Source organism: Rhopilema esculentum, chromosome 15 (genome assembly GCF_057945365.1).
Source record: "Rhopilema esculentum isolate cy_ngs chromosome 15, ASM5794536v1, whole genome shotgun sequence".
In the NCBI taxonomy this organism is placed as follows: Eukaryota; Metazoa; Cnidaria; class Scyphozoa; order Rhizostomeae; family Rhizostomatidae; genus Rhopilema; species Rhopilema esculentum.
The window spans coordinates 8,791,700-8,995,523 of NC_142829.1; the positions used below are offsets into that span (position 1 = coordinate 8,791,700).

A 203,824-nucleotide genomic window follows, 5' to 3' on the forward strand; every position below is an offset into this window, starting at 1 on the left:
AATTTGTTAGTTGATTTTCTTGCAACATTATTAGTGGGTTTCTCACTTGGCTAACAGAGCCAAGCAACGTTTTCATAGTTTAAATTGATTTTCTTTGAAAAAACTGAAACTAATACGTTGTTTATTATGTCATCGCCTTCTTGTTACAAATTTTGTTTCTTTTATACAATAGTATGTTTGCAACTTGAAGTTAAGATCCACTATACGTTTTGATATGTAGAGTATGTGCCAGCAAAGCTATTTCACATATCATAAATATACAGAATGAGTATTTTCAGTAAGTAGCGTTCTGGTATCAATATAAAATCCGAAGTGATAATGACACAAAAATCGATCTTAAAATTTTTTTAGTTTTGGCCATAAAGCCCAAAAAAGAATAACGGAATACCTCTAAATGAGCAAAACCAGTTGAGCATGTTACAAACTGTATGATGTTTTAGCTAGCCATTTTCAATGATGTTTTGTCGGCTGGAATTTTTCTGGACTAGGACTAAGGAACACATATTATAAGGAGACAGGCCCACACCGGCAGATGCTGCCTTTTACTGTCCTGCATTATCAAAAAGGCATGTATGTATATTTAGATAGAAATGTAAACAGCCAAAGTTTAAATCACAAGCACATGGGTCCCAGAGGTGGCACCAGAAATCTTCCAACAGGGGGGCTAAATCGATCTTAAAATTTTTTTAGTTTTGGCCATAAAGCCCAAAAAAGAATAACGGAATACCTCTAAATGAGCAAAACCAGTTGAGCATGTTACAAACTGGCAGATATATAGCCAAATTAGCACATGCTCTTTCCAAACAAACTTTTGTAATTTTGCCTCTGTTCACAAGTCAAGCCTAATTCAGTATTTTTCCAAATATAATTCAAGATTTGTAAGAGCAGCTGTCGCGATAGGGGCCTGGGCAAAAGGTGTTGTAGTATGGGTAAGTCTAATGACGATTATGCAGTTTGAGTCAGTTTGTGCCAGTGTTACATGGAGTTGAAGAGTTGTGGAGTTCTGATGTGAACTAAGTTTTTGATAACAGAAAGTAATGATGGAATGAAGTTTAAGGAGTTACGAGAATAAACCGATGAAAATTGTGTTGCATATGATTATCATTTTCTACATAGCCTTGTTATGATGTTTTAGCTAGCCATTTTCAATGATGTTTTGTCGGCTGGAATTTTTCTGGACTAGGACTAAGGAACACATATTATAAGGAGACAGGCCCACACCGGCAGATGCTGCCTTTTACTGTCCTGCATTATCAAAAAGGCATGTATGTATATTTAGATAGAAATGTAAACAGCCAAAGTTTAAATCACAAGCACATGGGTCCCAGAGGTGGCACCAGAAATCTTCCAACAGGGGGGCTAAAATGACTAAAATAAGCAGCTTTAGTACGTTATTTTGTCAAATTTGCTCCGGCAATAACCTAAAATTTCCTCCGATGGGGGGCTAGATGCTTCCGACAGAGGGGCTGTAGCCCCCCTAGCCCTCCCCTGGCGCCACCACTGATGGTTCCTGTGGCAAATCGCTGATGTCATCAACATATCTGTTAATTTTTGCAAATTTTTGCTAAGAGGTTTCAGTCATTATTGTTCCCAAAACACCAGATACCGATGCATTCTTTTATCTCGTTTTGGAAATTCTTATAGAAGGGGCAGAAGACCTGAATATAATTTGATTGCGAAAGTCATGAATTTGCTGAAGAAAGGGGCAAAAGAACAGCAGTCACCAGAGACACCTGATAGCAGACTAAGGGAACCAAAGTGCCCTTTCCACTAAGTTGTAAATGCATTAAACTCTAAAGGTAAATCTTTATCGGTTTATTTTCATACTTTTTTTAATGTGTTTGAATATAGCCAATTTTCAAGATCAGTTGAGAAAGAATAAAGATTCTTCAATTTTTTAAATGTAATGGCCACTGGGCGGACATAGTACATTGCCCCGAGCGGTATCGTGTCTGTTATGTTCGTAGAGTAGCTTGTAGGTAAGTTTGTCATGTAAATCTTTTATGGAATATATATATTTATATATAAACAGATTTTTTGTTTGGCCAGGATAGAAGATTAAACTTTGATCCTTAGAAAAACTAAGGATATAGAGGCGGTTTGGGTGGGATTAAAATCGACTGCAAATCGTCTAAAAACATTACATATTTAGGCAAAAATTTTTGAAACACAATATACCATCACCCTAACCGCTTTTTATCTAACAAAAGTATGTTATCATTCTAGAGCCAAGAATCAAGCTGTCTCTCTGAAGCTAAATAATTTAATTATCAAATCGGAGGATTAAAGCCGATATGCGCAACCTTTACTGACCAGTTCAGTTGTTGCTCTCCAAGAAAAATTGTAAGTGATTTCAGCTTCTATATACAGATTCCACCATGACAAAACGAATGATTTATAAATTCATCAGTCAAAAAAGTCAAATGAAAGGAACAAAGCGATTCGTCACATGATGAAACCTAGTCAACTGATTGGCTTATTACTGACAATAGGTGTCGCCTAAATGTTTTGTTTAGCCATCGGCTGATTAATTATATGAACGGGATTCAGGCTATTAGTTGTCTGCAAATGTGTTAAGCTGGATGTTTTGTCACCAAATTAAACACCTGTGTGTTATACCAGAATTAACACTCAACTGCAGTTCCTCGTTCACCGTCTTCTGCAATTTTAAAGGGGATGTATTGACATCGTTTAATTATATGTGGTAAGAAAAGTTATTTTTTCATTGTCATGGTTTCCCTGTAATCTGTGCAGTAATAGGCCTAAGTTGGAATGTTTGGCCTTTCTGTTATTGTGACATTTTCTTGCATTAAAAGAATGTGAATGTAGAGTCGATAGTAAAAGTGCCGTAGCTTTTTAAGCTTAGACATAATTTCCAAAAGAGGGGTTCGCAAAACGTACTTATACAAATCCCAGTCAGTTTTGTTATTGAATATTTGATGGTCTACAGATTCCCAGGTCTACAGATTCTTGTTATGTTTTGTGAAAACAGAATAAAGGTGACAAAAAATATGATAAGAATATTGAATTGAAAGGAAAAATCACAAATTCTGAAAATTGCTCACGCTCCTGCAAAATTTTGCAGAGAGCTTGGTAATAAACTAGTTGTTGAAGAAAAGTTAAAATAAATAAGAGAGAAAAGTGATTTATTTTTCAACCAGACTTCTTTCAGATTCTAATTTGGAGCTCCACTTTTGCTTGATTATAATGATAGGCCTGATTATAATGGAATATTAAAGCTAATGTAGATGTTTGTTGCCAAAGGAATCTTCCTGTACCTTCTGTTGTGTCATTTTCTTGCAACCCCATGGTCTGCACTTTGTGGAAGATTGGGCAGACATCAATTTGTGCTTCCTGCATCTTATCATAGGCCAGGGTCCATTTCATGTCAACTGTACACTAAAAGTCCACTGAAGCATTTGTTTAGAGATGCAAAAAATATGAGCAGTTAGAAAAACAGTAATTATTGTATGCCAGACAAAGAAAGCTGATTAATAGAGAAAACTGTGGTGTATGAGTCTTTATTTTATTCTTTATCATGTTTTCTATGAACGTTGCTTCTCGTCTTACATCAAGTTTTACATTCTGCCAAAAAATTCTTACCGTTTCGTTCGTCGAACGCCGAAAAAAACCTAAGTGTACGCTGAAAGTCTTTGGGCCTAGTACATGGAATGCACCGAGGATCATAGGAACTTCAAGGCATTATCATAGGAACTTGAATGCCACCAAAGTGCCGTAAGGCTTAGAAATGGTATTATTTTGTTAAAGTCTAACTAAAGATTGCAATGCAAGCACTTGTGGCTCACCAGTCAGGTACACAATCATGTAGAATGAATAGTGGAAATTTCTGTCAAATACATAGTTTATCTATGTGGGAACAGTATCAACAACTGAAGATTGAGCATATTTGTTCTGTTGAGATGTTTACTATATTTGGCCAATTAAAATCCCCCTATATACAAATGCTCTTGCTTACATAATGTTTAGCTTACATCTGCATTTACATAACATCATATGTATTATAATGGAATTTCCTTATTGTGTGTATGGGAAGCAAAAGTATCACTGTGACACAAAGCACTACACCTTGACATTAAGACTTGAAACATTGACTACAGATCCTGTAAAGGCAAATTTATACTTCAAACTTGACCTCCATCAAATCACATATTATGATGTCTTGAAGTTGATAAGAAGCAATTTGATCCAAGATAAGCACAATGTATGAATTCAATTTGCTCTTAAGCTCTACCTAGATTTAAAGGACCACAGTAGCTAGTAATTGTCAATTTCACTTTACAACCAAGTTGTGACTTGGATTTAGACATTGCTTTTATGATGAGTCAAATGAAATAAAGTTGGCCTTTTCCCAGACAGATGGTCACATCTCTGACATTTGTATCTGTTTGTGAAATACCATTTATGCAATAATATAGAAAAGGGAGCCTTGGAGTAAATGTGTGGCAGCAATGTGATTTTTAACTCACAGTGAGATTTCCTAACCTAACATTCTTTGGCTGGGCTGTAAATCTAGATCTTAATTGATTTGATACAAGTTGAGTATTACATATTCAAATTGAAATTTCATTGATTTCCAGCAGCATAACAACAGCTAGAGACATAAAAGAAACCCAGAAAAATATCAAGCCAAAACTATAAAGGATATAGACAACATGAAATTTGTTGTTTTATTGTCTTATTGAACAAGAAATGAGGTTTTTATTAGAAATTTGTTATGCTCTCTGTAGCTTTCTTGGATCCCTTTTTTTCATGTCAAGGGAATTTTAGTAGGTTTTTCTTTGATTTGCAGCAGTAATTTGTGCCAAATTTTGATGTTCCTACTGTAGTGTGTTCTTATGGTTGGTAGGGCAAAGTTATTGCTTTTGGCTTGATTTGTGTTAAGCTGTGTTGGTTGTTTGTTTTTCAAAGAGGTGCAAATGCTTTTGCTTATGTCATACATTAATTTTGCACATTCCAGCTTATGACAGTCCTTGAAGTTCAATAGTCCAAGTTCAGAAAATAAGGACCTAAAATTAAGGAATATTTCAAAAAGGGTCTTACAAACCAAAGATCCTATTGTTACAAAATCTGCCCTTGCTTATTTTTAGTCTTCCTAAGTTGTGTCTTTCAATATTGCAAGGCCTTCACTTGTTTTCAGCCTTATAGTACTAGCCACTTAAAAATCTTCAAAGGTTTACTTAACATGAAATATTCCCTTAAATCTTTCAATCTTCCAAGATCTTAGTGAATGACAAATAATACTCTTTTGTGGCTATGTCTCCTTATGTAGTTTTTGTTCCTAAACAAATTAAAACATTTTTCAAAAATTTTCAAGATATCAAATTCAGTATACTTTGTAAAAAGTCCCTAAACAGCTACTGTTCCTAAAAAGAAAGCAACATAGGTTCCACTAGAATTTGGAAAGGAACAAGCTAAAAATTGGAGGTTTTTTCGTATATTTTCTAGTATCCTGCTTAAAATATACGGAAAGTAACTATATAAAACTCCACAATATTACATCTAAATTAGCAGTCTTCTTAAAGTAAATGGAGCAAATTTTCCTTAAAAGTAAATAACAATCTGGCTTGCTGAAAAGCATGGGATAGACAGGGGTTTGTCAGGTTTAAAGTAAGGATATACTATAGAGTCTAGAGACCCATATATAATAATGTTGGAGTAGAAGTTTTTACATTCCAGAAACTTTCAACATTTTATACATGCATAAATGTTTAAAAAATGTCCTAGAACTGACATTTCTTTTATTACATACCAATTTGGCTATGTTTATTTTTTTGCTGTATTTTGAAAAAAATTCTAGAATCATTCCTTTTAATATCAGAATAATTGTGCATGGTATTATTGATGAATGTGATCAATTTTCCACTGCTGGCAAATAATCATTTGATATAATCCATGTCCGTTTACAGCATAGTGTCACATGGTAGTCTTATAAGAGTGATAGTGGGTTCTACCAATATCTAGCTGGAAACATCAATATTAACCAGTTCGTAGCACTTTCTAATTATTAGGTTTACCATACAACTTATGAACCAAAAAAGGTTAATTGCCTAATTTTCTACTTACAAAAAAATCCACGAAAGCCTTTGCCCAAAATTTTAGAAAATTGTAAGCTTCTCAATTAACCCTGCTATTTCTTCTGATTTTTTTTAAACACAGCCCCTTTATTAGAATTTTCCATTCCCATTTGAAAGTCTCTTTATTAAAGCCTCAGGTGGCTAAATTTATGTCTTGATATGATACGGAATCCTAGCAACACCACTAGAGAAAACTGCTTAAATAAAGCACAATTTTTTACCATTACCAACAAAAATTATAGCAACATTTACCCTCATTTTTGTTGCTTGTGTTATCTCCAAAGCATGTCAGTCCAGTAAATATTTGGGGGGGGGGAGCAAAAGCTCTTATTGAGTTATGTTTTCGAAGCTGTACCCACACTTTGGGATTTTGGACTGTCGCTGCGGAGAAGCTTTGGGGATGTGTAACACCCCTCCTCTTTGGAGAAAAGTTCTTTGCAGAAACGAAGAGTTTTTTGCCAAGAGGGGGTGCTTCATTGGCCTTTTTTCAGACATGTCGGCCAATAAAGGATTGGTCACCCACTTTGTCGCCAAATGGAAACTGAGCACCCCCTTGGTTGCAATAGCTAGCGACGGCCCTTGTAGAAACCGCACTATCGAAACCGCGCTGTCGAAACCACCCTATCGAAACCGCTGGCTGTTTGACTTTTCTTTCAAAATATGAAGCCGCGTGAATTGCAGAGGCCATAATCTGTCATTATAGAATCGAAAGTCTGTAAGCCGCAGTCGAAAGTAGCAAAAAAGCCTAATCTCGAACTATCACATTAGGAAATTGTTTAGATACAATAACAAGTATGACACAGTGAGCACCCATTCTCGACTAGAAAAGCTTCTCTTTTATACAATCTGCTGTTAGACAAACCATTACTGATAGAGACACTGCTTCCTTCAAGTGTCGGAATTAATAAGGGGTGACAGTAATTAACAGTAAACGATGAGGCTAATCTGGGGTTTTGCTTGATTGGTTATCATTTCACCAAAGAAGTCGTTTACATGAGAGGTTTGAACACTTAATTTGTCGAGAACTGACATTTGAACTGGATTCTTTATTTAATAGCGAACATGAAGGACTGAAACTTCAATCTTCTCCCGTTACTGATGACGAAGCATCGTCATGATTTATACGTTTAGGGATATCATTGCAACTTTCCTATCCCTGGTATTTGCGAAGGAGGGGTTGATGCACCAGTTGTGGTTCTTATGTTTCGTCTCCTCTGTCGTAGTCTCCTATGAAGTTCATTGAATGTTGCAGGAATATTGTCTGCTAACATTTGTCTTGAAAACCAGCATTAGTTGTTTAGGAAACAGAATTTGTGTAGAGTTTGTTCTCTCACTTTGACTCTTCAACTAATTTAGGGGCTAGCGGTCGTTGATTCGTAAAATATTAGTAGATGTTGAGACATGTTAGTTTTAAATTCACTGGAGCAAGTTCACATGAAGCAACAAAGCCCTAATTGTGTCCTAACAAAACCTCTATACAAATCATTAGTTAAAGCTTCCATCAGCAAGAATTCACGTAGCTTTAGCCCTAGGTTTCTGTATTTTATTGTCACAACTTAGACAATATAATTGAACCTCAAGATTTTCAATGTCATTTATACTGTCAATCATTACATTATCTATCATAAAAAATGGCTAGCTATTAGGGTGGTTCTCGATCTTGAGAATATTCTTTTCTGTACATTCCCCTAAAAATACAATATATGCTAGAGGCAACTCTACTAGCAAAAACTTTTCAACAGTACGGGGAACGATAAAGAGAGGAGCAAAAGGCTAAGACTATCTCTAGGTTATTAAATAAAGGTAAAAAAAACTAACTGTCTCAAACCACATGTCACGGGAGTTTTCAGGGGAGAGAATATAATTCGCAATATTCTGAAAAACAAAATCCGTTTTAGACAACATTAAACAAAAGTTGCTTAATTACTTAATCATTCATCATTTTCAATAGAGTTATCGCATAAAAGGGAAATAATGATATCATCTGTATACATTAAGAAATTTATTCTTTAGATGCATTCGTTGTAAGTATTTATACAGAAAAACACAGTAATGGACCTAGGCATGATCCGCGAGAGACACCACAATTTCAGCTTGTGAAAGTTGGCTAATTTTTTTTGATAACCTAGAGGACAGAAAATGTAGGTGCAAAGCAGTTCTCAATGAACTTCAAAATGTATTTGATTCTGTAGCCGTTGATTTTATTCTAAAGTAAATTAATCTTCACACACAAGGAAAGGCAGGCCAATTGCTAAGAGTGGGTGTGACATCAAAGAATTTTGTCATTGAGAAACTCTGTTTATGTGAGAAAGTTTTGGTGTTGTTATTTTCCTCAAAAGTAATGTGCTTAATGAACATAAACTATAACATGGTAACATGGCTCGTGTCTAAAACTGAACCAATTTTAGAGAACAACTTCACGATAATGCAGACGGGCCTATTCCTGTGTTATCGTGAAGAATTTTCAGCTCTTTCAGATTCTAATAAAACGTAATAAGGATCAAATTTGAGATTTATTACATCTGCTGATTTAATATATTCTTTAAGGTGTGTCTGTTATAGGCAATAAATAAGTAATTTCTTCTAATCATCTTTTGGTTTTACGTCGTCATCAAGGTAATTGAAATTTATTCTCAGGGACATTCGAAGTGTTCCTAACGCATCAGCGTCTTTCTAATGCCTAAGTTCCTGATGCAAACAAAACCGTCTTTTAAATTCACATTCTACTAATCCTACAAAATTAAATAGAATTTATTATTGGTGTCCAAGAAAGGAATGTCATTTAAGTTTTATCTTTCATCATTTTACCTTAAATCTTTCTGAATGGTATTTTTAAAATTAGCTTGCTTAGATCGGTATTTTAAGTCAATTTCTTTTAATCTGTCTTCTTACTCGAAGCCTTCAAAAAGTAATCCATGTTTTCTGTAAGGGACGTTGACGACGTATGTGGTGTCATGTTGAGAGCAAAATCAAAATTGCAATGAATTATATCGTGTAATGAAACCATTTAACCATGTCTTTGCTTAATGAAACGTCTTTACTCAGTAACGTAGAAAATGCAAAATATTTATGATGAAAAGTTTTCAGCTATGTTTACAAACCTAGCTTCTTTTTGCTCTCAGGCTATAGGACTCCCATTCTCTTTTCATTTTATTTGGTCAACCCACTGGCCTTTGCCATTAACTTCAAACGGAAAACTCCAATTATTTACAAGTCCCATTTTTAATGCTTTGTCACTTTGTTCACTTTGAGCTGTGCATATATTTTGGGTATATTGAAAAAATTTTCTCCAGGGTTTTTGAAAATGCGTTCTATCCTATGCTCGCATCATTTAATAACAAGGATTTAGGAAAACACAATGTTTGTAATGTTGTATTTCGTTTAGATTTCCTGAAAACGGACACAACCTATGGAGGAACTGCGTGCACCACTTATAGGCAACAATGAAGAAAAGACCCAAGGAAATTCTTTACAGGTAAGTGCAAACATTTTGTTCCTAGAAGAATCGGGTCGTGACGTCATATTGCATTTTCTTATCAAAAGTTTACTGCAGACTGCTAGTGTTCAGATGCGAGGCTATTCTATCCAAAATCTAGTTGTAGAGAAGCCATGAACCGAAGTTTAATTCTTAATTTATTTTTGTTTTGTTTAGTAGCTTGACCTTTTCGTTCTCATGCCTGCTGTGAGTCACATGGGGTTACACCTTCAGAAACCTTGATTATAATCAGTATAATTTGTTGTAATGCATTGAAGACCAACACATTTTGGAATTCTCAAAATGGAGGTGCGACCAAGTGTTTTTCTCAGAGCTTTTTACCTCATAACGATTAAAAAGCCACATATGTAGTACATCCTTAAGCAAAACCCCGGTAATCTCCAATTATTATATCTTTTTGTAATAGCGGATATTCTAAATCAACCTTACCTGTCATGGTAACGATCAACTTTCAAAGTTTATGTCAAAAAGTGAATCACAACCAACCTAATTTGGCGTCTCAAGAAATTCGATTCTTTATTTAGTACAGAGGTCAGAGACAGGAGAGTAAATATTAGAAATTCCACTAGACGAGAGTAATTATGACTCTAGAGGTCCTGTGCCTTGCATCTTGTGCCTTCTTAATATAATTTCTTATCAACATGGTAGGTAAATACACGTTTCCAAAGGTTTGAAATTTTTGCCCAAAATTAAAATAAAATCGAGCAATTATTTATGGAAATACGATCTGTTTTAAATTTGTAATTTAAAAAGGAATGAAAAATATAAAGTTCACATTTTTAACAAAATTTAAGCATGGATGTTATTATTCTATATTATCATTCTTGAATTTAAGCCTTATTTTTTTGAGCCTAAATATTCTTGTAAACTATTTTCTTATATTGTAAAAATTGCGTATTCATGGTAGCTTATATATTCCTCTAACCCTATAGCCCTGATAATGTATACTTTTCATGATACCAGCTTTATTCCCATAGTCAAACATCAAAACAGTTTTTGGTCTCCGACCGTCAAGGCAATTTGAAAAGCTTATAGCATGTTAAAAGAGTGTATACGTTGGACTTTTCTTTCGCCATAGTATGTAGAAACTGAAATTTGCTGGCCAGAAAGAACAAAAAAATCAACTCTTTTTGCCAGCCTTTCTGATTTTTTCTACTTATGCGAGGAAAGGGTGAATATGAGGATGTTAGCAGAAATTATATTTGCCTGAACGAAAAACATGGTATAAATTTCTAGCCTTCTCAGGCAAGAATACGTCACGTTTTTTACAATTCAGAGTTTCATCTGTAAGATAGTATGGATTGAACTACGAGGCCTTTAGGAAAACTAAAAAGCGACAAATTGTTCACTGCGGTTAAATTTGAAGTAGTGATTAGGCCTCAATCAAGTACGAATCTGGTTTGAAAGATGGCAGAGTTCCAAGATAATGATTTGACTTGGTTTGGCAGAAATAAGATTTGCATGTCTTTTTTGTCCTCATTTTATTAATGTATTGTCTTGGTTACCAACCACAGCGACTGCAGTAAATTCTTCATTGGATCATTTTCAAATTGGCTAATAAAAACTAAACTGATAAGTCTCATTCATTGTTAACTGGCTTGAAGGATATCAGTGGTTCCTCAAAATTATTTAGATATTCGAAGATTTCCTTCATATTACATAACATAACATAACATAACATAACATAACATAACATAACATAACATAACATAACATAACATAACATAACATAACATAACATAACATAACATAACATAACATAACATAACATAACATAACATAACATAACATAACATAACATAACATAACATAACATAAAACATAACATAAAACATATAACATAAAACATATAACATAAAACATAACATAAAACATAAAACATAAAACATAAAACATAACATAAAACATATAACATAAAACATAACATAAAACATAAAACATAACATAAAACATAAAACATAAAACATAAAACATAAAACATAAAACATAAAACATAAAACATAAAACATAAAACATAAAACATAAAACATAAACATAAACATAAAACATAAAACATAAACATAAACATAAAACATAAACATAAAACATAAAACATAAAACATAAAACATAAAACATAAAACATAAAACATAAAACATAAAACATAAAACATAAAACATAAAACATAAAACATAAAACATAAAACATAACATAACATAACATAACATAACATTTAAAGAATAGGATGTTATAACTAGCAACCAACTCTGGACCTACATTTTTTATGAATAACACAAGCTTTCTTTTAATGGAGTTACCACACAAATTACTTGTGATTTTCCTAGTTCCAGAAGATATTAATAGATTACGACATTAAAAATTTTTTTGTCTTCTAGACTTTTTAGAGGTTAAGATATCAAGTTTACATCGGGGTCATCTTTCTTAAGATATTATCGATCCTATAAATGATCTTAATTGTATTGTTGACCAAAAGAAGCTTTTAAAAAGAAGCATTTAAACCTATGTAGCATTTTCCTTTAAATTATGAAAAATATTGATTTTGCAAAATAAGTAAATCGTTTGAAATGAAGCAGATAAAAGGTGATCAGCATTCTTCCTCGGATCGAATGGGAGAGCTTACGTCATGTCAAAATTCACCGACCTAAATCCAATTTTTATCCTTTTCTCAATCTACAGTTCTGAAGTAAGAAAACCACGACTATGGTTTAAGCCATATTTCCTGTTTATATGGATAAGTTTGGGGATTACTATAGCTGTATGACGAGATGATGTACACTCAGCTCTCAGTCTTTTGTGCCTCTGTTTATTTCGAATTCTTTGTGTTGGCGCCATCATACCAATGCTTTTGTGACTCCCGGTAACGCTGTTGTGGGTCAATTTTATTTCGAGGTCAAAGGAAGAGCGGTATAGATGCTTGCATTGGTGATGTGTCAGGGTGGCGTATGCTTGCGGAAGACTGCGGCGAGCTGCTGTCCCCGGAATCAAGGACCGAGATACTGAGGGGGCGGGCGGGGGGTCTTACCCTCTCAAAAACATACGTTGCATAAGTAAAATACTGATTTGTCAGGGCTGCCCTCCCCCCCAAACAAAAGTTGTATCTTGGTCTTTGCCTGGAGTCACAATAGTAGGGAGGGACCAGTAGGCCTAAGGGGTGCCCCACTTTTCCCATGAAGATATTCTGCGGCCTGTTTCAAGTATTTCTAGATTACATTATTCCATTTTTTACCAAAGTATCGAGAATCGTTATTAAACAGATGCAGTCGTGTGATCAATTCATCATAGATATGATATTCTTTTAATGCAAAGGTATTTGGACCAAGAAGACTTCTAACCTAATTACAATTTGAACTGCAATAAGTTACATTTTATAATCTTAACGACGAAATAACAACAAACATCAAACGTTAAAATGTTGATTTAAAGAAAACAACGATTGTTAGACTAAACTACAAAACGAAGGAATAACGTCTAGGTATGTTTAAAACTTGAAAACCGACATGGTGCATAGTTTTATTTTAATATAACATTATTTGAGATAATTAATTTATATCGGTTTATAAGCAGGGGTGACAAAATGCTCAATTCTATGTAATGAATAAGAGGGCTCTCGCAAACGGTTAGTGCAATCGGCAACCTGAACCAAATGACGAGTACAACCTCTTTCTTTATAAGAACAATTCTATAAGAACACGAACCTCAAAATTGGTGAAAAGTTAGTAACAATAGAACATGCTGCGGCTGAGCTACTGAAATATGCATTTTTTAACAACGTTTATCACAAAACGAGGATTTTTAGCAATATGCGGGTGCATCTTTGGTGAATAATCAAGCTCATCGGCAAATGAAGGTTGTCTCATTCACTTTTCTGGCAAATGAGGCCAGAACACCTCCCTAGAGCAAAAAAGCTAGCAATTGCATACCCTGGGTACCAGACTCACTATATAAAATAATAGAAAGTCTCTATTCAATTTTATATATAGTAAGTCTGGTACTCAGGGTAGCAATTGCACTGCTAACAACCTATTAATTTCAAGAACAAATTAAGAACAATCTAGCCTCAGATTTTCGGAAAAATTAAAAACAGTCAGCTTGAACTTAAATTTACTGGTTCTTACTCAAAAGAGTGTACACAATTAAAGTGCTTTTCGTTGTTTTCAGAGAGGTTAACGTCCTCTTTTTTTTTTCATTGTTACCCAGGTCTGTCACTGTTTGACTGTTATCTGAATTCCAATTTCCGCAAATATGAGGTTTTCAGAAATTGCGTAAATTGTATCAAAGGCATTAGTCTGATACAGTTGCAAAAATAGTCGATCATTTTTAGATTGAAGTCGGCATACAATTGTGTATTGTTGCGAATGTTTACGTGTCTGTGGCTGTGACCTACCTTTAATGCCATGTCTAAAAATAGATTGCAATAATGAAGTCATTCTTTGTACATAGAAATGGGCCTAAGACACCTGAAGAAGTTTCTATGACTTACTTACACTGATAACTATTGTTGTGCCTGTTTGATCCTTCATGGGAACGAATTCAGTTTGAGCAGAGTAACGTTGGATTGGTAGATATCAAAAAATTCACACGCTCTTATATCTTTTCAATCCTCATCCTTCGTATGGCCTAATCAGAGATTCCGTGACATTCAATTTAGCTTCAATTATGTTTTCACACCGCAGTGATTTGATTTTATTCATTGACTCTATTGCCTTGATCCTTCGTTGCAAAAGTTATCTGATCTCCGGAAAATATCGCTTATTCAACTACACCAATATATCACGAAATTTCCTAATGCATTTGTACAAGGTGAATGAGAAGAAGTTTCCTCACGATGTAGGGTAATTTGTTGATATCAAATAAATTCATTGCGGTTTTTTATGTTCAGTGTTTCTGCAGGACATTACCAAGGTATAAAGGGGCCCTGAAGACAGGGGGCCGGGAGAGACACCTTTTTTGCCAAAGTGGTGTACGTAGGTAAAAACTTTCGTTATGCGTCTATAACACTTTTAGATTTTTCTCAGTTACTGCTTTTAGTGTTTTGAGAAAACTGTGCTATCCTAAACATTCGTTTTCTAAAAACTAGGTGGAAATTGAGACTGGCTGTTCTCAATTTTTACAAAACTTTAGGGCCTGATTGTTCTTAACTTGTTCTTAAATTATTAGGGTGTACGAAGTGATATCGCTAGCTATTGTGCTCAAGGGGAGTGTTCAGGCCCTATTTGCTAACAAAAAAGGAGCCACTCTTTATTTGCCGACATTGAAAATTCACCAACGAAGCACCTCTAAACATTTCAAGCTTTGATGCTCATTTCTGAATGCGAGCATTTTGTTGCTAGTTTTCGCATGTTGTTATAGGATAGATTGGATTATTGTGCAGCTTACTTTAATTGAATAAGTAATTGTAAATTCCCAAGATTCGCCGCAACGGACAACGCCCTCGTCGCACAAAGTGGACTGTACAGCAGTCTCGCAAGTCCGAATGCATTGCATTTTTCAATTCCTTTTTCGGCGGCTGGCATAATTGAGCCATGCTCCTTCGCAGCGGATGTTTATTTTTAAAAGGAACGTTGCAAGGGTTGTTGTTTTCACATCTTCTAAATTTCGAAATTGCTAGGTCAGTTTGGCACATTGTCTGCCTGTCTCCAAAAAAATATTCGTTTTAATCGCCCGGCAAATTTTATATGACGTTAATGGGTATGTTTTTTATCACCTACCACTTTGAAATAGTCGCAGTTCTTTATCCCAAAGAGCTTGTCACCCTGTCAGAACGTAAATACGGCTTAAGATTGATTTCATGGACTCAATGTCCTGGCGTGGCTTGAATTATAAGTTGGTCAATCCATGGGCACTCACTCTTTTTCTTTTAAGAACAAATTTATAAGAACACAATCCTCAAAATCAATAAAAATAAAGAACAAATTAAGAACATTGTGATATCATTGTTATTGAGGATTTGTCTTTGTAACAAGGTATATGTTTTACTAATGTTATTATAATCTATAAATGCCAACCCTTGTATTAGTTATACACATCAAGTGTTGATCCACAGAAGGGTATTGTCTTGTTACTGAATTTTTTAACTAAAATCCTAATAATTTTCGACCGGATTAGAGTAACAATCTAGCCACTAAATTGTGGGCCAAAGTTTTCAGTCTGAACCTCAATTTACTGGATCTTATAAAAAGAGTGTATGGTCCATTTTATCGGGGGAATGCTCAGATAATTTTTTTCTGTGTTTTATTGTATATGAATTTTTTATCAGCAATTTTTCGCATTTTTATGACCATGGTGCTTGAAAGGAATGTTAAGGGACAATATATAATTCAGCCTTTTAAGAAATTATGGCAAACTTTTAGAAGATGTAGCTCGATCTCTAAAACTCTGACCTGATATTGTCATACTGACCAGGTGTTCTGTTTTTTATGTTATGTTTCATTTTTGTGTGTTATTTTTGTTGTTGTAAAAAGTAGCTCATTAGCTCTTTCTATTTAAAAAACCTATAAAGAAACTTCGACTTCGTTTTGGTTTTTAATTTTGAAAATATAACTGCTCAGTTTTAGGTATTTTTTGTTCACGTCGACTGTTTAGGAATAAAGAAGGTTTTCAGTCATTCCTGATAAGATGAATTTTTTATTATTTCAGCAAATAAGGCAAAGGTATTTTATGATTTGCTGAAGGTATTTTATGAAATGAAATGCTTATACTGCTATGAAAACATGGCCGCCATTTAGCATTTTACGTGATGAGCAATATGATCCCAATAATTCAAGCTTTAAACGCGGTTTTCTCATATGGTGATGCTTCGTCAGTACCAGCCGGTTTTTTTATCTGCAAAGTGACAAAAAACATTGCAATATATAGCTGTCAGCCTCTCTTTATTTCTTAAGGACTTATTCTCCTAGTGTATTTCGTCACGATCCCCTGACCTCTACACGGGGCAGTTTTCCTTAATTTGTCGCTGTGATTATAAATGAAGGACTTTTTCAGGCTAAAACTGTTTTTAGTACTTTTATCGTGCTTACTCAAATGTTTCTAGGAAAAATTTTTGGGTCCTAACCCCCTTAAACTCTGAGATTGCTGATTTACATGCTTTTTATTTATAAGAAACCCAGTTCGTGGCCTTGCTCTTAAAGTTCCTTATTTTTGGACCTCTTTTTTATCGAATTGTATCCTTAATAGTTCATAAATTCAACTGCACATATAAATTGTATATAGTGCATTAGAATTCTGTACAAGTCTCGTTAGATTCCTAACTGTAGCTAGAAACAAGGTGAAGTGGAAATTCAACCAAGAAGGAAAATGAAACACTCGCAATTACGCAATGAAGCACTATTGCTACTTTGATAGCTACCTTGTGTCAAAATTTGTGTCATTTTTTAACACCAAATGAATGGAACAGGCTTCATTTTTTCTTGATTGTTTGCGATAATGAAAATATTCAAAAATGAAAAGTTCCGAGTCTGCCATGGAGGAAAGCTAATTGCGCTTAGCCCCCTTCCTAAGATTCAGGGAGATTTGTGGAGCTCAGCCCCCACGTCATAAGCGAGCGTATTTTAGGTTGAAATAATTATTCACTTGGCAATGTTAGCTTACCCTTTACTATGCTATTCACTCTTTTTTATAAGAACGGTTTTTTAAATAGCCCTAGTTATTGACGTTATGGTCTCCTCCTTTGTTATGGTCTGTGACCCAGGCTATAAGAATACGAGACCCGAAGTTGATGAAAAGTTAAGAACAAATTAAGAACGAGTGAGCTACTGTAAAATGTAATTTTTGAACAAAGTCGTGAGATCTCTTGAAAAATCTTATCACAGTAACGAGAAGATTTTGCCATCTAGGGGTGCTTTGTCCTTGAAATTTCAAATAGCTCATTCATTTTGTTAGTAAATGGGGCCTAAGCATTCTCCTTGAGCACAATAGCTAATGATAGTGACTGCACTGCTTATATTTAAAAACAAATAAAGAACAATCCAGCCTCAAATGTTTTGAAAAATAAAGAACATCCAGCCTGAATTTCAGTTTACAGCTTTTAATAAAAAAGGTGGTAGGTTTTCCGTGAATGGACCATTTCTTATTGGTAACGGAAACTGGGCAATTGAAGGCAATGATGAGCTGAAGAATATGGAGGTCTTATTCGCAGAAAATAACCTAACATAGAAAAATGATAGATAACAAAGTACTACGCCCTAGCAATTAGAGTGTAGCTATTATGGGTGTGGTGCCTAGAAGTTGCCTTCGGTACAGCCCCTCACCCCAATCTTTTTAGGATGGCACCCCTGCGTATAACAGTTGTCTGCATCTTTAGTGTTGTATAAGATGTGTTGTTGGGGCAGCTCCTCTATTAGAAAGATGGAAAAGGAGGAAAATAAGGAATTTCAGCCAGAGGAAAACGAGCTTGATATGAATTGGAGCTGTGAAAATTGGGCGACGAAGACCAGCGTCGAATCTTTCGACTTGCTTGTATGTGTTCGTCTGTTTCTCTGCATCCACTTACCTCGCTTTTTCATACCGTCACTGCTTGATTTCCGAGGGTTTAAAAGTCGGGCGCCTAATGGGTAATCATTTTGCTTTTAGCGCCGGTCATTTCCATCTAGAGCGCAAATACTGCAAATGACGTGTTTATTTATACAAAAAGAGTAAGCCGCTTAGCTCGCTGAACATGAATCAAGTTGTTTAAGATTTATCTCGCCATGACCCTTGCACTGCAGAAAACCGCTATTGATCACCAGTAGTGCGTGGACACTTATAAATCAGAACAACTCATACTAACGGCAGTTGTTATATTCGTGCGTTTGGTGCAACGAGACGTATTGCTGTTGATATTGAGACTCGAGTTGCCTCTTTCTCCAGCCACGCCAATAGACAGAAATTTCCACACAATCCATCGTTGGAGTTTTCCATTGCCTGAGGGAGCAAGTGTATGTTACTATTCCTGATTCCAGGATGAGGTTCTTTCGTTCCCAGAAAACGATTATTCCGTACGAGTTATTAAGGCAAGCACCAGGCAGGAAAGTTGAGGTATGAATGAAGTAAAGCTAGATCTCTCAAGTTTGCATTCCATGTTAAAGTTTTTTTCGTGAAGAAAATAAAATACGCCGAGAAAGCTTTTTCATATTTTTGTACTAATCTGACTGAACGACCCATTTGTAAGTGACAATATCCAAGTTTTTCCTGCTTTTGATATTTGTTTTTATTCCTCATATGTTTTATCAGCGACCTGATGTAGATAATGATGACCAGAACTAGAAAGTACTATTTTTGCTCTTTGTTATCAGCAGTTGGCTAACCAAAACTTTATGCTAATTCCACATTGCTCATATTTGCTACTGATTTTGTCTATTGCGGGTGATCCTTTCAATGACTGGAAATCGACACTTCTGCAGAGGTCAGAAGAGGTGGTGTTATGGAGGAGTCCATTTGTTTCAGATTGCCGTGGGCCGGCGTTTTAAACTACCAAAACCACTTTAATTCTTAGTGGACCCTGCGGCATTCATTGAGTTCAGAAACCTAATGTAATTGGCCATGAAATCACAGGTATATAAAAACAACGGCGAGTGTCTGCTTTAGACTATGTAGTTTCATTGACGAAGTATTACTCTCTGCTCTGGTGCATCAAGATGTGTCAGGCACAAGTATATAGTATGACCTTAGTTTGCGGAAGTAAATATTTAAGTCTGAAGGTGATCTAGACTGGCATTGAGGGTGTACCCGCCATATGAATATGGCCAAAGTGGTTTGACAGATTGGGTTTATTTCAAACATGGCGGACCAAAAAAAGCCCACATAACATTCAGCTTATTCAACCCAATTCAAATTTTGGTTACTTGCTTCTTTTTCAATAGATAGATTCTCTCTCTAAGTCATAAAACAAACAGAAAGGTCACCATTTTGAAAAGGATTATGCAATTTTTAATCTTAAGAAGATTTATATGTATCAAGCTTGCATATTTACCATATTCAGAGGAATATCTTAAGAAGATTTCAAATACCATCTAAAGGAAATTCATTGAAAAGTAAACGAAAGATTGATTAAATGTTCGCTTGTTGAATCAAGTTATCCCTTTTCTGCTCATATAGCCTTTGAATTTAGTTTCTGAATGTTTTGATTTAAGATGTGTTTACATGGGAGCTATGGGGTACAGGTCTGAAGTTGCTATAAATCATCACAGCAAAAAGTGTGTTCAATGGTCCTACGTGTCGACGGCTTAGAGTTGATTGTAGTCTTAACCTTTTCCTTCCAAGTGGGTAATTCGTTGCAAAAATGGAGACATGAAGCCCTCTGTTCCAGAATGCTATCAACCAGGAATATTTGTGTTGTCCTTTGTTTTCAAATGATCAGAGAAGACAATTCCTCGCAATGAGATTGACGCCAAAATGTTGTAGTCCTCGTCTTAAATTGGGTGGTAAATAGCATTACAAGCCATCCACTTATTGATATCATCATAAGCCTCTCAGATCAGGAGGCCAATCCGATGAGGCAAGTTCATGGAGAACAGATAAGCCGAAATTTCATTTTCGCGCAGACTCTGAGTTAAACGATTTAATGGTTTCTCTCAATCTTAGAGATGTTCAAGAACTGTCTGTCTTTGCACGCTATGGGGACCGTGGAATTTTGAAAGCTTTTGCCTATTTTGATGTTTTTCCTGCAGTATTCTTGACACACCGTGGGGTCATCTAAATTTCAAATCAGATAATTTGTTTTAGTTTTTATTCATTTCTTTGTGTGCTAAGGTCATGGTCAACGACCAAAGATTTCCTATTGTCCCAAAGGCGAGCTCAAAGTAATAGGCATGGACAATGGGGACCGACTCAGGGATGCCGGAGAAGGGGGCGCGGGGGATCAACCGCCCCTGTTGCCTTTTGATAAGAGGGGCAAGAGGGGCCAGGGTGCCCTATTGATTCAAGTACCCTCGAAACCGGCCAATCATAATAATCAGAGAGATACAACCGAAATTCTGATTGCAGTGCTTGATTCGTGACGACATTTCTTAAAACTTGTAAAATAAATCCTGATGCCAAAGTTAGCCAATTTTTCAAATACCTTCAGAAGATCGAAATAAAATAACAGCTAGTAGAAGAAATTAGTAGAAGCTGGGAGTTATCTTTCAAAGACCTTTTTACTCAAGCTTGCCTCCCCTTGCCCCTTGGTCGTTCCGGCGTCCCTGGACTGACTGCCTTTAGGATATCCCTTCTTGAATAAGCTCTTTCTTGCAGGTTTCTAAGATTGTTTTAGCAAAAGAGTGGGTTTTTTAGCCCAACCCTGCAGCCATCGCGAAGACCCTAGGCAGAACTAAATATTAAAGCATGGCTTTCCATCCTTCTCTCCTAAATTCACTCTCGTATTGTTTCACTTTCCATACAAATGGCACTTTAAAAAAGTCCTTCATATGCAGTACATTAGAGGTTCAAAGGCTGCAGCTGAGGGTCAAACCTTTTTTCTTTAAAATGGGGGTAATAGTCTATTGTCTAAATGAAGGTCGCCGTGGCTACAGTGGCAATCACCCCTAATTTACATGTTAAAATTCCTAAAATACTCCCTTTTGTTAACCAATGCGTTGTATTTGGTGCGCATGCTCCAAGGTTACAAGGGGATTTGTTTCATATTCGGGAGAACAGTGTCGCTTCCTGATCCAGCTTAACAATAAAAGAGAAACAGAAAGAGAAAAAATGTTTTGATGTTTAATTGAGGCATTTTACACAATTTATTACAAAGTAGTAGAATAATCAGGCCCGTCGGAACCGGGTGCAAAACTAACGAATAATATATGCAGAACTATCGAAATTGCAATTATCGACGACGAAAACACGGGGAAAAATTCGTTGGATTGAAAAGAAAATATTTCAACCATCAAATTTCTAGAAAGGGTCAAAGTGATATGATGTGTTGAAACAGGCAGCCCCTTTTTTTATTGTAGCCTATGGTAATACTATTTGTAGGTCCACGGAACAGTTCACTCTTGCAAACATCGTACGAGATTTCCACGAAAACAAAAGGATTTCCAGGGATTTCCTGACAAAACAATTGGATTTCCACTAAAAGTGTACGAAATTTTCATTAAGTGATTTGCCCCTCGGTTATGTTCATGGATTACGTCGTAGTTCCTTTTTTGCTACATTACGTACTATGGTTCGGTAGGTGTAGACTTGCAGTTTCCTCTTCCTTAGATTTAGTCTGCGTTGCGTATGCGGAAGGTCATTTTGTTTTAGTTTCTATAGCCAAGTCTATTAATAAGAAATTCCATTACATTTTAGAGAGGGGGTTACGTTCCTTTATTGAAAAATTAAACAGATTCCTTAATTCAGAAATAGATTTTTTGTTGGTTACAGATTCACAACTTTTTTAAGATATTCTAGATGGTAATATATCCAAGTACGTCTGAAACATGCAGGGACTTTAATTCGGTATATGCAAATGCAACGTGTGTTGGAATGTGAATTATCATGTCTCAGTCATCATAACAACACACTGAATGTTCACAAAATAAAATATTTTTTGTAAGCCACTCGATGTCTAGATAAGCACTAGAGTGTATATATATCTTAGCAAATATCGATTTTGGGGAACTGGAAGTTTTGTTTTGGTTTCTTTGCATAATAAATATTTTTCTTCTGAGAATCCCGCTAGTTTTTCATTTGATATAGAGACACAAATTCTATTTATCGTTAAAGATTTTATCGTTAGGAAGCCTTTAAAAAGTAATTCCTTGGTTTTTCATTAGGTATAGAGGCATGCAGGGGTGCCAATCCTGGAGGGGCTGCAGGGGCAGCTGCCCCTTCTGTCCACTCCCAGAAGGGGCAGAGTGGGCAAGCAGTGCTTTTAAATATTAAGTCCAAAGAAAAGATTAAAGGATCTCGCTGAATTGATGAAGAACTGATGGCTAGTTTAGCCACTCTCATTATGTTAATTTCAATTAGAAATTTGAAAAAAATAGAGAAATCTCCTTTTTTGCTGGAATTTTCTTTTTAAAGAGACGATGAAAAACTTCAAAAACCGATGGCAACTTATACGATACTGACTTTTGCCCATTGTCAGGACGAGAATGTTACGCTTATTTTATGCCTTCATAAAGGACGCGTTTTTTTACGCATTCGAAATGTTTCTGCAACAATAGACTAAGCGGACAATCAAAGTTTTACAACCAGCCCATTTATAATGTTTCTTAATTTTAGCGTCATTGGATTTCAACATATGTGACTATTGATTCTGGAAAAAGGTTTTGAAAAAAACTCTATTGTTTTTCAAAAAAGTGATAGGGTTCACTAGCCCCTGTTTCTGTGTTCTGCATCTTTTAAAAACTCTATGTCAGGGACCCTGTTTCTTTGCAGGGGCGTCACTTGAGGGGGGTATATGGGGGATAGTGGTTCACCCCCAACCACGAAAGTAGGACCTTTTCGCAGGGCAAAACGGATTTTTACAGGGCAAATGTTTTCTACCAACGGATCTGTTTTGTTTTTCTTATGTAACTGTAATGTAACAAAAAGTTAGGTTTTGCTTGTAATTTGTCTACTCCAAAAGTAAAATGATACAAACTACCAGTGACACGAAGTAGAAATTGCCAGCGTGATCTTGGGCTGGATGGATTGGATAAAATTGATTCTGATGTGTTACACCCATTTCTATGGTTACACCCTTGGTTGATATTTGTGTCTTATTTAAAAACCATATACTAGAAAGACAAGCACCGTTTGCCAGAAAACTAAGACACTGTAAACGGGGCTTTTTGGGTCAAAATTTGATGGAATAGTTTTGCATAATTGGGTCTAAACTTTCTTGACTGTAACCAGAAGCGTGATTTGAGAAAGGAGTCGACTATATCTATTTTTTGTTGATGATATAGGGTGTATTGTATATACTCCTGTAGGTTTTCAAGTTTGTGTTTGCCAGATGAAGATTATGTCATCGATAAATCTTTTCCAAAATATTCGACTACACCCCCATCAGCGCATTGCTCAAGATATGTTATTCTATTGTTGTCACGAATATGTTGGCATAATTTCAAAGGGTTAATAAATATGTTGTCAAAGGGTTGGGATATGTTGGCAAAGGGTTCCCCATTGCGGTGCCTTAAGGGGGGTTAATAAAATTTACAATTACATTCTTCTTTATAAGTGCCAGTAAATTGAAGTTCAGGCTGGTGGTTCTTAATTTTTTCGAAAATCTGAGGCTGAATTGTTCTTAATTTGTTCTTAAAATTGTAGGGTATGAGCAGCGCGATTGCTAGCTTTTCGCTCTAGGGAGGTGTCCAGGCCTCATTTGCTAACAAAGTGCGTGAGAAAACCTTCATTTGCCGCCATATTTGAAGATTCACCGAAAAAGCACCCCAAGATTGCAAAAAAAATCCTCGTTTTTGAGTTCAGTGTTCAAAGTTACATTCTACAGTAGCTCAGCCTCAGCTTGTTCTTAATTTGTTTTCGACTTTTGACCCCTTTTAAAGCTTGTGTTCTTAGAAAATTGTTCTTATAAAAAGAGAGAGTAAAGGCAATGTAATTATGTTTGAGAATAGAAATCACTATCTGTTGTATTTTATATGCAGCAGGGTAGTTTCCCCATAATGGTTTTGATGGGATAGAGAAAAGCTTTGATATCGAAAGTGTGTTGTAAAAAACGAGCGCATGCTCTTTGAATCCAGGATGGAGGGTTGCCTCACTCTTCAAAAAACTTTCTCCTGCTCGTCTCCCCGACCCCAAGGTTAAGCCTGATTTACACGAGACGAATTTATTCGTGCGAAGCGAATTTTTCGCCGCGAAAACTGGCTTGAAAGTTTCATCAAGCTTCGATGGCGACCTTTGAAAGTATTTGAAGAAGTTATCCTGGTCTTATAAATGTAAACTTAAATCTCTCTTACCGAAAGATGGAATTCCCCCTTCTGAAGACGTCCTGAATAATTTTTTCTAATCCAGTATCGCTTTTTGCTGTTTTGCTCGCTTTTTTGATAAATTTAAAATTTAAAACTTTCTGATAAGAGCACTCTTCGGACAGTGGCTATATTTTTTTGTAATACTCGCAGCGAATCTGCATAAAAATTTCTGCCAGTGTAAATTGAACTTCGAATTCGAGAGAAAAATTCACAGCTAAAAAATTCACAGCTAAAAAATTCGTGGCGAAAAATTGGACACACTGAGCAAGGACCTTTGCGGGAACAACTTACCTTAAAAAGTATTTTAGTGTTACGGGAACTTGAGGGCCAGTTCCCAACATTTCCAACTTTTGCCAGGGCAACATTTTTTCTGCAGGGCAAATATGCAGCCCCGCCCCCAACAAAAAGTATGAAGTGATGCCCCTGTTTCTGTGTTCACTTGTCTCGTATTTCAGCACCGAAAATTTTCTCTTGGTGTCCAGCACTCGTGTTTCCAAATTTTTTGACCGTTTGATTATCTGGATGCTGATAAATGGATTAAATTGCTTATCAAGAAATTCGTGTAAGAGGAGTAATTGTCGCAGCCTGTAGGCTCTGTGTATGAAGCCTCCGTAGCGTCCCTAAGGCACACGTTGACCTCTGTGTACACAGTCTGCCTTCCCATTAAATCGCTATACATTTTTGCCTATATGCAAGCTTCCTAGGCGCTTGAATTACTTCGGTTCGATGAGAGTTCTCATTCGTGTTCGTATTTCATGTGGTAGACTAGCAATTTGATATGGCTGTTCTTTCAGTGAACGGAACGACGTTTTTAAAATTAAATGTTAGTAAGTACATGTGATGTTATTTTCCTTTCTTCCTTTGCTTCTTTTTCTTCTTGTTTACCTTTGTTCGTATATGTTTATAGAATCATACTGGAAGAGGTAGGATGAGCGATGACAAGGACATTGTACTGTGCCCGTTGCATCAAGGAGGCTGCGCTTTCAAGGTATCTAAATGGATTACTTTATTTTTGCATTAATGGTACCGTGATAATTATGCGGTAGCTTCAAATTTGGAAGTTCTTGAGATGCAGTCACACAACCATCAAAGTAATAAGACACGTCATCTAAGCAAAGGCCCCTTGTCCCCCCCTCGCTAACGACGGCCCTGGGAATTGGCAGGACCGTAGCAATGAGGATTCTTCTTTGATACATCGGAAGACTTTCTAGATTCTAGATACGTGACAAATCCAAGAATAGTTACTATAAGTGAAATCTGAATAAAAGAATGAAGTCATTCTTGAAATTGTTAATGAAATTTAATCATTCTGTACTTGCTAATTACATCTTTTCAAAAGAATTCTTACCTTAGCATTTACGTCCTTTGAAAGGGCGGTTCAAAGTTTCGAAATTAGACCATAATTCTCATGGATCTGCCTGATTTTCAGAATTCAAACTATTTTTCGCTTATTTACAATCTTAGACAGCAGTATAGGCAAACGCATGTTTGGGTGGGGGCTTACTCAAAGGTTTAGGGTTTATTAATAATGTTGAACCTCCAGGGGGGGGGGCTTGTTCGAACGTGGCTTATGCAAGGGGGTCGAATTTGAATATTTACGGTAGGGTAAGCTGATACTTTTTCTCCCATGAGATGTACCCCGGGTACCAGAGCCACAAAATTTCAAGCGCGTAAACAGAATGCCATGCAGAGAAGCGGAGGAGCATCTAGCTGAGAAGATTGCCAAACTTGCAGCGACCGTGTTAATTGGCTAGGTTGTTGGGGGCAATGACCCCTTTTTAACAATGGTATAACTTGTTTTAGAAGGGGGAAAGAGGTATCAAATGTTTTTCTAGTTATCTATCGGCCTCCATCCTAAACAAGCACCAATGATATGCGAGCTTGTGTTTTCTTATTAGCCTAGCCACATGGCCAGGCCAAAGATTTGTTATTCATATCGTATTATGCGCCAGTTTTCTGTCATTCAGCTTACATCAAATCTAATAAATAAATCGCATTTGCGTGTCTTTTGGACGGGAATTGGTATTGTGCTTTTATTTGGCAATAAATTTACGTTACTTAGAATTGTTAGCAATAATCATGTGGCTTCTTAACGCTACATCCTTGAAAGACTTGATTAGCTTTGTTAAGGATTTGACTTTAAGAAGACCTTGGCTTGATAAAACTAAACATTTTCTTATTTGTACCACTGAAAATGGGTTTATACCTTATTCGAGATATTCTCTTATGTCAGTCTTTGAACATATATATGGTAGACGATGAGCTGACTCCGCAGAGGTAAAGGGCGACAGACTGTCCTTAGTTTAATTTGACCCAGACCGCGCGACTGATCCCCATTATCACCATTTGATTTTCAAGATTATCTATGACAAAAGAGCAATTGTGTCGTGTTTGCAAAAGTTGTCCGATGGTTCTAGGTGCTCTTGCTTGAGTTTTGTTTACCAAGCTCTTGTCGAAAGGAAATCACTAAGCACAGCCTCCAGCACTGGATACATAATTACAAACCGATAAAAGGCAGGAGAAAGGTCGCTGTATCAGATTGCGGCTCGTATTCCAGAGTAGTCAGCGAGCCTGAACATGGCCTAGCTTAGGAAGGAAGTTGGAAACAAAAGCTTTGAGATTTTGTGGTAAGTTGACGCACCCGGCATTGATCGCAGGACCATCATAGAGTGTTGACAAAGTTGTTGCTTGGGAGAAACTCCTGTCGACAATGGCGCTTTCAATTTCACGATTAGACCATGTGAAACCGTGGTTTTACGTTAGATTCGTAGGAAGCTCAATGTATTGTGGGAGCCACAAACATTTCAGGTTCGAATTGGTTTAATAGATGGATTATGATGTTAGCGTAGATGAATCTTTGTTGATCTGCAACCTGCCTTTGTCTATTCCATCATTGGCAGCGACCTGTTTGCTGAATAGAAAGGGATTCACAGCCCAACAGGGGCGTCGTGGGTAGTGGCTCTTAGAAGGGGGCACAGCTTGTAAATTTTCCGACAACCGGTCTAAATTGAAACTATGACGCCATTAAGCGCATGCGCAGAATTTTAAATGCAAAAAATACATCACTTTTGCAGCATCGATTAGAGAAAAACCAGCATCCATTTTCCAACATTGGATAATCATGGTTATTTGTAATCAGCATCTGTGATGAACAGTAAAAATCACAATAGGACTAATACTTAATATCTCAAGATTCTTACAAAAAGAAATGAACGACTTTCTGTGCTTGGAAATTTCCCTTAGCAATGGTGTGTCACCAAACTTGCCGATTACTTCGTCATAACTGAGTGTCAAATAAGTCAAGCTCAACATTTTTTTACTGTCTCTTGGCCCATTGTTGTTGGCCAGCCTGTTTTTTACACACTTGAGCTTCAAAAATGAACACAGGCATTTCGTTTACTGATTGGAAAGCTTGCCATTTCCAGTAAAAATGTACAGACCTGGATAGGCAGACTGTAAAAAACAAAAAACCTCTAGTTTTGCTGTCTGAAAAATTGTTCTGTTTTTATCTTCCTTCTTCTACTTTGTCTTCCTTTAGTTCCTTTGAACTTTCTTGCTTGCCTAAGAACTACAAATTTTCTTTTGCCAAACAGATACAGAATTTCCGACAAATTGCCGAATGTTCGATGACAGGGGGGCACGTGCCTCCTGCCCCCCAGCCACGACGCCCCTGCAGCCAAATCAGAATTTAGGAACCCCTCCCCCTTTCTGCCATAGATCGGACATCTTATTGTTGAGATCCGGTTTTCAGTCTCTTTCTGGTCGTTCTTTGATACACTGAAATATTGTCTGTATCTTTTCTCTAAATCTCTAATAAACAAGGGGTTTAAATCGAAATTCACCAGAACTTACAAACGGGGTGGCTTTGAATGACGCATGGACTCACTGTGGGGTTGAAAGCAGAATTGTGTTTGTAAAAATAAGAAAGCACTGATGTCCTGATGCTGTTTTGAAGAGAAATTTGTGAGGCACTGAATGTCCTGGTTATGAACAGACACAAAAAACCCTGGTGCTAGAAAAGGGACAGTCATGTATACAATCATGCGGAAGATTATTCCAATTAGTGACGTGCAAGAAAATGACGTCATTTCGTTTTGACAAATAATAAAATCATGTAATAATTGAGGCATTTTGGTCACGTGATATGCCTTAATCTGAAGGCCTTTTTATCGACACAACATCTTTCGTAGGGGTGAGTTCAGATTCCCGCCAGGTTTCGAACGGGATTAAATGCTGGGTCACCAAACGCTTTGTGAATCCCCTCTATACAACTTTCTTCCTTTTCCTTTCCCTGGTCAGTTCTTTGAACTTATTTTCCAACAGAGCTTTTCTATTACTTGTTCTACACATCCTTTCCCTTGGAAATATCAAATAACATTTTCTTTCTCTAAGACATGGTTGATACAATACTTGTTGCACAGTTTCCTGGTTACTCGATTGTGAATTTTGAAACTCAAAACATTGATTGTTATGTTTCTCAACAGCAATCATTCATATGATCTTTTTAAAAACAGACTCATTTTCCAAATCTTCTCCTGAAACGTGTCGCAATTCTTTTTGGACATTAAAACCGTACCTAGCTGTAAGTACCTCTTCGTCATAACTAAAACAGCTTCAATAAATTGAAATTATGGTATTCATAGAAATCAAATATTTATTTGAAATGAGATCAAAGGTAGGCCATTATTTGACATAATCATTGAAGACGAGAAGTTTTTATGGTGGGAATTCTAGAACATTTGTTACTGAAATTGCGAATTAGTTAATGCCTGGTCATGGTGACATGTTATCTAGAAATTTCAAAATACAAACAATATGAAGCCAGAGTAGAATTGTAGTAGTGAGTATTGTTGGTTGGCGTAGATAGATGTTACACTAGAATACCAAAGCGACTGTGAAATCGTTGGTTTCTACGTCGTTCTTTCAGGGTTAGGCAAACAAATTGGTAATTTGTAAACATATATTGAGCAAGGTCCTAGGCGGGTGTTACGGAAACAAGGAGCCGGTTCCCTACAATAAAATTTACGGCGTGTCATCTAGCGTTGCTAAGGATAGAAAGTCTCTCCTAAAATTTTGTAACTGCAGTTTTGTGTTGAAATATTTCCAGAAAACAAGCCCAGCAGACCATTTCACAGCTCTGTAATTGAGTACGTTCCGCAGAATTGGATTCAAAAGAAGAAACATAAAATTAACCAGAGTAAAAATCGAAAGAGGAAAGTGATATTTTCTTCAGAAATTGCCTTTTTAGGCTTTGTTATACATCAAACTCTTCCGAACATTAAACTGCGAATTTCTGCCTTGCATGTAGGGGAAGGCTTGCTGCGAAATAAATTTCCCACAGTCAGACAGTCAGCTCTGGGCCGTGCGAATGCTTGTTGTTTTGTAAGTTATAAGGTGTTAAACAAGGAAGGTCTTAAACAAGAACATCAGTAAATGCTGTCCACTTCTCTAAATTTCTCTACAAAATTTACTGTTCTTTGAAAGTAGGGGCTGGTGTCTATTATTCATTGATCGTGAGTACAGCATCTTAGAAATAAAATATATATATATATTTATATTTATGCGTTCCCCTCGACCCACCACATAGTTTACTCATTCTTCGTACACAAAGAGGACCCCACTTGATAGATCTCTGTATTTTTACCTGATAGTGCCTAATGACTGGTAAAGTTAGAATCTCTTTTGATTAACAAAAACATGGGTGTGACGAAAGTTTCTTTGTAAATTTTTCTCGTTGCTCTCTGTTTTGTTTTTCTTTAAAATTTCGTCGTCTTCTAATTGGGCCCAGACCATTTTGGAATTCGATCGGCTTTTGTCATTTCTAGCATTGACAATTTCACAGAAATGGAGATGCGTACATATCCATCAAACAACTTTAATGTTTAACCAACAAATTTCTATTCTCTGTCAGGGCACAAGGAAGCTGTTAGAAGATCATATGCGAAATGATTTGGAAACGCACTTGTTTCTTGCATGTAAAGTGATAAAGGAGCAAAATGGCTTGATTGTTGGCTACAGAGACCGCCTTAAGCAGGAGGAATCAGAAAGAGCGTTGATACACCAGAAGCTAGATAACTTAGCTAAAGATTTTGAAAGTCTTAGGGTGCGTTACGATCAAGACAAAGATGAACGGGTAGGCGAGGGTAAGAACGTCTCTGACAAGTTGGAGTTGCAGCGAGAGTATCAAGCTCAGGTTAATGATGAACTGAGGTTGCAAATACACGGAATTAAGAGTAAGATAGAACTGGGCAAGGCGCAAGGCAACGATAAGACCAGTCCCATGAATGTTTCTCCTTTATTTGTGAAGAAGAACGACCACGAGCGCAAAAGGCTGAACTCGGAGGACTCGCCAGGATCGTCTTTGAATTCCCTGCTACATCGGTCGACCCATCAACGCGCTGAGTTAGTTTGGCGAATTAATGCTTTCTCTCGAAAGCTGAGGAAAATCCAGTCTGGCGCTAACGAGGACCCTTTTATTAGTGATCCGTTTACAACTGGCCCATACGGTTACCGTGTTTCAGTTTGGGTCTACTTGAACGGCCGGGGAAAAGGTGCCTCAAATAGCGTATCGATATATGTGCGGGTAATGTGTGGCGAATTTGATCCAGTGCTCGTTTGGCCAATAAAACCCACCTACACCTTTATGCTTTTGGATCAAACGGCCGACTCATCGCAGCGACGTCATCATATTCGTGTGCGAGATCTAAGTGTGAAACACGGTGGAATTGACCGACCAAAGAAAGAGGACAAATCAGTCATCGTTGGATTCGATGATTTTATCGTGCACGAGGATCTAGAGAAGAACAATTATTTGATTGATGATACAGTTTTCATTCGTGTAATAGTGGACATTCCAGAACATTAATAAATTTTTTAGCTTTCAATTAGAAAAATTTTGCAACACTGTTTAAAGACTTACAACTTTTCAACTGTATTCGAAAAGGAGACGGATGTAGCAATATTGACGTTTTGTATTTTGTCTCTATTGTTGATTCTTTAGATAAAGTACGAAGCGAGCATTTCATCTTCGGTTGCCGATGTTTTTCATTACTTAAGTTACAGTGTTGCTTTGAAAGGGTCCCATAATACAGATGTCAAGACGATTAACAACGGGAATTCTCATAAATTCGTTTTCTCTTTTGTTTCTAGTATAGAATCGTTGACATGGCATCTTTTTATGCCGCCAAACTGCCCATAGGACTTAGCAATGTAATGTGAATGTGATAGGCATTCTGAGTTCTTCTACGCATTTTCTATGTATTATTTTACGATGTAGGAGCTTAAATTAACTGATCTATTCTGTGAGCCATTGGCTTTAGGATCAATCATATATTGAGATCATAAATATGGTTTTAGGTAACTAAAGCATCAATTTTAATCCACATATAAAATTTGCCACACCGATTGCGTTATTGTCATTTTCCTAGACACTACATTGTAAATAATTAGCGATGGTCATCCACGATGATACGGCAAACTCTCTTGGAAATGCTCTATTTTCTTCTTCTTTGTTTTCTAACGTTGCGCTGTGCTGTGAGTGCGGTGCATTCTAAGTGCTCACCCTCACGGAGTGGTACACGAAATTAGGACCTAAAGGAGCTTGAAGAGACAACACCAGATAGGAGACTTGTATGACCACGCCCTTCTGAGTCCCCAAGAAATAATAAAACACCCTCTAGAAAACAATTGTTTGAAAAAATTTTTTTGTCAAGGCTGTGCAAAAACTGTTTTCAAGAATCAAGGACATCATTTTTTCTGTTACCAAAAATTAAAGGCTATTTACTGTCGCAGGGAACAGCTAAATTGTAGTATTATTTCTCCATTTAAAGCTGAGGCTGGTGGCTGAGCAATGTTTTTAAAATATTTTTAAAACCCGGATGATTCTGATCCTGAATATTCATATAGACAGTGTTGGATTTTGTTATCTTTTTTTATTACTTCGGACCCCTGTGGTCAGTCGGCGAGAGGGAGTCGAGAATCGAACGTACACGGAGTTACCAAATATCCTATTGTTACCAAATCTGCCCTTGCTACGCGGAGCGGTCACGCAGGGAGTTGTGTCCGCATTCGAAACTCAACGAAGGGTTTTTTTTATCAATTACAAATCATTTATTGTATTATCGGGTTGCGTAAGTCACTCAATTGGTTTTATTTACGATATATTTTCACGCTAACTATAGAACTCGTTTTTTCATTTTGGACGTCTTTTGTCATATTACGCCGAACCCCGCATACTAGTTGCAGTCATAAAACTTCTAAAGTTCGTGCCTTGTAATGGTGTCTGTTATATATAGTCAATATTCAACAGACATTATTCTTATAAAAATAGTATAATACTGATGGTAATAGTCATAGGCGTAAACTTAGGGGGCTCTAGGGCTTCAGCCCCTCCTGAGGAAAACCGAAGGGGGGGGGGGGGGGGGCTGAGCCCCCCCCCCCCCCTGGAAAAAAGGAAGTGCTTCACCAATTTTTAGATTAGTTTGTTATATTATTGGTTCCACGCATAAACATTCTCGGTGCCTAAATAGAACTGATGATCTCAACCTAAAGAAACTGATTATGATTTAAAAATATCTTTTTATCATCTCATGTGTGTTTCTTCTTCCTTGATAATGAAAAATGCACACAAAAAATCGCCTTTAAGCCCTTAGCTAGTCCATTTTCTATCCTGTGACACCAGCAGCTGCCATTAGGAATTGTCATTAATTTTTTGAGCCCCCCCCCCCCCCTGAAAAAAATGAAAGTCTACGCCTATGGTAATAGTATAATAATTCTGGATTTTTTCTGATCATATGGTAAGAGTTTGTTCTCAGGTTATGTACATGCTCAAAATCCAAAATTTCCAAAAAATATATTTCAGAGAAAAAGAAAAGTAGAGTATTCCCTTTAATAGAAAATAAAGAAAATTGCCCCTCCAGTTTTAAAAATTTCTGTAAAATGTGCGGACCTTTCATTCATGCGGGGGAGCACAGGAGGCATGGTAATGAAAGCAGGGCACGGCAAAGGATTTCCCCTGTGGAAATCCCCTTAGTTTCGAAACCTGGAATCCTCATTGCTTTTGGACATCCCCTTGGCATTGTCGTTCACATCATCTTTCAAAACTCAACGAACTTCATGCAACAAAAGAGGGCAAAATCGCTCTGCAAAGAAAATTACCATTTACAGAAAAACAAGAGTACATCAAGAGAAGCAAAAATGTGATCAAGCACAGGTGAGATGAAGATTATCAATTTCGGTTTAATCGATTCTACTATTCCACCCAGCTGCCTTTTCGGACGGCCTATGTTGGTGGTGCCTATATGGAAGTTGATTCGTCAATGTTTTGAAGAAAATTCAAGAAAAAAGATTATTCATTACGATAAATCTTAGCCAAATTATTCATTTAAAGAGAAATCGAAGAGGTCACATCAGCTCGCGTAGGGAAATACAACAAACGCATATTTAAGACGATGACGTAATGTTTATATATATACTACTTTTGGATAGGATTGTCATGAGAACCTAAAATACGCAATATTATAAAAAGTTGTGAATTTTGCACCGGGAAGTAAGTTGGAACTAAATATTTAATACCTCTAATAAATGTACATCTAGGACAATTTCATGAGGTTTTCTAGAACAGGCATGAAATACAGATTAAAAAACAAGAGATGTATTTTTTGTATAAATTTTCTTCATCTTATAATGTTATAGACAAAAACTGCGTACTGAGACGTTATGGAAATCACATTTGAGAAAAGAAATTTACATTTTACGCACATCCAAGCTTCAAGAAAGTTGTTATCTTGAAAATTGTTATTTGCTTTAATTTTATTTTATATATGAAATTATGTTTGTTATCTTTGAAGGCCTAACTTCCAGAAGTCGAGAAAATGGCTGCCAACCCATGCCCAAGAAGAGTTCGCTCCTTTTCATCAAGCAACTTACATGCAACAAAACGAATCCATGAGTATATTGTGAACCAAGAAAAGGCTTTTGACCAAGGGGTTAATTTGAGAAGAGAAGTTACAAAATCATCAATGATCATTCCAACCATGAGCAAAATGCAAGCTGTAAACCCTCGTCTACCTAGTTATACTTTGCAACTGGTCGCTGATACACCAGCATTGAGAGATTTAGAGGACAAAGGAATAATCAACTGGTACCCTCAGGCAAGGTCGCTTTTGCCAATGAGTGTTGATTCAGATGGAAATTGTCTCCTTCATTCAGTGTCAGTTTATATCTGGGGGGTCCATGACAGAAACCTGAATCTCAGAAGATTTCTTTATAAAAGGATGGATGCAGAAGATAGATTTGAGGGTAACTGGTTTAAGAATTTTTATGGAATATATAAACACAGCGTTGATAATAAGGATTCTATCCTAATAGCCGCATAAACATTTATTCAAAGACTCCAACAATTAGATCAAATCGTTCTAATTCTCTCTTAAGACTGTAATGGGCCCTTCCCTGGAATGGTTGCCAAAATCTTTAGGGTCTTTTGCCCCAGTTGCAGCACCAGCCACCAAGATTTGCGAGCAAAATCAAAGCCATGCCTTTTTTATTTTCAGAAAATACTCTTTACTAACAGTGAATTTTTCTTTTCACCAAAGGCAGCACCCATTTACCACAAGGAATACCCATGTAAAGGCAACTTTTGAATCATAGGAACTCACCATTAAGAATACCAGTTGTCAAAAATATTACCCCCCCCCCCCCCCCCCATAGACCTGGTTATTTGTTTTTCCATTTTCAAATTATGAAAGCAATTTACAGCTCTTTTAAATTTTATGGGGAGCAAAGGGCAAGTGTTAGCCAGCCCTAAAAAAGCCAGTGCCAAAAGTTTGTCTTTACATTTACAAGTCCCTGCTTATTAAGTAGTTAGTTCACTTGTACTCTTGACATATGTGTCATGCAATATTTTTTTAGGAAAAATGTATCTTCGATGGAAACATGAACAAGAAAGGCCATTAAGAGGACTGCAAATTGATTTTGAATCAGGAGAAGTAAGAAAAGATTGGGACTATGTTGTGTTTGCTGCTTCAGATGTTGAATTCCCAAGGGGAAATCAGGGGTTGAAGTACTTTCCACTTGAAGACATTCATATTTTTGCCTTGAGTAACATTTTAGCCAGGCCGATAATTGTGTTGAGTGAAACAACATATCATGGATTACAAGGAAAATCATTACAGCCAAATAATATTAGTGGTATCTATCTCCCATTACTTAGAAACGCAACAGAGTGTGAGAAGTCACCTGTCATCATTGGGTATAATCATGATCATTTTATGCCTCTTTTGAGTGGGGAAGACCAAGAAATGGTTCTTTCAAAGAGGCAGATTCATCCAGATGCACAGCATTGTGTGCCTTTGGTGCACAAAAACGCCAGTGTTCTTCCAGTTAAATTTACCATGCCAGCAGAGTCTGACAATGATCTATTAAACACATACTTAGACTGTTTCAACATTCAAATTAATCAGAATCTACAACCAGCTGCCTTGATAAAATTCAAGTCACCTCCTGCCTGGTCAATTGAGTTAATGTGGAGTTTGTTTTCCAAAGCACAAGAGACATTTTCTTCCTTTGTACCAGCCAATTCTTCTTTTGATCAAATGGAGAGAAAACCAAATGCAACTCCTAACAATGCTGCTTTTATATTAAATCCTCAAGACACATCTCCACAAAGCACAGAACCATTTATAGGCAAAAGGGAACTTACAAGGACAGGCTCTGCTAAGATGCAGAGTTCTTTTGTGCGAGTTGACAAAGTTCCGAGAAACCCATGCATAAGACATAAAGTTGGTTGTCTTAATGCTGGAGAAGAGAGGTTAAACAACCTTTGTGAAGGATGCTATGATGTTTTTGTACTTGGGAATGAGTCATCAGCACCTATCAGTAAAATGCAGGAAAAATCAGAAGTTCATTTAATTCCAGCTAAAATCAAAATAGATGCAGAGAACCACAAAAAATTGTATAGACAAGTTTCACCACCAGGGAGTCATTTTAAGAAATGTATAATAACTGGCTGCACTAACAAGGGAAGCAGCAATACTTATGATTTGTGTAGAGAATGCTTCCATACAAGGTTCAAGGTTCAAGTGCAAAAAGAAGACTGTTATGGTACCAAAGAACAAAAGGAGGGCAAAAGCCCTAGCCTTTCATATCCAGAATGCAAAGATACTTTCAAAATGTTGTGCGAGAGTCCTGGCTGCCAGGAAGAAATTGTTTCGGGCACTGGTAAATGTAGGATACATTTAAATGAACAGGTTCCACAAGGCTGCATCATAGATACATGCAACAACAAAGCTATTGACAATGAACGTCTTCTCTGTGGCGAGTGCTTGAAAAAACAAGAAGAGATTGCAGTTTCTCAAGATAGAAGGCTTTCAAATGAATTTCAGGCACCAACAATTTATCCGTCTTTCAGCAAAGTCCCCAGTGGCTTTGTTCCTACAGTTTCTTCACGTATATCTTATGAAGCAGCTGAAATGCCTAATTGGCAAAGCACAGCTGGAAGTAGGTTGCCAGAAAAAACTGGTATATGTAGGGAAACACACTGTGAACATTTTGCTGCCCCAGGAAAGCAGGACTTATGTAATGAATGTTTTGACTTGAAAATCCAGATTACTCAGGCAGAACATAAAAGTCAGGAGTGCCGAACATTTGGCTGTAAAAGGCAAGGTCAACCTGAATTAATGTATTATTGTCGTCCCTGCTTCTTGGCACCTACTAAAGAAAGAGACAGCAATGAAATGGCTAGAAATGACCAGTTCTCTTTAGAAGCAGGTGGTAACACAGTGTCTCAAAGAAATTTGTGTTTTGGAGACACAATGGTACATATGCCACAAGCAACTGAGAAACAAGTACCTTCAAATCAAAATGGACTATTCAAATCCACTACAGATCAACAGATGTCTCAAAGAATGTTCTCCTTGGAACGGCCTCAGTATGTTAACATGCCTAACCCATCCGGCCTAGCTATGCAGCCACCCTCTTCAGATACAGGCATTGTAAATCATGGATATGAGGCCGGCCTATACTCGATGGCTGAAGTAGGACCACCACAGAGAAAATGTATTGCAGGTGGTTGTACAAATCCTGGAAAAGTTGCCTACAACAACCTGTGTGACGACTGCTATCAGAAGGCTGTTAGAGAAGAACGTCAGATTCTAGAAGCAAATGAAGAAAGAAGAAAAGTGGCTGAAAAGACAAGGGTAGGTATTTTCAGTTAATTGTTTTTTAACAAAGAAGGATAATGTCAAAAGAGTTACCCTTTCAATGAAGGTGCATGAATTATTAATTGATGTAAACATCCCCCAATCAATCGTGGATTTTATGAATCAATTTGTATCGTTACATCCTATTGTTAAAGAAATTTATGATGATACTAATGTTGCATAGATCCGAGTTACTGCAGATGAAACAGCAATTTTGTCAATGTATGTATGATTATTAGTTCATCATTGCTCAGTATTTCATGGTTACAGTAAGTGTGCTAATTATCAAATATGATGTGAGATAGGTATTTATGTCTCTTGTCTAAGTCCTGTTAGGATTTGTCTTCACTTTGGTTTGGGTATTACCCACAACCTTTTCAAAGCTAAGAAAAAGTTCAAAAAGCTTTATTTTGAAAGAATGAAATGATCTTTGCTTCAAGGCAGAATACATCTCTAGCATCAGGAACGCACCATTTCTGACATCAAATCCTTCTGCCTATTTTAAACAATGATTGTGTCCCAGATTCTACCATTGTTCACATTTGCCCTAGTGTGTCAGGCCAGGCTCAGGCTCAGCATAGTAGAACCTGGATCAAACTTTTCCAGGTTCACAAGCCCTGACCAGGCTTATAACTTGCTAAGTGGTCCTTTTTTCTCTAATGAGAGCAGAAATCATAATTTCTCATTCAAATTTGAAATGAGTTTACTCTAGAATGTTCTGACACCCTGATATACAGATTTTTTCAACCATATTCCTCGAATGACTAGATGTTAATAAAAGAACAATCAATCTTTCTAAGACGTTGTGTTTGCATCGATTTCGCTTTGCTGTTGGTGTGGTAGAAAATAAGATCAAATGATATGCTTTAAGGCTGAAATATGTTTTTCCTGTTAATTTTCGCTTTTTGCTTTTAAATTGTTGCTTTTTAGAATGACAAGCTCCCATCAGACAGCCCATATCTGAATCCGAAGCCATGTAAAACGAGAGGCTGTCCCTACTTGAGTGAATCCACAGGGCAAGGATACTGTGGACGCTGTTCAGGACAGGTGGGGAGAGAGCCCCCAAGCCGTGAACCTTTGAGTGGTGGAAGAAACCGAGAAGCATCACCAGAGAATGCTGACAGACCTCCACCGATTCATGCAAGAGACCCTGTTAGACAGCAAAGAGTGTCTGAGAACATAAGGCACCCTCAAAGGCAAAATCGAATGTGTGTGAAATCTTTCTGCGAATTTTATGCTAGTGGTGAATTCGGTCCTTACTGCTCCAAATGCTTTTTGGAACAGACAAAGAATGAGACTACAGGTCTATTAGATTCAGGTAAGATACCTACTTTTACATAGACTGTAGTAGAAATGTTATAGCAATGAACTTAAAAGTGTAGCTAAGTGCTTTGGAAGAACTTAAAATTCTATTTGTCCCTTTCCAATAGCATTACTTGTTAGCTTTCTGTTTGCTGAAAGTAATGATTACTTTTAACCATAATAAACACTTTCAATTCAATTCCTTTTAGACTGAGTTTTTTTAACAATACAGGAATTGATACTTTAAAAAAGCGAAAACTATTTCACATTGAAAATGACAGTTTTAAGGGGAAATGCTTTCAAGATGACAGAAAACAGGGGAGCAGGACGGGACCAGACGGGACCGTTTTCAAAAGAGATTCGGCATCAAATCGGATGTAAAAGATATTCAACCTTGCTAGTGCTTGGAATACTGGCTACTATTTTCCTGTCATTCCTTCTCGATTGAAAACAATAACATCGAATTAAAATTGTCAGTGTGGCTATGTTACTGGGTAATGATCGCTAGTCTTTCTTTTTTATCTAGATTCCTCTGTGTACGGGCAGTATGGAGATATGGATCGACAATATCTTGGCCTAGGTAGGAGCCAAATTGTAGAAAATGACCAGCCATCGTTATGCAAAAGGAGTGGATGTGATCTGTACGGTAGGCCAGAAAGAAATGGATACTGCAGTCAATGTTACAATAGAAACGTGATTAATTAGATAGTAAAAATAATGTCTTACATTTTCTCTTCTTTTCTCTTTGATGAAAGACTAATGCATATCAATGTCTCCATTTTAACTATGGTAGTAACTATCTATCTTAATTCATTGTGATAGCGTGTTAATGAAATCCAGCGTGTTTAATGTTTAACGAAGTAAATTCATCTGTGTGCGAAAGGTTGTATTCTTATGCATACCTGTTTAGTTTTGAGACCCGTTTCCCTATTGATTTAAACACACTTCTCGCTACAGTTAATTGCAGAGTATCTTGTAGCATATATATCATGACCGTTGTTTAATAAATATTGCCGTTATGTTAAATTAATGCCTTAGATCTTGTAGTACCATGTCAGTTTAAAGGGGGGGGGGCAAATTTATTTCTAAATAGTATTTTTATTCAGTTGATTTGATATGATATAGCTGTTCTGCCCCTCTTGGCTGGCGGGACATTATCTTAATGTCGCTTGATTTGCAAACTTGCATTTGTTGCTATGGTTACATCGAACATGCCTTTGCGTGATGTTGGTTACTACGAACGAAGGGATCCCTATTTTAGAAACACCGGCATATCATCTTTGATTTGCACCATAGGTTTCAATTCTTTTATTGGCTAAGCTTTCTGATTATATGTCCCCACTTTTTTGCAAAACAGTAGTGCTTTTTTCAAAATCTTTTGTTATGATTGTGAAATTTTCCCTTGGCCCACCCACTTTCCAACCTGCGTCGGAGCCCATACATAGATTAGAGTATCACATGCAATCGAGCAGCTTTTCGTAAGTATTTCTATATTTCTAAATACTCTATGACAATGTCGCCCTTTAGTAGAAGATACCTGTTGTACAAAAAAATAGATCGCAGTAATATCAATTTTACTTTTTTCTCAAGCATTCGATACAGTCGATAACGATGTATTGATAAAATCTTATGTGTAAATGGAAGAAGATGCTAAGCAGGAGGACTGGTTTTAATCCTACTCAGATAATAGAAGACAATTCTGCTCTCTTAATTGTCACAACTCAAAAGCCAGAGCCCGTGGAATTCAAGCGCGCCAAAGGAAGAACGAGTGGAGGTCTTACACGGATCAAAAAGGATTTTACAAAATTCGAAAAATATCAATCCACAATCGCAACTATGTAATGTCTATTATGTGTTCATTATCTGGGGAAGCCTTTTGAGTACATAAACTAGCTGCTCCCCAGCGCCTTCAAAAGCAGGCTTGGTACTCAGTAGCAAACGTAACAATAAAGAGCTTGTCGGTTAAAAGTAGAAAATCTTGTTCGTCACGATAGGAAGTTACTTAATAAATTATAAACAGATTATGCCAGAAAAGCATATATGATAAATACAAGCCGAGTTCTTTCCATTTGTTCGACAATTCGGGGAAATGTGAAAAACCCCAGATATAGGATAGAATTTGCGAAAAGGCTTTAATTACACGGATGCCAAATTATGGAATGATACACTGCTTGAAGTTCGTAAGCTGCCAGTCATAGATGGTTTTGAAAGTAACCTAAGACGCTTCTTGATACCTGGGGAAAAGGGCCCGGGAAAATTCAGTGTAGACCTCAAATGAAGAATAAACTTCAAAACAATTGTAGATTGCACGTTAATATTGTGAATGCGGTAGCTATGCTACTTTTCTATTTACTCTTATTTTATTGACAATCTGTCTTTGTTAATTATGTATAAGACAGCTTATTCCCAATATAAAGCTTAAAAATCGACAGCTAGCTCTCGTTTTTTCCAAAACCTGTGTCTTCAGATGTACATATGTTTCAATTATGCTAGCAGGAAAAAATACCAGAGGTAGATTTTGATATGGGAACACAAGATAGGAGTGGAGAAGCGGAGGAGCTGCTTGGCATTCTGTTTACGTGCTCAAAATGTTGTGGCTCTGGTACCCAGGGTAGGAAAAAACTTGAAACAGTTGTAGGCGTTTCAATCATTGTGAAAACTCTTCTCATATGCTCGCAATATTATAAATTCTTCCGAATGGCCACAGCTCGAGGCATGAAGTTTTATAGTTAAGGCAATTTTTATCAACATCGTGCCCCTCGTATACTTTGAGCAATCACCTTGAAAAGGGGAGAAAATATTAAAGTCAGTGCACTTTTCAAAAACGCAAGCAAAGACCACGGAGAATACTACGGATTATGGAGGGGGGGGGGCGGCGGATAAAGAGTTTAGGAAGGGGTCAAATACGCAAAAGCCCAAAAGCCCAAAAGCAAAATTATTTTGTATTGTCTTAATACTTATTGGGAGGCTCAAGCCCCCACACCCCTTCCACTGCCTCTTCATGAAAGCGAAGGCACACACGACAGTATGTCCTTGTTTTACTGTATTCTTATTTTCAATTTAAATGTCGCTTCCTACTTATACAATTCAACTTGTTTGTTACATTTGACCGCATAAAACAGAATCTTTTACATTCGCTTAAATATGATTTTGGTTCTCAAATCTTTGAACTAAACTAGAACGACATTAAAAAAACTCAATTATTTCACATGCTGTATCTTAATTTGGACCAATTAAAAAAATTGCACTTCAGGTGATGTGGGAAAGTCAGTCAGTTACTAGATTTTTATGACGTAACACTATTCTCTCGTTATGATGCGGCTGCTACTCTGGATGCGAGGCTGACGCAATAACTTTCTCTTCGAGGAAAGTGGACGAACAACAGCGGCAAGATGAAGTAAGCTCCGTTTTTTATCCGTATAAATCTCAAGCATCTTGTTTCTTACATGTCAACAAATTCCAAAAGTTTTGTGAAATGCATTTTATTTCTGATTCACATCGCTCTCTTTGATGGACCAGTGGTATAGTTGGAATTAGATTATAACCTGTACATTAGGCCACTTTTTAGAGAAACTTCTGGGCGGAAAACGCAGAACTATATTGAAATTTATTGATGTATTTTCTCGCGAATGGCCGCGAAAGGATGCTATGGATTCATTTGAGTATTTTACTGAACAGAGACCTACCATTATATTTGAAATTATGTCCTTTCTCAGGCTTGCAACTAGCTTCTAAGATTATTTTCAAGTGTGCATTTATCATTTTCCTAAATATCTCAAGCTTGCAAATGCAAAACTTTTCCTTCAGTTCTCACTACAATGTAATTCATAGCTTGCATCATACATGTGTATAAATTATTGATATTTATTTAGGATATGTATGTTAGTTTATTGATAAAACTCGATATTCTTTGATTAGAATTAATTTTATAAGCAAAAAATTCATTTCAAAACACGAGTGCGGAAGCCTGCTTAGAAATGATGCCTCTGTAACTTAAAGCTTTCTAAAGCTGTTACCGTTTTGGAATGCAGTAAAGCTGGGGTGGATATACAGCTAGCCTAATTGCTGAAATTATCTTTTACAACTGCTAATACGAAACTTTATTTGCAATATTCCAGTTTCTCTTTTTTTATGGAGTTAATCAAGCTGTTTGATATCTTACATCCAATGATTAACTATTGTGTAGGGAGAAGTAGTTGCTTTTTGCAATAGGAGAACAACAAAAAAGATAAATTTCTTGACCAGCTTCTCCTCAGTTGGGTCTTTATATATCCTAGTCTGCATTCCTTGCCATGTGACATTATCATTGATTAAGTGTATAAAGTAAAAAGAAGCAATCCATGCCAATCTAAAAAGGGGGTGGTCTTAAGTATTATTTCTTGGTTGTAGCCCCTAGCCCCTAGCCCCTAGCCCCTATACTGTTGGAGTTAGATTTGCACGGGACTGGCCCCTTACTATTTATTGGACTTCCCCTGTGCAGAAGTCAAGGAATTCAGACTGGTATATATCATGATAATCATAAAGATATTTAGGTAAGTATATAATAATAAGAATTGTTGCTTAAAATCAGACTGTCTCTAAGGTTGTTGTTTACTTATAAGTATGCTTTGGCTAACAAGAATTTTGCTATTTCTTATGACTTTTCTTTTATTAGGATCGACCTCTGCAATTACAGTGGGTACAAAATGTACCCTGGCCATGGTAAAAGGTTCATACGATCAGATGGCAAGCTTTTCAATTTCCTGAATAAGAAATGTGAAAGGTCCTTCCTCATGAAACGTAATCCAAGAAAAGTTACTTGGACAGTCCTCTATCGTAAAAAGCACAAGAAAGGACAGCAAGAGGAGGTTGCTAAAAAAAGAACAAGAAGGAATGTAAAATTCCAAAGGTCAATTCAAGGTGCTTCTTTGGATGCAATTTTAGCTAAAAGGAACATGAAACCTGAAGTGAGGGCTGCACAGAGGGATCAAGCAATAAAGTAAGTTTGTTATGATAGTTCATATGTAGAATAGCAAAATGATGTACAAAATAAAGCAATTTGTAACAAGTTTGACTGATTTTGCTTATCATGGAATTGCTTCAATAAATTTATATATATATACATTACTACATAATATCTGTTCAATTTTTTGGCAGTACAGAACTTGAAAATTTTACAAGCAAACATTTTACAATATATATATTGGCTAAAACCCCTCAGAGCATAAAACATCAGAATAAGGATCGGAAAGAACATGATGAAAAATGTATACCCAGTTGTGGATTGAAATAAGGCCAATTAGAAAAACGCAAGCACAAGATTGGTATGGTTGTCCAATCAGTGCAGCATGCCTAAAGAAAAAATTGGAGTCTTAGAGAGAAAACAAACCCCTTAACAAAACCACCTGAAAGGCAATAAATTCATTGCAAAAAACACAGAGATGGGAGAAATCACTGGATTACAAAAATCCAATTAACCCTTGTGTAAGTTTTTCAGGATTCTGTGAATTTGATAAGGGCGATTTTTCTTTATTTATAGCAAAGAACTATATAATTAATAAACGAATATTCCTAACGAGCCATAAAATGTTGTTAGGAAGCCCTAGGGGAAAAATCAGGTTATAATCAGTTCACATGAATTATAAATGTTTAAAATGGCTTGTGTTTCTTTGATTGGTGAACAGAGGCATGTGGTACTGATTGGTCAACCTTGTATATTGGACAACTATAGATATATAATGTGTTTGTCATTTTAAATTGTTATTACATTTATTGCCCTTGTGATGATCTTGGAGTTGTAATAATATTTAGGTCAGCGCTGTTATGTTCTTTGAATAAATTAGATAAGCTAAGTTCTGTGGATCAAGGCATTTTTATTAAAAAAACTGACATGCAAAACTGTTTTGATATAATGCAGAGAACGATGCATTAAATCTTATTTCAAGTTTTCAGTTAATTAATATATTGTCTGCCTTTTGACGCAAAAATGCTTTAAATGTCATTAAATTATCGTCAAGTGCTCAACCATTTTTTGGCAGTTCATGTAACCCAGTGCACGTGACGTCACAAACACCATGTTTTTATTCCTTGAATGCAAATATTGCACAAACTGGACAGTTCATTTCTAGCAGATCTATGTAGCCTTTGATCCCAGTTATATGAAAATTCAAAGAAAGGTATGAAAGATATGTGCTGGCTGGTACTTCGTTATGATTGAAGAACTTCAAGTTTGGAAGGAGTAGGCACTTTTAGCTGCTGGAAGAAATTTTCAATTCTGAAGTTAATTATGCAGACAAATGTTAGAATTTTTTTCATCTTATCATGAATCTAGCATTTTTTTGAATAAATCCAAAATATTATGTCTTTTATATTTTATTTCTACATCCAAATAAATCATGAACATTATTTTGGATTTGCAATCTCTGTGGTTCACCTGAGTTACAGGGGTGCAATGGTCTGGGAGTTGAATTTTCTTATGAAGTTGTTTTCCTGCAGATAACAACTTATCTTACCAGGTACTAAACCCCTCAAAATCTTTCATGTGATTGAATATGAATTTGCCAGAAACAAATGACTTGAATTCAAAATCTGTACATCATATATTGAAGTTAATCAGGATAGGTTTCAGGAAAATAAGAAAAATTCAACTTGAATAATCTAGTCAATCATATGAAGGAGTAGTTTGTAGTTGAAAAATGCTATATCACTCCTTTTGAAAAATGCCATTAATTGTCACTCCTTTTTCCAATCCTGCCAATATATTTATCGCTGCCTTTATTTGATATGTTGGCTCGCCACACATTAGGTCCTGTGAGACGAAGGAGGGGGCTCAAACACCTTGAATCATACAATATTCTTGCAAATTTTATCATGAAAGGTTTGCGAAGGAGTCATCATCTATTTTATAATCATTTTGTCAGAATGGAGCAAAAACCTACTTCATTATTGTATCAATGCTCTTCTGCAAATTCATAAAAGTACAGGATACAGCCTTCCAGACTGTTGTGCTGCTCAAATGATTTGAACATGGTGTTTGTGACATCACGATTATGTGGATGTCACAAGCACCTTGGGCAAACTTGCATGTACTCAGAAAATGTTTATTGGCTAACTTTGTTGAATATTAAAAACTGATTATGTCTCAGGTATTTCTGTTTGATAAGCTTTCATTTGAGGTTGAGTTATTTTGAATGTCAGTTCACCTTTTAGATATGTTCATTAATATTATATGTGTTTCTTGTTAAGGATGTGATTTATTTCAATTTGCCTTTTCTTACAGGGTTGCTAAGGAAAAAGCGAAGGCAAAGAAGGTTGAAAAATCAAAACAGTCTTCTAAAGTAAGTAGAAAACCATAAAAATGGTAATTTAAAGTTAAGCATACAGCAAACCCAACTAGATTCAGAACAATTTTTAAACATGTGGAAAATACACCATACAATCTACCTCACAAAACTTTTTACTTTCGGGTCAGGATTCAAGCTTTAGTCAAGTTGGGTTTTTTGATAGTGTTTGCGGTATGCATTTTATGGCAGTATAAAGGTCCTATGCACATGTATGTGGATGTTTACAAAGCTGTAAACCTTCCTTGCAGTTATAAAAATTTTCACACCCATTGGTACCATATTCAAATTGAATTGGTACCATATTGAATTCAGAGCTATTCTATCAAGCAAAACATTCAAGCTTATTACATCGTTGTTTAAAACTATTTGGATTTGAGTGTCAACATGCTATCAGATTCAAAGCAAGTTCAAAGATTTTCACTCTGGGAGTGAATTCAAATAATTGTAGATATGATAGCATACTTGTTGAATGGATGGAAATAGATGGAAATCTTATCTGCAAAGAACAAGTAGCAGATTCAAAAAATCCAAGTGCTTGGGGGCAATTTGTATCCCAAGTCAATTCTCATGGTCAGATACTTGAAATGTGAAAACTTAAACCTGGAAATGTATATAAAACTTTTATTCATGATATATTTTTTTATGTTAATTGTTAAACAGGACTCACAATCTATGTAATTCGGAGAAGAAATTTTCATGGGATATCAAAATGAGGCTTCTTAATTGAAATGGTTTATTTAGCAAGTCCAGAATAGCTGTGCACTGTTGTGAAGAATCTGTCAGTTCATAATCTTGATTGAGCCACCTATGAATTGTCTCTCTCAATTTTGTCAGATTTAAGCCTGAAATACACTGTCTTTTTTACGTCCGTTTTCACCTAATGGAAGAAAAAACTGAATGTGTAAATTGGAAAAAATGACCCTCATTCCTCATTTTCCTTTCACCTATGCCAGTTGGACATGTTCAACTTTTGCAGCCAAAAAGGATAGGTTTTTCTTTTGTCTTTTTGACAAGGCGCTAAAACTGTTTCTCTCGAATGTCTCCATGTTACGTCATGACGTCTGGTTTGGAATCAAAACAGTGCCACAAGCTTGATACATGGTGGTATAGACTACACACTTCATTACACGAACCAGTAAATTTACATTCAGACTGACTGTTCTTAATTTTTTCAAAAATCTTAGTCTGGTTTGTTCTTAGTTTGTTCTTAATAGGGTATAAGCAGTGCAATTGTTAGTATTTCAATCTAGGGATGTCTGTTCAGGCTTCATTTGCCAACAAAGTGCGCGAGACAACCTTTATTTGCGCCATGTTTGAATATTCACTGTAAAGACATCCAAACATGGCTGTAAAATCCCCCTTTTTGAGATAAAACGCTGTTCAAAATTGCATTTTACACTAGCTTAGCCCCAGTTTGTTCTTAACTTTTGACCAATTTTGAGACTTGTATTCTTATAAAAAAAGAGTGTAGGGAGTCCCTCACACAGTGTGTGGCTGAAGTTTGTATAAAATATCAGGGCTCATTCTCAGAAAACCTTTCATATTTGACACAATCATCCAAGTGAAATTCATTCAGCAGAGTTGCAGAAACCCCTAACTGACTGTCTCCTGCTCTGGAGCCTTCCAAAGTTTTAACCTAAATCTCTTTAATTTTACCTTTTTTGTTGCTTGTCAATAAGTACCAGTAGTAAACAGGCAGAAACTACTTTTTTCGTTGGCCTTCCGAAGATGAAAAGAGCAAAAAGGAAAAGGGATCCTTTTTAAAGGATATGTGTAAACAGCTTACCGTCATCCCTTTTTTTCATACTTTACCTTTTTTCATACTTGAGGTAAAAACAGACGTAAAAAAGGACAGTGTATTTCAGCCTTGCGGCTTTCTGTGTATCCGGGAAACAAATCATTATCTCTTGCACAACATGGTTTTTGGAAATATTACCAAATTTGATTTTATTTGTTAATGCTCTTGAAGTAATTGTTTGCTTTTGATGAACAAGAATTTTCATTTTATTCAGTTAACTGACTTCTTACATTTTTGAGACACAAATTCTTTAATTTGCAGGCCCCAAAGCAGAAAAGCAAGGCAACCAAAGTTGTAAAAGCCTCAGCACCTCGTGTTGGTGGAAAGCGATAAGTTATGGAATTGAATGATATTGTATATGGCCAACTGTTGTTTTCTTTGCCATTTCTTGTCTCCATGTTGGTTTTTCCGTTCAATTAAATTGCAAAATTTCTATAGATTGTCGCTTGTATCATGCAACTATACTCCTAAGTCTGGAATCCCCACCCAAAATAGTTTTTTGAGAAATCTTCCATAAGAAAATTAAATTAAAAAGCTGACACACAAGTTAGCATAAATTGTATTGCTCATGTTTAAAGATAAAGAACAAGGTTTGAAATAATGCTAATATTTTTCTATGTAAAACCTAATGCAACCCCATTCTAAAACTTTTCTGAACTTAGCTCATTTCCAATTGCTAAAATGTGTATGGTGGCTTTTAAAAGTCTCATTCATGTTTAAATTTCTTTTGGATGAGATCTTTCTCCTCCATTTGTCATTATTAATTTCAGAGATATTAAAAAAGGTGCGTTCATGGTTGTAAATGAAAACCTTTGAATTAGGAATATTAGTTTAAAAAAAGGAAAACAAATATAAAAAACATGTTTTGCCCCTTGTGAGAATAGTTGCAATTGGTTGCATTGTAATAAAAAGAAGCGCTTTTGAAAAGTTGAGGTTAATTTATAACTTGTTGAATACATATGAAATGTAATAACTCCTTGTAAGAACAGGCACAAAAACATCCATGCCTATGCACTGAAAGAACTGGCCCTGATTTCACGGTTTTAGCATAATAACACGCAAAAGAGATAACCAGATATCTAAGTCTTATTTGTCACCAGTATAATGATATAAAAATCTTTCTGTCAGCCTGATGTTGCTTTTTTCAAAAAGCTATAATTTCCAAACAATATTTTTTTGCTCAAACCAGGCTAAATGCTAAGGGCTATTCCTTACTTTAATACAACTACTTCAATGGCTCTGTTTCAACAGCTCTGTGTCAATGTGGTCCTGTCCCCATATTAGAAGCAACACGATTGCTTTTGGATAATTTACTGGCAACAAGTCAATGTTTAGCTCACCAGTGCACTCACTATCAGCTTTGTCATTTACTTTATGGATGTTACCTGTAAACTTATTGGGACAATATTGACAGAGCATCCTTTAGCAATGTCAAATGCCACAATCTGCAACTTCTGAATGAGGAAAGGGAGGGTTTCATATCAATTGTAAGAATATGTACATATATATAATCAACAATAGGTGAATGTTATGAAGGAACACTGCAAAATGATCAGAAACAATCAAATATGATGTAAATATATCCAATACATTACACTAAAATATTAAAATTAAAATGTCTGATGTCTCTCCCTAGCATATGGGGCTTTATCACAGTAAATATTGTTCTGTTTATGTTGTGTTCACGTAGCATGTGTATGTTTATGTCCAAGATTGCCTTCTGTTCCAAATAAAGCTGGAAGACAATGACAGCAAAGATATCTAAAATGAAAATCATTCATTTTCTTGCTGTAAATTTTGTCTGAAAATAAGTTAAGGAAGACAAGTCGAATAAACCCTTTTACCAATATTTACTATTCAGACAATGTTTGTAGAGTCAAATGCGCGCCTTAACCGGATGACATTTCCTAAGGCGATTTTGTTTGCAGTGAAAACTTTGCATGTTTTCCCATTAATTTCAAGGATTTCAATCCTCCATTTTCGAAAGAAACCATGACTGAAATTTTGTTGCAAAACTTGCAAACCTAAACGTTGTTAATGTTGAGAGTTATTGTCATTTTGGCTGTAGCATTGTTTGTGCCAAAGTTTAGTTAGCAATGTACTGGTATAGCAATTTGCACCATCCCTCACCTTTGCAAGTATAGCGCTTCGTGTGAAGAAAAAAGGAGAATAAATGTAGTGAGGGTTTTCGGACCTGTCACTTAGAGTTGGGTTTTTTGGCCAATCTGACGAAATGGGTCTAAACGAAATTCTGCCTTGCTATTTTCCTTACAACTTTCATCAGGCTACTTTCTATTCCTGCTCTTCTTAAAACTTCTCTCGCAACATTACGGACTTTTGACTCTTTAAACGTGTATAACTGCATTTTCGCAGTCATGGCATGAAATTTTAACGTGGTTTATGTTTCTGCTGCTGTGCAAACAATCCAAGATGTCCCTTTCAGCTTTGCTGTATATTTATATCCGCCACTTGATAAAGAGTGCATGCTCGAAACGTCGTGTTTTAACCTATCAAAACTAAATTTATTCCATTCTGGTACCCAATTTTTTCGCTCACTATATTATCGTTTTTTGCTGTATATTCTTGGATCTACAAATCTTTCTTTTTGTCCATTGTTGAAACTACACCATTTAAATGATATCTTTCTTTAGTGACATCTTTGGTTAATTTGTTACTTTAGCTTTCTCTAGTACTTTAGTGTTACCAGAGGTTTAACTAGTACTTAAGTCTTCTCTTGTTTCAATGTTGTAACTGTACTTTCTTTAGTATATTGTTAAGCTTGAGGTGAAGTAACTTGCTAGTGATAGACGAATGTTTTCTTCCTTGTATATTTTCTGTATTTCCTGAAAGGGCTAAGCTTTTTGACTATCCAGTGCTGTTTTGTATTTCTGTCTCCCCACAAAATTTCTGCTCTGTTTTGCTGTTGTTTACTTTCAAATAATCTTTTACCTGCAATGGTATTTTAGCAACCTGTGTTATTAATAACGTTGCAGTCTCGAAGGACGAAGTCGAAATTCAAGAGACGTACGTCGCGTTGTTCTATTATTTGAAACCAACTAAATTTGTTTTCTCAACAAAAACAGTGGTATAGCTAAGCAGCGTAGCATAACATAAATAAACACACGGCGGGAAGACAGCTATGTACACCAATGGGTTAAGAGATAAAAGAAGGGAAAGGATCATTACAGGCCACTACAGCATATCTCTTTTTTTCAATTGTCTAACGGGAATCAGTGCCATCACCTGTTGCTACTTTCTTCAAAATTATCTATAAGCTCCAGCCTTTCTAAATGATTCTTCAAAGCAAATATTTCATACCATTGGTTGCATCACCCCATATTGTTGCTAAATGATGCAGTCTAAGCTTGTCTTTTTCTTACACCCAGGTGCATATTATTTAATAGCAATGGAATCATTCTTGCTTCATCTTCATACAGGAACTTTTTTAGAATGTCAAGAAGCTGTCCGCATTGGATTTTGCAAAATAGCTCTGCTTACATCTATACAAGCAATGATTAACTTGTTTACCCAGAGCATGTTCGACGTACTGTGAATTTAAATATGTTATTTTTATTTTGCCAGATTACTGCAAAGATGGTTTCGTATTGATTTCTCGCATGATTTCACCTAGTTCTACTTAACTTCAACTACAAGATCTACTCTGACTTCAAAGACGTCATTGTTGATTTCTTAGATAGTTTCGGACAATCTTAGGAGCCCATACTTCACAATTTTGGAAGATATATTATCAACCCCTGAGGTTTTATTGTTATTCAGTTTATCAATATCGACTGTTGCTTTTTCTGTTCTTTTTGCTACTGACTTCATCGTCGTGGAAGTTCTTTTCGAAATTCCCATGCACTATTACTTTGTAGATCTCTCATGGCTTTGTCATGCACTGCTTTCTCGCCATGCCCGTATGGATTTGAATAGGACTCTTGCTGTGAACATTTTGATCGTCTTATGCATCGTTAAAAATGTTGGAAAGCTTCATATCTAAATTTTGATTTACGTTTTACATGAATTTATACTTAATTTCATGCAAGATGTTAATTTGCTGTCTTTTCAACACCTTGTGCTTAGTGAAGTCATGCAATAGGAAAGATTGTGTCAAATCTGTCTTTACTTCTCTGACATTTCTTTATGCTTTGTTTGTATTCTTTTTATGCTGAATTGGTAATTACTTCTTCTTTGTCTTCCAAAATTTACATTTGCTGTAATTTATTTTTAATTTTATCTTGTACTTTGTAAATTTTCATCTTTCATCATTACCATACAGTTAAAAGGTATCTTATCCATACTTTCTGTTTTTCAAAATACTTTGAATATCTCTATTCTTAATCTGCTATCAATGCTGTTATCCAGTGTAATTTTATAAGACAGGGCTATAGCAGCTACAGGGCATGGGCGGACATGGTCCCCCTGGAATCCTTAGAGTAGAATGTATATTTTCAAAATATCCAGCAGTTATTTTAGATAATTTTATGATACATATATGATATGATATGATATCTGCACATTATCATTGTAAAATAAAGTAGAGCATCAAGAGGGAGTGGTTTGTGCAAAAAAATTGCTAGAGAATTTGTAGCTAAACCCTACACATTTAGATTTATTTCTTAGTGTTTTTTTTAGGTTATTTGTTCAATCACTAGAAATTAATTTTAATGACATCAATTTAAGGCTCTATTTTTCTGACTTTTTTCAAATCTTTGAAAATGATCCAATTGACAAGCAAGAAATATAATGATGACAAATAATGGTCATAGAGATGCCAAGCAAGGCATCATTGTTCACTTTAGAAAAGGATACACTGATGAGCACAGCTTTTCAAGCTGGAAAAAAATTGTCATTAATTGAAAGCATGGCCTATTTGCAAATGAGATGTGGTAAGCAAAATATCTAGTTAATTTTCACAATAGTGCTGAACCAGAGGTTTGGGGACTTTAATCCACATGATTTCAATAATAATCATGGTCTATATATAGACATCTGAACATTGATAATGGTGCATAAAAGATCAGAAAAGGTAGATTACTGAAGCAGATCCTCAAAAAAATATTTCATACTGTTTTGATGAATACTTCTTGATAATAATCTATCAGTTGTTTATTAGAATTTACAGTACTGTTTAAACAGTGTTGACATTTTACATATTCCAGTTTTATTTAAACATATTTGCAATCAGAATACAAATACTGCAAATCTGAGTAGAGGAAGGGGAAGGTAAGAGAGAGAGAGAGAGTAGATGTTGGGCTATCAAACCATATATGATGATTGTGTGTATGTCTCAAGAACTGTATCCAGAAATAAAGCTTACATTTTTCATCAATTCTTCAAGCTTCTGCTGGCTTTTCTTTTCTTGTTCATCTTCAGATAAAGTCATTCTGTAAGTGAGGAAAATTATGTATGTCATTTGTTTAAAATACAGGGCTGTTTTTTTTGCAAAAAGCGACAGTGGGTTGCTAGGCAAAGCATAAAATTGCATACTAGATGAGCAAGATAATGTGCAGATACAACTTCATTAAGTGCAGACAGGCAGCTTCTACCCATACGTTTGACATACTGTCTCAACAAATAATAAAGGGTAGCAGGTACAATATATTTTATATAAGAGATATATGGTAAATCCATCCCATGGCTCAACTAAAATAGAAAGTAATTAAGTGATTTTTATTGCTGATTTTTTCTTGGATCAAATAAAATCACTGTTTCAGGAACAATATTGGTTGCTGTGTTTCTGACTTTCAATGAGACATGCATGTCAAGTCCACATTTAGGGTTGGACTTTATTGCATTCAGCGGATTGAATCAGCTAAAACTGCTCATGTAAGCGGAAGAGTCAAATTCATTTTTCAAGAATCAAACTTTTTTATCCCTATTGACTTAATCAAAAGGTGAATAAATAAATCAAGGCTGAGGCAAAAAGGAGATTTGCTTAATCATTTTCAAGAAAGTCTGACTGCACAAGGAGAACTCCAAGATGCTTGCTAAAAACACATAACCAGATCTCTTCAAAAACCAGATCATAAAGGAGGATACTGTTTGTTTGTAACCAGCCAACCTGCTTTCATATATGATATTTTGAAATAAAACTGAAACACTGCTGAAAAACCTTAGCAAAGCAAAAAGATTACATAAAAATTGCTGAAGCTGGAAGCTCTTTGGCCTCGATATTTAATTTCATAGGCCTACCTTTGACCCAGATCCTCCTCTTCAAGTTCAAAATGCAACTTTGAAAGTTTTTCTTGCAAATCTCTTACTTGGTTCATTTCCTGTAAATATGCATCTCCACCTAAAAAAAGTTAAACAGAGCAGAAGCTTTGTTAGCATTTATATTTCCTCTATAATATATTTCCTCTATAATATATTTCCTCTGAATATATTTCAGGCATATGACATACATAGCTCCTTATGAGTTCTTTTCATATGTCCGATAGCAAACATTTTGACTTGTGAACTGTATGCAGTTTCCTTTTTCAAAATTTATTGTAATTTGTAGTTCATCTATTTAATATAAATGTACTAGATAATTATTGCTGTGAATGAAAGTTTGAATATAGGAAAACGAAAATATACCAAAGGCGTGAAGCTTTCCTTTCTTGAAATCATCCAACAGTTCGAGGAGACCATTTTCCATTTGCTCTACATCACCCCTATCATTAAGAAATGAATGCTCTTGTCCTTTAACTTCGTTCTCAGTGTCTTGCAGACCAGAAACATCTTTACTGTGTGACGAACTTGGGCTACCCAGAGAAGGATTCAAGTTTGTCCTGCCTAAGATCTCTTGGGCAGAGGGCATTTCAAGGTTATCTTTAGCTGCCATAGTCTCAATCGATATTCCAAATTATCTTTGGGATGTGCATCAAGACATCTTTATTTCAAACAATCTTATAAAACATATATACCGATAAAGTTTTATATCATGATTTACAAGCTCGTTTGCTTTGCTAAGAAACCTTTCTCGATGCTTTTGCCCCCTGCAGATGTTTGTGATTGTTGTTGCTGTTGTTTTCGCTGACTTGTTCTGCCTCAATGAGGTGGTCTGCCTTCTTTTTTGTTTCATTTACAAATCTCATTATCCTACTGCATTAACCGCGCTTAGGGCCTTCAACAACTGCCACCCAAGACAAGAAATTTTTTTAGCCAGATTTTCTTTATTTCAGAGCATGAGTTGGTTTTTCAAAAATGTCACAGTTGTTAAAGGCATGTTAAAGTTGGACTTGGATCTTTTTACATAAGGTTTCTCAGATTTCCTTAAACTAAAGAGAATGAGGTGTCAAAATAAATATTTTACTATCGCGGGCACCTAATTGTTAACGAGCGCCCAGGAGGGATTGATACCTCAAGTATTGGGGAGGGGGCATAAGCGTACGGGCCAGGGGGCTGGGGGGCGGCAGCCCCCCCCAGTTTTCGAAAAACCATGTCAGTCGGGCAAATTTTCAAAAATTATCCGCAAATAGTCGGGCAGAAATGACACTGTAAAGTGATGGGACTTACTTTAGGTAATTTGGTTGAACATTCGTGGTATCTTCAAGCTACGAGTCAATCGAAAGACTGAAAGCTACGAGTCAATATCGTTGCATTATCAAATCGACCAAGAGTGCCTTAAAAATGATAAGATGGTTTTTGAAAATTACAAGAAGCAAAGTGCTTCTGAATCTTATGGTAATAATGCAGCAATGCTTGTCCAGAAGATGTTTCAAGAAGGTTTGCATCAAGTACTGCCATTCCTGTATGAAACAACATTATTGCTAGCAACGATTCCAGCAACATCTTTCTCAGCTGAAAGATCATTCAGTGGCCTTCGACGGCTGAAAAAATATCTCAGATCAACCATGGGCCAAGAACGGCTGAGCAATACTGCTGGCACTACTTAGCATCGAGAGGAAAATTTTCAAACGAAGTTTTTAAAAGAGACATGAATGCGACGATTGATACATTTGGACATAGAAAGGGTCGGGACTCACATTTCTTTTGACTGTAGTCGAATTCAAGAGTTAAAATAGTATTTTTTTAGTGATATTAAGTAAAATATTGGAAAATATTATACATTGCTGCTCTTATCTATGAGAAACTTAGATCAAACTTTTAGATCTGAACAGTAGACATTAAAGAAGAATCGATAAGGATAGCATGTCACCCCAAACATGTCTCTGATTGGTTTGCTCAACTATCAACTGATTATTTTTACTTAAGATATTTCGGTGAAAAAGAACTCGTAATGTAAATATTCCTATGTCAAGCTCCTTATCACCAACAGGCTCATAAATATATGCATGCCTCTGTATTCGGGCAAAAATCCTACCGCCCCCCCCCCTGTAAAAATTCCCCCGTACGCTTATGGGAGGGGGTGTCGAAAAATTTGTGCCCGAATTTTCCCGTTTCCCATAAATTTTCCAAAAGTCTAATCAATAAGGATTTCAATTAAAAGCATAAAAAAGTTAATGTAATTTATTTTATCTCTATAAATATATAATAAATGATATCATTATCAGTATTTAAGTTATTCATATGTGCTCTTAAGTTGTATATCAAGAAATAAAAACAAACTTTTCCAATGTCAGAGTTTTTTATTTCCGAGTAATTGCCTGAATTTTACTGTAAAATGGATGTTTAAATTGAAATGATACTCGGAAGACTGAAACTTTGAAGAATGACGATTTCTGCGAGCGGCTATACTTTTCTTTTCATGTCCATCTTATAACGATTCCAACGCTAAACTTTAATCAAACTGCTAACATAATCAACAACAGTTATCCGCGAACTCTAATACTTAAAGCAATGCAACAAAGTATAAAACGAGGCACAACGCAGTCTTTCTCAAGCACTGCTTGTCCTAAATCCAAACTGGGCCGCAAGAGTTTTCGCAAGCCTCTTGGGCGAAACGGTTAGCTACCTCCTGGTGTCTAGCCTTAAATGTCTAATACCTTCTGAAGCTCTCTTGGAATCTAACTAACTACGTGTATTTATATGTACAAGGAAATAAAAGAAAAGCATAACTAAGCATAAAATGTTACTAATAATAGACTACGAGATAATTCTAGAAACAGACGAATACGCAATATGATGTAATCCTGATGAGGGATAACCTACAACAATATAATGGAATGCAGTGTAATGCTGCGTGGTGCTGTGTCGCGAAGACAGAACATTCGAGACACAAGGGGGATTTCCTAACAATCTACGTAATAAACGAAATAGCTACGTACATTTAGGCTGGCATTATTTTAGCTCTATTACATTACCACAGTTTAGAAATGTTGGGGGTGTGTCACCTGCGGGACCCCTCACTTGAAAGGAAAGTCTACCTAGTTTCTTTTAATCCGTGAGTCTCACGGTAGTTTTCACCGAAGTGCCAAGGGCCATACCCTGAGTACCAGACTCACTTTATGTATGTGAGTCTGGTACCCAGGCGGGTACAGGAGCCATGTCCCCACTTTTTCGCGAAGCAAATAACTTCTAAGTTGTAATAAAAGGTGAGAGAGACCTCGGCCTCCCACTTCCTTTAGCCTTGCTCTCACTTTTGTTAGCCTTGGCCTGCACTTTCGAATTTGTAACCTGGGTCCTGAAGTTAAATCCCACTAGTTCTATGAATTTTTCATTTTTATTTGTCTATTTATCTTTCCCAATATAAATACAACATAGCTTTTTAAGACTCTCCTATGTAAACTAAGTCTTATCATAAGCAATGCCATATCGTCACAAAAGTCATATCTCCTTGCCCCTGTAGATTGTCATTAGGAAAGTTTTTGAGAAGCTTTTACGTAGCAATTATTATTTATAACGTAACACAGTTTACATGGCAAATAACTCACACAACAACTTTGAAGTAATTTTTCAACGGTCCAATTTAAAAAGGTGTCAAAAAAAGTACGACAAAATTAAGAATTTTCGTCTGACACTCAACAGATCGAAAATGAGAAACTAAAAAAGAATATTTACATGATATATTCCTTTGAGATGTCAAAAAAGCGAGAAAAGGAGAGTTAAATGATTTGATGTGCAACCATGCTGCCATTGCGGAGGCATCGATTGTTACGACACACATAGAGTACTTCAAGGAACTTCTGCTATAACATCATGGCGGGAAAGTAGGACAACAAATCTGGCAGATGCAAACATACATATATGAAATGGCCACCAAAAGAAAGAAAGTCACAGATCTTAGCGGTATGTATTCTTTAAGATAATGATTCAACGTAGAAACTAGCATTTGAGTTTTCATAAAGCTGCTCAGAAGAAAATCAAATTAAAGTATCGGTAGGTACTTGCTTGGTACAGTTTTACCAAGGAAAATGTATTCTAAATTGTCATAAGATTTCTTGATGTGTATTTACCCAATTTTCAAAGCTGTTTTTGTGTTTAGTTTTCCAGCTTGATTAACTAGACAACTAGCTTGTGTTTTGTTTAGATCTCCACACATACTACACTGGTATTTTGAGAGAATGTCATGTCAGGAAAATTGTAGTTCCCATTTCACTGACTCTGTTAATTTCAGCCTACCACAGAAAGAAAAAATATTGGGGAGCTCAATTGTTTGAGAATAATAGGAACGAAAACGATTGCTCACAAAAAACAGTGTTTTGAAATATTTTTTTGGCACGAACCCCGCCCCCTCCTAGGAGCAATAGTAGATGTGGCCTTGATTTTAGCTATTAGCTTTCATTTCAACCCTACCAAACAGAGCAACGTTGGTAACGTTTCCCCCAGTATAAGGCGCCCCAGTATACGGTCCAGCCCCAGTATAGGGATTGTCAATCAAGATTATGTTCTTAAGTGCCGCCAAAGCCGTTTCGGTTCGTTATCGTCGCGATGATAGATAGAAGTTATTTCAAGTCACAGCGGCTTCTCGGCCAGTAGACATTCAGCCATACACTTTCAGCAAGCGGCCATGTTGTAACAGCCGTACTTGAAAGACATTCGCGTAGCTCACCTTTAAAATATTATACCTTTAAAACTCATACAAAATATAAGTTTAGTTGTTTAAGTTTCGTTTTATTTTGCTCGTACCAAGTTTTGGTGCGACTATCGAGCCGAGTAACGTGGGAGCCTTTAGCAAGAATATAGGGCTCGCTCGTTCAGCTGACAACTACGGGGGTCAAATTGTTTCTAAGATACAGTTTTGAAAAAATCTTGACTGAAACTGTTTCGCCGGCCAATTGAAATCGGTGCACTTGCGTTTAGACTTTATTTGTTTTATTGTTTTGTGGGGTTCCTGGTGTTTAATGTTGCTTGCCTTGTTTATATGACGAGCATTGACTGGGGATTTTTATGAACTAGAAGTTAGAAGAAAGAGGGTTTCGCTATGTTCTCAAGGTTGCAAATCAACCTTTTGATTATATGCAGCATTCTGAAAATCAAGTCCACATGTCACATTGCGTTTTTTGCTTGTTCAAAAATTATCTTCCCCAAGAACTACACCTCGGTTGTGGGAGACACGCGCGGGGCCTTCACCCCCGGGTCAGACATAGAGAATTCTCAGAGTAGCGCGGACCTCTGTACACTTTTGCATAAATTTTGCCTCTTGTATGACCGATTATACCTTTAAAACTCATACAAAATATAAGTTTAGCTGTTTAAGTTTCGTTTTATTTTGCTCGTACCAAGTTTTGGTGCGACTATCGAGCCGAGTAACGTGGGAGCCTTTAGCAAGAATATAGGGCTCGCTCGTTCAGCTGACAACTACGGGGGTCAAATTGTTTCTAGGATACAGTTTTGAAAAAATCTTGACTGAAACTGTTTCGCCGGCCAATTGAAATCGGTGCACTTGCGTTTAGACTTTATTTGTTTTATTGTTTTGTGGGGTTCCTGGTGTTTAATGTTGCTTGCCTTGTTTATATGACGAGCATTGACTGGGGATTTTTATGAACTAGAAGTTAGAAGAAAGAGGGTTTCGCTATGTTCTCAAGGTTGCAAATCAACCTTTTGATTATATGCAGCATTCTGAAAATCAAGTCCACATGTCACATTGCGTTTTTTGCTTGTTCAAAAATTATCTTCCCCAAGAACTACACCTCGGTTGTGGGAGACACGCGCGGGGCCTTCACCCCCGGGTCAGACATAGAGAATTCTCAGAGTAGCGCGGACCTCTGTACACTTTTGCATAAATTTTGCCTCTTGTATGACCGATTATACCTTTAAAACTCATACAAAATATAAGTTTAGCTGTTTAAGTTTCGTTTTATTTTGCTCGTACCAAGTTTTGGTGCGACTATCGAGCCGAGTAACGTGGGAGCCTTTAGCAAGAATATAGGGCTCGCTCGTTCAGCTGACAACTACGGGGGTCAAATTGTTTCTAGGATACAGTTTTGAAAAAATCTTGACTGAAACTGTTTCGCCGGCCAATTGAAATCGGTGCACTTGCGTTTAGACTTTATTTGTTTTATTGTTTTGTGGGGTTCCTGGTGTTTAATGTTGCTTGCCTTGTTTATATGACGAGCATTGACTGGGGATTTTTATGAACTAGAAGTTAGAAGAAAGAGGGTTTCGCTATGTTCTCAAGGTTGCAAATCAACCTTTTGATTATATGCAGCATTCTGAAAATCAAGTCCACATGTCACATTGCGTTTTTTGCTTGTTCAAAAATTATCTTCCCCAAGAACTACACCTCGGTTGTGGGAGACACGCGCGGGGCCTTCACCCCCGGGTCAGACATAGAGAATTCTCAGAGTAGCGCGGACCTCTGTACACTTTTGCATAAATTTTGCCTCTTGTATGACCGATTATACCTTTAAAACTCATACAAAATATAAGTTTAGCTGTTTAAGTTTCGTTTTATTTTGCTCGTACCAAGTTTTGGTGCGACTATCGAGCCGAGTAACGTGGGAGCCTTTAGCAAGAATATAGGGCTCGCTCGTTCTGCTGACAACTACGGGGGTCAAATTTTCAAACAACATGGTTGTAATCGTGATGTTCATTTTATGCATTTTATCTTGATTTCGTGATTGGGAAATATGTTTGAAAATAACTTTTGTTTGGAAGAATCCAATGAAAAGTTCGGCTAATTTTAACGTAATTGACATTAAATATACAATTGACAGTTTTGATTTTGGTCATATATTGTTTGTTTCATTATTTAGTACTGGCCAATAATTTATCAGCCATTCTATGTCCAAATTTTGCAAAAAAGGCAGTGAGAGGTTATAGAGGCAAATTCTTTCTCTGCACATTCAAAATGGCGGATATGTGGATAATATTATGCTGAATCAGCAAAAATTAAAATAACTATAATATCTGAATGAGCAAAGATATCAACTTGAAATTTTCAGGTTATTTTCCTCTCAAAATGCTAAGTATCTGATAGGAGTATCAGGAAAATTTGAGAGGGTGCATTACATGACTGTCCCTCATTGGCATGGAATGACCCTGTTACAATTATCGACATATCGCAGTCGGATTTATTTATTTTCAACTCTTTACCGTAGTTCTGATTAAGGAACAGGGAAATCATTTCGGCAGCCTCTTCGTAGCCTTCCCCGTGCGATGCTAAAATTTCGATTAGAGTAATATCCTCTTTCAATACTAAATTCATATTTTCTGCATAAACGGACGGTAATTTTGTATTCCTAAACATTGCTAGCTTTTCTGCAATTGACCCATTTTTTAGTGAAGCTAGTAAGAATTTATTCAAACTTTTCAAATTAACGTCTACTGCAACTTTCTTTTCGCATGGGCTCTCAACTGGTTTCAAACAAATGGGTTTTCTTTTCCCTTGTAAGGTTGCAGACTCTTTTTTCCTTTTAGAACCCTTACTCATAGCCATTTCCTTCCTCTTTTTATTCAGCGGGGCATGTTGTGATTCTGTTTCGCTTCCAACTGCAGTGCAATTTTCGCAAAACCACTTGTTCTGCCTTTTTATTACTGCTTGGACACATTCTACGTGAAACCATTCATTACAACTATCGCAAGCAATCATTGGGGAACCCCGTTCATAAAAATCCCCAGTCAATGCTCGTCATATAAACAAGGCAAGCAACATTAAACACCAGGAACCCCACAAAACAATAAAACAAATAAAGTCTAAACGCAAGTGCACCGATTTCAATTGGCCGGCGAAACAGTTTCAGTCAAGATTTTTTCAAAACTGTATCCTAGAAACAATTTGACCCCCGTAGTTGTCAGCTGAACGAGCGAGCCCTATATTCTTGCTAAAGGCTCCCACGTTACTCGGCTCGATAGTCGCACCAAAACTTGGTACGAGCAAAATAAAACGAAACTTAAACAGCTAAACTTATATTTTGTATGAGTTTTAAAGGTATAATCGGTCATACAAGAGGCAAAATTTATGCAAAAGTGTACAGAGGTCCGCGCTACTCTGAGAATTCTCTTTGTCTGACCCGGGGGTGAAGGCCCCGCGCGTGTCTCCCACAACCGAGGTGTAGTTCTTGGGGAAGATAATTTTTGAACAAGCAAAAAACGCAATGTGACATGTGGACTTGATTTTCAGAATGCTGCATATAATCAAAAGGTTGATTTGCAACCTTGAGAACATAGCGAAACCCTCTTTCTTCTAACTTCTAGTTCATAAAAATCCCCAGTCAATGCTCGTCATATAAACAAGGCAAGCAACATTAAACACCAGGAACCCCACAAAACAATAAAACAAATAAAGTCTAAACGCAAGTGCACCGATTTCAATTGGCCGGCGAAACAGTTTCAGTCAAGATTTTTTCAAAACTGTATCCTAGAAACAATTTGACCCCCGTAGTTGTCAGCAGAACGAGCGAGCCCTATATTCTTGCTAAAGGCTCCCACGTTACTCGGCTCGATAGTCGCACCAAAACTTGGTACGAGCAAAATAAAACGAAACTTAAACAGCTAAACTTATATTTTGTATGAGTTTTAAAGGTATAATCGGTCATACAAGAGGTAAAATTTATGCAAAAGTGTACAGAGGTCCGCGCTACTCTGAGAATTCTCTATGTCTGACCCGGGGGTGAAGGCCCCGCGCGTGTCTCCCACAACCGAGGTGTAGTTCTTGGGGAAGATAATTTTTGAACAAGCAAAAAAGGCAATGTGACATGTGGACTTGATTTTCAGAATGCTGCATATAATCAAAAGGTTGATTTGCAACCTTGAGAACATAGCGAAACCCTCTTTCTTCTAACTTCTAGTTCATAAAAATCCCCAGTCAATGCTCGTCATATAAACAAGGCAAGCAACATTAAACACCAGGAACCCCACAAAACAATAAAACAAATAAAGTCTAAACGCAAGTGCACCGATTTCAATTGGCCGGCGAAACAGTTTCAGTCAAGATTTTTTCAAAACTGTATCCTAGAAACAATTTGACCCCCGTAGTTGTCAGCTGAACGAGCGAGCCCTATATTCTTGCTAAAGGCTCCCACGTTACTCGGCTCGATAGTCGCACCAAAACTTGGTACGAGCAAAATAAAACGAAACTTAAACAGCTAAACTTATATTTTGTATGAGTTTTAAAGGTATAATCGGTCATACAAGAGGCAAAATTTATGCAAAAGTGTACAGAGGTCCGCGCTACTCTGAGAATTCTCTATGTCTGACCCGGGGGTGAAGGCCCCGCGCGTGTCTCCCACAACCGAGGTGTAGTTCTTGGGGAAGATAATTTTTGAACAAGCAAAAAACGCAATGTGACATGTGGACTTGATTTTCAGAATGCTGCATATAATCAAAAGGTTGATTTGCAACCTTGAGAACATAGCGAAACCCTCTTTCTTCTAACTTCTAGTTCATAAAAATCCCCAGTCAATGCTCGTCATATAAACAAGGCAAGCAACATTAAACACCAGGAACCCCACAAAACAATAAAACAAATAAAGTCTAAACGCAAGTGCACCGATTTCAATTGGCCGGCGAAACAGTTTCAGTCAAGATTTTTTCAAAACTGTATCCTAGAAACAATTTGACCCCCGTAGTTGTCAGCAGAACGAGCGAGCCCTATATTCTTGCTAAAGGCTCCCACGTTACTCGGCTCGATAGTCGCACCAAAACTTGGTACGAGCAAAATAAAACGAAACTTAAACAGCTAAACTTATATTTTGTATGAGTTTTAAAGGTATAATCGGTCATACAAGAGGTAAAATTTATGCAAAAGTGTACAGAGGTCCGCGCTACTCTGAGAATTCTCTATGTCTGACCCGGGGGTGAAGGCCCCGCGCGTGTCTCCCACAACCGAGGTGTAGTTCTTGGGGAAGATAATTTTTGAACAAGCAAAAAAGGCAATGTGACATGTGGACTTGATTTTCAGAATGCTGCATATAATCAAAAGGTTGATTTGCAACCTTGAGAACATAGCGAAACCCTCTTTCTTCTAACTTCTAGTTCATAAAAATCCCCAGTCAATGCTCGTCATATAAACAAGGCAAGCAACATTAAACACCAGGAACCCCACAAAACAATAAAACAAATAAAGTCTAAACGCAAGTGCACCGATTTCAATTGGCCGGCGAAACAGTTTCAGTCAAGATTTTTTCAAAACTGTATCCTAGAAACAATTTGACCCCCGTAGTTGTCAGCTGAACGAGCGAGCCCTATATTCTTGCTAAAGGCTCCCACGTTACTCGGCTCGATAGTCGCACCAAAACTTGGTACGAGCAAAATAAAACGAAACTTAAACAGCTAAACTTATATTTTGTATGAGTTTTAAAGGTATAATATTTTAAAGGTGAGCTACGCGAATGTCTTTCAAGTACGGCTGTTACAACATGGCCGCTTGCTGAAAGTGTATGGCTGAATGTCTACTGGCCGAGAAGCCGCTGTGACTTGAAATAACTTCTATCTATCATCGCGACGATAACGAACCGAAACGGCTTTGGCGGCACTTAAGAACATAATCTTGATTGACAATCCCTATACTGGGGCTGGACCGTATACTGGGGCGCCTTATACTGGGGGAAACGTTACCAATATGGTTGACCAAACAAGGTCAAAATTTTTGATAGTCTGAGAAAATGTGATATGATAAAAGTCAATATCAATGTGATATAACAATTTCAAGCGTCTTACATTTTTTTCAGATAAAAGCTTGACCAGTATTTACTTGCCCAAAGAAATGGTAGATTCAACTACAATCATTTTAGATGATAACCAGGTTTCAAATTTTCAAGCCTTGCATAATGTTTTGTCATTGGAGAAGGTAAATATTAAATCTTTATTTGTTTTTGTCTGTGATTATGAAGATATAGATATTTTATGAAGATTGCTAGATGGTCTCAAAAGGAGGTGAATAATTATAATTATTTCCATAATTTTTTAGTTTCAAAGGAAAGTAGCTCAGTTGAAAATGTCTTTAGGTCTAAGTTAATGGTAATGAATCTAGGTTGCATTGCAACTGCTTATTGTTTTGGTTTCTGAGGAATAAATTATATAGTATATTTATTTAGATGTAAGGCAGGACAAACAACCTGATGTAGAAGCTTTTATGTGCTCACCATAAAAGAGCACAAAATATCTCAGCTTGGTTTTTGTATAATGACTGCCTGCTTTCATATCCTGGGCTTAATGGAGAATTCAAACTCATGGCTCACTTGAGTAATTCAGAGGCTCTAACAAACAGTGTAGCCACTTATCATGATCCTTCTTTGCATTCTTGAATTATTTCCATCTAGGTAGTGTAAGTGCATGTAGAAAAGACCTTAGTTAAGGACCTCGTTATTGTGATTCTTAGATTGTAAATGTGAATGGTGCTTAATGAGTTGAATTTTCTATTTCAAACAGCTTTCAGTTGCAAGGAACAATCTTGTGCAAATTGATCAGATAACCCATCTTTCAAATCTCCGAGTGCTTGACCTCAAAGAAAATAATATCATATCAGCAGAAGGTATGCAGGTTTTTACTTCATTTTCTAGCAACTTTATAAAGTTATAATAAATGGTTTAACCATAAATGGCTAAAATTTTTCAAAAATGAACAAAACCAGCTGATCTGACAAATCCTTAGAAATTTTATGAACAAGCCACAATTTGCAGAAGCCATTATTCTTGCATAGTTTTTGCTTTCTCACAATTTCTATGTCTGTTTGTTTGGCAAAAAAGTTGTCCTTTTAGGGAAGCAATCTTTGAAGCTCAATGGAGGAAGCCTCTCTTGATCAGCAAATTCATAAAATAAGCATCCAAAAGCTTCTTTTACTTTTTGCTCTTCTAACTGTCAAGGTGTTTATTTTCCTTATGTTAGGGGTAAAGGTATCCCTTCATTGTTTTTAGGAATGAAATCGGGACAGATGAACAAAAACTTTTTATGACAATAACTCTAAAATATCTTAAGAAATTATGGCTGCTCTATTTCATTAGAAAGGATACAAAGCAAAACACTTAAAAGCTATAGCCCATCAGCCAGTTTAGGTTTATCCCAATTTCATCAGCAGTATATCACGTCTAAATATTATTCACTATTTCAGGCCTGTCAAACCTCACACATTTGGAGTGGCTATGTCTTTCAGGAAATAAAATCACAGTAAGTGATGAAGCATTCCTTTGTTTATTTAGAGAGGAGCTTACAGGACATGTTATAGAAATTTAAGTCTGTTAGATATACTATAAATCTTGCTAGTTCAGCAATTATTCTTAGTTATTTTAATCATCTTTTGTGATACCACTGCTGCTTCTCAGCAAGGCACTTGGACTCAAAGACATGAAGTTTGTTTACTTTCTTAACTTTGAATTTAAGTTTAGTATATTAAAATTAGTGTGTCTGTATAGATAACTATTAATGGCAACTGATGTGAGTATGACAAGGGCCATGCCAAAGCAGATCCCAATTCATGGTCCCTGCAATATAACCAGGCCTTGCTCGAAAAGGTGCTTGATTGAGCGCGCTTGCCTAGAGCGCACCCAAAAAGCTTTGGAGAGCGATTTAGTGAACCTCTCAAAACGTAAAAACAATATTACAACGGAGCAAAATATAAATTTTTTGACATTTGTTGAATAAACTTGATCAAGCAAAAACAATCTTCCCAACAGACCGCAAAATTATGATTTTCGCAAGATTACCCCTTGGGAGAAAAATTCAGCAAATACAACATTGGGTTTTCGATTCCATTTTTAATCTAATAATCCTGTAATAACCACCAAGGACACAGGCCATCAAGTTTCTTCTCCAGCAGATTTACTTGACTTTGAGCAAGCGTTATTCTTCTGTTGAAGTATTATTTTCTGTTATTTCTAAATAACTTAAAATCACCTGTGCAAATCAGAGATCATATTTCCGTCCAAATTATTGCATTGCTTTAATGACTAGTAGATTCTAGTGTGTCTTATGGAATGGATAACATAAAAAAGGGAAACAAAGTTAAATGTTCGACTTAAAGCCATGGGTTTTGATGAAGCAATATGTGAAGCTCAACATAATAGTAGTGATACTGACTGTGACAAAAGCTCATCAAGCAATGACAACTTACATGTCTATTGTTTTATTTTATTTCTATATTTTTATTAACATAGTATTTGTTGCATGTTTTGTTTTTTTCATATTATGATGTTGGTATCACCATTGAATTTCTTATCTTACATACTTCCGAAGCTCTTGATATGAAGCTCACAATCTTCCAAAGCTCTCGAAGGGTGCTCTCAAGGACATTTCATTCCTAGAGGTACGAAATGGAGCACCTAGAGTTTCTGAGGGGCTCTTTTCACGGAGCACCTCCATTTTGCTTAGAGCAAGGCCTGATATAGCCGGAGGTTGTGGCCATTTCATAAAAGCAATTTTTCTTTCAGGATATCAGGAGTCTGAGCAAGAATACATCTTTGCATCATCTGGATCTTTCAAATAATGGGTAACAGTTTTTCTATTTTAAGAATATATAATCAGATTTTTACTGCAGAAGTTATGATGATAGCTGATCCAGCTTTGAAACTGTGCCACTTATTATCAGTGGCTAGATAGGAAAATCTGTTGGAGGGGCGGAAAATTTAGATTTTCCAACAAAAATCTGAAATGCATTTTAAACTTTTCACGAAACTGAACATAACACAACTATATTAGAAATCAAATAAAACAGATTGCCAATCTGATTCAAAACAATGAAAGAAATATTGTTATAGTCAGAATCAAAATCATTACTTTCAGAAAAAGACGACCAAGTGTAATTCGAACAAGATCAGAAATTTTTCTGACAAAATAGCAGATTCTCTTACAGGGAGTTTTTCGTCTGTGGGTTGTTGCATGGTGATGTGATAGATACCCCTTGGAAAAAAAGTTCATATTAAAATTGAGCCATCTAGTGGTGCTAGGTCAGACAGGCTTGTTTACCCATTTGACATCAAGTGGGACCTGGACACCCCCTCCCGCATTGAATCCTGGGTTCAGTGGTTGAACTAAAATTGTCATATGTTTAAGTTGATCTACCTTCTTTCAAGTAGTAGTTTTGCTATGCATCATTATCAACTTGTTCATATATATCAAACAGTATCAGACCCTGAAATAATATCATAAGCAATATAAAAAATATTAAACAATAACAGACCCTGCTTCCCTTGATATATATCTATGAATTGTGGGGTAATATTGCATTATAAGCATGATGAAGTTTTAGCTGTTCTTTGAAAAACAGCATTTCCTGAAACATAGACTTCCAGTGAATACTGTTGTGACAGGGATAGCTTACAGTGTAATCTATAGCTATAATTGTATTGTCTTTCTACAGCATCACAGAAATTAAGGATATCTCTTCTTTGATTCATTTAAAGGTTTGTTCAATTATTATTCTAAATTTTATGGTAAAGTGACGTTATCCATCTGGGTGTCCTGAAATATTTCTAAGGAAGAAACGCTTTTTTTATATTAGTTTGGGTTCTGGCTGGAGCCCTTCAACTACATCTATATTCTAACATTGCTCCACAAACTTAATGTTTTCAAAAAGTTTTAGTGGAAGAATAACTGTAAAACGTCACTGTCAAAGAAAGATAAATTTCAAATTCAAGACACGAAAAGAAAATCTAGAAACTGTTTGATTTTCATTTCCTGTTGTGCATGCAATAATACAGCAATACTTAAGACGTTTGTAAAGCTTTTTTGTAATATACCTCGTTTGTAATATTTTGTTATTTTTCTTTTCATAGACTTTGCTACTTGAAGGAAACAAGTTAAGCAGTTTAAAAGAGTAGGTAATTTTGTATGTTCTAGAAACGTAGGGGAACCTCATTAAATATATAATGGCGTTATACTTGATAATGTTTGGGGATGGAAAATTGTCCGAAATCCAAGAAAGCCTTTTTTATTGACCAGGTCTAAATATCCTCATTATTATTCTTGTGGGTTGAAAAACATTTTTATTTTTCTACTTGACCTATTTCAATTCACAACTGGGTATATATATTTCCTAGCAAAGAGTTTTTGATCTATGTTCTAGTTGTGAAATACACTTATGGCTATTCTTTCAATAACAATTTGAAAACTTTTTAAGCCTTTCATTCTAATAAAATAACTTTCTCCCCAAACATGTCATTTCTTATCTTCCACACGTAACCTTTGAAGTTTATGACATTGGTTTCTTTTAAAAGAATGTCGTTTTGAAATGCTACTCAATTGATGTTGTTTTAATTATCAAGGTGGTGTTGTTTTATCAACAGAGTACCAAACTTTTTGCCACCAAGCCTTATGACTATGACAATGGCAGAAAATGAGCTTGTGGACCTGACAGAGGTGTGTTTAAATTTTGATTAATTATAATATTTTGGTTTTTAAGAACTTCGGTCGATGTTGATATTGTTTTCCTAAAAGGCAGCAAAAATTTGAATTAACTAGTAAAAAACCCCAAAATAAAAATTTTTATTACATCGAATACATGGAGTTTACAAGGAAGAGAATTCTTGATAAACCTAGATTGCTAAATGTAATATTAACATCCCTGTTAGGGCAAAAGCACTGAATTGATGAGGAAATGGTCACAATTTGCTTAAAACTTGCAGTAAAGTCAAAATCCATGCATTATTTATTCAAGACTTTAGAATTCAAACCCATGAAATTTACAACTCTCCCTTTTATGTCAGAAACCTTACCTTAAGCGATTAACCCCCCCCCCGAATTTATTCCCTAGCTTTAAGTGTTCCCTAAAGTTTACACTACCTCCAACCACTTTTATAAAGAAACCTTATTTACATAGGGTGATTGCATCAGCTACGATACATAAACTTTTGACACTTTTTGTTATCAACAGGCTAATTTGTCTTTCCCAAAAATTTAGGAAGGCTAGAAATTGGAATCTTGAATTTAAATACTACTTGTTATAGCTAGTATAAGACCAGAATTGTCTTTCGAGTTATTCAATTATGGGTTTGATATCTTAACTTGCGAGTAAAGATTGCTATGAAAGAGGAAAAAATTGGAGCTAAGTTTAATTTCAGTGAATCTATAGTTGCTATTTGCCTCGTAATATTTATTATTGAATTTTTGTTTAGATAAGAATTGATTTTAGTCTTTGCTTGTTTCACGACTCAGGTTATATATCGATAGGGAATGTGGTCCAAGTATGATTTTTATGTCAACATTCATACCTTTTGTCAAGAATATTGTCCCCATTTTCAGATTCAGCTGTTTGCCAACTTACCTTTCCTCGAAGAATTGTCGTTATTTGGAAATCCTTTTGCTGTTGATGAATCGGGAAAGTATCTTTTCTCAAAAGTGCCATCTGGTTAGGCATAACAGATTCAACCAAGCTACTACAATGCCTGCCAAAAGTACTTGGAACACCCAGCAATTTACGCTGCATTTGATATCTTTCATTCCTTTCATGAAAAAAATTGCTACTTCCTCCCCCTTCCCCCTAAAACAATGTTGATGATTTAGAGAAATATCATACAAGAAGCGCAAAAGAAAGTGCTTCCTAAAATCCTAGCCCGTTTGATAGTAAACCAACATTGTTCTGTAGGGGAGAGGGGGATGATTGATTTTGACCTTGGAAATTGATAACAGTGTTTCAAGATATTTGGCAGGCATTGTAGTTGAATTGCAGAAGTACATTTTTGTAATATATTTTCTATCTATAATCAATTTCAAGGAAAGTTTTGAAATCGAATGGAATGGCAATAAGTGTGCTGATGGCTAGGCCATTAGGGTCGCGGACTACAGATCAAAGGGTTTGGGGCTCCAGTCCTAGAGTAAAGAGTAAACTTTTACCTAGAGTGAGGAGGGTCGCCAGCTTTCTGTTATTCCAGGCACAGGAATCACGAGTTGTGGTCCAATCGAGATGAAGGACAAGCACACTGCTCAATGAGCCCAGCCTCTCAGTGCCCTGAAGACTACCTTTATGCTAGCTAGAAATGAATACAATACAAAGCACAATAAAATGACAGACACAGGACACAAAACAATTTTCAGAGATTTATCAGTTTTTTGATGAAAGTTAGATGCTGAGTTGTTACGCTCAACTTCAGGTTGTTCGAAAAATTCAAATGATAGGTACTCGACAAAGTGGAGCAAAATATAAGAAATTTTGAATTTAGATTTTTTTGAGCAAAATAAGAAGTTGAGCTGTAACTTTAAACTTTTAAGTGTCAGAACCTTCTGAATATTTCTGCAAAAAACCGAATGAACTCTGTTGTGGAATGCCCAAAAATATTCAGTTAGTCATTTATCAAACCTAGGTTGTCGAATGTCGTTTAAATTCCATTTATCGAGAAAGTTGCACAATTAAGCCTCAGCTTCAATACATTTGTATTCCTTTTTGATATTTCACCGTTCATATTTGTTACTGTGGCTTCCAATGATAGCAGAAACGGCCTATTTGACACTGCCGGTAGCGTTTCTTCTGGATCTTAGGGTCTTGCCTTCTGTTTGCTTGTGTATTCCTTGACTTGCTAAAGGTACGTTGATTATAGGCCTTATGTTATCTGCTGTTGCAAACATTTAGTGAAACTTGATGCATCGTCAGTGACGCAAGCGGACAGGTAGGTTTCCAACTAACATTCTTTTCGCTGCTTCAATGATGGTAACATGCACTTCCGTTTTAATAATTTGGTAACTTTCCTTATGCCAGTTTTATAGGATATCTTTAATGAATAGTGAATGGACAACGTAGTTCAATATGTTATACGTCGTTCAGAGACATGTAGTTAAGAGATACTGAAATGTAGCTTCTAATATTTTAGTTATTCCATGTACAAAGTCTAATTATATGTCCGACATATCTTGTCCCATTCTTAATCAACGCCGAATGCTTACAGTAGGGTTGTCCCTTCAGTCAAATTTAATAGTATCTAGGCACCGCTAAAGATAGAACTTAACTTCAGGCAATAGGCTAGAGTGTGAAACCTGGGGTCCAACTCGCTTCTCGGTTTTCGATGCATTATTTCCATTCAGAAATGTAGACAGTTTTAAAGACTGCCTTTAGGTAACACAAAATCTCAACTTTTTTTATCTAAATGCAGACACAGTGCTAATGTATTCGAAGCTGAAGGCCATTTGAAAATGCTGCAGCCGGGCCAGCACAACAAACTCGCCAGACATCTCCTCGAAGCATCGCCAAGCTATTCACCAAAGTTCTCGGTACGATGCATTCAGATTTATCGTTTATATTTTGGAATCTTTCCATCTCACGGTCGCTTATTACGAAAAAGGTTTTTTAAAGCAAAGAATTAGCTCTGATATGTATTATACACATTCGTTTCCTGAACAAATCCCGAAAGGCTAAGAGCATCTATGCAAAATGAATTATCAACAAATGTAATCATGTATGTGTGTGCTTGTGAGCAATCAGGGTACTGGGACGAGAGTTATTGATGTTGTGATCAGTGAGCGAGAGAATAAAGAGGGAGTTGCAGCGGAGGTATGGACAGGTAGCAGGAGAGATCATAAAGTTAAGTAAGGAAAATAGAAGAGGAAGAGAAATTGAATTATCGCTTTTATTTGTTTTCGTGCTTCCATGCTTTGTTAGCGACAAGCAAATTATCAATTTCGCACAGGCCTACCATAAACATATTTTCGTCTTTAAATGATGTCAAAGTCCAAAGAAATCATGGTGAATATCCTAGTGCCTTCTTTACTTTTTTTTCAATTTGGGACTCCAAAGTAAAATGATTCAGGTTGGCGGTTTCTAAGCTTGATTGATTGATATGCTCTTTCAACACTATTTAAATCTTCAGTTTGTAACCATCAAACTTATTGCGATCACAGTAATGGGTTTTCTTATTCGAGATATCCAATTATGGATCGAAGTTTGACTTTTTTATAGCAAAGGCGCAAATCAATTCAAAATAAAGGATCAAGATACTCCACTGGTATGTGTTTTTATTTTCCACAATCAAGCTAATATTTTGCAAAAAGTTTTCTTATTTTTTCTTTGATTAGCCAATCATCTTCAAAATTTTATGTTTGATATTGCAGTTTTGGGTGTTGTATGTTTTGTTCTTGTCTATGATACCCGTTGTCCCGAAATATCCTTTCCTTATGACGAGCTCGGGACCCTTAATGTCCTGTGAAATATAGTGTCATCATCAGTGGAAAAGACATTCCAGTTTCCAATTTCATTCCTCGTTCCTTTGTCAGAGCCACAAGAGGTTATTGCTTACGTATATAAAATTGTTTAAACAATCAACCTTGTTGTTTAAACAATCACATATAGTTGCATAATACTCGTCGCAGTGTAATGAGCACCGTAAGCATTGGAATGTAGAGCAGGACGGTCCTAAGTCGCGACTCCGAGCTTCAAGCGACATCAGGCGACTGTATCCCTCGATTTAAAATAGGTCTTAGGTTATATGTCGATTTATATATGTCACCAATTATTTCAAGAATTTTTTTTCTGGATATATCTAGAAGAATATTTCTATCAAGATAAGGTGATTATGGGAAATTTGTACAAATATCCTGTAGCGGAGTAATAGTAGATAATTACGCGTATAATTTTATTGTTTAACATTCTCAAAGCTTGTTTTTTCCTTTTAGGCGTAAACTCATCTCTTCTGGAATCAGAGTCTGTGCATTTGCCTCTGATTTATGACTCGCCTCCAAAATCGAAACCCTCTTCAATGACAGGTCAGTTTTATTGTTGATACACAACTTATTGCCATTATTTCCCATACTTTGAATCATTATTCTCAGTCAAAAACAAGGGACAAACATTAGTCTCTCTGCTTAGTAGCATTTAGAAATTTTTCGGACCCTCCACACCGATCTCTGAGCCTAATAATCTTAGGCTCCCCCTCTTTTCACTTTAGTGTCCGTTTACATGATAATTCCAAGTGTTTCTCCCTACTGCACGATCAGCCTTCTCTCCTGTGTAGTTCTCTTGGCTCTTTTCCACACCCCCTTCCTTCTCTTGGCTCTTTTCCAGCTTCCCTTCGCTAAAGCTTTTGAAAGAAACTCCAACCACCACGCCCACCCCTCGATTATTCCGACGCTATTTGTTAGTGACCTTCGATAACATGCGATTGCAAGAGATGATTTGAAACATGGAATTATGTGTTTTCTTTCACGTTTCATCCTGAAATTCATCCGTTTTTATTCAATAACATAGAAAGCACCACCTTTTAATGGAAATATCAGGTTAGGGTTAGGGTTATATTTTGTCTGTGTATAAATTTGTATTTTTTGCATCAAATGTGGCCTGAAATTTTTATCTATCAAATCCATTCTGCAGAGACAGTCAGGGCCGATGCTAACTCGCCTTTTCCATGAAGAGGTCTACAACTCATTTTACTTAAATAACTTCAACTTCTGTTCTTACCATGTGAGCATTGCAAGTAAATAATTTATTTTCTTTCTTCAAAGAGACACGCCCAAGTACAGCTCCACACTTGTCAGATTTCGAAAGCTCATCCTGGCAAACATTGATGTCAAATGACCCTTACCTCACATATTCTGCCAATTTCAACGACAAAGTGTTTCACCCTCTGCCCAGCAAGCATAGTCCAGAGCATTCAATCGATGTAGAAAAATCCACTCGTGCCAAAGACGGTAAAATGACTGTTAATGGTGGCGACGCTAAAGAGGAAACAAGCCCCGGTACACCAACAAGCAGGAAGTACAGAGCAAAAGTTTTCATCCAGGAAGTTGTTGATGGATCATCAAGTGGCTCGCATTCTGATGCTGAGGCAGTCGTTCAGCATGTGAAAAAAGAAAGTGAGGTTACAGATTTCCAGGAAGGAGTTTTGTCAAAAACCCCTGAAGGTAATATTGTCTTTTCAATTCTAGCTTTTAAGCATAATGCAATTCTTCTTAAACTTTTCTTATAAAATTTTATAAAAAATAGATTTTATAGTTTACATTACTCTTATAAACTTCCTTTCTTCGACGCCTCTTCCCTGTATCAAGGCTTGCTGTGCATAGTATCATTACATACTGACTAGAGATGTGTTTCTATAGGCGTAAAGTGTTGGATATGCTCCTATTTGATTCATTGCTGTCTAGAGCCAGCTAGGCTAGCCAACAGGAATACATCTCTAGTCGCAACGCGATAAGCTGTCCTAAGCACGCTTATCTCAATGCTACAAAGAAGCATGCGGAACTCAAATTGACGCTCGACGTGTCTCCTCCAATAAAGGTCGTTAGGGAGCAAATTTTGACGTAACTATGCACAATATAGGCCAGTCTGTGCGTAAATAAGAATAATGTTCTTTATTCTTAAGCAAAAGATTTTTGATAGAGTAGGTCACGAGGAAAGAAGCTTTTGTTTGGCAAGTAGTTTGTTAAACAAGCATGCGCATGCCATTCGAGTCATCAAGATAAAATAGTCATGTTATCCTCGCATGGCTTTGCAGTATCTCAACTGGACATCTCTTCAAAAATAAAAAATTGTCTATAATTGCAAGCTTGCAATGATGGTTTGAAAGTAGAGGCTGGAATTAAGATGTTCCCATTTCTAGAATCTGCTGAATTGAATAACGATGCATGGGAGCATCGATATAGATTAAAGAGTTATCCTACAGGCAAACATGCTCTCGCGTTTGGCCAGTGTGATAACAGAACAACTAAAATGATCAGTTCATGCATATATTTTCTCTTCTAAATCGAAGATAAGCATTTTTATATATGGTAAATATGAAGTAGCGGTAATAACTATAATTATAATTATAATTATAAGCAGGTTTCTTCAAAGTAAATAAATGATATTACAATAGGATTGAATTCTGTCACCATGTTTGTTAACGATTACTGTCCAGAGCCTTACAACAAGAAGTTTGATTTTGTTGTAACAAATTAAAATCTTATTTTTAGCCCCATTGTACCGCCCCTTGTCGCAAAAACATTAATAATTTGATGTTGAATTTCATGTTTTGTAGACGGTGTCCACCAAGGCAGCATTGATGCCTCAGTTGCATTAACTGCAGACGAGGCTGCTCGATTACTATACCTTGCTGCTGCTATGATACAGGCCTGTATCAGGGGGTATTTACAAAGGAAAAAATACCGAAGATTTCTGAAAATACACAAGGCTGTTGTCAAAATACAAGCAGTATGGTAAGCATCGCCACTTAATTTTATCTTTTTATTTGCCGGTTTGATTATTATATTTAACTGCTAGATTCCCGCGTGTTGTTTTAAGTCCTTTTCTTCTGTGTGATCGAAATAATCCCGCGGGCAAATTCGCTGTTATTACGACGACCTCATGATATATTCAGTCTGCTTTGATTTTTTATGAATTTATTACCTCATTGCCTGTTTATTAAGTATTTTTGCTCAAGGTCCATTGCAAGTTCAAACTGTAGGCTGCAACGTATGATTAAAAAATTCTGCCTTTATTGCGGATACAAAGCCATTTATAAGGATAATCAATGGAGTTGTGCGTGTTGTACGTCGAAAATAAACAAAATTTTGTCCATTTATAAGAGACTGTCAGATACTTATCTCGAGAAACAGTAAAATAAAATCGCCGAAAAATTTCCCATATTCCAACTCTGAGCTAATTTTCAGCCATTTTGATGAATTATTCTTCTACTTTTTAAGTCATAGTTGTTTATTATATCGCATCTTCATTGTATTTTAATTGCCTTTCTAATTTTCCCACAGGAGGGGATACTATGCTCGTAAATACAATGTTAAAATGATACATTTAAGAAACCAGCTAGAGATTAAGAAGTTGCACACAAAAGTTTTCAGTCTTGAGGAACATATCAGAAGGTATTTTGATGAGAATCTGATAAGATGTTTTGATGTATATAGTTACGCTGTTATCTCGAAGGATGACATGAAATGTCTTTTTATTTGCTGTTTCTTTTATAGTCAAGATGGCATCATCAGCCAACCCAATTTGATCAATAATTGCAATATCGTTCAATCAAATAACATAGAGCTCAATTTATTTCATGCAAATCCATCTGCATTGCTCTATATTGTACCTTTAAAAGGTATTTCATGTGGCGCTTTAATTTTTTTGGTCTTGATCCGAAAAATTTTTAGAGATATATTCTTATGTCGTCATAAATTTAGCATTTTATCTGTTCAGCTTCCAGACTTAACTTTGCTGGCGAATACTTGCTCGTGCGTTAACTAAACTTTGATCCAATACCATTCCTCTTTGATGATCCTATCTCATTTCTCTTTGCAGTATCAAGATTAAATACCAACCTTTTGGCAGTTACATTTTTGTCATTTAGCTTTGCTTTTTCTTAGCCGTTATTTAGGTTTCTGGTCTACTAACTGTTGATCCCGAGCTTGATATTACAGTATTTGCTACTTTGTTGTGCCAGTAACCCTTTTTTTCTTGTTTGACTCTCGATGTCTTTAGTTCTTTAGGTTTTGCGATTCTCTTTTTAACGCTAACATTGTGAGTAATATTCAAGTTTATATGGAAATTTTTAGAGCTGAGAGAGAAAAGAAGAAGGACAATGCCCTAATTTGCGATGCTCTAAGAATTTGTATGCAAGAGGTAATTCTGAAGTATTTTCTAGGGAAGTTCAGAAAAATTTAGGTCAAATAAATTGGCCTTGGCCAAATGAATTAAACATCGGCATAAAACATCATCAATCATTATTGGAAACAACACGTTTGAAGGAGATCAAGCTTAGGTTTGGTGCGGGGATGATTCCGTAGCTAGCGTAACAGACACAGATCCAAGGGTCTGGCCTTCGAGTCTCTGACATGACCAAGCTTGGTATTCCAGGTGTAGGAATCACGAGGTTTGGTCAAAACGAAGGAAGGACCCAGACACTGCTTCAGCTTCTATAGCACAGCTTCTCAGAGTCTTAATAACTACCTCCAGGTGCTATGAAGTATCAAGCATAAACATGATAAAACATCAAAAAATATTATAAAACATGGTGGCTAGACAATACACTGTTGTAGGATGACTAAAAACAATGTTAGGCGATGTTTCTTGCTGATGTTTGATTCGTTTGGCCATGATCTTGTGTATCGTTAATCTACCATCCCCTTTATGATCATGTTTTCCTTTTTGCTCTGTGTCCTTATTTTTACTGGATTTTCTTTACTGGCATCAAATAGTCAACTGACATCAGCAAATCATGATTTCATTATAACATTTGATAGTGTACATGCTGTGTTTGAAAGTAAGCGTCATACACAGCGTCTGTTTCTTGTCAAGGTTGTGCCAATGACGTGATTTCTCTTTTGAAGTTGTCAAAGCGTAAATTCTATTGACCACTATACTTTTTGTCTTTCTACTATACTAAGTGTAAATTGTAGAGCCAACAGGCTCATCTTCAAAGTCTTTATAATTTTAAGCATCATTAAATCATTTGAACCATTTTGTTATATAGATGAACATGCAGCGTCAGAAAATTGATGAAATAGAGAAGGCTAGACGGGCTGAAGAAATGATCAAAAATGAGCTCCACGGCATCTGCGTTGGCCTTCAGAATGAGGTATTCCTTCCTTCTTGCACAAAGCATTTTAAGTCTTTTCGCATGCATGATTATTTCTTTCACTCAAGGTTCCTCTCATGGGAGTATTGTAACAGCTAGTTTTTGTAGAAGCGATCATTTTAAAGACCGTACTTCATGAAATGTGCAATGTTATACTTTGTACCAACATGCATTTTGATTGAGTTTTGAACTTGTTTTTCAAATCAATATTTCTTAAAGTTTCAAGTTTTAGAAAATAAGTAGATATTTTGTCTTTGGCCTAGATAATTTTTGGTATTGTATACGAAGAAGCACTCCCCTTTATCCTAACTAAATGGCGCAGTGATGTTTCTTCTTAAAAGAAATATTTAGAAAGTAACTTCTTATTTAAAATAGGCCCTGTTTAAAATAAAAGGATAAAAAAGGCTTTGACTCATCGGAAGTTAATTCCTTGTTTGCTTCTACAGATTTGCCATCTAAGATCAGCAATGGAGAGGCGAGGTCAGTTGCATTTAGAAACTCTACATGAAAGTATGCACAGGGGTGCAGAAACGAAGAACCAGAAGGCACTGGAAAAGGATGGTCTTGCTGATGGGTCTAAAAGAATGTCAAATGTGGGTGCTGTATCTAATGCAGGGAAGGGGGAAGCCGAGGTAAAGAGTCTGCTTAATGACCAGAATGGCAAGATTATAAGCATCGAAGAAACAAAAGGAGTCCCTGCTTTAACGCAAAGGAAAGAGTTGTCTAGCTATGTGCAATCAGAATCTGTGCCAAGGAAAGAGTTGACAAACAGTGTACATGATCAAATTGAAAATGGAAATTTAGTTTCTGACAAATTGAAGGGAATGGGGAATGATCAAACAAGTGATGAAACTTTTAATTTAAATAAAAAGAAGTCTGACGCACTGCTTTATTCTGATCATAATTTATTAACTGAAAAGAAGCAAGATGAAATTATGTTGGCAATTTCAACAAAGAATGGTTCTGAGTCACCTCCTGAAAATAGATTTAGCTCGATTGATCCAGATTCTGTCCAAACAGATGTTGCAGTAAGCGTAGACAGTAATTATGATTCTGATTATGATGGCGAACCAGATGACGGTGCAACAGCTGGGAGACGAGATGCAAGGCTGAATGAAACATTTGATTTGTCGGAAGGTACGGATTTGTCATCTAATATGCCCGAAACAAACCATGAAGAGAGCTGTTTTAGCAAAACTGTAAACAAAGAAGATAGAGAGTCAGATAATGGCGATACAGTTTTCTTGAGTGAATCCCCTGACGTCATTATTAGAGATCAAAATAATCTTAAGGAAAAAGATAAAATGAAAGACCTTACAGGTTGGAGCAAAGATGATGGAGATGGAAAAGTTGTAGGTACTGGAGATTTAAAAGACACAAACAGTTCTGATTGTGTTGAGAGAAGTGGAGGGTCAGTGACTGTAGAGTTAAGATCTATGGAAAGGGGAATTGGTTTAATGCAGAATGTGAAACAAGCTAACAAATCAATAGAACGTGAACATACAGCTTTAAATATGAATGCTAATAAAGATTCCTCGATTGAATCTGAAGTTATCGCTTCTTTGGCAACAAATAAAAACAGCATTAAAGAGGAGGATAAGGTTGCGGAAGATGTTAACGAAAGTCGCGCTGCTTCATCTGGCCCATACCGTGACGTCGAAGATTTAGCTGGTTCAGATAACCTGGGTGTGAACATTGGACCCAGTTTATTGAATTCAAGAAAGCAAGAAACCTCTTGTGGGAGAAGGAGAACGTTGTTTCCTAATGTTTTTTCTTCAGATAAAGATGCCAAAGTTAGCCAACGTGTGATGAACCGCTCCGTAGACTCAGGTAGGCTGTTTAGCCCTCTGGTAACACTTGAACCATTGGGAATGCCTGAAGTGTCCAAGGAATATGCATTTTCTAAACCCAGCTTATTTTCTTCAGCATTGTTGTGGAGTGATCGAAAATTTGAGGCACAAACCAAAACAGAAACGGAACATAAACACGAAAGAACACTTTTTGGGGGAAAAGGGATTAAGGGTGTTTACAAGGAAGTTGTTGAGTATCATGGACCTCTCTTAGACGAGACTAGCACATCTAGTAAATGCAGAGAAGAGGGTGTTGTGTCTGGTGACAAAACAGAAAACAATAAACACTCTGAGAAGGAAGAACCTAATAAAGAAAACGGTAGAACAGAAACGATTCAGAGGGTAGGAGAGCAATTTTCCAAGGACTTCTCAGAATCCAAGACTAGTGAAACTTGCTCTAACGAAATCCAATCCGATACCACTACTTCGGAATCAGTAACTGTAACCAGACCTACTGACGCAAATGAAAGCGAATTAGCATTAAATGATACAGTGGTCGCTGTTGAAGAATCTTTCTTGCGGAGGACAAGGACCAGCACTCCTGTGAAGAGGGTAACTGCAGTTATAGATAGGCAAGTTGAGCCTGGTACAAGTGGCGAGGCATTAGTCGATCGTAAGGAATCTGTCACTTTGGATATTGTCCCTGACTGTCTGCAGACCATGCCAAAACTTGTCCCGTTGACCACTGGGCAAAATAAATCACCTGGTATGCCCTATTTTGAGGATCAAAGTTTTGATGCAGGAGAAGATAGCTTCAATGAATGAAAGGAGCAAATCAATTTGTGTTCCTGGCATACCAGATACGATATGTGATAAAGAGTGGTTGTTGAGAAGCCGTTGCCAGCCAATGGGTATTGAAGCTAGGTAACCTGTCGATTTTACTTTAATCAGCTGTTAAACTCCAATGCCATTGCATGGATTTGACTGTAATAAAGTAATTCTTACAGCAATGGATTGTTTTGAATCTTTGTGGAGATTTTATGCTGCTAAGAGTTCAAGCGTGGTCATCATCGTATTCACAGAATAGATACTGCTGAAGAATGCATTGTTGAAGATGTCGTAAATAACCCAGTTTGCTACTTCAATGCAAAGGAATTTCTTTCTACTGCGATAACAATTTTTTTCATAACAATAGTCTTTTTAAAGACGTTTTTGTAAAGCTGTCACCAAATGTTATATTGAAAAGTATCGTTCATGAATTGGAATCTTTGGATTCTTCGTGTTTTCTCAAGAGCTTAATAAACGCTAAAATAGTTTTCTCTTAGCATATCATACACTGTAAAATAGCTCCGATGAGCCTAACGATCTCTTCAATCATGATTCTGATTTGTGGAGGAGAACGCTGTTATTTAGTTAAAGGGCGCAATGTTTTGATAATGTCGTGTCTGAAGTGTCTTCATCGTAATCATAATCTCATCGTTAGAGTTCCAACAAGACAATTGTTTCCAGGCCATGTGGGCAAGTCTCTGAAAAACACTCATTCGGAGCATTCAGTTGAAAGTACTCTCTGGTTGAATTATTCGTCATTCTCAATTTTAGCCTAACATTGTTCAATCTTAGTATACCTTTTGAGCTTCTTTACAACCAGAGCCACTTTGACAATGGTAGAAGGAGAACGTAGGAGAAGTTTTAGAAGGAGAACGTAGGAGAACGTAAATGAACCTAGGAGAACGTAGAAGAACGTAGGAGAACGTAGGGGAAAGTAGAAGTACGTAGAAGAACGTAGAAGAACGTAGAAGAACGTAGGAGAAGTTTTAGAAGGAGAACGTAGGAGAACGTAAACGAACCTAGAAGAACGTAGGGGAACGTAGGGGAACGTAGAAGAACGTAGGAGAACGTAGAAGAACGTTGGAGAAGTTTTAGAAGGAGAACGTAGGAGAATGTAGAAGAACCTAAGAGAACGTAGAAAAACGTAGGGGAACGTAGAAGAACGTAGGAGAACGTAGGAGAACGTAAAAGAACGTAGGAGAACGTAGAAGAACGTAGGAGAACCTTTCTCATGACACACTGCAATTTGGGTATGCGAGAGATACATGGCCAAATTTTTTTAAAATTAGTCATTTCCCTGCCTCAAATTTAGTCAAATTTCCAGGCGTCTTTTACTCTTCAAATAAGTCGTTCGTAGATTTCTGGTGCCAGAAATTCATCAAATTAACAAGTTTCAGCACCCATTGGCATGGTCTTAGAAAATGACCCTCTTTTGTTATGCACCTCAAGCACCTCTAAGATTGCTTGTCATCTTTCTAACAAAAGCATACGCTTCGGTTACATTGCGGCGAATGCAGGCGAAACACGTGTGCTTTCGAAAGATTCTAATGTCAAAGTTGGTTTTTAACCAGATGTATGCGTCCCTCCTTTTATATGGACTTGTTGCCTCTAAACATGCAAGCAATATCGTCAACCTTTACACTTTGACAGCTGACCTAATTGTACAGCCGTCTAATTGCATAGTTAGATGTCTTGCCAGGTCTTTTCTGGCAAGACCTGGCAAGACAACTATTATCGACCTCGCTGCCAAATAGATCTTCGAGCCTCGCAATAAGTGGGAATATGTTTGTTATCCACATAGAAAGATAAATGTTGTTTAGACTTGTTTAAACAGAGTTAATCCACTAGAAAAAAATACCACACGTGACTTGATTACCTATTGTCCTGTTAACAATAGTTCTTCCGTTCCCTTAATTTCTCCATGTGGTGATGGTACGCCCGCATAGCACGATAGCTAGTGCACTCTCATTCTGCAAGCAGAACGAGACAGATAGATACGCTTTACAAGCTTTTGGATTCTTCTCTGGAGGCATCACCCAAGACCGAGGCGTTACGTTCAAGTTTTTTCTGTTGGAGCTATGGTTACCCTATGCACTTATTGGAAGTGTATTTGCTCATGTTTTTTACGACCACAATAAGCCTTGGTGAGAGCGTTCTTTATTTCTTCTCTTGACAGTGTGCATTTTGATGTTTGCTCGCTATTTTTCGAATTTCCTGTAACCACTTATTTCTTGAAAGACATTTCCTGATTATGAAATAATGGTACTGGCTTGGACGAAAGTGTTCCTCTGTTAACCTAGCTTAAAAGGTTATAGATTAGGCCATAGAACGACTTCGTTTTTGCTTTCGAAGCGTTAAATAAGCAGCCTGGGTGTACAGAACAAGCAAGAGCTCCCTGCTTCGATTATCATCTTTTTAGTCATCGTCATACATATGTCAGTAGGCGTAACTATACAACCTAAGACTGGTCCCTCGACCCTTGCCACTATCCCTCGTTTCGCTTAGCTTGCGGACAGGCCTTTTGGAAATAGTAGTTTGCATGCATGCGGTGGGGCCCCTCAGTCATGTTTTGCTCTTTAACCTGCGATTTTAGGCAACCCACTTCCTAAACAACACCCCCTTTCACTAGGGTTCGGCAAAACTAAATTGTAAAAAACTAAAAAAAAAAAAAAAAAACAAAACAAAGAAAATATTTTCACAAACGTCATTTTTAAGGGGTAATCGTTACCTGAATCTTGCTCATTGCTACTTTCAGATCACATTTATTTGATTGATTTGTTTGCTTTTACAAGAGGTGTCTTGGTACCTACAGTCATTTTCATTTGTCGCGTTTTCATTTGTTCAACAGTATCATATCTGTAACACCTTTGGCTTTGCCTAAGCAATGATTGTTACTGTCTGTATACACTGATAACCGAAGAATTTGTTTTGGGTTTAGCGCCAATGAAAAAAGTCTTTGTAGTTGCCTTCGCACTACCTTAGCAGATTTTTTCAAGTGTCATTTTGGTTTCATTTTTGCTTTGCCTGCGAAAGTAAAGTCATTGCCTCCATACACTAATGGAATTAAATGATTTGGCTATTAAAACAGAATTTAAGATGCATCGTTGCCTAAGTGGATCTTAAAGTGTCATGCCTTTTTATTTTCTGCCCTCTTATTACACATGCTTGTTGGATAAATTGTTTTTGTTTTTCTTTATGTGCTATTGACAACAATTGTCATGGTAATCACATTAAGTTAATGTGTCCAAGCAAGCAACTCTGCGGGGGTTTTTCGGAAGCATGTGATTTTTCATGTCATCGCCCAGCTATTATGGTCGTTCTGTTTATCTACCCTGCTGCAAGGTTAGCTTCTCATGTGAGCAGTTTTGTGTTGCAGGCATACTGACCAATCGCAAGCCTTTATTTTGATGTTACGTGACAAGTCTGGTATAGGCAGTCCTTTTATATGGACACATTAAAAATTTGCTATTCGCTAGCAATATATTGTACAAATCGCACTGGCTTATTGCCGTGTTATTTTTTTTTTTTTTTCTTGTGGCAAAGTGTCAGGTTGGTTGCATTTTGCTTTGCCTAAGCAAGGGTGGTGGCTCACTTACACACTAATTTAATAGGGTGTTTTATGTCATTGTAATCCCAGTTGCCAATTACATATCTAGAAACTGGCCAAATTGCATGGTTTAAATAATACAAAACAAAACAAAAACGCCCCGCTAGGTGTAGCTGTGAAGGTTATTTAGGAGACATTTGTCGTTCCCACTTGAAACTCAATACCATAAAAGTGCTGTTCTTCTATTTATAGCGTTAAACATTTATCAAATAGTAGGAAAACGGTCATTCATCAGTGACAGGCATGTCAGCATTGCCTTCAATCCATTTTTGTTGGATGGTAGAGGTTTTGTGGGATCTGTGTTTAATGTTAAATCGGGTATCGTCAATTACTGTCACATGGAGATAATTATTCAAGCTGTGTAAAGAAATGAAAAAAAAAAAAAAAAAAAAAAAAAAAAAAAAAAAAAAATTTCCAATCCCGGCCTTTTGTAAAGAAGGACAATGTGTTTTTCTTTACCAAGATTGTTGGTAAGGTGGCAAGGCATGGTATTCCTTATTATTCCAAACATGTCAAAATTATGCCAAATTTAAAAAATAAATCATAAAAAAAAAAAAAAAAAAAAATCCTGCTTTATATGCTATGCGCTTTCAAAATATGCCACAGATACCAAATATGGTATATACTAGGGCCAAATTGGCAACCTTCAGGAACTATATTTGTAATTCCATTCTTTCATTTATATTGGGTAGCTGATTTGCATTGTCTAAGCAGGTTGTGTAAATCGTTACACCAGTCTAAAAGAGTAGTTATTTGTTGTTGGCGGAGCATTGGAATAATTGAGACATTTACCTGGTCTGGTACCGGAAATCAAGACTTTCTGCATGTAAAAACGAAAGCGCTCCATTTTGGAATTCGCTTGCAGGATCATTTTCACGCGGTCGCGCCATGAGTGGTGCTGTTTCACAGGTCTCGCTCCAATATCGACCCGCGCATTTACGCATGATTGGATTTTGTTTCGCAAATTCATGCGTCGAAAATACGCTTATTGCACAATCACGCCAAAATACCTGGACCCTCCCCCCCTTTTTCAGCAGGGAGGATATTTTTCCTTTTCATTGCAAACCTGTTTTTGGACCAGGTATTCCTGGCTTCAGCGGGGTGAATGTTTTACTATTATTTGGGTTGTGGACCAGGTCAGGCCTGGCTTCAGCGGGGGAATGTTTACTATTAATGGCAAACCTGTTTTTGGACCAAAATTACAATCTTTTTGTCATTGACAGGGAATATATTTGCAATTGCTCTCTTTCGTTTGTACTGGGTAGCTGATTGGCATTGTCTTTCATTTTTCACTGCCCAGCTGATTTTCATTATCTAAGCAAGTTTTTACAAATCGTTCGGACTTAAGATTAGTTTTTTACAATGAGGCAACATCCCAGTTTTATAGAAAAAGCGTTGAATAAGGTTGTTCCTGGCTGCAGCCGGGAGGATATTTTTTTTTTCCTATTCAGGGCAAATCTGTTTGGACCAGGTATTCCTGGCTTCAGCAGGGAGAATGTTTTGCTATAAAATTGCGAACCTGTTTGGACCAGGTTAAACCTTGGTTCAACAGGGAGAATGTTTTTTCTTTAAATTGCGAACCTGTTTGGACCAGGTGAGTCTTGGCTTCAGCAGAGAGAATGTTTTCACTATAAATTGCAAACCTGTTTTTGACCAGGTTAGTCCTGGCTTCAACAGGGAGAATGTTTTCACTATAATTGCTAACTTGTTTTGGACCACGTAGTTCTGGCTTCAGAAGAGAGAATGTTTTTACTATCAATTGGGAAAACGTGTTTTTGACCAGGGACACTTGGCTACAGCGAGGAAAATGTTTCACTTTCAATTGAAAAACGTGTTTTTGACTAGGGACACCTGACTACAGTGGGGAAAATCATTTATATTTGCCATAATGCTGGCATGTTAGTGATTACAAACCTTGAATCAGGTTAGTCCTGGTTATATTTTTGGATGAGGGACTGTTTGTATTTACCACAACGTGATCATGTTAATGAATTCAACTCAATAAAAGCTAGGTTAGTCCTGGTTCGTAATCAGGGATGAATGTTTTATTTTTTCCACAAAGTTGGCATTTTATTTATCACAAACCCACTTGGGCGTGGCAGAAGTGTTTTTTCACTACAATGCTGGCTTGTTATATGCTCATGTACCTGCTTGACCCAGGGTGGTCCTGGCTCTCAACGGGGTAAGTGTTTATATTTGCCTAAAATTTGGCATATTTATTTATCACAAACCCACTTGGGCCAGATTATTCCTGGCTTTCCGTGGTGTGAGTGATGGTTATTCGCCACAATGCTGGCTTGCTATGTGCTCATGTACCTGCTTGATCCAGGGTGGTCCTGGCTCTCAACGGGGTGAGTGTTTTTATTTGCCTAAAATTTGGCATATTTATTTATCACAAACCCACTTGGGCCAGATTATTCCTGGCTTTCCGTGGTGTGAGTGATGGTTATTCGCCACAATGCTGGCTTGCTATGTGCTCATGTACCTGCTTGATCCAGGGTGGTCCTGGCTCTCAACGGGGTGAGTGTTTTTATTTGCCTAAAATTTGGCATATTTATTTATCACAAACCCACTTGGGCCAGATTATTCCTGGCTTTCCGTGGTGTGAGTGATGGTTATTCGCCACAATGCTGGCTTGCTATGTGCTCATGTACCTGCTTGATCCAGGGTGGTCCTGGCTCTCAACGGGGTGAGTGTTTTTATTTGCCTGAAATTTGGCATGATTGTTTATCACGAACCTGCTTGAACCAGATTATCTCTGGCTTCACAGGAAGAGTGTTTTTCTGCCCTCACTATCCTTTACCCGCTTACCTTTTTCCGGCATCACCCGCCTCTCCATGTAATCCCCCTCACCCTCCTTTCCCTCTAGTAGTATATCCACTAGGTAAATAGCACCATCTGGGGCAGGGTCTACACCAGCAGTGATATATGGGGGGACGGAGATCCCAATATCTCCGACGACTTATCTACTTCAATGGCAAATTTCATATTACGCATGCGTCTCATTTGTCATTTCCCATTTGCTAGGTATAGGTCTAGTAGCCCAACCCAATTTTCTATATTTTAGATGCAGATAGATTTCCCTCAGGCATTCGGATTATTCGGCAAATAGCCTTACATTCGGATTATTCGGCAAATAGGTGACGCGCCCTCCCATGCTCTGATCTGGGGTTAAAAGATTTGGCTCCCTTCCCTTTTCCCTCCTTAGTGCAGAAAGGGTTTATTAGGAGTCGGTGTCTGGAGGCAACACTTGGTGTTTTGTGGGCGGGAAACAGTTTCCCATTGTTGCCACCGACCTTAAAGAGAAGTATTCTCCAGGCAGTCAAGGGCTGGTGCACTCGCAGGCCCACTTCCTGGATAGGATTTTTATAAGGGGATTAAATGTTGTTTAGACTTGTTTAAACAGAGTTAATCCACTAGAAAAAAATACCACACGTGACTTGATTACCTATTGTCCTGTTAACAATAGTTCTTCCGTTCCCTTAATTTCTCCATGTGGTGATGGTACGCCCGCATAGCACGATAGCTAGTGCACTCTCATTCTGCAAGCAGAACGAGACAGATAGATACGCTTTACAAGCTTCCCCACCCACCCACTCCTCTCTTTTTTCTTTCTATCTTGACTAATTTTTTTTCCTTTCCAATTTCTGCTTTCCAGCTTTCCCCCGGAGACAGTCGTCTTGCGGGCAGGTGCATCAGCCGGGAAACAGTTTCCCATTGTTGCCACCGACCTTAAAGAGAAGTATTCTCCAGGCAGTCAAGGGCTGGTGCACTCGCAGGCCCACTTCCTGGATAGGATTTTTATAAGGGGATTAAATGTTACTGAACATGTGTAAACAGGTCCAGTATTCTCGTCTCGTTTGCATGCTGAATAAAAGCCGATGTAAGCTAAGTAAACCCCATGCCAACATTCGATGCTGTTTATTTGGATTCATCGCAAACTCCCAAAGCTCTTCTTATGCAAATATTTTCACTGGAGATATTGACTGTTTGCGATGTTACATAGAGACGTAACGAGCCACGTCACAACTCACTTACAAGAGCATAATAAGAGTCTCCTAAGGCTCATATTTTTGGCTTAGTACGGCAAGTAAATATTGCTACGCAAGCGAACCCCTTTGCTAAGTAAATTGATTAGCTTTCAGATCAAATTGATTACTGTAGCTAGAGACTGCAAAGAGAAAAGATAATCTTTGTGTAAAAATGCCGTTTATGTGCCAAGATAAATATTCATAGGTTGTATGCTTTAAAGTTTTAATTTCTTCTTGACCTAATTTCTACAGTCGTTTTTTGAATTTGCATCGATTTATCAATTCATTTTGCTTATGACCTCGTGACCTTGTTAGTAACCTTTGACCTTACTACTGACCTATGACTCCACAATAACATGCCATTTTGGCACTGCATACATAGTAAGGATTGCCATTGATATATTTTCGTGCAGGACCCTTAACCAACCTGCCTTTAGAATATGTTTAAATGTGTCTAAAAATAGGTTTTCTGACCTATTCACCGTTATTGTCTTGTAGTTTGATTTCTCACATAGAAACTTGAGATATTTTTATCTAACTCATTGTCAAAAATATCAACACTATATTTGCATAAAATATTTCTGTTTTCAATAGAAATTTTTATAAGTTTCACTGCACTGTTAACTTCTTATCTATAAAGATTGCCAACTCTAGAATGGTCTAATATGTGCGGGTATTTGAAAAAAATGATAGCAAAGAATCTTCTATCCAAAAGTAAAGAAAAACCAGAGAAGGTTCACGCCTTGAGAAAAATGGGAATAAGAACGCTATCGTGCCTCTTTTGTTCAAGAATGTGCAAAATTTATCGCCCTTGGATTTGATTGCAGCCACTGCTATGCCGCCATGACAGGCTGTTGGTTGCGCAATTACCTTGAGCCTGTGGAGTTCTTATATGGCCAACGATTTTGCAATTATTTCCCGGTCATTGTTCCGAAAGGTCAACTACTGTAGAACAAAATGGCTTTTGGCCTCAATTCAGATGCGAGACTTCTCACTTTTTGAAAAAGCAAAGGGACAAAGGGAGCTCGAACCATCATTTGATGGGATTAACATCGTTACGTAAAAATTGATTGGCACACGCATGGAGATCTAACATCGACAATAGATGTGATTTGAAAGTCATCCATCGTCCTAGCTCAAAGTTACATAAACCACAAATTATCTCACAATGTGAATATATCTCACAAATTATCTCTTTGATCCAGTAAAACTTTCCCAAAAGAGAAAATTGGCAACAATCCATTTTAAACGGCACACTGTAATTAGGCCCTGGTTCTAGAACTTTTGTACCAAATTAAGAATACGTTAGTTAACTCAAATCCTTTATTGGCCATATCTCAGAAGACATCACAATCAACTGTTTGTAGTCAGTTTGTAACACGGTTATTCATGCCTGTTACACAAGGTATTTCCTTTGTTTGCAGAGTATGACAATATATTAATTTTAGGGTTTAACGTCATTGATATGTTAAACGAAGATACGTTAAATTGTCCTTCTTCTTTATGAGACATGGGTCATCAATAAAGCTCGCGATGACATTGCTTATTGAAGTGACAATGTGTGGTTTGAACTAGGATAGCGTCAAACACATGGAAATAATTGCAGTAAAATCTAGGCAATAATGCTGCATGATTGTGATAACTTTCCATTTGTACCTGAATATATATTCCTGTTCCACCCATTGTTACAAAATGTTTCATATTTTGATGGTAGGACAAAATAGTGCTTTCAACAATGCCCACTTTTTAGTGCAATATGAAACTTTACTGCTACCAAAACTTATTGGTTGACAGTTTTTATTAATGTCTAGAAAGGGACAGAAAGGTATTCTTATTAAAAAAAGAAATTCTAGTAAGTTCAAACAAGAAATAATTCTGTTTACTTCCGAATCGGCAGATGCACCAGAAATAGCAGACGTAACCAGATTCTCTCTTTCTCATATCCAAATTATTCAATATACGTAGGAAGAAATTTTCTCTTGTTTGTATTTGTTTATTGTTTATCTTTTGCTTACTAAGATCGTATTTAAAGTTTTTTGGAATGTATCAACAGCTGTGTTTTTAAAGCAGATTCTTTGGTTGCATTTCAGGCGAAACCTTTTTATCAGATGGCTTCAAGGTTAGCTATTCTTATCTATTGAAATTTTCCACGTACTGAGAAATGCAGGCAACTTTGATTCATGCGAAAGATCTCACGTCTGTTGTTTATAGATTTCAAGTAGCCGCAAATCTGAACATATTCTTGCTGCATGTGTATCTAGCGGCATCGTCTGGCCGCGCAAACAGATCAGAATCGCCTCCTTTCATGCCAAATTCTAAGCCAGTGATCAAACGGAGAATCTGGTTTTGAGCTTCCCGACTATTTCTACGGCCTTTTTGACATTGTGAAATTAATCTTTTATTACAATACGGGAAGGTGGCTTCTGATTTAAGGCTTTAATTTATTTAACATGGCTAATACATTACGGCCTTTTCTCTGTCATTATGTATGCAAAGAGTATCAGAGCAGGAGAATGACCTTTGTTATTTTAATCTTTGTCCTTTGCTACTTTCACCTCTGGCCTCCGATGAATTCAACAACATTGCGGCAGGCGGTTCTTAAGTTAAGTAATCAGAACATGAATTCATTTACGCTTCCCTTTAAAGTTTATTGCATGAAAAAGTATAGCTGAATCCAGTGCAAAACACTGACTTATGTTAGTTTTCTTATAGTACGAGTTTATGATTATTACAATGTGTATTAAGAGCTCCGAACAAATTTATTGTTGGTGCGTCTAGCCTTGAAAGGTGCTGCTTGAGGGAAATTTGGTATTACGTAGTAAGGCTATAACAATACTTTCAACAAATGATTCTACTAAGCCAGTTTTTTATAAGACCATATAGTACAAAGAGGAGTATTGTTTATAGGGTCTGTTATATTTGTTTGAGTGACAATTGTAAACTTTGAAATTACTTATCAATGTTAAATTCTAATTGGAAAGCCAACGCAAGATGCGTTTCATAACTTTTATTTAGTGTTTATTTTGAATTGTGCCACCTAAATCTGATCACTAGAAGCTTTCGAAATACCTGGCGTTGAGACTACATGGTGCATTGATAAATAGACGCGTAGGCACTAGTAATTCATGGTCAAAACCAATCGACGCGTTTCCTTGAATTTATTAGCAAGCCTGAAAAAACTATGTATAACAGTACTTATGTTAAAATGTGCACTTCGCTTGTTACAAAATATCATACAGGCATTTTAACGTTGTAAAGCAAACGATTCTTGTAGAGATATCATTTCTTCTGAATGCAACTTTGTCTCTTAATGCCTGTCATTTCATCGAGGTAGACGATTTTCTGAGAGTATGATACGCAGAGGGACGAATGATGTTGGCAATCCAGAAAATATTGCCTTATTTTGATCAGTTTTGCCCGTCGTTGAGTAATTTCTGTGTGAAAGTATTGGAGTTGAAAACTTTTAACTGTATGATACAACAGCTATATTAGGGCACAATTAAATACAATTTACACTTCCAAGAGGGTACGACATTTGTTTTCTTACCCTGTGAAATATACTTTTTTTATGCTGCTGTAGCGTGATTGGGGTGAGACATTCAGCGACTTTTTAAATCTTATCGTCACTTAGATGTTAAGACATAGCTGTTAAGTACAAGTTTTTTATCCAACAAATTCTTCAAATTAATGGAAACTCCAAAATCGTTTAGATAGCAGCCTGATTATAATGAAATTAGCAGATTCTTACATTTCCTGATTTTAAATCATTTTGGATACCTAATGGAAGTTGGCGTGACAAGACGTTCCACAGAGCATTTTGAAATCATCTTTGAAGAATGTAAGTTCTGCTGTGTTAGTTAAGCGGTTGGATTTGCTACGCACTTAGTATCTATAGATAAGATGGTCATAGTTTAGAGATTGCTTGCAGCTTCTACAGTACCTGTAGAATGCAATTTGATTGGTAAATTGGTTCTCTTTTGCTCTGCACGTGCTAATCAGCAGGATGCAAGTTGCTCTTTGTGTATTGTCTCTCCTTCTCAGCATCTCTTCTGTAGTCAAGTCTTGATAATTTAAGTTTAATAGCTTTGAGCAATTTTCAATAATTTGTCGGCTAGCTATTCCTTGCCAGTCCCCTGTTTCTTGAGCCAGCTAAAGAATGGCTTGGAACAACAGCGCATCCTTAACCTTGCCAATATACAGATCTATAAATACACGAATTTAAATAAAATGATACATATAAATCCATTTCTTCAAGCTGTGCCAGCCTTAATCGACTTAATCGATTTTTTGCAAAGGATGGAAGAAGTGAAATAAAGCGAATTCTATCATGAAATAGAAGCACGGATCTAATTAATAATTATATTTTGCAACGATTACACTTTCCAATGTCTACTTGTTATTAAACTATAAAAGTTATAAAATTTTTCAATCTTACAACCGTTTAGTAGTAGCCAGTACTGTAGACCAACTGCCCAGCAATAGAAAGACGAAGCTGTCTAGTTTCCATACTGCTCGACCTGATGACGTAATTAGTTTACCCTAACCCTAACCCTAAACCTAAACCTAAACCTAAACCTAAACCTAAACCTAAACCTAAACCTAAACCTAAACCTAAACCTAAACCTAACCCTAACCCTTTACTTGAAATAATTAATCATACCAATTTATGACTGTTAATCATGCTTATTTATGACTATCAGATCGAGCAGTATGGAAACTAGACAATTCCTAGAAAAACAAGCAGGCATTGCAGAACCTCGTTGTTTGTTAGCAGTCGACGGTTGTCAGCTAATCTAAGTTTTCTAGCTTATCAAAAATTATGTTTACACAACCCATTTGAGGACGATTAACGATATCTATCGTATACTTCACATAGTCTGGTGATTGTTTGTTGTGCAGTAGTTGCGAATTTGTTGTCAATGCAAAATTTGACATCTGGTTTTTCATGGCTTGCGTATTAGCATTAGTGCGTGGTTGTTTAGGGATAGACTTGTTAATCTTGGCCTCCATTATCATACAGAATATTCACGTAAACATTAAGATTTTGTTCGTAGTCGTCAAATCGAATGCATCAGCATGCTGCTTAACAGCCTATGACTTATTCATTGGGGATGACACAATTTGGTGCTTGGTAGTAATGATATATTGCCAACTGTCCTTTTCAGTAGCGTGACCTGATTACACCACATTCAATGTCTTAGAAAGCGCTAATCGAATGTCCTAATTTTTTTTTCGATATTGAGATCTGAACATGCTGGATATGAGCATGGTCAAATGCAACCAATGTTTCATCAACGTTTCGGGCGTTGGCAGTAGTGCGTCAAACAACATCAGAAAAAGCACCATCGGATACAATGACTTAGTTTTCAGACAAACAACGATTTAGCTCTGTACGCAAAGCTATGTGAGGTTGCATAATTATATTGGAAAGAGGGGAATAATTCAATTTTTAGCTCCGCTTTTTTATTTTTAAATTCACTGGATAGAATAGTCAACACATTAAACAACCTACAACAATTTAAATAGATAATGGCTACAAACTAAAAATGCAAGCATACTTATAGAAAAAAAAATGAAAAATTTACATGACCAGATAAAATGTATGAGTGGAAATTTCGGAGAAGAATGACGATGAACCATGCCCAGACTGTTAACATAATGCAATAAAGTTTGAACTTTCACCATCTTTGTCCTTAAATGTCCATAAAAATGTCTTAAGCACCTTTACATGACACGAAAATATTTAACAAGAACTATTATTTGCTTGGCAAAATGCAGCATAACGATAGTAGTCAAACTGAGCATGCGTGAAGCAATTTAAAGATTCATTGTTGGTCAGCGTATCTAACACCATATCCAACTACGAGCAAAGTCGGAAAGACTTTGTGTCGATACCACATTGATCGTGATCAGCTTTGTAATCGTTGGAATAAATATTAGATACTTTTCAACGAAGCTTAAGCTATTGTTTTTAGTAATCTCTTTCTCATTCAGTTATTACCTCACGCCAAGGAAAAAGGTGATAACAGAATGATTCTTTTGCTAAGGGTTTCTTTTCACAGTTAAGAAAAACATATTGTATATATTATCAAATCTGCTACAATTGCCTGATGATCGCGTTAAGCATGAAACTCGAGTTGCAACTTGCAACAGTTCTGTTCAACACACGAAAGCGTCAAATATGTTATGTTTAAAATAAATTTTGGTTGGCATCCAGATATGGAAAGCCCAGAAATTTTTTATATTTTGCTATGGTTGGTGGCGCTGTGTTCAAATGAGTTCAGATCATCGGGCAGAAATTGATTATTTTTTCCTTTAAACAATGTATTTTTGTTTTGTTTTTTTTTCTTGCAAAAGATTTGGTCATATTTTTGCCAGTTATATTGTAATGATTTAGATCAGAAAGACTTTCTGGGTTATTATTTTACACAGATTTTTCTGACCTGTGACGTAAGACCTTGAAGAAAATTTGACTTGCGTATTTCATGTATCTGCTTGTGTTGCACAATTCCTGGAGCTCTTGGCTATTTGATTGCTGAATTCAACATCAGAGTGCTTAGTTACGGTGTATACAAATACCATTTTCAATGCACTGGGCTTTTGTAAACTGTTGTTTCTTTAGCAAATCAGAAACTCTCAATAGCAAATCATAAATTGCTATTTATGTTTTTGCTATTATTGCTCTGGGCTGGTTGTTCATGATAGTGGAAGGGAATCAGCTGTATGTATAATTTATTAATGCCAAAATCATCGATGTTGTTATTTTTCACTTTAAAGATGACTTTTGATTAAAGTCTGCAGCTTTTGATTTCAATTTCTGGAGAAGTGAACTGTGACATTTCATTTAACTGCTGCTAATGCATTGTAAAAAAGCTGTTAAAACATTTCACTTGTCACTTGCAATCAAATTTGATAGAAAGATAATGAGTTATGCATGACTCGTAACCGACAGGTTTTCAAAGTCAGTTGTCTTTAAGGCGACATCTTGTTAAAAGCAATCACAAACAAACCCTGTTTTCACGTAATCACTATCAAGTTTGCAATCACTTTCTTATTTATAATTATCGTAGGAAAACTATCGTAGGAAGAATTTTCTGTCTTTCAATGCAATGTTGTAGAGCTGCTGGTAAGGAGCTGGACTAGTTCTTTGTTTGGTAGACCAATCAGTTTTGGGGTTTTTTTCTGTTCAAAAACTTGTAGTCGAATATAGTGTAGTCAGTAGTCTTCAAGAAAACGGCTTTTTCACTTCAAGTCTGACACGTTTGAACTTAGAAAAGGGTATTAGAAAATTATATGCTATCGATCAATGACTCAGGCCTAAGGTCTATGGTTCTGAAAAAATGTCTCGTATAAACTGCAGATGAAGGCGACGAATAAAATTTCATAAATCATAATTTCATTAATCATAATTTGTAACAATATAAATAATAAACAATTCAGGCAGCTGATAAACAGGACAGGATATGATGATCGAACGATTTACTGTAGTACAATATCGTTGCTCAATATTGGCATTCATTGATGATGATAAAGGTTTTTATCATTTTCAAACAATTTAATACAAATTTTTGAATAAAAAACAAGTTTTTTCTGCCCTTTATAAGTTTCTTATAAAATGAGGTATTATTTTGAATATCATGTGTTTCTCACATTTGCATTCTTGCATGCGGGACATTACTGTAAAGATAAAAAGTATTTCTTCCACAGGTTGAATAATCATTTTTCAGCTATGTTGTTTATAAAAATGACATTATTGGCAATGACCAAAAAAAATTATGAACAATTTGTGCTCTGTAATGCCAAAATGAGGATGCATCTTCCCTGCGATTCAAAATGTTTCAAAATTGCCCACCTGATGGAAATTGTTGCTTCATCTTTCAGTAGTTAGCGACCATACATCTCTTGACTCAAATTTCAAAGACACTTTTAAATTTGATAATCAGAAGAAAATTATTTAGTGAGAGTTCGCCCAACGCTCTATTTTGTTGGACTTCTTGATTTACTGAAAAGAGGCCATTGCATGTTCTCATAAAAATGTTTGAAATTTCGTTGGGAGAATTGGAACGATTTCTTTAAAACCTGAGTGAATTAAACATGATTTTGAACATTTAGGAGGATTTCATAATGCTTTTGCGTATCACGTGGTACTCATTCGCTACACAATTGGTTATATTTTTCATTTCTCTTTGACTACAAGACTATTATCTTCTTTTGGATGTTGTCCTTTGATGAAAATTATTACAGCACATTTTGTTTTTGTTTTTGGTTGTTTGACAGTGGATGTTTCTTACTTCATAGTGGAAACGAAAACTGATTATTGGTAGCAAGGTCCCGGCATCAAGGTCAATGTCTGATAATTTGGGCTTGCACGGAAAAACAAGTTGTTCCAAATATCAAAGCCTAAAAGAGATACTTGTGACGGGAAAAATTTTTGTTTCAGATTAGGAAATATTTCAATTCTCAAGCTGACCGTGGTTTAAAGCTTGTTGAAAAGAAAGCTGCTTCCTCATAATAAACTGTTTATTACGACACAGTAGAATTTTTTGACATTTAGAGAACCAGTAGGGTTAACTAACGCTTTTGCAGATAGAACATCGTGCGTAAATACCTTTTTGCTGGTATGGTCTATTTGTTTTGGTATAAAGTTTTTCTTGCCTTTAGAAGTTTCATAGAAACAACTCTCTATACCAAAGAAAAAACCTTTGACCTTTGCACTTTATAAAAACAAAGAACTCGTGATGACGTTCGACCTTCATATTTCTTTCTAGAACTGCATATCTCTCCTATACCAGCTTTTGTTTGGTGCGTAGAAAACAGCATAAATTACAGCCTTTCTTCTCAACATCATGCTTGGAAGTTTATCATCGTTTTATCATGAATGAAATTTTATTTTCTCTCTCACTTATAGCTGTTGACACAGTTGGGATATTTTACATGGCGAATCGTGTTTCAAGCCAGTATTCTTAATTGAAGTTGTTTTTTCAATTTTCTATAAAGGAATTGCGCTTTTAGCATTTATAGTGCGAGATTGGAATCGGCAATTCGTTTTCCATATAAGATAGTTTAAGCCCGACAAACAAACCCTACCTTTGTACTTGACGCAAATCAAGGCCCGAATAGGGCGGTTCCGACTGTACGCCACAATACAATGACCAATAATAGTGAAAGCCAGCCTTGAATGTTTGATGAGCAGGCATCGCTATAAGGGATGCTGTAATTGAGAACTGCATACTCACCTACGTTCGAAAACAGGTCGAAAGCTAAAGGTGAAAAATTGCGTCTGGTAGATATAATGACGCGAGTTTTAACCCTTATTTATAACTTTACTGTTAAGGCTCTGTCATGTTTTCGTTATCATTCCCCTTAGCATGCCAAATTACTTTACTCTTCCCTCTAAATGATCCAGGCTAGTCATATCATGTTATGCTCATGGACTGGTTGTGGAGTAAAGCTAGACTAACTTTTATCTAGACTAACGTGGAGTAAAGCGATTTTGCGATTATATGACAAACAGCATAGACAATCCAAGGTATCTGGCCTCTTTGATTCGGATATTCTGTATTGCATACAAACTTTCAAGCAAAATCAGTATTGCTGGTAAAAATGTCTATGAAACACCCTTGAATTTAGGCTTCCAGTTTTCATCGATATTAAGTTTTAGTCATTGTTCTATGTGTTGTTACTGTGCGAATCAGCACATTTCCCTTTCTGCTGTAAGCTGCTTTACTAACATTCTATATCATTTATCAAGCACAAACCATTTACACGTATTGTGGAGCCCTGCCATAAAATTTTCAAATTACTCTTAATATGGACTGTAAAATTTTTGAATTTATTTGCTCGTCACGTGCGAGTTTAACTTATATTTTGCATTCTGTCACCATCTTCTTTGAAGTTATATCTGCAGCATTTTTTGGTTCTTTTCACCGTAGAAGAACGTTCGCAAAAGAACGTGTGATACTTACCTACCGTATTTTTAAATCCTTCTTAAACAAAGCCATGCCCAGTGGCGGCGCCATGGGGTGGTATGGGGGGTAATTACCCCCCCCCCCACTTTTGTCGAAGCATGGTCTACATATTTCGTCTAAAAACGGACCAAAAAGCACTAGGTAGGGGTAGATCGGCCATACCTTGGCGTTGCTGTTTTCTCTTTGCTGTTAGACTATAAATTTTAAAAAATTAGCCACCCAAACGAGCCAGACTGCTCAAGCGGTACGTGCGAAACATCGAAAGCTCTATTATTTTGTACCTTATCAAGAAGCTTTGAAATAATAATTCCGAGTACAGGCATAGTACAGACCAGATTCCCAGACTGAAAAATAGATTTTGAATACCTATCGTTTAGGCTGCAGAAGAATCAACAGAAAAAAGAAATGAAATTTGAATATAAAAAGGATTACAACCACGATTTATTCATTTAATGCCTCTGAAAGTTATTCTTCTAAGTGGACAGTGTTGTTTGGTGCAAAACTCCTTCTGTGGAACTTGTTCCCATTTGACAGGACCAGTGCTAAAAATTTCATCAAGTATAAAATGGAATTTACAATGTCCAGTGTTATCTTGATAGTTCGATCATTTTTACGACTAGGAAACGAGGCTATGGCAACAGGCTACATTTGCTGACGCTCTTGATTAATTACCCAATGCTCATTTGAAGTGATATCAAAATCAATTTTGTAAAGTTTCATCTGCCATCCCTCGTTATTAATCACAATTTACTTATCAGACAATTATAGGATTAGTGTATTCTGATAAGTTTATAATATTGCTTCAATGTTAGTCTATATATATGAACTGTTTTTTAATCTGATTCTTGAAATGCACGGCGAAAATAAGCCGGCCAAACCATCTGTGCCTGCTTGAAACGTCAGCTTTTGTTGTGTGTTATTCACGTTTTTAACTATATACACTTTTTCTCGCATTACAAGCATCTTTTATAAAACTTGGAGGTTGATTTCCTGTCACATGATTTGTGACAAAAAGATACAACCAAGAAAGTCTTATAAGCCTTTCGAAGTAAACATTTTAAACAAAGACATTAAACGTACCAGGAATATCTGCTTTTATGAACGATTGTGATCAATACCCTAAGATGAACCGAAAAGTCACAAAAGTATGCATATATGTTACTGTTCCACCTTTTATAATTTCACTACTTTCGTTATGGTTTTTTGACGTTTGCCAATGTGAATATTGTAAATTAAAAGATTTTTCAAAATCTTTTCCTTAAAATATTGACCAAGGAAGCAGCAGGGCTAGTTTAGAATAACTGCATTACACAAATTGTAAATAGAATTTAGTCACAGTACTCGGCTCATTCGCTAAAGAGATTAAAAATGATTGGCTTCCTACATGTATTCCAGGAACCTCTTCTGCAAATCTACTCAGATAGCATCTTAATAATGAATGTAGATATTTTTTATATATCTATCTGTTATGTATTTGATGGAACAGAGGGAAATTTGAAAGATATATGCTGTCGTCTATATCATATGCAGCAGCTGTTTATACATGTATATAAAAATTCTATATATATCGCCAAAAATCCTGAATATGATAACATGGAACGAAACACAACACTTTCTATCGGTGATTCAGTAGAGTTTATATCTACGGATGCAGCGCCGTTGTATAGGCATCCTCTTACTATTTTCTTCTGAGATATGCTTTTCTGAAACTTTTTCTTGAATCTTTTTTGTTATTCTAACGATTGCTAAACACAAATTCTCTTCGAAGTAGGCTAGTACTGAGTAGTAACTTATTCATCTGTTTAAAGCTCGAGATAAACTGCTTACGTCAGAGGCTAACTGAGAGCCTTGCAGCTGTAGCATTGATCTCTGCTGCATCCCTACATTTTCAAGGTCAGTTGCTCTCCGTGTCAAAATAGCTATAGTGTACGTGTTTCTGATAATCTCCTTCCCACGATGCTGCGACTTTGCATTCTCATGTTTCTGTGAAAGCATACTTTCCTATGATGCTTGCCGGCTTTCAGGTATCTCTGATTTTCTGACATATCCTGGGTTTTAAGCACTAGAAATATATAGTAACGATTCTTCTCAGTTGCATCTTCCATTTTCTTCTATATCTACCTTGTACACACTTCTGCTCTCCAGATATCGAGATTTGAATCATTATCATAATTACTTTTTTGGCAGGTACAATAATATTCTAGTTTACTTCTGTTTTTCAACTACTTATAACTGCGCAGAATAACACGATTCCTGATTACAACCCATATTTTGTAATTATCATGCTTCGAGCTTCAGTCAGTAACATGTCTGCTTAGAGGCAAAACATATTTAGGAGTATTCTTGCCATTAGTATTCGATCTTTAAATGTATAATTGGTATCTTGTATGATTAATGCAATGCAGCCTATGTGAGCAATAAACAACTTTAGTTTCCTTTCTCAACAAGTTAATATTTTCTAGTAATCTCACTGGCATGTTATTTCGCCCATCAAAAATTGATCGTTTATGTTTCATATATTCTTTTTATTTCTTTATATCTGTTTATGATTGATTTAGCGTTTGAACAGCAACTGTTGGATTTCAAGATTTCTTGGTAATGTATCAATGGTACTTAATCAAAAGAAACCTATTTTCTATGCTTTCCTTTTCAGGATAATTAGGATACGCTGTGTTTTAGATTTTCCTCCAATTTTCTGTAAGAATTCCAATTTTTTTGAAATAATGAATACTTTTTCAAATTTGGGAGTCTTACTTTAGATTTACATATAAAAGGCTTTGTTACACAATTGCAGCCAAGACAATATGGTTTCACCTTCTCCTGGAGGCATCTCCGTTGCATAGGACTTAATGTACGTGTTCATATTACTTTCGGTCATAGGCCAGAGGCGAGAGCTGTATGGACAGGCGGGGAAAGTGTTTTCATTAGCTAGGGTTTATATACCTAAGATATTTCATTTCTTCTCTGAAAAAGCCGCTATTCTTTAGCAAATTGCTAATCCAATGCAAACCAAATTTGATTGGTTGAATAGACAATAGACTTGTGTTTGTACTTAAGCTTCCGACAGGTCCTTGAATTGAGTTTCCTTGTAAACATTTATTTTGGTATGCTTACTGATCTGTATTTATTTTTTCTAAGTGGGCAAATTTAATCAGGACAAAGAGGATAGCAAATTATTACTCATCAAACAAACATGATTAAGATGGTAGCCACTTATTGCACGGTCGAAAACAGAATGTTCATTTGACTTGTCCTGATTGCCTTGATTGACAGTTTTGAGTATGACGTAACAGGCTATTGTTTGGTGACATTTCCACATTGTTTAACTAGAGCAGTGGCTATTACTGAGGAGAAATTATCACAACTATAATAATCATCATCATAATTATAATCACCTGGTCTTACATCTCGATAGTTTTCACCGCCACAAACAGTTGTGTTAGGATTAAAAAGTACTGGCTAATAATGATTTTTAGTGTGATAAATCCACGTTATATCGTTATATCTTTTCTTTAAAGAATTTCAAACTTCTACAATCTCATATTACAATTACACTCTCGCGAATTGGAATGCCTTAACATTATTTTCTCTGTAAAAATTGTTGAAGAGGTCTGTAAATGCTTCCTTGTAGAAGAGTCATTGCCTTTTAAACAATGTATATATCCCACTACAGCTTTCACGGCTTACGGCTGAAATTCTTATTATCCTGAGAACAAACGCTATCTTAGCGTATAGCCTTGTGTTGTTGCAATAAATACTTTTGAACAGAATGGATCATCCTTTAAGAGATTCGCGTGGCATACTGGTCGATTCTCTCAGCCATACTTAGATTACCACACGCGCGTAATTGCTGGCATGGTCCTCCTAGCCCCTAATTATTCTTGCCTGGGAAAAACACCAAACCTCAAACATAATGCATAATGCCATTTTAGGCTTATTTTACAATGGTCATTTTTTCGATAGGAACTTGACAATGATGATGAAAACAGCAAGCTTCAGATAGGGGCTCGTCTCCCTTTCATTCCGGTGAGTTTGTTCATCCTTTTTCTTGGTAGAACAATTAAGAACATATTGACTCGTGCCAAAGGGGCCGGCCATACAGCGATTCCACAGAAAAGGGGTGGGGCCCGTCCTAAGCGCGCACAGATTGGCTGATTTGTGTTTCTATTGCTCATTATTAACACCAAAAAGAGGATATTGATGAAGGAGTTTATAAGTTCTCAGTGGTGCAAATAAAAAGTTGACTTGAGTTCAATTTCAACATCGTTGGGTAAAATTAATTCATACTGCATTGATAGTAAGTGGAAGCTCTTTAGTGCTTAAAGCATCTCTAGTGATTTTTCTTTACATAAACTGAGAAAATAAACCACCTTTATTGTGATTTTCCTGAAATGCACAAAGAAACCCTCTCAAAATGTTTCCCGAGGAGGGCTCGAGCCTCCTAGCCCCTGCGACGTTGATATCCAATGGACTGAATATATTCAGATTAATGTATGCTATGCTCAAATTCATGATATTTTGAACAGTAGTCCAAACTTTTGTTAACGATCTGTTCCCGCGGAAAATATATACGAATCAATTTGTAATTGATTCGGCCTTGGACAAGCCTTCTTAATCTTTGCTGCCAACTAATTTATCGATAAACTTCGTCCAACTAGCTCATTAGTTTTTTTCCTTATCGAGAGGGTACTGGGCGTATTCTACTGCTCTCCCGAGGCAACCCCTAAATGCAACACAATCCCTTTCCGTCTTTTGCCCCTCCTTCGCCAGTGGGCGTGATCCCATTTCTCTTAAGACTTTACCAATATCAACGTTGTCTTTTGATAGTCATGGCAAAGGGTTCTAAAGCATTAAAACGGAGTATATGAAATATAATTTACTTGTTTAAATGGATCGGGTGCTGTTAAAAATTTTAACTGACTGAATGCAGCTTGATTTCAACGAGGCATGTTTTTGCGGGGTTAAGTGACCTTAAGTTGACTTGCAAGTTACCTGACCCAGAAAAAGATAACTGTTTATGATGCAGGATAAAGGAATTCTGATTTCATCTAAGTAGCATTCTTGGTTAATCTATAAGATCTGAACGTAGATATCAAATTAATTCGGTTATCAATATTGCAATGCATTGATAGCAGAATCGATCAATCAATCAATTATCCTTGCTCCCTCGTGTTGTTTATTAATCAAGTTGATTGACGGAGGCCGCCACAATTCAAATGGTTAGATAGCAAATTTCATTCACTCGATGGGCTATTCTCAGCGCCAGCCATCGCTAAGTTGCAATTTACTGGGACTTCAGTCACTATTTAGAATCGATCTTCAGCGCTCATCAGCAGTGATTGTGCATTTTAGCGGCGAGATCTGAACACAACCAAACACAATGTCATGAATAGGCAACAATAGACTGCGTTTCACTTCCCTTACGCAAACAGACGGACAAGCTGACAGATTTTCAGCAAACGAAATCAATAAAACGAGCGGTGCTGGAAACAAAACTTTCCTTTTAAAAGACGCACCGCCTCTCTGCCTCTTTCCGGTGAACATAAAAGACATAGACGGGAAGGTGTAGAATTGTGTTGCGTTATTTTACAAACTTGTATGAAGAGTGAAGGCTGACTGTGTACTTGTTAGCAGTTAGAAACATCGGTATAGATATATTACTGCAAAATATTTTCATTTTATGGAGTTTTCTTTTTACACATTTCTTCGTTTTTAACTAGTATCAATTATGCACAATAATAGTTGCAGTAATGGAGTTGCTCATTTTCAGGAAGCTCCTGAGGGAACAAGAATTTAATTGGTCTTAATTGCTGTCTGCGCTTGTCAAGATTCGGCGACACCCCTCAACCGAAAGATCACGGCTACATATAAAAACCGAGAAGGAGTGTCACTGGGCCATCATTCGGTGTCTCTCTTTGTCATCAGCAAAAGTATTAAAGTTGGCAACTCATTAGAAGAGACATCAACGTTGTGACGAGAAGATATTGGTAATCTTCTACTCCCATATATTCAACAAGTTTCATTGTTATGACACAGAATACATTCTCAATGAAGAAGCTGTTATCAGACGGTAAGGATTTTTTGGCGATATTTGTTAATCTTGCCGTTTTTGCTGCCTAGAAAAATAATACAAAAGAAATTTGCCTGGTTTAACGACCTGTCTTCTAAATATGCTATTATTTATATCATTTTCGGCCCTAATACTCGAAGCACTTTATTAAGCAATTTTTTGTTATTGTCGTTAAAAAAGCTTTCAATTTTCCTGAAAGATAAAAATGGAGCTTATCTATTTTATATTTGCCTCGTCAGAATGCAAGCTGGTATTTTTTCACAGACCCTGACTTTAGGTCTGATCACTATTCCGCCCACTATAGCCGAACATCTTTTTCTTCTTGAACATTTTCCCCGGCTAATGATTAGTCATAGCTCGTAACTGAAATCAAAGTTAAAACATAATAAATTTTTATGAAAAGCTTATGATTATTGGCTAGACACATATTAAAGTAAGAAGAGGCCGCTCACTTAGCCGTTGGTTCTTTTTCGCTCTTTTGCTGTCCTGCTTATCTTCATCTCCTTAGATTTGTGTGCTAATAGTTGGTATCTTAAGGTAAACTTGCGCGTATTTGTTACCCTAACAATGTTTGCCCAAATCAGGGTTTTGTTTGTTATGAAGGCAAGTCGCATATCTCTCTTCCTTTCAAGATCATTTTTTTCTACAATCTAACGCTTGTCTCTTCCCAGACAATACTAGCGAAACAGCAATAAAAATAACCTTTTCTCTCAAAACCAGTTGAACTCTTCAACAGCTAAAGTGGTTTAACGGTCAAATATAAAAAATGCGCCATCTTTTCATCCTCAGCTCTGACCTTTAGCTTTTAAAAGGATCTCGGTTTTTCAATTTTTTGTCGTGATATCATGATCCTATTCCTATTGCCCCAATCAAACAATTTCCCATGGTCTTAATTTGGTCAGAGCCTCCTTTAAAAAGAAAACACTGTGCTATTTCAACTAATATCTAGATAAACCTTTTATACTATAAACCTTGAAGATTTGACGAAGCCCCTTTTTGTTTCATCTTAAAACAATGTCTCCAGGCCACATCAAGAGAGAGATATACTGTTTCCTGGTAAAATCTTCAAAAGACTAAACCTTTGCTATTAATTTTGCTACACTAAATCATTGCTACATTTTAGGAACTAGGTTAACTTGGAAAAATCTTCTAGTTTCATGGAGCTGATATAATGAAAATCTTACTCTTGTCCAGTACCGTAGACCTAGACTTAGGCTCGTTATCTCTTATCCTTTGTAGGACCTGTTTAAAAATTTCGCACCAGTCGCGTGAATAACTGCAAAGAGTATTTTTAAAAAGGAACTTGTACACACTAAGATGCTAAAAATATTTCGTAAAATTATAATGATTTGAGAGTTATCATATCGTCATTGCACATTGTCATCTTTCAATTAGCCCCGTGCACACTTTTTATTACAATACTTTGGTTTTTGCTTGGATTCTGAACCAAAAATTACTAGCAATTCATTCTTATAAAGAAAGTTCAATTCTTTGTTTCTATATGTCTTCATCACGAAGAAAATTTGAAAACGAAACTCCATCTCTAAAACCTAGTCTGGTTTTGATGCTTTATGCAAATGTCTTTAGAGGCCGTGTTGTTTGGAAAGAAAAGTGTAGTTTGGTGAATAAGTAAAATTTAGAAAGATGATGATTTAATGGCGAATGCAATAAACTGTGTGTCAGAGCTTTTGAATGTATTATTCAGTGATGGTAATAAAATGCAAGTCAAACCTAGTTTAAACGATGTTTGATCTTTTTTATATAACCAACCATATACTCTACTCAGTATTCAAAGAATCAAGGTTTCATGAATGTCTCATGAAAAAATTTGTCAACCTTTTTTATCTTAAAGGAAAGAAAGAGCGGGCTGGAGAGGCGGACCAGAAGGAGGAGAAGCCTCAAGAAAATGGCGGAGAAAATCGAACAACAGAAGGGGCTGGTGTTGAGGTAGTGCTTGATGACTCAGAGTTGTGGTCGAAGTTCGAGAAACTTACAAATGAAATGATTGTGACGAAAAACGGAAGGTTTGTATTGAAAATATAAGTTGTTGTTTATGCCGTAAGATTTGTATGTACCTTAAAGGATCTCTTCTTCTGTGTAGTCTGGTATCTGTTAAAATCATATCTTGTTAGTACACTATTGCTTAAACGATAAAGATCACACGAGAAGGTGAATGATCTACCGAGTCCACTTCACAGAAATGGATTGATGACGTGGAGAAAGAATGACGAAGAAATGTGTGTGTATACTTTGTAAGTGGATGTCCCGATGACAAAACCATTAATTTACAATGTGCTTTTTTGAGTCTTGTACAGTTTATTATAAAATCTGGGCCAAGATAATAGAGAATTTGACTCAGGATAGAAATCTGTATACCCTAAACAGTATACCGTAAGTGAATTGCTGTCAATCAACTGAATATTCGTATAGTGTGCCATGAGAACATTTCTAGTTTTGAAGTCCATCGAATTGCCATGGCTTTCAATATGCAACACACCGGGTTTCAATATAAGATTCTGGTGAACTGCCAAAGACGGCAGTCAGGACAGAAAATAATACAGACTGTAACATCAAACATGTTTAGGAGTGCCAATATTTTGAGCGACCCATGAAATTAAGTCCACTTTGTAGCATAATGAAAAGCGAAAAGGAAAACATTAGGTTCTAGTACGCTTCTTCGTCAGGAGACATTGTTCACGTTGGTCATTTTTTAGCAATGAAAAATCAGGTGGATTTATCAAGAAATTCTCACGGTTAGAATATTTTTCGGCTTTAATGGTACACATCATCAGGGATGTTCTTTAGGGCGGGTAATCTAAAAGTCCACTGTCCCTTTTTAATGGTAATTGTGCAATTAATGAAGCCCCATGCTCTCATGAGACTGTTGATGAAACAGAGGGTGTCTCTTATTAATTAGCTTATGTCTCATTACACAAAGGGGTATATCATGGGACTAGCTGTTTTTTCAAATTAATTGCGACAAAATTGCTGTTGTTTTTGGATCATTTCCTGTTTATCATAGAAACAATTAATGACAATTTCTGATGTGCGGGAAGCAAGTTTTGAAAGAGGAGCGAAACCGTAGCCTATACTCGGGGTTGCTCAGTGGCCAGCATTGACCAACTTTTCTCTTAACGAGGGTCATAGGTTTTCAAACACCAGAGTTTGAGTTAGATTAAAATACCCTATAGTTCACTTCACCCCTCCCCTCCCTAGGCATATGGGCTTGGAGGGCTGCAGCCCCCTAATCAGGCCAGTTTTGTTGCATCCACAGCTTCATTCTTGCAGTTCTTGCTCATTGACTCAGTAATATTCGAGCAGGATCAATATCAAGCCCCCTAAACGTTTAGTATCCGCTTCACCTATGCCTCCAAATCAAAACAGCTAACTATCATCCCTGATACCATAAATGCAAACGATGTAACAGTTGTGAGTTGATCCCAAGTCTTACCCATTGGTACTGATTGCGCATAGCGACATAACAATTTCTTTGATTTTCCACTAGTCATAATACTCCAAAATATACTTTAATTTTTCTAAAACCATTAAGAAATAAAATCAATACAAAAATCGATGAACATTGGTATAATTATGCTTCCCGCTGATATTATTTTTAAATGAAAAATGTGAGCTTTGCGATGAACATCAGAGGCTGGTTGTTCCCATACTAATTACATTCACTCATAAATATTTTTGTATGCATTTACAATCTTTTATAAAAAGATAATCTAGAAGTGCATGATTCCAACGAATTAAATCGATTCTCTTATTTTGATATCTTGAAAAGCCAAGGTGAACACCTGGCAGATTCGAAGTCTGAACACTTGCAGATCTAATTGTCATTGTTGCTCAATAAAGACAGTATGATTTTGTTATGCCCTGTTAAAAATCACCTTTTCTCACGGGTTTGAAGAGAATATTTTATTTCAGCAGCGAATGCTTCCTGCTCTTATACAAAACTTCTCATACACAGAATTGTATTCAATCAGGTTAAGATAGTAAATTTGGTGTATTTTTGACATTAGGTTTTTAAAAATCGTAATGCGAAGGGCTTGAGCAACAGTTGATTGGTTTTTAAAGGAATTTGGTAATGAGAAATCAACATGCAAAAAAAACTGAAATTGCACAACGTTCAATATGCTGATCGGGAGGCACGATTTCTAATCTATACTGCATTTACAAGTAATAAAAATTTTTCAGTTCATCCTTCATCAATTGGAGTTTATTACCAGTACTGATAATTTCAACGAAATAAGCAGATTGAGCAAAAACTTCGTCTTTAGAAAATTTCCTGAAGATTAAATCATTGATGTGTGGTTCGGGTGTTTTGTGCTAGTGGGATGAGAAATTTTGCTTGAAATTGCTTGTATATTGATTCTCCTTTTTGTTTTTCGGCTTTGATATTTCATTATGTTTCACGATTGAGTATTTTTTGTGTGTAAAAAGGTCTGTGGGTTTCAGCTGAAATCAGGGAGTAGCCCTGTATTCATCAGCTGATTAGGGCGGGCTACACCTTTGCTATTGACAGCGCGAATCGCCTACGCTTATGTATCTAATTCAAGCTTGTAATGTCGCCTCTATCCACGTGCAATAAAAACATGTAATATGAATGAAAATAGTGGGAATTTCTCGTACACCTGACCAAATGGTCAAAGATAGCTGAATACAAAAAGATGACCCAGAGCAGATTCAATTTTGTGTTTGCTGCACTAGTTAGTCCCGTTTTGTCTCCATTGAATAAAGGAATTAAAAATCGCAAGTGCAGCTTACTAGAATTTGCAATTGTTTTTACGGGTTGCAGTTTGTTCATCAATTATTTCGATAAAGGAACCCATTGACTGCTTCATGAATTTATTTTGTTTGTATGTGCTATCAGTTTTATTCAAAAAGTATCGCGGATTTTGTTTGTAATATCTGACCGACTTCAAAAACCAATAAAACTAAGATAAATTCCTGATATATGACCTTTTAAAAATATTCCTTACTGTTGACTTTATTTCTTTAAGATTTATTGTCTCTTTGTTAAGCGAATGCATTTGGCCTTTTTATGTTGCTAGTTCTTGACCGTGTCATTCCTTCGGAAATCCACGTTTCTTGTCTAAAAAATCCGATTGTTTCATGCTTAAAAGAATCAGAAACATGCGTGGCTTTTGATGATAATATTTCGGAAAATTCAGAGACTGGGTGTGATTTTTATTATCAAAGTCAGCCAAGGGTCGTGTATTATCTGGTGCCTCTAAAAATGTTTTCGCCCTGGGTCAGACTTTGTAAGGCACTTCGACTGCAGTGTTTGAAAATAACTTTATTTTGTAGTCTCTTCATAAGACTTTTGTCTTATAAAGAGATTTTCAACCGCACCTAACTCTAAGGATAATTCTTAACTGGGTTTCCTTTTCCAATATTATATTATTGAGTGGTTCCTACTGGCATTCTGACACATTATCACAGAGATCACCATTTCCCTTCAAATTTCCCATACGCCAGTTTTGACGACTTGCTTTCAACCTTCCAACATTTACACCGACATTTAGCAATTGGCAACAAATCTATTTCTAGTATCAATGAACTACTCGACTCAACTTTTCTTATTGAGAAACCATTTTTTCCGAAACAAAGCTCTTTCAGTGGTCAACGCACGCGTGCCATTTTTCCGGAGGAAAACTTGAACAATTAAAGGATAATTGGACTTAAAAAGGGGTATGGTATTCTCTAACAAAAAAATGGGCGAATGCCAGCAATATATAGCAATGGCGGTAAGGCTCCGCAGAGACCCATGGAGAAGGCTCTAGGACTTTTGCAGCCATAGTCGCTTGTAGGGCAATTATGTTGGGGCTTTACTTAGACAAGCAAAATCATTGCACCTTTTGAGAAGATACTTTTAAACAGTTGTAAATAAAATTTTTCCCCTGTCAAGTCTGAAATTCAAAGCGTGGTCCCTGATCTGATAATTGTTACACACCATTTTTAGTTTCTATTGGTCTAGAATAGATAAAGTATGAGAGAGAGAATAGTTGCTTTTACAGAACAGAAGCCCAAAAATGATTCAAAAAATCAAAAATGTTTATCAATACTTGTTTTCAGCTTTGTTCTAAGAAATTTAGTATGTCTACTTTTTCGTTTGAATCGCCCTAATTTTTTGTATTTTTATTTGCAGACGAATGTTTCCAGTTTTGAAGATGGCTGTAAAAGGTTTAGAACCACAAGCGATGTACTCATTTCTCCTTGACTTTGTTGCCGTAGAAGATCATCGCTGGAAGTACGTTAACGGTGAATGGGTTCCTGGTGGAAAACCGGAGCCGGCTTCAACCAGCTCGGTTTATATTCACCCGGACTCACCGAACTTCGGCTCTCATTGGATGAAAAACCCCGTTGCATTCACAAAGGTGAAACTCACGAACAAAATGAACGGAGAAGGCCAGGTATGATCTTGATAACAAGCATGTATTTCTAAAATCAAATTAAGGTGGTATTTCTAGCAGCAGTGGTTATTGCCAATGTTTACATATGGCCACATGGACAGCATGGTTCAATTTTTTGGAACGGGTTGTCAAGCAAGGGTATTCAGGAAACAATTCTTGATTCCTTGATTCATACAACCATACAACTACAAGACTTTTTCCAAGAAATTATTTAATCAGAAATATTCAGAAATTGTGTTGCCACTTCTATGAAATGTAGAACCGTCGCTCTCTTTCTTCTGCTTTATAGATGAACAGCGGTAATTTTCTCTCAGTTTCCTTGATTGCACAAAATTGCTTTAGGCCAAGCATCGATATTTCTAATTTCGCATCCTCATTTTTAAAGGAGTGAATATTCATTACACACAGTTCATTAAATTATAACCTCTTTGTACTCTTTATTTATGGCTTTCCGACCCAAGACAAATCTATTAACTGATTTGGTTTGAGTCGAAACTTCAAGCCAAAACAAACTTTAAGAAAATAGGCATCATTTTGACTAGCGCATTTTCCCAGGATCATAAAGCAACCATATAATGCATTTTATGACTGTTAGTTTATTGTTAGTGATGTTTGACATGAACGTATTGATCGGCGAATTCACATGATAGAGAATTAGGGAGGAGGGCAAATAAACATTTAGTAGGGAGATCACATCGTCCTTAACTTGAATTGAAGTCTTAGAAAAAGACAACTGTCAGATCTCGCCGTCACGATCGAAATCTAGAAAAGTCGTATTTGTTTATTGGATGAGCCTGTTTTAAGACTGCTCATTTTAATAGGAAAGTTCCCCTTTCGGCAACTGCGCGTGCCTGTTTGCAATTTTTCCCTAGTTCAATGATTGCATGTATGAAGTCATTACGGGTTTCAAGCGGCCTTCCATCTTGTTTCAAACATCATTCTTTCGATAAAAGCTCGGTTTAACCTTTTCCTGATTTCCAAGGCTTCTAAAGCTTGAAAAAGATTTGAGTTGGTACCGGCGGAAAATATCTGAAAGATACGCTTAGCTTATTTGCTATTACGGAGCCAGCGAGCAGATCTTCTGAATTATAAAACCCGTCAAAACATAAGTTGGCCTACATGATCGTAAGCCCCAAGACGAGCTTTGTGTTGGACACGAGCTGGCTCCCGCTAAAATGTCAAGAATGAAAACAAATGGAGTACCACGCGCTGTCGCAATGTTTGCAATTCAAAGACCTGTGCTGTGACGGACTTTGAGAAGTGCATATAGGAACTCAAATAAAAACATTTTTGTACAAAATGGTACGGTTGTGGTATGCTGTTTAGGGGCCTAAGATAAGAGCGTCAAAGGGCCTGGGCCGGGCTGGATTAAACAATCAAAGGTTTATCTTTTAAGGTTTTAAGCATTTCACTATATCCTCTTCACGTTGCTTTTGATGAATGTGTTTGATTTAAATCCGTTTTGGAATTGTGAAAACCTTGATGGTTTCTTCTTTGAAGTAATCGTGGCAAAAAAGCGACAGACATCCATATTCTGTGTGGAAAAGTTGGCGCCGTGGGGACGTTTGAATATCATCATGCTTATCAGTTATTCTTACGGCCTTATTGTTATAAGTTTTTCTTACGGCCATCAAAGTACCTTATTGTTATCGTCTCTCTCTTGGAAAATTGTCTTAACTATTCATGGCTTATGACATGACTCAGTTCATAAGTGCAGTTTTGAAATTAAGGTCTGAAGGGAGACGTGTTTGCCCAGTGACAAAGAAGAGACATGTTTTGCACCCAACTTGAAATGAATGCCAATATTGTCAGTTTTGTTTGGACTTATGCTTCCGGCACCGCCCGTCCTCAAAGCAAACTCATTTCCCCCTTTGCTTGTTGTTCTTTTCCACTGATATGGCATCGTGACGCTAATTACCTAGCACTCACTGGCATCTAAAAATCTTCATCATTTTACTTACATGTTATTTTAAAAACTATGGCGGTTTCATGTTATCCCAGATATTGGCCGTTGCTACTTTTATGCTTGTTAAAAAAGGGGTAACAGGATGTCTACTTGCTTGTATTTCCGGAATTTGACCGTTTACTGCAGCAATCGATAGCAGCTTAGAAAAGAAATTCTTATGCCGTTTGATTGCTCTCCGTTTTGGCATCATTGCTGTCAAAGTCCCCTTTAACAAACACGGTTCTTTTCTCATTCTAAAAGACTTTAAGTATTCTAGAAACATTGGTTTTGAGCGTAGAACCAAGTTCGTGGGGAATTTGGGCATCAAGGTCATACATCGATCAAAATGCAGCATCAAAACTTTGCTAATGAGCTGAACTCCTTTTATAATGATATTTTCTAACCGAGCCTTGAACAACCCCTAGGAAGTCCTAAATATATTGCGAATAATCAAGTTCCATCCGACTAATGAAACTGTTCTTTTTTCAGGTCATGCTTCATTCTCTTCACAAGTACCAGCCTCGAATTCACATAATACGTGTTGGGGCTCCAGACGGAGAACAGACCGTTAGTACCCACAGCTTCCCAGAAACACAATTCATAGCTGTAACGGCTTATCAGAATGAAGAGGTATGAAATCCTTCTCTAGTTGTGAGCTAGCTATGTGTATGAACACTGCTCAAAGCAGAGCTAAAGTACTCTCATAACCATGTTTATACCAAAAAATTATATTTTCATTATTAGGCTTGTTATTCTCTAGTTTCTTCGAAAGAGACACAAGAGCATTCCGTGTTTCCTTCATCATTGTGTCTGGCTTAAACGACAAAGAATTCTTTTAAAAAGCCATCTCTTTTTCCCTTTTGCTTTATGCTATTTCTTTTTGTTACAAATTTTGACAATGTTTTGATCTTTCTTAGATTACTGCTTTGAAAATCCAACACAACCCATTTGCAAAAGCCTTTTTGGATGCAAAAGAAAGGTAAGCATAGAATTACTGCTGTAATGATTATGGAATTGCTATCATAAATATTATTCTTATGATGAAAGTTATCACGATGTTGTCTCTAGCCTCGAATAGCGTGCATTGGTTAAGTTTTCAAAGGCCAAATATGGCAATTCCTTGACACGGCTGCTGGTCGTAAACGTTGCACAAAGAAGCTTGCGTTTTAGGCGGTAACTTGGAACGCGTCGAAGAATCTTTGACGTTGTGGCGTTTAGATCTGTAAAGACCCATTTGTTGGTACAAGAATTAACTTTGATAAATTATTGATTTCTATTCTTAGATCCGAGCACAAAGAGCTGGTCGAGCGTGATGCCATGGGTCAATATGCGTCAAATTGTAAGTGTTTATATTTGTGAAGCATTCGACTGATTCATAGACATTGTGATCCTTTATAAATATGGGCGATTTGATTTGCATTATATGTTAGCATATGGAATCCATGCTAGGTACATGACATTATTACAAGGCAATGATTGGCTATAAGCGAGTAAATGATTGTTTGCTTTGTAGATGCCTATGTCTATTCTTCAATGATGTGTCCAAGTGCACAAAGTACTCTCTCAGGCCCCATGTCATGCGAAAGGCGTTCACACAGAGCCTCGCCGTATCCTTCACCTTATCAAAGAACTTCAGACATGTTACAGTCAGGTAAGACCGCAGTGTTTTTTCTCAATTAAAGATATATCCTCCATAATTTATCTTCATCATAGCTTTTTTGTAAGTTCAAAAATTCAATAAAAAATTATTTAAAATGGAAAATACATTAAATCTGGAGAAATAGCACTAAAAATGAATTAATAAGAATTAGAATATGTTATTACATTTTTTATCTAGTAGAGACATCTCATTATTCTGACTGCTTCTCTCAATTTATTGATAACTTAGATCTTGAAAATCTGATTGGCTACTTAGAGCGAGGCCTTGCATGTGATTGGATATCGCAGATACGCTCCCGCAGTCTGATTCGTTATTTCAGACGAGGTCGCACAATATGATTTGGTATCTCAGATGAAGTAACTCAGTCTGATTGGCCAGCTCTTGCAGTGGTTTCTTGCATCGGTTGCTCATTTCTGCTCTTTTTTTATTTCAGGCAACTGTTCATCGTACTACCGTAATTCAGACTCGCCATATTTGTCGAATTCCTGCATTCAGTCTCAAACTTGGCCACTACATCACCTAGGGTATCCATCAATGCTTCAATCGACCCACCAGATCAACAAACAAGCGGATTCACTCCAGTCATCATCGGACTACATTAGCAGTGGCTCATACTCCCCTCTCGGACAATACTCAATGCACAATAGAAATGCTGAGCAAAGCATCGCCTGGAACCATTCCGTAATTTATCCTTGATTCGCTCTTGCATTTATAATAATTCTACCAAATATTGAGGGCCAATGCGTCACCATAAGAGTTGATGGGCATTCAAGTTCCCCGTTTTGCTTATTTTGGACCATGTGATAGTAGAACATGCGTTTTTTCCAACATGCTCCACATATTTCTGGCTCTAGAACTTCCCTACTGCACCATGAAGCTTTAGAACTAATAAAAGGGCAAATAACTGCATCAATTTTAAACGTAACTCATGCGAAATCACCGTTGATTCACGTTTAATGCTGAAAATAGAGCAATTCTGAGACAGTGCCTAACATTAGATGTAAAGAAAACCACTAGATGTAAGCCCTTTGTTGAATTGGGTTAAAAATCCATTTATTATTACACAGTTCGTAATTTATGTAAATGTATAGTTCAAAATTGTATAAAGATAATCTTTATTGTTGAATTTTAACTGTTGATTTGCTTTTAAGGCAAATTTTTACTCGATTCCTCTGAATCAGATGTTTATAGACTTCAATTTCCACATAGGCAGCTCAGAAATATCTCCATAACTGCCCAGAACATTAGACAAACGAAGACACAAATAGACATTTAAAAGCTATGCAAAAGTCTATTTTCTTACGGAAGCAATGCAAAAGAGAAAACTAGTTTTAGATTCAAACACCATGAACTCTGCTACGCAACGTCCCTTGCAAAGTTCTTCTGAGTCTGTGTTATGAATGACGTATAGGTACCAACGTTTTCAAGTGCAACTCTCGTGCTGAAAAACTCACTGATGTAAAGGAATTCCTGTCTCCCCTTATGTTTTGTTTTAACAGGGAGTTTTCGCAGAATGATTTTCTTTCCATAAGGGATAATTTTTTTCTGATGAGGTTTTGTTAACGAAGTTTTCTTATGAGTATCGACAAAGCAATAAGGACCTATCACGATCCCTTTCTTCTTTAATAAAATAGCATTTGATTAAGAGGAATTGTTTAAGACAAAATAATTAACTTAAAAGATCTTACTGTTAGTTGTTTGATTAAGACGCAATCACATTTACAAAAGCAAAAATTGTGCATCGAGACAGTCGTGTAAATGTATTACATTGCACCCACGTTTGTCACATCAAATATACGTATATTTATTGAAAGCACTTGTAAATAACATATATGCTTTGTTACTAAGATTTATTCTGACAACCTATTCAGCCTTGCTGTCTAATGACGCTCTCTGGTCCTATGTAAGTGCATAATTATCAGAAAGTGCAGCTACAAAATGGTGATTTTCTTGAGCTCGAAGAAAATTTTGGTAGATGCATCGAGGTTTCATCAATTTCATTATACAACTTTCATCCTTTAACAGCGCCATCTTAACGGAATAAGATGAAAATTTTTACAGGCAAGCATGGCATCAATAAATTTCTGTTGTCGTGAACAATTCTTGTCAGTTGTTTGAACTGTTTTATGAATTCGGATCGAGAAACAGGCCGACTTTTGACAATTCTCTCGTGCAAACACAAATGCTCCTGTCGGCCCTTTTAACGCCAGTTCTAATTGACGCCGGCGAATTGTTTTAATGTATTGCCACCAAACCTAGTATTTAACACCAAAACATGAACTTGAATAGGGGCCAAAAAATATATTGACAGCTGTGCAACGTTTTTCTTAGGTTAGCATTCTGAAGATTCTGCCTTCTGCACTTAAGACGGAAACTTTCGGGCAGTAACTTAGGCAAAAATATTTTAGATTATTTTAGAGATTTCAGACTAATAAATCTTCGGAGAAAAATGCTTTTTGCGCATCCTTTATTGGCTAATTTCCGATTCAAGCTTATATTTTCTCTCATATTTGCTCTCATATTCTCCCTTATCAAGCTACGAGCAAAGCATGTGTGATCTGAACTCAACATCGTTAACTAAGCTAACTTTGCTTTTCTTAAAGTTTTTGGAACTGAATTTTAAGACATGTTTAAGATGAAAGGTTTCGAGAAAAAATATTCAGCCACTATCCAAAGTCATTGAAAAGCGTTCGTTCTTTATAAAAGAAGATTTATAAGAACATCAAGGCTCGACTAGCCAAAGAATATAACAACGTAAGAACCTGTCCAATGTTTTGTTACTACAGTCCCTACCCCAATGGCGTCACAACCATATCGTAAGCCCCCTTGCAATAATCCTGCACAGGCAGAGAAAGCTATAGAAACTTTTTGTAACCTGGAAATGAAAGAACCATGCGTACTATCGTGACTATTTATAAATTCAAATTTCAATCATAAAAAGACGAAATAAATTTATATCAAAATAAGTTGAGAGATTAAATTTTTGGAGAAAACTTCGTCAAAACTATGATTTTCCGAAATCTGTTTTGTCCGCAACTTGTTATATTTGCAACTTTCCTGATATCTGATGGCCAAAGAAGTTATGGCTTTTCAAGACTAGGTTATAAAAAGTTTGGTAGCTGCCTACAATTTTCTTAGCCTCCAAAATATTTTCACGCAGTGCGATGACCAGGGCTTTGGGGAAAATAAAGGGGGCTTCACACCCATCCCCCAAATCAGCAATTTTTCCGGAAAAATTGTGCTTCAAAAACATGAAATACTGTTGAATCTGGCCACTGCTGATAGACCTCTGAATCTAGGCTTCAACTTTTACAATAATACTGAGATGACTGTCTAAATTTTGTGATGCTTTGAGTTCTCCCACACTGTTGTAACATATATCTTGGTATAATGCAAAAACTGTTACCCTGAAAGTATTTTGTCTTAGATTCTCAAACTCCTTGCTTTAGTGACCAAAATTATAGCTGGTTTCACACCTTCAAATACACCAAATCTTACATAAATAGCATTATTTTGAAATGTATATTAAGGAACCTGGGATAGCAAGAAGCTATCTGCACTAGAAAAGCAACAGAGAAACCAATTTAGTACATAAACCAACAATTGACTTCATTGCAAAAAATATCTATCCAATAAATATCAAAGTGACTCAATACTAAGTTACCTCTACTAATCTACTGCTTATCTACTAAGTTATTTGTAATTTTCAACAATACTTATAAACCATTCTCACATTTCTAAGGGTCAAATGTACTTTGAGCTAAGTCCTTTCAATTTCAGATTCTGCCACACATGCTTGAATGTCCACGCAGTTTGCCTTTTCTGATATATCAGCTTGCTCTTCTGGAAAACTTTGACATTGTGAATTAGTACTCTGCTTCTCTGCTTTTTCAGGCATTTGATTCACATCTATGTCCATTTGGTGACTGTCAACTTCAGGTTGGTCAGGTGAACAGATAGAAATGTTGCTTGTTTCACTTGATTCTGTTTCTATACAGTTGTTATTTGCAGGATCATTGCATTTTCTTTCTAGCAGCATTAACTTTGCATTTAAATCCTGTGCCATTTGTCTCCTACTTATTCGTACTTCCTCATCACCATCAGTTAATATTTCATCTAGCCTCAACAAGGATTTCATTAGCATTTCTTCAAGATAAAGGTAATCCTTTGACCCCTTTGCTCCCTGAAATGAATCAATTCTTGTTGATAGTTCTGCTACTGTTTCCCCAATATCTTTTATAAACTGAAGTTTGGTTGCCTTAGAAGCTGAAATTACTTCAGGTTCTGTTGAAGACTGCTCTAATTGTAGAGTGCAGTGGTTTTTGTCACTATGTACTTGCTTTTTTAATCCTTTAACGTTTTCCTTAACTTCAATATCTGTATCTTTGCAGGCTACAAAAGCATCAACTGAGTCTGTTTCTTCTTGATCGCTGGAAGGCTCATCAAATGGTGTATTTACATTGTCTGGTCGTGTTCTTGTCTTCTGTAAAACTTCTTTTGTCGCCTTTGCTTTTGGCTTCGTTGGCAAACTTGCTTTGTCATCTTTAGCCTTTCTTTGCAATGTCTCGCTCGCTTGTATTTCATCATCTCCTTTTTGAATAGGTATTTCCCAATAACTCTTGCCAGAGCTCATATCACGTTGTAGTCTGGGTTTGAACCCGTCTGTTCTTAGGTCTCTGCGCTCTCTAGAACACTGACGGCAGTGGCAGTCATCATCTTGACCAAAAAAATCGTTCGCCCTTCGCATTCTTGGCTGCCTCCTTGGATCGTTTCGAATCCATTCGTTGCCAAACACTGGATAGCCCCAGCTCATGAAAGATTGAGGATCAAAATCGTAGCCCATGCTCTGATCAGCGTCAAACATCAACATGTGCGTAAAATTTGTCTTATTCGTCTCAGTTTCTATCCATCTGATGAATATCTTTGATTTGAATTGATCTGTTCTTGCCGTTCCTTTTATATCATTTGTTTTGATCGCAAAAATTCCATGGAATTATCTAGAACATTTTGGAACAGCCTCAGATCCACTAGATCTTTCTAGTGGCTGCGTAGCACAACAACATACGTCTTCAGTTGTTTTTAGTAGTTGCTACTACATTTTCGGCGCGATAATTTTGGAAGGCAAATGGCTTTGGAATCTTTAAAAATACGATTTATACTACCCAGTTCCTCCGTTTTTTTAACTTTCAAATTTGTGGCTCTGGCTCGATGAGACAAGACAAAATTCTAAGTAATCTACTTTTGATAATCTGGTCTCTACCCCTGTGAAGGAACACAACAGCAACTTTTTTGTCCACTCTTCACTCGTTCTCGAAGCTCATGGAAGTTTCTGTAGGTCAGTCGGTGTATGAACGCAGAGATAACATAACAGGTTGAAGTAAAGCCTGTTAAAAAGCGCAAGACATGGGGAAGGATTTCTATAAAGTTCTCAATATTCCAAGAACTGCAACTGTTGATGAAGTTAAAAAGGCCTACCGAAAGTTGGCCTTGAAGTATCATCCTGACAAAAACAAAGGTAGCAAAGAGGCTGAGGAGAAATTCAAGGAAGTTGCTGAAGCTTATGAGGCACTGAGTGACCCTCAAAAAAGAGAAATTTACGACCGATATGGAGAGGAAGGTCTGAAGGGAAATGTTGGAGCCAGTGGTGGTGGTCCTGGGTTCCAGATGCCAGAAGGTTTTTCCTTCACATCATTTAATATAGACCCGAATGAAACATTCAGGACAGTATTTGGCGATGAAGACCCATTTGCAAGTATGAATATGTTAATTTTATTTTTTCTTCAAAGCTAGTTTATTTTCAAGGGACCTTCATAGAAATTTTAACGTGGATCTGTCACAAATTAGTTAATACCCTTTTACAATTTATAGATTTATCGCCTTGCAGTTGCATCACCAAATCAAATGTCAACAAAAACCAGCCAATGCTTGCTGCAAACTTGGAAACAATTATTAAAACCTTGCATGCTTGAGTTATTTGCAAAAATGAGCATCCAAACTAACCATTTTAGTACATTCTCATTGCACCACTGGGATTCAATAAGAAAAGAAAATCAATTTTGGCAGGTGGGATGTGGGATCGGTGTAGTTTTCCAAATACCACCTGAAGCTAATAAAATTATAATAAAACTTTGGAATAGTTTTTCAAATTTTGAATATGGAACCGGTGAATGGAATGATTACACCCATGTATAAGTTAGTGTTCACTTTTGTTCATCTGTAACTTTTAGTTATGGGCTTTCATGTTATGGTGAAGTCTGGGATCATTTTTTGGTGATTGTTTCATCGGTTTCATTCCCTATTTAATTGCTTTTGAGTTTAGGGGCATTTATATCAGTCCTTGTGAGGAGCAAAAAGCAAGCGCTTGACAAACTGAGCACCTTAAACTTTCTAGAAATTCAATTGAGCATCATCAAATATCATCAATAATGAAATTTGGTTTTTCAGAGAGCTTAAATATGCTAGGTGCTTGATCTATCAAGCTCCTAAAACAGGGGCTTGCGCGAGCTTGAGTGCTGCTCCTTGCAAGGCCTGATTTATATGGTCTCTACTGTGTGACAAAACTTGAAATATACACTTAAATCAGGAGATGTTAGAGACAATGCCAGTTTGAGGTGTCATGTCAGATTTACAATGGAGGACAGTGTCACAAATTGCTTCTGTTTTTTGTGCAATATTAAACTTGTTTAGTTCAAAACTCCCATCTTGAAATCACTTTCCTTTGTGTTCTACAGATATCTTATATTTTTGCACACAAACAGTATCCTGTCATTGAATTCTTGTGGGATATTTTCATCAACTGTGAAGATTTTCTTCATAAGAACTTTGCAGACACAAGCAGCCTTAGATCTTTGGGTGCAAAGATCATGCATAGTTTGCCAACTAGGATTATAACCTGAGAAACAGTTAACCTCAAATGACTGATAAAACAATTGTCTGGCATGTGTTGCAGCTGCAATTTGTGTAGATATGAAGAGCTTTGAATTATATAATTGAAATGAATTCAGCCTCATCTAGCAAAAATAATCAGTTGTGTCTGTGTACTCAGTTATATTTGAAATCAGTTAGGAGTTTGGAATGTATTGGTTTTTTAAATGTATTTTGATTTTGTCAATTTTTCAATATGGGAATATTTTTTATCATTTTTTTAATCAAATTAGATAAGTTTCTTTTTACTTTTTAATTAAAAACTATAAGCTTTTGCATTTCAAATTAAAGTAAGATCATATACACACATCAACTGGCTGTCACTTGGCAGCATTTGCTTTGAAATTAAAGGCATGCAATATGGATCGCCTAGGTAAAATATAAATCAGAAGTCTTGTTGAGGATCATTTTGTCCATATCTTAATCAACACAAGCTTACATTGCAGATATCTTTGAAAACCTTGGTGGCTTTGGTGGGTTTCCTGGTTTTAGCCATGCTGGGCGAAGTAGAGGTCGTGGAAGGCCTGGCCATCCTACAAATACCATGGAGTTTGAGGATGTTCCATTTTCCTCTTCAAAGCCAAGGCAAGATCCACCCATACAGTATGACCTTAATGTGACCTATGAAGAATTGTTTTCTGGCTGTAAAAAGAAAATGAAGGTAATGGAAACTTTCCTTTTTGAATATTTTAAAATCGTTCTTGCCAAATTCTTATTTTATTTCCTGTTGCATGTAGAAAAATTGTTGCATTCAAGTTATCTTTGTGAATATCTATGTGATCTTCATTGATTTTATATTTTCTTATGTACACAGGGCTGTCATTTTATTTTATCTTATGTACTACATAGGCTGTACTTATCTGTAGACTGTAGACTGTGTAAAAAGTGTCCATTGATTTTTTGGTTGATTTTGACTCCTTTTGTTGGGAAGTCAGGTTTGGCTGTTTTAGGCCTGGCTATGCACCTCAGTACCCTCAATTGCTTGAAAGAAGCGATTAAAAGATCCTCACTGATTCTAAGTGAATTACTTATCTTACCCCACTTCCCACACTATTGAAGCCATCTTTTTTCTGACTCACATTTATTCCATTAACTTAGTCATCATTTTTCATGCATATGTACTGGGTCATAATAAAGGCTCTGAGGGTTCCTAGGCCAGACATTCTTTTCAGGGCCTTGAAGGGTGGCAATGAGTTGATGTCGTAACAGTCTTCTTGAGAGTATCATAAAAACATAATTAAAAACTTCAAAATTTGCAAAGTCAGCTAGATCTGTTACAGATTGTATATGTTTTCTTTCTTCACTGTTCTCTGGTCATGTTTCTAAAAATGTATTTCATTCAAATTTAATTTATTCCACAACATTACTTACAATAATAACACCTACAAGAAATACTAGAAGATAACATTTATATAATCTTAGCAACTTAAAGTGGTGTTGTTAAAGGCACTGAGAATTGCCTATTGGACACTGAAGTGTGAAGAGCACTGTTTATGTCATTTTGGTGTTTGGTTCGTCAGTTTTTTGTATGAGTTTACAATTTAAGGTTTTGTTGAAGCTTATTAGAATTTTAAAAGAAGATGCAAAAAGATACAATGATGAAGCAAATAAGAATAAAAGATAAAGGCCAAATTATATTTTTGGTCTTTATTGTATAGTAAGGTCTAAGTAGACAAGAAAGGACATTTTATTAAAAGTCTGGTGTGCTAGATTTTGTGTAACTTTCCCATTAAGGTACTCCCATTAAGGCCTGACAGGGGGGTCCAGTCTGTTTCAGAGTCTTACCGAATGGCTACCAAATGGCCCATTTTCAATAATAACTTAACTGCTCAGTTTAGCTTGCGATTTGTTATAGATAATGAACAAATTTATCTTTCCCGAAACAACAACAATCAATTATGAAAAAAATTATCAAAAAAGGACCAGGAGAGCACAAAGAAATGGATGCTACCAAGGAAATTATTTCAGTTTTTATGCTACCATTTGTGGAGTTTTTTCAAAAAGTACTACCACTTGAGTGTAATTTTGTTAAATTTCAGCGTACAGAATGACCTCTTTTACCCTGACCAGAACCCCCCTGTCAGGCCATAATGGGAGCACCCCCCCTGGGGTGGCTTGAATCAGCTTTAAAATTTTGAACTAAGCTGAATTAACAGTAATTCACTAGCAAGCAGCAAATGCCATAAACAGAACTTTGCATATTTTTGATGCAAAGATATTATTTTTGATATTAATATTTTTGATGTCATCATTTTGCGACTCTACTGCTCAAGTCTGGTTCTGTCTCCAAGAGAAGCAAGTCACACCACATGTCTTGGCCAATAGTGAAAGAGCAATGTTTGAAACAATTAAACTTCGTGCACATAGCCCATTTTGTAAATACATATTCTGTACATAGCACAAAGTTTCCAACCTGATGCCAGTGATGCCGCCCCAGTATTCTATTCCAGTGATGCGATCTTCATCGATAGATAAGTTTAATTTAGCACAGGGCCCAAATTACTGCAGGCCCACCATGGCTAAGTTGGCCTTTGGGCTAATTCGGTCCTGCACATGTAAGTAGCTGTGAAGAAATGAAAGGCATTAGAAGCACTTGATGCGAAAAAATGATGTGCCAGTTTCACCCTTGAAGGTATAAGACTTGGGGTCATCTGGCTTTGGCTTTTTAAATATGTATATTTGTTTTGTTAGGTTTCAAGGAGGGTGTTGAATCCAGATGGGTATACAACTAGAGAAGAACAGAAAATATTGGAAATAACTGTTAAAAAGGGATGGAAAGAGGGAACAAAGATCACTTTTGCAAAGGAAGGACATCAAAGTAGGGACAAAGTCCCGGCAGATATTGTTTTTGTGATAAAAGACAAGCAACATCCATTATTTAAAAGAGACAAAGACAACAATTTGCTTTATACGGCAAGGATTTCTCTTAGAGAAGCACTTACTGGAACACAATTAGAAATAAAGACTATAAGTGGCAAAATGTTTCAAGTTTCTATTGATGAAATTGTGACTCCTACATCTACAAAGATAATTCGTTGTGGAGGTCTCCCAAGGCCAAAGCATCCAGAGCAAATTGGTGATCTGCTTATTTCATTTGACATTCAGTTCCCAAATCATTTGCCAATCAGGACAAAAGAGGCCTTGCTTCAGCTTTTACCTGAATAGATGCTTCCAACGTGGTCATAAAATTTTAACTATTACAATAACAAATTTAGCTTGCTGGCAAAAAGGAAAGTGATTTCAGTTTAAAAGGAACGTTATTTTTTGGAATGAATTACATTTCAGTGAAAGCAAAAAATGAAATTTTGTTTTTTTGTTTGTTTTGTTTATGGTTCGTTATCATGATCTATGTTTAGAAATTCGTGTTTTGTGTATGAAGTGTTTTTTTGTATGACTGGTGTATGTGAAAATTAATCATTTACATGGATTCATGGATCAGTGATTTGAATTATTTCTCAATCGTTACATCTTTGATGCTGCCTTGTCAAAGTTCTTAAATGTCAATCACATTTCTGCTTTAGAAGTCTAACATTCTATCAGCCTGTTTTCCCAAGTAACGAACTGTTCGTTTAAGCATTATAAATTTTCTAAAGAATTAACGATGATATGGATGTTGAGAGTTGGAAAATCAGCAACTGTCTCAAATTTTCGTATGTTGTCAATAAAATGTTCACAAATAAATTCTTTTTATATATGTGAAAGCCATCAGATCTTTTATCATCCCTGTCACATTTATGTTCCTGGAATTTGCGCTCCTCTTCCCGTTATTTAAAAATTTACAATAGTATGAAGAGCAAGAAATTCTCAACAGTCAAGTAGTTTTGTTGAACTGATGAATATGTTTTAAAGGCCAATATGTATTGAAGGCATATACAGAACAAATGGAGTAGCAGCTAGTTGTAAGGAGGAACCAATGAAATGAACTGCAGCAAGTTTTGGCTTTTTGGAATGTAGACTCTGATTTTTCGAGTTAATTTCCGTGATTTTCTCGAGACTTTAATTTTAACTACGCTATTGAATTTATGAATTAGGATGATTTTCGCGAAAAACATGGAAATTTTCCAGAGCTACTCAGATGTTAAAATCTGGATCAAAAAATGACACCGGTCTTAGTAGTTTTCTGTTCTTCATAAAAACTAGAGAGAATTACTAATGGCCATTTAGAAGATTCCTTCAGATTCAAAATTAGTACCAAGTCAATCAGCATTCTGTAAACCATAGAAGCCAATCGGCACTCGATAGTATTTGCATCTATAATTGATAGTACCAAAACTGTGGTATACTTATATAGACGGAAGAAACTTAAAGGTATTGTGTCCGCATAAAGAACTGCGTTTATTAGGTATACATACCCAACTTGTCAAATAACATCAAATTGGTCAGCTGTGCAATAACGGCTTACGATTGGTCAGTATTCTTGAGATGCAAAACTGCTCACATGAAAAGCTAGCCTCGCAGCAGTGTAGATAAACAGAGCGACCGTAATGGCTGGGGCGATGACATGAATAATCACGTTTCTGAAAACCCCCGCAGAGCTGCTTGCTTTAGCTGGACACATTATCTTTAAACTTGGCAATATTCTGTGTTTCCCACATATTACTTGGAAACAAGAGACACATGTCACAAGAATTTATTCTGGTCAATAGTCGCATCTTTTACATAGAAAGCCCTTCTGCATAGGCTGCTTCAAGTATCACGAAGTTACTTGTGGTGTTCCGCAAAGATTGTCCCTTGGTCTATTTGTATTAATACATGATACAAAAATTTTGAAAGATGCTTGCGAACATTTGAAACAAAACATTGTGCTGACATCACGAATGTGAGGTTAGGCTCAACCAATATGTATTTAATGAATGCAGAACAGGATTTGAAGCAATGTACTATCTGAAAATGTGTGCAAGTGACAGTAAATCTACTTCACTTAGCACAAGAGGTGTTAAATTAAGTCTTTGCATTGATGAGAAACATTAAACCCGAATCCACAAGAAACTAATATATTATCGTTGGAAAAGGTAAAATAAAGAGATTATCTATAGAAAACCCTGTAAAAGTGAATGATTTCGAAACAGAGAGAGTTAACAAAATTGAGTTACTTGGAAACATTATTAATGACGAACTGGAATGAGCAATTAATGTGCATGAAATGGAAAATACGAGAGGATCTTTATAGGATAAAAAAGAAGAAAACTTTTCTTTCTACATGCCAGCTGATCAGCGTTATATAAAGCCCTTATTCAAGCCATATGGCTTGTGCAAGTGTCATTTGAAGAAAGTTTCCAAAGCACGATATAGAATGTCTACAACGCCTTCAAAACGGTGTCTTTCATCATCAGAATAGCTTACCAGAATAAACATTGGCCAAATAAGGTCTGGAATGGTATAGGATACCCTTGACAGATCTCTCATGGTCATGGCAAATAAAATTTTAAACATGCATTGAATTGCAAGTATACCTCAAACTTTAGGCTAAGTGCTTGAAATGGAGTTCTTATAAATACTAGCGAACTTTCCATCAATCACTTAAAAATGAATTTTATAGATCCTTGTATTCTTTAAAATATTGGTGTGGTACTATGTTTGCATTAAGACAAGGAGCGTGGCAACAGTGGCGAATCTAGCCTTAAAAATCTGGGGGCCAAACACTCAAGTTATAAGGGTCAACGCTAGCGATTACTTTGCGAACTAGCAGAATGTAGAGCATTGACGTGGTGGCTCGAAATTAGCTACGAGGCACCGATTTTTAGCGCTCCCTAGATAAGTATGTTCTTGGTAGAGCTCTATCAAGGCTGTTATCATTATTCCAAATAGTTTTATTTTAGTGGCGTAAGGAGCAGCTGCGTCCCCTTGGAAAAAATAAAGAAAATTGTGGCTGGGGCCCCTAAAGGTTCGGGACCCTTTGTTATTTGACTAAAAGTAACTTTGTTCTGTTGCTCCACTGAGTTTTATCTATTTAACAATAATGCATCTTGAACATTAGAATTTCAACAGAAGAACTATCCTTCGAAAAATAAAAGGCTAATAGCTTTGTGAGGCTGATCGGTAAAATTTTTCCATAGTAGTTATGTCTTATATTCAACCTCCATGAGATCAAGCAAATCATTCTGTTACACAGAATTTCAAATCATAGAATTCCGATAGCAATAGTAGATTGCCAAGGTATACTAGGATGGTATTGGTATTTCCCTGCGCTGGGTTCCATAGTGAAAAGGGTTTTCAATGGGATGCAGAGAATCTTGGTTTGGGCATAACCTGCACTCCCCACCCCAAGAAGATGTAATTTCGTGATAATATATAACAAATATAGAATTTAAATGATTGTCAAGATGAATTTTCCTTGGTAACTACAGAAAGAAGCCTAAATTTCATTAATGTTCACCTCGGTTACAAACCAAAACGCTTATTTAGCTTGTTAAATAAATGCAATAAAGATCGCATTAAGCAAAATAAAGAGAGCAACCCTAACAAAGTCAAAATCGAATGAACAGCTTTGGAAGAAAACATTGAATTATTTATAAAAACTTTTGAAAATTTTGGGGGGCAAAGAAAATTTATGGGGGGCGTGGCCCCTGTGGCCCCTGTGGCCCCTGTGGCCCCTAGCCTCCCCCCGTAAAAATGCCACTGCGTAGAGATGCAATGAATGTCCAGCAACTCTTACCTTGATGCCTTGATTACCAGCTTACCTTGATGCCAACAACATATCCTAATTGGGAAAGATCCTAAATATGAAGTATCAGAAACGAAAGGGATTTTATCGCAATATGTGTAATGGGTTAATTAGCACCAGTTAGTGATGTCTTTATTTATCGGCTTAAAGTTATTGAAAGAACCCCTTTGAAATAGCTTTTCGAGATTTTTGTCAAAGTTGTCTTTTCTTTCCCTGTAACTTCAAAAGCTTCCCCAAAACCTGCAAAACCAATCTTGCTTTCCAGGCTTCAGGGTCATATCTCTGCAGGAGAGAGGAAATCGAAAGTAAATTTTAGAAACTCAGACGGTTGTTGAAATCTCTGTTCAAAACTTGTTGGGGAGGAATTTTGAAGCTAGAAACAGTGAGGCTCTTCAGATTTTCTGTTGTTTTAAAATGTCAGTGACATTTTCGTTTCCTATGCCCACTTGAAAATCACAGTAATAAGTTTTCACAAAATTTTTGACTTCTAGGTTTTTAAAAATTAAGCTTTTTCTTCTAATTTTGGCTTTGTGTTTAAAGTTTAGTAACTGTTTCTGATTTTCAGAGTCCAAAAATATATGGTTCCACGGCTGTTGACCGGAGGAAGGTCATGCAGCGATGTAGTAGCCTGTAACCAGACCCTTAACCCTGTTCTCTAGAATATTCTTTCAGGTAAACAGTCGTTTGTACTTTTAAGGACAAAATAGCATTTTTATTAACTACGATGGGCAGTGAGGGTGAATGGAGACTACGGTGAAAAGGCCACTACTCCAAGTGGCCTTTGCCTACCCCCGCAGCTCAAATGAAGATGCTTTTGTAAAGAAGAAAATGTGAAAATTCATAGCGACTTTTTGAGGGAACTCAGTTGGAGATTTATTGCCAGCTTTATCTCTATTTGATGTTCCAAGTGAATTCAAAGTGGGTTGCAAATAGTGATAATAGCCAACATTGCCCAAAATCTGTTCTAAATTTCAAATAGCGAATTGTGAGCTTGCAAGCAGCCAATATTGTCTTTCTAGTCGCCTGAAATATTCCATCCACTTTCAAACGTGCATGGCTGTATACGATCTTTGCATTCCACTAAAATTCCTATCAAATCCATTTTGACACCTCGAATGGGGTGCTTCCAATAAATCGAAAAGTCATTTTGACAAACTCCAGAAGTTTGAAGAAGTTGTTGCTTTAAAAAAATTCTACATTGCGGAATGCTTGATGTGATTTGCAGAGACTTTAAGAAAGTGATCGAAAGTCTTCGAATACCTTCTTAAAGCTAAGAAATATTCAGAGGCTTCTCAATTTCCGAAGTTTTTCTGGGGAAACATGCTAAAGCGTAGTTTTAACTCTAGGGAGCACCGGGGTATTTTTGAACATTTTAAACATCTAGGTGCGAATTGTTTTGCAGTTATAAGGAAAGTCTTCAGGCCAATTCAGTTTTAATGATTCTATGTAACAAAACCAAGATGTTATACCACAGAATGAACGCAAAGGGGTGGGGGAGGGGACTGGTGTTGATGGACGCTTGTAAAGCATTAAATAACAAAATACTCTTGTCCTTACTTCATGTAAATTTCTGAAATATTCAATAAATTATCTGATGTTTTTTAAAAAAGTATAGAATGGTATTGATGAACAAAATTCTACACTGCTGCCATCGTAAAACAAGTTTCAAGTTTAAGGTGGGCGCTTTTTCCTAGGGATGAGAAAAACTGTACAATGGTAAAGTTGTGACCATGTGAGCAAAAGCAAGAAAATAAAGATACCAGATGCAAGTTAGGGATAGATTTAAGTGGCAAGGACTGGGGATGTTAGATAATGGCAGGATTTTTGCTACTCTTTTCAGGTGACTGGAAAATGAAGAAAACGCCCAATGGAAGTTCAGTTCTAAACTTGAAAATAAAAAAGACAAGAAGATAAATATATCCACTTTTGCAACAATCGTTTTGTAGTACAGGATATGGAATTATTTTGAAAAAGGCAAACATTTTGAAACATAGTAATAAAGCTTTTTGTCTGACACTTTCTTCAGAGTATAAAACGTCAGAAAAAAGATCGAAAACTCGGCAGTTTTGAAATCTATCGAAATAAACAGTACTAATCACTATTGTGAAGTCAGAAAGAGTTCGTTTTCACCTTTAAACTCCATTGGTAATATTTCCAATAGGCTAGCGGCGCTGATTGGGGAACCTGAATCTCGACAGTCGTGTGCTAGCGTTTCTGATTGGACTATTTTGATCCACAACTTGGTATACATATTTCCTAGCGTATAATTTTTTATCTATGTTCTGACGCCGTATACTCTGAAGAGTGTCAGGGAAAAACTCGATAAACGAATTATTGCGTTGCATTGGATTCGGTTTGCAACAGAAACTTTTTTCAGATTTGGGCGGTCTTTCTCCATCCCAAAAATAATCTAGGCCTACGTATCCCAAAAATGGAGTTAAAGAAATACATCAACTTTTGAAGCATAACAATAAAAACATAGAATTCTTGCGATTTTCCTGAATATAACAGCAAAATATACAGAAGGGTTGTATGGCCTAATAACGGCAAAGGCACATGACCTTCACAAAACTTTAGAGATGTCTGAACAAATTCAACTTTCTAATTTCACGTTTGCATAACAAAGAAATTTATAAAAGAAACGAAAAAATCAAACTTTTAAGCTTCAAACAAAGTTTATTTCATCAACGAAAACGCTACAATTTTATTAAATTATTGCATTTATTCAAGCTACTTTTAAAACTGCGTAACATTCAAGGAGAAGCATAGTACACTCATTTTTTCATAAGAAACTGGCTATAAGAAACGAGTACTGGACAGTCAGAAAAAATTAAGAAACTTCAGTTCTCGAAGCAAAAAAATTAAGAAACTATTAAATCGTGATAAAACTGAGAACAACGAAATTTTGTAAAAGCCAAGAACAAGATTGCCCTGTTGGCCTAGAAATTTAGACACAAGGGATAAAATTATACTTTCTACGTCTAAATACAGCGTCAGAAGGGAAGCGAATCTCTTGACGTCAAAAAAGGTCACGAACATTTCATAACATCATTTATATGAAATCATAATTAAGAAACTCTTAAGAAACAGTGAGTATTGAAATTTCCAGACCAGAGTGTATTCGTCGGCGATGTTTAATTTTTGTTATGGGAGAGCATTTTCTTCTTATAAAGCTGGAAAATTTGCTTTTTTCATGATTTTTATAGGCATGTTTTTGCTAATGATCCAAGATAACGTTTTCTTTTTTCAAAACAATTTTTAAAGCAAATTTTTGCATCATTTTGCTGCTACTGACACCAAAAATAGTTTTTCACCGAATGAAAGCAGAATTTACCGAAGAACTCAAAAATATTAGGGGGGGGGGGGAAGGGGAGAGTTCGTACCCTCGCAAACCATCAAGGCAATGTTTCAGTTATTTTCTAGATTTATCTGTTTAGTTAAAATGGCCTGAATAAAACTGACGAATCAGATATGAGAAAAGTGAAATTAGAAATACAAGGAATAGATAATTACAAACTCTTTGCTGAGAACGTCGCAGATTCTTATAAAAGAACCGCAAAGTGGCAAAAAGATATACTTTTGAAATTCTGCTATCCAAAATTTTGGCTTGTATCCCTGTCGTAACGGATCGGCAGACCGTACATCTGGTCACCATAGCGACATCTTCCCTGTACACAAAATGGCACTCGATCTATAACCGCAACATGTTTGTTGTTGATCAGATAAATCTGAAGTTGACCTTTCAGTGACTGCATGTAATAATTTAGAAACAAGGTTTGTTAGCTTAATGCCGGATTAGCAACATGAAGAAAGACAGGCGACCAACTTCTGCCATTTCCAGTCAAAGGATTTCATCAACTGTAGAAGAGATCGATCCTTTCGACGAAGACGAGGTAACCAACTGGCCTATTTCCTCAATTATTTGACTGGAATCTTTCCAAATACTGTACATGCAGTTTAAGCAGTTTATAAGGGAAGCAACTGTCGATATTTTTGATAAATCTAAAAATTCACAATCCAGAAAATTTAGAGTTTTCTAGCAGCAGGTACCTCGTTCGCTCAAAAAGTCCCCAAATGTTAAGCCTAGTAGGACATTTTCACCATTTGAAACGTCACTTTGTCGAGTATATTTATCCGATAGGTCAAGAATTAAATACTATTGTTTATATTTACTATTAAATACTATTAAATAATTACTTTCTAAAAATGGTTGTTAGTATTTAAACTTTAGTAAGCTTTAAATAAGAGCTAATCGATATTAGCCTATCTCCATGCACAACACCACCAGACCAATTTCACCAAAGCCTAGGCGATTTGTTTCTTGTTTTGGCAAATTAATCTTTATTTGGTAATTTAACTTTGATGTTTTCTATTTCATTCACACAGACAGAGAGAAAGTTTCTCTTATCAAAGCCTACATGCTTCATTGTGTTTGGGAAACCTGTGAGTTTAAATATTTTATATTCAAATGTATATGAAAGAATAAAAAATGGATGGGTCTGATCAATTGTTAATGAACTAATCATTTTTTAAATTAATCCAGCAAAATGATTAGTGCCTTTGAAAGACAGATTATTCATCATGATATAACAGTTTCAATAAACATAAATCAAATTTTGCATTCATTAAGGCATGGATTCAGCCTGAGTTCTGACCTATGCAAAGTTTGTCAGAAAGAGAAACCATGTCCTTTTGTATTTGTAATGCCCAAATTTGTTGGAATAAAAAAAGAATGCTGATATTAAAAAGGGGGTTAAGAAAATAGTTGAGGGGACCAATCTAAAAATGGATGAAAGGCTGAATTCACCTGCAGGAAAAATTCTGCCCAACAATAGTAGGATCTTTACCAAGACCACCCATTTTTGGAGGATAGTTGAAATACCAAAACTCTACCTGGTTGACACTTCAAAGCTGGAACTTTCTAGGCAGGGGTGAATAGCAATTGTCAACTTCCATTATATTGGTCACAGCAGACAATTGCATAGAACAATTGCATTTCATTGGTCAATAGAGGCAAAAATGACGTCTGATTTGATAAATCAAATCTCACCTTTGCTCACGCCAATATTGCAGAATAAAAGAATAAATGACATTCTGATTGGCTTAAAAGACTTTTGCATTGGTCAAGCAAGTGGTGAATGGCTCTCGAAAGTAAAAAAAACTACTGGATTCAGAAAACACGGACCAGATAAATGCCTAGAATCACCACATGACAGTTCTGTGCTGAGGCCAAAAGCAAATCAGCAAAAAATATACTCTGTCTGATGCATGCTGTTGGTATATGACCTAGGACAAAAGTTACTGAACCATTGATTTAAGATTTTCATAGTTTTCATTTTTGTTTTGATGCATAAAATTCTGACTTATGCTTCTGCATCTTAAATGTGGAATGTAGTCTGGATCCACCTCTGTGTCATGTTAATTCATGACATTTCAGTACTATAAAAGGGGGCAATGCATCTCAAAATACTTAAAAATACAGTATAGCTAAAATGGCAAGAAATAAAAGCAATAATTATGATAGAAAAAGAAATAAAAACAATAAAGTAATAATGAGTTGAACTGCCTGTTTCTGAAGCACCTTTTCCAATCATAATTTTTCTCAAGCTCTCTATGTTTTTTATAATGTATTATTGAAAATGATTGCATTTAATCTAGTTATCTGTCACATTTTGTAGGGGTCAGGAAAAACTACTATCTGTAGAAACTTAGCAAGAATCTGGAAATGTCAGTTTGTTAATGGTGAGTGAAATAGTGAACTAAATTGTAAATGGTTTTTACCTAGTGTTATTCAGTATCAAACCTAGTAAAATTTACTTACTAGAATGTATTTAGTTTTTATGGTATTTAGAAGAAGACTCATTTTGGTTGGACAAAGTTCAGGGTGATGCATTTAAATATAAAGTACATCAAATTTGATATAAATTGAATTTCAAGAACATTAAATTCTTGAATGCAATACATATGTAGCATAGAGAAAAGTAGCAGGTGATAAGCTCACTGTTCCATCATGGGTACTCCAGCTTTGCCACTTCTGGTTATACTAAGCCAGCAAAGACAATAGGTCAGATCAAAGGGTACTGGTGCTCCTTAAACTACCCCAAGATCTGTCACAGAGTGGATACAAGCAGGGTAATTGTTTAGTGTTCCTTTGTTAGAACATAGATATAGGATCATGAGGCTTTGTGACATTTCCTACCAGTGCAGTAATTTTTGATTAAAAAGCCTGAAGCCCAGAGATAAATCATAATTTTCAGATAACAGGAAACATGTGTGATAGCCTTAATGGTTTATTGACCAACAGAGGTTGAAGTGCATTCACTAGCACTCCTCTTTGTGGTACACCTGAGGACAAAGCTTGGTCCAGATGCAGAAACTTGTGTTGTTGATTCATATCTTCCAACCTTTATCTCTTTTCGCCCATTTCTCAATTTGTTAGTGCCCATGTTAGTGCTAATGACCTATCAGTCATTTGTCAAACTGTCTGAGATTCATGCATTTTCTGATGTATCCCAATTTATTTCAAGCTACTTCTAGTCCAACCAGGGGCAGCCCAGCTAAGAAGATATTCCCCTTCTGATAATGATTTCCTAATCATAGTTGACTTATGACTAATTTACATGCCCTAATATTTTACTCTCTTACTTCGAAATACTACTGTATGCATACATGAGTTTATATGTCTTTGACATTTAACTGTTATTCATTCAAATGTAACTTTTACTCTTATATTTTCCTCTTGAATCAGTTAACTAAAATTGCTTTTTAGATATCACATTGCTTTATAGACAACAAACAAAATAATTTATTATTGAGCATTCATTTTTGTCTTATAGCACCAAACAGCATCGCACAAGCAATAGAATTACAAACAGACTTGGGAAAGCAGGTTAAACTCATTTATTCTAACATAGCCCTTTTAATAGAAATGACATGGGTATTCAGGAGCAGTGGCGGATTTAAAGGGAGGGGGGTTGCCCCTCCCTTACCAAGCTGAAGCAAGTCTGACGCCCCTTTTTGGAGACTGTTTGGCACAATTATTATGATATTTCCCTTTAAAACGTTAAAAGAGAGCCTTTTGTCAGTAACTAGGGTCTGGAATTGTTGTATACTGCGTACTCTTGTTTTTCTGCGCCCCCACTATCAACTGCCCCTCCTTAAAATGTCCTCTGGATCCGCCCCTGTTCAGGAGCTATAAAGGAGTTGTTCAAAATCCTCAACCTATAGAGGCATAGGCTAGCACCCTGAATTTAAGTGCCCCTGTAAGGCCCCTTTGTGGTACATGGGTGTGAGCCCTAAAAAAATTTAAAAAACATTGAAATATTTTAGCGAGTATTTGCTTAATAGCGAGGTGTTTATTTATTCCCGATTCACGACCATTCGCAGTTTTTAGAAATGTTTTCTCAAAATGACAAGAGACTTAAATGGAATAGGAAAGTAAATCTTGGGACAGACATTTTTATGAAGTTCTAGCCTTACAGTATTTTCGTTGTTATCGTCAACAAGGAAAACTGTATGTTTCCCTCAATAAATGGGAGGAGAGAGGGATAAAGTAGTGCTTTTAAAATCGTTTTATAAAGAAGCTCAATCGAATTATAAGAGATAGGGAAAGGGTACATCTGCAAACACATGCAAATCGAGATTTGCTTTTTAAATGGCTTTAGCATTGGCAGGTTCTCATTCTTGATGCGTGATAGATTTTAATGCACCCTGCAATACAATGCAGCAGTTCATCATTAGCTTCATAATCTTTCTCCCAAAACTCAATCTATACTTCGTCACAATATTTCGTCATTTAGAGCGGCCTAGACATGTTTTATTTACTTTTATTTAATTTTAATTTTATCAGGCTCAAGAAATTCTCTACAAAGGTGAAAATATTTCGGAAGACTTGACTTTGCAAATATTAAAGGAAAGACTCAACTCGCCAGAGGTTTCACATTATGGTAAACATGAAAGCTTTTATTAATATATTACGATAAAATAGCATGCTCTTCAAAATGCCAAATTTTCTCGATAAGAAGTGTATGTTTTCATGTTACTATTCTCATGTCTTGTGCAGTTTTACAGCATAGATAGATGAAAGCAACTTGTGGCAGTACAACAGGTATCTTCGTTGTGTGACATAAGGTTTTTGTGATGGATAGCGCTTGCTTTTCCTCCCTGTCCTGTTTCTCCATTTTGGGACGGCAGTTATTGATGAAGCGATGAAAACAAGGAAAAGATCAATTTTTCTTTTTACTTTACTTTGAATAAGCATCTGAATAAAGAATTAACATTTGGTTGCTATACGATGTTTTTTAACTGCGAGAATTGTTAATTGAAAAAGTACTTTAGTATTATGTGATATGTTTTGGTTTTACGTACCACTGTAATTAAAACCACTTCTGGATGGGTTTTCGAATTGAGGCATACCAAAAACCAAATATCGGACAATTTCTTGCTGAAATTTTGAAAGAGATATTACAAAGCACGGAAAAGCTATTATTCTCTTTCACTTCAATTCAAACTTTTCATGTACGTGTTTTTAAGCGAATATTCTATGAAGTATTTCTGTGATATACCTAACTTAAATCATGTACGAATATCATATCTGACCGTCTCTGCATAAGGCGACAGTATTAGAATATATATCGAGTTCAGAAATCCGAGAGCACACACAACACCCATAAGTATTTTGTTACCTGTTAATAGTTAAAATTCAAGAAGGTGAATGTTTTTGTCAAAATGAAAATCAATCTTCGAATGAAATCCATGTGCTTTTTCTCTCTGCTAACTTTTAGTAATGTTTTTCAGTCTTGGACGGGTGAAATTGCTGCATGTAAATGGGTGCTACTTTCATTCTCTCTTTGTAATTTTAGAGTCAGATCTTTTCTAATACAAGCTTCGACTGATGATCGCCGGCTCCCATTTGTTCCTACAGCCTACTTCACCCATTCGATAAACCTAGATTTACTCACACAATCTTTAGCAAGTCAACCTAGGTCTTCCACTTTGTTTTCTTGCATCCACCACTCTAATCGTGCTTTTCCAAGGGCCTCACCTTCTTTGATGGGTATTATAAAGCAAAAACAAATTGTGTTTGGGCTTTTTTAAAATCCAGCGTGATCGTTTGTGAACTCGAGGCATGTGAGCTGCTATGCAGATATATTTGTAGATTTAAATAAAATAAATTGAAATTATCGAGGTTATCTGCCAATGGAAATCGATTCTTTATTGAAGGTTACATTTTGGACGATTTCCCCTGCACATCGGAGGAGTACATGTCGATTGATGATCAGTTCGAGTTCATCAGAAAATTGCCATTGCCTCCAGACTTCATCATTAACTTGAGGGTAAGTAGTCACTCTTTGGTTCATTTTACAAGCTAAATCTTATAATGAATATACTAGCAATGTGATATTTTGGCACCCCGATATTCCCCGCTTGCGGCAAACACTTCGAAAAAAAGATAAGGAAAGCAACCCTACGCTCAAAGTTATACCTTGTTGTGCTGATTTGGTGCTTTGAGCAATTTTCAAGGTGGAAGGGCCATGCCCCCCTCTCACTTTTTTGGTAAGCAGAATATTTCCAAAGAGGCCTTGTTTTAAAGCATTAAATTCAAATTCGTCTTTTAGAACTTGGCCCCTCCACCTTGAAATTCGTGGCATGGACCCTTTGCTCTGTTTTGTTTGCATAAATTCTCGGACAACTCATTGATTTCTCTCCTTATGTCCCATTTGATGTCTGATTGTTGGATCATCAAACAAATCACTGATTTTGATCTTTGAATTTTTCCCAAAGTAATTTCAGATTCAGTTTCTGATGTTTTCTTTTGCTCATAATTCCAGATTCCCGATGAAGATCTAGTCACTCGACGAAAAGGATTCAGAGTTGATCCATTGACTAATGTTATTTACACAGAACAAAGATATAACCCTTCAGAAATAGCGGAAGAACCAATGATGGAAGAAGAAGAAGACGAAGAGGGAGAAAACGGAGAGGAAGATGAGGATGAAGATGAGCTGTCAGGGGACAGAGAGGATGAGGTAGCTTTTTCCGTTGCTTTATATTATTCTTTTGTTATCGCTATTCCCCTCCTGTACTTTGGCATTCTGGGTTAAGCTGATGCTTCACAGCTGCAACCAAGGCGAGTGCACAAAGCTGCCAGAGTTTCACTGGTAAATCAAATGAAGCTTAGAGTTTTCCAAAAATCGGTTGGTCAGAATAATGCTAGTGTCTAGATATTCTGAAATAGAAGTTAAAGTTTCATTGATTTAAACAAACCACTGTATCCAAAAGAAGAGTTTTTTAAAGCCCCGAGTTCACATTGCCGATATTTCTTGGATAACTTTCCAAAATTCTTTTATTTTGTTTCTTGTAATTTTAAAAAGTAACTAAAAGGCCTAGTACAATGGCCTAAATGAGGGTTTATGGTAAAAATGCTTTCACGGTGTCCCTCCAAGTTAGCTGGGTTAACCCCAACTAGTTAAGTATGTAAGTCCCTTCAAACAGAAGATTTGTGGAGCCAAATTATATTTAAAGCCTTAAGTGCAATAAAACATCAAGTTGTGCAGTTAGTTTATTTTCTTTCGTTTATTAAAAATTGGCCACACTTCTAAAGTTTACCTGAATCAAAATACCATTGTACCCCGTTTTAGGGCACCCCCTTTTAAGAGCGCACGCACCCTCGTGGCCAACGGAATTCTTCTTGGAGCTTGCACCTCAAAATTAGGGGTGTACCGGATATCCGGTAGGCCGGATAATCCGGCGCCGGATCGCTGATTTTTTGAAAATCCGGTTCCGGCCGGATTTGTTTCCGAAATCCGGCCAGTTGCCGGATTTTCCAGAATTTTAATCATAACTAAGAACATTTCTAGAGAAAACAAGTTATAAAAGTGTAAATACAAAGAACAACAAAAATTAAAAGCAATAGAACAAACTTGAACGAAGTTTTAAAAGTTAAAAAGAAGCGTCCCAATCGGCAGTCAAACATAAAACCAGTCAAACATAAAAAAGCTACAATCGTCCCAGGTTGTGATGCAAGAAAAGCAACTTCTCGCCATTCCTCGGAAGAAGTCTTGATCGCTTCTCTTCAAAAATGTTAGTGTAAGTTGATGTGCAAACAAATCAACCTTGGATCTTCTAAAACGCAGCTTACGAAAAGCTATCAGAGTAGCTGACTTTGCTCCCTACAAAGCACAAAGTGACACAATTTTTCAACGTCTATAACTCTTGAACTTTGACAAACTCTACAAGCTTGAAACAGCAAATTCATGTTTCAAATCGATAACAAAATAACTACACTAACTTGACGATAACATTTTTATGATAAAACAAGCGCCTTGAAAACAGATTTGAAATGAAAGTGCTCGTCATCACGATACAGGAAGACTGGATGATTTAATTCACAAATTTGATCCAAGGTTGCCAGATTGGCTTTTTAGGCCAAATTTTTCATTTTTGCCTGGAAAAGCCTGGAAAAATTGTTTTTTGCTTAATACTCAAATTTGACCTTGTTGTCCTTTTCAGCAGAACGTCTAAAATTAATGAGTTATTACTACATTCATGGAATAATTAGTAGTTAACTACAAAGTGTTAACCAAATTTCAAATTTTATCACCTAACCTAATTCGGATTCTTAAAATCCTGATCCGGTACACCCCTACCTCAAATGGAAGTTAAATACAAAAAATCACATCTATTAAAAGCTGTCTTTTCAATTTTATCAGTAATAATAAGTTTCACATTCCAATTTTTGTGATCTGGGTTTTTATTTTAAAACAGAAAGGCACTTCAGGTCCATTTTGGTTTCTATGTCCTGTTGCATGTTTGATTTTTCCAGCAATGTACTGCCAGAAAGAAAGCTTGCACCCTTCGTCGACTTTATTTTTCGAAAATCGTCAATGTTCCCTATAATGAAGCAGCACCCTTAAGTGGGAGCACTTAGTTATAATTTACTCGCTTGACTGCTGCGTTGTGGTGTACGAAGCTTCATATTATTTTCGGGAAAGAACGAATCATTTTCTCTCCGGGGACCTTAGATGAGGTTTTTTATTCAGTGAGTAAAATCTTCAATTCGATTACTCAATTTCATTTTTTACACCTTTTTGCTTATATTTTCATTTTTGTTACGATTTTTATTTGTTTGGTTATCAATAACTTTCTATCATGGTTATATTTATTTTCACAACGTCTCTTTTCATATGTATTTCTATAAAATACGTATTCTTCTGGATTGACTAAATTTCCATGCGAAACTTTTTTTTTGGGACCCATTCCTCAGGGGCGTCGTAGGTAGTGACACTAAGAATGAATACATTTAAGAAGAATGACGTCATCAAGCGCGTGCGCTAATGCTGAAAGATATGGAAAACAACATCTGTCCTCTGCAACAGTTTTTTTATCCGCATTCGAACTTTGTTTGAGTAATAATCAATAATCAGTCCAAATAGAATTGGATACTAATATCATAAATTTCTACAGAAGTGAACTGGAGATTTTAGCAGCATGGGAAGCCTGTTTAGCAATAGTGTGTCAGCAAACTTGGTGATCACTTTATCACAACTTACGCTCAACCTTTATTATTGTTTTAAAGAGTTTATTGGTCCATGTTGAGCGCAGCCTGTTTTTTACATGCTTAAGCATTGAAAAGCTGGAGCCCAGTTTTGGTACAGACAATTGGCAAGGTTGAAATTATCGTGTACAAAGTGTACAGATTTGATAAACAAACTATAAATATAATTTGCCTATTATTTTAAGTGACGTCACAAAATTTCCCATGTTTGCATCTTTCTTTGGAATTTCCTTCTCACGCTTTTGGTTTCTTTGAACTTTCATAGTTTTCTATTAACGACCAATACTCTTCGGCTAAACAGATACAAAATTTCCTAAACAGTGTTCAAATATAAAAGATATAGAATAGAAGACGTTTAGTATAAAAGTATAAAATATATTGATTTTGATATAGGAAGAATTGATTTTGTAAGATTTTTAATAAGTAAATTTTTTGATATAAAACGAGCCATCCACACATTGTTTTAGAATTCAATTTGATACTTGTAGCGAAACAGTATGAGCTAAACCCACAACTGGGTCCTCGGAGGTGAGATTTGAGGCTGGATTTTTCCACCAGCAGTCAATACTGAGTTAGTCTAATTTCTAAATATTGTAGTGGAACAAAATTGGAATCATTCATGATCATAAAACCCTTTTACTTGAAGTACACTCATTTTTTTATAAGAAACCGGCTATAAGAAACGAGTATTGGAGAAAAAATTAAGAAACTTCAGTACTCGAAGCAAAAAAATTAAGAAACTATTTAATCGTTATAAAACTGAGAACAACAAAATTTTGTGAAATCCAAGAATATGATTTCTCTGTTGGCCTAGAACTTAAGACAGAAGGGATAAAAATATACTTTCCACATCTAAATACAGGATCAAAACGGAAGCGAATCTCTTGACGTGATAAGAAAGGTCACGAACATTTCATAACATCATTCATGACATCATAACTAAGAAACACTTAAGAAACAATGAGTATCGAAATTACCAAAACATTAAGAAACTGGAGTACTCAACATCGACCTTTGTTTCTTATAAAAAAAAGAGTGTAATTTCGAACCGACAAATCTCCATCCTGCAGAAATATTCATGAGAAGGGGCAGTTTTCTGTGGATGAGTTCAGGAACTCTTTTTGAAAAACAAAAGAATCCAGGGGACGTAAAATCAAGGAGGATCGATCACACCCCGAATAAAAACATTGCTTACGAACGCAAATGAGGGCCTACAAAGAGAAAAATCCGCGGTTGCATAAAAATTTGGGAACCAGGCTTACGTAAGAAAATGTCCAAACTGTGCTTTTGTCTTTCCAGTAGAACGGATTTAGACTAAAACAACTAAAGCCAATTGGCATTTTCTTTATTTAAATGGAAATGATTGTGGCTCATTGAAAGACTATACTCATCGCAAATCTGTGGTCACAGTTGACTTGGCTTCGACAGATCGTCGAATGTTGTTGTACTGTCTGTGTACTCTCGTGGCTTTTTCTATCGCTTACCTCAATTTGATCTCTGACAAAATCATCTGGGCTTCGTTATATAATTATAGTCTTTATGTAACCTACTTATAGAAAGTGTTTATGACAGAGTGAGCCAGTTGAGAGTTGTTGTTAACAGAAAATGGAAAATGCTCAGGAATTACTGCCACTTAACCCTGCCGAACCAAACGGTAACAAGCAGGGCGAGGAAGAAGAATTCAAAAAGGGGGAGAGCTTGATTGCATATCAAAATAAATGGGATGAAGGAACCCCAGGAGCCAAAACAGTCTGTATTATTGGCTACGGTAATTATGGAAGAGCATTTGCCACTCGTCTTGATGCTGTCGGTATTCCATACATGATTGGCTCTAGATCTCCGCAACGGTATGATGAAGATATAGAGAGAGTCAGCAAGATCACGACCTATGCAGATGCTGCAGCTCAAGCCGATATTGTGCTCTTATCAATTCCTGCACGTGTCTATGATATTGTTGCTCCTAATCTCAATCGCTGCCTCAAGGGCAAAATCGTTATCGACGTTAGCAACGCAGAAACAAAAATGGACGAATGTCATGCCTTGCGTCTTGCAGCGTTGTTACCTTCAACTCACGTTATAAAAGCTTTCAATACAATTTCTGGGTGGTCAATGGAAAACGATGTCTATGGTGCAAGTCGAAGCGTGTTTGTTTGTGGAAACCACCCAGGAAGCAGACAAACTGTAATGCAGCTAGCGCAGGATATGGGCTTCACTGCCATTGACAGGGGGCACCTCCGTGCGGCTAGAGTCCTGGAAAAAGTTCCACTGCAGTTGTTCCCATCTTGGAAGACGGCATCATTGATAGCACTTGGTTTGCTCATTATTGAAGTTGTTTATTATTATGTCAGAGAATTGTTGTCAGAGCCTCCTGCCAAAGTAGCAAGCAACGTTGCTCTGTATCATGGAAATCGTGTGTTGTGCTGGATGGCCCTGTGGCTTCTGTCACTTGTGTATCTACCAGGATGCATTGCAGGCTTCATTCAGCTCTTTAGAGGTACCAAGTACAGCAGATTTCCGACCTGGTTTGACAGCTGGCTGAAATCCCGAAAGCAACTTGGCTTGTTTGCCCTTGCATTTGCCGGCATGCATGCATGCATGTCATGTCTTGCGCTTTCTGGTGAATATGTCAAATACATGTCCGAAGTTGTAAAAATTCCAGGCACCAAACAATACGTCTATTTCCACTTCCACTGGAACGCCGAAATATCACTTTTGTTTGCAGTTCTGGCCATGACACTTTTCACTGTTCTCGGAATTACGTCACTTCCTTCTGTCAATCAAGTGATGTCTTGGAAAGAATGGGATTTCGTCCAATCAAAACTCGGATTCGTCACACTTTTTTTCGCCTTTCTCCATGTCACAATATATGCATTCAAAGTCTATGATTCGGCAAACTTCAAGTTTTGGCCTTATGGAATTCCACCTGCTGTCTTCTTCCAGCCGTTGCTTCCTGGTTTCGTTTTGCTCATGAAATTCGTACTTATCATGCCATGCGTCGCATCACATTTGCAAAGAATAAGACAAGGCTGGGAGAGAACACCTCAGTCGAGAGACGTTGCAGAGGCGTGAAAATGAATTATATTTGAGAATGCAAATGAAAAAAAAATTTTTAGAGACTTTGAACTACCTGTTCATTGTACATCTTTTAGATTCTGTAAACAAATCGAAGCTTTATTATCACTACTTGTGCAGTTTTAGTACCACTTAGACCTAGATCTAAACTTTCAATGGGGTGTTTCATTTAGAGGGTTGTTTTGTCTTATGTGGAGTGAAAGATAAATTAATTTTGTCTTTGGAATACATGCCTAAAAAATTTATATTGTGTCTTTATTGTTTTCTCGTCCTTTTTCCGAATAGTTCTACTTCTGCACCCCCTCCCCCTCAAATAAATGTTGCTATTTTGACAGAATATCTTGTTCTCTCAAATTTTCCCTTGTATCTTCTGGAACACAGCAAACCTCTATATCAATGGGCAGCAATTTAGATGAAATAGTATGGCCTTAAATACTACTGTATTGCTTTTTTTGCTTAGATCAATAGGTAGCCATGCCTACCAAGTTCCCAATAGCATCACAATTATAATTTTGTCCTTGTTAAATGTATTTGTTAGACTAAATAGTGCATATAAGAAACGCATATTTCAATTAACATTTTGTCACTGTCTTCTTTTTTCACCAGTCTTTTAGCTTGTTTTGTACAAATAGGGCTTAATAAACCATCAATATAAGGATAAGATCTTCTAAGGACTCAAGAATAACGGTAGAGGGACACAGAGTAAAAGCAGACAAAAGTAGTTGAGAGAGGAAAGTAGAGTCGTCTTTCCTTGGTCTTTTATTCGATTTTCTCTTCCTCCCTTTACACTCCTGCTGCTGGACTCGACTACTGTGCATACTGAAAGACATGAAGATAGTGCAGTTATATATTTCCCCCTCAAGTTGGAACTCGCGAGCTTTCTTCTAAAAGCATTCGGTGTGTTTGCTCCACTTGAATTTACGGTTGCATAAAATGATAACAATCCATACCTGCTCTCTGCCATGTATTGATGCTATATGCCCTTAGCTGTGAGCAAAAGTCTAAAGGGAATGAAAGACACGGTTGGTTATTAGAAACCCAAAGCATATAATGGTATAGATTTTTCGAATCTTTTGAATTATCCTATCACACACTTCAGCCAACGCTAACGCGCATTTGGTAACATGTTTTTTTGTATCAAGTTTTGCATAACATTTCCTGCCAAGATCAACGCTGTGGCCTAAATGTGTCTGCCCACTTTCCTCATATGGTCATAATTATGGCTTTTGTAATAACTTCTAAATTGGACGCGAAGTTTCCTGAGGGAATTATTGTTCTGAGTTCACGCTAGTTTGTCTGTGAATAAAAATTGATATTGCGTCCTAGAGCTTCGCATTCTCTTTCATAAGATTCTATAATCATTCAAGCTGGAAGGGGTTTAAGGAGTAAGGAGCTTATTCAAGGAGGGGGGCTTTTTGGGGGAGAGGCTTATCGTCAATATTGCAAATAATTAACTTATTTTTGAGTTATGGTTTCTACTAACACCATATTTTTCACAAATTCTGTAATTTTAGTTTGATTGTCTTCAATTCTCAATAAAACATAAAATAAATCCTTTGGTAAAGTGGTAAATTTCCTTATGTATAAATTAAGATGTTTTTCAATGTCTGAGAGTAGAGGCCATCCTTGTTAATTGAAGTAATTGGGCCAATTTTATGTTTCACGAATCGTGTAAGAATTATAAAGTATGTAGACAACTTAAGAAAAAACCACTCGGTTGATTTGAGAGGCGCATTTCAAGAAACTAAATATCTTTAAATGATTTCTCAATCATAATTGAATACTTTTTGCTCTTATTTTCTATACACATAAAATAGGTTTCTTTGTCCATGATTAGAGTTCTTGGTATACAAAACAAGATTTCCTATTTACTTTCCTTGTTTTCTTTGTCGTAATTTTACTTGTGCTAAAATGTAACCCAGTGGAACTTGAATCTTCAAATCCATTTCAATGAAAATGCGATTGAAACTTATCTGACAATTTATTCACAGCTAAACTAGATTTTCTTGCAGATTTTACGCGATATACTGGATTTGTACATGCACAAAATTTTTGCCTGTCGTTACAAGTTTCATGATGAGCAACCTTTCTTTTCGACTACTTTAATCTATGACCTAACGAAGTTGCTTAGATTTTACGTCCGTAGTTTAAAGTTTAATCCTTCCTGTTTCCCTGTTTCAAAACGTGCTTTTTCGTTGAAACATCGTGGCCTATATTTGGCTTGTATGGATCATTGCTGTGTGCCTCTCCCAGCCTCGCCTGATTTTTCTCAACATGCCGTTGATTCCAGGCATCATCAGAATAAGTTTCAGCATCATCACTATGAATGGCAAGAGAAGCATAAGAAAAGTGTGATGTGGAAGGTATCCCCAATTACGGACATGTTTTGGGGCCAATCCTTTGTAAACATAGAAGAAAATGTGCAAGAAGCCGAACAGCATGCTGAGGTAGCCCAACTTTGACTGAATGAAGTCCCACTCCCTCCAGGACATGGATTGGTTGACTGTTGGTAGTGACGTGAGACCAAGAATGACCAAAAGTGTAGTTGACAGTGTTGCGAACAGTAATGACACCTCTCCTTTCCACTGATAATTGTGGTAGAGCTTTTGCTTGGGTTGACCGTCTTTGCCTGTTCCTTGAATGAACTCAACGTTTGACATCCCACTATAATACTCCCCTGCAAGAAGGATGCACGAAAGACACATATGCATTCCTACAAACATGAGGGCGAATAAACCAAGTCCTTTGCGCGCTTTCATCCAAACGTCGAGCCAGTTTGGAAAAATGCTGTACTTGGTGCCTCTTTTCAGCTGCAAAAAAGCTGCAATGCAGCCAGGAAGGAAAACAACAGCCAGCAGCCAAAGGACCATCCACCCAGTTATGCGGTTTGGATATTTCAAGAAGATGGATTTCAAGAGTTTCTCTGGTGCATAGGAAATCAGGTACCGACCATGCAAATAGATAATCTGGAATAGGAGCATGGAAAACGTGATCCAAAAAGGCACGCGCCATTCTGGAAAGAGTTGAAGGACTTTCTTTTCAAGCATCGCGGCTGCTGCCAACCTTCCGCTGTCGATTGGGGTGAAGCCAATGTCCCTTGCAATTTGCATCACTGTTTTCCTTGCATCAGCGTCATCGCTGTACACATATGTACTACGGCTTGCACCATATAGGTCGTTTTGCAACGCCCAGGCTGAAACTGTGTTGAAAGCTTTAACAATTCTGGAGTTAGGCAGCAGAGAAGCCAGATGAGCCGCGTTGCAGTTATCTGATACATTTTCTGCATTACTGACATCAACGATGATTTTTCCAACCAACAAGCTGGACAATGGCGGTATAACATCATCATATGCATGGGCTGGCATGGCAAGGAATATAATATTAGCATCCTCTGCAGCTTTGTCGTAGGCCACACAGTCTCTGTCCGGTTCAGAATACCGAGTCTCTTGATTTCTCCTTCCGACGACAAATGGGATCCCCGTAGCATTGAAACGGCTTCCTAGTGCCTTGCCATAGTTTCCATACCCAAGGATAGCAACCTTGTCGGTAGGTCTAGGCCATTCACAAGACGATTTCGATTGAATTGGTTTGAGTTGAATATTCATACCTGCTCATGTGTTATAGGATAACAACTTGTTCCTTTCGAAGTTTTGTGGCTTGGCTAGCTACGTAACCACACTTTCTCAGCCTAAATATTTTTATATGAAAAGATCGAGCTAATCTTTAACAGTAAAATCTTCCTGGTCACCAACAGTCAATAAGCCAACCAATCTGTTTTCATGTTTCTGACCCTATAAAATGACCCGGAATATATCTTTATGAACAGTTGTGAAAGAAAGGCGTACACGTGATATATTTGGAAGTATTTGTTATTTGATTCAAGGAGTCTGGTTAGCAGCGACTGTCAATGTGTATGGACTTTTGAAGACACGATGGAAGGAAATGTAGTTGGTATAATTGGCTATGGGAACTTTGGAAAAGCACTGGCCTATTGCTTGAGAAAACAAGAAATTGAGTTTTACGTAGGGGTGAGAAACATCGATTGTACGGTTCTCGAAGAGGATGTTCTGAGTGAGTATTTGGACTTGAATGAAGTCGGCGTAAAGGCTGATATCATAGTCTTGGGTGTACCAGGTCATTGCTACGATTCTTTTTCTCGAGACTTCATTTGTTCACTCGATGGAAAGATTGTTGTGGATGTGAGCAATGCTACTTCCATTTCAGACCCTTGCTATGCCGAGAAATTAGCTGATATGTTACCGAGATCTGCCGTTGTCAAGGCATTTAACACATTGTCAAGTTGGTCTTTGCAGTATAATATCTACGGAGCAAGTCGCAAGACATTCGTTTGTGGTGACAACAAAGAAGCTTGTTGTGCTGTCTCGCAGCTTGCTAGAGACATTGGACTTACTCCACAAGATGTAGGCGACTTGAGTGCTGCAAAGTTGCTAGAGAAGAAAGCACTAAAATCGTTTCCTGAATGGAAATTTGCGTTTATCTTGACTGTTATTTCACTTCTCGTGACGACAGCATACTTCTATTTACGCTATGCAATATACGTTGATTTTTCCAAACTTGGACTTTATGTTTGTATGCCCATTGCAAATGGAGTCACAGGTTGCATGGTGCTATTGCTTCTCGCATTTGTCTATCTGCCGGGGTCCTTAGTTGGGATTCTGCAAATAACTAAAGGCTCTCGTTACCATATGCTCCCGAACTGGTTAGACAGGTGGATGAGGGCCAGAAAACAAATAGGCCTATTTGCATTGCTATTCGCTTCAGTTCATGCTTGTCTTTCACTCATTCTGCTGTCTGGTGAATATTATTCAGGCATGTTTGAGAGGCACAAAATCAAAGGTATAAGCCAATTCTTGTACCATAGATTCCGATGGAATGCTGAAGTGTCTTTACTGTGTGCTACTCTGTCCTTGACAGTTTTGACAATCCAGGGAGTATCTTCACTGCCAACTGTCAGTCAATCAATGTCATGGCGAGAGTGGGATTTTATCCAATCCAAGCTTGGATTCGCAGGCCTGCTGTTTGGCTTCCTTCACGTCATCTTTTATGCTGGAAAAGTCATGTCTATACGAAGCATCCAAAGATGGAAATTTGGAATACCGCATCAGCTGTTTTTGCTTCTCATTTTAATTATAGTTGTCATGGCTATCAAGCTTTTCCTATGCATGCCTGGAATCCGGGGCATAATAAAGAAAGTCAACTCGGGTTGTGAGAGTGGAGAAACTGATAAGCCACGGCTCGAGGAAGAAACAAATTATCTTATCTGAAAATAAACATCTAAAAAACTGATGTGAAACGTTTTGCGACCTTTACAAATGGAAGTGCCTAAATACAAGAAACTGCTGACGTACCCCAACCTCGCTCTGATGTTTTCATTAATGTTTAAAGAACAACTACACAGGGAATCTAGTAAACGTTTCAATTCTGTCATGCCGTTTGCCTTGTCAAAGGAAATGTATTTCAGTAAACAAAAGGTTTATGTGATCTTTCTAACAAATATTGTTTCTAGAGCTAAGGCTACAATCTAATTACCAGTCTGTTAGAATGGAAAATTTAGGCATTAGCACCTTAGAATGATTTTTTGTAAACAAGTAGTTTTCAATGAGTGCAAAGACGGTGCATCTTGTTGGACAAAAATGGCCGGGTGACAGAATAGCTTTCGTGGCCATCAAATCACATCTCTCTGGTCTTTTTTGTCTACCCGTGTTTTTATTCTTAGAAGCTCATATCGAATTTTCCGTTCTATCAATGAAGTCAGAAATTACTCCAAGCTTTGTAAAAACATGAAAAGTGTCTACGTTTCCTCAACTTAGAAACCTTAGCTCACTCAAATTTGTATTAAAAGCTTCCAGTTTAAAACGAGTATTTAACTGTTTGTATTTCATTAGATTTTTTATTTAACTGTTATATTATGTAAAGTTTTGCTTCATTATGTTGTATACATCACAAAGGGTAGAACTCACATAGAAGACGTGACAATTTCTTACATTCTTTTATCTTTTTCTTGACCATGATAAAATAATGTTGTTTTCTGCCTATAAATCGACTCTACTAGGTTTCTTAAACACCTTCAATTAAAGTGTCCAGACTGTTCAAATGCTATTGTACTGGAATATTTTAAATTCGCTTATAGATACATTGCCATAAAAGTTTATCTTGTTTATAAATGTGTACTTTTTATATTTCATTCTCGTTTTCAAGATCTCCGTGCAAAGCAGTTCTGATGGAATGGCGAGGCTTCCGTGCCTAATAAACCAACTAAAATTGAATGAAAAATGTATACCTATGTTTGGAACGAAATTCTGCTATGAAAAGAGAAAAAATCCGCCAAAAAACCTTTGGTCTAGGCATAGTTCTGTTAGTGGCGTTTTCCTTGAATCTATTCCGGGTGAAATGCTTCTCGTGGAAGCAAGATGCTTGTTTCTCTGCAGATAAATTTCATTTTTTATCGTTTAAATAGGACTGTTCATTAATACACATTGTCAATCAAATCGATTCATCACCATCACGTGCAGAGGTTACCTTTGAAAAGCAGCCACGTGGCTGTAGGTGTCGGCTAGGGGGGGGGGGGGGGGCAAACTCGAGCAAGAACCATACCTTAGGGGGGCCGGCTTTGAAACAAGAAAACAGATATATATCAAACAGATATATTTGGACAAAATCAAGGTCATGGAATTATAGATATACCAAATTTTCAAAATATCATTTGGAAAAACTGTAGCCAGAGGGGGCAAGCTGTTGTCAAAATTTTCATTGGGGTGGGGGGGGGGGGGTCACAGCCTTCAAATAGTTATTCGCTTTAAATTTACTTGAAAGTTTTGAATTTCATGTTCTCTTGGCAAGTTTACCTCATACGGACAAAATTATTCATCGCTTCTGGGAGAAGTCAGTTAACACAGATAAACTTACATTTAACTTGTAAAGTTTATCGAAGCAAGGATGATTATGATGCCGAACCAAAATAATTTCAAACAAAGACAGGTAAAATAAAGACCACTAGTGAGGCTGGTTAATGACTTATGAGGCGTGGCATATCGCAGCGGTGTGCAGTTACAGCGGCCAATGGCGAGGTTTAAACTAATTTTGAGGTACCTGCAGTGAAAGCAGTTCACAAATCTTAGAGTTAAACTCAGAAGTAATAATCCTATTACAGATCAGCTAGAGAAGTCCTGAAAAAATAAGCAACTGAAAAAATATTAAGAAAATGAGCAACTTTTGATGAACCTAACTTCTGCGTCCTAAAATGTACGACAAACAATTGTTTTCAAGCAGGTCTATGATTCAATAGACTCATTTTGAATTGCCGCCATTATTTTCAAATATTGGGAAAGTAAAGATGAGAAATGATGGTTATATATTTTGTTCAAATTTTTCAACTTGCTTACTTATAATTTTATGCGTGTTTATGTTTTTGTTTTTCAGGGCCTATCAGATGTCGAAGAGGACCACGAGTTGGCTCCAGACTTGTTAGAGCGTTTGATGCCCCGGACAGAGGACTTTGAAGAGAATATGACCGCGGATATCAAGCTATATAAAGATATATTGCTTAGAAAAGTGGAGGTACGAAGATGCTGTTCTTGTCCTTTTACTTTCGTTGAACGTGGTGTTTGTGAGGATCCCCTGTAACTGGCTTTAACTATTGCTTTCCTATTATGTCTGCCAAGTTGAAAGCGAATTGATAGTACCTTCTTCGTAGTTATATCCCGTGATCTAAGAACATTGAATAGGACTAGCTTAACAGAATGAGGCAGCCTACATCAATTAAAATATGCAGTGACCTCTTTGGCTAAAATGTCCGCAATTTCATGGCTGTTTGAGGCAAGAAAGTTATAATGCTGTACTTCTCTTTTGCAAAGTGAAATCTGACGAGCTTCCAACATGAGGATGCGATTTTTAATCAGATCAGTAACAATATATGCTCAATCCGATTTTTTGAATAATTCTGAGTAGTTTCCTTAAGTAGTATGGCAATTTGGTTTAGTCTACTAATTTAGCAATAGCGTGTTTTGTTTTGAATCAGGCAATTGTTTTGATAGTAGACTAAATCTTCGTAGTATTTAAAATTCTGATGTAGCTTGATTAACTTGAGGTAAATTGGTCATTTCTAATCCTTAAGAAGGATACTATCTTAGTTACTGATAGATTGGCCTGGGTAACAGAGCTTTAATATTTCGAGTGGCCATGTGGCCAGCCATTTTGCCAGAGTTGTCAAGCTTTTTACAAATCGTCAAGATTTCAATGCAAATCTGCATTGATAGTGCATTATTCTTATTCTAACTCAACGTGCTTGCGAAAATTTAGCATTTTACTAATTTTTGACGTTTTCCAGTTTCGAAAACATTAGCAACATAGCACTTTTAGCCCGTCAATTTTTTCATGTTTAAGGATATAAGAAATAATTTGAAAACTTACTTAAACTCACCGAATGCACCTCTACCGTTTGCTGTTGAATGCTAATTTTATTGGATAGCAAAGGGAATTATGACCGTCAAGATAACACCAAACGTTGAAAATCAAGTTATATAGCTTTAGAATATAGTTACCAGTCTGTTGCAGAGTGGTCAATGGCTTTTGCAAAGTTGCTAAACGCACTCTACATATTGTTTTAGTGTTTCATGTTTATAATTTGCTTTTTTTGTCACATATGGATTAACATATAAAGAAAGATAGAAGTAAAATCACTTTATTGAAGCTTATGACTCATTCTAGGATTACATGGGTAACCATGAGCGGCAGAAAGTCATCGAGTTGGATGCAAACATGCCGATAAAATATTTGATCAAGGTATGTTAAAGACACAATGCACCGATGCATTTCGCTGGCAATTCAAATTTCTCATTGGTTGGACCTTTTGTAACATACAATAAATCCTCGAATTAGCCCACTGGGGGCTTATTTATTTTTGATATTTTTGGATGGGGGCCTATTTGAGGGGGGGAGGGCTTATGCGAGGGGGGGGCTTATACGAAGGGGGGCTTATAAAATTATTGTAGACATTAAAAAGACATTATTAAAAGACCTCATTCATTTTAGTAGGAATTTCTTTAGAGCATAAAATTAATTATTACTAAAAGTATGAATTTTTGTTGTAATTCAATAAAACGCCATAGGCAACCTCAGATGGCAAAAATCATCAAATCGAGGGTACGAAATCGAGAATTTGCAGTAGTAGTGAGGGCTTATTTGAGAGGGGGGGGGGGGGGGGTTATTGACAATGTGTAGTTCTAGGGTTATTTGAGGGGGGCTCATTTGAGGGGGTGGGGGGTCTCGAGGGGTGCCAATTCGAGGATTTACAATATTTAATGGGCTAATTCGCAATGTTTTCTCGATCATAAACGCGCTGCTAACTTTGAGTGGTTGACCGATGGGACATAGTGCTTTTAAGCAACGAATCTAGAGATTGTATTTTATATATTCATAACTTTTGTGCTCCAACCATAGAAGTGTCACAAGTTCCAAATTCCATCTTAGTGAAAAAATAAAGATTCCTGGGAAAGGCACTGAATTTTCCAAAACCCATTAATGTTTTAGACGAAAAGCAAGGTGATATTGGCTTTGATTTGACCAATCAGCATCATTCTTAAGACTTTTAATTTGTCTTATAGATAAATTAAATCTTTTCTTCAAGAGAGCGTCGAAGCTCTTGTTATTTTTTCGACAGATTTCAAGTAAAAATATGATTTTAAGAATTGTGCTGCAATCCCAGTAAATGCAGCTATACAGATATTGTCATTTCAAGCTTGTCTGTTTGAATTTATAGTTTCTGTGACACCAAAGACTTTAAAAAAACTTTCTCTTAACAAAGGGGTTGATTCAAAAACTAGACGGCATGGCAGCTAGCCGCGTGGCCGTTCCCCTGCGCCTTCAGGGAGGCGAGGATCAGGAAACGATCCCGGATGATACTGAGACTGATGACTTGCTGCGAACCCTTGCAGCAACTGAAAGCATTGGACCGGGGTTCCGTTGGAGAAGGAGCAGATGGGGGCGGGTATGCCCTGTTGCTCTATATGAGGGAAACATTGTTCAAGGAAGTCCACAGTTTGCAGTAAGGTAATCGCTTTAATCTTCTAAAAACATACAAACAGTAGAAGTCTGTTTTTGCTGACTCCTTACCCGTTGTCTCTGGAAGAAATCGGTATGTTGATATCAGTGTAAAAAAAGGAAGAGTTCCTCATATTTTTCACCCAAATTACAGGCCAAACTCGGAATTATGTGAATTGCGAAGCTAGGGAGATTTGAGCAAACAAAACGAATATGCCTAATAAGATTCTTAATTTAAACTGTTTGAAAATTTTCCGAAAATTGTGATAACTAAATTTAAAGCTGTAAAGCAGAGCTTAAATTTCAAGCAAATATAAGCTAAAAATTTACAGATTGACGCAGAAATTAAATGCTACATTAGCTTTTGGCTTCAGAAGTAACCATTGATGTTGGTAATCCTTTCTCTTTGACCATACTATATTTCTTGTTCTAAAATAGTTTCCTCGACAAGTTGTATACAATGTCATCAATGGACACTCTGGAGAAGTTCATGAGAAACCCAAGGCGATACATCATGAGTCCCCAGCCTAGGAATCCGTGCAAACTTTGCATTGTGGGCCCACCGCTCTCTGGAAAGACTACTCTGGCCCAAAGAATCGCGGCAAAGTATCAAGCAAAGGTGCTGGTTGCTTTATTATTCTGTCTGATATTTTAAACAAGTCCAATAAACACATTGGTTGTATTCAAGCATCCCTTCCAAAAAAGGATGACAGTACTTTCCAGAGAAAATTTTAAGCGACCTATTTAATGCTCGATTTTCATAAGAAAATTATGAATTTATAATATGGCCTTTTGGAGTGTAGGGCGAAAAGGAATTTAGTGATATTTTCAGTCATATTTTCACAGAAAATGAGCTTATTAATCAATTATTCCAATGCTTTCAAAGCTTTTTATTGATAAAGGCTTGTAAAGGTTTGATAGAATACAATCAATCTCCCTCTCGTGCGATAATGTACTTTTTTATACTGAGTAACGCCAAACAAATTACTTAAGAATTCGAAGTAGAATTCTGAAGCCTAAATTTCTAGTTTAATGCAAAGGAGTTTTGCTTTGGGCACCTGATTATCAAACAATTCAGTTTCTACATTGAGAGACTCGTATTTTCACCTAAGCTGCTTCATCTTTCGCACTGATATGTTTTTGTGCTTCTTAGATCTTTGATGTGGACGCCATGATTAAGCCTCGCAAAGAAGCTCAAATTTCGAAAATGCTGGACGATGTAAAGAGAGAAGCACTAGAAAATGCAATTGCAAGGGTTACTGCTATTGTACAACAAGAAAAACTAGCTGCTGAACAGGCCAAGAAGCTTCAAGAAGGTAGTAACACATACTAAAGTAGTTTAATGTTTCAAATTTGTCAAATCTCTTATCCGTATAATGTTTCCTTTTTGAGGGATATCAATGTGCCGTAGTTTTGATAAACTGAGTTTGTTTACAGTCAAAAGTAAAACCACTCTTCCTCTACCACTTTGTCCTTTGTCTGTCAGTTTTTTGTGAAATTGGGCAATGCTCACGCTAATGATTCTTCTAGATGAAGACAAGAAAAGTGAAGACAGTGATATGGATGGAGGACAGGAAGAGACAAAAGAACCGAGTGGACGTGAAAATGAGAGGGAAGGAGAGATGGAAAGCAGCGAAGAGAAACAATCTACGGAAGTTCAGCTCCACGAAGAAAAGGAAGTAACATCTAGAGACAAGGCAGAAGCTCCTTCTGAAGGAATGGAAGATGCTACAGCGGAAGACGTTACAACGGAAGATGTTGCAGGGGAAGATGTTGCAACGAAAGATGTTGCAGGGGAAGATGTTGCAGGGGATGATGTTGCAGGGGAAGATGTTGCACGGGAAGATGTTGCAGGGGAAGATGTTGCAACGAAAGATGTTGCACGGGAAGATGATGCAACGGAAGATGCTGAAGATGAGTCTGAAGGAGGATCTAGAAAATTATCAAAAACTGGAAGTGAGAAAGGTGTTGACGATGTGATTGTTGACGAGAACCATCCTCAGGTCAGTAAATTTTGTTTTGATAAGTCAAGATTATATACAGAACAAGATTCACAACTTTGAGATTTCTTCTTTGGCAATCTCTTTATTGTAGGCAATAGTAGCTAAATGCTGTAGTTAGTTGCCTTTCCGTTCTTTTACATGTACTATTACTTCCGCCCAATCTCCCTTCAGAACAATGTTGTCAGTTTAAGGCAATATCTTGCACATCAGATAAAACCAACACTGTTTCACGGGGCATGGTAGCAATACCGCTAATATCAATCACTGATGTTGGTAGAATACAGCAAGCTGATTGGTTGTCTTGCAAGCTACATCTGGGCTTTTGCAATCTAGCTATCGACGTTTTTCTTCTAGGTTGTTAAGATGGTGGAAGAAGCGGTTGCAGAAGCTATGAAGAGAGACATTTCTGTATCTGCTGATGAATGTGTGGAGATGCTCGAAAGTGCTATTCATGACCATTATAATAAATTGCAAGAATCACATCCTATAGGGCCTGTGTAAGCTGCCATTTCAGACTAAGCGTCTTAACTAATCTTCTATTTTGAATTTTATGGAGTACGTTCTTCATTTTGGCATGATCACTGCCACTTTTCAATTTAAAAGAAACCTCTTTGACCATGTACTAGCTAAATCAGGACGGGGAGCTTGGCGTCATATACAAACATCTCCTTGGTTGAAATATTGGCATGTAGATAATGGAAAAGGTCACTGTAGCGAACTGTTTGACGGACTCACGAATAATACTGGATAGAGTCGAAAAGTCAATTAAATGTAGAAATAAGGAACACGGTATCGCTTTAAGTCATGTAAAACAGGGTGAAGTAGTAGCTATCTATAATTTGAATTATTGACAACTGTGAATATGACACTGAGTAATGGGCTACTTGTATATAGACCCAACTATCAGGCGCAAGTTGAGTTTCTAGTTATGCTTCAGTCTTGTATACTACTGTTTAAATTGATATATTTTTGTACGCAGGGCTGGAAGATGGATACTAGACAACTTCCCACACACACGTGAACAATTCAACATCATGGTCGAGCGAGGAATTTTGCCAGACAACCTTATTTGCTTAAAAGATAACAGTGATGGTGGAGAGCTTCTATTAAAAAGATGGCACAAGTTGAATAAAAATGGTAGGCCAAGCCTGTTGCAAGCTTTCTAGTTTTAATTTTCAATGTGATACAGAAAACCTTTTATAAACTAAAAATTTGGTGCGGATTCGGCCATACCAAAGGGGGTAATGATAGATTCTGAAGAATGATTTGCGAAAGCTGAATAACGAACTTTCATACACTCAAAGATTTAAACCTGAAACGAGTAGAAAGCTGCCTCCTTTGGGTACCTACTCTCTGTCTGGCCAATAAATGTTGAAGCTAATAGCAAAGTCATTACAAACAAGGAATATCTTATCCGCTCTATTGCGACTTGCTCATCTCTTTAACAAATTCTTGTACCTAGTGAGTACTACAATAACATTCGACTAAGATCTGAGCTTGTTGCCAGTTCTCTGTATCTCTTCTTGTAAACCTTTTGGATTAATGCTACATTCTAGTTGATGCTGCGAATAACAATGCATTGGAGGATATAAACATGGACGAAGATGAAATGCCTCCAAAATCACCCCAACTGGATGCACAGCGATCAGCAATAGTTGACTTTGACAAAAATTGGACCAGTCTTCAAGGGGCATTAAGAAGCGTTAGCAATCTTGAGCCTGTACTTATTGACTGTGACCAGAACGAGAATGGTGTTGAGAGTGAAGCAATCACAAATCTAGAAGGTACTTCTTATTTGTTCTTTATTGATATATGTTGCTTTACAACGCAAGGCTGCACATCAGATGTATTTTTCGAGTTTGATGATAAACTTGGAAGTCTTTGATTTAAACTAGGATTATTCCTTCTGGACTCTTTCGAAGAAATCTAGAATCGAAACTGACTTGCGTAAATCCCCACAGTTGATACGATTAGCTTTTTGATTTGTAGCCAATCACAGACATAAACACACACTTCCGGTAATTTTTGAAGCCTAAGGGATACCCTACCTAAACGATTTGGCATACTCATTTGAAACGATTCGATATTTGGCGTTTATAAAGAGTCTTTATCCTAGCACAGTGAATTTTTTTCAAAGCCAAAATGAGAACACTTCCCTTTGTCTAAACACATTTGGCACGAAATTCACACTCGTATCATGGTGGATCGACTTGGAAAGCTCTTCAGAAAAAGAATAGATTGTTGACATAAAGCTCTACCAGAAAGGTCAATGGGCCCAAAAAATTGATGGCTTCGTGGAACTTTTCTGCTTGCTATTCTATATTTTTGTGATTCAATCAATTTTCGCATTTATCCCATTCTAAATTGTTGAGTTAGAGTTATTGCTATAGTTTCGATGCTGATATTTGACTTTTAAAAGTGAAGTAACACTTTCTTGCTGATGGATTCTTACTTTTAGGAAAGAACAAACTGCTCATATGAACATAATCTGAATTTCTTTTAGAAACTATTTTCTTGGCCTTAAGCAGTTATGAACAGGCCTTAAGCAAAGTCAGCAGAAATATTTTTTTGGCTAGTCTATTATGACAAAGAGTAGCTAAAGAAATAGACTGGAACTGATTTGGACTCTTTGCAATAGATATTGGTAATATGAAACTAATGGAATCATGATACAAGTAAAAGATATATGATACGATTTTCTCCGAATTTCCAACACCTTCCTTTTTTTGCATAGTCAGGTGATTCCACAGAATAGGCTAAAACATATTCTAGCGATAGTTTCATTTACAGCAGAACATTTTCTGCAAGTCGGATCACGATAAATGTATGCATATGACGGGTATATAGTTTTAGCACCAGTATAATTGAAAAGTTCAAAATGCCCGCGTTAATCATAATTTGATATCGATGAACCAGGTAGAAAAGGACGATACTTTACGGTATGTAAATGACAATTCAAGCAAGCTTCTCATTGGAAAATTGTCGAAATGCTAACATTGCATGAAACTCTTCGTGTTTTATCCAGCCCAATTTGAGCATACAGGATGGGAATACACAGGAATGGACCAAGATGAGGAAGAGGAAGATCTAGCTGCCGATGAAGATGAGTATGACGATGATCAAGATGACGAAGATGTGTTCAACAAAGAGAAAAGAAAACCCTTCGGTGACACAAAGCACTACTGCCCTGTAGCTTTGAAAGAAAGCACAGTTTTGTGGCCCGGCTCCCCGGACTGTGCAGCCAAGTATAGGGAAAAAGTCTACTATTTCTCATCCCCCGAAGCCAGGACCAAATTCTTGGATAACCCAAAAGGATATCTGCCAGATAGAGAGCCATTGAAGGTATAGCATCGTGTTAAATTTTAACCATTATAACAAATTCAATAACATAAGGAAAGAAAACTTTTGCCCAAAGTTTCTTCCAATTGCTACTTTTCTCCGACAGGAATATACCTAATATAAAATATATGTCTAAGTATATATGAAACTTACTGTTTAGTGGTCTCTTGTTTTCTTTCTTTATCTTATTTTTGTATAATGCGTAGCTACATTAAACCTAATTAAACACAATCGTATGATATAAATCATGCATAGAAAATGTTGCATATATATTGCTTGCAAAGGTCACGAGTACTATTGAACAATGGCAATTCTGATTTTTTTAGAACATTTGTAAAATTTTGGAGCATTTCATTTCGTTGCTTAGTGTTCGAAGCTGTATAGGCTGTTCAAGCTTTGGTTTAGGGAGCAGGACTGAAGATTGATCTTAGTTTCACCCTTAATCCTGTTTCAAAGTTTCACGTTGAGTATCTGTTCCAAATATCCATACATTTTCTGCACGCAGATTGCTTGTTTTTCCCTTTTTAGCCACCTGCTTTGCGCCTACTAGTTTTGGGTGCAAAGGGGTCTGGAAAGACTCTTGTTGGACGGGAACTTGCGAAGAAATTTGGCGTCTTTCATATATCGTTTAAAGATCGTTTGCAAGAATTAATTATTGCCAAGACGAAGAAAAGGATTGGACCTGACTATCCCGAAGAAGAACCAGAACAAGAAGATACTGCAGAGGATGATAAAACTGCTCCAGAAGACAGCAATGGTATTTCACCCTCTGAAACATTTTATAGAATTTTGTTAACCCATTTTTACCATTAGCTCGCTGCTTCTTTATATTTTCATTTGATCAAGAAAAATAGATTTTTATCGCTCGGTTTTTTAATTTTTCACTTGTAAGTTATCCTAGCCTTGTAGATCTACAAGGTTTGTAGAACAGGGGGAGCCTAAAATCCAAAAAACATTCTACTGGTATAAGTGTAACTCGATGGGAGTTGCAAATTACCTAGTTGTTTTTCTGCCATTCGTTTCCTTATCAACTTTCAAATGCCCTTTAAACTGGATTAGTATGCCCATCTTGGACAAATCTTGTTGATTAGTTTGAGAAATGTTGAGGGCTCTCTTTCTCTTAATTTCCATTGTTACGTTTTCATGTTCTAAGTGATATCTCCAAAACAAGTCACCGAAGTTGAAATTTTTCTTTTTCTAGAGGAAAGTTCTCCAGATTCCGAAACGATAGTAAACAAAGATGAGGAAGAGGAAGAAGTCGAGTTCTCAGAAATGGAAGCAAATATCCGAGACAATATTACTGACAATGAACCACTTACGAATGAAACCTTGGAACAAATTATACCTGTATGGTGGAATGAAGAGCCTTTCAAGTTAGTAAAAATTGTTTTGACCCCGTGCAAGTGAATTAGGCTTTATTCCCAAAATTCGTTTTTTCCTATAATGAGCATCGTTTATGCTATAGAAGTGATGGGTACTACCGTCATTTGTTTGTTTTTTTCTTCAATACATTGCCATATTGGAGTCTGGTCTAGTGTCTTAGTCCATTTCTATTTTTTATCAAGGGTAGTCCTTTTGTAACTTGTTTTGTAAAATTATATATGACTAAAATTGCTAGATAAAATACCGGTCAAAATATCGGTAAAATACCGTGTGAAGTGCGCTCCAGCCTTGTTATAAGAATTGAAATAATGCATATCTTTTTCAGGGGGGGGGGGGGGGGAGGAGAAGGGTGACTTAAATTGTACCAGTTTCTAGAAGAATGCTTCGAACTTTATAAATCAATGCAAACAGAGAGATAAAATTGTTCCACTGGCAGGCATGAGAACCCACTCTTTTTCATTATAATTTCGTTCCAGTCCGTTTGTTTCAATCATTTGGATTGGATCATGGACGTTCAATCATTGACGTGATCTCTGATTATTTTGCACCGCCAATAGGCCTCTTCTTGAAGGTTTCTATCAGTACAATTAGGTCTTGAAGGTTCCTATCAGTACAATTAGGAGATTTGTTAATTCGAGCAAGCAATTGCTTCTCAATCACTGTCAATAAATATGTTGAAAATAATAATTGGAAGAAAATGCAAGGCTTAGAAGTCCTCAAAATGTAGCGAGTTTTAACAAAGGGGTCGGACTGAGCCCCCTTCCCAAACCCCCCTCGCTCAAGGCACTTCTAAAATGAACATAATCTAGGTTTAAACCTACCATTTTGAATATGAAATCTTATACCAAAGACGTTGTTTTTAGGTCCACTGGTTTTATATTGGAAGGCTTTCCAAGAAACCCAGAAGAGGTTCGTTACCTAACCGAGGCTGGTCTATATCCGGACTGTGCTATTAATTTGGCAACAGAAGAAACTGACATTATAAAACGGCTAATGCCTCCCCTACTTGAGAAATGGAGGAATAAAAGAGATAAAAAGTTTGCAAAGAAGCAGAAGGAGTTGGCAATTAAATTGAAGAAAAGGGTACACTCTTTGAAATATTTTTGTGATCCGTTAGGGCGCTTATTTTTCAGCAAGTTTTAAATTGAATAATTGAGAAAAAATATGATGTTCTTTTCCTCACCTGAAATGTTTAACGATGTTATTTCTAATAACGTAAATTTCACGAATGGCTATTGTTCTCTTTGTTAACAAAAAAAGTTTGCAGTTCACTTTTCATTTGTAGGATGCTCATGAAGAAGTTTTTATCGCTTTAGCAGATTCATAAAAAAACGGCGTTTTGACCGCCCCGGGGGTATCTTTAGAGCTTAATGGGATTTAATTTCTTTAGGGGCAGGGGACGGCCGGAAAAATAGAGCTCCTACAGAATCAAACAAGCAGCAAAATGTTTTCGCAGATCTATTGCTTGGGGCTATGGTATCCTGCTCCCCAGCAGCAGAGCCCTCTTTGTTCTTTACCTAATTTGAAAGGTGCAACTGTGATATAAGAGCATTTTTTTTCAAGACATTTCTATCGGCAATGATAGGTTTATTTATTTACGTCTGGATATTTTAAGGAGGAAGAAAAAGCTAGGAGAAAAGAGGAAAAAGTGAAGGAAATTGCTCAGAGAAAGGCAGATCGCCTGGTGAGTTTTTGGAGTACCATTTTGTATAAACGATTATGCTTATTTATACGTGGAAGTATATGACGTATATGTTGGGAGTATTTTTGAACCAACAATTCTTTCTTTGCACTGCAATTTACAATACACCATGGTAAAAACTAGTATGCTGTTTTGCATGATTTTTCTTTACATCATGCAAAGTAACAGCTGAAAAAAAGCACTTAGACAGACCAACTATATTTTTTTTGGAAATTTTTGCTTGCGTTTTTCTTAAGTTGTGCGAGAATTTTGGTGGATAATTTATCTTTCCCTATGGAGACATTTCTGAGATTCAGATTTAGACCTTCATGTTTGGGTCTTGAGTCAGGTTCTCTTCAACCTTATAAAATATCTTGCAAAATGCCAATATAAAACCTATGTCTTTAGCAAATTCTGTTGTCAATCTTCTATTCAATAAAATTGCAATACACACTCATCGAAATGAATCAATGCCATTTGTAATGTTCTGATTTGCTTATTTCTGTCTGTTACTCAATGGCATGGGGAAAAGAGGGTTTAGATTTGCCAAAAAATATGTAACTTTTGGCATATGGACATCGCCACCCATTTTAGCTTGCCTTAAGTTCGTAATAACGTGAAATGTTGATCCATGGTTTCAAATGACCATTACCTATCGTTATGAAATGTTACCGTTAACGCTATGTTACCTTTGTATATGATAACGAGTTCTCTTTAATGTTGTGAAAATCAAAGGGTTACCAACCGAACACACTCATCGACATTTATGGGAAACATTTTAATTTTTCAATTGAAATGATGTTGTTTTCGTCTCAAATAACCAGCTCGACAGACAGGACTCATTAGACAGCAACGAGGATAGCAACGACGAAATAGAAGAAGAAGATGAAGAAGAAGAGGATATAGATGCTGTAATTGAGGCAGAAATGGCCGAGGAAGAAGAAGAAGATGAGGCAGAGGAGGAAGAGGAAACTGAAGAAGAGGCGACAGAAAGAATCAAAATGGAGATTACTGAAAAGTATGATGAAGAAATCGAAGCAATTGCATCATTACAGGTTCGTGAATTCATTTATTCTTTTCAAAAGATTTCTGATCTCTGAATCACCGAAATTACAATTCGTTTGGGCTGTCCAGCAGCGCTCGCACTAAATATGAGATTTTCATATGAGAAGGGGGTAATGCTCATATTTTGCATTGTTGACATCTTGCTCGATTGTGAAAATGGTTCCGCTTGAAAAACACTACCTGGGCGAAATAAAAATGGCACAAAAAGCAAAAGTTAATGCAAAGTATGAACGCTAGGAATGAATCATTTTGAAAACGTTAATAATTGGTTGCACTGCATTGTATAAAGGCCGGTAACGAAAAGAAAAGACTCAGTTGAGATAAAATCGGGATAAAATGAATGCGAATCAAGACGAAAGAAGTCTTGTTGCAAAGTTTTTCTTATTTTGAAAATCTAAAATGTTTTCCAGGGGTTTAAAACATTGTGCATGAACTCAAGTGGATTTATTTCGTTAGAGTAGGCAACATGCTTGTCAGCATGCAATGCATTGACTTGGTTTCAAAAGCATTTAATTCACTTCAGTTATACTTCTAAATGTTTAAAGGAAAGTGCTTTGTTTGTCGATCTTTGTTCTTTAAATCCTCTAATCAGTACTTGCCACTTATATATAAATTTTTAAAGTTCTCAAAAAAATCGTCAAAGTGTGCTATCATTAGAAGGTAACTTTTGAGACCCAGGGTGCTGAACTTAAGCTTCCCAAACAGTTTTAACCCAACCTCCAGCCCCCCAAGAATAGGGAAAGAGTAAGATGACGTAATCGGTTAAATTCTAGATCCAGCATTCTACAAAGTTGTCTTTGATAAAAAATAAGTCATTTCAAAGTTTTTAAGAAAATCTGCGATACTGCTACTCTTAGCAACTTCAATTGATCATCTACTGTAAAAAGTTTAAAATAGCGTAGCATGTTGCTTGTGCCTTGCTTCACATTTAACTGTAATTTTAAGACGTTTTGATGTAAAGATGTAAATTGGAATTTTTTCTCCCCTGTGAAACGGAGAAAAATTTTTTCGAATGATTCTCTATTGGGAAAAGGGGTAAATATTGTGAAGGCTTTCGATTCAAATGAATTCTTCAAATGAATAAAATGAAGTTTCTGCCTACAACATGCTACAGCGTGCTTCGTCAAAATTTTACCATATCAAGATAGTAAAAGATAGATATTAGCTACACGTCAATCTAATCAGCAAATCATTTACCAAGCCGTCTTTTGGTGTGTTGGCTAGAACCTCACCACGTCAAGGTGGATACACTCATTCTCGTAGCCTGTTGGTATTGGGGTCTGATTAGTGATAATCATCCACGGAAGAGCAATTATCAGCTACAAAGCGTTGCTTGTCATCCAAGTTTTTTTGCAACGGCATACCTTTCTTGCTGGGAAATTGGAATTCTGTATCCAAATAAACAAACTCCATTCTGCCACGTTCCCTATCTTTGCCACATTCCCATTTATATTGCATAACATAGCCATCAAGCCTCCATGATGACATTAAGTAGTGCTTCAAATGCTTAGCTTTTTCTGTAAGCTGCTTAGCCACTTCTTTTAAGGAAATTCCTCTGGCGGCTTCATCCAAAATGAATCCTTTGATCGACCAAGGAATATACTGTAATGGTAAAAGAATTCTCAGCGAAGGAAGGCAGATGCATTTTCCCGTACACGGTGCATTTCCACTCAGCGCGAGCAATGCTTTTAGTTCCTCGAAGCCATTGCCAAATTTTGCCCCAAATCCTCCACCAACTTTGTCCCTGCACTCTTTTGGCACTTCAAATAATCACAGGTAAATACTGCTACGAAAATTTCTTAAAGTTTTTTTGATCATCTTACGACGGGAATGATACAGTAAAAATCCGCGTGTCAGAAACTATGGATTTACGAACCTTCTGGCAGAAGTTTGCTTCGTAAATGCTAAAAAATATAAGAACCTGCTTAGCCAAAAATTTTCCAACTTGTTCTTATACGTGGGGTTTAACCATTCATTTTATATACTATTTTACCAAAATCAAAAAAGGTGACATTTAGAATGAAGAACAGAATGATTTAATGCTATATTCTGATAATCGAAAACAATATATACTCTATAGAAATTAAGAACCTAACTACGAACTATAAGGCCTAAACTGTCAATAAGTACCCGTAGTACAAGAACCTGTTTTGCCAAACTCTGAAAAAAGAAGGTTCTTACACTTGGGTTTTTACTGCATTGTGCTAACCAGGAGCGTCCAAATCGATATTTCGGCATTTCCCGTGACAAAATATCTCAAATTACCACACTACCCCTCACTTATGTATACAGGATCTCGCCATTGCTTCAACACTGCAGGGAAGGGATCGTATTTAATGTATTTCCAACCTCATCTTCTATCCATACCTTTCGCTGAAGCTTCTTTATCCAATATGAGACATTGAAAAATTCAAATTTCCTTACTAGTCAGTACAAAATTGATGCTTAACCGATGTTCGGCTGTTCTTCCACGAATTTTGTCTGATCGAACTACGAGAAGATGGACAAAGGACAGATCGTAGCAAATCACTGTCATTTTACTTCTCTCAAATTCTTTCACTTTCGATACGGAAACGGAAATCAAGTGCTTCATGAACAAAAGCACAGAATAGAGATTCTTTGACAAAAGTGATCCAAACAAAAGCGTTTCAAAGTATGATGTAATCAGCCTTCCTGGAAGCAAAATCGCTATCCATTCTCTTTTTACCGCTTTTTTTTAGGATTTGCTTCTTTGATTCACTCATGTTTAATTTCAAACCGGTAGCAATTACTATTCTGAGAAAATCTGATAAAGTAGGATGCAAAATCAATTTACATCGAAGGATAAAAGATCTAGAATTGAATGTATAGATAATTAAATATAAAATTTGGGCTAAATGTGCCACTGAAAGGAACTAATCAAAAAATTCTTGCTCTACTACGGTTTAGAGGCTGTTCAGTTTTTTGTACGTAGCATGTTTGTTGTATTTCGTAGATTACGTAGATCAGTGTTCCATACCATTTTACCTTTTGTCCCAGTCGGTCCTAGTCATTTAATAACCGTAGCATTATTTCTGCTTCCAAAGGTCTTTAAAAATACAATACCTGTTTAGCCAATAAACAGGTCTACATACAATATTAGTTTTCGCTATTCCCCTCTACCGTCCCCGCCCGCGTGAGTTTTTCGAAGAATCTTTTCGCTTCGCTAATGACGGTGATTTCGCCATTTTTTTGCAGGAAGTATTTGAAGAGTTTATGATACCAAGAGTCGACATAGAAGGAGGAAAAAAGGCCCGCATTGTCCAGTTTGTTGTTGAGAGGAATCTACGGCCAATCGTGGAGAACAGAGAAAGTCTTTTCGATCATTCACAACCAATTTCTGCGTTTCTTGCTAAGAAAATGCTCATACAGGGCTACAAACAGATGAGTAAGTTTGGAAAATGGTGTCCGGTTCAGGTTCGTTTAACCAGCATTTATAACTGCCTTTATTCAGACGTTAATGAAGGCCACGTTGTGCCAAAGGACTTTCTTTCTTGTCGTAGCTTTTTAAGGAGGATTGAAGCAAAGAAAATGTGTCGAAAGATTCAACATTGCTAACAAATCAATATCTTGACTTCAATGCTTAAAAACTAGCAAAATAATATCGGACGTTTGGCATTATTGCTGCAAGATATCCCACTCATCTACAACCTAACCTTTATCACTATACATCCAACACCTTCATTCCCCCAACCCTTATTCCCCCACACCCTCATTCCCGAAGACCCTCATTCCCCCAGATCATCATTCCCCCACACCCTCATTCCTCCATACCCTCATTCCCCCACACCCTCATTCCCCCACACCCTCATTCCCCCACACCCTCATTCCCCAACACCCTTATTCCCCCACACCCTCATTCCTGAAGACCCTCATTCCCCCAGATCCTCATTCCCCCACACCCTCATTCCTCCATACCCTCATTCCCCCACACCCTCATTCCCCCATACCCTCATTCCCCAACCCCCTTATTCCCCCACACCCTCATTCCCCAACACCCTCATTCCCCAACACCCTCATTCCCCAACACCCTCATTCCCCCACACCCTCATTCCCCCACACCCTCATTTCCTCACACCCCCACAGCTCAGTTATCATATTTCTCACTTCCGATCAGTATGGCCCTTGCCGTTTGTTCCAAAGGCTCTAGGGGCTCCTGTCAACTTTCAGTGGTTTTTTTACACTCTTTTTTTATAAGAACAATTTTATAAGAACACGAGCCTCAAAACTGGTCAAAAGTTAAGAACAAATTAAGAACAAGCTGAGGCTGAGCTTCTGCAAAATGCAATTTTGAACAACGTTTTTTTCTAAAAATCGAGGATTTTTAGCGATGTGTTGGTGCTTTTTCGGTGAATATTCAAATTTGTCAGCAAATTAGGGCTGTCTCACTCACTTTGTTGGCAAATGAGGCCTGAACACCTCCTTGGAGCGAAAAAGCTAGCAATAGCACTGCTTACACCCTCTTAATTTAAGAACAAGTTAAGAACAATCCAGTCTCAGTTTTTCGAAAAAATTAAGAACAGTCAGCCTGAACTGAAATTTACTGGTTCTTATAAAAAAAAGAGTGTATATGGTATCAGAGGTTTCTGTTATATGATGGCCGGGCCCATTCTTGGGCCCACTAATCATTTGATCTTTTTGGTGGTCCTCATCACAGCCTTTGTACCCACGCATGCATTCATTGCTTCAATTCGTTGTCAAACGTCAAGGGGTCTACACGCATTGGTTGCCCATGGTCCCGGCCTCGCTCTCGCTTCAGCTAATAATAGCCATGTATAACGGTGGAGCAGTTGCCCTCCACCTAGAAATTTTGACGCCTGCGTTTTTATACTGTTTCATAACTTGTAGGCAGTAGGGGCTGCATATAAGGTTTAGAAAAGCTAAATAAAAACCAACCTTTGTTGTAACTGTTTTTCATTATTTAGCAACTTCGCAATGCATAATTTCAACGTGTGCAAACATTAAAAACTGATATGGATGTTTTCACCCTAACCTCACAAAAAAGAAGAGAGTAGTCTCATTTTCAGACCCTGTAAGGCTCGCTAACCCCCCCCCCCCCTCCCCAATCAGCGATGTCATCGAAAAATTTGGGCTTTTGTCGGATAATTGACAACTGTTTAACGTGTCAAAATTATTCAGAAATTGTTCTGAAAAGGAGCTTTAGCTAATTACTCTAAGGGGCGTAATTACCAAATTTTCTACTCGCTTTGCTCGCAGTTGATCTGCATTTTCCCTTTTTACCCCAGGGGCCTCTATAACGTCTCTGGACCCTTTTTACCAAACCTGAACATAACATAGCTGATAAAATATTAGCCAACACTAAATAATCAATCAAACAATATATGACCAAAATAAAAAACCTGCTTGGGATTGCATATTTAATTTCAATTCAGGTAAGGTTAGCCGAAATTTCCATCAGATTCTTCCGAGCAGAAGTTATTTTCAAATGTATTTCCGACTGACGAAAACAAGATACAATGCATAAAATGAACGTACGACTTGTCAAAAGTGTAATCGGTCGACCCCTTGTATCATCAATTGTCTTAGATGAGATATCGATCTTGATATCAAAAATCATAAATGGATTGTTCTTCCTGCTACTTAATTATGGCGTGGTCAGCAAGGATTTCTAAAGGCTCCCGTCAAAAAATCATCTATGTTTTATCAAAATGTGCAGCTTCTTTAAAATTAGACATGATCGAAGATGTTAACCTGTCGGAAAATCGTAGGCCTGCCCCCTCCCCCCAAATGAAAGCCTGAATTTCCGCCACTGAGTATTGGAGTCTGGTATTGGACTAATTGGAGTCTGGGGTTCAGGCTATTGACTGTACGGCACAGGGTAGGCCAAGCTTTCTCAAACAATAAATATTTTAGGAAAGAAGTTATTGTAATAACAACCAAAAAGTGCGGTTAAATTACTGTTAAATTACGTTGTTCCAAGCCGTGATGCAAGTACAGTTGTTCGACTCCTTTTTTATCAATACTTTCTAACCGACCAAGATTTTGCCCTAACAATTGGTCCAATCTGAAGAAAAATTATCAAGTTAAATTGTTTAAAACATTCAACAACAAAACCCTGAAATCGATCAAAATAGGTCTGCCTCATCTAAAGTAACCTGATGTTTCAATTGTGAATTTTTAATACCTGTTCGCAATGTTATTATCAGATTCCAGAAAAGTTGTTAACCTTTCTTCAGACAAAAACATCCCAGAAGGCAAACCTTCCTCACAAAACAATAGAAAGTGGGTGTGGCTCGGGTGTGTTATATGAGCTTCTATTGTTTTTCGTGGACCTTTTTCCGGTCAGTGGCCGTGCGACCGTAATGTTTTCCTGACTCTGGTTATTATCTGCATCCCTTTATGAGAGTCTCTTTTCTTTGTTTCAGCTTTTTTTACGAGAGTCTCTTTTCTCTGTTTCAGCTATCAGAGAGTAGCGTTCTGCCGCCGTTTGAAAATGCATCTCCACTGTATCCAGCCGTTTATCGCCAGCACGTTTATTTCTTCAGCTCTGAGGAGAACAGGGAAAAGTTCATGTTTTGCCCATTTAAATATATCCACCAGCCTGCTCCAAAGCCGATTATACCGATTCGCTTGGCGATAGTTGGACCCCCGAAATCTGGAAAAACAACCCGTGTGTATATTTTTACTATCTATTCAAGTAATTTTTCATCTGTTTTAGCATGTGTATTAAATGTACATGGACTTTTTGTAAAAAAGTAAGGGCTAGCGACCTAAGTATAACACAAAATTTTACGTCTGCCCCTTTGTTGCTGTTGATTCTTTTGTTTCTTCACATGTAGGCACAATTCGATGCTCCTTCGCAGCGAAATTGCCCTTTGTAGCGAAATTACCACTATCAATAGAATTTCTTAAATTTCTAAGATCAATTTGCGACTTTGCCTCCGTAAATGAAATACAAAACCCGAAAGGTGGCCGAGAAAAAGTGGGTAGAAACCGTTCTAAAATAAGATACAAAATTTAAGAGCAGCGGCTTATTCGCCTTGTCAGGGCTTGCTCTTGTCAAAGGTGATTTTGTTTAGGACAGCAGAGCCCGTTCCACCGAGAATCGGGATGCAAAAAGGGAGGTGAATTGAGGGCTTTTAAGTTAGACTATCCAAGTTCTATTATTCTATCTTTCCAATGTAGCATGTAAAATGTTTCCATGTGCCTCTTTTTTCTCGAAAATATATTTTAGGATAGGGATGCTGGGGTTATTTTTTTGGCCTAGAATTGGAGTTCAGTCAATTATTTTTTGGGTATGAGTATTCAGTCAATTATACAATTACTTTTGTGGGTTCATGAAGTTCTGAGTTATTTTTTTGGGTCTTGAATATAAGAAAGTTTAGAAGAATAGAGAAAAATTGCAAATTTTCTTATACAGGGCAAGAACCCCAGCCTGAGCTCCCTTATCTAAAATATATTTGAGAACCCCCCTGGGATTTATTAATTTGCCAATATCGTCATTTATATTTTGTTTCTTGCTATCGCATACCTCATACCTTTCAGATACATATTGGTTCCTCTTAAACTATCGTGTGTATATCTCGAAACGAATGGTCTTTTTTTGTTTAAGTGAGCAACCGTTTTGTGAAAGAATACGGAGTAATGCGTCTGTCTGCGGGAGAAGCTCTGCGAAACGTCACAGGGAATCAAAGCAAAACTGCCCTGGCTCAAAAAATACTGGACTATTTGAAATGCGGAGAAACCGTACCAGATGAACTTGTGATCCAAGCTGTTGATGTTTCAATATTGAACATGCAGTGTCAGACGAGAGGGTATGCGCTTAGGTTTAGTTTAGTTTGTACATCCAGATGCTTAATCGCAGGGAAGGGGAAAAAAACTGGGTATTTGAGCAAGGGATGTGCTGCAGGTTATTGATATGCAATTAGGCTTGATGAAGTAATTTGATCACCTCCCCCCCCCCCTCCCCTTAGAAAACAGCTAAATGGAAGACTTTTAACTGAGTAATTGGCTTGATCTTGGCATGGATTTATTTTTACGGAGAAGGCCGTTTTTTTGAATGTTAAATAAAAAAAACTGACAGAGCCCCGAAAGCATTATATAGACTACCTTGTCTACATGTGCATTATTAGTGTTTTCTCCAAAACGGTATTTGTTAGTCTGAAGCCTGAAGTCTGCTTGTCATTTTATGTTTTTACCTTTCCCTCACAAAGTAAATGATAAAATGCTTATTAGAAACCCATCAAGTATTGCTGAGAAATCAATGATAAATTTGCTGCTGAAACAGGGCCAACCTATGATTGGATGATTGAGATTTGTAATACACAGCTTGAGTTTTAACTTTTAAACTTGTGATCATCGACAACGCTTGAACTTGCAACTTCTATGTTCTGTTAGTACCGAGCTAACGACATAATGAATTATCGTAGTTTCACCAGTGGTTCAATAACTTCATGTTAAGAACAAGTCTTCGTGAAAATATAATTGATGTCACATGCAAACTTGATGTAACCAATTAAATACTTCCCTTAGGTATATCCTCGATGGTTATCCTGTCACTGATACACAAATTCAGTTTCTCACTGAGAGAAACATTATTCCTTACAAAGTTGTGGAAATAGTAATAGACAGCAGGTCTGTCTTTCTGAGGGCCGATGAAGAACGATCATCCCCAAGCAGGTATGAAGATGATCAACTTGTATATAAGTTATAATGAATTACTAACAAAAGAAAGAAAAAGGTTGTTCATTTTATTTAAGCATCAACAACACTATAATGTTTATAATAATAGCCATCCTCACTGTAGTCATAACCGTTAGTCATTATTGCAATTATTTTTTAAAAGCATATTTCTGCCGGGGTCAATATTCTTTTTTTGATAATTTGAAGCTCTAGTGGTTAGCTGTTCTTGTTTCAAAATTTGCTTTTTTAAAACTATAAGGTATAAACTGTTTCTAAGGTCACTAGATACTAGTTTTGCATTATTTTTTGGTGGCATGGTTGATTAATTCCTTAAACCTGCTCTGTTTTGCTCAAATACGAGTGAAAGTAGATTTTCAACAATGCATCGCTTTCTTTCTTCAATAATCTTTTCATATAAAACTAAAATAGTACAAGGATCGGAATACATTGCAGTCCTGTGGCCTCAACAAGAAACGTTATGAAGAAGCTGGTCTAGCATGCGTGCAGACTTTACAAATATAGAAGAATTTCCTCTGTGTGTAATGTCAGCACGCAGGCTAGAGCTGATCTTGTTCTTACAATGTTCTTGAATTCTGGGGAAATCGTGTTTCAGTGTTCAAACAGAGTGGGTTCTCACAATATAGAGCGCATGTTCATAATAATAATATCAGTTATAATGATAATAATGATCAACAGTTATCATCATTATCATCATAATGATTATATTTCTTCTTTCTTACTTCACTTGTCTGTTCTTTTTAGAACCCTGCCTTTGCATGACAGTCACATGATTACAGCTGTGAAGCTCAGCGCCTTCCTGAGCGCTGTGCCACCAGTACGCTCATGGTATAGCGACCAACATAGGAATTTTAAAGTAGTCAATGGCGAAGAATCGAAATGGAAAGTTTGGAATGCAGCATTGACGGATGCAAAATCCATTGTGAAAAAGATACAAATCTACCTGCAAAGGACTTCACAAGGTATTCCCTATCTACTGTTGTAGGTTCAACATTAGGTTCATTGCTAATTTTCATTATTTTAAATGGTTATGAGATATGAAATCTTGTTGTACTTTCCCCTGGAGGACCCCTGACACCTCTGAACAATACTTGCATTTTCTTATCATGAAAAGGTGGAGAAAAAAGTAAGATAACGTTGAAGTATTTAAATAATTGTTGAAGGATTTAAATAAATAGCGCCCCATTTGAAAAATTGGCAAAAACCTACAAGAAATACCAAAATCTGGCTGAGATGCACATCTGCATAAAAGTTGTAAACACTCATTGCTCAATAAGGTAACAGACCCCCGCTCCCCCTTTGTTGATTGACTGATTGGCTTCTGTTCAATTTTAGATAAGGCAGCATGCATTGCAGACCTTTGTATTACCCCTTCGCAACTGAACAGTCGTCTTGGAATCTTTGGTCACTATTGCCCTGTGAGCCTTGTTGATAAAGGCGAACTTGTTGACTGTGCCTCTGATGAAACGCAGAGGTTTGCAGCCGAATTCCGAGGCCATTACTACAAGCTGGCCAGTGAAAAGGAACTAGGCATTTTCCTTGAAAATCCTTCGCGGTATACTCCTCCGCATGTAGAAAAGAAGCTTCCGTCTAATGACCTTCTTCCTAAAAAGCTTGCAGCTTCTGATTTGAAGGAGATGTTTCCAGTGCAGATTGAGTTGCATGGCTTTTGTCCGGTCACGTATCTGGACGGTGACTTGCGGTGAGTTCTCTTTCTTTAAAAATTGCCAAATGTAAGTGATTTGTCTTAGCAAAGAAAGTTTGCCACTACTTTCATGTTCAAAAATTGCACAGTTGTATAGCAACTTTGGCTAATAAACTACTTATTAGCTTATTTTTAACAAATCAGTATAGTAGCTTAAGAATTTAATACTTCTTATAGTTTGTTAGACGAAAGTCGTAAGTCTTAATTTGATACAACGAAAGTCATTGCTAACTTTGAATCCATTCACAAATCAAGAAAGTTACATCTATAAAATGTGTAGTGGATCATTCATGAGAGGCCTAGCGTAAGGAGGGGCAGGAGAAGACGAGCAGGGACCGGGTTGTTCGGGGGCAGGTGGACAGATGGGGGCAAGTAGACCATCGCTCGAGCTTTCTTAGACATTTTGCTGATAATTGATGAGCAAACAAAACTTTTCCTGCTCTAAAGCATGTATCCACTTTCAAGGTGAAAGCTCTTTCCATTGTACCCTATGTTTTGCAGATTGACATTTCAATGTGCTTTAGAATACGATTGATATTACAGATATGAGGCTTTAGTACCTGGTGATAATGAGCTTGTTGCTAAATACAAGGAAAAGCTGTATGCATTTGTTTCTGAATCAAAGCGAGAGAAATTCATGAGGTTTGTTCTAAACCCTTTCCTAGTCTCCAATTTGTCGACTTTTGTAATATGTTTAAATCATGCAGTTGCCAGTTTGCTGGAGGTTCTCTGATTGCTTTCTACTACGTGGTGTACAAATGTCCCAGACTCCTGACTAGAAGTAGACTATGAAGTAACGCAAGTCTGGAGCTCAGGCTAGTGTACTAGCTGAATACGCGGTGCTTTTCAGATTTCACAATCGAATTCATAATTTGATGAGAGCTGTGAATAAACTTGATTAAGCAAGTGTGAAATAAAATTGACAATTTCAAATTTCCGTATTGGTGGCACTCATGTAGCCTTTATTGCTGTATTTTTACAAATTATTTCAATCGCATGTTTTTAATAAGTATTTTATGAATAAACGATTTTCTAGTTAATTAACTTACTATTCCTTTCGAAATTTTCTTTACTTTTCCTTTAATTAACTTGAACATTTGTACCATCAATGAGTTCTCAAATTTCGGCTTCTTGTTTCGCAGACTCCCTGAGAAATACTCACAGCTGAGGCTGCCAAACAAGCTCCCACCGAAGCGCGAGCCAATTCCTGCATCTACACTTCCAATGCTTGGTTACATGGAACAGACTTTGGAATTGGCTGTAAGAAAAGCTGCTACCGCTGTTGGATGTCTTAAGCCAAAATTCCCCTTTCTTTCTGCCAAGCAGTCGGCTCTTTTGTACGTTGGATATCATCTGAAAGGTGAGTCTCTTTCTGATCCTGGTTCGTACAAATATGTTCATTTGCGGGAGGGCCTGCGTGCCCTTTGCTGTAATTTGCTTTGCATTTGTTGATATCATTTTTGTTTTATTTGATATTGCTCTATCTGTAGTTTTCTGAAAACAAGGTTACATAGATCTTTTATAGTCAGATATATGTTTTGAAATATGCAGCACGCAGAATTCCTCTTATGAATAAAGTCATTCGGCCAATGAGCCTGCGTATTATGTCAAGCACATGCGCATGTCATCCATCGTTTTATCGTACAATCCCGTGTAGACAAATTCTTTGAAAGAAGAATTTCAAAGCACAGCCTTACAATTTACAGCATTGCAATACGTATGAATACTCAATAATTAAGGAATTTATAAACATTAAATGCTCAAATATAATTAGAACTATTCAATTCATTCGAAAAAGATAAAAATTCATTCGAAATTTGATCGCTTAAATGTTTTTCCAATATTGATGCCCTAGCTTCTGAAATTTGTCATAATACAATTATTTCATACCTTTGATTATTTCTATATATATCAAGGTTTTGTGGGTACCGAAAAAATGTAATTCTAAAATCGCTGTGAATAGGTTTTCGAGTAGAAAGTTTTCTGTTTTAGATTGTTTTTGTACTCCATTGCTACGTTGCATAGTAGTCATGCAGAAATTCATAATCTTTGCAACTAAATGCAAGCAGATTTAAAGATCTGTACTCATCCATTGCACATTGAAATCTTTTCAGCGTACAATCCAAAGGCATGTGAATACTCAAGGACAAAGTACAAGAAGAAACTTGAGAAATTTGAAGCACACTGTGAGCTTATACAGTATTTAGGTAAGAATATGTCTCGAAGATACAAGGAGCCCGAGGACAGACTGATAGATTTTGATAATAAACTCACAAATTTCATGTCACTTAAAACAGTAGCAGCGTCAGGGGGGAAGGTGTAAACTTTGTTTTTCTTTCATTTGTAAATATTGTATTTTGAGATAAGTACTTGATGTTTCATAACCAATGCGATAGGAATAATTGTTATGCGCTTGATTTTGCATTGTCTTTGCCCGTGTATTCTAACGCGAAAAAGAAACTTTCCTGAAACAGTCTGCATTTTTGTTTTGCAACAAAGCTAGAGATGTTTGTTTTAGGGTTTAATCGACAATTGCCAATGTTAAACGGCAGTAAAGCTATAGGTCTTCAGGTTTATAATTTTGCAGTGATATCATGATCGAATATATATTGTTGAGCCCAAACGATGCTTTTTAACGAGAGTTTGTTTAAAATTAGCTACTTTTTCATACTGAAACGAAACTTTTGTAATCTTTTTTCATATTCATAAGAAATATTGCAGGAAATTCAAAACGAGCAAGGAAAAACGAAAATAATTTTTGTTTGTATCAAAATCATTTTTCGTTTGCAAGAAAAACAATATTCCCTTTGCAATAAAGCCATGTTCCGTTTGCAAAAAAACCATGTTTCGTTTGCAACAAAAACATTTTCAAACGTTTGCAAACTGTTTGGAACAAAACCATGTTCCGTTTGCATTAAAACAATTTTCTGTTTGCCCACACTCTTTTCCGTTTGCAAACCTTTTTCTGTTTGCAACAAAATCTTTTTCCATTTCCAGCAAAGTATTTTCCAGTTTTCCGTTTACAACAAAGCTTATTTCCTAATTTTTATTCTTTCAGCAACAAATTCCTATCCGGTTATCTCAATTTGCAACAAACCTATATTCTGTTTGCAACAAAACTTCTTTCCGTTTACAACTAATCCGTTCGCAACAAAATCATTTTCCGTTTGTGAAATTTTAAGGGTCTTTGCAGCTTGTATCAAAGTTTAAAGATTCGTCTTTGCTTAGGATAAGCCGTAATGAAATCTTTTTCCTGACGATGAAATCCCAGCTAACCCTCTTTCAGAGGTTTCTGCTCCCCTGCTGTTTTCATTTTTGATAAGCAAAAACACCCCTTATGAGCATTTGCTTCAAATCGATCAACAACTCGTTCTGACTTAAAAGAAATACCTAAAATGCATTCATGAAATACCCACAAATTTCTCTGTCGCCGCTCTCTGGCTGTTTATGAAGATGCATTCTTGTATATGACTCCGACATGAAAGCTATATACAATTACGTTAAAAAAGAATTGAGACAAGCTTCGAAATTTCGAAGACATTTTAGGCAACGAATTTGGAAAAAGTTTTTAAAAGTATAACAGCTATTTTCATGAATCTTTTTCAAGACATTGTTGATGTTTTAAAGCCTTTTTTGCACGCCAAACAATTCAAAAGCATCAGTCATAAAATTTCTATAGGCTTTGAAACTTAAACATGGGAATTCTTAAAAATCAAGATCTGAGTTGCGAGAAACGCTTGCAAATTGCTTTCTGCGAAAATAACGCGGTTGGATTCCGTGAAATTGCATCAACTATTGGCTGCTTTTGTGGTGTGTTAAAAGTTTTTCCGTACAAGAAGAGTAAAAGATTTACCAAAGGTTGGCAGACCGAACAAGTTTACGACACCGAGAGATTGAAGGTCCTTTCTGAGGGAAGTGCAATGTAATATGTTTGAATCCTTACCAGAAATTATTTTGCTGTGCAAAAAGAAGCTAAATCTAGGAACATAAGCAAAAACATCGCTATAAAAATTATAAGAAATACAAATTTTCTTGCTTTATAAGAAGAAAATGCTATCTCAAAGCAAAAATTAATCGTCGTAAATACCTTTGGTGTTGTGCAGTTTTAAAAGCAGCTTGAGTAAATTCAATAATTCTATGAAATTGTAGCATTTTCAGTAAACTTTATTTGAAACGCAATAGTCATGTTAATCTGAGAAAATTAATTCATTTGGGCATCTCTAAAAAACTGCCACGGTTGTGTGAATTTGCTGTGTAAAGGCCTCTTTTGCAAATTTTACTGTTATATACAAGAGAATTGTAAGAATCCAATGCTTTTATAGTTATGATTCAAAAGTTGAAGTGTTTTTTCAACTTCTAGTCACATTTTGGGGATAAACAGGCCTAGTATATTTTGGGAAAAGACTGCTCATATCTGAAAAATTAACAGGTTTCCATTGCAATCCAACCAAACGCCATAATTCTTTTATCGAAGGTGTCCCAATACTTTGTGAACGTAAATGTAAATGTTTTCTTAATAAATGCAATATATATCCGACTGTATCAAATATAACCCAGATCAATAAATAACTATTATCCTTATCTTTATATAACTTATAGATACGGAGACATGTCGCACAGGGCTAGGGTTTGCGCTTCCTCGTAACTTTTTCCAACTTGTCTTTAGTTTAGTGGCTTTCTCTAGCAACACAAATTCTTCCCTTGTGAGAGCCTTTAAGAGTTTCCAGGCTGTCTTTTACTTTAAGATTTGTTCGTTCAGCTTCCTATTCTTCAAGGATCCAATTACGGCAAATATTTGCAAGGAAAAACGGTTTTAAATCAAGTTTCTATCCCAACTGCTTATTTGAGTGGGAAGGGATCGATCCTGAGATTAGACTATCAACCTCCGTAAACATTTTCAAGAAAAAAAGGACCGACAAAAGTTTTGCATACATTTCTAGCAAGGATGTAGTCGTATAATTTTAACACGGGGGGCTCTATGAAATTTCTAAGTTTTTCTTTTTACATAGTAATTGCAATTCGAGCATGACGAGGGTTTATGCTTTCTCCGATCAAGGGTGGTGAGTGATGTAAGTTGATGTAGGTGGTGCTGTGGAGATTGATGCAATAGGATGATAATGATGACTATGAATATGAATATAAAAAAATAAAAATAATAATAATAATAATTGTGATGGAACTGAGAATAATGGAAATCACCCACCACCCTTCCCTCCCCCACTTCCATCATCCCATTTTTTCTCCACTGCGCTGCATTCACACCATTCAACATCCACCAATCCGGCATCACCATCTCACATTTCAAATTCATCTACTCGTTTGTTTCATTTACTCTGATGAAGCCCTGTATGCCGGGGCGAAATATTAATATATTCCTTAAATTTAATTTATTTTGAAAATTGTATCTCGTGACATTGGATTCTCGTCGTCGTATTGCTTTGTTCCTTAATATATTTTAAAAAAGTTTTTGCCATGGTTTTAGAAACTTTTACGCATCCTTGATAAAAATGCGCATACCGTAATGCCTCGAAGGATAGGCGCTTATTCGAGGGGGCGATTATTCAATAACTTCATCTCTAGGGTGGGCGCTTATTCAAGGGTGCTTCTTTTTGAGGGGGGAGGCCTCGCTTGTTCGAGGCATTACGATATTCTCTTTTGTTACAAATGCAACAAGTTCAGTGGTGTTACGACTGTTTTTTGTAACGCCTCGGTAAAATCGAAATTATCCGTTTATCAATCAACGTGATTTTTTTGCAACTTGAAAAAAATGTGTCATTTCAAATCACGTGATTCTTAATTCATCTTGTATCTTGACATTCATAATTGTTATTGTCATTTTCTGTTGTCTTTTGTAATGTCTCCAGCAGCAATTCGTTGTTGTATCCTACGGGTTAAAAAATGTCGTAAAAGGCAACCTCGAATTATGCTTTTGCTTTTCCAGAATTGGTTTTGATTTTCTCAAAGAGTAGCATTGCAGATAATTGCAGGCGGAAATTGGTAACAAATATTTTGTTGACAAAGACATAGATGCGGAAATTCTTTGAAATAGAAATACCAGGAGAATGATTTTGTGACGTCTTCTGTTTCTCTTCGAGGGATTATAAGATTTTTCCAAACTATATAGAAAAATCACACAGCGCGTAAACTATAGTGTACCTTGCAATCAGATTGCAATCCATGAAAGCAAACAAAATATCGAAAAAATGGATTTGAGGTAGCTGTATCCTTAAAAACGTCTTCTCGCAATAAACCGATGTCAATATAATTTATCTCACCACTGATTCTTCAAATAAAAGCAAATAAGCAGCACAAATATTTGCCGGATTTTGAAATACCAATTGCCTATACCAATTGCACTCTTCCTATAAAATCTCCCATTTGAAGACAAGCGAGTTTTAATTATTTGTACGAAATCAATTACTATGCTGCTGAATGCATTCCATGATTTTTTCCATATGTTTTACCTTTAGACAAAGAATCATTGACAAAATTTATAGCCCCCGAAGCAATTTTATACACATTCAAAAATATCAACAGCTTGCTGGTAAACAAGGCATTTATTAAGAATTAATCCACTAATAGGAAAAAAAAGGCCCCCAATCTAACGGTCTACCACAAGACAAAAATAAACTGCTTATCACTGACCAAATCAGGTCATTGAAAAAGATGTTGCAAAATTGCATCACGAGAAAAGGGTCCCATTTGACCTAAACCAGTGGGGTAAAACTACAAATTGTTTAACTTCTGGGGCAATAAAAGGGGCCCACTTGAGAAATGTCAGTCAAGTCAGTACGTCAAAAATGTCCCTGCTGGTAGAATCGTTTATTAATCGTTAAATCAGGAATCGATTAATAGTCTGGCAGTTTGGTTTGTAAAGATTTCCTCACTGTTGAAAGTTCTACTCCCTGAATAAGACCAAGTTCAGAAATTGTACGGAAGAATAAATTGAATTTGACAATTTTTGTTGCTGTAACTTTTTGTTATTCCAATTGTTTTCCAACTTTAGAAAAATAAATATATGTAGTGAAATATTTCTATCTAGTTAAAAATTCTTTTTCTGATTCGAGCTAAATACTTAGCCAACAATCATTTTTTATTCTAAATTTTTGTAATTCGAATGGTTTGTCTAACTTTTTGTTTATTCTAACATCGGATCATCAAATTTTTTCCTTTTTCAAGACAATTTATATCTTACTATCTTTGTTTGAACTAACTTCTCTTAATTCGAATTTTTCTAAATTTCAGCAGAATGCTTATGCAATGTTAATCAAATATTCTGAAGTTTCACATTGACTATTGGAAGTACTTATCTAGCCATTTATGTTTATACTAACTTCCTTAGAACAGAAATTTGAATAATTTAAACAGATTTGTTTTATGTTGCAGACTAAATTTTCATATCAAAGTGGCTATTGGGCCAAAAGGCCTCGCTTGCTTTAATAATTTTGACTCCTAAATACCAAAATTCTGAATATGATAAGGAAATTGATATTTACGAGCGTAAATGTTTAAAAGTATCCTTCCAAAAGTATTAGCTATTTTACAATTATTTTATACCAATCAAAGACACTAAATCTTTTAAATGGGCGTACGAGCTCACTGTAGACCTCTGTCTCAATTTTTTCTGCTTGCCTACACTAAGGCACATATTGTAAGGCCATCTCCTCAATGCCTCAGCTGGTTTAGCCCACCTTGTTTATAAAAATTAGAAATCTTTAACAGCAAACGTTTGATAGACCTGGATACCATATTTGGCAAACTAAAGGGAATCATATTTGAGCAACACTCCCGTTTGTTTATGTTCTCTCTCAACTTATCGAAACCAGAATATTTTATTTTCTATATCTGTGTTATCAAAACAATCTCAATAAAAGTTTGGATGAATAATGCTTCGAAATATCACAGATATATTTTATGAAAATATCCAGTCGCTAGAAAAAGCAAAAGGCAAATCTTTATATCAGTTTTAAATATTTGCGATTAGACAAAGGCCATTTTAGTTCAGCAAATATGCCTTCGACAGGCAGATAGCAGCTACATTAAGTTCAAAAATTTTCAGCGGATAAAATTTCGGACAATAAACTTCGGCGAAAATATTTTCGGGGATATTTTGGCATTTCGGACCAATATGTTTTCGAACAAATGTTGACCAGATTTTTGAAAATTTAAAGCAAAACTATTTCAGGTTTTTGACACTTACACTTATTAACTTTTATGCTATTTTAACTATTATTCCATTCCAGCTTTTAATTGGTTGTAATAATGTTCTGTTTACCTATTGGTTAATAGCATTTATTTTAGAAAGCGTATAAGGAGCTTGCCTGTTTTAGAGTAGGGGGTGCTGCTGCCTGGCTAAGAGATCCGTATAATATTGAAAAACAAGCAATACTGGAAAACTCTTTGCCCTAAAATATCATTTAACTTTAACAATAATTTGTTTAACAATGGGTCACAATGACCGTTAATGTTTGTATGAATCCCCTCCCCCCATCTTTGATTACGTAATATGTAAAAGCCAATATCCACTACAGATAGATAATTTGGTCCAGTTACAACCATTTTGAATGGGGAACAAATGGGTGTTTGATTTCTCCAACTCCTAGTTGTTATTGGGAAATCACAAGTTTATCTTCGCTCCTTTCACCACCTGAAGTTAATTTTATCTTTATCTAGTGTATCTGATTTTCTTTCAGCTCAAGTGCACGCAGTTATCAAGTCTGAACAGCTCTCTTCGTTTAAGGAATTTCTTTATTACACAAAATTAGGCAGAAAGTTAGTTGGCAAAACAAGCATATTTTATCAGACGTTTTACCTTGTGCCGGGTACATGTGCAAAACAGGGACCGATTTAGCGGGGGGGGGGGGTATAGGGGGTGCGTCACCTCCCCCCAAATATTTCTGTGTCTTTCGGTAAACATTGTTTCATTCGGTAAAAATCATTTGTTGGTAGTCAGAAGTAACAAAATAGCGCCAAGATTTTACTTTATTTTTTCTTATGAGCATTTATCTTCTTGTCAGTAGCGTAGCGGGGGTGGGGGAGGAATTTTCTGACGTGTATTTTAAGCTAATTTCAAGAGCGTCGTCGCAAAAATTTTCTGGTCGCTTTGCTCGCAGGAGACCCCCTCTGTATCTCTACACGATGTTCAATATTTCCCCCTCATTTTGGGATTTATAAAGAAAAGTCCTTCACGCTCTTGAGACATTCCCAATAAAATAGAAATTAAAATGCTAAAGCAATCCAATCCATAAAATCTGGATTCTGAAATGCTTCTCGTGGATTTTACTCCAAGGAGAACGGACTTAGTTTAAAACTTTCGAGTCCTGTTTACTATTTTTAGATACTTGATAACAACTTCTCTTTTTACACGAAAATCATTTTTTACACGTAGCTCTTCCTCGCCTTAAACAATTGAGGATATAAACGTTAGTGGAATGGTGAAGGAAATAGACAGTTGTAGAATATGGTCAGCCATAAAACGCTACACATGACATTGTATAAAGGGTAATTGCAACGTAAAAATGCCATAGCTTTTCCAAACGCATTTCCAATATGGTTGTTTTCCCAAACTTTTAGGGGTCTGATCAGCAAAAATGTTCTCCTCTTTGCCCCATCAATCTTCCAGCCCAGGCTACGCCACTGCTTTTTATCATCTTTATCTTAAAGTTGAAAAACAAATTTTAAAAATGGGCGTTTCCAACATTTACTAGTGACCTGAACGGTGGGGCACCAAAATTAGCGTCTATCACCCCTCCAATCATTGTTGCTTAAATCCGCCCCTGCTTGTGCATTGCATGATTAACTCATTTAACGTTCTTCTATTTTTCCAACAACATTAATACTTCACATTAACCCTATTACGAAAAGACTCATAATTTTCATAATATTTTCCCCTGTAGATACTCATGTAGAACATATCGTGTAGCGTAGTTTTTTAGAGAGACTCGATGAAAGCTGTAAACGAATAAAGTTGGCAAAATTTTCAGCTTATCAAGAAGAGACGTGTCTCATTTTAAGACGGGATCATTTGAAATAAGAGCCGATAAAAATCTGGATTGCGGTCTCAACAAACATAGGGGTAAGGAGGGCTGCAACCCCCATAATCAGGCCGAATTAGTGACATTTCCGGCTACATTATGGCATTCTATCTCAAACAAGCAACTATATTCGGGTAAGATCCATTCTCAGCCCCTTTAAACGATTTGCACCTGCCACGTCCAAAATTCTAAAGAACTTAGCCACAATTGTAGTTACTGATGTTGAAACAGTTGGTAAGTAACTAGTATTCGCTGTAATTTGCGAAATGAAATACTAGTGCGTTTGACAAAAAGAATATCGTTCAAGCTGGGCCTGACTCGTACGAGTGCCAATTGATAGAAATATAGATTTTCAAACATTCTTATCGGATGCATTTACAATCATCATTATTCCCATGTCAGAAATAAAACAATGTAGATAAAGTTAATAAGAATATTTATTCATTTTATCTACATTTAATCAAAGTACGAATATGATATCTAATATAAAGTAGGTTGAAAATAAAAGCAAAGACATAATTGATTAAATGCAGATAAGTTCCAAAATGATTGCAAGTTTTTAATAGAGCCTACTGATCTTTCAAAAGGTTTTACGAAGGAAAATATTTTAGATAACTTTGTAAATGTATTCAATTTCTTATATTACCATGTTGAGCTAGCAAGAGGTGGCTATCATGAAAACAAAAAATATTTTTAACGGTACAAATTAAAATTACTTCAAACAAACCGCAAGTGAAAAATCTTTTGTGAATTTACTTTTTTCTGTATTATACGTTTTTATTCTAATAATTACTAAGCTAAACTGCGCAAACATTACCATATGCTTTGGATGACCAATTATTGGTTGTCCGATATTGAGTTTACACTACTGATAATATAATAATAGGTTATCTTTGCACAGGCAGCTCTTTCTCACTGAACTTTGCAATTCATGGTAAAACCTTGCATGAGCACCTTCGCACATCTTCGTATCTCAGAACTCTTAACACAGTAAATAACTGGATTTATGCAACTATTCCACAACAAGATAAAGTTTATCCACTGGTTGGAAATAAAATTGAATTCGTTATCCCAGCAAGAATTTCCACTTACAGCAAAAAACGTCAGTAGTATGAGGTATGGGGTGTATGATAAAAAGAAGAAACCCAATATCATTGCAAATAATCGAGATTTTGACCGCTCTCTTCTCTCTCTTATTGCCCTGGTTCTAGTATCTCCATTGACAAGCTCCAAAGCTGCAACAGTTTTCCTTTTGCTGGCAACGATGCAGTAAATTCTAGAGTAAACGACCAGCATAGTTATGATGCAAATCACAAGGTAGCCCATAATGGCTGCCTTGTATACCGAACTACTTCTTGTCGGGCCATATACGTTGAATGAAGAGAATAGTAACCAAAAACAACCATGGAACACAGTTATGTAGAAATGTTTCTTGCATGTGGCACTTCTTGTGTAGAAGTATGGTTGATTAATGGCTACATATCTATCAACACTTACTTGTGCAACAAAGCAAAACGACAGCCCTCCACAGAAAAAGAATGTCTTCGAAAAAAGCTCTTTAACAAGGCCGCTGTAATTTCCTTGCAGGATCATATATAGAAAAACAAGATAAAGTGGCCTGACTACAAATCCAACGAGCAAATCACTCACGCATAGTCCTCCAAGTATAACATTTGATGGCCTGTGTAGAGATCTAGTCTTTATAAGTGTTGCTAAAAAGATCAAGTTCCCAAAAACTGTTAAAATCCCCGGAACAACATCCAGTGCAAGCAATACAATTATATTTATCTTCGACAGTTGCTGAAGAGGCAATTCCAGTGGTGGGCACATTTCTGCTACGACACTGGCGTTGAATCAGTGCTTTGAATCTTCCGTGCGAGTAAAGGCAGGAACTAGAAACGACTGCGCACCTTCCAGAATGAAGTGACATTTCAAAGTTTTCTTTAAAGGTCTTTACATTGCGTCATAGCTCTATCCAGACAGTTTTGATTGGATATGAAGAGGAAGTAACTTGAAAGAAAACTCTAGTTTTTATTTACATCGTTTCATTTGTTCCACCAGTTTGTGTAAAATCACATTGTTAAATCTCCTAAAGTAATTTTCATTCGAGATCACATGTTCGACTAATTCCGTGATTAAAATTGCATTAGTTTTTATCTCACGGTGCATCTAGAAACTAAAAAAATGACACCCCTCTAGTTGTAAGTTGCTCCTGAAATATGATAGCGTAAATTTTGCTCTATACTCACTTCCTTGTTGCAGCTGAGTCAAGAATTCCGTCACATACGCCACAGATCAGGCAAATTGCTATCACAATCCCAAATTGTTGGGCGAGGTCGAGGGCGTAGCATCTAGAAGTTTTCCAAAACTTAACCTTGTTCTTGCCTCCGTTTATCGATTGAATCATCTCATGCCTTATGATTATGCAGTTTCAAAGCAAATCTTAACAGTTTTCAGAAACTCGATTTGGGCATTAAAATGGAACCATAAAAATGAAAGTAAAATAACTTAGATTATCCGAGGATATCGTGCAAAGTAAGAAAGGGGCGTTTCAGGTTTATAAATTTCGATCCCATAGTCTGAGAGAGCATCATGGAATACCTCTGAATATAAAAAATCAGCTCGGTGGTGCACCTATGCTTGTCCATGGAATTGTAACGGTTGCGTTTGGGTTCGGCAAGGAAATAGAAAGATAAATAGACTTCGCTTTATTTGGGCACAAAAAAGACTGATCATTTCAGAAAACACTTAGCATAATACATGCGTTTAAACTGAAGTGACAGATTTAATATCACGTGACCCGTTGCTCGTTACATCATCCCCCTCTAAACTTTAGTGAGAAACTACTTCTCCAAACCGTAAAGGAGATTAATATTTTGCCACAGTCGTGCTGGACGAACCCGTTGTGGCAGCCCATGGATACCTCCCAAAATTCCCTCCCCAGGGATGATGGGGTCACCTACCATGACTTGTGACTCTGGAGCTTCCGGAACAGCACAGAAAGGAACACCCCTTGGTCAGCTGGGACAACATGTCTTTACCCAGTGGTGTACCCAGGGCTGCAGCAGTAAGGGCCTGGGGACCACGCCCTTCAAACATTCAATTTTTGTTGGGCCACGCCCTTCAAACAGTCGCAAATGCGGGAAAAGCTCTTTTTGTAAAATTTTCCCCCATTATTTCATTCATGTTAACTACGGTAGATAGCAAAGTATTTTAAAATTGTTATTGACACGAGCATACAGTATATTACCCCCCATGCGTTTTACATTGTTTTTGGACGAATGTCGAGGACCATATTTTAGAAAATGAGAGGTCCGGACACCCTTATTCTCCCTTTGGGTACGCTCTTTACCCTCTATGGAACGTATAAAATTAAAGTAAGAAAATTAGCCCTTTCCCTGACAATCAGCTTAAAATTTAGACTTCTATCACTGATATCCCGCCGTCCTTCAATCTGTAAAAGTCAACCGTTTATGGAAAATAACTGATAGTTTAAAATCATCTGAGAACTAAATTATAAGTACAGAGTTTCAGCATACCTATGAAGAAATACAGTCCAAATCCCTTTTCTACACTTGAATCTTTTCCTTTTTCTAAGGTCAGCCCTTACTTGAACAAAGAAATGGAATAAGATTTGAAAATTTCTGTCTAATTTGTGAATTTAAGAGCCTTAGAAGCAAGTGTAACAACAGCCAAATAAAACGTAACTTGACACTTTCATGCCCATGGCTCAAAATTGCATTTATAATCATGTTTGATAACTGCCAAATACCTCCTGTGTATATATGTAAAAAATATTCCTTTTTTAAATCCTAGTTCCTTGGATTGTGGCAGATTTTTACCCTTTTCTCGGTAATTTTTATTGACGATATTGCTGAGAAATGACCACATGGGCGCATGCTTTCTTCCCACCAATCCGTTAGCAAACTTCAGTGCTTTCATTGGCCGTACCTCACCTATTTTTGACATATTTTTACTGGTTTTGAATATTTAGAAGTATTTTGTCTTGTTCTTTTTGGTTATGTCGTCAAAGTTAAAAAATTTAAAAGGTATACTTTCTAATGACGTGACGTCATACTTAAAAATCAATGGATAAAAAGGTTGTGGCCTACAAGATTTTCATTATCCCCCAGCATAGGGCTCAAATCTTGATTGGCTGAGAGCTTGCGCTAAGTCACGTGGTCTCTCTCGCCGCTAAGCCAATCACGGTCCCGGAAAGTGTAAACAAACTTAGGCCAAAGCCGAAAATTGGGCATTTTTACCACCCTCCGTTAAAAAAATAACGTGTAAAATCTGCTGCGATAAATTTCAAATTTTTTTAACTACAGCCCTACACAGATAAATTTCCCACAAATCTACCGTGGAACATGACCCCGATTTTTAATTGTTTAGAAAATACAGCGTCTCAAACCTAGCCAGCAGAAACATTTATATTGAAGGAGATTGTAATGAATGAATTAACAGTCAAAAACAACAGATTAACAAGAAAACTCAAATTTTAATTATTCTTGTTTTTTCACAATTCACAAACCATGTTTACTTCAACGAATTTTGATGAAATTACCTGGGAATTTTGATGAAAAACGATTTCATTCATGACTATCGCTTAGGCCGACGCAACAAAATCAGTCTGACATAACCATGGTTTGGTCCACTTACCTCCAACAAATGCACGCGTTTAAAATAATTCCACCAAAAAAAACATAACATCTAAATGTTTCCAACCCCTACAAAACAGTTTCTGTCCTCGTGGAGAGCACGTATCTAAATCACTCACATATGAACAACAGGTCAATTTACAAAGGGTCTGGGTCCCGTCGAATGGCGGGAAAATTTGACCTGTGTCACGCAATTATTGCCAATTACTTGCTTAAATTTTTTAAGTTGACGAAAAAATAAACGACCAAAATGGGAAGATTTTCAAAACTTTGTGCCAATGCACACCATGACGAATGGAACAGCCGTTCCAAACACCTCGTTAACTTACACGCAAGGATTGGAAGAAGTAGTGTTTTATTTAAAGCGTTCGACCAACGCAATGAAAGAAAATTGAGCGACAAGTTTTGTACAGATTGCGTCATTACCTGCACAAAGAAGCGCTCTTTTACAGCAAAATTGCCTCCGAATTTTACAGAACTTTTGTCTTATGCTAAGGTGAGTTAAATTTGTTTATCATTACCTATGTTGAGACTGAATATAGAAAAAAAGCAAACACTTTGTAAAAGGGGGCGTGTCCATCTATACAAGAACGGAAACGTCTATTACTCTTCAATAACCCATATGTTACAAGTCACAAGCTTTTCTGAGATTAATTTTTAGAGAAATCAACAGAATTTAGTAATTCCATATAAACATATTTAGTTTGTAATTCCTTATCTCATAGTTTTTCACAAGAAAACAATAAAAAGTTGAATGCAGTTGATTATCTTTAATTCATTATCAACTTAAAACTACAGATTATCACAGTGTCAGTTTAAGTCTAAAACAGGTATGCTTCTTCAGTTGCAGGAAATTGTATCTGAGTTCGCTTCTTCAGAGAGCTCATCATCTCAGGACAGCACTGCAACAACAAACAACAACAAACTCATGCTGTAGGTCGATGCTCCTAGAAAGAAGTGCCTTCATCTGTGGCAGGAAATATGCAGGCACGTACACAAATTCACTACCCACATCAACATGTCCTAGTCCAACAATATCATCAGTTATGATTTCTGATGTAGGGACATACTTGACAAGGCTTGTTGGAATCAATGAAAACTTCTGGCCATTAATCACAGTTTCCTCAAAACATGGCACAGAAGTCTCATCCTGCTCATCTGGTATTTTTTCCAGGCCCGTGTTTGTTGTTGCAGTGCTGTCCTGAGATGATGAGCTCTCTGAAGAAGCGAACTCAGATACAATTTCCTGCAACTGAAGAAGCATACCTGTTTTAGACTTAAACTGACACTGTGATAATCTGTAGTTTTAAGTTGATAATGAATTAAAGATAATCAACTGCATTCAACTTTTTATTGTTTTCTTGTGAAAAACTATGAGATAAGGAATTACAAACTAAATATGTTTATATGGAATTACTAAATTCTGTTGATTTCTCTAAAAATTAATCTCAGAAAAGCTTGTGACTTGTAACATATGGGTTATTGAAGAGTAATAGACGTTTCCGTTCTTGTATAGATGGACACGCCCCCTTTTACAAAGTGTTTGCTTTTTTTCTATATTCAGTCTCAACATAGGTAATGATAAACAAATTTAACTCACCTTAGCATAAGACAAAAGTTCTGTAAAATTCGGAGGCAATTTTGCTGTAAAAGAGCGCTTCTTTGTGCAGGTAATGACGCAATCTGTACAAAACTTGTCGCTCAATTTTCTTTCATTGCGTTGGTCGAACGCTTTAAATAAAACACTACTTCTTCCAATCCTTGCGTGTAAGTTAACGAGGTGTTTGGAACGGCTGTTCCATTCGTCATGGTGTGCATTGGCACAAAGTTTTGAAAATCTTCCCATTTTGGTCGTTTATTTTTTCGTCAACTTAAAAAATTTAAGCAAGTAATTGGCAATAATTGCGTGACACAGGTCAAATTTTCCCGCCATTCGACGGGACCCAGACCCTTTGTAAATTGACCTGTTGTTCATATGTGAGTGATTTAGATACGTGCTCTCCACGAGGACAGAAACTGTTTTGTAGGGGTTGGAAACATTTAGATGTTATGTTTTTTTTGGTGGAATTATTTTAAACGCGTGCATTTGTTGGAGGTAAGTGGACCAAACCATGGTTATGTCAGACTGATTTTGTTGCGTCGGCCTAAGCGATAGTCATGAATGAAATCGTTTTTCATCAAAATTCCCAGGTAATTTCATCAAAATTCGTTGAAGTAAACATGGTTTGTGAATTGTGAAAAAACAAGAATAATTAAAATTTGAGTTTTCTTGTTAATCTGTTGTTTTTGACTGTTAATTCATTCATTACAATCTCCTTCAATATAAATGTTTCTGCTGGCTAGGTTTGAGACGCTGTATTTTCTAAACAATTAAAAATCGGGGTCATGTTCCACGGTAGATTTGTGGGAAATTTATCTGTGTAGGGCTGTAGTTAAAAAAATTTGAAATTTATCGCAGCAGATTTTACACGTTATTTTTTTAACGGAGGGTGGTAAAAATGCCCAATTTTCGGCTTTGGCCTAAGTTTGTTTACACTTTCCGGGACCGTGATTGGCTTAGCGGCGAGAGAGACCACGTGACTTAGCGCAAGCTCTCAGCCAATCAAGATTTGAGCCCTATGCTTTATCCCCCCCCCCCCTCAACATATCAGTGGCTAACGCCGCCACTGTTTGTGATTCCATCCCTGTGCAACGGCAGTATCCTTTCGGGTGAAGGAGTAGAACAGTTTTGCAATACATAACACCTTTCATTGAAACAAGGCGATACTTTCACGACCCTCTGTATTATAATCCTTTGGTGTTTTGAAAAGCCAACAAAACGGATTGCAGTTTATATTCATAACATATCAATATCTCAAACACCTCGGCATTCACCAAGAGGATGCAAATTTCTGGCCTATTGCAAAACTTTACGGACGTTATCGGACCAGGCAGCAATCAATTCTTTTAAAAGTGCTTTGATATCGAAAGGAATAAGTGATGTTGATATATAGTGACAAAGGCTTAGGTTCAAAAGTAACGAGACAAATTTAAATAACTAAATTGGCGATAAATTGTTTTACTTTTTGCTGGAATGAATATTTTTAGATGCAGATTTAGAAATAATAAGATTTGAATTCAAGTAAATATCAAACCATATTGATTTAGGCTTTTATTATGTTTTTCAGGCACTTCATCAGATTTGCAGACAAACCAATTTATAAGAACATACTCTTTTTCATCAAAAAAATTATACTATAAAATGAGCTTCAAAATCTAACTAAGATGAGAAAAGAAACTAAAAACAAGCCGAGGCTTACATGTACGTTTGTTCAATAAACTAATGCTTAGCTTCCACTAATGACGTGCAGTAAGGGACTTGTTTAGACGAGTATATTGTAGCCTTTTCAGATAGCTCATAGGGCTAGAACGCAATCCAGGAAGATATCAAGGGTGTTGATTTTTCTAAGAACCGAAAAAGGTTGGAAAAACTTCACCTCAAAGCTTTGAGCAAATTTTTAACTGCCAGCCTGAAGCCAAAATTTTATGGTTCTTGAAAAAGTGGGAGATAAATGTGAAGAGTTTCAGCTACTTGTATAATAAGACTTATCTTTTGACTGATAAAATTTATCTCATTAGATATAGATTGTAAATTCGTGTCTTAGGTATAGGATTGATTAAATTCGAGGTAAAGGATTGAATTTTCCTAGATGAGTAGTAGATGATTTGAGATATTTCAGTAATTTTTCACGGCTTAGAGTCTGGATTCTTAGCTTGATGGCTACCATTTTCTTATGCTCTTAAAATTAACAATACACTTATACAAACTACAGTACAAAAACGATACAACAGGGGCATGAATCTTCATAACAACCCTGTGGGCATTCAGAACTATTTTAAAGTCCATTCCAAAAATGATGCTTGGCAAAAAAGATGCAGGGAGAGTAAATAAATGCCATGCTTTAATTATATGGCATATTCAAATGGCATGAATAGTGTGTGGAGCCATGGCGGAGGAAATGCAAGGTGGCAAGTGAATACCATTTGGTAACTACCTTATTTCATCTCGTTTAGTCACGCGATTATTTTTAAAGCAGTATAACGATGAAAAAGTCAAAAGTATCTCTACAAATACATCACTAAGGGGTTTACATACATCAAAGCTTTGAGATTGGATTTAAAACCCCTTTTTCGGGTCTGCGTGCAGAACCGCGCGTATTCCTTGCCTAATGAACTCGTTCACATGGATGGTCTTAACGACCTTCCGCGAAACACCGTTAAGTCACGCGACGGCGGTTTTGACAATTCTCTTTTGCATTTTGTGTCATTTCTAAAGATAAAAAAGCATTTCTACATTCTAATGTGAAAATAAAGTTTTCAAACGAGTCTGAGAATTGCCATCAATGTTGTTCAACGTCCTAACAACTTCACCTTAAATCAGTTCGTGATACGCCGAGAGTGCATTTCGAAATCCTGGCGCCAGTTTTCGCACCTTCAATAACAGGTATTGCTTCCAAATACAATTTGCTTATTCAGTTTTCACACCTTAATTTTCATAATTTCTCAACATGTATTGTGTACGAGCTGTTAAGACTGTGAACAAAGAACACCTCCTATATAAACGGCCAAGTTGCTTCAGAGGACTAGTAGAAAGATCAAAACTTAGAAATAGGTCGGAGAATTTTGACTGGTTGCTAAAAAAACACCTTTTCGAGTTACTGCACATTACAATCCGCAGGTATTGAAGACGAAAGTACTTCTTATTGGTGCTGTTGTTTAGTTTTTGTCGCCGTTAAAGTAGAAAAATGGATCTATATCAGTTTTCCAAGGTAAGTTTTTTCTTTAATCTTAGTCATAGCCTGATTAATTAATATTTGTGTCGTAGATTATTGAAAAATGTGATTAAAAGTTAAAATTTTAACAATAATAACTTTTTAGGAAAAATCGTATTTCCTTTTTCATCAAAGTGATAATTTCTAACATCCATTCTTCGACCTTTTTTCAGCATTGTAAACTACATTCGGAACCATTATCTTATATATGGTACAATATAAACTTTTCAGCTTCATTACTCATAGTTTATTATTCAAAGATAACGATTATCATGATTATCATAACACATTTGTTTTACTATAGGGCTGCTTCTGTCTCGGGTGCATGGAAAAACAATGCTACAAACGCTCATATCAAACACAATATAGGCAGCATGGCCACTACAGACAGTACACTAGAAGAATTTCGAGAAACCAGTATGTAATTCAGCATTACAATTTTTCAAATTTTGTCTTGATTTAACCTTCGAATTCCCGTTTGCAAGGAAACATCTAGACATGAATTGTTACTCTGCTATTACTGTTACTCTGCTTGTTGCTTGCTATTATTTTTTCTTGGATTAAGACATGGTGGATAAAAAGTAGCAAAAAGTGTTATCATAGAAAAAAGTTTTTGCAACTCAGTTTATGAACACTAGTTTGAAATTCTAGTTGATAAAGATGTGGCTTTACAAAGAACACAACTCAACACTAAAGCTTTGCATAAATCTAATCTTAGTGTAAGTCTTTAAAATGTTGCTTATTTTTCCAGCAGTAATAAAGGACTATGGAGACCTTGGACGGAAGAGGAGAATAGGACAAGTATTAATCAGGTAAGATACCATCCTAACTTACTTGGACTAAAAACATGATAAAACAGTTTAACTTGGTTTACATCTCACGTGAACTGAAATTTAGAATTATTTGCATTTTCTGATGACTAAGAGGACAATTTTTATCATGATTTGTATGAAATGTTCCACAGTCACTTAATTTCTCAAGATCTCTGTTTCTTATTACTATACATAATTATCAAAAATAGTCATAGTTATATAAACAAGTTCGATGTTTGGTATACCACATCTCTTGATTCAAAAAGCTACAAATGGTTTGTTTATTGTATTCTTATTATCTATCTTCATTTGTTTCAGGAGTGTCAATGGAATCAATTTGAAAATAAATCGTTGGCGATACAGTCTGTTCCGCAGTTTAACCACCCTGTAAAGTAAGTCATTGCACTTTAAAATAGTGTTTTTTACAAGAAACGTTTTCGCAATCTTTCATTATTGACCGTTTTATAATCAGTGTTTGTTTTTTACAAATCAATAAAATGGAATATCTTATTTGCAGACTAGTTTGGCCAAAGAAGCCGTACGATTATATGTACTCTGAAGGTGAAAAGCTTCTTCGTGATTTTCCTGTACAAGCCACATTAGAATTCGTCTCAGATGCAGACTCTGATTCTGAAGATGATGATTATGATGTTGACGCTGAAGATAATTCCTTAACTATGGTCACAAGTACAACTGACGTTGTAGAAAAGAAGTAGGCCATTATTTGCACAGAATTTTAGCCTTCGCGAGTGTACTCCGTGTAAGAAAGATTGAAAAATATGGCGGAGATAAGGTACTAGAAGCCATTGGCGATCCTGGACAGACACACAAGTAAGAGCAAATACATGAAAACAGGATACAAATATATTCAAGAATCAATGGTGGAATTGTATTTATTCAAACAGCAGAGATATAAAGATTCAACTGGAATGTAGGGTTTATTTACAAAATATGGACATGCTTGTAATCTTAACCAAAAAGCCTAAAAAGACAGCTCTGAAAATGTATAATTAGTTAGAATACGTTTGTATTCCATGGTAGAAGTCGTCAAGAGATCAAATCATAGCCTGGTCAGATTATTAACACAGATTGTGATAATAGGGGATTTGTGTAGAGAACTATCTCTTCAATTTTAGATGCTAGTGAATTTGAAACGATGGTTTGTGTACAAACTAATAATAATTTCTAGGCTGAACTGTGCTAAACCTATATTAGCATTTTTTATATTATTGGGTATCATAGTATTTATCCAATTAATACAACCTATATTAGCATTTTTGATATTATTGAGTATCATAGTATTTATCCAATCAATGCAATCTATATTAGCATTTTTGATATTGAGTATCATAGCATTTATCCAATCAATGCAATCTATATTAGCATTTTTGATATTGAGTATCATAGCATTTATCCAATCACATAGGAATTAATGAAGTTTATATTTAGATCTTTTTTAAATAGCATTTATAAGATGATACTGGCACCGTTGCATCTTGTTATATACATAATTCTGAATGATAAATTTGATATAATGAAAGTCTAGTTGTATAGAAATTTTTATGAGAAATTTAAGAGAAAGATGAACTTAGATAATTAGCACAATTCTTATTTAGACTTTTTCTACCTGCATCAGGTTATTAAATAAGGAATTAATCAAAGAAAAAATCCACTGAATACTTCTGGTTTTTTAATTCTGTCTCATCTCTGAAAAGCGAGCGAGGGAGAATTTTTGGCTTGTGGTTTCACCTTAAGTTTGAAATTAGGAAAGTTTTTTTGGCAAAGAAAGGTTAATGAAAAATTTTCCGAAAAAAGATGCTCGTATAGATAATTTTAGATTACAACAAATGAATTCACTGAACAGAAATACACAACTAACAATGCCTCAGCAAAAAGTTTGCCACAAAGGGTACTGGCTACAGTTAGAAGATAGATTTCTCATTTTAGTTTCTCCATTTAGAATTGATGGCACGGGCCGTGAAGATTCTTATTAAAAATCCAATTCAATTGACAATGGTATGATCTATGAAAATGTGGGCATTGTCAAAACAATTTTTGAAAAATAGCAATTACAGTTATAGCAACATCATCACATCAGCTAGAGAAAGAGAAAAGTTAGAGTTGATGAAAATTGGTTTTTTTCTTGGTGGAAAAAGAGCATGTATTTTTCGTAACAAAACTGGTATTTTTTCAATTTCTGAAAAAAACAGAGACGTAAAGCCAACTTATTAAAATTCACAAAGAAAAAAAGTTCATTGAGAGGTTTTTCCACAAATGACTCTGGCTCTCTTGAACCAGTATTGATGCATATTGTTACTTCATCACTTTTAATACTTTCTGTTGCTTGTAATTAAGGACAGAGGAGAGAAATGTGTGTTTGGTAGATGTTCAGAGAAATCGCAATGGCACTCTTATGAAGTATCCTTTCCTATGAAAATTGCATGGGCCATTTTGCCTTGATCAATTTTACCTGTTTTTTCCAACTATGTTCCAAGACCAGCTGTAAACTGCGGACCACTCCGCACAGAAAGAATCCGCTGAGTAAGCTACTATAGAATATTTTAGGTAGTCTTTTTTCGATATCGTTTCAAAAATTGAGGTCTCATAGGAGAATAGAATGGAGAACAAAGCAAACTTGTCAACTGTAACATCTACTTACTGAACAAATATAATAGAAATGATAACATTAAATTCGATAATTTCATGTTGATTAGCTTAATGCTTTTGTTTTCTACATCACAATGCTCTATTACAATTGTTTACGTCTACTGATAGGTGTTCCAAGCTATACAACTATTCAACATAAAGTCTCTATATTTTAGTTATGTCACTACCCAATATTCCGGTTCATCACTGCACGTTAAAAATTAACACTTTAACACACGGCCTAAATTCTCAAACCACGAGATTCTAATCTAACTTTCATAAACAACATCACCTCCCACCAAAGCCAAAATGTGAAAACAAGAAGATAGAGTAGCTACTGTTGTCTAAATATTGCATTTGCATCCTTGCTTGACCTAAAACCATATGAAATTTAAACCTAAAAGGTGATTAATGACGTAAGTTAGTATACACCTTCTTGCACCACCTTTGCTGCCTTTTTAAAAGAGGTCTTCTATTTTGTAAAGTACATCTAATGTATATTAACTGCAACTTATAATATGCTATATCATAAACACCATATTCGTGGTAATAATAAGCGAAGTAAACATTTGTGATCAAAAGCAAGTTTGTGCTTAGCATGTTGAGTATGTTAATCATGGATTTGAGATAATAAATAAGACATGTCTGAATCCTGAATCCATCTGTGAAAATCGCTCATCAATTGAAAGGGTGCTTTTAAACATTTGTCTTTATCCTTCTCTTGTTGAACTTGGCATGGTCATCTGGGTGTAGGCAGCATTTATGTCCTTGTTTGTTTTGTATATAAATGGACAGAGGAAGCTATTCAGCATCATGAAAAAGTTGCACCAAATTGACCTTATGAAGGTATCCTGATCATCCCAGCAGTACTGCTCTCTGATAATATCATGAATCGAATTACTAATATATGGCATGGAGCACAATGAGAATACGCTGACAAGCATCACTGCTGTATACGTTTTCCTCTTTTCTCTTTTGTATCTTGCCACTTCTTGTCTGTTCGGGGTTGTACTTCTTCTAGCCCTCCCTCTCACCTCTAAAAGCTTCGGTTCATAGCTCACGATTTCTACAAACACACGTGCAAAGCTGTAGGTAATTATTATGAACACGATAAGAAAATACAGCATTTTTACATACTCGAAATCCTCTGCATAGAAATGTCCAATGGTTGATGCTTGAATCCAAGCTCCTCCACAGACCAGGGCAACAATCAGGTACCGCTTACACGAAGCAGTTTTATAGTATATGGAGACATTGGAAATCGAATGATACCTGTCAAGACTTATTAGTGCAATGTAGGTTAGTTTCAAGCCAACACAGAGGTTAAGTAAGGTGTTGGTCTTTCTTAGCAAAGCAACGTCGATCGTTCTCTTGAACTTCAATAAGAAGCAGAACATAATGTACATTGGCTGTGCAGCTATCCCCATAAGTACATCACTGACCGACAAGGCACCTAACAGAATGTATGACGGTGTTCGCAGGTATTTAGCCCTTAGCAGGATGAAAATGGAGATGGAATTTCCGACAACAGTTGCAAAAGCAATAACACAGTCAATTGTTAAGAAAATTATGACGTTTGTTGCCAGTGTTTTGGTAAGGGGGTGCTTTAAACCCCAGCAGTTGAATGTGTCATTGACTCTCATGTCGTTTCGATGGAGGCAATCTCTTTGCGTTTTGATTTTGTGGAATGATTTGCTTCTTCAAAATGGCAGGTCTTCAAAATGGATGTTTTCATACAAACCTTTGAAATTACTGGACTAGTTTCACCTCAAGGAGTCTTAAGGCCAGAAAACCGATTGATAGCGTCATACCACTGTTACCCATCCACATTTACTGATCTTATTTAAGTTATAAGTCTGTTGCCAATTACTTCGATTGGCTTAAAAAAGAGCGATCGAACTTTTATAGGCAAGACAACACAAAAGACGCGCCCTTTTGGTGAATTAGCATAAATAACAACAGCGAAACCTAGGTCATAACCCTACTTCTACAAGTTTTCTTTGCATTGCATCTACAGTTGAACTTTCTATATTTTCAATTTTTCAAAAGATTTTACTTTTTTCTCATTGTTACTGAGAGCTGACGACAAAAACAGACGTCGTCAATTCGCTCGAATGGCACCTGAAAGTTACTTCAACCAAACTGATTCTAGATTTACTCACAAGAATCTTAAAGGCAACTATTTTTCTTCAGTCAACCGTTCAGAGTTAAGAACAGGCTTTGCAGCGTGTTGATGATCAAGAAAACACTCAGAATCAGCCTTACGATCCGATTGGATACGTAACAATAGGTCTATTGTGTAGTCCAGCCAATGGGAAATTTAAATGGCCAGTGAAATGCATCGGGACATAGTGCTTATAGAATACTTCCTCAACATGTCACAGGTCAAGCTGAGCAGAAGAGAGCAAGTGATCGCCGAACGGATAAACGCCTGATCTCAGTTTCTTGTAATTTTCCTCAAGCTGATTTTCTGTGCCCCTTTTTTTATTAAATTCTTATTTCAACACGATATCCCATCAGAAACCTAAATACAAGTTATGATAAGCTAAAAAACTAATAATGGAAGACAAAATTTAAGAAATTATTTAATAATATGTGTGAATTGAATTTGACGTCTGATCTTCTTGGGAGTTGTGTTTTATTTCGGGCTTTCTAAGCTCTTCAAAGGAGCTTTGGAGATTTTGAAAAAAAAATCGCTATTTTGAAATTTGCCTGATTTCTGAATGAACTTTATTTCTCCTAAATTCCTATATAAGGCATCTAGCTTGTAACTGCTTTCTTCTCATCTATGAAAGCTGTATACGGTATATCACCTTCTTTGGATTAAAGAGCAATTTAATCTCAGATAGGGAATTGGGTAATAGGATAATTGATAATTTTAATTGATAAGGAATAGAATATCCTTGTAAACATTGTTATGTCAATACACTGTTCAAATGCAGCGACGCCATATTGAATTATTATGAAGAATTTTTTTAATCATTCTAGACTAACATGGAAAATCTTCTTACGACGAGCATTTAGGTATCCTATGATACATCACCTTAAATTATTGCACTACATGGGATAAGATTGCAGCACTTTGTATCTCTGTAATTAATAAATTAGAAAATTAATAGCAACTTGATAATATTTCCAAAGCAAATTGAATTCTGCTATTTTAACAAAATATGAGTTAAAATCAGAATCTATTTTATGTCTAACATTTGCATCTAAATTAACCAAATTTACGAGAGCTTTGAAAAAGGGATTCCATTCCTCGTTCAAATTGCTAGAAAACTGAAGAATATGTTTTTGCTATTCAACTTTTTTTTATGAGAGTGCCACTATTTTGGTAAATGAGGACAAATTAGTTGCTCATGACCTGGGTCAAAGGAATGAATAAGTCTAAACATGTTTGAACGAGTTCTTCGATGTTTCGTCCTAGCCAAGATGTTGGCTTATGTCAGTTGACATTTCTAACTGCTCCATATGCAATCCCCTCTATTATTCTTATTCTCTATAATCTAAAAAATTGCACGTCCTGAGTGCTCCTTTTTAAATGTGTTTTTGGTTATAGCAAAATCTACACTATGTATGACCCCAGGACTTTGGACGAGATTAATAAAAATTCCCAGCCACGTGAGCATGTTCTCAATGGCTGAAATATTTGTAAGCGACCACTATTAAGGTTTTGTCAAATCCGATAGGCTTTTTCCACAAATGTTGACATAAAGCATTTTTGCAGCTGTATACTCTGTTTCTGTCTGATTACTTTGTACCAACTTGCCTATCGCAAGGTACATTCGACGATTGGTATAAAAACATACGTGAGAAAAGGATCGATGTAACTTTGTTCCTAGTTCTTAGAACAGCATTTGACACCATCAACCATGAGATTATGTTGCCTTAGCTGGGAAAACATGGTGTCATTCAAAACGAACTTGCTTGGTTTACATCATACCTAACTGGTAGTAAACAATGTTGCTACCTAGGTGGAAAAACTCAAAGAAACAGGAGGTCACCTGCGGCATTGTACAAGAATCATGTTTAGGGCCTCTTCTATTCACTCTCTATACGAATGATTTTGAAAAGTCCCTATCAACATTCTACCCCAATGTGTATGCCGATGACACAAGTACTTCCTCTAGTAGAGAAAATCCTCTTCAACTTTTAGAAGACCTAAAAAGTGAGCTAAAGGGGATCGTGGACTGGCTAAGACACAATTAACGTAGCAAAGCGTGAATACATGTTTCTTGGTGATGACAAACAATTAGGTAAAATCTCTGATGTTGGCAACATCGAAACTGACATATGTGAAATTAAAAGGGTAAAAGACAAATTAAAAGACAACATTTTTTAGGTCTGACAATAGATGAGAGTCTCTCCTGGAACCAACAATTTAAAATGGTTAAGGGGAAAGGGAAAAGTTGGGCTCAATTCTGTCAAAAAACTCAGTGAAGTGCTACCGCAATCACAATTGTTTCTTGTATACAAAGCACTGGTGGAAAGCCACCTGAGATATGGAAACTTGATGTGGAGCCACTTACCTGAAAGAAACTCTGCTCATTGCAGAAGATGCAGGATTAGGGCATGAATCCGCTCCTATTAGGGATCAGATACAATCCGCACGACTAAGCGTGGAGAAGGTTATTACATATGACCAAGCCATAATGGTCCAAGCCAAGAAAATCTTAAGAGGAAGTTTACTAGAAGAAATTAGATCTCAAAATATGAAACTCGTAGAATAAACGAACTGCAAATACCTAGACCACGGTTGGAAATCTCAAAAAAAAGTTTTTCGTACGTCGGTGCAAAGGTCTGGAATGATATCCCAAACGACATAAGAAACATGGAATCTACTCACTTTTTCAAACAAAAAATTAAAACCTATCTCTTGGACCAATAAAGGAAAATCAGTATAGAATTAAATAATTCCCAAACATGACCTCCTGGTAGACCAGTTTTTATATTCGCTTGGTTTTGTTTTGTAAATACTTTTGTTTATTTAAATACTGTTTTTTTGTTACTGAAGGAGTATCGTGATAATATATAATATCAAGTATGAAATATTCTTTACAGTTTTCTACTCTGTCCTTGTTACTAAGATGCTTGGTAGAATTTGATTTCAGAAATTTGTATTTGTATTTGTATTTGAATTTGTTTCTACCTAAAATCCGAAGGTAGTTTTAGGACACTGAGAAGCTTCTGATTATCGAGCAGTGTCCTGGTCCTTCCTCTCAATGTAACCACACCTCGAGATTCCTTCGCCTGGAATTACAGAGAGCTGGCGACTCTCCTCACTCTGGGCGAAAGTTTGGTCATGCCAGGGGACTCGAACCACGGACCCTTGGGTCTGAAGTCAGCGCCTCTAGCAACTGAGCCATCCTCGCACCTAGGAAATCTGATGTGTCGTTGTATGTTGATGATGCATTCAGATCCATAATATATGTCCCTGTATAAGTGAGAAGTACGCTAAATAATTCAAGCTTCAAACCAACAACCGTCACAAAAATGTCTAAATTTGCAAATTTTTATTTCACTTTTATTAAAAACTTCTACGAAGTTTAGTCGGGCCTCACTTCATTCTTTAAAGTGCCTATGAAATGAAAATTCACACAGTTTTCTTGAAAGAAACTGAAACTTCTACATTTTGTTGCAATATAAAACGAAAATTAACACGAAAATTTGCACGAGAAAGTTTATTTTGGGGGCTTTAAAAACAATGACTGCGAGTGACAAAGCATAAAAATCTGTGACGTCGTAAGGTTTGCTGTTGGTTCCGTCTTCACATGAAATTTTGCAAAAAGGGATAGCTTGATATGCTGAAAAGATAGGATATGGAACCCAACTGAAAACTATCCCCTTTTGGCTTTTTCCAGACCGCGATTCTTTCCTCCAAGCCCCTAACGGTGTTATTACAATATCTCCTCTGAAAGTAGCTACAATAACACGAAAATTTACAACAGGGGACAGTTTGATACGGTATAGAACCTAAATTTGAACCTAACTGAAAATTGCCCCCTTTTTCTATGTTTAGAATGGTGTTCTTTGCTCCAGACTTTTAAAGCCGGTGTTATCGCATCTCAGTCGTGCTTTACTACTACAGCAAGAAACTTTGCAAAATAGGACGGTCTGTTACGCTGAAAAAGATAGGATCTAGACCTCGACTGAAAATTGTCCCTTTGGTTTATTTTCAAACTAGGGTACCCTGCCATAGACCTCAATAGACGGTATTAGTGTATTTCAGTCGTACTTCGGTACAACATTATAAAGATTTGCAAAAAAGAGCAGTCTGATGTGCTAAAAAGGATAGAAGGGCCCTGACTCAAAACTGCTCCCTGCTGTGGCAATTTTAATTGTACAAAGCCTGCCAAAAGTACTTGGAACACCGGGCTATTTACGCTGCTTTTGATATCTTCCATTCCTTTCATGAAAAAAATTACTACTTCCGCCCTCTTCCCCCTAAAACAATGTTGATAATTTAGAGAAATATCATAAAAGAAGCGTAAAAGAATAAGCTTTCTAAAATCCTAACTCGTTTGATAGTAAACCAGCATTGTTCTGTAGAGGAGAGGGGGATGATTGATTTTGACCTTGGAAATTGACGTCGGTGGCAGGCATTGTAGTGCCAATAGCGAC

The 203,824-nt window shown here is 36.5% G+C and overlaps 13 protein-coding genes across 21 annotated transcripts; 10 read left to right on the forward strand and 3 right to left on the reverse strand.

The window, feature by feature from the left end:
- The first annotated feature begins 2,516 nt into the window (after positions 1 to 2,516).
- Positions 2,517 to 31,931, forward strand: LOC135685829 (TNF receptor-associated factor 5). 4 transcript variants are annotated; one of them, XM_065201910.2, is made up of 4 exons: positions 2,517 to 2,704; positions 9,481 to 9,570; positions 25,350 to 25,430; positions 30,354 to 31,931. In XM_065201910.2, exons 2-4 carry the CDS (start codon positions 9,505 to 9,507, stop codon positions 31,305 to 31,307), a joined length of 1,101 nt encoding a protein of 366 aa, XP_065057982.1. In that variant the 5' UTR covers positions 2,517 to 2,704; positions 9,481 to 9,504; the 3' UTR covers positions 31,308 to 31,931. The 4 variants fall into 4 exon arrangements, with proteins under 4 accessions (XP_065057982.1, XP_065057981.2, XP_065057984.1 ...); XM_065201909.2 differs by lacking the exons at positions 2,517 to 2,704; positions 9,481 to 9,570 and adding an exon at positions 11,901 to 18,602; XM_065201912.2 differs by lacking the exons at positions 2,517 to 2,704; positions 9,481 to 9,570; positions 25,350 to 25,430 and adding an exon at positions 25,499 to 27,069.
- A 1,562-nt stretch (positions 31,932 to 33,493) lies between these two features.
- Positions 33,494 to 41,369, forward strand: LOC135685828 (uncharacterized). Its single transcript, XM_065201908.2, has 5 exons — positions 33,494 to 33,653; positions 34,291 to 34,741; positions 35,351 to 37,635; positions 38,569 to 38,956; positions 39,467 to 41,369. The coding sequence occupies exons 2-5, from the start codon at positions 34,315 to 34,317 to the stop codon at positions 39,643 to 39,645; spliced, it is 3,279 nt and encodes a 1,092-aa protein (XP_065057980.2). The 5' UTR covers positions 33,494 to 33,653; positions 34,291 to 34,314; the 3' UTR covers positions 39,646 to 41,369.
- Positions 41,370 to 42,179: 810 nt separating this feature from the next.
- On the forward strand, positions 42,180 to 48,426 carry LOC135685832 (large ribosomal subunit protein eL24). Its single transcript, XM_065201915.1, has 4 exons — positions 42,180 to 42,337; positions 43,595 to 43,918; positions 46,199 to 46,256; positions 48,322 to 48,426. Exons 1-4 carry the CDS (start codon positions 42,333 to 42,335, stop codon positions 48,391 to 48,393), a joined length of 459 nt encoding a protein of 152 aa, XP_065057987.1. The 5' UTR covers positions 42,180 to 42,332; the 3' UTR covers positions 48,394 to 48,426.
- A 1,183-nt stretch (positions 48,427 to 49,609) lies between these two features.
- On the reverse strand, positions 49,610 to 55,065 carry LOC135685830 (coiled-coil domain-containing protein 28A). Of its 2 annotated transcripts, XM_065201914.2 has the most exons (5): positions 54,640 to 55,064; positions 54,256 to 54,355; positions 53,381 to 53,447; positions 52,873 to 52,895; positions 49,610 to 49,861 (listed from the first exon to the last, which is right to left on the reverse strand). In XM_065201914.2, exons 1-5 carry the CDS (start codon positions 54,884 to 54,886, stop codon positions 49,834 to 49,836), a joined length of 465 nt encoding a protein of 154 aa, XP_065057986.1. In that variant the 5' UTR covers positions 54,887 to 55,064; the 3' UTR covers positions 49,610 to 49,833. The 2 variants fall into 2 exon arrangements, with proteins under 2 accessions (XP_065057986.1, XP_065057985.1); XM_065201913.1 differs by lacking the exon at positions 52,873 to 52,895 and having other exon boundaries at positions 49,610 to 49,821; positions 54,640 to 55,065.
- A 3,033-nt stretch (positions 55,066 to 58,098) lies between these two features.
- Positions 58,099 to 96,810, forward strand: LOC135685179 (uncharacterized). The gene is made up of 19 exons (XM_065201013.2): positions 58,099 to 58,233; positions 65,058 to 65,176; positions 65,758 to 65,860; positions 66,437 to 66,492; positions 67,752 to 67,810; positions 68,681 to 68,723; positions 69,096 to 69,136; positions 69,606 to 69,678; positions 70,561 to 70,640; positions 71,838 to 71,921; positions 72,402 to 72,519; positions 73,205 to 73,250; positions 73,918 to 74,007; positions 74,743 to 75,141; positions 76,254 to 76,431; positions 76,981 to 77,091; positions 77,773 to 77,839; positions 78,690 to 78,794; positions 79,241 to 96,810. Exons 1-19 carry the CDS (start codon positions 58,176 to 58,178, stop codon positions 81,407 to 81,409), a joined length of 3,999 nt encoding a protein of 1,332 aa, XP_065057085.2. The 5' UTR covers positions 58,099 to 58,175; the 3' UTR covers positions 81,410 to 96,810.
- Positions 96,811 to 104,261: 7,451 nt separating this feature from the next.
- On the forward strand, positions 104,262 to 116,978 carry LOC135685180 (T-box transcription factor T). The gene is made up of 9 exons (XM_065201014.2): positions 104,262 to 104,664; positions 104,789 to 105,088; positions 106,941 to 107,112; positions 111,243 to 111,507; positions 113,942 to 114,082; positions 114,370 to 114,431; positions 114,736 to 114,791; positions 114,966 to 115,103; positions 115,546 to 116,978. Exons 2-9 carry the CDS (start codon positions 105,046 to 105,048, stop codon positions 115,806 to 115,808), a joined length of 1,140 nt encoding a protein of 379 aa, XP_065057086.1. The 5' UTR covers positions 104,262 to 104,664; positions 104,789 to 105,045; the 3' UTR covers positions 115,809 to 116,978.
- Positions 116,979 to 117,131: 153 nt separating this feature from the next.
- On the reverse strand, positions 117,132 to 120,133 carry LOC135685182 (uncharacterized). The gene has a single exon (XM_065201016.2). It carries the CDS (start codon positions 119,980 to 119,982, stop codon positions 118,873 to 118,875), a length of 1,110 nt encoding a protein of 369 aa, XP_065057088.2. The 5' UTR covers positions 119,983 to 120,133; the 3' UTR covers positions 117,132 to 118,872.
- A 234-nt stretch (positions 120,134 to 120,367) lies between these two features.
- LOC135685183 (dnaJ homolog subfamily B member 4) lies at positions 120,368 to 125,476 on the forward strand. The gene is made up of 3 exons (XM_065201017.2): positions 120,368 to 120,864; positions 122,483 to 122,697; positions 124,728 to 125,476. Exons 1-3 carry the CDS (start codon positions 120,516 to 120,518, stop codon positions 125,199 to 125,201), a joined length of 1,038 nt encoding a protein of 345 aa, XP_065057089.1. The 5' UTR covers positions 120,368 to 120,515; the 3' UTR covers positions 125,202 to 125,476.
- A 6,872-nt stretch (positions 125,477 to 132,348) lies between these two features.
- Positions 132,349 to 176,659, forward strand: LOC135685071 (adenylate kinase 9). Its single transcript, XM_065200822.2, has 31 exons — positions 132,349 to 132,593; positions 133,087 to 133,143; positions 134,379 to 134,442; positions 135,537 to 135,589; positions 136,550 to 136,646; positions 137,923 to 138,035; positions 138,531 to 138,728; positions 151,769 to 151,906; positions 153,056 to 153,130; positions 154,152 to 154,396; positions 154,826 to 155,006; positions 155,541 to 155,703; positions 155,918 to 156,390; positions 156,745 to 156,887; positions 157,370 to 157,527; positions 157,947 to 158,174; positions 159,416 to 159,732; positions 160,258 to 160,486; positions 160,931 to 161,102; positions 161,976 to 162,195; positions 162,728 to 162,796; positions 163,618 to 163,848; positions 167,075 to 167,293; positions 170,297 to 170,507; positions 171,450 to 171,651; positions 172,370 to 172,516; positions 173,282 to 173,499; positions 173,873 to 174,239; positions 174,786 to 174,884; positions 175,385 to 175,602; positions 176,357 to 176,659. Exons 1-31 carry the CDS (start codon positions 132,504 to 132,506, stop codon positions 176,563 to 176,565), a joined length of 5,604 nt encoding a protein of 1,867 aa, XP_065056894.2. The 5' UTR covers positions 132,349 to 132,503; the 3' UTR covers positions 176,566 to 176,659.
- Positions 140,250 to 147,132, forward strand: LOC148958472 (metalloreductase STEAP4-like). Its single transcript, XM_089112654.1, has one exon. It carries the CDS (start codon positions 142,862 to 142,864, stop codon positions 144,323 to 144,325), a length of 1,464 nt encoding a protein of 487 aa, XP_088968780.1. The 5' UTR covers positions 140,250 to 142,861; the 3' UTR covers positions 144,326 to 147,132.
- On the forward strand, positions 148,254 to 150,513 carry LOC135685074 (metalloreductase STEAP4-like). The gene has a single exon (XM_065200826.2). The coding sequence runs from the start codon at positions 148,261 to 148,263 to the stop codon at positions 149,611 to 149,613; it is 1,353 nt and encodes a 450-aa protein (XP_065056898.2). The 5' UTR covers positions 148,254 to 148,260; the 3' UTR covers positions 149,614 to 150,513.
- Positions 176,660 to 182,715: 6,056 nt separating the features above from the next.
- LOC135685076 (trace amine-associated receptor 7d-like) lies at positions 182,716 to 186,838 on the reverse strand. Its single transcript, XM_065200827.2, has one exon. It carries the CDS (start codon positions 186,104 to 186,106, stop codon positions 185,189 to 185,191), a length of 918 nt encoding a protein of 305 aa, XP_065056899.2. The 5' UTR covers positions 186,107 to 186,838; the 3' UTR covers positions 182,716 to 185,188.
- Positions 186,839 to 193,226: 6,388 nt separating this feature from the next.
- On the forward strand, positions 193,227 to 196,626 carry LOC135685565 (protein ripply2). Of its 5 annotated transcripts, XM_065201543.2 has the most exons (6): positions 193,227 to 193,417; positions 193,652 to 193,742; positions 194,050 to 194,162; positions 194,497 to 194,557; positions 194,876 to 194,949; positions 195,075 to 196,621. In XM_065201543.2, the coding sequence occupies exons 2-6, from the start codon at positions 193,719 to 193,721 to the stop codon at positions 195,271 to 195,273; spliced, it is 471 nt and encodes a 156-aa protein (XP_065057615.2). In that variant the 5' UTR covers positions 193,227 to 193,417; positions 193,652 to 193,718; the 3' UTR covers positions 195,274 to 196,621. The 5 variants fall into 5 exon arrangements, with proteins under 5 accessions (XP_065057615.2, XP_065057618.2, XP_065057617.2 ...); XM_065201546.2 differs by lacking the exon at positions 193,652 to 193,742 and having other exon boundaries at positions 194,500 to 194,557; positions 195,075 to 196,626; XM_065201545.2 differs by lacking the exon at positions 193,652 to 193,742 and having other exon boundaries at positions 195,075 to 196,622.
- Positions 196,627 to 203,824: the final 7,198 nt, after the last annotated feature.

Bases quoted from the DNA above. Each gene is read 5' to 3' on its own strand.
- LOC148958472 (XM_089112654.1), top strand. From the start codon at position 142,862: ATGGAAAATGCTCAGGAATTACTGCCACTTAACCCTGCCGAACCAAAC.
- LOC135685828 (XM_065201908.2), top strand. From the start codon at position 34,315: ATGGCTGCCAACCCATGCCCAAGAAGAGTTCGCTCCTTTTCATCAAGC. The intron at 34,742-35,350 runs GTAACTGGTTTA...ATATTTTTTTAG, and splicing joins TGCAGAAGATAGATTTGAGG to GAAAAATGTATCTTCGATGG. The intron at 37,636-38,568 runs GTAGGTATTTTC...GTTGCTTTTTAG, and splicing joins AAGTGGCTGAAAAGACAAGG to AATGACAAGCTCCCATCAGA.
- LOC135685832 (XM_065201915.1), top strand. The intron at 43,919-46,198 runs GTAAGTTTGTTA...CTTTTCTTACAG, and splicing joins CAGAGGGATCAAGCAATAAA to GGTTGCTAAGGAAAAAGCGA. The intron at 46,257-48,321 runs GTAAGTAGAAAA...TTTAATTTGCAG, and splicing joins AATCAAAACAGTCTTCTAAA to GCCCCAAAGCAGAAAAGCAA.
- LOC135685182 (XM_065201016.2), bottom strand. From the start codon at position 119,982: ATGTTGATGTTTGACGCTGATCAGAGCATGGGCTACGATTTTGATCCT.
- LOC135685071 (XM_065200822.2), top strand. From the start codon at position 132,504: ATGAAGAAAGACAGGCGACCAACTTCTGCCATTTCCAGTCAAAGGATT. The intron at 133,144-134,378 runs GTGAGTTTAAAT...CACATTTTGTAG, and splicing joins TCATTGTGTTTGGGAAACCT to GGGTCAGGAAAAACTACTAT. The intron at 157,528-157,946 runs GTAGGCCAAGCC...GCTACATTCTAG, and splicing joins GCACAAGTTGAATAAAAATG to TTGATGCTGCGAATAACAAT.
- LOC135685076 (XM_065200827.2), bottom strand. From the start codon at position 186,106: ATGTGCCCACCACTGGAATTGCCTCTTCAGCAACTGTCGAAGATAAAT.
- LOC135685179 (XM_065201013.2), top strand. From the start codon at position 58,176: ATGCAAACATACATATATGAAATGGCCACCAAAAGAAAGAAAGTCACA. The intron at 65,177-65,757 runs GTAAATATTAAA...TATTTCAAACAG, and splicing joins ATGTTTTGTCATTGGAGAAG to CTTTCAGTTGCAAGGAACAA. The intron at 67,811-68,680 runs GTAACAGTTTTT...GTCTTTCTACAG, and splicing joins CTGGATCTTTCAAATAATGG to CATCACAGAAATTAAGGATA.
- LOC135685074 (XM_065200826.2), top strand. From the start codon at position 148,261: ATGGAAGGAAATGTAGTTGGTATAATTGGCTATGGGAACTTTGGAAAA.
- LOC135685183 (XM_065201017.2), top strand. From the start codon at position 120,516: ATGGGGAAGGATTTCTATAAAGTTCTCAATATTCCAAGAACTGCAACT. The intron at 120,865-122,482 runs GTATGAATATGT...CTTACATTGCAG, and splicing joins CGATGAAGACCCATTTGCAA to ATATCTTTGAAAACCTTGGT. The intron at 122,698-124,727 runs GTAATGGAAACT...TTGTTTTGTTAG, and splicing joins GCTGTAAAAAGAAAATGAAG to GTTTCAAGGAGGGTGTTGAA.
- LOC135685830 (XM_065201913.1), bottom strand. From the start codon at position 54,886: ATGGCAGCTAAAGATAACCTTGAAATGCCCTCTGCCCAAGAGATCTTA. The intron at 54,356-54,639 runs GTATATTTTCGT...AACTTTTTTTAG, and splicing joins AGGAAAGCTTCACGCCTTTG to GTGGAGATGCATATTTACAG. The intron at 53,448-54,255 runs GTAGGCCTATGA...CCTCACTTACAG, and splicing joins GAGGAGGATCTGGGTCAAAG to AATGACTTTATCTGAAGATG.
- LOC135685829 (XM_065201909.2), top strand. From the start codon at position 18,528: ATGAGGTTCTTTCGTTCCCAGAAAACGATTATTCCGTACGAGTTATTA. The intron at 18,603-25,349 runs GTATGAATGAAG...ATATGTTTATAG, and splicing joins CACCAGGCAGGAAAGTTGAG to AATCATACTGGAAGAGGTAG. The intron at 25,431-30,353 runs GTATCTAAATGG...ATTCTCTGTCAG, and splicing joins AAGGAGGCTGCGCTTTCAAG to GGCACAAGGAAGCTGTTAGA.
- LOC135685565 (XM_065201543.2), top strand. From the start codon at position 193,719: ATGGATCTATATCAGTTTTCCAAG. The intron at 193,743-194,049 runs GTAAGTTTTTTC...GTTTTACTATAG, and splicing joins ATCTATATCAGTTTTCCAAG to GGCTGCTTCTGTCTCGGGTG. The intron at 194,950-195,074 runs GTAAGTCATTGC...TCTTATTTGCAG, and splicing joins CAGTTTAACCACCCTGTAAA to ACTAGTTTGGCCAAAGAAGC.
- LOC135685180 (XM_065201014.2), top strand. From the start codon at position 105,046: ATGACACAGAATACATTCTCAATGAAGAAGCTGTTATCAGACG. The intron at 114,432-114,735 runs GTAAGCATAGAA...TTCTATTCTTAG, and splicing joins TTTTTGGATGCAAAAGAAAG to ATCCGAGCACAAAGAGCTGG. The intron at 115,104-115,545 runs GTAAGACCGCAG...TTTTTATTTCAG, and splicing joins TTCAGACATGTTACAGTCAG to GCAACTGTTCATCGTACTAC.